This window comes from Drosophila busckii, chromosome 2L, assembly GCF_011750605.1.
Source record: "Drosophila busckii strain San Diego stock center, stock number 13000-0081.31 chromosome 2L, ASM1175060v1, whole genome shotgun sequence".
NCBI classification, from domain to species: Eukaryota; Metazoa; Arthropoda; class Insecta; order Diptera; family Drosophilidae; genus Drosophila; species Drosophila busckii.
Window position 1 is genome coordinate 9,322,046 of NC_046604.1, and position 288,358 is coordinate 9,610,403.

At 37.7% G+C, this 288,358-nt stretch overlaps 24 protein-coding genes and 2 non-coding genes across 38 annotated transcripts; 12 read left to right on the forward strand and 14 right to left on the reverse strand.

Moving 5' to 3' along the window:
* Positions 1–3,093: 3,093 nt before the first annotated feature.
* On the reverse strand, positions 3,094–7,830 carry LOC108594408 (protein obstructor-E). Its single transcript, XM_017979576.2, has 6 exons — positions 7,790–7,830; positions 7,622–7,671; positions 5,094–5,322; positions 4,603–4,721; positions 3,434–3,830; positions 3,094–3,366 (listed from the first exon to the last, which is right to left on the reverse strand). Exons 2-6 carry the CDS (start codon positions 7,659–7,661, stop codon positions 3,213–3,215), a joined length of 939 nt encoding a protein of 312 aa, XP_017835065.1. The 5' UTR covers positions 7,662–7,671; positions 7,790–7,830; the 3' UTR covers positions 3,094–3,212.
* A 14,482-nt stretch (positions 7,831–22,312) lies between these two features.
* On the forward strand, positions 22,313–22,714 carry LOC117134868 (the record flags this gene model as incomplete). Its single annotated transcript, XM_033294203.1, has 1 exon — positions 22,313–22,714. A coding segment is annotated over exon 1 (327 nt), but the record flags the coding sequence as incomplete, so codon positions are not given.
* Positions 22,715–22,718: 4 nt separating this feature from the next.
* LOC108607511 lies at positions 22,719–25,629 on the forward strand (the record flags this gene model as incomplete). Its single annotated transcript, XM_017998378.2, has 3 exons — positions 22,719–24,177; positions 25,089–25,236; positions 25,495–25,629. Coding segments are annotated over 2 exons (1,479 nt in total), but the record flags the coding sequence as incomplete, so codon positions are not given.
* Positions 25,630–25,949: 320 nt separating this feature from the next.
* LOC108607514 (translocation protein SEC62) lies at positions 25,950–29,793 on the reverse strand. Of its 4 annotated transcripts, none has more exons than XM_017998385.2 (5): positions 29,775–29,793; positions 29,569–29,618; positions 27,351–28,160; positions 26,979–27,286; positions 25,950–26,316 (listed from the first exon to the last, which is right to left on the reverse strand). In XM_017998385.2, the coding sequence occupies exons 2-5, from the start codon at positions 29,602–29,604 to the stop codon at positions 26,217–26,219; spliced, it is 1,254 nt and encodes a 417-aa protein (XP_017853874.1). In that variant the 5' UTR covers positions 29,605–29,618; positions 29,775–29,793; the 3' UTR covers positions 25,950–26,216. The 4 variants fall into 4 exon arrangements, with proteins under 4 accessions (XP_017853874.1, XP_017853875.1, XP_017853873.1 ...); XM_017998386.2 differs by lacking the exon at positions 29,775–29,793 and adding an exon at positions 29,685–29,703; XM_017998384.2 differs by lacking the exon at positions 29,775–29,793 and having other exon boundaries at positions 29,569–29,749.
* Positions 29,794–29,959: 166 nt separating this feature from the next.
* LOC108607516 lies at positions 29,960–34,379 on the reverse strand. The gene is made up of 4 exons (XM_017998387.2): positions 33,733–34,379; positions 33,310–33,672; positions 31,572–33,254; positions 29,960–31,504 (listed from the first exon to the last, which is right to left on the reverse strand). Exons 1-4 carry the CDS (start codon positions 34,376–34,378, stop codon positions 29,988–29,990), a joined length of 4,209 nt encoding a protein of 1,402 aa, XP_017853876.2. The 5' UTR covers position 34,379; the 3' UTR covers positions 29,960–29,987.
* A 539-nt stretch (positions 34,380–34,918) lies between these two features.
* Positions 34,919–38,870, reverse strand: LOC108607513 (putative oxidoreductase GLYR1 homolog). 4 transcript variants are annotated; one of them, XM_017998379.2, is made up of 9 exons: positions 38,628–38,870; positions 38,149–38,185; positions 37,627–37,709; positions 36,691–37,549; positions 36,515–36,625; positions 36,172–36,457; positions 36,009–36,098; positions 35,651–35,740; positions 34,919–35,587 (listed from the first exon to the last, which is right to left on the reverse strand). In XM_017998379.2, exons 1-9 carry the CDS (start codon positions 38,702–38,704, stop codon positions 35,388–35,390), a joined length of 1,833 nt encoding a protein of 610 aa, XP_017853868.1. In that variant the 5' UTR covers positions 38,705–38,870; the 3' UTR covers positions 34,919–35,387. The 4 variants fall into 4 exon arrangements, with proteins under 4 accessions (XP_017853868.1, XP_017853869.1, XP_017853871.1 ...); XM_017998380.2 differs by having other exon boundaries at positions 36,009–36,095; positions 38,628–38,869; XM_017998382.2 differs by having other exon boundaries at positions 35,388–35,587; positions 36,009–36,095; positions 36,172–36,442; positions 38,628–38,704.
* Positions 38,871–42,266: 3,396 nt separating this feature from the next.
* On the forward strand, positions 42,267–47,459 carry LOC108607771 (putative ATP-dependent RNA helicase SoYb). The gene is given in 3 exon segments (XM_033294207.1): positions 42,267–44,468; positions 44,997–45,926; positions 45,928–47,459. Coding segments are annotated over 3 exon segments (4,185 nt in total). The 3' UTR covers positions 46,981–47,459.
* Positions 47,460–49,860: 2,401 nt separating this feature from the next.
* Positions 49,861–61,292, reverse strand: LOC108598823 (neurogenic protein big brain). Its single transcript, XM_017985577.2, has 5 exons — positions 61,102–61,292; positions 59,721–59,887; positions 58,488–58,614; positions 52,369–52,576; positions 49,861–51,693 (listed from the first exon to the last, which is right to left on the reverse strand). The coding sequence occupies exons 1-5, from the start codon at positions 61,290–61,292 to the stop codon at positions 50,302–50,304; spliced, it is 2,085 nt and encodes a 694-aa protein (XP_017841066.2). The 3' UTR covers positions 49,861–50,301.
* Positions 61,293–69,980: 8,688 nt separating this feature from the next.
* On the reverse strand, positions 69,981–71,190 carry LOC108599154 (60S ribosomal protein L13). The gene is made up of 4 exons (XM_017985944.2): positions 71,100–71,190; positions 70,589–70,849; positions 70,220–70,525; positions 69,981–70,158 (listed from the first exon to the last, which is right to left on the reverse strand). The coding sequence occupies exons 2-4, from the start codon at positions 70,829–70,831 to the stop codon at positions 70,054–70,056; spliced, it is 654 nt and encodes a 217-aa protein (XP_017841433.1). The 5' UTR covers positions 70,832–70,849; positions 71,100–71,190; the 3' UTR covers positions 69,981–70,053.
* A 51-nt stretch (positions 71,191–71,241) lies between these two features.
* Positions 71,242–74,156, forward strand: LOC108599088 (Dref). Its single transcript, XM_017999132.2, has 4 exons — positions 71,242–72,690; positions 72,750–73,036; positions 73,121–73,523; positions 73,589–74,156. Exons 1-4 carry the CDS (start codon positions 71,568–71,570, stop codon positions 73,936–73,938), a joined length of 2,163 nt encoding a protein of 720 aa, XP_017854621.2. The 5' UTR covers positions 71,242–71,567; the 3' UTR covers positions 73,939–74,156.
* A 741-nt stretch (positions 74,157–74,897) lies between these two features.
* On the forward strand, positions 74,898–78,306 carry LOC108599130 (transmembrane protein 184C). The gene is made up of 6 exons (XM_017985922.2): positions 74,898–75,556; positions 75,622–75,899; positions 76,221–76,427; positions 76,496–76,592; positions 76,651–76,987; positions 77,117–78,306. The coding sequence occupies exons 1-6, from the start codon at positions 75,254–75,256 to the stop codon at positions 77,374–77,376; spliced, it is 1,482 nt and encodes a 493-aa protein (XP_017841411.1). The 5' UTR covers positions 74,898–75,253; the 3' UTR covers positions 77,377–78,306.
* Positions 78,307–79,068: 762 nt separating this feature from the next.
* On the reverse strand, positions 79,069–81,673 carry LOC108599108 (CG4658). Its single transcript, XM_017985901.2, has 4 exons — positions 81,252–81,673; positions 80,262–81,187; positions 80,035–80,206; positions 79,069–79,629 (listed from the first exon to the last, which is right to left on the reverse strand). The coding sequence occupies exons 1-4, from the start codon at positions 81,579–81,581 to the stop codon at positions 79,459–79,461; spliced, it is 1,599 nt and encodes a 532-aa protein (XP_017841390.1). The 5' UTR covers positions 81,582–81,673; the 3' UTR covers positions 79,069–79,458.
* Positions 81,674–81,858: 185 nt separating this feature from the next.
* Positions 81,859–82,709, forward strand: LOC108599142 (DNA-binding protein RFXANK). The gene has a single exon (XM_017985933.2). It carries the CDS (start codon positions 81,944–81,946, stop codon positions 82,703–82,705), a length of 762 nt encoding a protein of 253 aa, XP_017841422.1. The 5' UTR covers positions 81,859–81,943; the 3' UTR covers positions 82,706–82,709.
* Positions 82,710–82,791: 82 nt separating this feature from the next.
* LOC108599120 (zinc finger CCCH-type with G patch domain-containing protein) lies at positions 82,792–84,522 on the reverse strand. The gene is made up of 3 exons (XM_017985912.2): positions 84,434–84,522; positions 83,462–84,364; positions 82,792–83,404 (listed from the first exon to the last, which is right to left on the reverse strand). Exons 1-3 carry the CDS (start codon positions 84,452–84,454, stop codon positions 82,826–82,828), a joined length of 1,503 nt encoding a protein of 500 aa, XP_017841401.2. The 5' UTR covers positions 84,455–84,522; the 3' UTR covers positions 82,792–82,825.
* Positions 84,523–85,710: 1,188 nt separating this feature from the next.
* Positions 85,711–105,438, forward strand: LOC108594525 (G1/S-specific cyclin-E). 2 transcript variants are annotated; one of them, XM_017979728.2, is made up of 6 exons: positions 85,711–85,848; positions 93,123–93,266; positions 96,105–96,417; positions 103,281–104,605; positions 104,667–104,892; positions 104,971–105,438. In XM_017979728.2, the coding sequence occupies exons 2-6, from the start codon at positions 93,247–93,249 to the stop codon at positions 105,235–105,237; spliced, it is 2,151 nt and encodes a 716-aa protein (XP_017835217.2). In that variant the 5' UTR covers positions 85,711–85,848; positions 93,123–93,246; the 3' UTR covers positions 105,238–105,438. The 2 variants fall into 2 exon arrangements, with proteins under 2 accessions (XP_017835217.2, XP_033150763.1); XM_033294872.1 differs by lacking the exon at positions 85,711–85,848 and adding an exon at positions 87,258–87,381.
* Positions 105,439–108,188: 2,750 nt separating this feature from the next.
* Positions 108,189–110,985, reverse strand: LOC108607869 (glutactin). The gene is made up of 2 exons (XM_017998961.2): positions 109,753–110,985; positions 108,189–109,691 (listed from the first exon to the last, which is right to left on the reverse strand). The coding sequence occupies exons 1-2, from the start codon at positions 110,945–110,947 to the stop codon at positions 108,307–108,309; spliced, it is 2,580 nt and encodes an 859-aa protein (XP_017854450.1). The 5' UTR covers positions 110,948–110,985; the 3' UTR covers positions 108,189–108,306.
* Positions 110,986–113,785: 2,800 nt separating this feature from the next.
* LOC108607437 (semaphorin-1A) lies at positions 113,786–242,280 on the reverse strand. Its single transcript, XM_033294830.1, is given in 21 exon segments — positions 113,786–117,956; positions 119,034–119,106; positions 121,453–121,506; positions 121,570–121,840; positions 121,911–122,118; positions 123,360–123,488; positions 123,581–123,723; positions 124,105–124,216; positions 124,310–124,328; positions 124,330–124,454; positions 125,095–125,177; positions 130,107–130,252; positions 131,341–131,421; positions 131,480–131,601; positions 131,670–131,811; positions 131,882–131,970; positions 133,325–133,429; positions 145,892–146,087; positions 153,249–153,357; positions 167,538–167,634; positions 241,886–242,280. Coding segments are annotated over 21 exon segments (3,456 nt in total). The 5' UTR covers positions 242,145–242,280; the 3' UTR covers positions 113,786–117,063.
* Trnad-guc lies at positions 134,891–134,962 on the forward strand. The gene has a single exon. It is a non-coding gene; the product is annotated as a tRNA-Asp (tRNA).
* On the forward strand, positions 143,214–143,285 carry Trnad-guc. Its single transcript has one exon. It is a non-coding gene; the product is annotated as a tRNA-Asp (tRNA).
* On the forward strand, positions 182,805–185,310 carry LOC108599070 (larval serum protein 1 gamma chain). Its single transcript, XM_017985857.2, is given in 3 exon segments — positions 182,805–183,087; positions 183,145–184,620; positions 184,623–185,310. Coding segments are annotated over 3 exon segments (2,322 nt in total). The 5' UTR covers positions 182,805–182,877; the 3' UTR covers positions 185,259–185,310.
* A 23,384-nt stretch (positions 242,281–265,664) lies between the features above and the next one.
* Positions 265,665–267,105, reverse strand: LOC108600716 (reticulon-4-interacting protein 1 homolog, mitochondrial). Its single transcript, XM_017988456.2, has 3 exons — positions 266,531–267,105; positions 265,867–266,469; positions 265,665–265,810 (listed from the first exon to the last, which is right to left on the reverse strand). The coding sequence occupies exons 1-3, from the start codon at positions 267,053–267,055 to the stop codon at positions 265,706–265,708; spliced, it is 1,233 nt and encodes a 410-aa protein (XP_017843945.2). The 5' UTR covers positions 267,056–267,105; the 3' UTR covers positions 265,665–265,705.
* Positions 267,106–268,595: 1,490 nt separating this feature from the next.
* Positions 268,596–270,974, forward strand: LOC108594341 (protein ref(2)P). Its single transcript, XM_033294628.1, is given in 5 exon segments — positions 268,596–268,791; positions 269,092–269,633; positions 269,635–269,706; positions 269,737–270,616; positions 270,673–270,974. Coding segments are annotated over 5 exon segments (1,839 nt in total). The 3' UTR covers positions 270,822–270,974.
* Positions 270,975–271,337: 363 nt separating this feature from the next.
* On the reverse strand, positions 271,338–271,709 carry LOC108607414 (protein Diedel-like). The gene has a single exon (XM_017998243.1). The coding sequence runs from the start codon at positions 271,707–271,709 to the stop codon at positions 271,338–271,340; it is 372 nt and encodes a 123-aa protein (XP_017853732.1).
* A 3,633-nt stretch (positions 271,710–275,342) lies between these two features.
* Positions 275,343–276,407, reverse strand: LOC108603575. Its single transcript, XM_017992503.2, has 3 exons — positions 276,141–276,407; positions 275,859–276,081; positions 275,343–275,792 (listed from the first exon to the last, which is right to left on the reverse strand). The coding sequence occupies exons 1-3, from the start codon at positions 276,339–276,341 to the stop codon at positions 275,509–275,511; spliced, it is 708 nt and encodes a 235-aa protein (XP_017847992.2). The 5' UTR covers positions 276,342–276,407; the 3' UTR covers positions 275,343–275,508.
* A 1,338-nt stretch (positions 276,408–277,745) lies between these two features.
* LOC108607654 (protein Diedel-like) lies at positions 277,746–284,071 on the reverse strand. 3 transcript variants are annotated; one of them, XR_001915512.1, is made up of 3 exons: positions 284,002–284,060; positions 279,102–279,193; positions 278,461–278,524 (listed from the first exon to the last, which is right to left on the reverse strand). XR_001915512.1 is itself a non-coding variant. In XM_017998596.2 (2 exons), the coding sequence occupies exons 1-2, from the start codon at positions 284,012–284,014 to the stop codon at positions 277,887–277,889; spliced, it is 408 nt and encodes a 135-aa protein (XP_017854085.2). In that variant the 5' UTR covers positions 284,015–284,071; the 3' UTR covers positions 277,746–277,886. The 3 variants fall into 3 exon arrangements, 1 of the variants encoding a protein (XP_017854085.2); XR_001915513.1 differs by lacking the exon at positions 278,461–278,524 and adding an exon at positions 278,904–278,965; XM_017998596.2 differs by lacking the exons at positions 278,461–278,524; positions 279,102–279,193 and adding an exon at positions 277,746–278,281 and having other exon boundaries at positions 284,002–284,071.
* LOC108607650 (murinoglobulin-1) lies at positions 280,865–288,034 on the forward strand. Of its 4 annotated transcripts, none has more exons than XM_033294910.1 (6): positions 280,865–281,050; positions 282,703–283,368; positions 283,427–283,853; positions 283,922–284,798; positions 285,421–287,567; positions 287,700–288,034. In XM_033294910.1, the coding sequence occupies exons 1-6, from the start codon at positions 280,968–280,970 to the stop codon at positions 287,940–287,942; spliced, it is 4,443 nt and encodes a 1,480-aa protein (XP_033150801.1). In that variant the 5' UTR covers positions 280,865–280,967; the 3' UTR covers positions 287,943–288,034. The 4 variants fall into 4 exon arrangements, with proteins under 4 accessions (XP_033150801.1, XP_033150802.1, XP_017854080.2 ...); XM_033294911.1 differs by having other exon boundaries at positions 285,436–287,567; XM_017998591.2 differs by having other exon boundaries at positions 285,439–287,567.
* The last annotated feature ends 324 nt before the right edge of the window (positions 288,035–288,358 follow it).

A 288,358-nucleotide genomic window follows, 5' to 3' on the forward strand; every position in this document is an offset into this window, starting at 1 on the left:
GATAGACTAGTCCTCGACGTACTACGACAATGTTTAAACAATATTAACTATAACAATGAGCTCTTATAGTGTCATTTCATTTAAAACTGTTGAACAGGATTTTGTCATTTGTTTCTTTAAAGACAATTAAAAGGCAAGGTAAGAAATTGAAATACTTTGCAAATATAAATTCTATTAAAGTTGCACAACAATTTACGTTTATTTGATTAACTTTTGTAACTTTTAGTTGCGGTTACAATTAGAGTCACAAATTTTTCGGCATTTTGGTCTGCACAGTCGATGAACCCAGCATTAACTTCAGCGCCTGCTGCAATTTCGCAGCGAATGCCGCCAGGCTGAAAGTTCCTTGGCATTAAATCAAAAAGTGTCCAAGGCGACAAAAGTTTGCAGCAAACAAATTGGCTGTCAAAATGAATCAGACGCATTTGTAATTTCAGATTTCAGTCGCTCTCTCTCTCTTTCTAACGCTCTTAGTGTCGCTTGTTCCTATGAATATGCAAATTCAGCGGAGGCTGCGTCAGGTGTGACTTCAGTCAGTTCATTAAACTGCGTGTGCAGCATTTAATTAGCCATGTTAACTGTGCCATGTGCAGACCCAGCCAACTTGCGCCCCCAGCTCCGCGACAAAACGACAAAAGTTTAATGAACTTGGCTAAGACAAAAATGTGGGCGTCTTGCTAACAATAACTAAAATCAAAGACAGGCTGTTGCCGCCCCTAGGCGTCGGCACAAATTAGTTACAGCGGCAGCAGAGACGACGACAAAAAGGATATGCGAGAAAGTGGTCAACAATTATGGCAACAAGGCAAAGACTAAAGCAGCAGCTGTCCTAACGGCAAAAGGACCTCAGTGAATGGCATTTAATTATTTCATCAAGAAAGCAAATAGCCCAAGGAGCAAACAATCAAGTTTCTGACCAGCATAAGGCATTGGCATATTACTTTGCTTTTCCTATCTTTAGCAACTTTTTTGTATTCATACTAAAACATACACGTGTAATTTATAGAGAGCCTTATACACTGCCAAACAAATATTTAAAGAAAAGTTCATTTCATTTTCTATGCCTTTAAACTTTTGCATTTATCTCAAATTTTTCAACACTCTAAACTTTCCAACTCGCTAATTATCCAACATGACAATCGAGATAAAAATAACGAAAAACAATGACCAAGAGAGATTGCGTCCCCTAGACAAAGTCCAATACATGCTAGGGCGAGAGCTTCGCTTTCAGTTCAAGTGCCTGATGACAGTTCCAACAGGTCCACAGTCCAAGGGTGCACAGTCAACTATCCAAAACTGTTGTCTCTGACAATTACGCAAATTGTTGTTGCCATTATGTAAACACTTGTTTACGTCAAATTTGACATTTGATACGGAGGCAGAGTCTAGAGTCCGGAGCAGCAGCCGGCAGTCCAGCGCACACATATTGCGAATGAGGACGCCAAAGGCAGGCGACTGCCGGGCTTGTTGTCTAAGCTAGGAGGGGAGAATTGGGAGCGTCGAAGGTCGCGCTGCAATATGTCAGACGACAGGTGCTTGTGCGGCTGCTCTTGGCTGCTCTGGACATGTCCACGTTACGCTTGATTAAGTAGGCGCTGAGTTCGACGAAATGCTTTTTAGACGGGGCTCACGCCAAGAGCAGGTGCTATCGAGGTCTCATTGTCGTGCCGAGTTGACAAATCGTGAGCTTGGGCCAACGTAGGCGTGCAGGATGCTGGTGGATGCTTCAGTGTGGGGTCAGTGAACGTGCCAAATTATTGACAGCATGACACCAGAGCTGAGTTGGTTGATTAATTAGACGCCAGTTTACCAGTTGTGGGCGGCTGCCAGTTGCTTTGGCCTGGCCGTGTGCGTGCGCTATTGACCGCGCCGGGAGTCGAGGTATCAGCAATTGTTCATTAAACAGCAAGACATTTTGAACAGGTCGAGGCCGAGGAGCACGTGTGGCCTTTTGAACTTGAGCACGCACATGAGCGGGCAGTCAATGAAGCCGTTGATTTCTTATATGTGGCGACTTCGCTATCAAGAGTATAAAACAAAAATTAAAGTCGCTTTAAGGCGCTTTCAAACAGCTGTTGCATGCTTACCAAACCTATGTTAGATTAACAGTTTGTAATGTTAAGCTACGCTTGATTAACTTATGTTAAGTATGTTGGAGAACAGCACATATTGAGCACTCATGTTACTTTGCATTCATGTTAAGTACGCTGTTGAAATTTCCCTAGCTAAGCAGCTAGCACTAGCAGCAGCCGTATTGACTCAATCTAACTCAATCTGCAATTAGCAATTTATTGTTACATATGCCATTTTATTGTTATCAATTTATGCTCTTATCAATGCCAACTGCAACGCATAAACAAACGCTCGAGCGTTTGCCAAGTGAAATGTCTTATGCTTGTCTGAGATTTTACTTTGCTACTTAAACAATACATTTTACGATTTGAGTCTCCTTCGCTTCGCTTTGCTTCGACGCTCCACTTTCAACGCCAGCCCTGTTTATGCCATTGGCAATAGCCACTGTAAATCTTCGCCCTTCAATTGCTCACAATTTTCCCAATGCAATTTCGATGCGTTTTATCCAATGGCTGTTGTCTTGTCTGCCAAACGTCATACACATGTCCAATATCTGCAGATAGTATGCAACTGTATATATGTATGTGTGTGTGCGTGTATGTGTTTGCGAGACTATTTCGAAAGTAAATTGTTATTTGTAATTTTGTTGCATACTTTTGTGAATGCTCAACGGCAAATTGAATTTATGCGCTGCAGGCAAACTTCCACTACGGCAAAGGAGCCGGCGCAAATAAGAGGGAGAGTGAGTGAAAGAAAGCGCTTTGCATTGATTTTGTATTGTAAAGTGCCAGAGCTCCTTTGCACATAAAAAAAAAAGCTTGCTTGCTTGCGTTGTTGGCAACGCTTCAAGTTGTGTCTTACAGATAATTTCAACATATTTTCTAGCCTGTAAATTGTTATGCTGTCTGTGTGTGTGTGACTATGTGTGTGGTAAATAGACTGTAAAAACGCCCCAAGGCATATACCACAAATTTGCACTTAATTGAATAAGACAGACATTAAATATATACACAGAATAAGTTATATAAATGAAATTCTGTTGAATTTCGTACACATATATTTGTTTTAAGCAAAGATAAAACTTAGCAACTAAACAGTCGACAGGCAAGCTGAAGCAGCTTACTATACCACCACCACCACTACTCCTCCTCTGCCTCGGCCTGCTTAGGCTGTGGCTTGCGTCGTGAGGCGCCACGCACACGGGCTGGCTTCTTGGTAGTGGTGGCCTTTGGCTTGGGATTCTCCAGTTCATCCAGCTCAGCGTCAGTCAAACGATCCTTGTACCAGTCAGCGCTACGAAAAGTGTGTGAGCGTTGTTTAATAATTTAAGTTTCTAAGTAAGCTTAAGCTAAGCACATACCATTCAGGTACTCGGCGTGCCCAGTCGCACATCAATTTGGACTCATCAAACACCTGTCCCAGCTTGCAGCCATTGCGTCTGGGCACATCTCCATTGACGCACACATAGAAGAACTGGCAGTCATCGGGATCGGCATAGCGTGGATGCGTTACGGCGATGCTCTCATTCACCTTGGGGCACTCAAAGTTGAAGACATCCTCCGACTTGCAGCCAGCGACGCCCACCTCATCGGGCCAGGTGCAAATGCCAGTTTTTGGATTAAAGACCAAGCCAGCTGGACAGTTGATCATATTGAACTGACCATCCACGCAGAAGTAGAACTTGTCGCAAATGCCGGGCTTCTCATGCCCAAAGTAACCATTTTTGCGTGGACAGTGCTGCGAAGGCTGCGGCTCCTCTGTGAAAAGAAAGAGACAGACATATATGAATGCGCAAATTCCTTACTTTACTATTGCTATTGCTATTGCTGGTTGCACAGCCTCAACATAGATATATTTATATGCAGCTTTGTTCTGTGAACTGAAAGTTTATTACCTTAGTAGTTTGCCAACTATGCACGACGCTTTGAAGTAGTCAAGCATATGTGAGATACTATATACATATAAAAATATATATTTGTGCTTTTTGTGTTGCTTGTGCTGTAAACAATTTCGAAGCACTTCCTTTGGCTCTGGCTGGACACAGGACACACAACTGTCTTAAATAGATTATGTGCGAACAGAGCACTTTTATTTCAACATACATACAAACTTGTAATAGAGAGGACTGCAGCCATATGTTAAAGCTGAGCACAAAAAGGTAATTGAAATTGCTAATGGTTTGCATTTAATGTGTGCTAATTGCTTTCCAAGCGCACACACACACACATTATTTATTTTAAATAAAGTATTTCACATCAAATTGAGTAAGTACTTTTAATTGCCACAAAGTACTTGCAAAAGTACAAAGCAAAGTTCACTAATTGAGAATACACGTGTCACAAAAGACAGTTCAGGGAGAGAAAAAGCTATAAGACCCAAACCGCTAGGGACAACAACAACAAAATACTAAGCGTATACCGTATTTTTATGCCGTGCTGCATAACAAATAGATTGCCCGACAAATTTATGTTCAATAAACGCGCGCTGCATATTAAAAATAAATATTTACAGCTTTAAAAAAATACTTACGCAGCTTTGAGCGCTTGCTGCAATCAATATTGTAGGGCAAATCGCATTTTTCCTCGATGGGTGAGTAATCATTGAAGACCATGCCATCAGCACAAAGGCGTTCCGTCGGCACACCATCTCTAATTAAATTTTAAAAATAAATATAAATTGTCAATTCAAAAGTGCTTGCTTAACATAACGCTAGGAGCTTAACAGCAGCTATGTTAATGTAACTTAACATACGTTTAACAGAAGCTACATTTTCATGAGAAGAATAAATTGCTTCTACTTTTAATTGGACTCTGCATTTGCCAGCTCAGCATCTAAATCAAGTAATTGGATATTTTAACACCTTTGGGTCGTGTGTGTAATTTATTGATTAATCTCGCTGAGCTGGCAGGCAGCCATGTGTTAAATCAGTCAAAGGCGCATTTATACAGATCATTGGTTTCACTGCACATTTCAAAAATGTGTAGGCTTTGTGTGTTACACATACGCCGTGTTGTACTTACAGACACGCATAATATTTATCACATTGCTTGCCATCCGGATAGAAGCCATTTGCCTCTGGACATTCCTCTGAGGGCTCATATTCGGGTTCGGCCTGCTGCTTGCGCTTGGGCGTCTCTGCAGCCACCTGGACAGGATCACGTGGCCTTTTTGGCAAGTGACGCTGCGATGGCGGATGTCCAGCACCCACACGGAAATTGCCACGATCGCGCTGCTGAGCCAAGGCAGTGCCTGTAAAAGTTGAAGCAATGAACAATTATTTATTAAATAAATGTGTAAACTTATTAAAGCCGGCTCAATTTTCTACAGTGTAGTTTGCATGCTTTAGCGCTTAGCATTTGCTTCGCATTCAAACCAGTTATAGACACTTAATTCATACAGCATTTACATATACATAGGTGTTGCCTTATGGCCTTATGGCTGGGCTTTATGTTGACACATCCAAATCAAAGCGATGACCTTAAAAGTGAAAGTTGCTAACACAATCAGCTGTTTAGCATCAGCTGTGTGCTGGCCGTAGTCAAAGCCATGGGAGTTGAGGGCCAGATACAAATACAAATGCGAGCGATTGCACTTCCGACAAGTGGCAGCCACCACAAAGTTTTGCAGACTTGTGTGGCACAATTCAAGGTGAACCAGTCGAGCTGCGCGCACTTCCAATTGCAAAACAACAAATTCAATTTTACGTACCCGAGCGTGCAACGCAACAATGCACAATGCGAATGCCTGACATTCGATTAAACGTTAATAAAGCAACAATTCCACAGAGCAATTAGTGCGTAAAGTGTCAGACAGCATTTAAGCCAACAAAGTTGATGTTGACGCTGACGCAGAGACGCAGACGCCGCTGCCGCCAGCAGCAACATCAACAGCAAGAAACAAGTTGCTGTCGCTGTTATTATTGTTGTTGCCACTGCAGCTGCCGCTTGTCATTGAAACACGTTTCGTACACGGCTTGGCCAAAATAAAAAATAAAAAAAAACCGAAACGAAAAGAAATACAAACAGAAAAAGTTGTGCTATGACTTTCGTAGTTGATTTTGCCTATACACTGCCGGCTTCAAACAATTCTTTATTCGGTTTAAACATTTCAGTAACGCCAGTGTGTGCTTAAATATTTTAATAATTTTTCCACTTCATTTGAATTTCTTAATTGTATAAAAATTTCTTATATTTTTCTTTTTTGTTGTCAACCTTTTCGTAAGTGCATTTCAGCTTTGGTTCAGCAAATTGAATTTGCTTTTCTGCTTTTTTTTTGTTCTGTACGTCAGAGCATCAGTCGCATAGTTGTCGGCAGCCCTGCGGTTTGAGCTTGTACATACGTCGATTTGACAGTTTTTCAACAAGTTTGTCATAGAGCTCCCGTTGGCCAAAGCGCCGCCGCCTTTTCCCCGACCCCTTTGACATTGTTTCTAGTCCGGTTAAACTAGATTAATTGAGTGCCTACGTTGCGTTGCGTTGTGTGTTTGGTTAGCAGTTAGCGAGAAAAAGAACACAAAATCAAAGTTTTTATGCCTTGTTTGCTTTCATCAAATTGAATTCAAGTCACACACGCCTATCGGGGGTGTTGAAGCTGGCGTCTTAGCAAGAATTAAGTGTGCAACATGCGTGTGAAGTTCAATGAACATTAATTCGTAACTGGATTAACACACACAAACCGTTCTTCATGTCATTCAATGAACTGCAGAAACAAATTTTTTAGATTTTAAATAGTCTAGACAAGCAACAAATTTAGATTTTTGAACGCATGTTAGCGTGAGGAAAAGTTTTTTACGCTAAAATAAGAGCAGAGACATTCAATTCATTTTATAGCTATACAAATTGATTGACATGCGCAAAATATATTCAAACAAAATAAAATTGAACATTGATTGAATTGATTCACCCTTTAAACGCAACATACAACAATTGCACATTAATTATTTATTTATTTAAACAAAAACTCACTTCAAAAGTCACCCACACAGACACAATTTAGCTGTAGCACATGCAAATTCAATTTATTTCAACCGCAAACAAATGCCATATAACACGCTTAAAATTGAACCCACTTTTAATTGGATGCAATGCAAACAATATTTCAATAAATTTCATGGCCATTTTAACATAATTACAAAATATGTTTAACATGTAATTTCGCCACGCAAATTAACAATGTTAAATTTGTTGATGTCGCTAAACAAATTTTAAATGAGCTGACACTCCCAAAAAGAAAAAAATGAAAACCATAAAATGACGCTACAAAATTGTTAAACAAGCAATGCGGCATTAGTGCAACAACAACAGCATTTAAACACAATTAAATAAAATTACGTAAATATGCTATATATATATATATATTTGAATTATGAGAACGATCTTCAGTGTTTGGGCAGATTTAGTCTAAATGAATGCACATTGTTTTACTACATGTGGCACATTAATATCTAAATGTGCATTTTAATATTGGACAATGTGCTGACTGAATTTTTGTTATTTCTATTAATTGGCATATGCAATTAGGCACTCGTTGTAACTATTGAACAGCTTACCCATGAGCAATGCAAATATGCAAATCTTCATAAACGCCATTTTGTTGAATCTGCATTAAATATATAAGAGACATTTTACTTGTAAGCACAACAAATTTATTTTTATTGCATCACTTTACACTCTACACTTTGCACTTGCTTGTTTCAATTTCATTTGTTCCAATTTACCGTATTCTCTGTTGCGCACGCGTCAGCGTCTCAGCGTCTACTGTGCGCTTCAACTTGGCTCAAGATACTTTTTAAATATGCTGGCCTCAACCAGTTTGGCCATTGTTGTTGCGCCAGTTGCTGCTGCTGCTGTTGTTGTTTTTGTGTATAAGAAAACATTCATATATATGTGTTTAAAACTTTATGCAAAATGCAGCTCGAAAGGTGGCGGCGGCATCGGCATCCATGGCGCATACGCAATTAAAGAAAAACCGGCTTTGAGCCAAGCATTGTTTACCCAAAGCTCTCGCCGCTTATCAGCATGCTTATGTTACTTTCAAGCTTTTGATGTTATGGAGAGTTTAAAGCAAAGAGAATACAAAGTTTTAGTTAGTGCTGACTAACAATAGCTAAAGTATAATATGTGGAATTAAATGGAAATGAAACAGCTTATTGTTAGATTAAAACCTTAAAAGTACGTATATAAATGTTTAAAAAATTTACTTAAGCTGAGCAAATTTTTTAATGAAGTTTAAATAAAATTATAAATACATGTTAAAAAATACAGAGTTGCTAAATTATTTATTTAAATCATGTATTTTAAAGAATAATAAGAAATTGAAATCAATTCTAATTTTATTATTTTTGTTATAAGTTTTAATGGTTATCAGTTTCGCTGGCATATTTAATAATTACGATTAAATGTTATAAGATTATTTAATAATCAGGCTTAAACTGGGTTCCAGGAGTTCATCTACCATCTTATACTCTTAGACTACTTTTAATTAGTCTCTCATTAGCTAACCGCCGGATTATGTTAGGTGTCATGTTTATGATTAAATTAGTAACGGGGAAAATTGACTCCTCATACTTCTTGAGTCAACTTAATCTTTCAGTTCCTGCTCGAAATTTAGTTCCCTAACGTTTGCACAACAAATTATTTCACTTGCCATGAGCCCCATCGTAGTACTCTGTGCTGATGTATAAACAAACTTTTATTCTGTTATTTCAACACAGGAGGCTCTCTGATGTATTACTAAAAGTTTTATTTTACTTTTTTTAATTATTAATAATTAACACAACCCAGACCTGATTGGATTTTCCCCAATCCTTGCAACGAATGTTGGGTCTGTTTATCACTCCCAATCTATAAGCTTATCAAATTAAAACGAAAAAAAACAGAAAAACTTCTCTTAAATTTTGATGTTAATATTTTGTAATCTTTTTCTTCATTATCGACTGTTCATATGTTAGTTGACTTTAAATTAACTAAATAATATATAAAAATTTTAATTTCTTGTACTCCTTTGCACATCAATTTTGTCAACTTCTTGCCAATGATATTAGCTAACGAACTGTCGCTTATGTATCATACAGAACAAGAGAAGAAAGAGCTAGAACATAAACAACAACAAAGACAACAGAGAGCTGTAAACCTTAGACGAGCTACGCAACTGTATGGAAAAATTATCGTATGCAGGCGAGCGACAACAAACAAAATGTGAATTCTAAACGAAGAGGCATATTGCCACATGAAATATGACATAGTTGTGACAAGGCATATATAGAGTAGGTACCGTAAGGCAAATGTGGCAAATATTTTGGAAGAATGCCTTGCTGTACGAAAGACAAAATTGGTCTGTAGCTACTTCGATGATTTGCATTTTTGAAATTAACCAAACAATATGACAAAATGGGGCACAACAAGGTCTGTGTGGCAAGTTGTTTGTTGCATGTGACATGATGGGCCAGCAGCTGCTGCAGGTGTTGCTAGCTGCATATTTTCCAAAAAGCTGCTGACCTCATTTGTGGCACACACACACACAAAAGAAGCAAAAAACTTGGCTTGTTTTCCAGCTGTTTGCTTAGCATTTACTATGTGTGTGTGTGTGTCAGCGGCAGTATAATAATTGTGATTGTGACAAATTGTCCTTTTGCCAGCTTCTTGACACACAGAACTTAAAGCATATTTCCCAGCAACAAAAAGAATTTATGTAAATTGTTGACATAAATGTTTTCTAGTCTACATTATGTAAATATGCGTAGATAACTGTCGCAATTGGGGCATAGCATATGTATGAAGCTTGCTTGAATATAATGGCGCATAAAAATTGAGTTGCTTTTTAATAGACAATTTGAATCTTTCGCATAGTTCCCATCACTATTGCTTAACTGTAAATGTCTCTGGTTTAAGCCGCCACTATTACCTTGAATTACAGTTAGATTTGGTCAGCTCAATGCCGCATAGCTTAAGCCTTAAAGTCTGTTTGACGTAAAAGTGGCTGCATTGCTAAAATAAAATAGCTTAGCATAATTTTGGGCGCATTATCAAGCGCTCAGAACAAAGCGTTGCCGTCGACATTGCAACAGTGCACATATCCTTGATATAATTTCTTAAATAAAAAAAAAAAAAAAAAGACATTGCAGCGTCATCATTAGCATCAAAAAGTGAAATTCGAAAAGCGTTGCAGAAATTTGTTCGGCATTGTCAAGTAAGTGAGCTGTCATTACACCCCCCAACCACCCACCAAAGCAAGCAAACGCATTCAAGTGTCTTTAGCCAAAGCTAATCATAATTTCTCGCTGATAGTTTTACACACACACACACAGGGACAAAGCTTCACCCACAAGGCCCACACTTGTCACGCGCATTGGCTTTAGTTTAGCTTGCACTTTTTATCGTAGCAACTTGCAACTTTATTTTTATATTCAATTTTTCGTGAACCGCAATGCCATAAGCACCGCACCGCGTTATGGTCATGTAATTGAATTTAATGGCAATACCAATGGCTGCTGCAACAACTGGTTGGGCGAAGGGTCCTATGGTCATTCATTGTATTAGCTGGCGATTATATCTTTGCAGCACTTTTGTGCTGCGCTTGCAACATGGCCAAACAATGCGCGCCTGAGGATATGCAATGAATTGTGCGCACTTTTTTAGTCCCCACACAAAGTGTTGTGAAAATATTTGTGCACGTGCATTTAAATTGGAATAACAAACTAGCATAGATTAAATTTTTATTAAATTTAGATACTATTATTTCATTTATTGCTTAGTTAACATCGAATTTTTGACACGACATCTACCTATATAGCTATGCTGTAACTGACATGAGTTATATAAGTCATTATTGAACTTAAACTGTCATATGCTTTAGTGATTTAATACATAAACTCTCGCCAACTCGCTCAACATCTGTGGGCTGTCAGCTTTGCGCTGAAAATCGTCAGCGCTGTGTCAACGCCATTTCACACACGTGTCAACTGTTTATATGTATGTGTGTGTGTGTGTGCGTGTGTTTGCAACCGCCATTACATTGCAACAGCTTGCACTAGCTGCTGTTGTTGTTGTTGTTGCTGTTGCTGTTCATTTGCAATTTTTAATTAATGAGCTACACGAAGCGCGTGGCACAAATTTTCGCCTGTCATCGATGGTTGCCATGACTGACACACACACACACACACACAAACGCAGCGACGCCCTCTGTTGCAGTCATGTCTCTATTTGAAAATGTTTGCTATACAGGTAAATGCACATTTTTGTCACTAAGCAGCTTTCTGGTCATTTTTGGCATTTATTTTGTTCATTTTGCATACGCATCGATGTTTGTTTTTGTATACATCGTTACTAATTTGCTTAATGTGCACTGTAAAAAAAATTCTCAAATTGATTTAAAGTTTCGTATTTATCGTTTAAATTGCATTGAACAATGCTTATTGTCAAAACATTCTCTCAGCGTAGCTTTGCACCCACTGCCCACTGCCATTCTAAACACATAATCCAAATGCAACTCGATGCAGCAGCAGCTAAATAGATTTGTTACATTAGTCCGGAAGCCATTCACGGATTTTAGTTAAAGTCGACAATTGCATTACACAAATGAATTGTGCACAATTTAAGTTTATTTGTAAACATGAAATCAAGAAAAACTTTTTGCGAGACGCATCAAGCAAATGCCAATTAAGATTCAAATAAAGCAGACAGTACACTGTGTTGAGCAAACGAAAATCAAAAAGGATTGTGTGCAGCTACAACTGAAATTTAATTCAATTATGAAACTTCAAAGCTGCCCAACAGAATGCGATAACCACAACGCAACGGGCCAGAGACTTGGCTAAATAAACCAAGCAGCTGAATGTCTGTGGCTCAATGAATGCATTTTGTAATTCTACTTAGTTGCCAGTATTGTTGTTTTGTAATTGTTTGTACTTAAAAACTCATCAGACAAGCTACAATGCGGCCATGCACAAGCCAGAAGACGGCAAAGCCATGCAGACCGCTCTGGGCTGCAGGAATTTGAGCGTGTGGGCTCAAGTGGGTGGCAGGCAAGGCAATTGTAGCAGACACTGAGGACAGAGTTTTGTCAAGTGCCAAGAACAACAAGTCTATATATTAACTATGAGAGCTGATTGTTGTTTTTATTGCCTGAGCAATGAAACGTTGAAACGTTTATTGAAGTCAACATGGACAACTGCTCATGAATACTGTTGATTTATGCAGACATTAAATAGCATATGCACCCACAAAAATATGTCGCTTAAGTTTGCTAATACTTTAGCTGTTAAACTGCCAAAGCTATAAACAAAAGCGTTAAACTGCAAGAGCAGCCATCTTGCATTTTTAATATAGCACCAAAGCCGTTGCAATGCCATTTGCTCTAAACTTTATACTTGAAATATTGTGAAGCTAGTTTTATTAAATACACATATATGTATATATGTCGGAGAATGTAATATAAATAGTATTTGAAGTGCGCGGGTAATATTTGACCATTAACATGGGATTCAATGACCCTGGTAGAGTGAGATTCCAGTTCTTAGGAGCTGGAATCGAACGTCAGTGATGGAAAACGATGAATGGTTACCGAATGTCAGTAAATGACAGCTAAGCAACGTGAAGTTGGCTTCAGCGACTGACACGGTGCAACCGGCCTCTTTCCTGTTGTCGGTCGGTCGAACAAGACGTACGGAAATTCGTTTCGCTTTACTAAAGAATAATAATTAAGTTAATATGGCTGCATTGAAGAATAACGATGCCATCTTGGGAGACGCTAGAGCTCAGTCTCCGACATGTACATACATATTTCTTTAGCCTAACAGCAGACACTAACAGCGCGTTAACAGCGATAAACGATAACAGACGCGTTGGAAAAAAGATCAACAGCATGCACTGCTGTGCTGAGTTTAAATTTAAATTGTACGCTCTTTTTTTTTTTTTTTGCGTACTCTCATCAGCCCTTACAGACACAAGACAATTTTGAGTTAATTGCAAAAGCAGTCTGCTAATTGAGAAGAGGTGCGCATAGCAATGTTCTAAACATTTAGCCACCCAAGCTACTGCTGCTCTGCAGGGCCAGTGGACACAGAATGCTGCTGCAACCAACGGTTTTTAGTTGTGGGTGCGTTGTAGTATAAGGGCTGACGACCAGAAGGAGCCCTAGACGTTGGCTGGCAACCCGCCTGGAGCAATGCTTTGAACTTAATTAGCTGCACATTAACGAATTTTTACTGCATGTGGCAGTAGCAACAGCGACGGGGGTTTTTACTGCAGCAATGACTGTTGCAGCAAAGGTAGTTACTTACCACTTCCTTTGGCCATTTTGCTGCACGGCTAATTTTTGTTTTCGACAACGGCAAAGGGCTGTCGCAAGCGGGGTCCAACTGTAGCTATAGCTGGTCACTGGTAGGAAATGTCATACCGCAGGCACAAGCAAAGGAAATGTTGCCGAGATTAAATGCCCGACAGTGGCCAAAGCGAGCAAGACAGAGAGAGCGAGAGAAGTAAAGCAGAGGTAGAGCATGTTCGCTGTCAGTGCGGACAGGTGGGTTAGTCTCGGTGCTTGGCTATGATTATGGCTGTCGTTGTCGTCGCAGCCGCAGTCCTGGCTTTGTTTTTAGTGTTGGCGCTGGGTGTCATAATAAGCGAAAATGAATTTACATGCCACACATTTTTTACAGCATTGAAATACTCAAATTTGGCTTTAATTATGCGAAATGCCAGAGCAGACCAAGCCTTGAAGTTAAGAGCCAAGCTTAAAATAAACCAAAAGTTGTTATTTCTGATTTATGATGCTTGAGATTGAGCACTTTTCACTCATACCCCAATCCCACACATAATAACTGGATCAAAGGCCACATTAAGCGTGTAAAAAGCAGAACATCAAGCGATAAGCACTCTTGCCTTTGGGGAATCTGATGCTCAGCAAACTGCCCATAATGCAAGTTAAAGCATGTTGGCAGCAGCAAAAAATGAAAATAAAAATGTTAAGCTTCGAGTGGCTGTTAGTAAATATATAAGCCAGCAAGTGAACTGCTGAGCACCTTGCAGTTTACTTGCCCAGTGCAGTCCATGTTACAGATAGGGCAAAAAATAAAAACAGAACCAAACGAGCTGTGGTTACAGCCTGTTAGTGTAGCATGCAATGTTAAAGGCGGCATTATGTAAGCCATACATTAGCTTAGCTTAACATAAGCCCTTGAACTTAACATTAAATGTTATTAACAGTCCTAGCTGATATGCCTTGCTAGTATTGAATCTTTGGGCTTAGCTACGTTTCACCGACATTGTACCACTGTGCAGCTCGCCACCCGCATAATATGTACAAGGTGCAGGCGCAAATTTAGCAAGAAAAAACAGAATCATCGTTGCTTGCTTGCAACGCCTTTGCCTGTGTCAACAACAACTACAACAATAACAAAAACAACAAAAATAAAAAATTGTTATATATGTACACAAGTGTGGCAGTGAAAAATAAACTAAAGCTGCACAAAAAAAAAATAGGAAGAATGCAACACTATTTGAAGTTGGGTACATCCGTTTAGGAAGCCAACAGCTTCCTAGCACATACGTAAGTAGTGGTAAACCCAGGAACAACAAACAACGCACACCACTATGAGTGCAAAGAAATAAATTTGCAGTTAAGACATAAAAAAATGCAGAGCGACATCTATCTCTTTGTTTTTGTGCTATGTCTTTATAGTTAAAGGGCCCGCACTTGAACAGCTTTTCATAGTTGTTAAGCTGTAGCAGCAGCAGCAGCAGCATTCGTCCTTAGCGCATCCTGCGCTCAGCTCAGCTGCCCGTCCACTTGAAGTTTTCATAACAAATAAGCGTGGCTCGATACTACTTTGCGTTGTCAAAAGTTAGCAACGCTCAAAAGGCTTCGCAAGTCAGCGCGATAGAAAATGCAAACAGCTCACGAGCCCCCACAACTTTATCAACTAAAGAGGCCTTAAGTGGGCAGTGCTCGACTACGAGTTACGCTTTACGTCAGTAATGCATAGCAAAATAATAAATAAAGCTCTATTTGCTTTTAATGCCACAGGAAAAGCATTTCCTGCATTTTTGCTGAACAAGTTTACTAACTATTTAATAATTGCGTATACGTCGCATGGTGCATATAAGAATCAATGTAAGAAAAAAATATCCTCTTTTTTTTTGTGTGCTCTTGGTTGGCCAACTTTTTAGCTTGCACACATTCAGGCTTATTATCTAAAGCAGCCTTTGAGCCATTGCCATTGAAAGTGCTTTAAAAGTGAACTGCAACAAAAAATATATTTTTTAATTTTGTTTCTTTACTTTTGGCGCTGCCTCTTTAGGGTTTTTTGATTAAAATATTTATAGTTATTATGAAAGCGTTCAAGGTGCGTGCAAGTTATAAAGATATTTTAATTATTTTTCTCTAGCAAAAACTTGCAAAAAAAAAATTGCTTGAATAGCGTAAATTTTTAAGCAAGGGCTACGACTGAATAAAGTAACAAATTTACAAAAGGGTTAACACAACTGCGAATTATGAAATAAAAGCTTTGGGTGTGAGCTTTTTAAAGATTGCGCTTTGCAAACTCATGCAAACGCGTTTAATTAAAAATTGGAATTACTATCAATTTCCATAATTTAAGTGAAACAATAAAAGTGTTTAAGCTTTTTAGGCTGCTAACCAATGCTAGAGCACAACTGCGAATAATGAACGTAAAGGATTGGGAATGAGCTTTTAGTTAGACAAACCATTTTATTTTGCTATTTTATAGACTTGCTTTGATTAAACGCATTTAATTAAAAATAGTAAATACTATCAATTACCATAATCATGCGAAACAATAATGCTTGTTAGCTTGCATACCAATGCTAGAGCAAGTTTTTTGAGTAGCAACAATTTGCACTCAAAAATTTCAAAAGTACTTCACACACTCTTACACTCACACGCGCATTTGCATACATATACACTTATACGGATATGCTATTTGACACCCGCTCTCTAATATTTATAGCCTAATGCAGAGCGCTGTTTGTATTGTTGTTAGGTCAGTTGTCTGCTGGAGCTAAATGCACATTGGGCTCTCCCTCTTTATGTGTGTGGTGGTGGTGGTGCTGCTGTTAGTTTGCTTCATGCAATTTAACAGCTTTTGGCTAAAATAACAAGTCGGCCCAACAAACTACGCAACCAACAAAAAGTCAAGCTCAACAATGCGCCACTGCACACACTAAACAGTCATGGGAGAGAGCCATGTGCGAGGAGTTAAGGCGCAAGAGAGTGAGAGAGAAGTAGAACGTGAGAAGCTATGCATATTTTTGCAACACAAAATAAACCGCAACAGCAGCAAATTTTGTTGGTTAGTTTGGAAGCGTTGCTAAATTTAACATGAACACACACACGCACACACATGCACTTGACTAGACAGTCGATCTCTATGTGTTTGAGTGGTGTATGTGTAGAAAATCTAAAGTCGCCATTGCCTTGTTACACACTGCGCCATAATAAAATAGAATATATTTTTAAACAATTACCTTTAGCAGTGCTGTTATGAAAACGGAAGTTGCTGGCCAACCAACAAAGCCTCAGCAACGAAATAGCCTGCAAAGCCAGCTAACTATGTGCCTACATTAACAAACACATAAACATTTATTGCATACAAACATACATATATGTGTGTGGGTGTAAATAAGTTCTGCATAGCTCTTTGTGTGCAATCAAGTTGTATTTGCTTGCAACGCAAATAAAATTGTTAAATAAATCAAAACAATGAATAAAGAGCTGCAAGAGCACATTATGGAATTAGATATTACAAATGTACTTTTTAAAGCTAAGCCTTGCAATTGTGTTGGTTAACAGACAATACAGCTGCTTATGTTAAGCAAGCAACGGCTTAAATGCTGTTAACAGCTACTTAACATTTAAGCCTGTTGACGCTAACTTAATAACATTTTCGTCTAATCCAATCTATAAGCATAACTATTCCAAGCGTGTCTCTAGACACGTATCAATTTTTCATTGCTACATCGCACATCTATTACATATTTACAAATATTTAAAGTGATTTTAATAGTAAATAAACATACCTCGATATATGTTAACAATATACCTAAATATGTTAACGAAACAAAACACAACTTGCAGCAGCCCTGAATTTTTTGGAGCGACATAACATATGTTTTGTGCAAATTATAATAAAATGTACCGTTACAAGCTTCTGATAGTATTTAAGTCTTCTACACGTAATTTGGTGTTTAATTACTGCTGATAAATATTCAATTGATGCAAAAGTTTTTAATTTTTGCGCAAATGTCAATAATGTAATATGTGTCTCAAGACACGCCTACCCCTTAGAGGGTTAATTGTTTTTCATAGCTTTTAATCCATTTTCTATGCAAAATCAAAGATAGGCGTAGTTTAATCGGTAAATCATCTCGATCATAAAAATTAGTAAACTAAAGCTGTTTTTCATATTTTCTGCTTTATTTAACAGCTACATACATATGATGTGTGCATTTTCGGAAGCAACAAAATCTTGTTAATCAACAGAACTGCAAAATACGCTTAACATACTTCCCTTTAGATATGTACGTGCCTCTATGACTCCAAAGCTGCCAGTATTCATAATTATGAGTAGAAAAGCCACTCATGTGTGTGTATATGTCTCTGTGTGTGTGTGTGTGTAGATGTGAGCATTATTTGTTGAGTGCTTTTCAAGGCTGCGGTGACATCTCAACGCTTAGAGAGTTGGTGTCCAGTGCTAGCCAAAAACACCTTTTCAAGATGCCTGACAACACTTTCCACTTACGGCAACAATATCAAACTTCAAATGGCAGGCAGTGAGCAACAGTGCGCAGAGCTGCCCAAAAGTGCAGCAGCTGATGCAACAAGCGGTGGCAGCAGCTGAGGCAAGTGCATAAAAAATTCCACTAAAAAAAAATAAAAACCAGCGACATGTCTAAGACCTCAAAAAGCTGTGCGACAGTTGGCGGGCTACGCATGCGTGGCAAGTGTGTGGGCGTGGCAACGATCTTGTGTGCAACATCCGCTTGCAGCATGCTGTCTCTTGTCTTCCTGTTTGCTTTGCCCTGCGGCTGCTTGACTTATGAAATGTACAAATTGTGTTAAATAAATAAGCAGCTGGTGGGTGCGTTGCACTTGCACTTGCCACAAGCAACACACGCATCAAACCACGAGTCACGTAGCCAAGCTGAGTTTCATATATCATGGCCGAAAAGTAAAAATATGTTAGACAAAAGCAAACCCTCTATCCTGACAACAGGCAACAACTCCAGCAACCCAACTCCGTCTACCCTAAGCACAACGCTTTAGTCTGCGTTTCCTTCGCTTAAATTCGACGGAAATTGGTTTTTTGTATTAAACGAGCGGATGTAACGTTATTTTAATTAATATTCTGTCTAAGCTTTAAGCTGCAATTGTGTGCGAAAGTCATGAATTGCAGTCGATGTATATACATACATATATTGATTAGCCATTTGCAAGTGTGTGAGTGTGTGTGAGTGGCAAGTGGCATGCTACACATGCCACAAATTGTTGGCAGACGCGCGCGTATGAACATTAAATTACAGGCTAGCAAATGCAATAAACGCCAACTAAAAGGCACGCCACAAAACAAGAAACAACTAAAAAAAAAAAAAGAATTAAGCAAATACTATAAAATGTATTTAGAGTTAGAATTGGGGTATGCTCGAATTAAAAATACTCTCAAGAAATGAAATTTAAACACTATTATGACAACTATCATGTTTAGAAAAGGCTTAATTTACAATCTATAAATATTGCTACAGTACTTGAGTTGTTGACTGGCCATGCTTGAATTGCTTATTCCACTGCTCCGTACATGGGAACTTACTAAAACATTTATTTTTAATTTTGAAAAGAAAATATGCAAAAAAAAATACAAATTAAACAAATTGTTAGTATATCATATTCATCGACAGAGTATTCTGCTCGCAACCAACAACAAATTCCAGCACAGAATAGAAATGCTGCAAAACAGAAGCAACACTAAAAAAGTATTTGCAATAAAAATGCATTAAAATGCCTGCGCCAAGGCAGACCAAATACTTTTCGTACTATTTGTTGCCGGCAAACTAAAGGAGGAGCCGCATTGCAATTAGATACACACACATACAGAGATATAGTCTGCTAGGCTGTGCCTAGTACTCAAATATTCTTCCTTTATTATCATTTAGTCTTTTATGGCAGACATAAATTGTTAAGAGTTTGCTTATAATTCAAAAATGGACAAGTTTAAATTTATAGTTATGCCCAATACATACTTATATATGTACTTATAGACGCATCTTGGGACGACTTAATTTTGACTGCTTGCTCAATGGCGCGTAAGAATCTTGCCGGAAATATCTGCAGTCAATGCGCTTTTAATGCGTTCTTTGACTTTAAGCGCATAAGATATTTAAGACTAAATGCATGATTGCCGAAAATAAATATTTAAAATTTAATCTCAGTGCATTAAATGCTCTGGCTTAGTTTATTGCTGGCACATGCCAGTCATAATTGTTGCACAGACATAAGAATTCACTTAGAAATCTAACACGCAACTTAACCAAGTATTAGCAATTTTAAAAAAAAAAAAAATTTGTAATGAATTACATTACTTGCGGGTGTTAGGCTCAAGCAAAAAGCAACGCAAAAAGAAAAAATCGTTTAGCGGCAGTGCAAAACGATAGACCTGCGAAAATATTACAAGGTAATTTAAAACCGAAATAACTGACCAAACACATAAAGCTTTGTTCTTAGCCCTTGGCCATTTGCTCCGGTCATTTTTCTTCTGCCTGCAAATATAGTGAAATGTATTAAGAAAATATATTTTTATTGTCTTTTGTAAAAACTTGACCCACGCCAAACGGCTAATATATCGCTACAATGTATATATATGTAGAGTAGAGATGACAGTATGTTGTTGTTCTAACAGCTGAGCAGAGGGGGAAAGAGAAGTGTGAAGTAAGAAGAAGAGTACTACATATAATTGTTTGTATAAAAGCATAGAAGAGGTGGGAAAGAGAAGAGTGGAGAGTACTAAAGTAACTTCAAGCATATAAAGCAGTTGGCAGCTCTGCATATATATATTTATGTTACTTAAACTATAATTAATTGCAGTTTATCAAACCATATTTATATTATATAATTTTATATATCTCACCTCAATAGTCAGCATCCAATTTGCGTACCGGGCAGGTTGATTACACATGACCTAGGGGGCAGTTTCTACCTATTATTGAGATGAGAAATTGTACTCTAACTGGAAATCCTTATTGGATAATTCGTGGTTAAATCAGAGATTTAACAGAGACCCCACTAAGAAAATTTTGGAAGGCATTTTCCGCGTGGAAATACACGCTAACATGGAAACTTGGAGAATGCTTTAAGATAGGTAGATAAATACTATTATTATTGAGAGAAAATTTTCCAAAAATTGGACGAAATGATATAGGAATAAAATTGATTGCTATTGCAAATAACGACCACCGTACAACAACATATTGAAGTGCCTCAACAAGTTTAATATTAATATATTATCCTTGAGAGACACTTCAATATGTCGTGATAATAGGCACGGACTTTGTACTCGGTATCGAATAAAGAATGATCCGTTTCAATTTGATGAATTTTTTGGAATACTTTCTTATATATAGAACCGATGTGCTCAATCCGGTCGTTATTTGCATATTGTACATTAGCGTGGAGACATTCATTGGAAAACATTTTCTGCAAGCATCTTTCTATATTACTATATTGCTTCTCAATAAGCGGGCAGTACCTCGGCTCATCCGCCTCACTAAGCGACTGAATTTTGGCTTTCTCTAACTCTTCTTCAAATTTATCCTGCTCCCAAACTTGCCGAAGGTAAACGCCTTCCAGATGAATGTCTTTCGACCTCGCATCTGTCCTATACCAAATATTTTTTAAATGCGTGAAACAGTATAGGCTCACTAGTGAGCGACGGGTATCTAGAGCTACCTGATCAATGCCTGCAAAATTTACAGCATTGCCATCAGTGATGATGGCAATGAAATCATTCTCCCTGCCCACCTTTCGGATTTCATCCACGCAGATCTGTATTACCGAAGCTATGTGGTAATTTGTAGGTGAATCACTTGCGTGAATCACCGAATATAAGGGAGTCGTGTATTTCCCATCGATGGTCATGACAGCAGCCATGAGCACGCCAATATTTGTGCCTATTGAATGGCTGGGTACAAAAATCTCATCTAATAATAAATAAAAACACCCCTTGTTGAATGTCAACAGGTTGTTCCTTGAATCAACCTGCCCGGCTTCCCGGCACCGCCTATACCCAGCAGGATTTTGCGACTGCCTGTAATATTTTTATATTTATATTTGCCCATATTTGTAATTAATAATAATAAAAATAATAAAATAATTGTATGACAATTTAAATTCCTAGGATTTTTGTGAATAAATTAACTTACCTGTGGGCCATGTACTGCACGGCTTGTTCCACCTCGTTACTGTGCATTGCTTAATGGAGCTACAACAAATGCCAGCAAAACAGTTGAGAAAATAATAAAATGTCGCGCGACAGGCTGCGCGATTGTTTTTGCATCAATACAAAAAAGTTTGCAGTTTTATTTGCCAATCGACAAAAAATAGTTCAGTTTAATACAAAGTTTCAATTGCAAATGGCGCTGCGATCGTTGCTGCTGTTCATCTTGCTTCTGCAAGCAATGCAGGTTAAACTCAAATTTGCCATATATTATAGTATTATAATTATTATTCAAGTAAACAACATATTGGTGGTGGGGGATGGGTAATCTAATAAGTTGATTAGTATATTTGAAATGTGGGAATGAAACAGATTTATTTCCATGTCTTTATTTCATATCGCATATAACATATAATTGAAATGAGAATCTGTAAAATAATTTAAGGATATTTATAATATATAAAATAATATTTTATATCAAATTTTATAAGAAGATGTATCAAATTTTAAAATGTGTATCAAATTTTATAAGAAGATGTATCAAATTTTAAAATTGAGTAAATAGCAACAATCTAGTGTCGTTCTGCTTTAATTTCAGTGACAGTAAAATCAGTGTATTAAGTTTAAGAAAGTGGGCAGCATTATTCATTGAGTTATGCAACACTGGTTAGCATTTAATAAGAAATCGACTTTCCGTGTTAAGGCGCGTGTTGGGATTAAAATAAAAAGTCGAAAGCTAAGCAGGCTATTACTCTATATACACCAATTTGTCATATGTAATATATATACACAATCGGAATCAGTCGTGCGTCGTGCTTAACTGAGAGCACAACAACAACGACAATAAGAAACATAAAATTTGTAAAATACTCGTTAATGTTTCGCTTATACAAACTTTATACGCTGTATATGAACAAAATGACCAGCTATGGAGCGGAGCGCTCGCCATATTGGTGTCTCTGCCAGAAGCTGCCACGCTCCATACTCCACATAGAGCCCACGCCAGAAATGCGGTGCGATGTTTGCGGGCGCTTGCGCCGACCAAGTCTCAGCTCCTCTAGTGATGAGGAGGAAATTGCAGCAGAGCGAAGCCAAAAGACACTTGCCCAGCAGCAATGCAGCGAACTGTACAAGGAGCGACAGAAACTTGAGGAACAGCAACAGCAACTGGATGCGCAACAGTCCAGCACAGGCGCAGGTCCAGTAGCCCAAGTCCAAGCGACGTGCAGCCAATTGCAACATATGTGGCAACAAGATAAAGTCTCTGACGCATCCAAAGAGTTTGCCCACTGGTCGCTTTGGACACTGCCGCAAGCCATATCGTTTGGTTACTTGCAAACATAAGTGTCCTGAGCTAGAACCAACTGCGCCGTCACCACCGCGCTCTCAGTCGACTACGCCACCACCTCAAGCAACAGCATCATTAGCGCAGTCGCCGGAGGACTGCAATGATGAGGATATACCCAATCTGGTGGCCTTTGCCCATGAGGTATTCAATCGTCCGCTGCATCTGCGCCAGCGCCAGACCAGCTTCTATGACAATCTCTTTGTCAGCGACTTTATTCCACTAGACACGCCCATAACCGATGGCAGCGGTGGCGCCATCTCTAAGCGCCGCCGTCTTTTTGGGCGTCCACTACGCACGCACTGCAGCCGCCCGTTGCCGCCACTCTCCCAGGTGCTGGCGCTCATAAAAGAAAAACAACAGGTGCGCGCCAAGGGAGGTGGCCTAGCGCCCAAGCAACCGGATGAGAGTGTCAGCAATGCCTGCAGCCAGTTTGCGCCTTTCGATCAGTACGACGGGCCCTCGGAGGATGCGCTGGTGGTAGAGGAGGCACGTCAGACATTGCGTCAGCCACACGCCTTGCATATCAAACACCGCCCAGATTTGCCGTCTACGCGACTGCCCAGCTTTGAATCCGAGCCAGGCAGCGACTGCTCTTCGTTGTCCGCTTGTGATGCGCACGCTGCGGCTGCGCCGGCAGACCGTAAGCATACAGTGGGCGCGCCGGCGCACTTGCATGAAATGATGAAGGCTGTAACCCAGTCGGGACTTTCAGATAGCATTGCCAGCAGCAGCAATAGTACCACTAGTAGCACCACCAGCAGCAGCCACAAAAGCGCCAGCTCAACACTGCCGCTGCGCAGTCGCGGCGGTGAAGAGATAGCTTTTACGGAAGATGAGCACGAGCTAGAGGAAATCGAAGCAACTACGGTGGAGCCATCCAGTGTATATCCAAATATGCCCATTTCCATAATGGAGAAAATATTTTGGCTCGTGGATCAAAAGCAGCAGCAGTTGCCCATAATGGAAAACAAAAGCTTGCTGCAGTTCATACAAGAGCTGAGTGTTCCAGACGATGAAGCGCAGACGGCGCTCATACATGAGGTGGAACAGCAACTGGCCGCTGGCGAAGCACAAACAAATGACATGTCAAACGAATTGCCTTTAAATTCTACAAATAAAACTGCCGATCATGAAAAGTATGACAAGGTCTTAAGCCATGACTCCTCAGCATTCACATCCAGCGTCACACAAATGTGGTCCACCATCAGCAGTTTGTTCGTGCCCAGCGGCTGTGAGGAGGAAAAGCTGCCGCTAAAGAGCGACAAACCATTAGGCGACGGCAGCAGTGAGAAGAGAAAATGCAAAAGCAATACAAACGGTAAATATACAGCCCAAGTGACTGCAACAAAGTCGACCACTAAGCAAGCGAATAGCTGTAACATAACATCCACAAAGCACACGTGCTCGAAGCAAGAGTGGCATATGAACAGAATCCACGCTGTTAAACGTGCACGCAACAAAATGTTAAGCAATTCAATGAATTTAAATCTGAAGCAGCCTTGCAGCAAAACTATGTCGGATAGCTCTAGAACTGAGAGCACTGAAGTAAATGCAATACCATCCACAGCAAGCTCTACAAATTATGAGTCTTGCCTTGGCTCGCAACTTCCACAGGCCAAAGCAGAGATTTGTAATAAAGTTAAGCAACAATTGCAAAATCCGATGCGCTTTTTAGCAACTCAAAAATGTGTTGCAGAAAAAATACAAACCTTGTACTTTGTAAGCCATGAACTAACTATGCCCAAAACCGTGTCCTTTGCCAGAGAAATGTGCTGCAGCCGAGCCACAGGACAGCTAAGAGAGTTCTTTGCAGAGCCCTTTAATCCTCAATTCTATGAGTTTCGCACGCCCGACATAGAAACCACACAGCAGTGCAGCATGTCTGAAAGCATCGATTGGCAAGCAGAGCAGCAAGTTGAAGTAAAGCACTATGGGTCTACGGTTTGGCCAGCGCATCCTTACAGACACAAGCAACGACGTCACAGGAATAGCCACATTGCCCTAATGGCTGATGAAAGTAAATGTGTGAACAAAAGTAGGCAGCATAAGCAGACTGATTTATGGATAGTTAATGAAGCAGTCAAGCGGCAATTACACGAAATGATGCAAAAGCCCATAAAGCTGCTGTCTGCTGAAGTGACCGCAGTTAACTCATAGGATAGATATTTAAGCAAATGTTCCGTGTTACTTTTTATCACTGAAAGCACATTACTCTCATTTGTATTTCAGAAATATGCCGCATACTCTAGATCACAATGACAATTCTTCCAATGAAACTGTTGAAGTGCGTTACAAGAATCCAGCAATGGCCGTGCTGAGTGCTTGGGCGAGTGTCACCTTCTGGTTAATCTATTGGTCGGCATTTACTATTATATATGTAAGTAGAGTCTACAGCTGATTGATACACAGCAATTTAAATTTAGTTTGGAAAAGCATTGGTTCTCAAAATGCTGCGGCGCCTGAAGCTAAGCTGGGAGCACTGTATTACTTAAATAATAAAATGCTTAGTTTATGAGTGTTTACTGTTTCACACCTGTTGACTATTTCTGCTGCTATTAGTAGTGGTTCGTTGCTCGTATTTATTGTTAAATATCAACATTCTTGACTACAACAATATTATTGTTTCTCTTTACAGTTGGCTGGCACAGCTGTTATATTTGGATTGACATTTCCGAAGCAGGCCTGGAAATTGCTGAACTTCATGCTGAATCAATATCATATAGAACGACAATTTACCGATGAGCTTTAGGAAATTTATATTTTTTTATGATTAAAATTAAATACAAACATTTTGATATATTTTCTCACGTCATAATTGCCTAGATTTATTTAATTAAATGTTTACACTACGAACTTTCAATGTTTAATTACGTTAAAGTACTTATAATGCACGTACATTAAATATATATGTATGTTTGTATATTGTATATGTATGTGTGTATATAAGCATATTTGTATAATCATGCATTATAGTATTATAAACATTATTATCAACTGTATTCGTTGCCTGTGCCCAACACAAATATCGGAACAAAGAAAAATTAAAACATTTTCCGAGCAACAGGTAAAAAGAAAATGCATTTTCTTTTGGGCATGCATATCTCTGCATAAATGTCTGTATATGTATGTGTGTGTGTGTGTGTGTGTGTGTGCTTGGGATAAATACGCACAGAGATATGGGAAGAAATGATAATAATTCAATTAGTGTGCGAACAAAAATTCGACACTTGGAATTAACATTAATTGTGTGTTGTGATCTTATCAATTAACTACAAGAATTATGTTAGTGATTTCATTTAAATACAATACAAGCATCAATTGTTCTGAGTTTTGGATTTTAATTATGGTTTTTCTTATTTATTTATGTTCAGCATCGACATTTTGCACTTCACTTGAACTAATTATCTCATAATCTCTGCTGGAGCTTTCCGAATCCGATTCCGAATGACGCGGCGTGCTGCAAACAGAATAAGGAAATATTATTAATGAGAAGAGAGCAATAAAATAATAAGCTAAATAGCGCTATGTTAAGGAAAATTTTCAACGAACAAACTCACAACCAAAATGTTTTTATGTGTATGTGTATGTGTGTGTGTGTGATAAAAAAATAAAGTTTGTAAAACTTACTCAGTTAAAGGATTAATCTTGCTTTTAAAATAATATCCACACTTTAGGCATAAACTCAAGTAAGTGTTGAACCGCAAACTAACACAAATATTATAATTAAATATAATATAAGGATTTGGATTCCTTCAATGATGACTTATTTACATTTTAACAAATGAACGACAATAACAAAATGCCACACTGATTAAAAAAGCTTTTCCTTAAAATTGTTCTTAAATATTTTCTGCACTTTTATACAAATTTAATAACCAATTACCAATTATAGATACATATTTGATGAATTAATGTAGAATGAACATGCTTCTTGTTTGATAAATGAAATGACAAATAAAACTTGGCAATTATACAATAAATCAAATTTATTAAGGAACTGTAATGTACACAATCAATAACTAAAACCAGTTATTAAAAAAGTTAATAATAAAATAAACAAATTCGAGCAAAACTCTTGTTATAGCAAAAGCAAAACGAGTGACGTAGCAGCCAGCTTACCCAGCTTTGATATCCTTGTCTGCCGTTGAAGCTGTTGGTTTTGTTGCCTCGTCCAAGTCCTCATCCTCGTAGTCATCGGCGCCAACTTGACGACGCTTGCGCACCTCCATGTCAGCATCATGTTCCTTGATAAGCTCAATTTTCTCTGGCTCCAGAGGTTCTGCATCAACGTCAGCGTCAGCATCTCCATCCGCATCAACGGCAGTGTCCTCTTCAGCATCGCTGTCCTTGTCCTTTTTCTTATTTTTCAATTTGTTTTTCTTATCGTTTTTAGATGCGGAAGAATTTCCTTCATTGTTATAATTGCTCTGTAGTGAAGTTATCGAAACGTTATTTTAAGGCCTGTCTTAGTTAGATCGTAGGAACACTTACCTCATACAGCGGCCAGAAGGAGGCAAAGAAGCCCACATCCTCGGTCAGATTCGGGAAGATCCAGAAATGCAGTTTTCCACCAGTTAAGCCCCAGACAATTGTAAACACTATCAAGCGCACCACAGTCAAGGCTAGTATGAAGACCAGGAAGCCAGCGGCAGCGATGGATAAATAATAGACACCCTTGCGCAATAGCGGTGGCCACAGTGGGAACAGGCAAATGCCCACTGCACCCAGCAGCAATATAAATCCAAAGATCCAATAGTGCAAGGGTATGGGATCATAGATCCACACATATGCCTCGGAGCCATCCACAAAGATCTGCTCTGGGTGCATATCCAAGCGTATTTTGCGTTTCTTTTTCTCCTTCTTATCGCTGCTGCCTTGATTATCGCCCTCAGCCTCCTGATCCGTATCCTTTTTGTCTGTAACACCAGCTTTGCCTTTGCCACCAGCTGCCTCCGTTTTATCCTTCTCCTGCGTTTTGCCTGCCTCCGACTTCTTCTCCGACTTGCCACGCAGCTCGTCCAGCGTTACAGGCACCTTCTTGGCGCGGTGGAAAAACTTATGCTCCAACATAATATCTAAAAATTCCACAGCCTGCTCTCGCGTGGTGAACAGCGCTTTGTCTCCCTCAGCGAATTTCGACTTCATAAGCCCATCAATAGCCTTGCTCGAGGTAAAATATTCAACAACATGGCTCAGAAATTTGGTTTTCTTGGTCTTGACATTCTTTTTCAGCCACTTGGCCACATTCTTCTCATCATTCGATGGCTTATCATCCTTCGTTTGCCCAGGCTCTGTATATTCCTGCAATAGAGCATAGAGAAATTAAGTTTTAATGTTTATAATGGCGTTGATAGTTTTTATAATATAAATATTTATATTTATTGATATGCTCATTAAAATGCGACTATAAGCTTTGTAGTATATAATAACAATCTTCAATTGCATCACTTAAATCATTTTCTCATGTAAATCTTCTGTCTTTAGACGATTTTTTTAAATTATGCATTTTCCAACGTTGCATTAAGGCCACGACACCAATTCAATATATATTATTTGGTCACAGTATGTTTACATACTTATGCATATACTATGTATGTATATGTATTTCATCACAACACACGTTTTAATTTTAAATTAATGCACAAATTATTAATACCGTGCCATCATCAAAAATTTCCTGTTCCTCTTCCTCATGCTCCTCTTCAGAGTAGCTCTGGTGTGGACTCATTTTATTGAGTGAAGATTTATTAAAATCAACAGAAACTGATTAACAATATATGTATTAAAAATAAAACGTTTTTCCCCCGAAGTCGCGGCAGTGACGTGTTGCAATCGCTCAGCAAGTCTAGAAAGTATTGAATCTGAGCAACTAAACTGGCAGCTGGCTGGACAAACGACTTGCGTTCGCGATCTATGTATTTACAAGTTATATATATATGTATGTATTTATATTTGTTGGTAGAAACTTTCCCCAACAACAACAACAATCAGAGCTGAGCCAGCCAGCAGAGAATACTAAGTACGAAGAGCACCATCAGCAGCAGCAGCAACAATAACAACAACGAAACAGTCAAGTTGATAACTAAGGTGCACCTGAGAGCGTGTGAGTAAGAAAGAGAGGCAATCTGGGAGTAAAACTGATCGGGCGCTTACAACGCTTACACACACACACACGAAGCAGATGGAGAGCGTTTACAACAGCAAGCTTTCCAATAAGCAGCGTTACCAGATCTTCGAGTCTCACAGCTGTTTAAATGTAGGGAACATAGCAAATTACGAGGGTGAGCAAGCTGAGTTTTGCTTGTTGAGCAAATAATGCTGTATAAATTGACATAAGCCTGCGCTGGTAACACAAGCAAAATAGATGACATGGCATGCACAGAAGGTAAAAGTTAATAATAGACAACAATGCAAGGCAGGGGGTGCTGACATGGACACTCTCACTCACACACATGCCATACACATGCTGATGGGCCACATGGCGGACTTATTCGACAACATTGAACTTGCCCCCACACAGAGCTAAGCTGATACCGTTGTAGGCATTATTATCTTATTGGCACGACTTTTTGTCAAAACAAAAACAAATACAACTGCGCATGACACATATACATACACAAACGCACACGCACACACATAAACAAGCACGCAAATTAAAATTTCGTTTTTTGCGTCATTTGTTTTTGTTGCATTCCAGCACAAAACTTACATCTTTACGGCGACGTGTTCGTTTCTTTTCCGACATTGTTCAGCGCAGCGCTACGTAATAAGCAAGAGTTTTTATTAATTAATGCAGCAACTTGAACACTATGTTAAGAAAATCACTTGAGCTGCACGTGAGCAAGTCCACAATGAAATGTGTTAATTAATCAATTATTTAAATTAAAGAAAAACAAAATTTGTGTGCATATTTACTATTTTCCTTTTAGCAAGTGTGACCAGACACACGAATTCTCAGAAATACCACCGATGATTAGTCGAGTCCGATCAGCGCTGCTCGATATTAAATAAAAATCGACTAGTTCACAAAAACTGAGAACAGTTGCCTGCCAATTGGGAATACAGTTTTGAATAAATTTTAAACGATTTGCATTCTAATTATGAATTTTTAATTGTAGCCAGCCAACATTAACATGAAAATCGAATTTCATTAAACTTAATTACATACTCAAATAAGGACTGCAATATGTTATTTATCCAAGCGGCAATTATGAATATTGCCATCAAATCATACATATTTACAATTTCCTTTCTATCCTCATAGATGGATTGTGTGGTATACGGACCAAAATAACAACAAATAACACACCAAGTCACTACGATTTTGGTGACAAAGACACAACAGCGCTCACAGCGTGTCCATCTCTCATAGTTCTCACCTTCACGCCAGGGACCTGTGACTGGATGCCAGAAGCCCCAGTTGATCCAATTACGTTCGAAACTGATGGCAAATCTATGTCGCCAATTCTCCACAGAGCGTTCATCGCCAGGCTTGAGGAGCAATGTGGAACTAAGTATTAAATACTTGCGACGCACCCAGCGCTGCACAACAAAAACTTGTGTAGTTTGCGTTTGTAGATCAACCAAATCAATGCCACGCAGAAACCAGCTGGGATAGCGACCGCCATTGTTGTGGGTGACGGCTATACGTGTGGGCAGACGTATATCGCGGGTGCGCAGCCAAAACACATAGCAACTGTTACGCGTCAGCTGCGGATGCAATGGATCCTGCATGAGCGTAAACTGCAATTCAGTGCTACGCACAGTCTGAAAGATAATCCTCACTGTGGCTGTGGTCTGGGCATTAATGCGTCCACCTGTCTTCAGATAAACCAATAGATCGTGCACTTCACGCACTGACTCATCCTCCAGGCCTGTCATGTCACAGGTGACCGTCTTACTGGGCAGCGTGTTGTACCATTTGTGCAGCGCAATGAGCCAGAGTAGCACAAGCAGCATGAGGGTGATATACCACACCAATAAAACCCAATTGATGTGCACCCTTTCATACGGTGGTATGGGCACCTTAATGGCAGGCACATGGTAGATGTAGCTCGTGTAGGTGCCGAGCGCCTTGCAGGTGCAGTGCATCGTATTCTTTACATACTCCATAGTGGGCACACAATAATCCGATACCCAGCCCACCTGATCGGGCCCCAGGCTGCCATATTTCCAGGAATCGCAGCTGCGCACCTGGAATACAAAGCCAAAGCAGGCGGGACCATTCTCCACGGGCGTATGCCCAGCTTCCGTATACTTGCTCGCACCCTCCAGCTGGACAGCAATATAAGCACGCGTCGGACTCTTGCAATTGTTGCGCAGGAGCAGCGTAGTATTGGTGGACTCCGCCTTGACACGACACGAGTGCTTAAAAAGTTTGGTCAGCGCTACGGGCTTCTCTCCCGCTACCAGCAACACCTGCAGGTCGTGGGAGGTGCTCTTGAAGCGCACCACCAGCATTGCCGTTGGGTCCAGTGTCAGGCGAAACATATAGCGTTGTTGCATGTAATCGAAGCACGTCGCCCGCAAGCAATTAAAGTACTTGCCCACATCCGAGACAGTATCGCCCTCCTCCTCGTCATCGAGCTCGTCGATTTTACCTGGCTTGTCAACCGTTGCTTGTCTAAGCGTCGACGGACTGATATCTACAAGAAGTTACTTTTAAATAAATATTACCAATTCAAATGAAATTGATACATGCAACTAATGTACCTCTCTGTTTGCCAGCACTAGTTTTTTTCTCCAGGGCCGGCCTGTATTTGCCGATAACTGTGCTAAAGCTTATATCACTTTTGTGCAGAGGAATCTCTTTGGTGAATTCATCCTTTTCGTAGTAGATGCGCACTGAGAGCAAAATAATGCTGGGCTGCTTCTCCTCCGGATACCACCAGTTGAGCTCACGCACCGTTGAGATGACCTTCAGGCAAATATGTTTCGAGTCTCCATGCTGCATTTCCTTTAATAATTCCGGCGTAAATCGAACCGTATGCAGCCTATCACTGGTCGTGATCGAATAAGTGACATCGTCTTTAAACTCAAAACATTGTATCTCCAAAGCCACACCCTGCGAATCGATGCCCACAGTATCGCCAGACTCGATGCCGTGATCCCGTGCTATGCGCAAAAAGCGATAAAGACGCTCCGTTTCCCACATGGAATTGAGCCAGGCCTTGGCAGACGCTTTCGCTTTCGCGTTATCGAACTTTTCAATGTCATGCATGAGCTTGTTGATCAACGGCTGGTGCAGAAACTTGCTCTTCAGTGCGCTTCGGTACTGATCGAATATGTGCTGCGGAGGACGCGGCATGTCCTTGTTCAGCTTGCTCATCATGTCGTAGACAGTGACACAGGACTTGGTTACACGTAAGTAGGGTTGCAGAATGAGCGATGGGGTCATCTCCTGATTTTTGACATAGGCGAATGCTTGATTGATTTTGTTTACAGCCTGCACCAAGACCACGTGCTCCATGTCATCAATGGGCGACAGTCGCAGCCCCAAAGTGAGCGTCAAGTTGCACACACGTCCCAAGGACGTAAGACCCAACGGCTGCCAGTCTCTCGTGAAGTTCACTATAACTGCTGCACTTTTCCCATCATCCTTATCCAGTGCATTAGCTGCTGTCTGTAGTGCCTGCAAAAATTTCGCTATGCGACCCTTGGCCATAATATAGTTCAATTTGGAAAATAATTCCTTAAGCGCTTCTGGCGGCCTAACAACTAGCCCAGCCATCGGTTTAACATTCACACTCACACTCTTCTCGGCGCAATTGAAGAAGCCATCGCAAACAAGTATATAGATCTCTGTCATATGCGCCTGCAGCCTCATTGAGCATTTACAGTCCATGCAGTTCTTGAGCAGCACATCGCCGGCGTAAGAAAAATACTCAATTGGCAGGTGCTTGGTTGTGAAATTAGCACAGCATAAACTAAACTTTGTATCCACCTCCCATCCCACGGTCGGCCTCACCACGCAATTGCCATTCCGTGGCACGCGAGTGCGCTCCAAGGAGACCTGCTGGCTGCCTCTGCGTCCACTTTTGGTGCTCACCTTCAACTCAATCACAACATTGTTGGCCGGATTCTTTATGAACATCAGAAATATCCGGGTGCTAAGCATTAGGTAGCCGTCCACATACCAATCGTAGGTGATCTCATCATTGTTGTGGCAGTTGTGGCAATTCCCCTTCAAGCGTACATTTCTACGTGGATTGTATTTGTCCTGCCCACAGTTGGCCAAGCAATCGATCCACACATCCAGCGTATCGTAGCTAACGACGTGCACCATCTGCAGCTGGCGATTAATGTTGGTGGGATTATTGTCGGCCTCTACCTTGAGGCGAAAGTCATAGCGCCTGCCGGCCTTAAATGCATTGGCAGGTATCGTAAACTTGGCAGCTGCAAAGCAAAAACAGTTAGTGAATGCTTTGTTTTGTTTTTAGCAATTTGTTACCAGTTGATATATTGCCTTTGCAGTAGGGATTGTATATATCATTCCAAGCCGCGCAGTCCCAATAGTAAGCCTTAAACTGTGATCTTGGGTACTTTGGCTTGGAGTAATCACGACTCTTTGAGCCATCCAAATGTATTACGGCGTCGCTGGACACATAGCGATTACGGCCGCCGCTGATGTACGCCTGCACATCGCCCATTAGCACCTTGACATAGCAGCGCGCTAGAAAGATTTGCCCCTCGTAGACGCCCTCAACCTGCATTAGATACTGATCACGCCACAGCTCGTAATCCGAGTGAAAGTTCATTGTATACTGCTTGACGGTATGAATTGTAGTTGCATTCACATAGGTGCGATAGACAGCTGTAAATAAAGCAAGTTATATTATTATAACTGAGATCTCAGACAGATTGTGACACTTACTCATGTCCAACAGTTCGCGTATACTCCAGGTTACCTCCGGATCGATGTTTGTCTTATTGCATCGCTTCGTAAAGTACGTGCGCATCACTGAGCTACGCGAGACTATCAGAAGCATTGGCACATCGGGATGAGAGCTGCGTATGCACTCCAATCGCGGAACGCAACGCTTGGGCGGTTTGACGGTGAAGTTTGCAAAAACTTTATGTCTTCGAATGTGCGGCTTGGAGGGCACAGTGCCCACCAGCAGCAGTTGTTTATCACCTGTATGGTAGAACTTGGCCGTCACCAAAGCGTAGTAACCGCTATTGTACTTCACATAGGTGTTGCTCTTGATGCGATGCTCGCTCAGTAGCTGTGTCATGTCGTCTGTCTGCTTGAATTCTGGCGGCGTCGGCTGCGCTTTCTGGCCCACCTCACAGTAGGCAATCAAGTAGTTCGCGGTGAGCAGTCGCAGCGCTATGGGATAGTCCGGCATGATGGTTATGGTGAGCATAAGCTTAGTGGGTTTTCCATATCTCACAATTGGACTGGTGTAAAACTGTGGATCGGCCTTGGCCAGCTGATTTCGCTGGCTGCCAACTTGCAGCACTTGCCACAGCAGCAGCAGCAGCAGAAGCGACAGCGACAACAAATATCTAAGCTTCATGTATTTGTTGTTAATTTAAATAATGTTTATGTTTTGAAGTGTTTTGCTTTAGTTTAATATTGTTAAAAATTAAGGTTCTTTTATTATTCTTTGTTTTACAACAATACAGACTAAATAATAAGTAAAATATATTTATTTATTTATATATATATATTCTTATTATTATTAATATAGATCCCTTCAAAACTTTTCTCTCTCTAAGCTTTACACTAATGTTTGTTGCTTTTTTTTTACCATTATTTCTGTAGTTTTTTTTTTATTTCATTTTATTTTTTTTTGTTACTGTTGTGGTTATGTGTGTTGATGTTGGAACATATATATTGTTAAACTAACTAAATTAAATATAATGAACGTGCTCTTTATATGCGAAAGATATTAATTTAATTTTTGTTGTAAATGTCAATTGTCTGTTACATTTGTTTATGCATTTATAGCGTACACATGTGTATTTGTTGTTTGTACAATTTATGCTGCATACCAATATTATAATATAATTTATATGAAAATGCTCGAACATATATTCAAAAAAAAACTTGTAGCAGTCGCATTTAAAAAATAGAATATAGAGAAATTAAGAAAACAACACAAATATGTTTAAACTGTTGATGGGGACGTTTGGGTATCATGTGGTAAGCTGCAAGCGCAATTAGAAATAAATATTAATTATATGTATTCCAGAGCTCTTGCTGTTTTATAAGTTTCATGCATCTAAATATTAAAACAGCAGCACTCACAGGCGCCTACGTTTGAAGACTTGCATGAGAGTTGGAGCATTACTCTAATTGTAAAGGAGTGTTTGTGTGTGTTCTGGAGGGGATGGGAGTAGGAGGTGGGTGCCTGAATTAGAAAATGTGTTGCAATAACAATAAACACACTGTGTTGAAAGTTTTGTGTGTTGCATGTTTACAGGAGGGGGCTCGATTGCAAGTAGTTTTTTTTTTCCTTTTTTTTACGATTGTGTGATTGAATAATATTTAAAATGATAAATCATAGTCGTCTTAACCTTATGTTAAAATCTGGATCTTACAAATACAGCACTGGAATCGTGCTCACTATAACCCAAACGTTTTGTATGCTTGAACACCTCGTTCGTAATGCTCGTCACTGGCATTGATTGATCCAAGTTTTCAGCCATATTCAGCACGAGACGCAAGTCTCTTTGCATGTGACTTAAAGGCTGTTGCGGATTAAAGTCGCCCTTGGCCATTTCTGTAGAGCAAAAATAAGTTTAGTTTGAAAATCAATCAATTAGTTAATTTATGTATAGTTCACCTTTGCCCTTTGCCAACAGAAGCGGTGATTTCATAGAAGTCAAATCAAATATATCAATGATATCGTTTAACGATATGGAAAATCGATCAGCTGTGAATAAAAACAAAAATATAAACAGATTATTTAATAATCATTTCAATCGAAAGCCGCTTTTACTGGATTGGTCCGAAATTTTAAAAATATCATTGGCATTTTTACCAAATTAAGACCACAAATTTATTTTTAAATATACATTTATAATTATGTCGTTAAAATAGCTAGTTTAGAATTTATCCGACTGTTAAAATCTTTTTTTTTTTTGTCTAGAGTGTGTTTTAAGTATAATAAATGATAATAAAAATGATTCTTAGGAACTCACCCAAAGCTAACGCCTCGGCCAGACCGACCAAGCTAACACCCTGTATAGTTTGCAAAATAAGATTCACCTTGCAGGCATTGCCAATATCTGCTGGATGAAAATTAAGATTTTAATACATGTAAGTGAAACTAGTTCAGTGCTGCTTCCAGCAGGCTCAACTTACTGCCCAAAAAGAATGTGTTCTTGGCTATGGTCTTGAAGCACGAATGGCATTCCTCAAAGACTGAGCGATCACCGCCGGCCAATATGATAAGCATGCCATCGGCGGCCTCCTGTCGCGATCCATGTATCTGTGCCTCCAGATAGCGGCCATTACATTGCTTGATGCCCTCCCCAATGTCCAGGGAGGTGTCAGGATCAATTGTGGACATTTCGACATACGCCTTGTTGCGTAAATCCTTCAACTGCAACACGCCACAATTGCCAAACACCAGCTGCAAACAATCGTCCTAATAAGTTATTTAAACCATGCAAATATTAATGATTAATATTAGAGCAGAACTCACATCCTTTGCGCCTTTGGGATCTGACACGCAGCAGAAGATAACGTCAGAGGCCTCCACCACATCCATGGGCGTGTCCTTAACCTCAGCGCCCACATCAACAAAAGGCGTACACTACAAATCACAAAATATTGCATATAAAAAAAAATCGGGCTTAAATTGAGCATGAGCACGCTTACCTTATCTATTGTGCGGTTCCAGACCACCACCTTGTGTCCCGTCAATATCAAATCCTTCACAATGGTGGAGCCCATCATGCCCAGACCCAAGAAGCCAAATGTTTGATCTGACGGCACAATGTCGCGTTCAGCTAATGTCATTGAACGCGTATTCATATCAATGGCCTGTGCCTCTGGCCTCGTTACAACTGGTCTATCCAGCAGCGCAATTGCATTGGGTGCGCGCTTTGTCAATGAGCCCAGGAAGGCTTCTGATTCGATGCGTGCTCTTGTTGTCAGCGACGAGGAGCTGGCGCAATCATAGTCACCAGTACTGGGACTCGTATATGGCTCAGCATCGCCGGAGGCGGCGCGTCGTCCACGTTTAGCGCTGCTTGCATTGCCCGGTGTATGCTGTGAGGAGATGCGACGCTTTTTTTGTGCTGCCGCCTTCGCAGACGCCGCTTTGCTGACCTGCTTGCTGCTCACCGTAAGCGCAGCGCTGGATTTAGCTTTGGGTGTGCGCTTGGCGGGACTTCTGGCCGGTGGCGATGGCACCACTGGGGAGGGTGGCTCTGTCGATTCGGCATCATCGGGACTGCCTACCACATGGGGCACAATACCATTGTTGCCATCAGCAGCGTCGGCAGTCTCTTCGCTATCCAAGCCATCGCGTATCTTATCAAAGTCAGCTTCGGTGGCTGCATGATTGCTCATGCCACAGCTCTCATTGATTTGGCCATCGATCTCAGCTGGATTGTCTATATATTTGTCAATATCCGCCATGGCCTGCCTGAATGCAGCTGGCTTGCTAACCTTGGCTAGCTCCTCTTTCCACGGCCCCTCGAAAGGCTTGATATTATGCTCCTCAATCCACGCGCTGTATATATACACATATTTTAAAGCATTTTTTATAGTTTAATTTGAATCTGGTTTTTTTTTTTTTAGATAACTTACAAGTTGCGCGAGCCAAAGAAGAACACGCATTTGGTATTGGCGCGATGCTGCTGGCCAAGCAGATCAAGTGGTGGCTCCACAATCTGCAAAAGCAACAACAATTAAAGCTAAAGAAAAGTAACAAACAAACAAAGTACACCAAGCAAAAGAAATCACAGCTCAAGCTCCATTTGGTGTACAGTGTATACCAATTAAGCACAAAACAAGCAAACGCTGCTGATAGCAACGCTGCGCGCACACACCACACACAAACATATGTATATACATACAAACAAACAAACATTAATTTACAACATATACATATAAATATTGCATGCAAGTGCGTTATGACGTCGATAGCAGCAGCAGCAGCAGCAGCATTAGCGGCAGTAGTAACAGCCGAAGCAGCGGCGCTGCTGCCGCCACACACCACTGTTGTTGTTATTGCCGTTGCTGCATAAAAAAGTACAGTCAAAAACAAACACGGCAGCGACAGCGACGTCGACGTCAGCAGCAGCATAGAATTGTGTGTATTATGCTTACCATGCCTGGCCACGGTGTAAAACCCTTCATTTTGGCCCTGTAAAACACAACATTAAAGAATAATAGTTAGTACAGTTAATTGTTAAGTAGTTTTCGCCAACTAAATATGGTATGTAAGCACGCGCGCGCAAAAAAGAAAAAAGCGCCAACGCAGCGAAGTCGCCGCAAACATAGTTATATGCTTTGTACAATGCCTACACGCTCTCTGTTTGCGTTCATCACTAATATGTAACGATTTATAACTAATTTACGGCAATTTGTTTTTTACGCACTGTATTCATTTTTTGCTTTTCATTTAGCCGCTGCATCGGGCCTCACAAGCGTGTGAGGTTATGTTAGCAGTACATTTTTCAAGTCACTTATAAAAACACAAATAGGAAACCCAATTGGGCGCTAACTCATTGTTTTATTATTGTTGTACATACACATAGCACTGGCATATAATAGCCTTCGCGGTTGTTGCCGCCCGCCTTACTTACCATATCAAATCCTTAGGCTTGTAGATAAATTTCTCTGTGGAGTCGCCTGATAGCGACAATTTTTTATTTTTCGACATTATGTTCTCAAGGCGTATGTTAAACTTGGTTATTTTGCTGTTTTTAACTCGGACGGCTGCAAAACGAATAAGATTTCAATTTGTTTTACCACAAATTCGTTAAATCAGCAGCGCACAATTAATTTTTCTATATTTTTTCGTTTGCAGCCTGCTTATTAGTCTTTGTGTGTGTGATGTAGAGCTGTAACGAACGAATTACGGCCCTGGTTATCAGGGCTCCCGAATTAGCATTTTCCCGTCAGATCTGACTTTTTTTCTGTTTAAATAAAATATTTATCTATTTTTGTATCAAATTTAATGATTTTTTATATTTAATTATACTACAAAATATGGGGAAAAAATGATTTAAGTAAAAGACAATATTAATAAATATTTATATTAACAGTTCATAAACTGCCACACATTATTGATTCAATTGAATAACTTAGCGGGTATTATCTTCAATAAGATTGTGTGAGCAGTGCAGCTGTTTTATGCTATATTCTTAACAGTGCACATTTTAACATTGCCTTGCTCACTTTAACATTACAGTGCCCAGTTTTCAGCTAAAACTTGCTTGTGGCGCAATATTTAAAATGAAAATAATACTTTATTTTATTTTGCTTTGAATACAGCTATTGAAAGATAAAAAATACTTTTAGAAATAACTAAAATGTATCAAAAGTAACAGATGTGATTGCAAAAGCTTTCAAATTTCAAATGCAATTATATTTATTTTGAGTTGTGTGCATGTTTGCCAAAAATGCAAACAGTTTGCAGATTTGCAAAATAAACATGAATGGCGCCTGCCAAAAAAAATTAAATCAGCACACACATCCCCACCCCTTGTACCATTGCTTTCAATGACCTTTAACCCGTGCGCCCTGATTTGTTTAAATAAACATTAGGCCAACCCCCCTTACTCTCACTGAGGCCAACAAGCAGTGTTTATCTTGTGCATGTGATCCTTTTAGAATTTGCGCAAACAATGGTCATTTGATAGAGAACTTTCACTTAAGCCACGAGTCCTTATAAATTAGTCCACGTACAGAGATAGAGAGAAAGAGAAAGAAAAGCAGGCACTTGACAAAGGCCAGGCAACATTCAGCACTAAACCATAATCCTCATAAATATGAAACAATCATATAAAAAAGGAGTTAAGCCAATGGATGAGAGGGTATGCGTTGCCACGACCCAGTGGCACACACACTTTTATAACGGTGAAAGTTGCAAGTGAAGCGGAAGGGCGTGTAAAAAGGGTTAAATGGTGCAGTTTTTATAGAAAAGTTGCAACATTGTTTTTTTTTTTTGGTCCACATAAATTGTTGACACTTTGTTTTGCTATTTTGAAGTAAAAAGGGTTTGTGGTGACTTCAGATTGAACTGATTTATTCGAGAGGAAAACGTTGGCGATAAATACCAAAAGATGCGGGACTTTTTGTATCTCAAATTTAATACTCCAAGCCTGTACAATGTATAGTCTACATACATACATACATATGTACATAGAAATGAATGTATGTATTTACAGACGAATATGCACACGAAGCTATAAAATAAAGCATAAGCATAGACTGAAATTTGACGCGCTTGCTATTAAAACTGTATTTATACAGCAAACACTGTGAAACAATACACAACAAAGTTAATGACTGCATTTGAATAAAATTTCTTCTCAGTCTAATCTAAAATTCTTGTGAGCGAGCGTCCACTGTATCTTCTGGCACTGCGAAAAGGCAGTGGATCACGATCTCTTCAATTTCGGTCAGTCCAGTACGTTGTCGGATCTCTTAACAGTGTGTTGCTTGTGAAATAAAACTTATAAATGATTATTTTAAATTAGTTTCTTTTAAACAATTGACTTTTACTTTGATTATTGTGCATTAACTTGGGAGTTTCTGTTTTGTGACGCGTTTTTGACTCTCTTCTTGTTTTTTCAAGTTTGTGCATCGCAAGGTACAAGTGAAGAAAAACTAAATTTAAATGTAAAACGTAACATGAGAGCGACTGAAAATATATTTTCTTATCAGCTTTAGGCTGTGTTTTAAGTGCGGACTTAAACTATGTACGTATGTACTGCTCAAGAATTAAATACGTACATACATGCGTATATATTATACATACAATTTAACATAAGTGTTGTACATACATATGTATGTATGTTGTTTAAAAATGCTGACATTTCAAAACTTGGCAGCGTGCCTTGAACAGTTATGTTTACGTTTTGCAGCGGACATGTGTGCGTGTGTGTTCATGTGCTCTCTTTGTTAGTGATGGCCACAAATTGAGCAAGGAATTGTCAAAAATTCAAATTAAAACTAAAGTTCAATCCAATTAGCAGTTATATATATATTTATAAATTTGCAGCTCTCTGACTACATGTGCTAACAAAATGGCTGCCAACAGTATTAACCATAATATTCAAAGTAAGTGCTTCTTTTTATCGCTAATAAATTAGATTAGGCTTATGCGCTTGATTAGCAAAGATTTGATTGATGCCTGGCCAACTAATTGCCAACCCTTATGGCTTATGCGCATTTGCATAGATGTCGGCTCAATGAATTAAACGCTTTTATATGATTTTTTATGAGATAAATGTGCGTTTTTTGCCACTCACTGTTAGAGGGGTTGAGAGTGAGGTGAGGTTAAGGGCTCGTGGCTGCTGTATAACAAGTGTGCAGAGATATGTATGTTAATTTATCAATCATTTCATTTTTATTTAAGAATTTAATCTGAAAATAAAAAAATACATTTGTCTCTATAGTTGCAGTATTAATAGCCTAACTTGGCTTGGCGTCTTTAAATATTTATACGCCTTTACTTGCTTTTTGTGGGAAAAGTGTTAATGCAACAGCAGCAGCAGCAACAGCAACAATTGAAGTGTGCACCAACTGCTGCCATTGCTGAGTGGCTGCGTGGCAGCGTGTCTGGGGTTGTGGCAAAACTGGTGCATCCACTAGTGCAGCACAAACAAATAGGCACAAGGACCTGCCAGCAATGCTGGAGACGCGCCCAGTTGCGGCTTTGGGCCATTCTGAAGCGCGTGTGTGTTTGCGTTTGCTTTTCTGCCGCTTTGTTGCACAGCAAAAGCTGCGACTGTTGTTGTTGTTGTTGTTGCAACTTTCAATTAGCCAACTTGCAAAAATTCAAACAAAATTTAAGCTGCTTTTGCTCTTAAATTGTCTTGCGCACATATATATATATATTTTTTTTTGGAAATTGTGCCAAGAGTTTTGCCTTGCGTCGAGTCGAAATCACAAAAATTTCCACATGAATGAGCAAGAGCAACGTCGTTTGGCAACATTATTATTTAAACTTTTAGCTTTGCTTATTAATTTATTTGGATTTTACTTTTACTTTTTGGGACAATCTAAAAGTTTGTGTTTCACAGAAAGCTGCTGAGTTCAGTTATATTGGAAAGTAACTACAGATACAACAGTAAAATTAAATTACTCAATTGAAGATTAAATTGAAGTAAAAATCAAATTTTTGTTTCAAATTTGTGTTTGATATATAGAAATAAGATAGAAGTTAATTAGTTGGAATTAAAACTTTAATTACAATGAAAATACAAATGAAAATAATGTTTTTTGATATAATTACAGCAGGCGTGGACTACGATGAGGGCCAGCTGGATACAATTGTGATCACAAGCTATGTTAATCCCCAGATCTTTTGCTATATAAAGCAGTCGCAGCTTTTGGCCAAGCGCAAGTTGGTGCAGCAATTGGAGGCAAAGCTGGCAACACTTTGTGGCAAGAGCAACCAATTGCAGCACTATGAGCAACAACAACAAGTCATTGTGCGATTTGAAGCAGCCAAAAAGTGTAAACTGTTGCGTGGACTTGTGTTGCAGCGTCAGGATGATGAGCATTTGGTCTGGGCGCAGGACTACGGCTTTAGCATTAATTGTGGCAGCAAGGATATGTGGCAGTTGCCACAGCAGCTCGGCAGCGAGCAGCACTTGGAGTATGCTTGGGGTGGCATAGGCTATGTGGCGCCACTAAACGGCAGGCAGTGGTCCAAGATGGCCACAAAGCTGCTGGACAAACAGTTGCAAGAGGCCAAGCAGCTGAGCTTTAAGCCACAAGCGGCACACTTTGGTCAGCTGCTGATAAAGACCGTGGACGACAAGATACTGAATGCCATGAGCTATTTGGTGGAGAAGCAATGCGTTAAGATTGTGCCCCAGGTGTGTGGGCTGATGAGCACAGCAGAGCCGGACTGGGAGGCGCTGCTGACAATGGACCTGGCGGAGCTAAACGATGCCGATGTGCCGCCTGGCGCGTATGCTGCGCGGATTATGCAACTCATGGAGACGCAGACGCAGGCAGCGGACCACAACAACAAGCCGCTGTATAACAATGGCTATCATAAGCTGGGCGAGAGGACGCGCAATCTGAAGCTGCCCTCAGCACAGCCAGAGCGCTTGGAGCAGCTGCTCAAGCTGCATGTCAAGCCGGAGATACCCGCCTCGGCACAGCTGCTGTGCAAGGTGAGGAGTCGTCATGAGCGTAGTGTGGAGTCGGCGCTCACTAGTTCGGCCAGCAGTTGCTCTGGCGGCAGCAGCAGCTGCTCGATGGATAGCTTTGAATCATCCACAGAGCAGCCGAAGCCCAAGCCGCAGGCCAAGAGCAATCGCAGCATACTAGAGTTATATAGACAGCCGGCAAAGCAGCTGCGGCCCAAGGAGCAACAACAGACCAAGTCCAAGAAAGAGCAGCAGGAGCCGCCGCTCTCGAAGCCGCTGCCAGCAGCGCTGGACAGAGACAAGCTCGAGCGCGTTTATCGAGAGCTGCAAGGACTCTCGCTGCAGTCCAAGCCGCCGGTCCCAGCTGTGGTTCCAGCTGCTCCAGCACGCCTGGTGCTCGCCCACAGTCTCGAGCAGCTGCAGCCAGTGAATGCACCTGCGGAAACTAAACTCTCGGTGGCTATGCAGCGTCAGCTACGCTTTCAACAACTGCTGCCTTGCCAGCGCTATGCTTGGCCCCATTTGCTTGCCGGGCACTCACTTTATCTGGTGGACAGGCCGGGCGGTGGTCGTTCCTGGAGCTATGTGCCTGCGCTCTGCACACGTGTCCAGCAAGCGATGCTAATGCGCAATGTGGGCAGCAAGCTTGGTCCCTTGGCCATTATACTGGCGGATACGGTGTCCAATGCGCAGCTGCTTCATGGCCACTGCCAGCAGCTGTTGCAAGGCTTTGAGACGCAGCTGCTCAAGGTGGTCAACAGTCATGCGCACAGCATGGTGGAGCTTTATCAGATGATGCTCAACTCTTGCGGCATATTGGTGACAACAGTGACGCACTTGCAACACTTGCTGCAGTCCAAGCTGCATGTGGGCATGGAGCTCATTGATGCACAGCGTCTGCAGTGCTTGGTCATAGATGATTACGATCGCTTGCGCACTGCTCTGCCGCAGCAGTGGCACGAAGTCTGGCAATTGTTGCAAAGCATGTTGCTGCCACAGCGGCAACTGGTGCTTGTGGCACAGCAGTGGCATGCAGGCGCCTTGCTCGACTCCTTCAAGCGCTTGGCCTCGAAGCCTCTGCTGCTCTTCAGCGACTTTCTAGAGGCGGCCATCTATGGCCAGATCAAGCTCGCAATGGCGCTGCAACGTTCCGAGAAGAAGCAGCAACAGTTGCTCCAATACTTAGACGCACAGCAGCCGCTAAAGCGACCCACTGTCATCTATTGCAAGCATGAGCAGCAGCTCCAGCAACTGTCGCAGTTTCTTAACGGGCACGGCTTTGAATGCATCGGCCCTACTGAAGCGGAAGCACAGGTAAGACAAGCAAACATTAACTAAAATATTTAAAACATGACGTTTATTTCTTAAGATTATTTTACAAATCATTATCGCTAATTTTCGATATGGGGTTATATAGAAATACTTTTAAAATTTTTATTTTTTGGAAATATTCAGAATGTGCTATAGCAAGGTCCTTTGTGGTGCCTCCACGGAAGGAGAATGCTTAAGTTTTGACAGTTGAGCTCCAGAGGGGATACGCGTTTTAAAACAAATTTTGCAAATTCTTTTTATATAGTTGCAATCAAAAATGAATTCGTTGCGAAATTGTGACAACCAATTTTTTCTTTGTTTTCCTAAATATAAATAAATAAGAATAAAACTTCGTACTCAGCCAGTCAAGGCTATAGTCAAAGGAGAAGCTATAGTTTGTAATAAAAATATAAAAACATTTTGGTGTAATTAACTTTCACTTTCACTTGACTGAGAGTGTTAATCTGTCTAATTTGTTTTCTATAAATTTTAGTAATTTAATTTATAAAACTCTTTTTCTCTGCTTAACAGCGACCAAAGCAGCTGCTGCTGCTGACTGACGATCATCCCCCATTGAAGTCAACGCGTATGGAGCAGTTGATACACTATAGTCTGCCCGATTCCTGGTCAAAGTTTACGTATCGCTTTCATGTGCTGCAGCACAGCATCAAGAACTGCCTGGTGGAGACGCCGCAAGGTGAAACAAAGCTCCTCAGCAGTTATATAATGCTGGATGAGAGCAACAGCGGAGAGCTGCCCAGGCTGGTGAGATTCCTGGCGGAGCATGGCTTCAAGTTGGATGAGCGCATGGAGCGCTTGGCGCTGAGTTGTCGTCAGCTCAGTGGAGCGAATCGTTGCTATTGCAGCCAACTGTTGGCCACGGGTGAATGCAGGCAGCTGCAATGTGGCAAGCGGCACTTGCCGCGGCAAGAGGGGCAGCCAAGTGTGCGCTGGCTGCGTGGCGACACCAAGTTGCAATGCAAGCTGCTGCAGGTGTTCGATCCTGTGCACTATGCGGTTATAGTGACGCGTTATAAGACGCGGGAGAGTCCGGAGTGGCAGCAGACGCGCAATCTTTCGAAGCTGAGCAGCTTGAGCGCGCAGCTCTCAAGTCAAGAGCAGCAGCAGCAGCAGCGAAAGTTGCCACAGCCTGGTGATGTCTGCGTGTGGCAGCGTAACAAGCGCCAGCAACGCGTGCGTGTGCTGGAGGCGCAGGGGCGTGAACTGTGGGTGCAGCAGCTGGACGAGAGCAGTGGCGTGCTGCGAGTTAAACCCAACGAGTTGGTTGGCTGTCCAACAGAGCTTGCAGCTGAGACAGCTCTGGCTTTGGATGTACGATTCGCTGGCTTGTTGCCGCTGCTGCCTGAGGGCGATTGGACTGCCGAGGCGACCAACTGGGTCAGCTCGACGCTGAGCGAGCTGCAGGAGCAGCAGCAACTGCAGTTGACTGTAGACTTTGCCTGTGGCCAATGTGGTCTATGTCAAGGAGGTGACAGTATTGCAGCACTGTCCGGCCATGCGCACTGTGGTAAAGGCAACGCAGCTGGAGCTGGAGCTGCTGCGTCGTGGCTATGCCAAGCGTGAGCTGCAAAGTGTGCAGCGTTTGCGACAGTTGCAGTTGGCAATGGAGCAAACACTAGATGAGGAGGAAGATGATGATGAATTCTGGGACTGTCAGCCGCCAGCGGAGGCTGAAGCTGTGCCGCAAACTTTGGAAGCGGCTGAGCAAAGCATAGCAAGCGTCAAGCAAACGGAGCAGCTGCAGCCGAAGATCAGGGACTCGGCTAAAGCTGTAACTGATGTGGAGCAGGAGCAAGAGCTGGAGCCGCCACCACTAAGCCAGGCGGCATTTGTGCAAGCTTTGCTGCAGGACTTTAGCAATAATAATGATAACAACTCTACGCAAGCAGCGCAGCAATTGCTGCAACAGCTGCTGGGTGAGCAGCAGCAATCAAGCAAAGTTTATGTCACAACAACCAGCGCTGATGCCACGCCCACCACCACCACCACATCCATCGGTGCTTTGAGTTGCGGCCAGATTGCAGACAATGCGGTGCGGCCCAAGGTGCTGTGGCACCAAACGCGGACAAGCATCACTCTAACCATTGAGCAGAAAGTGCCGCAATACGAGCTGTTCCACCAAGACCAGCTGCTGATCTATCAAGTCTCGGAGACTACGCCGATGCAGCGTTGCGTGCTCAATTTGTTGGCTGCCGTCAAAGTGATTTCAGAGCAGCAACATGGCTTCAAGCTGCAGATAAAGTTGGCCAAGCAGCCGCCACACTTGTTGCATTGGCCCAGCTTGCTGAGTTCTCTTGCTGCACAGCAGCAGGCGCATTGGCTGGCTTATGATACGGAGCGTGGCACTTCACCAGAGCTGCCTAGATCGTGCCTATGGCAGCGTTATTTGCCCCAGCCCCAGCGAGCGCAGCAATGCGATGATGACGACAGCAACGACTCGGAGCAGCAGCTTTCGGATGAAATTGGCTGCGATGTTGATTTTGATGAGGACTAAAAACTTTTCCTTTTTTTTAACGGATTTGTAAAGTTTCTTTGTAAATTGTCTTCCTGCTTAAATGAAATTGATTGTGACTTTTCAATATCTCAGACGCTGTAGAGATTAGAATATGCAATTTTAAGTTTAGAATTCAGATTAATTTATTGTTCCATCATAATTTTGTTCTTAGCCATTCTTATGTATAAAGCCGCATAGCAGCGCTGCCGGGTGGGTCAGCGTGGGAATGCTGATTTAGCATTCCTGGCCTAACTCCATAAGTGGCTGATCATATTGCGCGCTCCCTTGATTTGGTTAGTTTATTTGTATTTATTGCAACAAAGTGTTGCTTACATTGAATGCTATGTACAGTATGCCTTCGCTATATGCTTACTGTACAGTATGCCTTCGCTTGCATGTATCCACATATGTGCATACTACAGTTTATTTGAGTACTGCGGCTAAAATATGTTAATATACCAATAATTTCCAACAGTGATTACTTTGAATTATAGCCCAGTTATTATATCTTAGCACGTTAAACTTTAGTTTACATTAACATTGCAGCAATTAAGTTTTAATGTAAAAGTCATTTTAAGTTAAGTTTTAATAATTTAGTTTTAAATTTCGTAATCTCTTTTGCTGCATTCTCATTTCTATATTTTCTAACATACCTAAAATGTTGAGTTATTTCCTTTTATTTTACTTAGCTTTATATTCTCCCAGTTTATATTCACCCACAGTTAATAGTTTCGTTGTGTCTTCCGCTGTTGTTTGGTTTTGATCTCCCTGGCTCTAAATTCTCCCACTTTATATTTACCCAAAGTAATAATTTCGTTGTCTTCTCCCTCGCTCTTAATTCGTCAAGCATTGATTATATATATTTATAAAGTTATAGCTTGTTTATGTTTGATAGTTAGTTCCTGTTCATGAATTTTAGCTTTGCTACGCTATTTCCTTCTTTCTGACTGGCTAGTTGAAATATCGTTACTAGGGATCTGGTCATTTTCTTTCACTTAGCTCTTTATACTTTCCGTTCTTGAGAGTGGTGTTTTTTTCTAGCGACTAGTGAATTATAGTCTTTGTAGTAATTATTGCATTGCTGTTTATCTTGTAGATTCTTGATTGTAGCTTTTTCGCCTATTTCGATTGTTATCTTGGCATACTAAATGGTTTCTAGCTTAGCTTATGCAAATAAATATTTTTTGACTAAAGTTTTTGTTTAAAATAAATATATTATATTATTATTACATAGCAATAGTTCAAACTTTCATTTCTTTGAATAAAATATTTATGTTCGTCAATTTATTAATGTATAACCAAGTGAACTGTGCTGACGTCCAGTTCCTGCAACTCCAAGTCATCCTCATCCGCATCGTCTAGTGCACACATCTGTTCGCCATCATCCAGAAACCAGCGTGTGGGTCTCAGCTCGATATTCCATTTACGCTGCAGCAGTTGCTGCTGGTCCAGTGGCCAGGATTTGCTCATTAGCACCAGTGAGGCCATGTATTGCTCGAAAATGTCCAGGAAATGCGGACATTGATCGAATTCACGCTGATCCGCCTTGGGCAGCATCAAGGAGACAACTTCCAGCGGCGAATGATCATCGGGCATCACGCAGCCCACATAGACAGTCTGTCCACGATGATAGCTGCGCTGAATGCGCAGGCAGCGTCCTGGATACTGCTCCACCAAGGGTTGCTCCGGCAAAATGCTGGCATCAAAGTTGGGATTAACTATGATCAGCTTGCTGTTGCTCTTAAAATACGTATTCTTGTCGAACTGCTCCAGGCTGGGCAGCTCACGTATCGACTTGGACTGCACGCGCCAAGGAGCATCAAAGTCCACCATCAAACGAATGCCATCAGCGCTGTGCAGATGACGACAGGCCTGCTCCACGTCGTTCTTAAAATACGCCAAAAGCTGTATGGCCGTATAATCGGTTAGCTTATATTGCACCTTGGTGATTTGCAGGAACTCCAAGAGCTTCAAAGCGCAATCATTATCCGGCTGTATGCTGCTGGTCGAGTAGTAACCATCGAGCTTTTCATTCATGGGCAGCACTGGCTGCTGCTGCAGAGATTGCTGATCCACACGCATTTTGGCTGGCGGATTTGTTACGCGCACCACATGGTGCCGCAGGCGTGTGGGCGTGGCTATCATCATTTTAATACACATTTGAGCTGGCGGCAGGCGCCGATTCCAGTTCTTCTTCAACAAACCGCTTTGCATTGTCTTTAAACTTTGATTAACACGCTTTAAGTGCTGGGCAGCGCAATTGCCTAAGCACGCGTTCACTTTAATGCGTTTTGCAGCACTGCACTTGGGCAATTAAAGTCCTGTTTGTTCCCTTTTATCATTGTTGTCATGCAAGTTTCCAAATTGATGAGAATTTCCATTTTTTAATTAAAATTCGAAAATCAAATCAGATTTGATTTTTCAAATTTTACAAATTGCACTTGATTAAGAATTTATTTATTTATCTTGTTAGCTAAAAGACAAGCTCTGCTTATAGCTGTAGCCACACTGTTATTTAGATGGATTTGAAAATGTTTTTATGTTTTATTTAAATTGTCATTGTTTTCGCTGCCCACGCTCAAACTTCAGCTATGTAAATATAAATTTAAAATAGTTTGAATAGTTTTTATGAATTTAATATATTTTTGTTATTTTTCTTTTCGTTTTTTTCTTTTGTGAATACATATTGTTTAATAAATTTTAATAATTACACATGTACTTTTAAGAGTATATATATAGACTATATATGCTGTCGACTTATGAAGCTTACTAAACTAGCATTTACATACAATTTTATGTTAAATATTTTGTAATGCGTAACATTTATGCTAAAACTATATACAGTTTGTAACTTAGAGTATAGAGAGTGAAATTTTGAAACAAAACTTTGCTAATCGATGCCCTGTAAATTAAGAAATCAAAGCGTAAAATATAGTGCTATCGTTTTAGATAGTTATATTGCTTAGGCTTAGCTATGGTTGCTGCTAGGTGTATAGTTCCTGTTGTTATATATGTTAGTATTAGTAATTCAATGCGGCTATATTTTGCCTTTGATTTAATACTAGACTAACTAGTTGTAGACTAAGTATGTTAGTTAATATGCGTGTGTTTGGGTTCGGATATTGTTTTGTAAATTTAAACTAAATGCTAAGACTTTGCATTGAAGTTCCTTTGGATGTTCGACTTAATTTAGAACAAACTGCTCTGCTTGGCAAGACTGCAATTGTGCAGAGTCATTGTGCCAGTGGGATGCAGTGTGGCGAGTGTGGCATGCAATATTGGTGGCGGCGGTGTGGTGACGCCGCCCCAAGACAGCCGCTTTCAGTTTTGCCTCAACGGCAACATGCCGTAATGTTGCTGCTGCTGTTGTTGCTGTTGCTGCAGCATTAATTGTTGCTGCTGCTGCTGATGTTGCTGCTGCTGTTGCTGTTGCTGTTGCTGCTGTGGTGTGCTTGTTGTTACGCTGGCGGGCATCTGGGAACTGGTGTAGGTGACCGCACAGGCCGCGGGCTGGGAGACAACAACAGGCGCACTCACCTTGCGCTCCGATTGGGTGCGAATGGGTTGAGGATGCGCGGCTGAGGGTTGAGGCGGCGGCGCATACATGAGCATGGGTGGTGGTGGTGGCGAGGGCTCAACGCTGGGATGACGCGCGGGCGGAGTGACTGCCGAGCCATGATATGAGCCATAGGAGCTGTCATCCGATTGCGCCGATTGGCCGCGATTGCGTGGTGCGCTTAGGCCATACAGTTGCTGCTGCTGTTCGCGACGCTCGAACTTGTGATTGCCGTCCAGTGGTGTGGGATTGTTGCGTGAGCCGTAGACGGGTTGAAAGCCTTGTGGTTGAGCTGCTGGTTCCGCCATCAATGGTGCTGCTGTCTGCAACTGTTGCTGCTGCTGCTGTTGTTGTTGCTGTTGCATATTAACAGCTTGTTGCTGCTGCTGCTGCTGCAATGGTTGCTGCTGTCCGCGTATGGAGCCACGCATGCCATAAATACTTTCAGTACGCGCTTGCATTTGATTTTGCACATTTTGATTTTGCAAATGCGAAGACTGTTGCTGCTGCTGCTGTTGTGTTGCTGAGTTTGGGCTGTTGCTGTGCTGCTGCTGCTGCTGAGTAGTGCGCATGGGATACAAGCTCTGCGCGGGCACCAAAGGTCCAGGACGCGGCACTATGTCACGATTGATGGCCGTATTGCTCTTCGTATAAACAGATTGCGAACGATTCAGATTGGTGCGCGTCAGCGTGGGCGAGCGGCAGTAGAGCGAGCGAGTGCCGCCATACAGCGGCTCCTGTGGCTGCTGCTCATACTTGGAAGACAAAGGCGGTGCTGTGTACAGATTCTGGCAATAGTTGCCCGCGCCCATAACCATGGGCGGCATGTTCGCATTTGGATGCTGTGTTGCTGCTGCGGCGCCGCCGCCGCCGCCAGCGTTCGCCTGTCGTGGATACGTGCCCGATTGATGATACTTGTTGGGCTTCTCCATGTCCATGTCATAGTTGAGTTCATCCTCTGACTGTATGGAGCTGGAGTCGTTGTCAATGCTGCCCTTGCCATGACGCACGCTGCGACGGGAGCTGAAGATGTGCTCGTAGACCAAGCCGGAGGCCATGCCGCCCACAAGTGGACCGAACCAGTAGACCCAATGGTTGTCCCATTTGTTAAGCACAAATGATGGACCCAAAGAGCGTGCGGGATTCAAATAAGGCATCTGCAAAAACAAAATAAAAAATATAAATCAATTTCGATATAAAATAAAATTAAAAATCAAATTTTTAGATTGAACATTCTAATATTTAACTAATTTTGATACAAATTTAACTTTATTTATGTGAAAACAGCAATTTAAATGTTCTGCAGTTATTTTTTAGTTTTTCAAATATTAAATACATGAATTTTGTTGTTTAAAATTGTTCTGAATTTTCATATCTAACTTTAGTTATTTTTTTTAAATATCCCAGAAAATGTTTGTTATTAAAATAGCATATTTTTAAATTAAGTTTAATTTTCAAATAGTAGCTCGTATTTTTTTTCTTTTTTAATTTTATATTCACGCCCACAATTTGCATATTACATTCAATTTTTTATGACTTGCCATTAACCATTAAAAAACTGAAGCTGGCTCAAATATTTGGCTTTGATTACAACGGCAGCTCGTCGTTGGCCGTGACTTGTGCTAAAATTAATTATGTTCTTGAGTATTTTTTGTTTTGTGTCTACCTGGACTTAAGCCTTTTTGAAAAAGAAGCTGCAACGTCACGCGGCGATTTTGAGCAAACCATAAAAATCAGCCGAAAAGGGCAGGTGCGTTGCTTTTTTCAGTTTATTGAGTCTTGAGATTTTCGCATTCCGCATTCACTCTCATCATTATCAATGTCAAACTTACCGAGACAAAGCAACAGGCACTGTAGGCCGCACCAATGGCAAACGATGAGCTGCCCATGAACTTCTTAATGGCATCCGTGGAGACGAAATAGCAGAGCACCACAACGAAAGTGAGTATAAATTCCACGCCAAAGCGTTCCCAGGCAGCGAGGGCAGCGCTATGCGAAATAGCCGCCTGTAGATTACCTTGATATCCAGGCACAGTCACGCTGCAAGTATACAGACAGATAAATATTAAGTTTTCTCTTTTCACGTAAAAGTTTCAGCGCAGTCAATTGTCTATACACACACATGTGTGTGTGTGTGTGTTGTGCATAGAGAACACCGCTCTAGAACAGATAAAAAGTATTCCTAATTTAGATTGACAAAGTTTCAATTTGGCAGCAGCCGGCGACGGCGACGACGACGACGACAAAAACTTTTCTGTGGCCTGCTTACAGGCGCTGGAGAAAAGTTTAATACCCAGCACCAGCTTTTGATTTATGGAACAATTCAAGTTTCGTGTTAATGTTAATGAGCACTCACACTCACACTCACATGCATAAGCAGACGCATACACTCACACACACACACTATGCTGATTCCTTCAAAATTTCCATAGAGAACCAAACTATATATTTACTAATCAAGAAGCAGCTGCAGAATTTTAATAGTGTCTGCTTTCATTTCTGTAATAGGCTTAGAGTTTATATATATTTCTTGATTCATAATTTATTTTTTTAGCATATAGCTGATTAGATATATAAATAAAGTCTGAGCTGTATGAAATAAATTCAGAGAAGATTCATAAAAAGTTATTTTTTTTCTTTTTTAAAGTAAATATTAATGTTACACAAAGTGGAATATTTTTACACCTATCGGCAAATTGCCAAATTGACTTACTTAAAAAAATCCAGCTGGGATGGGTTACCCATTCACTTTAGTTTCAATAATATTGTTAAAATTAACTTGATGCCAAAAACTTTTTCTATAATCAAATGAGGAATTTAGAATATTTAATCTTTATTCAGCTTGGAAGAAATAAACTGTTACAAAAGCAAGAGTTGTTACAGTTTCTATTTCTATGCCAACATTTTAATTTATTTTTATAATATTTTGGTAGGAAATAAAAAGAGCATATAGTGGCGCAGGTAAAACTTGCTTTAGTATTTCAAGTCTAATCTACACTTTTCAAAAGCTTAACTTTAACATTTTAATTGAATTATTTAATGAAGCGCGCCAAGCAATTAAAGTCTAACTTCACTACTAAAAGAAACTAAAAATTGTTTGAATATGCAACGAGTTGAGCCCACTTTTGTTCATAGACACAATGCTAAAGCAATTAAATGACAAAACCATTGAGGAAACTTAATAGCGAACCACACACACGCACACACGCACACACACACATACACACTTAATAGCTTTTGTGGTCAAATTGAAGACATACACACGTATTGCAAATATTTGTGCAGGCTTTGGAATAGAAGTGCAGGTCACAAATTGCAAGCGGCAAGTGGCAGTGGCAAGTGCAGCTGTGGCACATTCATAACCTTGTAGAAAACCGGAACTACGTTTTACCCGGTTGCGCTAAAAGCAACTTGCACAATAAATTCCTTGCATAACTGCTAGAACCACACCACACCACACAAGCGCAACTACTGTCAATTAATGTGGGCGCTGATTGAAGCATGTCCAGCCCACTTTGCCACACACACACACACACAGGTGAGTAAAGCAGGCTTACAGTTATTTTCAATAACGTCTCAGCGTATTTTTCACACTCGACAAATAGCAGACAAAATTCATTTTACACTCGCCTGCACGGCTAAGCTCTCAAGAGCAAACAATTTCGTTTGGGCCAAAAAGTTGTGTTTGCTCATAAATGTATAAAGTGCTAATTTTATAGAGACCAATACACATATAATATGTCTATATGTATGCCACACACACACACACACTTGCAACTAAGTAGCCGGAAATGGCAAGAAAAATATGCTGGCTCAAGTTTATGTTGCCGTTAAGCTTTTCAGCTTTTCTTTCAACGAGCCAAAACACAAAAATTGTAGCAAAAGCGACAGCAAAAATAAAATATAAAATTCATATAAGAACAAAGCTAAGCTCAACGAACAATTTGATGAAAAATAAATAAATCGACATTTTGATATTAATTTTTAAATTTAAATTTAAAAGCCTATATATTTCTATTTTTTGAACATATACAAAGGCAAACTGCAAACTTGAACCAAAGCACAAGTTCTTTATGTGTTTACCAACACTCGCACAGATATTTGTTTGGCGACCACATCCGCATGAGAAGTGAGGTTATGTGCTATGTGCAACACGCTGTGGTTGCCTGGAGCAGGCAAATAAAGGATGTGAGAGCGAACTGTGCACAGTGCGTCTGAATTGCTTTGGGGCGAATTCCAGCCACTGGTAGCGGTCATTGTGCCAATGGTATTTGCCAAAAGGGAAATAAAGCAGCAAACAAAATGAATATGACAAAATCATATTCAATATACATATATTTGCATTTTGTTAAATTGCATGCATATCTTCATAAATTATTGTTGCCTGCTTTTAGGTGTTGCCTAAAATGTTCGCTATACGAAACGAAATTTAATTTAATTACAAATGCCACACGCACGAGCTCGAGCCCATTAAAGAGCCATTTTAATGAGTGGCAATTAAAATACTCGAAGCAAAACAACAAACAGTTTATTGACTTGGCCACAAGCAATTAAATTCTAATTTAACATAAATATTTAGTTATTGCAGGTAGACCACAGCCCAGCACAGGCAACACATTGAAAGAGCTTTCAATATGCATTTAAGGGCAAACAATTTGTATGTCAGGCACAGAGACTCGTAACTGGACCAGCTGTGTGGCAAGTTAAAGCCGTGAAGGGTGCAACAACCGGAAATAACAACAGGATGCGCCACAGTTGATAAGCCAAGGCAAAAATAAATAAACTTATAAGCCAACTGCCATATACGCTTCAAGTTCGAATTAAATTTCAGCTTGTATCTTGTATCTAAAATTTCCTAAGCGCCCTTTCAACTTGCTGTGCACAGGTTTTTTAATTGCCTTTGCCTATGTGACACGAATTGATTTTCCATTTAGGATTTTGTGGGACAGGAAATGCATTTCCCGTTGCTTCAGATAGACATCAGTCAGCTTAAAGATTTGAAGTTCACCGCAAACGTTGCTGCATTTCAAATTCAAATTCAGTTCAACTCGAAAATCCTGTTTCTTATCCTTTGTTTCGCTTTAACTGCAACTACTGTAATTTTTTGGCCAGCAGGTGGGTCTCTCTCTCTCTGTCTGTCTATATATATATATAAGTGTGGCAGCTGCAATTTCGAACTGGAACTGACCAGCACGACACGTGTTTGATTTCCAGTTTCTTTGCTTGTTGAGACGCATCCTGCGCCAGCGCGCCTGGCAACGAACAAAAAGGTTCAAGCGCAAAATGTTAATTATGCTTTACCTGATTTTGTATTCTTTATATTCGTTTTTTTTTTTTTATCTCTTGCTCGATCAGTTTCAAAGGCTGCTTTTTGGAACGTGCTTGGCGCGCGTTCGTTGCCCGCCGCCAGGCTGAACTCAATTCTTAAGGCAAATCCATCACACACAACTCGCATAACAATAACACTAAGATTTTTGCTTTAGCCGGATATCGATACTTCACAAATGCTGCGGGTCTGTCATACACTTAATATTATATTTTCTCAAACTGCATTTAAAATAATAAAGCAAGCGCTACTCGAGTGCCTTTTTTTTAGTGGCAGGCACATGTGCCACATGCTCTCGAGACTAGTGACAATTGATATGCGTAGGGAGAACAGATTAGTGCGGGCATCTGATAAACTGCTTGAAGTGCTTCCTAAAACTGTTGAGAGTCATGTGAACACTGTACAGACATCTGAGTTTGTTCAGAGTTCAGCTTTACTTTATATATACTTAAGCATAAAAGGACGAAGTGCAGAATTTTTATATTAGTCACAATAGACACTATTAGGGCTGCCATAGATTTTGAAATCAATCTCTAAACAACTTTCGAGTTTATTTTGGCATACACAGATTCTACATTTAGTCTTAAAACGTAGCACTAGGACTTTTTTAAAGAATGGTAACAGCGCTTAGTCGACTTGCTTAAATATGTCGTCCTCTCTAAATTTTGGGCTTACTAAGATTTGGTTTGAGAGACTTTAATCGCAACCTCAGGAGATTTCTGTGATGACAGGTAATACCAATGCAGGTTTAATAATTTTCAAATATGAATTGCCAAGTATTCAGATAATACCAACGCAGAATTAATAATTTTTAAATATGTATTGTCCATAAAACATAAGAAAACATTTTATAGACTAATACATATGTTAATATAATAAAATATTACAAAATGTATGGTTAGCTTGAATAAAGTCCTATAAAGTAATATTAAATACTATTCGATTAGCTGAAACTATGTTGGGATTGTTTCAATAAGCGAAGCTTAAGCTAAGTTTGGATAAGATAAATTTAAATGTTAACTTTACTCTCGATTCTGCTTTAAATTGCCCATGGCTCTTTTTGGGCGCTTGCCTTAATCATTTGAAGGCCTGTCAATAGCATTTTTTGAAGCTAAACCACAAAATTTTAGACATAAATTTCTCACAATCTCAGCAGAACGAACGGACATCAATCAAACATGCAGCGTATCAAGAACCAATAAACTGAAGAAAACCACAAAGATCAACTGCCAAATCTAAACCAATTAATCAACGCACACACACACAGATGCATATGTATGTATGTGTATACTAAACTACTTAGGCTGCAACATATGTTGCAACTAAAGCGAAAAGTGTTTTAAGCAGCGCAGCAAGAAGAAGAAGAAGAAATCGCTACGACAGCAGCAGTGAAACATGTTTCAGTTCAGAGCCGCGATTGGCTGTAGAAAGTAACGCTGCCCGTTAAAAATAAAAATATAGCAGAAATCATAAGGCCGCACGACGGGTAGAAGAAAAAAATCAACACAGAAACGATCTTAAGCAGACTAAAGACAAGCTGAAGTAAAGGCGCCGTCGCAGTCGCCGTGCAGTCGTCAGTCGCATTAACTTTTCCAAAAACGCCAAGCAGAGGAGAGCGCAAGAGAACAGTTCAATGTACAACAAAAATGTGGAGCGCAGGCGCAACGCTCTTATTTTTTTCCTCTGTGTAGCTGTGTGCGTGTTGACTCCCCCTCTAAGGCATAGACAACAAAAAAAGGACAAAGAGCCTGTTATGCTATACGCCTAGAGTAAGAAGAAGAAGCAACGGCTGCTGACAGCACGCAAAAGAATAGAAAAGTAGAGAAAACAGATTTGTTTGCGCTGCGTATCTTGTCCTTGTCCGCTATCCTTAACAACCGGATTCCTTGACTGAGAACGCACAATTTTATTTTCTAAAAATGGGAAAAATCACGTTGCCAACGGCAGATGTTTTTGCTCCCTGCCTGCCACTAGATAAAAATTGTAAAATCCGAAACTCGCAGGGCTACCTGCTCAACACGCAGGTGCCAGCATAAGTGTTTGTATGTATTGGTGTATTGGTGTGTGTGTGTGTGTACACAGGACATGACGCTTACCTGCATCCTATTTATACATTTCACCTAGCTAACTTCTAGTTTGTGTTTTTTTTTTTCACAAATTCTGCACATGTACTTTGTATTTCCTGTAAATGATTTGGATTTTTCCTTTTGCTCTCTCCTGTACAGTTACCGCAAAACACTTGCATACGTACATTTATTTCAACTAGCTTAGATACATTTGTATCTTCACGCTAGAACAAAGTTCTGTTTAAATCGAAACAAGTTCCATGCTCAATTAATTTTGCAAACGAAAATCCGTTTCCCTGGAAATTGCAGCTTTGGACTAAAAGCTTTCAGCACAGTAAGTCAGTCATTTATGAAATGGAAAATTGTTTCAAGTATGCCTTTAATATAAAGTGCTAGCTTTAACAGTTTCCACTTACTTAACTACTGTCACTTTTTATCAATTATGCTCTTCGGGCTTACAGCAAAGCTCTGCCTCTCTGGCTAATGTCATTGCAGCTACTTTGCTTATTGAATTAATACTTGAATGCAAGCATTCAATCATCCTCTCTGATCAACTTACCCATAGAGCAAGGCAGCTCCGGCAATGCCACCGCCGCACTGGGCGGTCATATACATGACAGCGCGGATGGGGGAGATGTGGCGCACTACGCAGCAGGCCAAGGTAACAGCGGGATTTATATGGGCGCCTATGGTGCGATAAGAAAGCGTGTAAATAGGATTAATCATTAGAAAAGGGTTAGGCTGTCAAATAGAAAGCGAAAGCGGCATAAGAGTTGGAAAAATATATTTAAAAAAATTACAGATTCTATTTATTTTACAATTTATGTAAACTCATTATTTATCCATCGAGAAGCTTCAGCTCTTCAGCTCTATACATAATAAATTGGCTTGATAATTTACATTTTGTGGTTGCACTAAGTAACGGTTCTTAAATAACATTTTGACACTTGCCCAGAAAATGTCGAAAGTAAGAATTAAAGAGGGGACGGTGGCTTTGGGGCTGTGTAAAGAGATAACATCATAAGTTAATGCTCAACCAATTGGCTGTGAAAAAATGCAGCGCAACTAAAAATAAAAATAAAAATAAAAAACTGAAATCAGGAACACATGTGCCAACCCCAACTAACTAAGATAACTAAATGAGGAGTGCACTCATGTATGTTTTTTGTGGAAACATTTAATTGCCTTGAATGTCAACGCAGTTGCACAAATAAACGAAAAGGAAAATGGGAAAAAATAAAAACGAACTGAACTGAACTGAGCAAGAGGCAAAAATGTCGACGCCACTACAAGTGTGTGGCACACAAAAAGATAACAGAGGGTGCCATAAAGCTGAAGTGGGAGGTGGAGTATGGACAGTGCTAAGCTTCAGTTGGAGCACTGACTTTACGAAAAGTTGAAAAAATATATATATATTAAATGTAGGGAGCTGTGGTTGCTTTTTGGCGGCAGCGAGAAATTCCCACGTCTCCACAACAACAATAAAAATAACAAAAACAACTGCGAACAAGAAGAAAATACATGCAACACTTGTCGCCTGCTTTGTTTGTTTGTTTTTGTGATACCGTGGTTAAGAGTTCTGCAAAAGGATGTGTTAAACTTAATGAAATCAAGCAAGTCATAAATATGAATGTAGTTAAGTAAAAGTAATTCTACTGTGGCTTATTTCTAAGCAATTTAAATAACGAATCGACAATTAATTGAATTTGTAATTAATTTAAAACACTACAGGGTGTTTTTTACAGCTCTCAACTCTTAGTTGCTTGCATTTATTTTTATTTGCTTATCTTACCCGATATATGCAGAAAGCATTGCGTTAAGGTTGCCATGGCCAGTCCAGAAGCGAGAGCCGTTGCCAGTAGCACTGATGAGACGCTGGCACCCACACCCGCGCCCGCTGCCGCTCCACAAACGATGAACACATACAGGAACGAGGCTAAGCACTCGCTGATGATGGATCTGCAAGAAAGAGAGCGAACGAAAGAGAGAGAGTATGAGTGTGGAGTTTGAATACAGTGGCCGTCATTTCATATGATTAAAGTAAATATTTTGCAAATTATGTTGTGCGCTACAAATTGTCAGACAATGTCAACCCTGGTTCCCTCACTACGCCCCTTTGTCCATGTGTGCCGACAATTAAGCGCACAACGGAGTTGCTCTTGTTCTTCTCCCCCGACACACACACATACACTCAACCGAAGAGTAAAATCGGCAGAGCAATGCACGCGCTTAAGCCCCAAAGACAACTCAGAGCATTTGCCTCTCTTGCCGATTGCCGCGGGGGTCTCGGTCTCTCTTCATGATTGTGACTGTGACTGGACAAACATAAATTACAAAATGCTCTGTTTCGCTTGCTCTGCCTCTTCTTTATTTTCCGTTCGTGCTGCCTTGCCCTGGGCGGCGATAACGCCAAAATCAAACAAACTGCAAGCAATAACAACAAATATGCGCAAGCAGCTGCAAAGTTTTACATATTTGGCAATTATATTGTGTGCGCCTGCTAAGCGTTATAGTAATTTGTTGTTGCTGTTGGCAACAGTTCTGGAGCTCGCTTTAAAAACTACAATTTAAATAAACAAAAACATTAAGAGTAATGTGAAATTTCTGCACAACTTCTCTAGCAAACTTTACTGCCTACGCTACAATTAATCGGCCTCGTTAACATTACCAACTTTGCTTGCTTACAGTTTCTTAGGACTTGGCAATCTGACGCAGTTTAATTAACTTTAATTAGTTGTGGAATTTTTTAACAGCAACAAATTATGTTCAGCTGTCATTAGCACGCAACTTGCTTTAAAAAATTAAAACAAAGTGTAAGCTGAGAAAAGAAAATGCAAAAAATTGCTGTTTACAGTTTGCAATTTTAATTAATTTTTGAATGCAACTGACTGACAGCAGAAAAGAATGTAAAAATGCAACAAAGCTTTATAAAAAAGGGAATAAATAAGCGTTGATAAAACGATAAATCTATTGAGTTGATTGATCGATTTTAGGCACAAGTGCTCTGATTGATTGTCAACTGCACTTAAAATCTCACTCAAAATTAAACGCCACACAACAAAAGCCAAAACTGTCTTAGTCGCGCCTAAAAAACAAAGCCCACTTTACTGTTTGTAGGTGCATGACCTATGTTAATAGCTTAGATCTGTATATGTGTGGGGTGGGTGTATTACCTCCAGAACTCCAAGGTGCGTATCTCAGCCTGCATGCTGCGCTTGGGCGCCTGCAGAGTGCTGGAGAGGCGATTGTTGATGGCGTTGCCATGTGAATCCTTGCGCATCGCCTCCAAGCGCTCAAACAATGTCACTATATGATAGTCTATATTATGCTCCAGCGGCATTGTGTGTAAACTTTCGTCGGCCATGGCTACAAGCAAACAATCCAAGGAGCTTGACTTTTGTTTCGATTACAGTTGGCACAACAATGGATAATGCACTTTGAACTTCTAAACACTTTTTGTTTATTTTCGTTGTTGTTGTCGTTTGGGTTTTTAGGCGCACATTTTACGTAGTTAACTGACTGAATTTATGCAGACAAATTGCATTCAATTGATATCAATTTGCGCACTTTGAACTTGCAACCGTTTTCAATTCAAAGTGGAAGACGATTCGACGCGACAACACAACCGTTCACTTGTGCGAATTGCGAGCGAATGACGATGTTGCCGTTGTATAGCCGAAAACTACCATAAACATCACCAACGACACTAGCAGCTGCTGCCCACACAAACACACCACCACCAACAACAACAACAACACCAGCTATTCACCAACGAGCCGTACTGAGGGTATCCTGGCCACAGTGTTGCGCAGGCTCAGCACTAAAAAGTTAGAAAAAGACAAAAGTAAACAATGGGGTTGCAAAAAAAATACGGTTAATATTATAAATTATATATTATAAACAACAACATAAGGCTGGAGTACAGCTGAAGTTGTTATTTGGGTCAAACAATTTTAAAAAGGACAAGTCTATCTTTAAAAAGGCTAAAGCGGCAACACTGATTGTGTTGAAGTTCACTGCAAATGCCGGCAACCTGTTGGTAAAATTCACCACGACGTCGCGCTCGCTGTCTCTGCCGCTGCCGCTGCTACTGCTGTTGCCTGTTGCTGGTTGCTGCTACTGCTGTTGGTAACTTGATTATGCAGCCAATGATCAATAACACTGATTTCATGGGCAGTCAGGCTACAGTAACAACAACAACGCCAACCTATCTAAAAGCTTGAACTCCCAGGCAGCAGCTGTTGGTATCAACTTTCATTGATATTACTATAACTTTAAAGTGTATACTTATAAATTTACTTTGATTTTCGCCTGCATAATTTATAAAAATTAAAATAATATTGCTTAATTTTTAGTGTTAAAGTTTAATAAGGGTGCCACCATAAAAAAACCAAAATAATAGTAAACAATCAGACTGAAATTATCGGTGGAGCATGCAATATTAGGGGTATTCAATTTGACTTCAATATCATTCATTTAAGTTTTATAGCTTGAGCTCTAATCTTAACTATCGTCTATGCATCTTTTTAGATAAGGCATAACTTCTTATAAAAACAATTTCCAAATAGTTGCCGCTTCTTCGCCAGACTGCCCCTAGTTATATAAAATAATACACACTAAAAATAAAAACTTAAATTTAAGTAAAATTGCAAGCTTATGAAAAAATTACATTTTACGCACCACTAAATACTATAATTATGAGCGTTCACCACTTGATACCTGTCAAATGTCAACCTCAACCTGTAGTATATGTATCTGTATCTGTGTATCTTTATCTGTGTGTGCGGAACTTTGCCTGGGGACCCGACAGACAGCAGAGAATATGGTCTGATTTTGACGTCGTGCGAACCCAATGAGCTGTGAAAGTCAAGTAATGATGATGCTCCCAGAGAGCAACCCAAAGCGTATCAAAAGTGAACCCAAAGTGAAATCAATCACATTGCTGCAGCTCAGCCTACACATAAGAAAGACAACAACAACAACCATAGCATAACAACAATGTAAGGTATTGGGGGGCGTTGCAAGGAAAGCCACAGAAATTTCGACATTGCTCAATTTCTTGTTGTTGCTTTTTGTTTTGGTTTTTGCACAGTCAGAGTTTCAGTATGGGGCGGTAAGGACGTTGCCCAGATTGCGCCTTATATGGGATTCGACAAAAGGCAGAGAGCTTCAGCCTCTGAGCGTGGGAATTTTTGGGTTTTTTTTGTGTTTTGTTTTGTTGCTGCTCAGTGACCAGCGTCTGGTGCAGGCCCAGGTCCCAACAACGAGGTCGCATAGGGTCGTTCTTTAGATATGTTGTTGCTTATAATAAGATGCTTTGTTTCAATCACATTGTTGCCGCCGCATCAACGCCCGAGACCTGTCTGCATACTACTATATGTATATGCCTATATGGTAAGTATATGTATGTGTCTCTGTGGCTCTAGAGGATCGTCGAGCTTTTGTAGTGGGCAATTGCTGTTGGGAACGCTGTTGTTGTCGGATAAAATATCCGTGTATTGCGCAAGTTGCTTTTGCAAACTTTTGGCGGCATTCAAAAGAAGATCTGTGGCTCTTGCTGTTGGTTTTGATGTGAGAAAGTTTGCTTTTGATAACATTTAAAATTAACTGGAACTCTTTGAAGAATGTAATATAGTTTGGCATACTTCACTCTATTCATTAGCTAGCTAAACCTTGACTTGGACTTTTAGACGAATGTTATGGCTTCATTATAGTTTGAAATATAATTGAAAACATTGCACTTATCCTTCACTCTCATCATTAGATCCTTAAGTCTATATACTATGCATGTGTGTGTTAGCAAAAACTTCTTACGCCGTCACGCCCACTGCGCATGACGGCGTGACTTATGAGTACCTTGAAACGTGAGCGTTGTACCTGTGCCTGAGATGCATCTGCAGAGCCGGCAGAGCGGACGGCCCATTGATCACCTAAGAGGCCAAAAACTGAGGTAGGTAACTGCCTTGTCGACGCTTCAGTTAAGTGAAGACGATCGTAAAAACAATGTTGAGAGCATATTCGCAGACTCCTTTGCTGTTGTTCGGCTTTGTGTGCAAAACTTAACAAGGTCAAATTTGTTGTAGCTTAATTTGCGCTGTGGCGTTGTGTGTGGGAAACAAAAATAAAAAATGGTCAAGAGCCAAAATTAAGCCAGAACTTATGTATGTTAATAGCATAAATTCCAAGTTCTATGTTAAAACTATTGCTCTAACGGCAATTAGTTTCAGTCTAAAATTCATTAAAAATTTGTTACTTTTTTCGGGCCAACCCTTTCAAACCGCAAACAAATCGCTTGTGAACAACAGCATATGCAAATGCCAGCAAAAAACATTTAAACCAACATGACCATGCTGAGGTCACAGGTTGAAAAGTTTGGAATGGGAGTCAGTTGCAACCCTTTCTCTAGTATCGTCCCGGGCACTTGCACTGATTTTTGATACAGTTTGCAATTGGAATTTCATACGCACTAATGATGCGGCATTATATTTGCATATGGCTGTCGCATCCGCTTGTCCAGCAAAGGGTTAGAAGAGTGGAGGGGATGCAGCCGTTAATGAAGTGAAATATGCATGCGACTGTTACAGTTAGAGGCATAATTTATAACATGTTATACTACAGCCATTGACTTGCTCTTCACCCGTTTTCAGCCATTGTCACTGCCACGTTCCGTATTTTGGAAATACGTAAAGCATTTTAATGATATGCCGAAAGGGTTAGAGCTGCATCCACACTTGCCATTTGCAATTGAGCATCAAACTGCTCTGTATAGATTACATGCCATATAGGGTGGTGGCATCATCCGTACATCCGTCTACAGTCTGTGGTCTCAACTCCCAACTCGTCGGGCACAGGTGCAAAAGTGTTGATTGTTGCGGTTTCTGCTCTGGAGTCTGGTCAGAGTTGATCGTGTGAACTCAGCTGTGTTGAGAGTTCCCAAGAGTTATAATTTGGCATAGTACAATTTGATTTTTAATTTGTAACTTTTAAATAAAAAATTAAAGTATAAGTTTAGGAACTCTTTTAATACGACAAGTTAAAATGACGAATATGTTGAAAACAAATAAAATTAATTTTTGCTCGTCATGTTGCTGTAGCTAATTTATTTCAGATTGATATAGTTAGCTACAATTTTAACTCATATTTTCGCTGACTGTGGAAATCGAAACAATGTTGATTTTATTTAAATATTTTTAAGTGTGTTAAAATAAATATCGTCAAATTAACGATTAAGCCAATATATTTTGCCTTTGAATGCCTTAATCTTAAATTTATTGATTTAGTCAACAATTTGTTAAACAAACTTAAATCAATTAGGCTTAATTACTTAGTTCCAATTAATTTGACAAGCTTCTAAGCAAATACACAAATAGGCAAAGAGACTATTACGGCAAAGAGGAACCAATGAGCCCACTATGTAGGAGGAATCTTATTGTTAGCCAAGGGCCTATAAACATGAATTAAATACTGTTAGTTCTAAATTTTAGAATGAAAAGTAGGCAATGCTCAAACGCAAAAGGCAAGGAATTAACTGAAATTCACATTGTACTCTAATAAATAAATATTTGAAAAATGTTGGGAAAGTTTAATAAAAGTTAAAAGTACAGTTGCTTTCTTTTTTTTTAGACAAGTTATTTTGCCGTCTGGCTAATTTCGTATAAGAAACCTTTTTTTAAGTCTAGCCAACTGGGCAGCACTCAAAATAACACAAACAATTACACAACTGTCCAATGGGAACAGATCTCAGTTTATCGCATAATCAGCAATAGACAACAGATTTAAATTTCGGACTAAAAAACACATGTTCGAAAATTGTCCAGAGACCACCAGATAGGGGTATCAACCACACCGAGCCAACAAGTGAAACATTTAAATGAGTGCGGGGCTTTAAAATCAAGTGTCTGTATGTAATGCGATATTTAAATTTTTTGTATAAAAAAGTGGAAGCAGCAAACGTTACATTGGGTGGGATGGGCGAACCTGCTAATGGGAATACAATAGCGGAGAGGGCGGTTTGTTAAGCGACCCTCTGATCCGATCGTTTAATCAACCCTCCTGCCAACCCTCGAGCTTCCAGCAGCAAAAAAAAAAGGTCGCCTGACTTTCAATTAATCAAATTATCGCGCCCGTTTGGTAGACTGAGGGTTGTGGCAACTGATGCTGCCACTTGAAAATTACTGCCAACGCAAACATTTGTCCACTTTTTTCAATGCGTTCCGTTTTTCTTTTTTTTTTGCAACTGCCACAGGTCAGCGGTTAAAATTTTCATTTGCAGTTTTCACTTTGATTGTTGTTATTTGTCGCGCGTTGCGACTGCAACATCAATAAATTGTCAAAAGCTGTCAAAATTTTTAATGATTGTGTGACGGCTAATAACCGAAAATCGATTTGTTCAAGGCGCGCCCGCAATCGCAATCGATATTGCATTATTTTTTTAACTGCAGACATTTTTATGTACTGTAACAATAATTTTTGAAAAATATCGTATGATCTCATTTAGACATTTGAAAGTTTTTAATGTCAACTGCAACATTTGTCAGGCGATCGGAAAATGTAGCATGTGTTGGGTTTTAAACTAACAATATTAATCAAGAAAGTAAATTAAAATTTCAGCATTTATTTTGTGTGGTTTTTTTATATGTATATAGCCTCTATACATTCCATGTTCCATTTATACAAGTAAAATACAAATATACTTGCTAATGTTCTATTTGAATACATTTATTTAAAGCAAAAAGTCTACTTAAAGCAAGAAAATTAAATTTCAAAATATCTAAAGGAATGAGGATACAAGAAAAAATAAGATATTAGTTATTGAAAAAAATCATCAATCAAACATAGGCAATATGAATAAATAAAATAAAGTTAGAAATGTATAATTTTGTAAAATTTATTGCACATTTGTGTGCAAATTGAATTATTTGATGCTTAATTGCAGATTTTTTAACATGCAAAGATTATTAATTAAATATAAATAAATAAAATTAGTTTAAAACAAAAAGAGTTAAAGTGTACAAATATTTTTTTCATTGTTCTTTTGTTTGGTTGGCATGTTTTTTTACAAATTTCATTTTTTTTTAAAGAATCAATTAATATACATATATTTTTTATACACTTTGACACTTGCCGTTGGGACAGTTTTTCCACATTTTCCAGTAGCACGCTCTTAATTCCATTTACCGTAGCATTTTTTATTTGGTGTACCCTCAGCTTGTGCACCCCATAATAAAATACTTATTATTTTTCCATAAAAAATCACCCAAAAACCAAGCACATAAAAAACATCAAACAAATTAATCAAATATGCAAATAAGCAATGAGCCGAGCTCGAACAGCTACAAAGGGCATGGTAAACAATTTGTTTTGAAGTGCGGCCAATTTATGATTGTTATTGTTATTGTTGCTGCATTGCCATTTAAGATTTGCACGCATCATCTATCAAAAATTGGCATGGCATAAAAAAAGGCGCATGCAAATGAAAGGACCCTCATCTAGCAACCAACACCTAGGCCCGTCTGTTACTATTTTCTTTTTTTTAGTGCCAATCAAAAGGCAACTTCAGTCGATTATGAGATCAATACCAGTTGGTTGGGAGGGGAAGCAAAACAAATCGTAAAAAACGCAAATTGCACAACGCAACGAATACAATGGGAAATATTTTTTCGCATATGCAAAATATAATTGGCAAAAAATTTATGCAAATGAGATGCAGCGTGAAAAATCAAGAGAGTGTAGAGAGTAGCGCAGTAAAGTTGAAATGTTGGATAAGGGTAAGGACGAGATGAACGCCTGATTACTTGAGCAGAAACTTAATTTACAATTGTGAAAGTTTCAGCTCTCAACAATAATTACAAGAAGCTTAAGCATTTTACTATTTAAGCAAACTTCCTTTACTTAAATGCAATCAAGAAGAGAAATCAAACGGCATTTGGCCTAATCGTAATCTATGCAGGTCCGTTGAGGAATATGCTCACACTCACTGCTGGCTTAAGCAGGCGCATCCTGAAAATGTAAATCACAGACAGGACATGCAGCCTGCCAGCTATTGAGGCCTGTCGCCTTTTGCCACTAACTGCAATTGCGTCTACCCCCAGGCACGCACTCTAATCCAATTGCAATATGGATCATTAAGCAGCGATTGCACACACACACATGGACACACATACAGGCACACATATGCATATGTATGCAGATGAGCGCACAGTGGCAACGAGGGCGGTTAGTTTGCTGCCTTTAACAGCAATTATGTTGAAAATTTAACGCCCAAAAGCATTTGAATTCATTGCTAAATTGATTTTTAGCTTTGCCGTGTGTTTGAACTACAAAATTCAATTTAAATTGAAATTTGCATTTCAATTCAAGCAAGAAAATACACACAAAACTTTTAACAAAATTCTAAATAACTTTCTCACTTTCGCCCATTCCACATTCAAATGAGACGCACACAGGATACAGGATCTGCATTTGATGAGCGCACATGTTGCAAAAAAAAAAAATAAAACTTCTACAGTGCGCTATAAGCAAAATTTGTAGACCCTTACTTTCTTATATGGGAATATAATAAAAAATATTTTATAAGATAAAAACCAAAGTCTATAATTGCAAAATGACAAATTCATAAATATATTGAACATTTTTTGTTATTATATAAATTTGAAAAAAAAAAAAGTACTTGTTATATAGCTTATTTTGTAGTCGACATTGTTAGTTTATATATATAGGCAAGAAGTTCTATGACCGGAAGTACCCTGCGCTAAGGGTATGAAAAAACTTTATGAACTTATGTTCAACTCACAGTGTCACCACAAAGGTGTCACACTCACACTTACACACCAACCATAGAGAAAAAAATCTGGAAAACAATTGCCAATTACGTTTTTGGTTGTGCATTCTTCTTTCGCTTGTTTACCGCTTGAACACAATGCGCTTGCCCAACCCCCCACCGGCACCAGCATAAAAACAACAACAACAATACTCACAAAAAAAACGTAGGGTAGGAAAAACTATGAGGAAAATCACTTTTGTGCACATAAATTTCAATAATAAAAATTTGAATGCATTTGACACGAAACAAGCGAAAGGCGACAAAACAAGGTTAACTGTAATAAAAATTGTGGCAGCGCATAAACAAGGTTCAAGGTGCGGGTTGCATTCACAGCCCGATAATTGAATTGGGCAGCAACAATACACACAGCATCAACCCTTTTTTTATACATATTGGTACAGAATATTGAAGTAAGTAATGCTTTGCTTTTGCATATGTTGCATTCTAATCATAAACCCTGTGTGGCTTGATTGTCATAAGAATTGAGGCTACATATGTTTGCATAATATTCGGGTTAAGGCAGAGGCCAAGCGAACTATAACCTAAAATCAAAAAAGTGCTAATAGAAGTCGACCTCTGTTGGAAAATACGTTTTTTTTTTACAATACATAGTAATAAGTGTAATTTCCAATTAAACACTGAATACGATTTTGTAATCGCGAACCGCAGTGTAAATAATATTATAATTTCTTGCTTAATGACTTACCACCTTGACTAAGCAGATAGTATACAAGAAACCTTCATATATACCTTCATGTAAACTTCATTGCTAACAGATACTAGAAATACAAATAGCTTTGAAGTACTCTATTTTGCCTGAACTTAAACCGGTTGTAGTATCTTCACAGTGATACAGTACACTCAGAAAATAAAAGTATTTTATTTCAAAAGCATTTACAATTGAAATTGTGATTTGGCCATTTCAAAACGTTTTCGCATCTACAGTATTTAAATTTTAGTTCTGTCCCAAATCCCAAACCAAAAGTAATTCCAGTAGCACAAAACACAAGTGTGAAAGAGATTTCAATGAGAGCAGACGCAATGAACAGCTGTTTACCTGCATGCTACCCATGCTTGCTTTTATACAGTAAACAAAAGACTTGCGTTGACCTTAAAGGGAATCTCTTTTTGAGTAATGACTAAAGCTGATTATATACGAGTATACACATTCCAATTGACACACTGACAGCGACTATACAAATGCACATAAATAACATTAACAACGGGCAATTCATGTGTTATGAAAAACTAAAATTTTATTCTGGTTGTTATAGTTGACAGAATTTACAGGTCTAAGCGCAGTTTACTTCTTGCCCTTCTTGGCATCACCCTTGTTGCCCTCCTCGCTCTCAGCTGCCTCCTTGGCGCGCTTAGCGCGAATGCCGACCAAACGAGCATCAGTACGTGCCTGTAAGCAATTGTAAGTTTTTGTTTTTGCTTTAATAAATTACAAAATATGCTGAACATACCTTGCGCAGAGTTGCAAATGCCTTGAACTTCTTCTCGTCCTGTGTGACCTCACGGAACTCAACCACGGGTTGTTCCTTCTTGAGTGGCATGACTGGACCCTTAAGCTGTGTGGCCAGCTTGCACTCATCAACGGTGGACTCGCCCTTGCGGATCTTCTTCTCGTTGATGGGGAACAGAATCAGTTTGCTTCTGTATTCCTTAAGGCGCTGAATGTTGCGCTGACGGGATTCCAGAGACTTGTTCTTGCGACGACGATCCACAGAAATGCCAATGGTCTTGGCAAAGCCGTAGCTCAGACCAGCGCCCTGCGAAGTAAAAGCATTTAAATGAATATCACGTTGGCATAAATAAAAACAATTATGACGCACCTTCAGTTCCTCAAGGGTGAAACCGCGTCCAGCACGCAATTTTGTGTGGTAGCGGATGGTGGGGCAACGCACCACTGGACGCAGTGGGCCGCTGGCGGGACGTGGGAAGACAGCCTTAGCCTTCTTCACGCGATTCTCGTGTCTGCGCACCTTGCGCGCCGGCTGGTTGAACCAGGTACGCACATGACGCTGCCACCACTTGTGGTAGTGCTGATTTGGGATCATATTATTACCCTTACCCATCTTGGAGGATTAGATTAGCTGCAAATAAGACCATAAACACAAATATTAGCATAGGTATTCGTACTATAACCCAACAGCGGTCTGTGTACACCACGTGGCTGGCATAAATTTGCTTGTTTTGGACTTTTATCAATGAGTTTTCATTCCCATTTCACATACAAATTAAAGTGCTGCGTAAGTTATTAATTTTACGCAGTTCTTTCTTCAATTTAAGACACCGCAACAGCATTAAATTGTTCATTTTTGTAGCATATAAAATTTCACACACCTCTTTCTACCCAACAACGAATCAAAAAGGAAATCGCAGCCAACTTCACGTCATTCAGCTGGATGAGCAGAAAAAATTCCCTTCGAAAATTACCCTGATGGCAGCCAAATTTCCCCAGCTATCGATTGGTGATGCAATCAGTGTTAACAAAACAGTCAAGCACTTTACGACATAGGACTGCTCGCTGCTGAAAAAAAGCACAAAACACGCCGCTACAACAGTTTGTGAAAAAGATTAAAGACAAATAATAAAAAAGATTGTGCGCATTTATTGCATTTAATGAAGGCAACTTCCTTATCGATCGATTACGTGCTCGCGTGGCAACTCTGTACTGTACTTTTTGATACAGATAAAAAAAAACTATTGACTATTGAACCGACTATCTATAATCGAGAAATTGCGCGCTTATTTCGGGGGCATCGGTAATCAGATATCAATCAACATAACTGCCAAATAATATTTACCAATATGAACGACGAAGTGGCCCAATCCCCCATGGTTGTTGAAGCCAAATACGACGATGTCTCGCAGCTCAATTTTTCCAAACTGTACTCGCCGAAAATGAAGAGCGTCTACTGGCGCTACTTCGGCTTTCCATCTAACGACAATGACGAGGTAATTACCAAGCAGAATGTGGTATGCATCAAGTGCCACAAGGTATTAACCAATCATGGAAATACAACCAACTTGCGTGCGCATTTGCAACATCGTCACAAAGATTTGTTCAAGGCGCTCTGCCAAGAGAATGATATACAAGTGCCGCCGCGCAAAACACCACGCAACATTAACCATCCGCCGCTAAACAAGCGCAATATTACTTCACGTCGCGTCAAATTGGAGTTTGTAAACAGTCGCAACCCGAGCAACGAAGATGAGGATATGGACGAGGCAGCAGTGGCGGCGGCAGCCATGCAGGCTGAAGATGATGTTTCTCAGACCATGCTCTATGAGACGATGGTGCCGCTGACATATGATGACCATGACCAGCTCGTAGAAGAGGAAGACCGCTCCATTAGCATTGAGCCGCGTGAGCTAAAGTTCAACCGCAAGCGAAAAAGTACAGTCTCTGGCGCTGGCACTATGTATGCGCGCAATATCAAGCAAGAGGAGAGCCAGGGTCGCAACTACATAACCAATCTGGCGGAATCGCTAGCCGATATTGTTGTGCGCGATCTGCGCAATGTGGAAACGCTGTACGATGTGGGCATCAGTGAGTTTATTCGTCTGGCCATGGGCAATCTAGCCTCGCTGCCCATGCCCCAAAAGATTGATTCGCTCATTACTGAGCAGCATGCTTCCAAGTTTTTGGAAATGAATGACTTTGCACGGGAATTCACCACAGAGAAATCCTATTCGCTAGCCTTTGAGTTGTGGGTCAATGTGGAGCAGCGTCGCTTCCTCAGCATCTATCATCATTATCTGAGCGAGGAGACTCAAAGCGTACGCAGCGTGCTCTATGCTACTGTCGAGTATACCGATTATGTATCATTTGATGAATTGCTTACGGATTTCTATTTGCCCAACTGTACGTTGGCCATTGTCAACTATGATGAAGAAGAGGACATTCTGCAGGCTTATCTGAAGGACAAGGGTAAGTGTAGTCCATGCACAAACTTGCACTTTAACTAATTTTGTATTATCATACGTCAGGCATTCCCGTTGTGCTTTGTTATGTTACGGTAATTGACAAGTGTCTGCGTCGCGTATTTGAGCTAGAGGAGGTGGCCACTGCCTTGGAGCAGGTCAAGGACATTATACAGCGTCACTCGGCAGAAATCAGTTCCAAGGTCTCGGAGCTACCAGCCTATAATGAGCATTTCCCCTGGACTCTGTATGAGTTACTCAAGTTCTTTGCTGAGTCCATTTCCTGGTCGGAGGATATGGATCAATTGGTTATTACAGCCAAAACGGTCACTGAGGCGCTGAGTGCTTGTGTGGTAAGTCTTTTCAGATTACATATATTATACATTTTAATGAAATATAAATATATTGCAACTTAACTCTACATTTTCTGTTTATAGATTGCTTTGGACACTTTGCGTGGTGAAGATATGCCATTGTGCAGCATGCTATCGCCCATTACATCCAAGATACTGATCAAGAAACTGGGCATTGCGGAACAGGATGATCCGCTCATGATGAACATAAAGCGTACCATTGCTGGCGTGCTGCAGTCGCATATTATTGCTAACGAAACTTTGACCAGTGCAGCGCTATTGGATCCGCGTTTCCATCGACTAACCACCATTGATAACTTTGATAGCTGTGTGCGCATGCTAACGCAGAAATATAACAAGACCTTTGCTGGCTCTGGCATAGACAGCCACAGTGACTCTGCTGATGTGTCCAGCATTCCAACGGTTCACATTAAAACCGAACCACATGTCAAGTCGTCTGCAGGCGGATCTGCTGCCAAAAAGTCAAGTGAGTACAGATTTTCTTCATTTATGAGTAAATAGTTGAATTAATATATTGCAACATTTGTCTAGAATTGGAACTGCTGTTTGATATTGCAGAAATACCAAATCCACCAAAGCGCGATGCCGACAGCAACGTTGAAACGGATCTGAAGCGTTATCGCAACGAGGTTATTGTTCAGCTAGACGAGTCGCCCATTGAGTGGTGGCAAAAGATGGGACACATCTATGGCACGTTACGCGACTTGGCCACACTATATCAGGGTGTGCCTGGGGTGGTTAATCTCAACTTTAAGAAAGTGTTGCGTGAACAGATTTATGATTATAACAAACGTTTTATGCTAACTGGCAGTCCTAATCAGATAGACGCGATATTGTTCTTGCATCGCAATAACAGCATAAAGACACCATCTTACGTTTAGAAGTTACCATATGCAATTTAATCTAATCTGCACATACATACACATATTAATATCTTCAATTAAATATATTTAAATATAATTAATACATTAGTATTGACGGGAATTATTGCAGTGCAGCTGGTTTTTAACAACACGTTTCAAGAATTGTGTGAATTGATCTGTATGATTATATATGTATATGTATACACAACTATATAAAATATGCATTTGCAATTAAATGGAAGTAGTGTTTTTTTAATATACAAAGTTTTTTATTTATAATTATTTAAACAGTTACACTACAGCTTGATAAATTCGCTACGCTCTGCAGGCTTATCATTGCATATAATCTTGAGTGTCATGCAATACTTTAAATTATTAAAATGGAGGAGATTCATCATCCCACTCCTGCGCGAAGACTCAAAAATGTCCACTCTGGATGCTCATGGGTCAACCGGTGGCAGCTTATCGGTAAATTAGAAGCGAGTGTAAAGATATTGACACTTGCATGTGCTCAGATGATATAGAATTTAGTTTGGTTTCAGCATTTGAGTGATTACGAGTATAACGAGCATGCAAAACATGATGCGGTGCATCGTAAGTACAAGTACAAGTACTAGTTGCTTCAAACTACATATTGCTTAATTAAATTGGACAAAAAGTTTCAGTGTTTTTCTTTACTTATGTATTGATAAAGATGAAAAATCTATAGGAGCTGTTGATAAGCTGTTCATATGAAATGTATCTAAATAAAATTATAGTTTTATGTTAAAATTCTTTTGTTTACCATTGTACATAACTGTGCTGTTGTTAACATTGCTGTTAACCTTTTCGGTTGTGTGTATCTACATATATATACATACATATGTGTTCAGTGTTGGAATGGCGGCGAAAGGTTAACTCCTGCTTGGGCATTTTCTAATAAAGGTATATTTATCGACCATGTAATCGATAGGCGCCTTTTACGTGTAGTGTTGTTAAATACGCAACATCAACAAACGCAGACTATACAGCACTGTGCGGAACACGAATATACCCAAAAGTTTACAAAAAATTTTAATATTGTTTTGCAATCAGCTGCTGATCACTAAATTCTATTTTGTTGCTGTGTGTGTCAAATGTGTGATCTTAAGATGAGCGCTAAGCGCTTGCGACTAATGCGTGGGTGTAAAATCCGTACCAACTAAAACTCGAAACGTTGCAAAAGCAACAATAACGGGGCGGCGGCGGCAGTAACAACAATAACAACAACACGTAGTCGTCGTCTCACAGAAAAAAAAATAAAGAAAAAAATACTGAACTGAGGAAATTCTTTGTGATTTAAAAAAAGTGCAACATGTGTCAACTGAGCATACCCAGACACTTCTGCACAGAGTGGCGTATCTGGATACGTCCGCTGTTGATAGTTACCTATGTGGTGTTTGCGATTATTGTGGTGCCTCTGCTGATTGTCAATTCGGTCAAGGATGGCTTCCAGCGCCGAGACCAGCTCATACTTATCGGTGGCCTCTTCGTGCTCTCCGCCGTGCCCATATCCATTTGGCACATCATCCAACACGTCATACATTTCACCAAGCCCATACTACAGAAGCACATCATACGCATACTCTGGATGGTGCCCCTATATGCGGGCAATGCGGTAAGTGGCATATTGTACAATAAATTATGAAAATTTCTAATCTGTTATGTTTCGAAACTGTATAGTGGATCGGACTATTTTTTCCCAAGCATTCGATCTACGTAGATTCGTTGCGTGAGTGCTACGAAGCCTATGTTATCTATAATTTCATGGTTTACTTGCTAAACTATCTGAATCTCGGCATGGATCTCGAAATTACTATGGAGTACAAGCCTCAGGTGCATCATTTCTTTCCTCTCTGTTGCATGCGCCCCTGGGTCATGGGCCGCGAGTTCATTCACAACTGCAAGCACGGCATTCTCCAGTACACTGTGGTGCGGCCTATCACCGCATTTATCTCGGTGTAAGTACATTTAATGCGTTTTAATCTCTCATTTTGGGTTTGCTTTGCTATCAGTTTATAACAATGCACACTATTTGTGTGGGTGTTCAGCTTGTTTTTCAAAAATATTTGTATGCTTAACGCTTGAATTAATGCCAAATGTGCATGACGTTGTGTCTACAGGTTACAAGTTTGGATTTGACATTAATATAAATGTAAAATTTTGCGCTATATTTTGTTGGTATATAAAAAAAAGTTTCGGTTTATTTGTAGGTCAATGTAACTTTTTAACGATAATTAGTTTAATGAATGAGATTTAATGATTTGTTTACATTTCTACAGCATTTGCGAGCTGTGCGGTGTTTATGGCGAAGGTGAATTTGCTGGCAACGTGGCCTTTCCATATATTGTGGTCATCAACAACATCTCACAGTTTGTGGCCATGTACTGCCTGGTGCTCTTCTATCGCGCCAACCGTGAAGACTTGAAGCCCATGAAGCCGGTGCCAAAGTTTCTATGCATCAAAGCAGTTGTGTTCTTTTCATTCTTGTAAGCTAAAGTTATTGATTAATAATTAGCGTTCGCTAATTGAATTATGTTGTTGTTTATGCTTACAGTCAAGGTGTGCTGCTTAATGCGATGGTGTACTATGGCCTCATTAAGGATATTTTCGGCTCAGATGTGGGCGATGCTAATTTGGCATCCATGTTGCAAGTGAGTTGGTGATAGTCAATACCATTAAATTAATTAATTAATTATTGTTTGATTGCAGAACTTTCTCATTTGCATTGAAATGTTCTTGGCAGCCATTGCGCATATTTACAGTTTCCCGCATCATCCGTTCCACATAAATTCGCCGCAATATTGGAATAACCCAAATCATAGCTGGTGTCGCGCTTTTCTCTCCATGATGGACATCTCGGACATGCAGGAGGATGTTACGGAGCATCTAGGTGTGGTCAGCAGTTCCATTAGTCGACGCTTCCAGGGTCGCAGCACATATCAACCGCTGGCTCGTGGTCCACGACGCTCCAGCAGCGAATCAGAATACTTAATAGGCAAGCGGCAGGAGCAACCGCTGATTGCCAGCGGTACAAGTCAAACAGCAGGTAACAGTAATGCGACATATGGTGCCATGCACACCAATGCCAACCGATTGATAGTGCCCATCAATGTGCAGCAGCCGCTGGGCACACTTAATGAACAACACACTCATTTCCCATCTCGATTTCCCATAGCAGGCATCGATGCAGCCTCAGCCGACAATAGCAATTACCAACAACAACAACTTCACTTGCCGGGCTCACAGGCGAAACTGTCAACGCGACAGCGCGACACTCAACAGCTTCGCGAACGGGATCAGCAGCAATTTATGGGCGCTGCGCCCGTACAGACAAGCGGCAACAACTTTCTGCTTGCACGTAATGTTGCCTCTGCGGCTGCACCCATTCCCGAGTCGAACGATGACTATGCACTGCTGTTGGGCACGGGCAGATGACAACGCTATCAGCTACAGAGGCCACACGTGCCGCAGCAGCCGCGGCATGTGTTTGAGCCGTGCGAAGATGCAGAAGTTAGTCAAAATTTGAATGCGTCTTCGCTAAGCGCATCCCTGTCCGTTTCATTTGGCATGTCGAGTAGTTTAAAATTTAGCGCCACTGGCAGCAACCAAACTGCCTCCGAGTGGTCCAATTCCACAGATGATGATGACGATGACGATAACGACGTAGACGATGACAATGACGATATTGAAATTAATAATGTAGCGCATGTAGAACAGTCGCCAGTTATTGTTGTTGTTGTTGCTGCTGCTACTACTGATGCATCAACAACGCGAGAGTACATCACTTAGACGCAAACATATTTATATATATTTTTCGTTTTTCTAAACCCATTTATGCAACAACAAATTCCCTTTGTTAGCTAGGTAGTTCAAATACTCAAAACATAGATATTCATTTGGCTAATTCCAATCAAATTGGTAGTAAAACCCGTTTAGACCTGCTGTGGCCTTCAGTTTGCTTTTTATTTGCTATATGCACATACAAACAAGCTCCAAAGAATCTGCAATGTTGTGTTTTGTATATGCAAACAGCATCAAAATTTGTAATTTTTATGATAGCTTAGGATGAAATGTTCTGTAATCCCATTTACATACACAGGTACATGTAGATATATGCCTTAGATACAACTGATTTTCAGTAGTCGTGCGCTTAGACAATTATTAAATATTGATATACATAATTAAAGGCTTTCAGTTTTCATTAGGCTAGTTGATATTCCCCCATATACTAAAAAACATACATATAGCAAACGATTGTGACTTCAAATTGACTGCCGGTCAGAAAAGGGCAATAACTTATATATATTGCAAACAATTATTGTAAAACAATTTGTAATTATCAATAATACAATTATTCAACGAAAAAAAAACACATAAGTTAAAATGTATTTTATTAATTTTGGTTTTTATCATTTCTCATTGTATTTAACAATCATTGTTTACTTCTTTTTTAAGCTTTTTACTACCCTTCTAGACTGCACAAATACTATCGCCTCTTATATATAGTATATTCATAATCCGCACAGTAAGATTATTTAAACCGCATTAATCCGTACAATAACAGCTTACAATTTCGATTATTCACCGTAATAATATTTTTTACGAGCCTATTTATATATTCATGCTAACAATCTTATAATTTCCCAAACCATAGATAAAAACTTAAAAAAAGACTTTGATTATCCACCTGCAGTATACCAAAATATTTTATATATTTTCATTTGAAAATTTGACTGAACTTACAAAAGACTTGAAAATTTTAAATCAATATATACTAAATTTAAAAAAAAAAATGTTGAATAAAAAAAATGTTTGCTCTGCATAAAACTTTGCACACATTTCATTCATTTCGTCATTCATTCATTCATTCATCACTCATTATCTCTGCTGGCATTCCAAGGCAATAATGATATTGCATGAGCTGGTTTTTATCAGAGCCCCTCATAATGAGGTGATATGATTCATTAAACACACATACAGCCATAGAAGACTGTATAACAGTTTATAAAAGCAGCTTCGCTGATAAGCGCAAGCCAAATCACTCATAAAAAAACAATCATGACAAGAACGATTTTTTGCAACGATTTTTATTATTATTGTTTTGTTTGTATAATTTGTAAGCATTTTTTGTCTTTTTCATAATACTTGCTTATTACATTTAAAACAAATAGTAAAAGTCAAATAAATCAAGACAATTATAGTTAGTTAAGTTTTGCAAAAGCAGAGGACGTATACATGGAAAAGAAGTACAGAACTGTCGACAAAGACATACTACATTGACTTAAGTACTGATGTATAACTGACGGAAAGTAACTACGAAAAATTAAACAGATATCAATCATGAAATAGTTAGCGAACATGAATTTAACAGCGAATTACAATAGAGTTCAGTCTGCGTATAACAAGCATAATAATTTGTTAGTGTTAGTACTTTAGTTTATAAAGTATTCCCCGTAAAATTTGTGTAAGGTGCACACGAATTGCTTTCGATTGAAATACACGCAGCAACAATATCGCTTAATTGTTGTAATTTTGCCTGCCGCCCAGCTCAAGTAAATAACGATCCGGATGATCCATCCAATCGGCTGCTGTCAATTTAACAGTGCGTTGACGTTCCGCTTCCTTGATCTGCCACTTTTTTATATCCAATTGCACTTCGCGTGATGATTTATCGCCGCAGCCCCAGACCTGTTGAGAGGAGGCAAGTGTTTTGTTATTGTAGTTGGTAAGAATTCAGTTTTTTGTTTTCTTCTTTGCAATGTGAAGAGAAGGTAGACTTATTTACATATTTATATTCAAAATATACACAGCATGCATACATTGCTTGTATGTTTGCTTCAGAGCCTCCTTGGCATTCAATGTTGAGCTGCTGTTAAGCAAAGAGTGCAGCAGTGTTGTTGTTTTTAAAAAGCTTAGACTGGATAGCCATATATATAAATGCATTAAACATTTTTATACCTTATATATATATATATATATATGAATATATACTGTGTTGAATTGACTACGGCTTATTGCGCATATAAATATAGCAACAATTATACAAAATTAAAAACTCTTTCGTTAAAATGGCAAGGCGAGGGCAATATTTACCTCAATAGACATAAGGCCAGCTGCAATGCCTTTGCAGTCAACGTTCTCGAAATGCTCATCGACCGCTATGATGGGCTTGCGAGGATCTGCACCAGCACGCAGTCCCTTGGGGTACCCACGTATGCTGGTATTAAGGTACAAGATGTTCGGCTTCTTCTCCAATATCACAAATCTAAAGATACAGCTTTAGCAAATGGAATCTAAAACACAATATTTGTTCAACTTACTTGGGCAACAGCTGTATAACACAGCTGCCTTCACTGCCCACAAACAGATGTGTCTCCTTCCACTCACTGGGGGCTGCAATGCAGTAGGTTTGCTCATCCTTGGTATGCAGCAGCACTAGCGTGGGCCCGCGATAGCCCAGCACGTGATGCAGAAAACGATTGGCGCCCACACCATGCTCATTGGAATCGTAGAGCAAAGTCCAGTGCGATGGCATCATAGATAGCTTATCCTTGAAAATCTGCACAGCTGAAGAAGCACTGGCATTATTACTGCTATTTGGCGGCGCTACTGACTGCGGTTTGGAGTATAGCGGCGGCAGCGCTCCAGCCAGAAGCCAGGCTTGCGATAACGGCATCAGTGACTCTACATGGCTTACGGGCAAACTGTGATCGGTAGTATCAGCGGAGCTGCCAAAGGGATTACGCTGTTCTAGCACCGGTGTCTGCAGCTCAATGCCACAGGATTGTGTCTGCTGCTCCAGACCACGATATGCCGTGGAGAGTGTATGCACACAATATTTGTGCACCAGAAGCACCAGGCGTATTAGATTCTGCTCAAACCAGCGGCACACATAGCCAATGCTAAGACTGTCGTGATTAAAGAATATAGACTTGGTCACCGAGCCAAAGGTTCGATTGATGGCCGTGCAAAGCACTGCATTTCCGGAATGCTGCATGGCAATTGTATAGCAAATGTGAAGCAGGCGAGTTACGCCCGTTTTGTCAATAAAGTCCGTATTGTCCGTTTGAGCGTACATCTTGATGTAGCACTCGAGCACCTTGGCATCGTCCATGATGCCTAGAAAGCGTTCGCATTGCTGCCGAAAGGCCACCGTGCCCAGATGCTTGGTCGTGGCCTTAGAACTCACATGCATCAGCTGGTACAGACGCTGTCCTAAATCCGCGTATTGCGGAAACACTTGAGACTGTAAATAGTTTTGTTATCAGCTAATTAAGGCGTAGTAGGGGGCAAGCGAAATTGATGCTCACCACAAAAACATCTGTTGCAATTCCATTTATGCCATACTTGGCGCTGGACTGCTCCTTTAATATCTCCGCCAATCTCTCTACGGGCACCAACTGCGTCAAGTACTTTTCCGTTACATCCGCGCCCGACGCTGAACGCGTCATTGATTGTGTTTGTGTGACTTTCAGACTGTTGCTATTGCTCACACCAATATCGCTGTTGTTATTGCTGTTAACTGCGTTATGTTGTTGATGTTGTTGCTGCTGCTGGTGTAGATTTTTGTGTTTAGGTTTCCCACCATCCAGTGGCGGTTCGCCATCGGAGCCATCTGTCTTGGAGCCAGTATTGCCCATTGTTATGTGTGTGTTGTGTTTGTGAGTCCAAACTTCGACGCAATTGGCTTGCGAAAAAATTTCCTCAACTTAAAGATGGGCAGAAAAAAAGCCCAAAACGCAGGTTTGCACTGAAAATGTCAACAGGTGCAGGGTAGTTTATTTTTAAAGGCACAAAAACGACTAAAAACCTGTTATGAAACACATTACCACACACTAATGGGAAGACCAAGTGGACGCTAATGAATCAGCTAAACATATTTACATAATTAAATTGCAAATTTAACTGCTAACTAAACAAATTCCCTGAGAACAGCTGTTAATTTATCGCAATCGTTATCGAGCAAACTAGACAATCGCTAGCTCTAAACGTAAACAAACAAATGCAAAACAATAGAAAAATCACAGCCCTAAGCCCCACTGGCAGCATGGCTACGCCTATACCTGCCTCACTGCCCAACAACACAAACTCTGAGGATGATGAACCACGACCCAGACCGCAGGGATCCAGCATATTGCTTGATGCTAGTTCCAGCAAACGCAAAAGCGCCTTTCTGCCATATCGCCCACAGTCTACGGTGCTGACTAATCTTCAGCGCGGTAATACAGAGGCCACCTTTTGTCCCGTGGAGGTGTCGTTATCGTTCCACGAGCGTGCCGGCCAGGGCGAAATTACGGAGGAGCAGGTGAAGACTGAACTGCAACGACAACACCACATTGACTTTAAGGACGCTCACGGATTCACACCGCTGCACTGGGCCGCGTCTTATGGACAGTTAGCAGCGGCACACTTACTGCTAGCTGCAGGCGCGAAAGTAGATAGTCTTGCTCCAGATTTTGTAACACCACTGCTGCTGGCAGCAGCCGGTGGGCACAATGAGATAGTACGCTTGCTCTTGGAACGCGGCGCCAGCGCTAATCACATGGATATTGTTGGGAATACGGCGCTAATGTATGCTGCAGCTGGTAATCATCCACATACCTGCAGTGAATTGCTATCGAGGGATTTAGACTTTAGCGCCACCAACGAGAATGGAGAGACTGCTTATGCGCTGGCCGTGGAGCAAGGCTCGCATTTGGCGCAGACTCTGCTAGAGCAGTATATGATGGCGGTGTTAACAACGGGTGCCTTTGGCAGCATTTAGACTAAATTAAAAGTAAAATTTAATCAAAGCTTTAACGTTTTTTTTTCTTGCGCTACAGAGCATAAGACTTATCTACATTGGTGTATTTTACACATTTATTAATAAGCTGCTTAATCCTAACTAAAACTCAAACATTTTATTTTTGCTCTTGCGTGTCTGTTGCTCCTTACTGAGATTGCTCTCTTGTGCTTGGAGTGTGCTCAGCTGATGCTGCTGTTGTTGTAATTGCTCTCGCACTCGTTTCTGCAGCTGCTTATCGCTACCATTCCGCGCCAGCGATTGCTCCAGCTTGACAATTTCCCGCTGCTTGCGTCGTATATCATCTGCAATGCGCACAGTCTCCACATTTAAGGTCTTATTGGAATGCTGCTGCAGATCATTGGACTTTCTTTGCTTGGTTAGCGGCTCCGCCAGAACGGTCTTATTGAGAAAGTCAAAGACATCCGTACGCTGGCATTCCCTGGCATAAGCTTTTTCATTGACCAACTCCTGGCGACGCTGGGCGCGCTGCAGTTTGCGCTCCACACTGAAGTAATCCTTGTCGCCATTGGCCGCTTCGCGTAGCTGCATGCAAGCATCCAGGGATCGTCCTTGCGGTAAAACTTGTGCGCTTACCGGAGTGACAATACCGCGTCCATCGGATCCAAGTCCCGTACCGTGTACGTAACCCATTTTTTCCATTAGCTTGGAACCAATGCCCTGCAAGACAGAGCGGGATTAGATAAACAGAAGCAGGCACTATTAAGGACTACGTACGCGTGTATATTTTTCCCACGCGCCTAATTTAACGCTGGGTTGATAGGTAAACAAACTAAGCTCCACCATACGAGCGCGATGCGCCGCTTGTAAAGAATCCGTCTCACTCTCACTTTCACTGCTATTGCCATCCAGGTCGCTGCTGTTGCTGCTGCTGATGTCGGACTGCTCATCCGTTGTTAATGGATAAAGATCCTCAAAAGCAAAATCCCGTTCGCGTTCCTTGTGCTCTTGACCATCCATACGCACACGGCATTGCTGCTCCACAAAATTTACGCAAAGCACGCGACCACGATGCCAGAGACGATCCTGCAGCTTAGCCAGCACTGGACAACTGCGTGCTAGTCTATGAAAATCCGGCGGTATATATTCACGTATAGCAGCACCCGGTACCAAGGCACCATGCGAAAAGCGACATCGTGTCTCATCAAAGCGGCACTCGCCATCAAGGTAATAGCTACACGGCAGCATCTCGCGATGCGTCGGATTTGTATAAAGCACACGCAGTCTGACATCCAGCGTCCCAGTGTCGCCTATTATGACCTCATCGTCCACTCCACAAATAAGCGCATTGTGATAGCTAAGAGCACCCCAGCTGTGTTCATGTGGAGCCGAGCATTTCTCGCCCAATAAGGCATTATATTTGGCGCGCAAAGATTCCAACTGTTGCTGCTCTTCTTCATTGTTCATCGACGTTCCATTTTCTTGCTCCAAATTCTGTAATTCGCTTTGAAAGCGCTGCAGCTCGTCGTCCAAATTGTCATTTTCAACGTTGACTGTATTTACAACTTCAGTTGTCCTTGTCAGTTCCAGTAGTTCCTCCAAATTGCTTCGCAAAATGTTTAATTCATTGATTTGCTGCTCATCTTCTGTAGCCTCTAGCGCTTGCTTCACCACCAGCAACTGTACAGAACCGTTTATAAATAATAGCTATCAATGATCAATATCAAAGAAATTGTCCCTTGGTTTTACCTGCGCTTCATATTCCTCCATCGTTTACTTAAACGTAAATTGTCTAAAACTTTAATACATTGTTTACGTTTTGTTGCCGCATAGGACCAGCGTTGCCAGAATTTCATTGGTTAGAATAGCTAAATCAATAAAAATCAGAAAAGCCAAAAATAGCTAAATAAAAAGCTAACTAACATTGAGTTCACTGGCATAATGCAAATTTATACATGATTCTTAAAGTCAAAATTAGTCCAGCCCCAGCAAATTATAATTATTTTATTTTTCAAGCATCTACATTTTTGGTAACAGCAATGGTCATCGTATGTGTTGAATTAATCTCTTAACATAAATTTAAAATTAAAACAAAATACAAACATGCGACAGACATAAATATATGCAAGCGAAAAATACCCTTTTTATAGCATTTAATTCCAATATATCGAAGCTTAGGTAAATATATCGGCGCGACATTTAAATACCAAAGTGTTAGTACACAAAACCTTGTGTTAATAACCGTGGTTATAATTGCTCTAATTATTTGCAGCACATTTACCTTTCAACTACTATTGGCTTGACTGCGTAAAGCTTTTGTCTACAAAATTTACTGCTGTGCTAGGCAAGTTTTTTTTGCTGGGCTTTGCTGCCTTGGCAGATTTATGCAACTATTGCAGCTGTGCTCATTTCCAAAAACTTATCGTTAATTTGTTTTATTGTGCTTTCTGAGCTTCTTGCGTGAAAGTAGAGCGCGCAAGCACATATTTTGTATTTATCTTAAAACAACGCGCGAGTCCTGTCGCTATCTTTTTTCTAATAATTAAAATGAGCAATGTTGAAAACACTTTTGAAAAATTGAATGTGCAAAAAGTAAAATTGTGGAAATTTAAATAAAGTGCGCGCTACATGTTCAAATTCGTTATCGATAAGCATGGGTACTTTTAACAGCGATCTAAAATGTTAGTTTAAGTTACTGATCGTAGGCAGTGACTTCCCAAGCGTGAGTAGTGACTCTTAAGGTTGTCCCGCAAGAAAAAAGCGAATATGGCAGCACTGCTTAACAGCTGCTGTCAGAAATGAGAGAATTAAAGAGAAAACTTCATTCTTGCTCAAAACACATATTGTGAACAAAAAGTGTGGATCCAAAAATTGGTCCCAAAAAAAGACACGGATAATTTAAACTTCACTTGACCGCACTTAGCCTTGACTTGTGCGTATACATGCGTGTGTGTGTGTGTTAGCCAGCTTACTTTGTTAAAACAGTTATAATTGCTATGATTTTATACCTACTTATTCGTAAACTCAAAGCTGTGTCGATTTCGATTTCGATTCATTTTCGCTACTAAGTGACTGTGTGCGTGTGTGCGCGCTTATATATTTATTTTTCATCCGCGTGGAGCGCAGTGGCAGCGGCTACAATAGATCGGGCATAAGGTGAACAGGTGAGTGCGAGTGGGCTTCAGTTTTTTGGCTACGTTGGACATTTTGTTCTTGTAATGCTATTACTTACGATGCCGTTGGCAAATATTAAATGTGTTTTTCATACGTACAATATGTACATACATATGTATTTTTTTTTTTGTTGCCCTTGTGTTCTACGAAAAATGTAGTCTCAGTCGCGGCCGCAGCAGCAGCGCTGCCAACGTCGCCAAGTGCTGGTCGCTCTCTTTCGCTCTTTAAGTGTGCACAGCTCAGCTGTCACTTTGAACTGAGAGCGAGACGTCGACGTTGCTTCCCGCGCGCGGGAAATTTGCAACTTTCTATGCTCATAACTTGCGCAATTTTGCAATGATTTTCACACTTAAAATTGAATTAGATTCTAGACGATATGCACTATCCATATCATATGCACAATTTAAAGGTTTCATTCAGCAAAACGCCGCTTGCTACGCTCAAAGTTGACGCTAAAACGCGCAATTTTGACGCGCGCAAAACAACAAAGTAGCCGTTGTTTGTTTGTGTTTTATGCGGCGTTGCCAGCTAGCCGGCAGTTGCTGAGCGCATAAACTCAGAAAATGTGAGCAAACAAAGTATTGACCTAAATAAGTGATATTACCAGCAATTGTTATTGTTTTGTATGCAAATAGTTTATTTAATGAGCTTACATCAAGATCTGAGTAAAATTTAAAGTTAGATCTTAATTTTAGGCCTTTATTTATGGGTTCTAAAAATTATTTACGTTTATTTAGATCAATTTTCAAGTCTTTAGGTAGTCCATGTTGTCGCCATATTTTAAATAGCTGCGTATAAATTCTATAAATTGCTATTTAACGCATCTTTGTTAGCCCGGGTGGCAGCGTCAACAGCTGTAGCGCGCGTAACGCCCGTTAAACAAGCGCCACAAATCAGCTGCTAGCAGCGATCAACTGACTACTTGGCGCTTCAACGCACGGCGTCACTTGCTCCACCAGGCTAAACTCCATTGAAGAAAAAAGTGGTTCAGGCATCTATACCTAAAAGGAGAGCTTTAAGTTCCTGTCTACCGCACGCATTCCTTAGCTATTTTGCGAGGGAGAGATCTCGATGCTACTCGCTCTCCCGGCACCACTTGGATTGCGTATGTATGTGTGTGCTATGTGCCTTGCTCTCAGTTGGGTTTTATTTTCGCTCTGTGTTAAATGTCAGTTGGTCTACCAACAAAAAATACAACTTGACCGTGTGTTTGTTGCATTTTTTTGGCGCTGTATGAGGTTTTTTCACTTGCACACACATTCTGCTCTCTCTCTCTCTGTCGCGCGCTCTCAGTTGTCGTCGTCGTCGTCGCGCTGCTGCTGCCGCCGCTGCTGCTTTTGAAGACAGCGCTCTTCACCGATTCTTTTTGATCAATGCTCAGCTGCTGCTTGGTGGAGTTCGTGGTCGGTGTGACGACGTATAATAAAAATTATTTTCAAGTGCAAACACTGTGCGGTAATCAAATGCAACTCCCAACGGCATATTAACCCCCAAATTCTGCACAATTTGCACTATAAATTAAGGTAAAAAACTACGCCACAATGCTGCAAAAAGTATATGTGAAAAAATTGTTATAAAAATTACGCGTGTGACAAGTGTGTGTGTGCGAGTGTGTGTGCGCCATAGTGTATGTGTGAGTATGTCGTCGTGTCTTTGCATTTTTTGCTACAAATACAACAAGTCTATCCCAAAAAACCGCAAAAAAATTGCTGCGACACGCAAACAGGAACGTACATCTGCCAATTTATATTCTTATTAGAAACGAAGTGCTGTGCACGCTGATTTCTGACCGTTACGTTATGGCTCACAAGCAGAGAGCAGCAAGCGGCAAATGCAAGAAGTTGTAAATGTAACTGCCAACACAGTTGGGATCTAAAAAAAAACAATTGTGCTAATCAGAATCTAATAACATGAAATGGAGCAATATGAAGTTATAGGCTGAAGTTCAGTGAACTATGCATTAGACTCGCTGACAAGCGGCTTAACTCCAATATAAGTGTATCAGCTGCTGCTTAGGCTGCTAAAGCTAAATGCGAATTTATGTGCCGCTGTTACTTTCTAATCAATTTGCTGTCGCTGTCGATTGCACTTTTCCCGCCATCTGGATAGATTTTGGGCGGTAAAACAAAAATGCGCCAACTAAACGCCCAATTCGCGCCACTTTATTTGTATGTTCTCTTTGCTTATTTCCCCACGTACAATGACACACACACACACACACAAACAAATACGCGCGCGCACACAAACTCTCATATGAGAGCTCGCACACGTACACAAACACATGTGGAGAGCTCCCCCAACTGAGCTCTCTCTCCCCACATGCACTAATACTTTGATAGCCGCTCTTCCGCTGTGTATATTCCAATCGGAATAGCGAGACGACGTTGAAGCAACTGGAGCTGCGCAGTATGCGTCGGCGTTGACCGCGCTGCGTCAGCGCCGACGTCAGCGACTCAGCGCACACTTTTTCTTTCACCGTTTATTCGCAGCAGCTGCAACAACAACAACAAACAAAAACTTTTTAGTACTTGAAAAACGCTGACGTTGGCGTCGACGCCGACGTTGACGCTTAGTTATGCGCCGGCGTGAAAAGTTCAAAGCGAAAACAAAGAGAAACAAAACAACAACAACAGCGAATTGAACTAAACCTTTTGAAAACTTGACGAAAACGAAGCAAGCGCGCAAAGCATAGAGTGCAAGACATAAAATGAGTAACAAACAAAAAAAGAGACGTAAGCAAAGCTAAAAGAATTATGTATGTCAAAAGTGGCGCAAAATCTGTTTTGGTAGTAGTGTAATGAGTGGCAATTGTTGTTAGCAGAAAGGGAGGGGGATCGGAAAGAGGAGGAAGGAGGGAGCCAGAGTTAGACTAAAGCTTCTGCTTGGGGTTCATTGATATTTGAGTGTGTTTTAGCTTTGGCTTTTTTGCTATTGCCTCTTGCTTCTGTTTCTTGTTTCAATTTATTTACCTGCTACAATTTGTTCATTTATTTTTTTTTCGCTACTTTCTTTTTTTGTTTAATTTTGCGCTCATTTTTTGCATTTTGTTGAAGCTTTTTGCGTCTTGCTTTTAAAATTTGAAATGTTTTCTTCGTGTTGTTGTTTTTTTTTTTTCATTTTATTTTGCGAAATACTTGTTTTTTCTGTTTAGGCATATTAGTATGTGTTTATATTATTTATGGCGTTGGGCCTGTGCTAAACTGGCTTTCTGCTTTTTCAGCTGGGGGGTCTGCAAGGTTGTGTCATCAGCGTGTAATACATAAAGATACAAGTGTTTTTCAGTTTGAAATATATCTATAAGATAGATCTACAATGTGGCACGCTAACTATAGTCGTGAGTAGATTAATCTTTATATTAAGTTTTGTATTTTGTGTTTATATAAATTTCGACTAATAATGCTGAAGGATTAGTTTTGTTTTGTTTCAGCATTTTCCAACACTTGTGGTGGACTCAAGTGTTAGCGGCAGCATATCAAACGCATAGTTAAACTCATTTATTATTATTTTACCTATCACCTGTTCATTTATAGGGACATAGGACGAAATTCCTAGTAAAAAATATTTCTCAATTATGAGCATTGGTTTATAAATATTAAATAGGATTCGTGACTATCTTGAAAAGCATTTTTCATTGTCTGCAAATGTGTGTAGAGCGCGAGATGCTGAGAGTGTTTTTTTGGTTTGGTAGTGTGGACCCCAAGTGGGGAGAACTCATGCCGAAAGGCCAGTCCAAAGCAGAAACAACAATGATAAACAGTTTCCAGTTATTTCAGTGCAAACACACAAAAGATAGCAGCACAAGGATAGCAGCCATGGGAGAATAGGAGACAGAGCGAGAAAGAGATAGAGAGCTAAGGAAACTGATATGTGCGACGACGGCCACTTGAGCTGAGCTGAGCTGAGCGTCGGTCGCCGTCGTCGCATCCTTTTAAACAGCGCTGCTAAATATAAACTAAATAATCAATTGAGCGCATCGTTGTCTGGGCCTAACGGCTACTTCAAGGCCGGCAATTCCTGGAACCCAGCACATTGCCCATTGAAGAACTTTCCTCTCTTGTGCATTTTCTGCTTCCTTTTTTGATTTGATTTGTTTGTCGGCTTGTTATGTTCACACGTATTGCGGCTGGCGCTGCACAAACTATTTACATTTACAACGTGCAGAAGATACAGATACATATGGTGCAGATCCAGATACACATGCGCACAGTGTGCAAAAAGTGAGCTTTCGACTGTAGCCTGGCTACAAACTTTTAGTACTTTTAAGTATTTTAAGACATACCGTAAGCAATTAAACTTAATTTTAAAAAATATTTTTGTAACGTGCTTGAATGTTCTCCCTGTTTTGTCGCATTGGTTGGGCACTTAGAGTTCCAACTAATTGCACATACGGCAAAGACCACAAGGCTCTCTGCCAGCGACAGTTTCCGACAATCCCAACATGATACACATACAAATACAGTGCTCGCTGCCTAAATAGAATAGATACAGTTATTTTTCAACGACCATAATTTGTGTTTAGTAAATAGCTAAATGTTTAAATACGAATATAAATAAAGCAGTTTCCTTTCAATGCAAACTTTACTGTCCAAAGTTTTGCAAATTTTTTAAAATATATAAAAAATAAAAATAATAAATAAAATTCCACATAATTATTAGTATTAGTTAAAAATGTACAATTTGTTTTTTGTATAAGCTACAATATTTAAAAGGTAGTTAGTTAGGAGTGCAAATCTTAAAAATGAAAAAATTAAGGCTAAAAAGACTCGCATATATAAAACAAAATTTAAATGCATTTAGCTTGAAATATATTTTGCATTAATTTAATTTAAAGCAATGCTTTAATATTCTATTGAATGCTGATATGTGCGTGTGTTTAAAAAAGTTTCTCAAAATTCCTTGGGCATTGTTTTCATGTTGTTGTTGTTGTGCCAAGTGTCCATAAAATGCAGCAGCAACAACTCAAAGTACAACAAATACACGACACACACGCGACGCACACATTGCTTAAAAAAGGACGCACAAAAAATTGCAGTAAGTCTTTTTGGGCAGCCGCAGCAGACCAACTGCGCTAAGAGAGTGCAGCAGAGAGAGAGGAAGAGAGCGAGCTCCAGCGCAAGAGAGAGCGCAAGTGTAAAAAACAACAAATCAACGCTAATTAAACTCAAAGCGTCACATTGTTAAATATCTCTCTCTCTCTCTCTCAGTTTTGCACATTTTGCGCATTTTTCATTATGTTGTTATTTTGCTTTTTATGCAGCTCAAGTTCTCCAGTTTGCTGTTTTCATTTCCTTGTGGGAAAATTGTGCGCACACACACACACACTAACACGCTGAGATCTAAACAAAATAAATAAATGAGTAGTTGAACAAAATTATGCTTCCTCTGTTGCCACGAAAAACAATTCCAGTTAAATCCGTTCGCCGCTTCATTGTTGTTGACCTTGGCCTCCAGGTAAACAATTTACTCAGGCGAGATCTCGCTGCGCTCTCACATCTAATTAGGCGCTGGGAAGCGCCTTTCATGTTTTACTCCACCTCCAACAATTTATGTACATACCTATATACATATCTATGTATATGTACCTGTGTCTGCATATTTCTCCTTAAGCCAGCCAGAGCGAACTCAATCTGAGTCCAAGAGCATAACTTAATCATCATTAATGTTGATCGCTTTGCATCCTAGTCTCAGTTTAGTGCGTGTGGCCAAATGTCCAAGCGCAATTAGTAAGTCATCTTATTTTTATTAGTAGTAGCGATTAATCCTTGTAAACAACTTTCTTAGAACTAAGTAGGTCAGAGTTTATAATATAAGATCTTGATGATAAGAGCTTGTTATCTTGTTTATTAGAGCTTAGAGATATTTTTCTCATGCATTATGTTCCATTTGCTATTCTATATTTCTGTTTAAATTTATATTTATTTTTACAACATTTTCTCTTTCTTGTAAATAGTTGCAATCTTCTGATCACTTTCGGGGTTGAAAATTCGAAAAATGCATTGAAGCCGTAAGAATGAAATAATAGAAATAACGGCAACAATTAATTAGTAGGCATATCCGCAATTAGTGTAAAAATGATGGCAAGAAAAAAAATACAAGCCAAGAAAATATAAAAAGAAAACCCTTAAAAAATATATATTCTCAAACTGGGCGTCAAAGAAAGTTGTTTGTTCTTAACTAAAAAGCAGTAAAAATGGGGTAGTTTAAAACTAAGGGGAGTGGGGAGAGGTGTCGGACAAAAGGGGCACATAAATCGTGGCAAAAATAACGCCAGCCCATATGTCACACAGCAGAAAAGCAAAAGAAAAGCCACAGCAGGAACTGCACAGGAAAACAAAAGTCGTAGATAGAGAGAGAGAGAAAGAGAGACAGAGCGAGAGGAAACAGGCAACAGGATGCAGTGTTGCGCGTTGAGCAATTAGCGCTAGAGGGGAAGTCAATTGAAGTTGCAACAACGAATTCAAAAAGTTATAAAAAAAAAAACAAGAGAAATATAAAATAAAAAGGTGGCAGAGACACATGCAAAGGATTCTCTCTGCTCTCGGGGTTAACAACTACTATCAACAGCTGCTGGTGGCATTCACCTGCTGCCCGCAGCTCACTCAAATAGCAGCAACAAATAATAATAACAACAACAGGTGCAGTAAAAGAGCTCGAAATAATTAAGCATGCCCTGGCACTGTAATATGCTTAAATGAAGGAAAACCTAGAGCAGGGCTGACGTTTTTGACGTTGCGCATGCGCCAGTGTCTTGCCCCCAACAAACAGCTTGCAACATAAACACCTGACACGCCAGCAACAGCAGCAGCAGCAGCAGCAGTGCGCGCAGGAAGAGCAGCCGCATCCTAGCTCGCTTACAATTAATTGTAGAACCGTGGAAATTCTTCCAAAACGCAGCTACCTGTTTGTCTTAGACTCTATCTCCATGTAATTTGAATATCTGCTGGACACGTTCACTGCAGCTCAATATTTACTTTGGCCTTTGCTAAAATACCAAAAATATATTCATCGAAGTGCTGTGTTGTCTACTTTGCACGTAAACATATTTGTTTTGGACTCTAGGCTCTAGACATAGACCACATGCTGTGGTGTCTAGCATATGTTGTTTTTCTATTTTTTATGTGTTGCAGATAGTATGTCCTTAATCTATTGATAACTTTCTGTAAATCGTTAAAAATTTACAGCTCTGCTGTTTGCATTTACATTTTTATTTATTTAACACGAATTTTATTTTAAATTTTATTTTTATTTTATTTTTTATTTTCAGTTCCTTCAGACTGCGTTTTTATATTTGCTTGCGACGCAGCTGAATATAATTTACACACCTTGTCAATTACTATAAAATTGATTTACTTTATTTACCTTCAACGGCTTTTCAAGGCCGTACAATTATGGATCTATATGCCAATAGGTAAGATGCGAAATTTCAATTATAATTATTTTACAAAATCAATCATTAACTAATAAAAATGTATAAAAAAAATACAATTTTGGCTTAATAATAATAAGACCTCTGAACTAATTATATTTTAAATTGTGATATAATATATTTTTTTAAATTTTGTAATACATTTTTGTATAAATAGTAATAATACTAAATTCATAAAATTTTAAATCTAATATTTTATTTATGGGACTTATTTTTATATTACTGTCAAATACAGAAACCTTTCTTGCAAAATTTTTATATATATAAATTTTCTTTCTTCTTTCTTTGTAAATTATGAACCTTCATATAAATTTGTGTTAGCGCCTTGACTTCCTCTATTCGAAAGCAAAACCAAGCAATTAACACCCCACATGAGACTTTCTAAAAACGCAACTGTCTAATTCAAATTTTGAAATTGTTTTTCCCATTTCTAACTGACTTTCTGTGGCGACGAGACTAGAACGACAGTTTTCAACTTCCTTAGCTCCCCGACCCCGCCTCTTGTGATAACCACAACTATCCTGGTAGAGCCGTAGTGTAGACCCAAGTTCCAATGATGTTTATCTAATAACATTTTTATAATTATCAAGTGACGGCACCAACTGTTTATGCCTGACTACCCGCAACAGCCCGCACCACTGCCCGAGCCCAAGTGCGATAATCTAAAATGCATTTCCACAGCAAGTTTTTCCTTAACGTCATCAAAAGGACACCAATTGCACAGCTGTTGTGCAGTAGGTGTTAAAACATTTCGAACATTTTCAAATTCCACTGCAGAGTCAAAACTTTGATAACCAAGTGGCGCGCATGAAATTCCTTTACACAACTGAAATAACTTTACAGGCTGCGTGTGATTAGTAAATAATTGTGCGCGAAAATGTCATTAGAAGTAAAAGTGTTTAGTCGCTGGCAGTTGTGGCATGCCCCTGACTTGTAGGGTTGACATTGCCGCCACATCATGTTGCAGTTGCATGAGTTGCATGTTGTTGATAATGTTGTCATAGTGCGCACCTTGTGGTTTTTTAGTTCAGAAATTAATTGAGTTTAATACAGACAACTAGCCCACCAGCCACCCACCCTCTCTCTCTCGCTAGTGCGCGCTTCAATATAATTGCATAATTGCTCAGTCATTTGGGGTTTTAGTTTTTCGTCAGTTGCGTCCCCTCGATCACTTAAGTGATAGTCCATTTTATGGACATAACTTCTGCGCGCAAAGGCCGCTCGACATGTGTGCGACATAATTATTGGTATGTGTTGCGAAAAAAATATAATTTGTTGTCCTGCCTGATGTATGACTATAACGGAATTCTGTTAATCATTCACTGATCAAAATGCATGGCTAATATATTTTTTGAGGTTATGTGCACAATTCTGTTGCATACTTTTGAGGGGTTGACTCTTTGGCAGCTTTGAGCACTTCAACTAGCTAAAAATATTGAAAATAATTTTATTTATTTAAAGTCAACTGGAAAATAATACAGAAAAGTGTTTAAAACTATTAGTTAATTAATTTTTTAATGCTCTTATTTTTTTTTTAAATAAATTACATTATTTGAATAGCAAATTTATTATATTTATAAGAATCGAAATATCCCAAGATTTAAATACCTTCAAAATAGAACATTCTTTTTCAAATAAGCAATATTTTCATTAACAGTTTTTGAAAATTTAAAAAAAACTTAAACCCCTAAAATGTTAAACAACTAATTTATTTCACATATCTTTGCTTTGCTTTCGTACCCCTAGAAAATCGAATATTGCTTGTTAATCTGTGAATTGTATTTACACATAACTTTCTTTACTTGTCAAACCTTTTTGAAGCTGCATTGATTGTCACTTTGGATTAGCTACCCCCCAAAACAGAAGCAAAAAATAATTGAGAGAGTGCATAGTTTATAAATTTAAAAAGATGCACACACAAACACACACAGCTGCTACCTAATGTTATTTTCTTTCACACTCAAAGATTTTTCCACGCTGCGAGCGAATCAGAGACAGTAAGAAGATTGAACGAACTTTCACCGCGAGCACAGAGCTGACAAATTTTGTTGGTTGCGACAATGGCGCGGCCTTTCTGACCTTTCCAAGCCCCTTACCTTGGTGCGGTTGGTAGCACGTACGCACCATTAGTCCTTGCTCCGCGAGCTCCTAAATCTTCTGCTCTCACTCTGGCAGCATAACTCATTTTTTAAGCGATGCCATTTCCTCGTAATTTACTACGTGATTACTTTTTCTTGTTCATTAAACCATTAAGCGCGATCGATAAAGCATAAAAACGAGAAAAGGTAACGCGTTGTGATCCTTTGGCCCTAACGCAGCCCTTTTCCTTTCTCTGCATCTTCTCAGACGCTGCCGCCGCTTTAATTAACCCCCAGGCGGCAGCAACTATTGTTAAGGGTTAATGCATAAATCTCGTATTGCAAAAAATATATTCGCGCAACGAATCGTCTTGAAGTGCAAAGATGTACGTTAGACAACAAACAGCTGCGTCTGCTCTGCTCCGCTCCGCTCCGCTCCTTGGTCGGCAGCACTTCCCTTCGCATTATGCATAATGCAATGAGTGCATGCAAATTTGCCAAAATTGCTTAATTTTAATGCTACACTTAGGGAGAAAGTAGTTGGCTGGCAGCGCCTCTCTATTACAATTTCCCGGATGTTAAATATTAATGTAGGAAAAGGTTGAGCCTGTCAGTTGCTACAATGAATTTATGCAGACGCCCCTATGTCTGATTCGATGATGGAGTGGCATTGAATTTCTCGCAGCGCCCATTGCCAAAAATCTCAATAACTGTAAACTATTGTTATTATATCTACTTGCAGCGCCAATACAGCCAGCAGCAGCAGCAGCAACACCAACAATGAGTCCAACACCCCCGCCAGCATCAACAACACCAGCAGCAGCAGCAGCAGCAACATCAACAACACAGCAGCAGCACACAGCAGCAACAGCACAACAGCAGCAGCAGCAGCAGAAACAAAATTTGAAGATTTTGTAGCTACAAGTCTCTATCAATCTATGCGCAGCGCTGTTGGTCCTGCCTGTGAAGTTGCAACAAGCTGGGGCAACAGCGCTGCGCATAATAATTATCCCAATTTGGGAAAACGCAAACGCAGCACATCGTCGAGCACTAAGGTAAGCTTAGTTAGTTACTCATGCTCTCTATGTCCAAACCTACATTTAATGTCTGCGATAAGCTTTATGCCTGCATTTAGCAATTAACTATTATCTCTCCCCACATATGCTCTCTATATAAATGTATACTGTGTACTATACTGATATCAACTATTTGAGCTTTCTCGCTTTTTGCAATCTTATCAAGTCCGAGAGTCGCTCAGGCGCCTTGTCAATGACCCCAACGATCTTGGCGTGTACCATTTGATTTTCGCTTTTGTATGAATGAATCGTGCATTAAAGCTGACTGCGCCGCCCCGCCCCGTCCCGCCCCTGCCCCATCTGCAAATGCTATTGATTGATGCTAGACCTAGACTTTGTACACACATGTGCAAACAGGAAATGTAAAACGCCCATAAGTTTATTAAATTAATTTCTTTGCATTTGCAGTTCATTTTATTTTATACTCAGCTAAACGATTTGTATATAAATAGTTCGTATCTTATCATTCATTTTATACATATGTTTGTATTTACTTTTTGTAGTCTATGTAATCAGAGTGATCTGCTAGCTGATAAGCTTTAATCACAATTTTATTGATCTGCATAAAATTCAGAGCAATTGCATGATCTTCAATAGGAATTCGCTAAAACTTTTGATTGCTAAAATCAAAAATGTCTTTATTCCATTTGATCTTGAGTGATCTTAAAAAATGAGGATCAAATTGATCGAATGATGTTTAAAGAGCATCAACTAATCACTTTTTCTAAATTGAACGCAGTTTTTGGCGATCTTTAGTGAACACTGGTTACTAATGTGATCTGATCTTTTTTTTTGAATAAAAAGCATCTAGTTAAGCAGTGATCGCTATCAATTGTGTAATATATATGTAACTAAGTTCGGTTAATCTGTATGATCACAAGCTAATTCTAGCAACGATCAAAATACTTCAAAACTTCAGATAACTGACTAATGATCATACCTTGATCTAGCACATCAGTTAGCGTAGTTTGCATTTCAAATAAGCTATGTATATATTGATTTTATCAGCTTGAGTTGAGCTGCATAAAAAGGCCGTTAGTCACGTACATATGTTTGCCACTACTTTACAGTTGAGAAAGCAAAAGATCAGCCCAAAAATAAATGCTACTTATTGATGGGGAAGAGAAAGAGAAAGAGGCTCGTTTACTTTGATGCTCTCGGCGCTTCTTTGGCTGCGTTCTCAAGTAGCTGCAATCGAAACAATGGGAAGCCAGACAAGGCTCTTTGCCTACTGATTTTTTGGCATTGAGTGCTAGACAGGCAGCTGTATTGTGGCAAAGGATCTTCGCAGCGGCTTATTCATTATACATAGCATATATTTCTAATTTTTTTTTTTTTTTTTTGCTAGCCTTGCATAAACTGTCAATGAACTTGCAGAAATTGTTGGTACGCGCTAAAGTTGTTTTGGGTTTGGGTTTATTATTTTTTTTTTGCAAACTGCTCGCTACCCCAGTTAAGGCTGCAAACAAATGTCACTTTCTTGTTGTTGTTCCTTTTCTGTTTTTTAGCTGGGCTAAGACTGAAGCAATGTGTTGAGCATATGGAGAACGTTGCGCTTGCGCGCACACCTTGAGTCCAAGTCCACCAGGGGTGGATTTTATGCGCAGGACCTGAACGAAGTCAAGGCTTTCCAGCTACTCTACTTCTGCTTCTTCTTACGGATTGTCCGTTAGGCGTTGCTGAAGTTTTTGAAATTGTTTGCCAGCACTAGTTATAGCTTGGGTTAGAGACGAGTTTGCTGTGCATGAAGAAGCAGCAGTAGCCGCCAGCAACTAGATCAAGACGACAGCGGCTGGCTGGGCTGGCTCTAACCACAACAAGAACAAGAACGCGTGCAGAGCCCTTTGGGGTTGCACTTTATCCTGCGAAAGGATCGCTACCGTCTAATTAAATATTCATCGAGACGACATTTGCCTGCAGTAGCGCTTATGAAAAATGGTTTGGGACACCTTTTGATAAAAAACAACATATCCTTATGCAAATGTCCCGTCTTGCCCGCCCTGCCCGTCTGCTCATTAGATTTCCGTTAAACTTTTATGCAAATTGAGAGAGTTTTCTTCCGCTGTCATCTGTTTATGGGACGTTATGGTTTTGAGCCTTAATTATGCTTGAGCGGCTCTGCTGCGCTTCTCTGAAATATCATACAATATTTGTTTAGCTCTCTCTCGTGCAAAAGGATCAAAATTATAGTATTATTTTACCAATTTGTCAGTGTAATGTTATCCCTTTTTCTTTTTTGTATTGGTGCAAGCATGAAATCGCCTCAAAACTGCTTTTGTTGCAGTTGAGCTTGCTCTTCCTTGCTGCGGGCCTTGTCAAGTGGCAGGCAGGACTCTCTTGTATGCTTGATTTCTGTCAAGTCAGCATCGAGTTCGAGAAGTTGATTTTTCAGTTTCCATTCTGTCGATTCCCAGGCAAACATATCATTCCTATTTTGGGATAGCATCGCTAGAAATGTGTTTTTGTAATTTGACTTGTTTTCCTTTCTTTTCATTTTGTTTTGTATTGCTTAAAGGGATTTCTAGTTGAGCTTGACAAGTAAACATTGAAAAATGTACATAAATATGGGAAAGCTTTTGCGGGGGGAAAAAAAGTTGATGGACAACATGTCAAATAAAGACTTAGCGACATTGTTGTCATTTAATTGTGGTTGTATCAATAATCAAAGATATTATCTACTTGGATTTTAAGAAGTACTTCAAAATAGTTTCAAATTTATGATGTGTTATAAATATTTTTTTTATTAAAAATAAAATGCCAAAGTTGTGATTAGTTCAATAAGAATCCTTAAAAAAATCATATTGCGTTTTTGTAGAGTGGCAAAAGTATTTCGACCAGCAGCTTGTTTAATTTTTTCAAAGTAAATAATAATATCGAAAAAGTGTATTAATTTTGTTATACAAATAACTGTCTCTTAAACATTTTCGTATTAATTACAATATTGTATGTTTGATACATATAGAGTTATATAAATGAATATTAATTTTTACATTCAAAAATATATTTTTCTTTGGTAATATATAAAAATGTATTTTTGAATTCAAATTCAAGATATTATTGCCTTCTACCTTTTTGTTTTTACAGTTTTTACAATATGTATATTCTTTAAAATACATATATTATATATCTTCTAATACTATATTCATTAAATATTATAAAATAAAAATATAAACTTCTTAAACTATTCTTCTTTAAATTTAATTTCTGAAAAGAAATGATTTCTTTTTCTTTCGAATGCTGTCTTGCCAATTTCTCTGCTTATCCCTTTTGCCGAATGAATATTCAAATGGCATTAGCCCTTTCTTTTGTGTCCGGTGGAACAATTGAAACCACACGGGCAGGCTTAGCTGACAGGATCAGGCTGAACGCTTAAATCAACTTTGTCATGCCAAGCTAACCAATTGCATGATTAATTACAAAAGAAGACACTCGGACTCGGACTCGTACTTGGGCGCATAATAAAGTTTTCTCTGGTTACGCGCGCGAGAGCTGATGATAAATTTTCACGCCAGTCATGACGTATGAGTAGAGAATAATTAACCCCTTTGGCGCTAGACGCTGACCAGAGGTCACTCTCTCGCTGTCTCTGGTTTGCATTAAATTCTCTGAGATATATGAGTATTTGTCCTTTGGGACAGTTGTTGCTGCGGCGTGTTTACATAGCCAAGTCGATTTATCAAAAGCAAATGGAACTTGGGCTCAAGTCACTTGAGTTTGCAGCTGCCAAAGCGCATATAGAAGTTATTAACAGTTATCAGACTGGCTTAGAATGAAATGAAATGTTATAAAAGAAGTTGCACGGGGGCGCAGTAATGGAAAAGGAAACACAAAAGTTACACCTGGACCCACGCCAAGGAATTACGTTGCCAACTAGAACTACAACAACAGCAACAGCAGCAGCAGCAAAATGAAAGGTGTTTCGGTATTTACAGACGAAAGATTACGACACATAGCGAGCGAGTCGAGCGACTGAGCAAGGACTTACTTTAAGGGGCGCAGGACAATGCAGCAGCGACAGACTGCTAAAGGCCGTTGCGACACACACACACACAGACGAAGAATTGTATTGACGATTGCATCAGCTGCAGCTACTTGGAAACTTGGACAAAATGGACTCCCAGCGTTATGTCGAGTGTGTGTTTTGGGTGTCCTTGTGGGTAGGAAGCTGTGTGCGCAGCAGCAGCTGCTGTTGCTGCTGCAGTCTATGCAAATCTTGAGCACACACAGTTTAACCCTTGTTAGGCCAAGGGCAACCCTTTGCCCAGACCCACTTTACAGTTCACTAAATTCCAAGACGCGCCAAGCTCAAGCTCTCTATGTAGATCAATGCCACAAGGAAAATTTCAATTTCGTTTTCGAAATTTTATTTATTTGCCAAGAAATTTCAGTGCCTTAATCTTTTGGCTACGCTTGACCAGACAGACAGCAGCTGCTGCTGCTTCTGCTGCTGGACGTCATAGTAGGATGCGCCTTAATGGGTCTAGTTATGCCATTGCACGCTTTGATTTTAATTACGTTGCATGGCATTGCAGTCATGTGTCCATTTTCTTTTGCCACATCCGAGGGTTGCTTAGAATAAGAAATTAAATTTGTCATGCGCCTCTGCTAAAATATTCTGTCTACCTATCTCTTCGCCTTGTGCTACGTCTTGAGGGTTGCGAAATATATAACTACTCAAACAATTAAATGTGTCACATAAATATCGTAAAATTCCCTTGTTTTCCCTCAGTTTTTCTCCTCTACAAATTATGTGAAAAATCGTCGAGGGCTCAGCTCGGGGCTTTTGGGTTTGTTAAGCTTTTATGATGTGTGATTTTGACAGCTGTCTTGGGCATTGTTAACGGCTTTGTAAGTTAACTGGATGTACATAACTTATGATCGACATGTCCTTACATGAGGGATGCTGAGATTTCTGTAAGATTTTCTTACATTTAATGAGCTTACAATTCCTGTTTTTAGCTTGAGCAATTAGCCTATAAAATTATATATAAATTAACTTGAAGCAAACTGAATTTCAATTGTAGCAGTTTTGACTTAAAACGATAAGATCTACCCACGATTTTGATTAAACACTTTTCGAATTTGAAAAGTTATAACAATATTTTCGCTCACTGCATTCAAGTTAAGAACTTTAGTGGCTGACTTGACTTTAGTTTCAACTTTGGGCCGAAATTTGTTTCATTTTCGGTTTCGCTCTACATTTGGCTTTAGCAACGCCCTACACTGTTTGAGTTGGGTGGACTGCATGCCAAATGATAATTTATTGTTAAGAGAACTGCAAAGAAAAATGAGAAATTGCCCAAGAAATAAATTTTTAAAAGACTGCTGCAGCTTGCCAGAGAGCTCGAGCCAAAAGGCGATAAGTAAGAGCGCTTAGGTAGGTAGAGATTTGGCTGATGTGTCTACCTGGGCAAAGAAGTTGACAAAAATAATTGTGAAAAAGGATCAGGCTGAGGGATTTGCCTTGGGCTGGATCAACAACACCCAGACGCAAAATGCAGCATGCTACTGCTGCTGATGCACTTAATGACACTTTGGCACGTTGTTACTGTAAGTTGCAGCCGTGATCGAACATTGTGAAAAAATGTGCATTAAAATAAAGTTTTGCTTGCACTGCTTGCAACGTTGAGCAGGATAACGACTTAAGGTCGTCGGCGAGGGGTTCGCTACGGGGATCGGCGATCTGGAACGAGCGGCGTTGAGCTCAGTTGCACAGCGCCAGTCGACGCGTCTACTACACCAACACGGAAGAGAGCGGGTGTCGAGAGAAAATGTTACGTTGCTCAAAATAAATACAAGAATTTAAAGCGCAAAGCAAAGAGCAGCAGCTGTAAAAAAAAAAAAAAACAGTGCAAAGAAACAAAAACAAACGATAACTAAAGTAATTTAGTAAACCGGATTTTGTTGCAAATCCAGCAACAATTATAAATTAAAATTATTAAAATGTTTTGATTGCCAAACAAGTCTGTATTTTAAACATACCAAAGAATTTAAATACGTCAAGCCAAACACCAAAAACAAAACAAAACAAAAATAAATTAATAAAGAAAGTGCAATAACTAAGGATTTCTACACACTCGATCCCATAAATTGTTATTTCTCATAAACGGACTACTCATCAACAAGGCTGAGAGACGAACCTTCGTTCGTTTTGCACTCTTTTGTACTCCTCATAACGATTCGATTGTGCGGGCGGCTCCAGCTCCAGAGGATTAAGCCTTCTCTACTGACAGGCGTGCCCACATAAATTCATCTTTTGCACACTGCAATTAATTCGAAACACGTTTCGTTCGTTTCCCAACTATTCACCACACACAACGTGTCTATACATTTATTGCTTGTGTGTTCTTGTTGTTGTTATTGTTAATATATTGACTCTTGATCTACGTTGGATCTTTTGTTGTGTTGTTCGAATCGTTTTTACTTTCGGCCTATTTAACAAAATTACTGTTCATGTTATTATGAAGTTGGAACAGAAGCGCAAATTTATTGAAATGGTAATAATTTTAATTGATTTTTGAACTCACAAGTTTTATCGTTTTTTAATTGACTCGCACGACAGCTTATTAAAGCAATTAATTTAAGTTAAGATAAGATAAATATTCAATATCGGCTCGTATTTCAAAACATGCAAATTTATTTCAACACTTTCTATATTATTTTGATTGATTATTTTAAATAATTAAATGAAACCATGATCTAGTTTCTCCACCAAACAAGTTTTTATTTTATAAAAATACTCTGATATTTATAGTAACTATTTTGCTTTAAATATTTGCATACGCTCGCTCCATCAGTTTTATTTATTTTTTAACTTAAATTTTCTTTGCTTTTGTTTGCAGGACCCCGAACTCGGCTTTGAGCCACCATCGGCGAAGCGTCAACAGCGCGTGCCCACGGCGCAGGCTTATGGCAGCGATCAGAGCAACCAATCGTCGGTGGCATCGTCGGACTATAACTCACCGCTGACAGCGACAAGCGATGTGCATGAGCTGCTCAGCATACGCAGCTCACCCGCCGAGGAGTTGCCCGAGGCGCCGCACAGTCCGCTGCCCGACAGTCCAGACAGTCCGCCGAGTCCGGATCGCGGTGTTGTCAAGCAGCAGGCGGTGGTGGTGCGCTATGCTGCTGAGATCAAGGCTGTGGAGAGTGATGAGCACGTGGATGAGCTGGATGACAGCAGTGAGGATTATTCCTTTGACGAAGAGGAGGAGCTCGATGATGATGATGAGGAGGAGGAAATCAACTCATCTAGCGTATCACCTGCCAGCTCTACGGCCACTGGCTGCAGTCAGAATGGCGAGCGCACACCAGCAACACAACATCAGCAGCAGCAGCAGCATCAGCAGCTGCAACACCAACAGTTGCCGCCAACAAGCAGCAAACTGCGCAAGCTGCAGGCTGACTTGGATTACACGCTGACCAACAGCTACGAGTGCATGTCGCCCGCCGTGGAACACACCGTGCGTCAGTGTCCGCTGCCCGCGCTCTCCTGGGCCAATGCGGCCGATGTCTGGCGACGCATGTGCGAGCGGGATACGCAGGCGGCGAGCATGCGGAGCAGCAGCATGCTGGAGCAGCATCCAGGATTGCAGCCACGCATGCGCGCCATACTGCTGGACTGGCTGATCGAGGTCTGCGAGGTGTACAAGCTGCATCGCGAGACTTATTATCTGGCCTTTGACTATCTGGATCGCTATTTGCATGTGGCGCGCAAGGTGCAGAAGACGCAGCTGCAGCTCATTGGCATTACCTGTCTGTTTATGGCCGCCAAGGTGGAGGAGATATATCCGCCCAAGATCTGTGAATTTGCCTATGTCACCGATGGCGCCTGCACTGAGCACGATATACTGCAGAACGAGAAGCTGTTGCTGCAGGCGCTCGATTGGGACATTTGTCCCATCACCATCACCGGCTGGCTGGGCATCTATATGCAGCTCAATGTGAACAATCGCTCGCCGGACTCGTTTGAGAACAAACCGTCGACGTCATCGTCGTCGTCGTCGTCTGCTGCGGCTGTTGATGATGCCTTCATTTATCCACAATTCTCTGGATATGAGTTCGTGCAGACATCGCAGCTGTTGGATCTATGCACACTGGACGTGGGCATGGCCAATTATTCCTACTCTGTTTTGGCTGCAGCAGCCATTAGTCATACATTCTCACGGTGAGTTGCACTTGAGCTCAGCTTTGAGTGGCTTGTACTAATCTCTCGAATCTCTTTGCAGTGAGACCGCCTTGCGTTGCTCTGGGCTGGACTGGCAAGTGGTGCAGCCCTGCGCGCGCTGGATGGAGCCCTTCTTCCAGGTCATTTCCAAGACGGCACCCTATCTACAATCGAATGAGCAAAACGAGCAGGTTACCAACAAATTTGGACTGGCGCATGTTTGCCCCAATATCGTAACCGACGACTCGCACATCATACAAACGCACTCAACCACAATGGATATGTATGTAAGTATTGCTCCAGAGAATCACAACAATCGAAACCCCATTTTGCTTCAGTTGCTAATTTATTGTTGCATTTTATAGGATGAGCTGCTTATGATGCAAAATGCGTTGCATGCAATGCGAGCCAGAACTCAGGCCTCGCCAGCCACAGCGAAATTGCTTGCGCCCGATAATCTACTGACGCCGCCAGCCTCTAGTCACAAGCCGGATGATTTCCTGGGTGATGAGGAGGAAGTAGCGGCCAGTAGCGTGGCAGTCACACAGATTAGCAGTAGCAGTCATCATAAGCAAACTATTGTGAGCAGCAGCAGCAGCAGCAGCAGCAGCGGAGGTGGCACACGCACTTAGCCGCTCTCTCGTACTAATTGTCATACACACACGCCCGCCCTAACAGTCTTAAACGTTAAGTGTTTCAATTATTATTAGCGTATATATATAGTATGATAAATTATTTATGTCTTAAGTGAAAGTTATTAGTTGGCTAAAGTTCTCAAAAACCAATTTAAATTGAAATTTATTCTTGTGCTCTATTACTTCTTTTAATTTAAATTTCTGGCAAAAACAAAACTAACTATTTAAATATGTGTATTTATATTTATAAATTACAAATACAATCTAAAGCTTATATTTATGTATAGAAAAAGATCCAAGGCACGCAATGTTGAATTCTATTTTAGTTTACATATATATATATTTCTATTATATATAGCTCATAGTTAACTCTTTTTGTAAAGCAAAAGCCAACTAAAAGTTGAGCAGTGTATTTATTATAGACTTCAGGCTCAGCGTTTGGTATTTTATAATTAATTAGTATATACACACAGACACACACACAGATACACACACACACAATCATCATGTACATGCATATACTAATACTATATTAATCTAAAAACAGCTGAAGCTGTGCAAGCAGAATATGACTTGACTAACTAAACTAAAATTAGCTTATAAGTTGAGGGACAATAGCTACTCTAACTAATACGACTAATGCTAAATGCGACAACAATTAACGCTCTAACACTCCACTCACACACACCACACACACACACATACATATATACAAACAAACAGAAACAGCACTGACAATGGAGTTATCACAAATTGAAATAAATAATCGTGAATTCATATACAAAACAGCCCTATATTATATTATATATAAATATATATTCGTATATAACTAGATTTGTATTTGCAACATTTTATTGTAAACTAATTTGCCATAATTTGCTAAGCAAATCAAATTGTATAGCGAAACAAAAAAAATATATATACATATATATTAAGTGTAAGTGTAAAATTTATCTATGCGGCAACATATGTAAAGTTAAACATAACAAAAAATATATCTAGTAAAATTATTATTCACCTAGCTAAGGCATATGCATCCAATAACAATAAGTGTTCATAAACTTAAGGCTGGAAAACAAGCTGAAAAACGCAACAAAAAAAGAAAAGAAAAAAAAACAACCCTAACACAAAATGAGTTTAGTTCTTAATTTAAGTTTTTATTTGTAGTTTTTAAAAGCAATAATCATTTTAACAGTTATGAATTGATTTTAAATAATTTCACAAGTACGCTTATCCATGATTGAATGTCAACAAAAAGAAATAATTTAAATAAATATATAGAATATATATTTTTGTATATTACACCAAGAATGAAATGTTTTCGTTTTTTATGTGCAGGACATGTTTTAAAAACCCAAATTTGATCTTTGCGCCAATTTATTTTTAAATTTGAAAGGCCATTTAAACGCAGAGCTGCTGTAATCATAAGTAACGATAATTTTAATAGAAAGCAAGCAGTGCAATTAACTTGCAGTCACAGTGGTGTCATCGAAGTTTGAATGGCAGCATTGCACAGTGGGACATCTGACAACAAAATGAAACGATACTCCTGCTTTTGCAGAACTATTATTGAGTCAACAGGCCACCACTCAGAAACCATTTTAACGTATTGCAACACTATTTTGGCAACAATATTTTGTGAATTTGAATTTAAGAATAGTACATTTTTAAATACGGAGCATTGCTGGGCCCTTGGGCGCTTCCCGTCCCTGGCTCACTCTCTTTCTTTCTCACAATTAATAGCTCTACAACACGAAGTTGGACGCATATTAATTGACCTTACTTGACTACTAGACATACAACTACGCCAAGTTGATATTTTTTCCAAAAAATTACTTTTAAAAGCATTTGCTAATTTCACAAAAATAGAACACAAAATTAATAGATACAAAACATATAGTACAAGTTTGTACCTTTATAAGTTTTGTATAAAAAATGTTTCAGGTTGTAACAATATCAATTCGATATTATATCAATATTAGCTGCAAAAAAGTGCTATTTGCCGGCACGTGCTTTTCGACAGTAACAGCCGACCTTTACAGCTGTAAAGCTTAACAGTGGTCTGTTATAGAAATTTTTTTGGTATGCAACTTTACAGTTTGAAGAATTATAAAGATGTTGGCAATTTGAACATTTTGAACAACAACTGATTTTTCAGTTGGTCCAACTGTGTTTTATGCTGCAGTCTTTGATCGCGGTCTTGAAGCTTCGTCAAACATTCTCTATACAGTTCAAAGGCGTCGGTAAAGCTGAAATGGTGCCATCGGTTATGGCCAATGTTAAAATTCCACAAAAGGTAATTCAATTTTATGAGGAGCACCCCTTGTACCGCAAAAGTTTTGCGCTTTGGCAAATAAAGTAAAAATAATTTTCCTTTTATTGTCCTTGGCAAAACGTAAAAAGCTGATGCTGCAAATTTTTTAATTGCAGCATATTGCGCAGCATTTCGTTCTCAGCTTTTAAATTTTGCTAAAAGCCTGGCCGGCATTTATTTTAATAACAATTTTGTTACTTTGTGCTCGCTACACATAACTGTAACTGTTGCCCACTATGCACTGTTGCATCACTGAATTATTATAATAATAAATATAAATTTTATATAAGTTTCTATATCTACTATATAAAAATAAGTCGGGTTTTCCTTCCTGACGCTATAACTCCAGAACGCACGAACCGATTTCCACGGTTTTGCATTCGTTGGAAAGGTCTCGGGCTCCGTGATGTTAAATTGCAACAAGATCAGGAAAAAATTTCACAGGAAGCGCTAACATATTTCTTCAAAAGCAAATGATCAAATGAACAGTTTGTCATATAGAACTGAGTTTGCTCATTGCTTTGCGTGTATGAATAAGAAACTTAACATATGTAAGTCTAATAAAACTCAAAATTGAGAAACAAATAAATATATTCATATAAATTAAAAACAATAAAATTGTTATATTATTTGTTCATTTGTTAGCTCAAATATAAGTTGCGTTTATTAAACTATGCATTAGTATTGGAAGACAGACAATTATTTTTTATACACTTTGACATTTTTGATTGTTAATGCTCCAGAACTTAAGATTAGAACCTCAAGCGCTGCTGCTGCCTACGCACAAACTTAAAAAGTTGTGGCGCATTCGCGTCACGATGGGGAGGAGCGCTCTCGACGGGGGCGCTCTCCTCTTCTTCGGCACTGGCATAGGCTTGGGGATTGTATAGACTTTCCTGTTGCTGTATCCATGCCTGGTGCGCCACCACGTACTCCTCGTAGGTGGGATAGGCGCTGGGATCGGGCTGGCCATCGGCAGCGGCTTCAAAGGTTTGCTGCTCACGCTCGCGCTCGTGCTCAGGCGCCTGCTCACGCTCTCGCTCCAATTGCTCGCGTCGCTGCTGCTCGCGTGCCTGTTGCTCTCGCGCCTCCTCCTCACGGTCTTCCTGGGAGCGCTCATGATCGGCTTGCTGCTCATGTTGCTGACGTGCGGCGAGCTCGCGTTGCTGCTGCTCGCGCAGTAGCTGCTCACGCTCGAGCTCTTCACGACGCTGTTGCTCTTGGAGCAGTTGCTGCGCCTGCTGCCATTGTTCCCGCTTGCGCTCTTCTTCTTCGCGTAGCAGCTGCTCTCGCTGCTGACGCTCGCGTTCTTGATCCATTCGCTCGCGCTCGCGCTGCTCACGCATCCATTGTTGACGGCGCTGCTCTTGGATTCTAACAAACGGATCCTCTTGTGGATTCTGAGGTTGGGGCTGCTGAGCTGGCGGTGTAGGTCTGTACACAATGCGTGTATAGTAAGGATAAGGACGACGCGTGGTTGTAGTGGTGGTGGTGGTGGTGGAGGTTGTTGTTAAGACTGCTCCACTGCTGCTCTGGCCATAGAGATTGGGCACATTGATGCCGTCGCCAAAGTGCTGATCCAGCTCCAGAATGCTTGTTCTGTTATTGGTAAAGCGCAGGAAGGGTCCGTACTCGGAGCTGGCCTTGGGCCACATATGGCCATTGGGATTGGGTATGCCGGACTGGGCGAAGCTCACCCACATGCTGCATAGAGCACGCGCCAGCGACTGGTCCTCCGGATTGAGGCGACTCGCCTCGGCAGGATAGGGAAACAGATAGACGCTGTCATCGCTGAGCGAGGCGTCCACGCCGAAGGGCAGAGGATTACCAAAGTGAGCAAAGCGATGATGCTCGCCGCGATAGTCAAAGGTGTACAGATAGGCAGGAGTCTTTCTATAGCTGCCACGTATGGAATAAATGACCGGAGCGCGATACAGTATGAGATTGCTGAGCTCCAGCAGTCCCTGGAAGACACTGCGGGCATTGGCAAAGCGCTGCTGCTCCGGCGTAAAGATCTCGCGTATGGCCCAGTCGTGCCACAGCTTGTGCTGCTGCGGAGGCGCCACATGACGCAGCACCACATTGATGTAGTCGCTCAGATTGCCCGACTGCAGCTGCTGTATCTGCTCATAGAAGCCTGAAGAGCGCAGAGCAAAGAGATTAGCATTGGAGCAGCTGCTGCTGGGCATGGAACTTACGTGAGAGTATGAAGGCGCTGGCGTCCTTGGCGGCGCCCATGATGGTGGGCATGCTGGCATTGTTGCTGGCCAGCAGAGCGGCTGGATGCTCGGGCAGATAGCCCAGAGCATCGCCCACCACCAGCTTGAAGCCACCCAAAGCGCTGAGACCACGCGGCTCCTGCTGCTGCTGCAGCTGCTGGAAGGCCTCCACCAGCTGGGAGCTGCGCAGGCGGCTCAGGCACTGGTAGAGCGGACTCAGATTACCGGGCATCATTGGACAATGGGCCAGGCGGGCAAATGTCGCCAGCGTATTCAGTGGCTGCTCATCGATGAAGTAAGGATTCAAGGCTGTGCCAGATTGCAGTATCAACTGCTGGAAGAGATGTTGGGTGCGCGTGCTTAGACTCAAGGCATGCGCTAGTGTAGCGCCGCCTGCTTGGCCCATGAGCGTCACTTGGTTGGCGGCGCCACCAAAGTAGCGGATATTGCGTTGCACCCACTCGAGCGCCAGATGCAGGTCGGAGAGCGCCACATTGCCAGGCAGCTCCTCGCTCAGAGCAGTCAAGAAGCCAAAAGGCGCCAAGCGATAATTGATGGACACCAGCACCACATCATGTTCCAGCAGATAATCCGGCTGCGCCTCCTCGGCGCCGCCATCGAACAGCATCTCGCCATGCACAAAGACCAGCACGGGCAGCTCTCTGGCAGCGGCGGGTGCATAAATATTCAGCGTCAGGCAGTCGTCCACATTCTCGCCACGTGCCTCCGCCTGCTGCAGACGCGGCAGCTCCGGAAACTGTGCGCAGTTCTCGCTCTGGCGTGTGGCATTGATGAAGGATTCATACGGCACTGGCTTGGCCTGCTGGAAGCGACCCAGGCCGCTGCCCACTTGACCGTAGCGCACACCCAGCCAAGCATCGATGGCTCTGCCGCGCAAGCGCTTGAACTCCGCCAAGCCCTGCACTTCACCCACGCCAGGCACCTGCACTCGGGCGTTCCCAGGTGCTGGTTCCCGTCTGGGTGGTGGAGTGGGTATTGGTGGGTATGTTGGTGTTGTCGTCTGCCAGGGTGCGGGCTTCAGTGGCTGCGGCGTAAAGACTCCAGCCAGCCAGGCTTCCCGCTCGTTCTCGTCGTGCACTTCTTCCAGCTGGTAGGCGTTTGCCACGCCCAGTGCCAGCAGCAGCAGTGTTAACACCGTAAGCTGCAGCTGCATGTTGTCTGCTCAATCGTGTCTCAGTAGCAACTGATTGCTGCCAGCCAGTGAATCGAAAGTTCAAGCCTAATCTCTGAGACAGACACAGACAGTGGACAGTTGGATTATCTCGCAGTCCTCTCCTCTCAAGATGCTAGTTGCGTCTCTGTCGCGTAAATGGCACACAGTCTATAATAAATACAAATGCTTAGAGTTCACTTTGGGGGTTATCTGCTACGACAGATGCGGCAACTTATTACTGGTTCCCATTTTCTGTCCAACAAGCGAATTGCTCAATTCATTCAATATTTATTCAATTCGAAATTAAGTCAAGTGCCAACATATAATAGAATTGAAGGCAATGACGTAATCCAATGATTTCAAAAGTAAGAACAGAGATCAGATTCGAAAATTAGGCAAATAAATAAATATTAGATTCTAGTGGAAATCAATTCAATGAGCGACTTGAAAATTAACTGAACAACAGACAATTTGCTATATGTATATACATTTTAAATTCGAATATAGGCACCACGAATAAAAATTTTCTAAATTAGCGCCGAATGTTAATATATATTTTTTTTCAATTTCGTAAATTCGAATTATCTTATTGTTAGTCTAATCAACTGCCCTTCAACCAACCACACAGTGCCTCTCAAACTGTAAGGCGCTGTAGAAAAATCAAAACTCAATGCTTAAGTGTTTGTTTCATAATATAATATTCTCTATATTTTTCATTCAATCGTTTTTCTTTTTCGTTTTTATTTGCATTTTGTTGTTTCTTGTTGTTTTCTATAATAATATGTTTATAATTAAGAATTCTTCATTTCATCTAAATATTTCAGTTATAATAGTACAATATAATAATTCTTTAATAATATGTTGTTAAATTTATTCTTGTTGCTTGCTTTAACACTTGAATGCGCTTTGTTGTTGTTTTTGTTGTTCTTCCTGCAATAGATTTAATTATTTATCAATTCTAAAGACGCATTCCAACATTCGGTTTGATTATATCAACAATCTGTTTTTGATTTTGTTCCGCCTGGGTTCGATTGCGTTTTGTTTTATGTTTTGTTTTGCGATTACAATTGTTTGATGTTTATTATAAATTTATGTTTTTATGTATGCATGTTATGTATTTGTAAATCAGAGTTTCTAGGAAAGCTAAAAGCAATTGTAATTGTATGTAAGTAGTATCTATGTATGTATGCTATGTATGTGTGTGTGTGTGTATACACGTGCTTAGGTAATGTTATTTAGGTATTTGTCGGCAGTTAAAGAATCTGATTCTGGATCTGGATCTGCTGCTTGCTGCGTTGAACGTAAGTCTCCCATGCATATATTTCATTGTGTAAACTTCTTAAAAGCAAAAATAAACACAAACACTGTTGTTCATCATCATCAACGATATTACGTATATAACGGTATAAGTATATGCCGTACATAATTTCTAAATATTGAACTTGAGTTCTTATGTTGAATAACGAAAACTTGTGCGTACATCTTTTACTTTGTTCGTAGTATATAATTAAACAAAATGTTTAATAAACAAATGCCGAAGTTCCATATATGTATGTATTTGTTCAACAGTGATCTATATATACGTTAGCTGGGGTTCTTTAACACTTAAATGCATTTCGTTTAGGAACTTCTTAACATATACATAATTGCCATACAACAAATCAATAGATTAGCTGCTTACAGTAACTCTCAAATAAATTATGGATATGGATTGGCAGAATTTCGAAATTGATTTGGAAAGTGGGGATTTTACTTCAAGCATAACTCTTGGGATTACAAGTGTTGCTCATTATATATTTTTTTTTTCATATTTTTTGTAGCTCAGTCTTTTCACTAACATTTTTTTGTTTTTTTTTTTTTTTTGTTTACATTTTATGGAATTAATTAGCAATTTTATTAAATCTTTAATATTCTTTGTTTATAGTATTAATAGTGAAGCGTTTGGTTGTTGAATTAAGTTGCGGCTACAAGTTGTAGATTGAAAAAATAAGACAAACATAGCAGGGGATTAAGAGTTCAACCATACGTTGGTGTATTTTTGTTGGTGTTGGTGTAAGTAGTTGCTTGGAAGTAATGTCTGCTGTCTGCAGTTGTTGTAACTTAGTTGATTAGATATATCTTTCGATTGTGTGTTATTATAAAATGTTTATTATGCGCTACAATTGTTCAACAAATTTAATATATACCTTACGTATTTTGTAACCGCTAAGTGGTGTGTGTGTGTGTGAATGAGTGTGAGTGTGTTGGTTTGGGCCAAAAGTAGAGAAAATCGATTTGGTGTTGTGTTTTTATTCGAATGAAAGATTATTTATTTGATCATTTTTAATGTACTGTATGTTTAGTATTTACAAAGTCTTGTTTTTATATGTTTACTATAGTATATATGTATGTTTGTATGCAAGATTTGTTGCGTTATAAAACTCTTAACATAAGTGTTGCTGTTGTTCTTGTTGCTGTTGTTCTGAATAAAGTAAAATGCAATATGTTGCAAGTTAAGAGCGGACTACTTATCAACTAAAAAACCAAACGCTTCGAGACCGGAGCAACCCGAACTGGGACGTTGATGCTCAGGCTATCAAGCAACGGTAACGTTATAGACTACAATTCTTTAAAACGATTAGGCATTTGAATCTACAATAGTTTGTTTTGTTAGCATTCGTGGTTTTCATAAATAATACAATATATGGTAAATTTAATGCTTATTAACTAATTAGTAGGTATGCGCCATTGTTATGTTGTTATATATCTTTAAACTTTAGCTTTATGCAATGCCTGTTAATAATATTTCTATATATATATATTTGTATATATAATTTTTATTTTTATGTAAGAAGCACTTGAATATATATCGTTTTAATGGTAAATGAAAACTTGAGTGTTTTTGTTTCTTTTATATGTTTACTTTTGGTTTACATGCTTTCTAGGGCTTTTCCTTTGCTCATCTACGAATTGTTGCTGCGCATACAAAGTAAATAATTATTCTCATTTTGTTTGTTTGTTTGTTTGTTTCAACATTTGCAGCTTATGTGAAGAAGGTTAAAAATCTTGTCGCTTACATTTTTAAAGTATTTCTATGCTTATACGCCTTGCTGCATTTGGGTTTTCTAAAAAGAATTTTCTGAGTTGCTTTTACTGATTAATTTATCGCTTTGTTAATGATTATTATGTGGCTCACAAGTTCGTTTTTACGATATTCATAATACGTGATTTGCTTTACTAGTAAAATATGCTTTAATCTTTGTTTATTTTGTATCTCTCTGATTTTAGTTTAAAAGCATTTGCTAGACACACTGTCTGCTAAAGTAGATATACTAATTGTTAGTTTTATTTGTTGTTGTTGTTGTTGTTGTTATGCTGTAAAACCTTTCAATTGTTAGCTTCGAATCTAAATTACAAATACTTGAATAATTCTCTTTAGATTTAGTTTCGAATTTGCGCTGGCGCTTTTGCTTTACTTTTTGCGTTTTGTTTTGTTGTATAGGTATATAAGTATGTAAATGTAAAGTGTATAAAAGTTAATGGATCTGATTTAGTATATACTCGTAAGCAATTTATAAATGTATGTTTTTGTATATATATGTATATATAACTAGAAACTAGCTTTTTTAGTAGAGTCACTAGTTAGCAGTACTTGCTTGCTTTGCTTTTGTTTTGTTTTGTTTTGTTTATAAACTTGAATTCAACTGTTCTTGTTACCTATATATGTTTATTATAAGTTTACGTGCTTTCGTATTGCTTTTGTAGTACGCGTATAGTTAATAACAAAGTCGAGAGAGAAAAGCACAGACCAAAACAACGTTTTAATATAATTAGTGTATATAGAAATTGTATATACGTATGTACAGAAGGCTTAAACAAATAATAAATGCAAAGCTAAACTTATAAAAAATAAATCTTGTGTGTGTGTGTCTTTGGCCTCTCTAAATGCAAATGAAAAGTTTCTCCAAAACTCAAAACTACAATTGGTTCAAAAATATAAACAAATTGTGCTGTGTATTGCTAATGCTAGCATTAATAACTATTATTATTATTATTATTTTGTAATTTGTTTTTCGTATTCTTTATACAGTTGCTTTGATTTAGATATTACTACGCTTTCTTTCGTATGCAATGCAAACGCAAAAATGTTATAAGATCATAAAATTGAAATTAAAAATTTGTTTTCTTCATGCTTTTGTTTTCATGGTTGTCAGTTTTTATACAAAATATGCTGCTGCTGCTGCTGCTGCTGCTTCTATCGCTTATGCTACAATATATAGAAAAGGAGAAATGTGTTCACGCTCTAAATTTGAATATATATGTATGTATATATATGCTAAAGTTTCTATAGCTAATATTACGTTATGCTTTTCTCATTCAATATCTCTTTAATCGATCACTTTATACGAATGTTGAACACAAAATGTTTGCTCTACAGATCGTCTCGAAGTTATGTACACTGTGAATAATTTCTTCAGTTGTTTTCAAATCACAATTACAGGGGCGGGGGCAGGGGCAGGGGGAGGTTGTTTCACGGCATTCATTTAGAGAGCAGCTGATTAGCAGAGCGAGAGAGAGAGAGAGAGATAGAGAGCAATTGAAATCATAGATTTTAATTTATGGCACATATCGCACATATATATGTATGGTATATATGTATATGTACAGTGGTAAATTTGCTGTACATTTTATACAGAATTCAATTATTGATTAAGCACTATTTTGACTGCAATCGAGAGCGCTCGAGTAAATATCGTATCTGAATATAAAGCATAAGGCTGCAAAACAAATTGACTGAATTGAATATTCTTATCTATAATATATATAGTTCTATATAGTAGTATGTATAGGATAAATGAAGAGCTTGCAATAGGTATTCGGTTTATGCTTTATAGGCAGCGTGTGTTTGTCTGTGTGAGTGAGTATTAGAAAATTCTACTTTTAGTTCTAGGGGTTTGTATTTTGTTGAAGCGAATGGCAGTTTCATTTTCTTGAAGCTTACAAGTAATCGTAGTGTGTGTGTGCTATGTACATTAAATTAAGAAACAATTTGTATAAATATAAACTTTGACAAAGCACAAAATATTCGCAACATTATCAACTCTTATAATTTGTTGTTTGCTTTCTACTATTTTGGTATATTACTTAATTATAAATCAGTAATAAGCGTTTCGTTTTTTTGTTTTTTTTTAACATTTTTTGTTTGCTTGTCTTTTTTTTGTTTTTGTATATTTTTACTATTTTTTTGTTTGTAGTTCATTTAAATGCAAAAACTTGTATGTTTTAGTGTTGATTAATATTTACAGATTGCATTGAAAATCCCTAAAAATTTACATGTTTACTAATTATTTATAATTCTCATATTGGTGTATGCGATGTACTGTAATTAACCATATTTTAAATCGGTTTAATCTTGCTACAAGTTCGTGTTTCGTTTAATTAGCAGCTCTTGTTATATATATATATCGGTATAGGCTAGATAACTTGTTGTTTATAAATCGGTTGTATATAATGCTCATGGGCTGCTGCTCTTGTTCTTGTGTAGAATATTCTATAGTATAACTGTTATAAATTCAAAAAATGCAATTAATGGCGCTCTAAGTTTAGTTCGCCTTTCCAACTATGTCTATGCCTAAGTATTTGGGGCTTATTGAAAACAATATGTTTATCTCAAATTTAATTGCAGTGTGTATAAGTTGTATATATACTATATAATTATCTGAACTGATAACACAGTGTAGCTTTTGTTACCAGCCCTGGCTCCCTATGCCCGCTCCCTGTGCCCATGGGTTGTCTTCCAAGACAGTCTTCGCTTAAAAGAATTAACCCAAAGCTGAGACATATAGTCTCAAAATTTATGTGTATATAATTGTTATGAAACTTTTAGATTTTCAAACTCATTATAGCTATAGAATATGAACTCAAAACTCATTCAGCAAACGAATTCCAGACAACCCACCTCTCTACCTAAGCCCCATTTAATTTGTTTGTTTAACTTTTGTGTAAAGTTGCATCTAAAATCTTCTAACTGATCTGATCTGAACGATAAGCATATATAATTTCATAACTGTGACTTAATGCATAAGTGTGTGTGTGTGTGTGTGTGTGTGTGTGTGTGTGAAGGGTTAGTTTAATTGCTAGTACATTTCATTCTCATCCCAGTCGACGGACTGCAGCACGAGCTTGTCCAGTTCCTTGGAGTCACCGTTGCTGCTGTTGCGTCGCCGTCGCTTGCGCTGCAGATGCGCCCACTTGCGATTGAGTTGCGCCATTTGGGGTGTGGCAAACATGGCGGCGGCAGCGGCGCCAAGCTTTGTGGGCGTTATGGCACTGCTCTTGGGCGTGCCCGGACTCATGCTGAACAGCTCGCGATTGCCAAAGCGGAACTTGCGCGGTGGCGGCAACGGTGGAGCAGCTGCAACTGAACTGGCAACTGCAGTTGTCAGTTGTGGTTGGTCGTAGGGCGGCGGCGGTGTTATCATGGCCAACGATGATGTATCCTCCAGTTCATCCTCCTCGTCATCTACATCATCCTGCTCGTCCTGCTCGTAGTCGTCATCATAGGGCTGGAATCTGGCGTCGGAGTATGCGTGGCGAAAGTGGAGTGGAGCACGTGCCTCGTAGAGTTCATAGGAGGGCGAGCTGGATGGATGTGGCGCTGGCTCTGCGGGTGACTGCGGCTGAATGGGTGTAACGGGCATGGATTTGGCAAGCTGCCTGCTGCTGTTTGTGACTCTAACTGGCTGTTGCTGCTGCTGCTGGTGCTGCTGTTGACTGGGCGTGGGCGTGTGGGGCGTGGGCAACGCCTGAATGAGTGGCATCGATTTGGTATTACATATCAATCAATCACGGTAAATGTAACTGCAATTCTTGGGGCTCTCCTGCGGACTGGGACTGCTGGATGGCGGCGCTGGACTGGAACTGCTGTTTGACATTACTGGCGAGGAGCCGGAGCTGGAGTGCGGCTGCTGCTGTTGTTGTTGTTGTTGCTGCTGCTGCTGCTGTGGGCTATTTGAACGGTGCTGAGTTACTGCAATATTCAAATGAAATAACAAACAGTTCAATATAAGAGTTGCACTAAAATTTAAGCATAGACACACACACAAGCACACACATATAAAGAAAGAGAGACATGAGATAGAGAAGAGAGAGAAAGACAGTTGAGCTGTTGTAATAAATAGCATGTTGCAACAATTAATATTATAAGAATACACATAAAATACACAAACACAGATAATAATTAATTTAGTTTATTTTTTATATTGATTTAGTTTATTTACAGTGCACATCAATTATTCATTTGACTTTTAGTTTGCTGCAACATGCACAAATATACAAATAACTATTTGCACAGCTTCTAAAATAATAACAAAAAACACTTTGCATTAAATAAATAAAATCTTAATCATTTGCTACGCATATTTGTCTTAATAATTGCAGCGTAGCTTCGCAGACGTCTGAACAGCAGCAGTTTTTTAAGCACCCCCGCTTAACGAAGAGAGAGTAAGTGCAGTAAGAGTGCCACTGTGGTGAGTAACTTCGCTAAAGCGTCGTGCGCAAAACGTTTAAGCTGCTGCCTCTGTGTGGGTGAGCGACGTCCCCCCTGTGAGAGCGACTCTTTGCACAGTGGTGAGAAAGTACCCTAAGCAACTTGCGCAAAACGTAGCTGATCACCATGTGTGGGTGGGCGACGTTTGCTTTTGAGTCCCACTGTGCGGCAAAGGCAGCGTTCAGCTTTAAGAGAGCGACGCTTTTGCTGCTGAGCGACACTGCCGTTACTTTTTGTATGTGCACACAAAATATGTATGTACTTGACGACTTGTTACTTTGATTTTATAACATAGTGCGTAGCAAATGATTAATAAATAAAATTAAATGTATATTTAAATGTAATTTAATTTAGCACCACTTAAACTATAAAGACATACATATATTTGTAGAGCAGATTTAGATAGACAGAGAAAGGGGGACAGACACAGTTTTTAGTACAGCTTAGACAATACACGCAATTCGCAACTTTCTTTAGAGTGTGTGTGTGTGAGTGTGTGTGTTTATGTGCGTGTCTTTGTTGTGTGTCTAAAAAAAAAGAGAACATAAATAAACTTACCAATACCATGACGGGGCGGCTGTCTTCTTGCACGACCAAGACTTCTGTTACGTGTGTTTGTGTTGTTTACAGCCTAGGATTGTTCAATATAATTCTTTTCTATAAATATGTTGTAAATGTATTAACTAAAATAACTCATTTTGCATCAATTTTGATTTTTTAAATTTAGCATATAATTTGAAAAAAAAATGCACTTTAACGCTTCAGACTGACTTGATCACAAAAAATAAAAATTCCTTTTTGAATTCTCTAATTGCTAATTAGCCTAATTTCTGTGTGTGAAAGTTAAAGATAATGTAACTTGGCAAGCATTGAACTGAAAAATTTGTTGTAGCAATACAAAAAGTGTTGTACAAATATTTCTAAGTTTCAGTTGTGGTTTGTTTTGTATTAAAGAACAAGTATTGCAATTACATTTATTATTACTCATAGATATTTATTGGTATACGTATTTGTAAGTAGTCTAAATCCAAATGCACACACATTCTTTGGCTAGTTTGGAGAGGAGGGAGAGTACTATTATTTGTTTGGAATTTGTTGCTGGGGCGCCCATGCAGTAGAAGAGAGGCAAAGAGAGAGTATGCAAAAGTCAACCTATCCACACACGCATACAAGCAAACTGATTCACACCCAGGATAGTCACACACACACACACACACACACACATACATATATAAACAGCTGATGTCCTGGCAACGTGGCAACAAAAGCAGCGAGTTGGGCGCGGGCTGGCTGACAGACTTGGCATTTGGTCCTGGAACGGGGTCAATAACTCTTTTTTGGCTGGACTTAATCGAATTTGAATTCGAACTACCCGCTCTATGTATATACACAATTAAAAAAGCAAAGGCATTCCAAAAACGTAATTTACAGTAAAAACTCGTGAGAAGTAACAAATTTAGTCAACTGTGCTTTTATGTAGAAGAAGAAGGAGAAATCAAAATTGGTGAGCGAAAACCGAGTAGAGCTTAGAATAGAAATTTCGAGCAAAATATATTTTGCAGAATTACTTTTTGAGTTCGAATTTCAGCTGATCTCGAAACTGTGGGTATCCATATTGCAGCTTTATAGTTTTTTTTTTACACAATTTCGCCGTATTGAAGACCGATTATAAAATAAATATTAAAATAAATGAAAAGTTGGGGGATTAAAATTAACGAAAAAGCAAAGCAAAATTAACTAAATTTGCTTTAGTTATGCGTAAGTATTTACCATATTTTGGGTAATTAGTCCCTGACTGGTTTCAGCCGCCCCACTCCCGTCTCAAAGGTAAACCTAATGAAAAAGGGAAGAAGAAGAAAAGATAGATAGATTTTTTCGTTTTTCGGTTTTTAGGTGTGTGTTTTGGTTTGGTTAGCGTGTTGTCCACATTTGACAGTTGAGTTTTGAATGTAGCAGAGTTTAGAGAAGTGAAAAAAGCGACAAATGGAAACTAGAGAGACGCCTGTACAGATTGACACTCGACTGATTCGATAGATTGGTGTATTTCCCATAACAACGAAGCCCCAAAAGTTGAGAAGAAATATTATTGTAGAGCAGCAGAAACTATGGAACAATTTGTTATATACAAGAGTTAAATATGGACGATGGGGGTTAATCAATGTGGACATGCAAATGGAACAATTTGATGGTTAATATACAATTCTTGAACGCAACGAATGGATTAAGAACAAATGGAGACACACTTCTTATGATTAGATGGAATTAGCTGAATGAGATGTTAATGGATGATAAAAGAACTGATGACTATAAGCTTAGGCTAAATAATATAAATCAGTTTAAACCAGTATGGAGTTCGAACATTTGTATCATCATACTTTACATTATACATTGATGTATGTAGCATAGTGTAGAATGAACTAAAAGTAGTTAACAATAATTTATTTAAATGCAAACAATAAATTACGCATGCGATAACAACAATATTAATAATATATAGTTAAACATATATGGATGTACTATGGTATGGATGCATGAACTAAATATATAATGAATTGCTACACATACATTAGACACATTAGTAGATGAAAGAGTTAGTTAGAGACAGCAAGAGAAAGACAGAGATACAGAGAGAGAGAGAGAGAGATACAGAGAGTGAGAGAGACAGAGAGACAGACACAACACTGTGAGTCTAAGAAATACACCAATCGACGAGTGAGTTTATCAATCAAACACAAGCGCAGCACAAGGATTCACATAAGTATATATTTAATATATATAAATAATTGATTTGGTATTGTTAATTATACTAAAATGTCAAAATGTCAACAACATCGAAAAGAGAGCGCAATGTTTACAATTAGATAGTTTAGTTTAGTAGTAGTACAGCAATTGAAATAAAAGAAATTATAAACATTTTCAATTATAAACATTTTCAGCTAACACTGACAGTGGTTCAAAACAAGCAATGCGCACTTACCTTCTTGACGCTGCGTGTGGTGGAGAAGCCATCACCGCGTCTATAGTTGTCGCCCTGCAATTCGAGTTCGAATTAGTGGTGAGTTTAAAGTGCTGTGCAACTGCTTGCTATACTCACCATCACCTGATGCGAACGCAAGGTGCCAAAATTGTCGCGTCCGCGATATGTCTGTTGAGTATTGTAGCCATCGGGCTGGAACTGGAAGAGCGTCTCCGAATTGGGGCCCTGATGCATTTGATGCATGGGCGGCTTGCGCAGCGTATTCTTGGGCGAGTGCATTTTGTTCTGTGGCGGCGGCTGGGGCAGCAGCACGGGCTCCGCATACGTCACCTCCTCGACTTGTGGCAGCAGCTTTGGCTCCTGCTGTATGCGGCAGGATGATGGGAAACTGAAAGTGCGATTAGTATACAATTAGTATTTGCTTTGATATTTGAGGCTATATAGCTTGGCCTGTTAACCTGTTAACATTTTGGCGTTGCTCAAAATATTCATACTCCGTATCCGGATAGGGCAGATTATCGTCCTCGTCCTTGTGGCAGCGTCGGCCACAGAAGTAGCCTGTAAAGAAGCCCACCAGCAGCGAAAAGACCGAGCCAGCCAGCACGGCCATCACCAGTGTCTCCACCGTATACTGAGCATTGATAATATCTGCGGAAATTTGTGGACCTTTTATTTTAGCAACAATTATAAGTTTCAAATTTAATAAACATTTAACCACAACAACCAACACACATAGGAATTGCATATTATTTGATTTGATTTGTGATTAGAGTATAAGATCAGATCCGTTTTGTAAGCACACATCAATAAACATCGAAACATGGAACATCGATAAACAGAACGAATAGCGCCCAATTATGAGCGTTGTTGAAAGTATTTTTAAAATGAAACGAAACAAGAAGAAGAATAACAAACAACAGTTAATAATAATGTTTACAACAACAAGTTTAGTTAGTATATTTACAATAATTTGTTTATAAATATTTATATAATAAAAAAACTATAGATTAAAGTTACAGTAGTATGATTTGCTTTGCTTTCCTAACTGATAAAAAGTTTCACCTCATCAGTTCCACCTCATCAGTTCCACCTCAGCTTATATATTACTTGACTGTGGATGTGTGCTTCGATCATTTAGCAGAGTCGCCAAAAAATTGATTCTACGAGCTAATACATAAACCTTACGTAACGCAACGTTATAGGATATGTTAAGTGGTAAGTTTTGATCATTTACGAAGTTACAAAGCAGCAAACCTAACGAAGCATATTGTTACGCAATTTTCCTATTGTATGTTTTGATCATTTAGCAAAGTCAACAAACTAACTTATCGTTACGTATTGACTGAGGTGACCAACCAAAGACTAATTATGCGATTTAGCTAATGTGTAAGCCTAAAGTAATAAATTGAACTCTAGTGATGAGAAAGAATTTAGACAAAAGTTCCGCTTTGTTTTCAATTATGAAACATTCATTAATTAGAATACTATCTTCCATTTTTCTTTTTTAGCTATATTTGGATTTCATTCTTTAGTTCTTTTCACTGAATGCGCTTAAATTTAAGACTTCAACTCACAAGTTTAGAATATCTCTATTTAAATGCGATAACAGCAAGGTAAATATGTATGCCAAACACAAGATAATAAAGCACAAAGTGCAGAGCAAATGTTGATTGAAATTGAAAAGCATAAAGTGGCAATAAGGCAAGCAGAAAGAGAGGGAGAGGGAGAGAGTGTGGGGAGTGAGAAACTGCCAAGCAGCTGTCGTGGCACAATGTAAAAATGAAAGAATATAAAATGAAATATGTCAACAAGTAACACAATATACATATCTATATCTATATATAGAGGTTGTCTAGACACATGCAGTAAATACATAGGAGTATTATATTTAGTTGGGGTGTGCTTACCTTCAAAGTTCTTATCGATGTTGTCAATGATTTCCTGGTCCTTGCTCTGGCGCCGTGAGTCTAGCAGGTCCATGTCATTGCGAAAACCCTTCTGTTCGCCAACATTGGCGTCCTTTGAATTGATTTTGCCTGTCGGCCATTGCGAGGGAGAGAGAGAGAGCAACAAGCACTTTAAGTTGGGCCCTTATATGTAGAGGAGGTGGGAGCTGGTGTGGACTTACCTGAGGGGCAGGCCGCATGCTGACCCGTGGCCACATTCTGATAGAAATAGTTCTCCTCCAGCCAGCGTGGCGCCCCATGCGAGCGACACTTGCCCGCAATTTTATCCCAGGCGCAGTACGGATCCTGCAATGCGACGCATTCACTGCACGAAATGAAAGAGAAACGAGGCACAGGTGTGAGAATTGTAAATTGAGCAAATGGCTTTGCATTGGTGTAAACATATTGCAAATTGTGAAATGTAAAACTCCATAAGTGCGCATAAAGTGCTGCAGTTAAGTGGCTGCTGCTGCTACTGCAGACACACACAAGTTGCAACTTGCCCTGTCAGCGTCACACCAGACAGACAGACAGACAGACAGACAGACAGACAGACTGGCTGGCAGTCAAGCTACGCAAATTGTAACATGAAATAAAAATGCCATTGTCTCGTTTGCTCACTGCTGATGCAGTCAGTCAGCATTTTTATACACCAGCACCCTATGGGTAGGGTGGGTGGTTGGTGCACTCGAATCCGAACACTTACCTGCAGCTGGTAATTTTGTCATTGTGACATCGATGCAGTTGTATGGCTATCACTTGACTATCTGTCACAATGATTAATTTGCCATCGTCGTAGCTGCCATCTTTTGGTTGATCTGTGAATTTTTTTTTTAACAATATGAGCTCGTTACGATTAACGTTCATTTTAATTGACTTTCGCGTTTCGAGTGCGCTCGCTCTCCACTTACCGTACTGCATTGTGCGCACCAATTTCCAAATTGCGTATGGGCTCGCTTTTCGTCAGCACATCGATCTCCTCAATGACCACCGAGCTGACCTTTTCCGCTGTGTCTGCTGATTCCGCATTCACGGACTTGATGATTTTCCCATGATCTGTGTATATGAGTGAAACATAGACAACAAATAAAATTCAGATAATCAAAGTAAGAGCTCTAAGTTCTGATCACTTTAGCCAAGTCACCAGGCATCGTATTACAGTTCTAAGCTAAGACGCAAACCGCAAGCGTTCACACGTTCAATTTGACGAAAGTCTGTAGAACAATAATCTTTGATTCAACTAAACTAAGTGTGTGAGACACAAAACTTTATCACTTTTGAATTATAAGCTATGGCAAGACATTCAAGTATGTGTTTACACATAAATTTAAGCAATATGTGAATTATAGGCATAGCTTATTGCATTGTGGTGAACTGGGATCACCTTAGCCAAACCATAAAGCTAAGACGCAAACCGCAATCGTTGCGTATTCAACTCAAGTGAGTGAAGCGCGAAACAAAGTTAAATTTAAATTACATTTTAAATTGTAAATTGTTTATAAAACTGCGCTATAAATATAAAAATTATTGCTATGCTTTATTTATCACGATTTAGCTTTTGCAGTCAAAAGTTCTAATTGAGCTAACTACGCTGCTCTGCTAAATTGCAGCGCAGCGTAGTTTATGAAGTCTGGCTGGCTGGCAGCTAAATGGTCTCCAGGCACCATAAACTCTCGCTGATAAAACCGTTACCCACCTGTGCCAACGAATATCACATCGTATGTCTTGCCTCCGGGAGTTTTGATTTGTGCATCCACCGCGATCTGTGTGAAGCGATAGCTGCAAAGAGAGAGAAACAGAATAAATGAATTGCAAGTTTAAAGCTGCGGCCAGTTGAAGTGCACGCGAAATTGAACAAATAAATTAATTAATCATATGTTAGCTCAGCTGGGCAATGCTATTGATTTTTTGTTTGACAGCAGAACAGGACATTATAGATGGACGGCTGGCTGGCTGGCTGGCTGGCTGGCTGTCGTTTTTGGTTAGACAGCATTAATAATGAGGCAGAGCGGCCGAGAGAATGACAAACAGAATGGCCGAGAACCACAACAGCGGTAGCAACAACTGCGACAGCAGCAACAGCAACAGCAAACACACACAACATGGCCTCAAAAACAAACAAAATGTCTGTCTGTGCGTCCGTTCGTCCGTCCGCTTGTGTTTAAATGTATATGTAAAAACATATTTGAGCGAGCAACAAGAGAAATGAAATAAAAACGGAAATTTCTCTCTGATTTCACCACAAAAATGTTGAACGTTAGCTGTTGCTGCTGTCGCTGTTGCTGCTGTTGCTGCAGTATTCCTTGTTGCAGGCAACATTTGTGGCTTTGCGCTTGGCTGCCTTGTCTATTGTTGCTTTCCATGTTGGTTTTTATGTAACCGTGCTTGTGCCTCGATTTAAATGCAAATGCCGGCCATGGACAGCAGCAGCAGCAGAGCAACTGCAACAGGGAGCAGAACAGCCACAACAGCAAATGGTAATGACTCTGCTCCAGCCACTCAGCATTGTGCATTGTTTTATTGTTAATTAACAAATCTCGTATTTTGCATTTTAGTTATGTTGCTCCATTTTCTAAATGGCCAAAGCATTGCTGTTGCAATTGTTGTTGCAAACAATAATAAACCAAAAGTCGAAATAAAACTTCAAAGTACTCTGCTGTCTGGAATAGCCGAAAATCTTATTTCCAGTTGTCACTTTAAAATATTTTAGTCAACAATTATACATTTATTTTGCAACGCTCACAAATTGCATTTACAATTGCCATTTATCAATTGCTAAAACAAAATGGCTTTTGTGTCTGCTTCATAAAACTTTGAGCATTCGACACTTTTAAGTTTTAGTTCATAAATGGGCAGTGTGCACTGCTAAATGTTGACAAATAATATTTAATGCATTCAGAGTTGAAATCGACTTGGCATATTAATTTCAAGAACAACAATTGAAGCATTGAAGCGATAAGGCTGGAGCATAAAAGAGAATAACTAGCGAATAACAGTTTACAGCTCACAGTCTAAATAGAGAATTATTGAAATAATATTCTAAATATTTACAAAGTTTTTTAATAATGCCAAAGCTAAAGCTAGTGTGCGCTGTATTTATTGTAAGCACAAATAGTTTTTTTTTCTGATTTGCTGTTGAGGGGGGAGAACTAGTAATTTTTACAAATAATAGCGATCAGCTTCGGAACTAGAATTAACTACAAACTAACTTTTGTGGCATAAGCTCTTAGAATTTGCTAGTTTTTGCAGCTCATACAGACAACGCACTTTGTTTTGCTGATCAACTATTTTTTACAATTCGTGATACCTTTTGCACTTTTAATAAAACTGACAAGGCGTATAAAAATTACAAAATGGCAGCACAAAGACTAGAGAGAGTGTAAATAAAAATATTGGGGGCCTTTTGACAGTTGGAAAGTTGAGTGACAACAACAAGGGTCGCAGTCGCAGTCGCAGTCGCCAGGACATGCATGATAAAGTCGCAACAAAAACTTGACCGATAAGTGAGCAACAATGCTTGAGGGTCGGGGCTACCTTGGAGTTGACAGGCGGACAGGATATGGTCAGCCAGCTGGCCTGGCTGCGAAAATCTGTTGAGCATGGATACTTTCCGGTACAGAGAGCAGGAAACAATTTGTTACAGAGCCGAGCCGAGCGAGAGAGCCCAGAGTTGGCCCTCAGCGAAAGTTGAAGCATTTAACTTTTGCCGAGATGCTCAAACTTTTAAGTTATCAGCAAGAAACTTTGCGTTCCTAGCATTTGTGGTGGGAGTGGCACCTTTAGCTTTCGTGCCCACTGTGCGTCTGGCATATGCAAATGAGTGCCCCCACCCCACTGTACACACCCACACATTGACTAGAGATTCAAGCAATTGGCTAGCGGAAGTGGCAGCGCTTGAATCAAATGAAATTATTATGAATTTATGCATGTTGAGCTAAATTTTGTGCATTTTTGATTTGATTTTAGCATTTCCATTTCCATTTCCAGCTGCCATATTGGCAATACCCAAGACTTAAAGTTGCTTTTGTGGCATTATTTATGCATTTTTTATGCGATGAATTATTTCGTTAAACTTAATGCAGTTGGTTAAGCCCAAGAGTTTGACAAGTGTAAAGCAAAGTGCTGGCGGCCAAAGATATTTGTTAATATTTTAAATAGTTATTAGCTTGCTATATCAATTTTATTTTTTAAAGCGTTTGTTGTCTTGAGTACAAATGTTTGTTCAATCATTTTTTGTTTTGATTTTACTGCTCGTCTATTTTTTTGGATTTATGCACATCGATTGGGTTAGTTCAGCATTTATTTATTTTGATTTTTGTTTGAGTAACTGCGACGGCAACTGTTAGTGCAGCTTTTGGATTTGTGCATGACCGACTTGGAAAACTTTTGAGCGTTGGCCAAACAAGCACTTGGATTGCCCCAAATAAATTCCACACACACACACAAAAAAAAACAAAGCAAAAAAATTGTTGAGCTGTAACTTTTTCTTGTGTGTGAGTGGGATGATTAAATTGTGATGCGTGTTCACTCGCATCCTCCTCCAGTGCAATGAGTCAGCTTGCCCTAGTCGCAATCAAGTGGCTCACACACACACAAACACACTCGCAGCTTGGCTAATGTTGCTCGTCCGCACTCGCATTTGTTGTGGCAAGTGTGCATGTGTGTAAGTATAGGTGTGTAAGTATTAGTGTGTGTGCGGCGCTCTACGTGTTCCATATTTCATTCTAATTTATTCAGTTGTGCATACATATTTTCGTTACGGGTTGCCTCTCGGCGCATCCATGCATTTCCTTCTGGCTGGCTCGGTTCGTTTGGCTCCCAACTATCGCTTGACTGCAGCAGCCACAGCCACAGCCACTGACACACACACACGCAAACACACACAGAGAGAGAGAGAGAGACGCTGCTGCTGCTCCTTGACAGCAACTGTTCAGTGGCTCGCTTATGATTTACTCTTTAAAGTTTACCGCACACGACGCTCCCATCTCAACAGCCCCGTAATTGTGGCTCAATTACATGGAAAAGTTGCCAAATTGAATTTTTAAATTTCCACATGTCTGTGTGTGTGTCTGCCTGTGTGAGCAACTTGAATATAATTTACGAGCATGCAGCATCGAGCTGGAAAAAAAGGCACTTGGAGCAGCAGCTGCAGTCAGTGTGGTCCTCTCTCTTTCTCTAAAGATTCTACTGCTCGCCAATATTAAAACTGTTTTATTTAAACCATAAATTAATGCCATTTTGCATGCAACACACACACACAAACTCACAATTCTTGCAGCGCCAGCAAAAGTAGAAAATTAATTATTAATTTCAAGAGTCTCAGCAAAAATACACTGAGCTCCAAAAAACAATTATAATTTGCTTTTAATGCAAATTATAGCAATCTATATTACTGACTCATTCAAAAGCAACAGTCGCTAAATAATTATTTAAGATATTCAGCTATATTAATAATAAGTGTTGCTAATTATTATAAAATCTAAGCATTTGAAATTTAATTTACGATAGCTGAGATGCGCATTCAATATTATAAAATTTAACTAGTAAAACAATTTAAAATTAACTAAACAAATCTCGAATTTGCATTTGATTTGCCTGAGCAGAGCAGCAGATTAAAAAAAATTAGCAAGTCAGTGATCTCGTGAGATGCGCTCAGCTTAAGTTGAGCTGAACAACTGAACTCACCCACACCATGATACAATAATATAAAATTCTGGCGCTCGCTCACATAACGAAAAGAGCGAGAGCAAGCAAGCAACAAAAACGAGAAATAAGCAAAAGGAACTTAAGAGCACCCACGCTAAGCTGTCGACTAGCAACGGACGAAGCTTTCACTGCGTTAGCGCTAAAGCAGCGCAGCTAAGTTAAGCGACTGCGTCGCTGCCTAGCGTTTGGGCAGCGCAGCTGAGCGTGGGAAAAATTAAGAGTGCAACTCTCTTATCACATTTAAGCACTAAGAGATAATTGAAGCTCACTTTGACTAAACAGCCAAAGCAGCGTGATCGACTTCCCTAAATTGAAGCTTAATTCAATCATACTAATTTTATTTTGAAAATTGACTATTTGAGGTTAATTGAGGGAGTTTTCGATTATTTTCTATAAAAATTTTTTATGATATTAGTAATCGTAATTATTAAGTAACTTCAGTTAAGCTTGTAACCTTAACTTAAACTCGTTAAGCTTGTAACTTTATATTATGTTCCAAGCTAAGAATCATGATTTCCCAAGATTAAATTGTCTATTAAAGCATTTGACCGATTAGCAGCCGCTGCTTAGTAACTGGCGCTAAAGTTGGAGCCATATCAGATGTCAGAGGAATTTGTTATTTAAATGAAATTAGTTAGATTGTGGCAAGGGGCACATAGTGGAAATTAGATCGTCACGTATTCACTTGGCCGCAAACAGCAGTTGCAACAGCACTTGCAGTTACAGTTACAGTTGCCGTTACTGCTACAGTTAAAGTAAAAGTTTTTGGTCGAGGCTGGGGGTGGGAGGTGGCGCCCACACGCTGCAACAAATTTTGTGGCAGCTGCCTTGTGGCATTGGCTTTTGTGTAATAATATTTACATTGCCGCAACATTATTTCAACTACAGCTTGGGCTACTCAGCGACGTGACTGCACAGCCAACAAAAAGAAAAAACAACTGGAGAGAGAGATAGAAAGAGAGTGTGGAAGAGAGAGAGAGAGAGAGAGAGAGATGTACTTACATTGTGCTTGTTCGCACCAGAATCGGTTGACCGAAAAATGCCGGAACATTCTCATCCATTAGCGAATGTGTTTTGATGAAATTTAATGTCGGATCCGGCAGCGTTCGTGAATCATTGTGACAGGCGCCGGGACGCGGATCGGGCACCTAAAATGAACCGAAAAATATATATGTATAATAAATATATATTTATATATAAGATAGATGGCACAAAAAGTTGGAGTGCAAGCAAATTGCATTTGCTGCTTCAACTGCAGATGCAAAGGCAACTGCACTCAAGTGTAGCTGTGTGTGTGTGTGTGTGTGTGTGTGTTAGACTGCTTGCTGTTTGGGCCATAATTTGGTTTATGAATCGCTCAACTGTTGGAACTGGCTTTGACTCTTCACTGAAGTGTCTCTTGCCTACATTGTGGCCACACTGATGTTGCAGTGGCAGCAATTGGTATGCTAATTCATGGGCGTAATCCGTAACTAATAAAGGGGGCGTTGACATCAAGTTATAGTTAATTCTTAATATAGGTAAAGACGGATTGCGAAACTTTACAGGAGAGCGTTTTTCATAGATTATTTCTCACTGAACAAACTTAAAAGTGTATTATCAATTTCATTATAATATTTTACTAGCTGGTAAGTAACTAACTATTATGAAAGACTATATTCTATAGTCTTTGCTATATTTGTTATAAACCGTTGATCTCTAAATCATAAATATATTATATGTATAATATTATTGTAATACTTCAACAGCTGCTATGTGACTCGCTTTAAAGCAACTCTTGCATTAATAATCGCAATTTCGATATAACGAGTGGTTTATATATTTTTTACATTTAGGCTTTACCTAGTTTATGGATCTGGCTACGCCCTTGTGCCAACTGCTGCTTGGTTCAATTGTTTCTAGTTCCTTGAACTGTAACCCAAACATTTTTAATTTCGAATTTGCATATTTTGCTGCTGTCGAAATTCGAATTCGAAATTCTTTGGCAACACGTGCAGTCAAGTGCCAGAGCCGAATGGACACCAAAGCATTCGTAATTCAAATGTAAATTTTGCTGGCAAAGGCAAATGCCCGCAGCCTCTGTGTGTCCTGAGTGTGTGTGTATGTGTGTGTGGGGCAATAAATTGAGAGCCAGCTGCGTCTAAGTGCGCTTACAAACTCACACACACACACACGAACGCTCGGACGTACACATATATGCTTATATATATCTAAGTCTAGTTTTGCTTGCACGCACCTTGGCATTGTTCACTGGCAGCCAGTTGGAGTTGAGGCCGCTCTGCTCCTTGAACTGCCCCTCGAATGTGTCCGCAATGTCCTGCGTATGAGGAAAGTATTAGAAAGACGTCTAGGGTTACAAATAATTGCGCACTCACCTGCAAGGCAAAGGCACAAACCGCTGAGCCGGGTATCGAATTTGTTGGCGTATTAAAAACGCCATAAATCAATTTGGAGCTCATGGAGCCGTATTGTCCCTCAACCAGATTGCTTGCCGACTCTGCAGAAAAGAAAGCACCACAGATTAGCTATAAATCCATAAATGGGCGTGGCCGTGGCTTGACTTACGTATCTCGTTGAAGTAGAACGGATAGTCGCCGGGTATGGAGCAGTTCAGACGCGACTTGAGAAACGATGTCCAGCGATTGCGGAAGCGATGCGGGCCGCCCTTATCCCATTTGCAAACGCGTGCCACTCGCGAATAAATCGCCTAAAGTGCACGATTATCATAGATAAATATTTAGCAGCATTAATTACAATCCATTTGTTGATTTACTCACCTTGCCGCAATTGATAAACTCCACAGCCGTCTCGCGAAAGAAGAAGTAAACAAAGTCTCCCTGCGTAAATGAGCTCACAAAATTTGGCGCTGTATTTGGAGATAGCAAACAAAATAAATATTAAAAACTTGAGTCATAAATTGCATTTATAGTTTGCACAAGCTATAAACATTTTTATGGCCAACTGTTTTTTTCATCGCTCACATGACGTAGTTCGAGCAAGAGGTTGACTTTAAAAGCGCTTTAAGTTGTATTTGTATTTCATTTATGGCTGCTTAGCAGGCGAAAGCTATTTTACTTAATTTGCGGTAATGTTGTACCAAAGCACGCCAATAATAATGTTGTTGATTAAACGAAATTAAACTATCTTTAAAACAAGAAATTAAACTAACTTTACTTGCAGTTTAGTTTTGGCAAAAATTCGCTTTCTTTCAGTTCGATTTAGATTTTTTAAAGGCAATTCAGTTAAAGGTAATTAATTGAGAATTTTGATCTTTTAAGCAAAACATTTAACTATGTATGCACCCTTTGTCTAAAGATCTAAGTTTAGGCTTAGCATAATAATGCTCCTCAATATTAATTAAATTGTAATAATTTGAAATTTATTTAAGATCTCTTTCTAGGTTATGGACATTGTGAATTTTGCAAATTAAGTATTTTTTTTATCGAATTTAATTAACTGCTATGCTAATTAAACAAAAATCTAACAAAGTGCAGACAAAATATATATCAAATTAAAAATAAGTAAAAAACTAAATAGCTGCTCTAAAAGTTAAAAAAAAGGCTTAAAATCTTGGACTCTATTGGATTGGCTATTTATATAAACCAAGTATGAATAAAAATAAAAGCTTTTCTTTACTTTCAAACAATAATTAATGACTCAAATACAAGAGTCTCATTAAATTTAGCAAACTTTCTGTGATCTGTCGTAGTTGACATTTCAATTCTTAAAGCCCTTAATAGACAAGTAAAGTAACGGGGCTTAAATTGCTGCAGCTGCGGAGCTGCATGAAAAATTCAGTGAAATTCAGCAGCTTCGTCTACGCGCGTGGCAAGCAGCGCATTAAGGGACAAGACGTCGCATCGCATGTGTCATGTCCAACTCGAGTTAATGGACAGTCTGGCATATGAAAATCGAAACGTCACAAGTGTTTGAAATATGCAAAAGGGAATCTCACGGATATGTTGCACGTCAAAGAGAAGCTGGGGCACATGCAGCTTAATTCAATTCTTTTACAACAACTACTTGCTAATAATAATAATAATCTAATAAAGAAGAATAAAAGCTATAATCAAACAACAACAACAGCAACAAAGAAGAAGCGCAACATCGAAGCGGCAGCAGATTCAATTATGAAAAGTGCTTGAGCGCAGAGGGTCAAGTGCTTAAGGATGGGCATTGGCTGGGACTGGGGCTGGAGCTGGGGCTGGGGGATAACTTACCATTGAGACTGAGGCTATCATATTGTTCCGTCTGCAGAGGCTCACGATAGATAATCGGATCACTGCCGCTAAAATCTGCCACAGTGCCGGAATATAATTCGCTGTCTGCAAATAGAAAGAGAGAGAGAGAGGGCGGTGAGTTTGATTTGTTAGTAAAGTAGGCAAAAATATTTATAAAGCTTAGTCTAAGGCAAATAAACAGCTGTCGGTCCACCCAAGTGAGCGTTTGGGCAACTTAAGCTTAATAAATAGTCGCACATTAAAGCCAAGTTGAGTAACTTTAGCTTTGCATAAAAGCCAAACGACTTGTTAACAATTTCTGGCTGCATTAAAATTTATTAACTGTAAATGTTATTATACTAAATTTTATGCAAATCAGACACGCGTATTTATTTATAAATTGCTTATTACTGTGTGTGTGTGCGCGCATAAAAACAATAAAATTTTAATCAATTGTTGCGCATTCCACATACGCCACGTGCGCCCGGGCTGGCATAATGGAAAATACAACATTTTTGTTAGCCAAATTTAATTAAGTCAAACGACAAGAACAACAACAACAACCAATCAAGCAGCAACAGCGCAATAAACTTTGACATGTCTCCGCACATTTAATACCTCAGCCTTAAAGGAGGCTGGACTTTACTTGGCTCGGCTCTGGCCTCGTTCGCCCAAAAAATGAGATTTGCTGCCTCAGTTTCTTACTGTCGGAATGCTGCCACCTGGTTACGCTTTGGCTTTGCTGGCATTGTCAAACTTCAATAGCATGAAGCAAAGGAAATATACAAGAGAGAAAAAAAGCAGTAGTTACAACATTAACAACAACAACAACAATCAGAAGAGAGAGAAAACAAACGGCACGGGCAACAGCTCGCGAACGGAAATGCCCGAGCTGTATGTTGGGGCAACGTTGCCAGCGTTTATTGTCTGGCCGGAAATGGCTTTGCCGCTGGCTAACAGCCACACCCCAAGCCCCACAGCCGAACACACTCACTCGCAGTTATTTCCACTCCACTGCTGTTGTCCAATGGAGCTCAATGCCAAAGCATCGATTGCTCTGCTGGCTTTGTGCCCGCTGCTGCTGTCGCCCGCAGGCGGCTTCTGCACCAAAACTTCGCATTATCGCTGCATCTGTAGCAGCATTCAACAAACAACGCGCAACAGCCGCCACAGACAGGCAGAGAGAGAGAGAGAGAGAGAGAGAGAGAGAGAGAAAGTGCGACAGCTGCATAAACAAATCTTTGTGTTTCAAAAACATTTTTGCTTATGTTCTCTAAGGTCTCTAACGTCCGAGAGAGAAAGAGAGCGAGAGAGAGAGAGCTATGTGTTTATAATTACTCAAAAGTATTGTAACAATAAATAGCAGCAAACCAAACTTTTGACAATAAATTTATCTTTTTAATTAATCAGCAAACAATTCGAAGCCAAAGCGATTCCAAAAGTTAAGACATTAAGAGCAGCAACATTCTATTTCCATGCATTTATAGCTACACTATGTTGATAAGCAAAATGTTTATTTCAAATTCATGCTTTCAAATTGAGAACTTTGGCGGCATGAATTTAACGTCCTCGATAGTATAGTGGTTAGTATCCCCGCCTGTCACGCGGGAGACCGGGGTTCAATTCCCCGTCGGGGAGAACGTTTAAGAGTTCAATTTATTTTTTAATTGATCAACAAACGGATGTTAAGGAGCAATCTAATTGTGAAAGGCCAAAGCTGCTAGGAAAGTGTGAATTGAGATGTTTGAATACCTTAACTAAATGAGAACCACTTTGAAATATTTTTTAAATGCTATTTTATGCTTAACATATTCAAATGCAATTTTAATTTAATTGAAATGAAAAAAAAAAAGAAACTTATCATCTCTGACCCTCCCCTGACGGAATTGAACCCCGGTCTCCCGCGTGACAGGCGGGGATACTGACCACTATACTATCGAGGATGTTGACTGCCGTTATCCAAAATCAAAAAATCAGCCATGGAGCTAAATCCGATAAGCGCTTGTGTAAAATCGCTAAAGCTTATTGCAAATATTTATGTTTATTTTGGGCAAATATTTTGCGCATGCATAAGTAATTTTATTTAAGTGAAATACCTGTAGCTGTTTATGAATTTAAAGCTCATATATGGCTGCATTATGTTTTCATGACTGCAATACCGTTAGCATATTTTTTTTTTGAAAGGGGGCTGAACGGTTCGTTGTGTGGTGCAATTTATGCAAAATGCTGAAAATTGCATAATTATCAGCAGCTTACATGAATTTGATGCGTGCATTATAATTTCATGTTAATTCGCAGGACAAATAAGGGGTGGTGTGAGATTTGTGGGCCGTGTGAAATCCGTGCGAGTAATCGATAAATTTTACAGTTCTGCTGCTCACGCACGCACAAACAGCCACGTGCATGGGGGTGGGTTTGGTTTTGGGGGGTTGCAGGGTGGCAGGTGCGTGAATATAAAATTTGAATTACGTGACAAGAGCGCGAGGCACACAAATGAGCCCAAAGCCCAATCGCAACAACTACCAACTACCCAAGCGCCATTGAAATCTAAAATGCGCAACATTTCATAGAGTTTGCCGCACAATAGTAGCGACAACAAGAGCTAAGCGCCAACCACATTAAAAATGTCGTCGTCTGGTACAAATTAATTTTGCCCGCAACGCGCAACACTCGTGCCACACGTGCAACAGCCCCAGGCGCCCCATAGCATGCCGCACTGCCTCTTAAGCCGCGACTGTTTAAATTAAGAGGCTGTAAAAGTCACGCGGTGAGTGAAAAGTAAAAGCAATCTAACGCCCACGAGCCACGCCCATTCGCCCAACCGTCCGCCCGCCCGCTTATACTAAAGCAATTGCTGGCAGCGAATTTTCCATTCGTGTTGGTGATAAATAACGAATGCTAATTTTCTATCATGGGCGCAGCTTTTGTAGGCCAGCGGGCGGGGGTTGATCCCGAGACTAGCCTGAGAGCCAGGTGATGCTAACGGCCAATAAAAACATTTGCTAAATATGCGCCAAGGGGGCGTTAGGCTGCTGCTTTAAAGCCTTGAGTGCTTTGCTCTTAAACCAAACGCAAAACGATGAAACGTCCGAAATAAACTTTATCTACATTTTTTTTATAAAAAAAAAGTAGCTGAAAAGTTTGCCAATTTTTGTTTATTAAGAGCGCATGAAAAATTAGTTATGCATGTGAGTGGAGAAAATTATTAAGAAAGTTGAGAGTTGATAAAAAATATATGTATAAAAATATTTTGAGCACATTAAATTTTCTCAATCAGTGCACGTTCCTCAAAGCATCAACAGCGATCGTCTACTGAAGTCGCAATCGTTAAGTTTAGCCGACGCACTCTCACAATCAGTCTCAACGTAGCAAACTTAACGAAGAACGAAGAGGACGTGTGAGAGAGAGAGAGAGCGCAAGCTTGCTTAGGTGATGTGAGTGCTGTACTAGAGTACGTAAGACGTTAGACGAATTCTGATAAATATTTTGATGCACATACATTCATTTTGAAACGCACTGCGAACATACTTTTTAAATGTACTGTAGTTAGTATAAAGTTTCTTTATACATTTCATCGCATTGAAGTTGAATGGTGCACACATTTAATTAGCCCAAAGAACCGAACACAAGGCATTTTTTATATAATGTGACGTCTTTTCCTTGGGCGAATCAACATTTGCATAATCTTATAAGAGTAAGTAGCTCCATGCCACCCAGGCCAGTTCATGCCAAAAATGCAGATACATGCCAAAAAGATTACTATTCAAAAAGAAAGCCAGTGAATGAATTTCAATTGGAGAGCTTCGTTGTGGTTGTTACCTGTCGGTGCACCAAGCGCCTATTCTCTCCTTAGAACATTTTTTCTCAGTCCCATCTCTATCAAATGTTGTGGAATTTCTATTCCAAATTAGACCTTTAATGAATCACCAACATTACCAGAATAAGGCGCCCAACTTTTGCATCCTTATAATCTTCAGATTCTGAACTTTAATTTATCCTAAAGAGTTTACGACAATTTTAAACATTTAAAATCTTAAACATTAAAATCTTTTTAGAGATTTCTCTCTAAAGATATCTGTGGCATCTCTGTTAGAGTAACATATTCTGTTCTTCGCATAGTGAACTAAATTGGGTTTGAACATTAATGCAAATGAAAATATTTTCTTAAGCAATTTGAAATTTTTCTTCTTCATCATCTTCTTGCTTAAGGTCTTGGTCGTGGCGTTGAGGTCAGCAGCAGCAGCGTTGCAAAATTTATGAATCGCAGGTAATTAACAATGGAAATGCAATTTACATCGCGGCCAAGAGCTGCTATTGTCGTCCTTTGGCTGTCAAGGCATCGCTGATGGCAAGTCATCACAACATTGCGAGCTAACGAGGCGCACAATAAACACGCCTTCTCTTCGCCCACCACCCACCGTAACAAGCAAACCCTTTAGTGGCATACAATGCCATTGCCGCTTGTCACAACACATCGACAGCGACGGCGACAGCGACAGCGGAACACGAGTAGTTGCTTTAGCACTCTATCTATATGTAGGTAGGTAGTTACATATATAGCTGTCTCTTTCTGGCAGTGGAGCGCTTGCATCTAATTGGTTTTTCTTCTCTTACTTGTCGTCCATTGTTTCGTGCTGCGTTTTCAGCCCGTTTGCTTTTATTGTTTGCTCATTATAGCAGCAGTTGCTTCACCTGACATGGCCAAAGGACGCACTCGTGCTGTTCCTGCCGCCTGCGGCGTTGCCACCTTGTGCGCATTGCAGCAGTTGCATGGCGCTTAACTCATTTTAAATGACAATCTAGCGTGCTCAAAATTATGCATAACAAATGCTAAGCTAACTACCACAAAAGCCGCCCCAGTCCACCAACAGCCTATGAGTCAACTTTCAAGTTTTCCGTCAGTAAATATTTGACCGAGTTAGTCTGTCTGTCTGTCTGATGAGAAGTTCGATAAACTCTTTAAGCGATTTAATCGATTTTTAGCTGCAGCGCCAAACGAGCTCTTTAGTTTGACGAGCTCCAGAGAGAGAGAGGCGCATTGAAGTTCATCGCGTTGGCCATGGCAATTTGCATATTTTTGCATGTTTTCCTCACACACACGCACACACACACACACAAAGACACGCTAATACATAAATTACACTCATTTCCAATGACAGTCTGGCGAGTGTTTAAGCACGCGTAACTTTATTACATGCCACATGCCGCAGCGTTGGTTGCCACAAGTATTGCCGCCACCGAAACAACAGGAACCGCCATTGGTTGCCCCAGGATATGCGCCTTGGCTTGCTCTTGCTCCTGCTGCTGCCGCTGCTGCTGTTGCTTTTGTTGTTTTAAATATTTTATGTAAACATATTTTTTGGACAGCCTTTGTTGCCTTTGTTACTACAGGCGTGCCAGCCGCCCACTGTCGCTTTATGCCACTTTAATTACGCGGCCGGCGCACAGCGACTGTGTGGCACGTTAGTTAAATAGCTCGTTTAGGCATAATTAAATACGTATGCATAGACTCCACTTCAAAATGACTTCATTTCCAACGATTTATGCATTAATGCAACAAGGGTGCAACTATAAATAATAACCGTTGCCTGAAATGCTGCCTAAAATGCATTCGACTACGATATACACTTTATCAGATTTTATAAGAGAAAAATAAATTTGTTAACAGAAATATAAATTTATTCTTCTACTTCTGTATTTCGATTGCAATATACACTTTGTTTGTAACTAAATCTTTTACGCTAGCATTAGACTAAATTATACACTTTGCGTATGAGTTTTTATAATAGAAAAAGAGCTTTCTTTAACGATTGCACTCGACTACGATATAGTAGTAGTATTCGACTCAAACATACACTTTTCGTGTGAGATTTTATGCATAGATGTTTACTAAATTATAAAAGCAGTCTCGTATTTCTTAAACTTGTATAAAATAAAATACACTTTGCTTTGTTTGGAAAACTTAATGTAGTGGACAGAGCAGCTAGAAAAAAGTCCAGATAGAATAGGTACAATTCATATTTTCCCAACAACCCTAAATACATAGGTTAATGTTGGGCGGAATTGAATATGAATGTTATTGGGGTAGGTTGAAGTAGCCAAAAGGGCGGTAAGGCCAAAGTCATTATCGTTGTTAATATCTATGTGAATGTATATTATAGATATTCACACAATACAGTTATAATTTCTGAAACTATTGAACTATTCTTTCGCTAAGAACTTAAAGCTTTCGCTTTTGACTTTGACTTGTGGCGCATTTGATAGGCTTTCGGGATTAGCGAACTTAAGCCTGTCCAATTAATCTCTAATAAACAGTCGCTCTCTCTCTCTTTGTGTGTGTATTAATTGCTATAATTATGGTCCATATGGTTGGCCTACTTACGAGCTGATAAACGACTTGCAATTGAGCTTCGGGATGACTTTAAGCGACCGAGAGAGAGAGAGGGCTGGCAGCAGTCCAGCTTGAATGCCTGTTATCATTTTCCATTTGGCTTTAATTACATTTTACTTGCATCGCTGCCAAAAAGTCAATTTTGACTTTTGGGAGGTTAAGTTGAGAGCTCTCGTTGCGCTTTTCCGAACTACAAACATGTCTTGGGCTTGGGCTTGAGCTGCATAATTAGCAACTTATGCTGCCTGGTTTAGTCAATGGGCTCCATGAAGCGCTTATTAAGCTGCAGCAAAAATTTCGCAATTAGCTTAATTTGCTTTTTATTGGCGCACCGCAATTATCAGCTGTTGGCTTTTTTGCCGAGCAAGCAGCACACACAGAGCTAAAATCTGTGCCAGTTTTTGCGACAAGTCCACAAAAACAAGCAAAGGGTGCACAAAAGAAAAGCCATAGCATATAGATATATAGCTGCAGCTTGGCTTTGGGTTTGCGTCTTGTGCTTAGAAATGATCAAATTAAAAGTTAATGTTCGGTAGGGGGGGAGGGGCGAAATCGTTTTGAATTTCCAACTAATGGGCAATGTTTTGCAGCTTTTGCAATGAAACTGAATGCTATTAGCTACGGTTTATCCATTTGCCAATGGCCGGCCACAAAGCTCAAAGTATCTGTACAAAATTTCATTTTTCTTTTTTCTTCTTTCTCTTTTTTTTTTGTGTTCGCTATCTTTGGGGTATAAACAAAAAAGGAACTCGTTTGCATTCAAACTGCAGTTTCATTAAAGCGACTAAATTTAAGCTCGTTTTAAATACCTAAAATACTTTGTCTATAGTAAATTTAAGTAGTTTTCATATGCGTTGCCAAAAAGTTTATCAAGACCGCAGTGAGCGGGTCGAAAGTTTTGCAATTATGGCTAAGCTTAGAGTAGAGCGTGTGCCATTTAGCAAACATAACAAATTCACATTTAATTGAATGCATAAGCAGTTTGCCTGTTGTTTAACTTATGGCATTAATCTAACCAAGAGCGCAGGAGAAAGCGCCCGCGAGAGAGAGGAGAGAGTGGGACAGATTATGCGCAGAGCTAGAGTCAAGTTTTCCAAGGGGGTCGCTCAACTCAACGTAACAACAAAAAGGTTAACGTAATAACAATCAGCTTTTAAATTATTTTTGGGCTTCGCCTCCTTTTAGTCCTGTGCGGAAAATGTTCAAAAGTCATTTAAGTTTAGTTAGCGTCAGTTGTCTGTATGAACGCGAGTAGCTTAGCAACTATGAAAGCTAGAAGCACCCAAGTTTATAAGATTTACAGTGAATGCTATGGGGCCTAGACATAAATATATTTACATTTTTTTTTTCATACAAACAGTTTTTAATTGCTTTATTAGTATGAAATTGACGAGTAAAAAGCAAGAGCTTCAATTTACTTAATGCACTAATTTACTAAACAAGGTGTCTGTATGTACGCCAGGATCTCAGCAAATATGTTTATTTTTAAAAAGGTTTTTATGTTGCTTTTGCTTCTGCAACAGTATACAGGGTTTCACACTGTCGACTGTGTCCAGCAGCACTTGTCGTACTCTAAAACATCAATATCGATGAGTGAACAACTATTATCTGTTCATAATTTATGAAATGTGACAGGAGCGCTGCCAAAGTTCAGGTCCAGCCGAGGCGCCGCAATGTATGCCACAAAAATTTGTAGACGTAAATGAAAAGCTACAAGGGTTGGTTTTTCCTTTTTTCGTTTATATACATTTATTATGTTGTGGCTCAAGTTGTTTTTGGAGCTGGCGCTTTTCGGGGGTTTGTTAAGACCTTAATGAGCAGCAAACTGTGCGCCATAAAGCAGTGGATGCTGCTTAAGGTAGCAAGCAAGAAAATAAAAAAAGGGGCTTTGAGCTCTACTGTAATGGTAAGCAAACACAATATGATGGCAAAATAAATGAGTGCGGCATAAGCATAAAGGCGGCAACATTTGTTTTGCTCAGCAGCTGGGGCAGCTTTAAAGCTGAAATTTTCGTTGCAGCTAAGCCTTCAACTTGAAGCGAGAGCCCGCAGGTTATACAAGTTGGCAACCGCATTGTTGTAAGTTTGCTTGAGAGAGTTTAGTGTTTAAAAATTTGAGACAAAGCAGAGAGGCAAAGCTTGTCTAAACAAGCTATAAATTACACACACACACACACACACGCACACACTTGAGGGCACATCCTGTAGAGCAAGAGAGAGAGTGAGGCAGAAACGTTTCTTGAGCCTGCTGCGTGTCGTTTCCTTCCTTCCTCTCTTTAGCATACACAGCAGCAGCCATTACCTAGCCCAGCCAGCAGCTCCACTTTTGCTGCTGCTTCTGCTGCTGCTGCTGCTTCTGCTTGTTAATCCGTTGTCCGTCTGGCTGTTTGCTCAGCAGCTTACGCTTTTAATGCTCGTTTCGACGACATATGTAAAACGAGCGTAGAAGCCATTGCTCAAAGCATTGCTTACTTCAAACTCAGCTCTCTCAACTGACTGTGTGTGTGTGTGTGTGTGTGTGTGTGTGCAATTGTTTGCAAATGTCGCTTAAGCTACAGCTGCCTGTAATTAGCTTGCAAAGAGCAACAAAAGTGTCTGACAGCAGCTCTCATAGCCAAGGTAAGCAAGACTCGTCGACGTTGTCGTTGTCGTTGTCGTTGTCTCGCCTTAAAGCCATTTGCCTTTAACACTATGAAAATCAATTGTTTGGCAGAAGCTTTTGTTTATGCAAGGTCTCTCAGCTTTTATTGTTAATCGACTGTTTGCCAAGTTGAACTTGTCTAATGCAATTGTTTTCATTCTGTCCTAACCGCGTGCTCATTTCAAGAGCTAATTGTTCCGGCTAAAGTACAAAATAAAAAAAAATTACAAAGTTATTTGGCAAGAAGTTTCAGACGAAATGTGCAACGACGTGCCCCTAGGAAGCTCAGTGTGTTCATACGTATGTATATGGAAGTATGCATTTGTGTATGTGTGTGTGTGTAGGCATGCGGTTGCATGTAGGAGCTAGTGTATGAATTGGTTAGAAGTGAAGATTTGTTAGTAGAAGATAGCAATACCAATGATTAGATAATATTTATTCTTTGCTCTGAAGCGGATTTCATTGTCTTTAATGAAACTGACAGTAGACTCTCAAGTAATGTTCTTCTTGCACCCGCATTGTCCGCTTAAGTGTGTGTGTGTGTGTGTGTGTGACGTTGGGCTTTGGTTTTGCAGATAACGCGCCATTTGTTTTCTTCTGGTCATTCTCTTAAGCCAATTTAAGTTGGCTAAAATAAATTAGCTGTATTTTATTTTTAACGAGCGCAAAGCATAAACAACCAACAGCTCAGCACGCAAACTTTTAAAGCGCATGTTAAGCAAAAACATTACGCTTAATTATTGTTATAACAACCACGTTAAGCAAACTCTCTACATTATTTATGTGCTGCTCTCTTTGGCGATCTGAGAGAGCGTCGTCGAGTCACTAGTAAGCCATTTGTCAAGCAGCACACACAGTCCTCGATAGTATAGTGGTCAGTATCCCCGCCTGTCACGCGGGAGACCGGGGTTCAATTCCCCGTCGGGGAGAGTGGATTGAAAAATCTAAACTTTTTTTTATTTTATTTTAGTCAAAAACAGATTTAGTTAATTATTTAATTGCCATATTAATTAATTAATTTACTGTATTTTGGCTTTGAGTATTTAATTTCAAAATATTAAATTAATTAATATTATTATTATTACACTCTATTTAATATTAGCTTCAATAATTTCTAAATATTGACTATCTATAGTCGACATTAAATTAGAAAACAGACATAAGCATTGCATTATTATATTTGATAATTAATTTTGATACAAAAAATATTGTTTTTATTATTTACTTCCAATTGTTTAATAAAAGAAAAAATAAAAAAGAAGTTATTGCACTCTCTCCCCGACGGGGAATTGAACCCCGTCTCCCGCTGACACGGAACTGACCACTATACTATCGAGGAATGTGACAGCAGCTTGCCAAATTCCACACTTAACAGCAGAGTGGGAACAGTTTTAGTTTTTACGATCGCTGTACATTGACTGTTCCTATGACTATTTCCGTGCTCATTTTGCAAATGTTAATGAGTTTGCCACACACACACACACGCACACACACAAACGAGTGTGCATCATTTATTCAACTGATGTATGTAAGTGTTGGCCCAGTTTTTGACAAGCGCCAGTTTCGCTTTGTAAATCACTGACTGCCGGCTTTGTTATGCACGCTCTTGCATGCATTGATAAACGTTTTATATGCCACGCCCACTTTAATCAAGCACGCCAACGCATATAGTGCTCGCTTTAAACTATAGTTTGCTTTATCTTTTGTTGCCTTCACACTTCAGTTTATGATTGCTGCGTGAATTGAATTATTTTTTTATATAAATAAATATTTTTGTTCATGTGAAAAGTGTATGACAAAATATTTTGAGGCAAAAGGTCAAACACACACCCACAACTGTTGCAGCTCCCTGCTTGCCACGCGTTGCTTATGCAAATGCGTCAATGTGCCACAAACTCCCAAAGGGCGAACAAAATTGCCTTTTTTTTGAGATTGTTGCTGCGTTGTTTTTGTTTATGCAAATGGCTAAATGGGCTCGGCGCTTGAGCAGGCGTTGCATGTCCTTGCAGCCTCACGCGCTCGGTCCTTGACATTTTCAGAAACGCTTTTTTTATTTTCATTTTTGTCCGAGCATTCGTCAGCGCTTTAATCGCGTCTGTGCATTTGCTTGGAAAAGTCTAAAATTGAACGCAAGTGATGGCAATTTGTACGCTTCGCCGGTCGAAAAGGGTGGGGGCGGTGGCTGGGTGGATGGTTGGTCTGGTGAACTGTGCCGAAATTAATATGCGTCGACTTTGGAGCAAGAAAACTTTTGCGCCGAAGGGATTTTCCTTTTTAGGCTGTTATTTGTTGTTATTTTTATAGCTTTTGTTGTTGTTGTTGTTGCTGTTGTTGTTAAGGCGTCGAGTGGCAGGCTTGTGATTAATGTGGCAAATGCGCACTTATAAATTATTTATTACTATTGTTCGCGTTCGCATTGTTTGCTGGCGCGTAAAGACATTTTAATGCCATATTTTGCCAAGTGTCAATGTGTCGTATACTTAATATTCAGTATACGTGACAAGCGACAACAAAACATGCGATAGAACTCAATGCCATTTAAAATGGAATTTAATATTTTAAGCCAATTAACTGACAAAAGCGCCAACAATAGTTTTGGGCAGCGGCGATGCACAAAACTTTTTTGACTTTATTTTTTTATTGCCAAAGTTCTGACTGTTGTATCCCCTTTTATATATTTTTTGCTGGCCGATCAATGTGCCACTGTCAACCTGGCAACAAATTTATTTCGCATGCAGTTTTGAACAGCAAAAAAAAACTCAACTAGGGGGAGGGGAGGGGCTGAAAACCAATTGAAAACTTCATCATGGCTGCAAAAATATTTTGCCAACGAAATTGGCACAAAAATGTTGTCCACGAAAAGTTTTGGAAACCAAAAAAAATGAGTTAGGCGAATGTGCCACGCCCTCAACGTCGTTGATAACATTTTCATTTTGATTTTAGTTTTGCAGTTTGCGTGGCCACAACCAACGACGATTGATAACGAAAATCAAAGACAAAATGGCGGCGGCTGTTGAGCAGTAAACTAAACTAAGCGACAATGATAATAACACATATGTTGCCTGCATCCGGCGGAAGTTTGCCGCACACACACACACACACACACATGAGAAGGTGGCAGGCATTGGAAGAGAGTTAAAAGTTTTAGCGCCAAGCACAAACACGAGCTGTTGCCGCTATTGCCATAATATCGATAAACGTTTATAACTAACTTGAAAACAGTTTGTGGCAAGCTGTGTGGTTGTTGAACGCTCGTGTGTGTGTGTGTCGACAAAAATATACACACATTTCTGCTGATATGAGTAAAAATTTTCATACTCATAAGCCTCGATTTATGGCAAGAGAGCGAACTTGACTTTTAGTTTACATTCACAAAATGTAAATCGTTTTATTTTTCATTTTAGTTATTTTAGCTTGTGGTTTATTGCTAGGCAAACCAAATGCCAAAAATAGTTAACTAAAGCTTACAACATTTTAAGCATTTCAATTCAATTGAAACACAAAGTTATTTAAATGCAATTCTTGGTCGACTCACCAGCTAGCACCGAAGTGGAGTTGTGACGCGGATCGTAGGGACAGACCGCTTGACCGTTCTTTGTGGCCTCCAATGTGTAGTTGTTGTCATTGATCACATACGTGTTGCACATGGGACGAAATGAGTTCGTGCCACAGACAAAGAGGCGGCCGGGCGACGGCACCACCATAATGCGAATGTAATTCTGACAGGCCTCCTGCAAATTACAAAGAGCGTATGATAATTAGTAGGTAATTAGCTAAATTATAAGTTTAAATTAACATAACATACGATTATCTAATTAAAGGGCAGCAAGCTATTCAAAATATTCCTACAGTGAAGATTGCAAAGATAAGCAATCTGAGTCTGAATTCAATTCAATTCCATTCATTACATTTAAATCATTTTATATGCCTAATTGAGTTGTTTTTATTACAGAACAAATATTAATTATTATTTGCGTAATGTGAATGGCAAGCAAAGTTACATTATTCTATGTTCATTTTATTGTTATGCATTTTAAAACTAGCTATGGCCATTAATTGTATTATGTGTTAACAAATAAAAATATGTATAACATAGATAAAAGTTTATTGATTTTTTATAATAGCTACATACTGTTAAATATCGTCTGCAATGTGTAAATTCATGTTGTACTTTTAGTCAATTAATTTATATTATAAAAATAATCTTTTAGTTTTGAGTTTGTATTGAATAATGTATTTGAATTTCATTTCATTGTACCTTCGTAGCTTAATTAATAGTATTAACTTTTTATGCTCAGCTGCTTAAGCGCTTCAACAGCTTAAGATATAGCCATAAATAAATACACAGATTTATTTTCCAGCCACAGAGCATGCTCTCTTTGTTTTTTCTTGTTGTTTGCTTGTGAAAATAATAATTTAAATAATTGCAAAATAAATTTTAAGAGGCAATGCAAAACATAAGACAACCAAAAATAAGAATAAAAACTGGCTGCGCCTGCTCTAAAACTTTCCAATAAGAACGCAGTAATTGGTTAGTCGTAGTCGTATAGTTGTTAGTCGGAAGAAATGTGAGGGCAAGGACATTTTGTGTGTATGGCAAAATATAAATGTTGTCGCTCTAATTCAATGGAAATGCAAAATAGCCATATCAAATGAAAGAGAGCAGAGGGTATGGGTGGGGGGTCAGGGGGTGGTTGGGTGCTAACATATGCATATGTTCATCAAAAACTTGCACTTCCGTTGCTATTTTTGGCCTGAATATTCAAAGAGGGAGGAGAAGCGCTCGGGCTATGTTGCACTTTGCCCTAACGAGGTCGTGGCATCCTGGCTGCTGGCAAATGTGTGTGTGTGTGTTCCTATGTTGTGCTGTGTTTTTGCATAATGTTTGCAAATTGAAATATTTAATGCGTAACAAATACACTTGGACCGCATTGCAGGCAGGCAGCACGCATGGGCGGGTGAAGGAGGAGAGGGGAAGGCAGGCAGTGCCCGCAGGCAGCTGCAACTCAATAAATATTAAAAGGTTGCCAACATTTCCATTTCACCTTTTTCACATTGGCAAATTACGCATACGCCGTGTGTGTGTGTTTTTGAAAAGTTTTGCCAGCTGCGCTCTTCACTCAGATATGACAAATCATTTGCAAACAGTTCTCTTGTGCAGCATTGCCAGCACCTAAATATTTAAACATTTTGTTTGTTTGTCTACTAATTTTCACAGAGCGCACTCCGCTCTCTGCTTTCTCTCTCGCTTTCTCTCTATCTTTTTCTTTCTCTGTGCCGCCTCGTGGCTGCAGCTCGCGTTGAAAGCCGCAACATTTGTTTTGTTCTGATTGCAGCAACAACTGCAAACAATTTTAATGTGCAGTTGGCCTCAATTAGGCAAGTAAACTAACTAATTTAAGTTACAAAAATATTATAATTGTAATTTATTAAAAGCTCATAATTAAGCTTAATTTCTGTAATTCTAATTTTTAAAAAATTAAAAAATGTTATATTAATATATATTATTGATTTTATTTTGGAATAAAACAAATTTTATAGTAAGTTTTTGAATTAGATACAACTAATTTTTACAAATTTATATTTTTAATTTTGCAAAATGATCTTTAATGCTGTACTTTGAAAATAAAAAAATAAATTAATTATTTAATGATAATTTCACTCAGAATTATAAAAAATACAAATATCTTAATGCTAATCAATCAATTTTTATTATAAAAATGACATGATAATTAATAAATCATTTTGATTTTACATTTTTTAATGCATTTCATATTATATAAAATCAAAATTCCTATGCATTTTATCGATTTACTCAAAGCTAAAAATAATAGTAAACATTGATTTAATGCAAAAAAAAAATTGAATACAAAAACATGAGAGCTGTGCCTTCCTTTCTCTGAATTCAATTTATTTAAGTCACAACTTTTATTTGCAATTTCAGTTATTGCGTATTTTATTATTTACTTTTATCATTTGCATTTTCACAGCCTGACAGTCATTTACCTTTCTTATAATTACTTTTATGTAAAAATAGTTTGCAGTGTCGCTGCAGAGACAAGAGACAAAGCATTAAATAACAACATGGCATTGTTTATGTAACATGGAAATATTTCAACTGTTTTTTGGCTTGTTGTCCTATTTAGTTGTTGTCGCTGCTTAGTTTGCGGTCTTTATTGTTGTTGTTGTTTTAGTTGTGTGTGTGTGCGCGCGCCAGGCAGCAGACATAAATTTAAATAAATTAACAAAACACATTTTACAACAATTACAGGCACAAAGTGTGGCAAGTGCTACGCTCGCACTTTTGTACTTTACATTATTGCCGTTGTAATTAACACGCAACAACAAACAAACAAGCAAGCAAAGCATAGCATAGCATAGCATATATACTATATAGACCATATATAACAATTAATTTTAAATTTATTATGTGCTCTTTGCTATCGATATACAGCAGAAAGCTGCGTTAATTTCAAGCTCAGACGAGGCGGGAGAGAGAGAGAGAGAGCGAGAGAGTAAACCAAAAATAAAAGGATGAAAAAAACATTTGGCGCAGTCAAGTTCTCGCAGGTTTCGCATTAGCATAAAGAAAACATTTCGCTGTCCTTTTCTTTATTTTGCTTTTTGTTTTGTTTGTTTTGCACTAAAGAAATTTGTAGTCATAAAAGTTTCATGCACACAAACCTGCAGGTGGCAACAGAATACGAATAATGATAGCAAACAGCAGACAGAAAAACTTTGGCAACAGCAAAGAGAGAGAGCTGAGAGCCCAGTTGAGCGAGTCTGGGGGGTAGCCCAAATGAGTTTAGAGCAGACCTCAAAAATTGTGAAACATTTGCATTTAATCATTTAGCAACTTCCTTTCTGTATGACAAGCAGCTTTTATTTTCTTTCTCTGCTCTTGCTGGGGTAAAAATTCAAAAGCAAAAGCTCTGCAGGCAAATTGTGTGTCTACAACATAATACTTGTTAGTTGAGTGGTTGGGCCTTTAGCCAAAGGCAGAGCCTTCGCATATGTATAGAGAGTTGATAAGAGAATATTTTTGGTTTACAAAAATCGATTTTGAAATGCCAACAAAGGTAAATTTGTAGTTTTGCTGCTAGTTTGAAAAAAAAACGTTTATCTGGAGTAGACTCTATTAATAGATTATATTATCATTATAGCATATTTATCTTTGTACCATTTTTTTAATTGAAGTTTCCTTATTTCCTTTGTATAATCAGAAACTAGCTCAACTAACTAAACTGCAAGCTAGCTAAACTATATAAAATGTCCTTATTTTCTGGTAAAAAATAATTCAGCAAGCAGCCTTAAATGTTGTTGCACTATTTTTGTTAATTAGCTGTACACAATTTTAGTTTTAGTTTATTTAAACATACAGCAAGTGTAAATTTTGCTGTACGTTTCAAAAATTAAGGCAAAATCCTTATTATATATTTATTATTATTTAAAAAGTATTTTTGCATTAATAAATTCAAGCATAAATTTATAACAAAATGCTCATTTCATAAAAATGCATTCAAGTGAATTTCAATATTTGTTGTAATTTTGAAGCTTTTGTTAATCACTCAGCTAAATTGAATGCTTGTCATAGTTTGTGGCTAACCAAATAGTGAAATACATGCCTCAAGTGCTGGCTGCATGTCTTACTATGCGTGTGTGTGTGCGTCTGTGTGTGTGACTCATCATTAGCACTTGGCATATTTGAGGCGGCGAGTGACAAACCAGAAATGCATTTCTCAATTCATTTGTGTCCAAAGCCTGACCATTGTTCATTTGTAGTGCCAAAGTGCTTTTAATTTATGCACAGGTGGCCAACACCACCCACACCACACTAATGCACTATACATAGCAGGGTTATGGCCGCTGCGTCGTTTTACCGCAAACGTACTTTGGGCATCAATGCCATTCAAACATTTGAACTCGACTTTGCTCATTTAACTCTTTTGTTCTTGTGCTTTCTGCTTTTGTTGTTTGTTGTTGTTGCTGTAGCTAAAGTTAGGCAGCGCAATATACAAATCATTCATTACATTTTCTGACATTCATCTGTGTGTGTGGCAAACGGAATTTCATTAATTCCAGCATTTGTGTGTGTGTCGAAAAATCTCTTAATTGCTTAAGCTATAAATGCTTTCAACAATTATATCGATTTAATCGATACATACATGTATTAAATCGTTATAGAAACACACTAGATGTGAAATTAATTTATGCAAACTTAAGCTCAATTCATAAAATTGAGCTCGCCTTTTGAAATTAAAAATACAAAATCTTATGCAATTATATCGATATAATCCGATACATACAATATCTTATATCGATTTATAATCACTTCAAGCGCAATTAATTAACTCAAGCTTGTTTTTTTTAATTAAAAAGTGTACGCCAAATATTTGTAGAGCATGCAAATGAATTTTCCACAAGCGTGCACAGCTAAAATATTTAACTTGAGCAACTTAATCAAATATTTTAACTCGGTTTTATTAATTACACACAGACACACACACACACACACACACACTGAGGCCTGTGTGATTGTTATTTTTGGCTGACCGCTTTTATTGTTCATTTTACTGTCGCACTTTTTTTTCGCCATATTTATTTTTATATTTTTTACATATGGCAGCATTTTTTTGCGGCCAACTGTATGCCGGCGGCCGCAGTAGATTGACGCCCAGTGTGTGTGTGTGTGTGCTGACGTTTACCGTTATTTTTGCGCTGCTATTTACACAGCTTTAATAAAACATTGTGCCCATAATAAATCAATTAAAAATTTACGTACAAAGCTCTTGGGCAGCGACCAAAGCCCAACGCTCATGCATTCAAAAGGCCTCTCGGATATATACATATATATATATTTAATATATGTAGGTTGAGTTGCATTTATAATCGCGACACAAATCCCACACCTATGTATTTGATATAGGCCAATTGTATAAAGCGCAGTTTGATGGCCATTTTGTTTTATTTGCCCAACATCCGTTTGCCAGTTTACATACAAAAAAATGGCGGCCGCCATTGAAGCATTAAAAGCAGCAGCAGCAAAAAACATAAAAAACTGAGCATAAAATCAACGAAGCGACCATTTTGGTGGCCATTATCAAAATGAAATCTCTTTTTCTCTTGCTCTTGCAATTTGCAGTGAAGCAAAAAAAAAACACACACACACACAAAAGTTAGTTAGCCATTTTTAATATTGGCTTGAAATATGCAGCGTAAATGGTTTTTGTGCTGGGCGTTTATTTAGCTCTTTTTGTTTAGTGTTGTAAATTGCGTTAGGGGAATATTTTTGACAAAGCGGATAGATTTTTATGAAATTAGCTTAGGCTATTTAGCATAAGTTTAGTCAAGGCAGGCGCCATAAAATTAAATGAAATAGTTTGGCAGCCCAAAGTAAAATTCAAGCACAAAGGATAATTTTTTAGAGTAGGCTGCAGCCTTTGAAGTTTGTCATTGAGAGCCCCAGCAGTAGCTTAAATATTCGTAAATATTTCAGAGTAACGATAAGAAGTAAAAAGGCCCCAATAGTATAAAAGACAGCTTCAGATTGATGAGATAGACGTTTAAAAAAATATATATAAAAAATAAATGCACATTAAAGTTCGCATTAAGTGATTTACTCAAAACTAAATATATATCAATACTTTATATAGTTAGGATTTGAGCTTGCCATTCATATTGAGGGTTTGAGCTGTTAAGAATTTAAGCTCAAAGGCAAAGAATGTAAACTATTCAAATTAAAATGCATGTATAACTAAATTGATAACAATGTTTTATATTTCATAACAGAATAAAGCGCTTGCTGCAAGAGTAAAACCCAGATATATATTTAGACTTTTACTATAATTTCTTTTACTAGGCTTGGCCTAACTATCTGAGCAACCCTTTGCTACTTTATTTATGCTTTTGAATAAGTTCTAGATATTAGCGCCTACCCTTTTGAAAGGGGCACTTAAATTTCCACCCCATTTGCAAGCGGCATATTCATAAAAGGCTCAGCCCTTTGGCTCAGATTAGATAATTTCTAGCGTGAGTTGCTTTATTAAAAAAAAAAACTATATATTTTTATTATATGTGTGTTTGATGCGGGTAAAATTGCTTAGCAATTAAGCAGCGCGGGCTGGCGTTTGCTTTTGCATATTGCGCGCTTGCGATTTTTATCTGCACAAATTAGCGAAATGTCAGCTAATTAAAATTGTAAATTTTGTTGAACTTTTCATTAGTGCATATAATATGCGCTAACAATTGCAGTCGGCTGGCTGGCAGTAATTTTTTCACTATTTTTGGGGCTCGCCAAATGGCTGTGGGGCACGCAAGCTGAGTGTGGCAAGCATAAAGCTAATACTTGTGCCCCGTCTATAAATAACGACTTGAGGGCAAGTCAAGTGAAGTAAATTGAGTTCAACAAATTACAACTGTTTCTAGTTTCTACTTGCTGCAGCTGCAACTTGGTTGAGGCTGAGGGGTGTGGCAACAACAACAACAACAAGTGTTGCTTAATTACGTCAGCGTTAGCAATGCCAGCTGAAGTGCACTTGAGCATGCAATGCGCGCCTGTGTCCTTCAGTTCACCTTCAGTACCGCTCGTTGCGTTGTGTGTGCGCCATTTTGTTTACTTGACCGGAAGCGGAAAGGCGCTGCAGCACAGTAAAAAAAAACAAGCACCTATTAGGTTGTAAAATGTTTGAACTTTCCATTAACACAAACAACAAGCGTAGAGAGCTATCAAAATATATATAGAAATGCCAACTGTGAATTTGGGTCGGACCGACCGACCGCCCGACCGACCGGACCACAAATATTTTATAGCTTTGTTTTTGTTTTGCCGCAAATGGAAATTGCGCATTCGAAAGCGACAAATTGTTTAGCAATAATTTGAGCTGAGCACTTACCTCATCCTTGCCCTTGACGAGACACATTTTGGTATCATCCTCCGGGGATGTCCATGTCAGACGCTGCTGTTCCGTGAGATCGTGTATGCTGAGATTAAATACAGTATTTCTGAAAAATAAAATAAATTAAATTAGTCGCAAGTTGTTGTTAAATTAATTTAGTGTCGATTATGTGAGCGCGACGGACAGACGCGCGCTTGTTGGTTTTATTAATTAAAATATTAATTAAAAATTCATTTGACCTTTGAGCCGCAATCAACACGCAAGCCGCAGCACCCATCACCCACCTCCCACCTCCCACTTTGCTAGCCCAAGCGCCAGCAATGCGCAAAATTTATGCAAAAATTCCAAAATTTTCGTTAATATCATTTCACACACACACACACACACACATATAGAGTAAGCTTAACGAGTTTTAGTATGTGTGTGTATTTTAAGAGGCGTGGCATGTGGGCGGCGCAGCATTGAGGTGAGACACAAAATTTCATAAAATCAACTCATTGATTATTAAAACCGCAACTACATGTGTGTGCGTATGTGTGTGTGTGTGTGTGTATATTTTATGGCTGCCCTGTCAGCAGAGCAAAAAGAGCATGACTATGTTGGAGTGCAAGTGGTGGGCGGTGGGAGTGGCACAACATAAAACCAAAGCCAAAAGCATCGAACCAAACGGCAACCTTATCGAAACTTCCGGCGCCATTTTGGCTTGAATGCAGCAAAGAGAGCGGAAAATTTAAAATAAATACACACAAGCTTCACATGTGTGCGTGTGTTCGTGTGTTCGTGTGTGTGTGTGTGTGGGGCATGGGGCAAAGGCAAATTGGCTGCTAGCATACCTTTAGTTGAACTAAAAGTGCTGATGGGCAATCGTTGGATGCGGTTACCGTTCGAACTTCTATGCAAAAATAGTTGAACCTGTGTTATTAAGCGTAGGTAGCTAACTTAAGTCTTGGCATTGTTGTATATAAATTATATGCATTATATGGGGTTTCAGCCACTGTAGCAACAATGTTAAGAGGTTTTTCGCTGGTACTCGCATGAAAACGTTTCATTACGCCCCCAAAATGTTGCAATTTTTCTGTGCATTGTTCACACAACAATATGACTTTCTGTGTATGTTGTTGTTGTAGGAAAAATGCTATAGCCTGTCCATTTTGTTAGGCAGGCTCAGGCGCTCATAAGTGTCAAAGCCAATGATTGCTTTTGTATCAGCTCAGCTAACAGCGCGCTATTGCCATCTCGCTCTGTCCAGGCTTTGGCAATTATGCAGAGCGCGCTTTAATTATGACAACGGCAACTTGAAACAAACACCAGCAATATTTCGCTCTTGTTGTCAGCGACGAAATTAGCATGTGCAACGGTAATAAAGAGCGCAGGCTGCACCAGTGCTGCCCAGCTTAGCCTATTTCACGCTAAATCTAGCATATTCATTTGATCTTCATTTCTACTACACTTGACAGCTTTGGGTTAGAAAAAAAAAAGAAATGTTGCACAATTTCTATTAAAAATTGTATATTTAGCTTAAGCATAACTTTTTGACTGACATCGCTTATATAGAAAAAACATATAGTAGCTGGCAATAATATATTTAATTCGTTTGCAAAAAATTAACTTTTTAATATTGGCTAAAATTTTTCAAATTTAATTAAATGCAAAAAGTATTTTCATAGTAAATTCGATTTTTATAATAATAATATCCAATAAACAATTCTGCAAATTGCACGAAAATACTTACAAAAATACTTATATACAATTAATATAAAAAAATATTGCATATATTAATATTTATATTGAAAAAATAAAATAAACTATTTTGCCAAAAATATTTATGACGCCCTACAAATCTGCATTATGAATTTTCTATAAATTAAAAGTGTATTTATTAGGCCTTTGCCAAATATCATTAAGTAAGCTTATATATACAGCTATACAAAATTTTAAAGTTTTCCTTTTTGTCAAAATACATAAATGTGTAAACAATTATGCAGCAGTGTTTTTTTTTTACTCTCTTTTTTATTTACAATCTCTTTGTTTATAGCGCAATGTTTGGCTTGAAAGTATCGAGTTTAAAGTAGTGGCTAGCTGATTTTTACTCGGGCGCTCAACAGCTGCCAACACTGCTGTGTGTTGAGTGCCAAAATGAAAAAGGAGAAGAGCACACCACACATGTAAATCAGACCATAAACATTTTAACGCACTGCTTAACTCTCGCACTCGCACTCACTTTCGCACTCAGGCGCGCGCTTACGTCAGAATCGTTAAGGTAAATGCACAAGCTGTGTGTGAAGAGTCGCGCAATAGCTCTAGAGCGAGAGCGAGAGCGCTTAAGAGCGTAAGCGTGAGCGAAAAGCAAAGCACAGCGTGCATTTCGTTGTATAAACCGCGCTCATAAATATTTTACACACCACAGCGTGCAAATATTTTGTTGTTGTTCTCATTGTTGTTGTTGTTGCTTGTTGCGTCTTGAAGCTGTGCTTAACGCTTACATTGGGATTTAAAGTGCTTTGACGCTTATAGTCGCTTTTGTTGTTGTTTATGCTCCACACACACACACACACACAGAGAGACTAAGTATACCTAGTTATGTAGTAAGTCGGCCATAAGCCCGACCCGCAAATAAAAACTGAGCGAATTAATGAAACTTAATAATGCCTTTAATAATAATTATTAGTGTGATATATAGAAATAGAAAATGTTGCAGCCTTAGTCACTACCTTGGGTACAACAAAGTCCAACTACTTTCAGCTCAACACTTTTTAAATTACTGCGACTTAATAAAAAATACTTGCACCTTACTTAATCTCCCTCCCTTAATAACCTCTCGCAAAAGCCAACCCTAACAATAGGTAAAGATTTATAAAACTCACTACAAAATTAAATATAAGAAGATACGTAGAATAGACAAAAACTGTCTGAAGACCTCAGTTGCTCTGTCTACATTATTGTACTATATACTATACTAAAAAATAAATAAACAAAATTGAACTTCACGACATTTTCGAATTCTTTGATTTCTTGATAATTAGCATTATATAGCTATAGATAACATAGTTCCAATGAATTTCTAACATGCTTATCACTTTCGCAAATTCACATATTGATGCTGATAATACCGGACTGTCTTTATAAAACTAGTGCTCAGTCTATTTTTTAGCTTACTCTACTCAAGATGCATAGTCCGAATCGCGTTTTATTAGTTACGATTTTGATGTTATATGTGAAATTTAATTCAGCAATTGATTGTGCTGTGGTAAGTGTGGCAATAATATAATTATTTTTATTTGTTTTAACAATTCATTTTGTCGTATTCGTAGGAATGCTATGATTATTTCAGTAATATTACTAAGCAAATGAAAAACGACTTAATAGAATATGAAAGAAAGTTCGAGCAACAGGAGCTCACCATCAAAAGTTTACAAGCCAATACTACTGAAAGCTGCGATACAGCTTTGATTAACCTGAAAGCTGCGAATGATAAGCTCGTTGCCGATTTAGATAAGCAGAAGAATGATTCAGTTGATGACGCTACGCTTTACAATTTAATAATCTCCATTTAATTCCCCAACTTCTCCTGCATGTGTTTGACATTCAAAAAGAATCTGAAGAAGAAGATACTACGAAATGCGATAATACTAAGATTCTAGAACTGGAACTGCAATATCTACGAACGAACTTTGCGCTTCAAAACAAAACCCACGTCCAAGAACTTGTTATTAAGACACAGGAATTCCGATTAGAGAAATTAGAATCTAAGATTAACCAAATGCAACTAACTCCAATTTCAAGCAAGCAATTTGATGAGCTACAGGCTACGATTCGTGAGCAACGAATAGCTATAACGAATCTAAAAGCTACGAACTATAGAGAACAACGGGAAAAGGATAAGTATATTTCCCAATTGGAATTCAGACTGCGTAGTTATCCAGCTGAAGCAACAAGCTGTGCGGCTAGTGGCCATACAAATGATATTCAAACGATATGGGTGCCTGGTACAGAGCAGTTCCAGGTATCCTGTTTTACAGCGCCTGGATCCAGCAATGCCTGGACTGAAATACTACGCTGGACCGGTGTAAATGCGATATTCAAACAAAATTGGGATACGTATAAGCAGGGCTTTGGAAATTTGATAGGCAATTTTTGGCTTGGGTTGGAAAAGTTGCATTTGATAACTAAGTTTCAACCACACGAGCTACACATAGCTGTGCAGGATTTCAGGAACAACATAAGTTTTGCACATTATACGGAGTTCTCAATAGGAAATGAGAAACAATCCTACGACTTATTAACTTTGGGTGCGCATTCTGGAAATTCTGAAGACCCATTAAAGTCATATAGGATTATGGAATCTCCCACTCTATAATCGGTATCAAGATAATGATGATAGTACTTGCGCTGGAAGAGTTTGGAGCATATTGGTGGCTAAATCGATTTTTTGCATGGCAAGTATAAATGATTGAAATACTTGAACCAATTGCTAATTATGTTTATATATTTAGTGATTGGAATGGTCTGTTTGTAGGCACTATTGAGCAGAATGACGCATTCACGAGTCCGAAATTTCAAAAAATGCCACTGAAAGTTGTTCAGATAATGATAAGACCAACTGTTGAAAGAAAAAGTGTGACAAACGGTCTTGGTTATTCACCCTAAACATCGCAGAAGGATATAGAAAGCATTTAAAGCATGTTATTGAGCCGCCATACTCTGCTGATCGACCAAAAAGTTATGATCGATTTTTTAAGAAAAAATTGTGTTACTTAAAGCAAACAATTATAAACAGAAGTAATCAAAGCCATTTATGAAACAAAAGTCTTGTAAAATGTTGTATTTAATAAGTAAATAAAATTCATAGTGAAAAAGAAACATATAAATTTAATGGATCAATAAAATGAATAAAGTGTAAGGATTATTGAAAACAAATTTCTTTTTCAATGCTACGTAGTGCTAAAATTGTTAGAACTGCAGGCCATTTGCACTAGACGTACTGCAGGGCTATTTGTTAAGCCAGCATATTTATTAGTTTGGTAGATGGAATATATAAATACAGCATTTTGGCCATGATTATTTGCATTTGGAATTTGTTGCTCACAATTTATTCATGAGTGCAGCGATTCGCACGCGCTGCAAACCGCGAATCATTTGCCGCAGATAGTGCAAACGCACTGGCCAAAAATTAAATGCCTCAATAAATACGCTTTGGCAGTGGCAACTGTTTGCAGCTATCGTTAATATATACAGCAAAAACTATATATATATATATATATATATATATATATATATATATGTATGTTAGAGCAGTTGCAGTTGTTAGACAACAAATACTTTTGCTTTGCGCTTGATTTCATGCGCATTGTATCAGTTTGACTAGCGAAATGTGTGGGGCGAACCCTTTTCAAAAATTTCTTCAGCCAACGAGTGGCAACGAAACAAAGGACCACATGCACATAAATAATGGCATTGTGGTTGACGTGCTTTCAAAGAATGCTGCTGGCGCTGCCATAAAATAGATTGAGGCAAAAAGCATAAGGAGCGAGCCTTGGAATAAAATCATTGTTCTTATAGCAGTCGCTATTATTATTTTCTCTCTATTTGTGTGTGTGTGTGCGGCTTGACCCACAAAAAAGTAACAAATAGACAAAAAACAAAACAAAGACAGGCAGACAATAGTTAAAAGCAGCAGCAGCAGTCACATTGCTTCAAAGTCTAGACCTTAGCATGCGTTTGCAAAATTGCGCATACGCCACGTTAACGCCCAAGAGTATCAAATGACCTTGGTTATATAATTTTGCTCATCATTATGTATAGCGCTAATAAAATGTCAAATTTATTAGCGCTCATAGACTAGGATTTTGTACTTTTTCAAGCATAAGCAAAGCCAATTTATTACGTAAATACGATGAATATAAATTACGCCTATATAAATTATATTAAACGCTTTTTTTTCTATAAGCTGCAGGGCTGTTGTCATATAGCGTGCATTATAATATAATTTATAAATCGTTAAAATTATGAAATAAATATCATGTGTTAATATTTTTCAAAAAATTAATTGCAACTCTTACTTGAGTTAAATAAAAAAATATTTGTTTATTTTTAAAACATTCTCTCCTGACTCTCATTTGCAAGTGCAGCAATTTAAATGTTCAACTTGTGCTTTTATTTATTTAAACAACAATTGTGCATGTAATAAAAATCAAAGTTGAGCTTAAGCTCAACAGTAATTTAATGTTGCAGTTTCTCATGCGTTGCTCCTTTTTCCATTATAATTAAACTCAGCGTGCTTTATTTAATTCACTGGAAAAACACTTTGTAAAAATTCTTTGAAAGCATTGCACTGCTTATGCTTGTGTGTGGGTGTGTGTGTGTGTGTGTAAGCATCATTAGCATTGAGCTTTTGAATAATATATATACATTATTTATTTGCTGTGTGGCACACTTGATTATTTATTGGCCACTGCATATGATTAAGATGCGCATATAAATCGCAGAAAAGCAAACAAATTGCTTTGGTGAAAACCCAACGTGCTTTGGAGGCAACTGTACCTGGGCTATTGAGCTGGCAAATTGCGGCACTTTATAAATGCAATGGAAGCTTTGCATATCGCTTGCATTCAATGCCAATCTAAAGCCGTTTGCTCTGCCATTGCCAGTCAACTTTCAATGACATCAAACTTTGCCCCAGCACCAGCAGCAGCTGCATCCACATCCTGTGTCGCCCCAAACAGCCTTTCATTTGTATATCGCACACACACACTCGAGCTATGAAAGGCGGCAGCTGGATTTGCTTCAGGCACACACACGATTTGACAGCGACAGCGACTGAGGCAGCAACCGAAGCAGCGACGGCTCAGCTCACTTTTGTGTGCTGCATTCAGCGCTTGCCATAACGGTAAATGACTTTAGTTTAGCTGGAAAAAGAGCTAAGCAAATCAACAGCCAGCATCAAAAATTGTGACACCCACTTCGACCCCCAGCCAGCTTCCAGCTTTATATATATTTTATAGCATAAAGTCGGCTCAATCGCCGATCAAAAATATTTGAAAATAGTGCAAGCGGCTTACACTGTCTCCCAATTGTTTTCATATGCAGTTGGCATAAATGGTTATACTCTATACAAAATGTGGCCTTAAAAATTAATTGAACGTTACTATTTAACTTTTAGTTATGTCAAATATTGGACACTCAATTCTTAAAAATGTGCTAAAGTTAAACGCAAAAGTTTTATTAATCCTAAAATGGACTACCTTAAAAAAAGTGTAACTTTTAAAATTTTATAAATATTTTTACTTATTTTATTTAAATTTTTTATAGTAGTTTCTAAATAATAAAATTTTAATATTCGTTTTTTTTACCTAAACTCCGTGTGACTTTTATTTTGAACATCAAAGTTAAATTCATTGTTTTTATTTTAGCTTTCATTTTAATAAATTCCTAAAGTGCAAACCCTACTACTAAATTCTAAGAATTCAGATCAAAGCTGCTTTGCAGGCTGCTGAGTTTTTTATATGAATTCATAAGCCGAAAGCAATAACAAATTTCTCCGAAATAGTTTTTGGTTTTTTTCATTTAATGTTAGAGCATCAGCTCGTTGCAACTGCAACGTTTGCCACATGAATTTGTTGCCGCTGTGTGGACGAACCCTGAGGCCGCAGGCTCTGACTGTTTTGGAATGCATTGAATTGACGGTTTGAGTTTTGAGATGTCATTGAATGAGAGTTTTCATTTGCAGGACACAAAAAATACCTAAGCGTTCTCTCTCTCTCTCTCTTTCTCTTTATGCTTTCAAGCTCGTCAGCAGTCAACGCAAGCAGCAAATGTCCAAACTGTCAAATGCCAAAAAGCAAAATGTGTGTGTGAGCTATAGAGTTCGCTTAGATCAGAAGCTCTGGCGCTGGCGCTGGCTCTGCAGGTTTGGCTTCAACTGGAATTTTCACATATGGCCAATGCCATCCATTGCCAACATGCCAATGTTCACCTCTGACCATGTCACTTGTGGCTCTGACTCAACTCACTGACTGGCTGACTGACCAACGGGGCCAACATGACAAAGCGAATTGCATTTTGTTGGCCCAGCATCCGTTACGACTCATAAGCATGATTAAAGTCGCAGTAGCCAATTACTCAAACACAAACTGTGAGAGCTGCATAAAATATTGGCTGCAACTCGTCTGCACTGGTTGTCAATTTGTCAATGTTTTGGCTGCTATACAATTTGCAGTTAGATCATTAGATCATATCTGAAGGCTATAGCATATAACATTTAATTAATTAATTGAAGTTGCAATGCTAAACAATTTAGTTGATTGTATTTCCTTTAAAATATTTAAATTAAGTAGATTGTAATCCAGCTCTAGCCCACATGAAGACAAAATCGCTAAATATGCATTATTTAAATATTATAGAAACTGCATATAATTTTTTTGTATGCTGTATGCTTTTTAAAATATTCTTAAAATTAAAATGAAAAGAAAAACCACTTTGACTAACTTTAAAATGAAATGTACAAATTTTCTTAGCTTGATTTAATATTTTTTAATTAGTATTTTTATAAATATTTTTTTTAAATATTTGTTTCGCATGATTTCAACTTTTATTTAATTTTATATATTTTTTCATTTCTTCCATGCCTTGTGCCCATTTCTAGAGTGTAGCTTATTAAAATACACAACTAGCTAGCTAAGAATTTCTACTAAGTAGCATTGTCATTGGCTCTCTAGCTCAAGATACTTATCTGTATGGCCAAGTACTATGGAACAAAAGCACTTAGGCTTAGTTGTTGGCAATCTAACAATGCAGGCAGAGCTCTAGAGGCAACGGCTGCATAGCAACCTTGGCTAAAATTGGCATGAAAATTCATTTTGTTTGCTGGTCAAATAAGAGAGAGAGCGAAGCAAGCCAAACGTTATTGCATACAGCGCGTATGCGTAATAAATCCTAGAAAATTAGCTGACGATTGTTATGGGTTTCGTTGTTGTTTGTGGCAAGAGGCAGCGGAAATGAATTTTGTGGTACAACAATGATTGTACTCTACTCTCTTTCTGTGTGTGTGTGTGTGTGTGTGTGTGTGTTGCATGTTGCACAAAGGCAAACGAAACGAAATGAAATAAAAGATGGATGCCACATGCCACATGCGTTTGTGTGTCAGTGTAAACGAATTTGTGCTGCGCCAAAAATTGCAGACAAAAGCATTGAAAATGGCCAACAAGATACAGTGGGTACTTTTAAAGAAATTTACTAAATAGAAATTTTATGTTTACATATTTATTTTTTCAAATCACGTTAACTCTCTATACATAAAAATGAATATTGGACATTTTAGAATAATTTCCTTAAAAATTTGTATGAAAAATTTAAGATGCTTTAAATAGCAGACAATGTGTAATTAAATTCGAAAAATGTATATTTTTTTCTAACAAAAAACCGACTAATTATAATATAACTATACTTATATTTTCATAGAAATATTTACTTATTTATTTATTATTTTTTTAGCTACAAAAATGTGCAATGCAGTTTGCAGAATTGTTTTTGATGTATACCACTGTGCCCGTGTGCCCACTTTACTTTATGTGAAAAAGACGTTAAAAGCCAAAAAGATAGGCGCACACACGCCAGCCAACATATGTATGTGTGGCCAAAAGCAAAAGCAAACGCGAACGAATTGGTTCAGTTCAGTTCAGTTCAGTTCACGTTAGAACAGAGACAGACATTGCCAAATGATTCTTTTTTCGTTTAGCAATTTGATTTCCGCCTTTGTCGCCATTTATTCGATTGCCAAGCTGTCACTGGCATAGGCATGAGCATGGGGGGCATGTGGCATGTGGCATGTGTGAGTTGCAGATGTGTTAACCCAATTTTCAGCGCAGTCAACAACAAAAGTGGATCAGATAAAACTCTGTATAACAAATTTAGCGTTGAATTGCAACCGATTATAGGTAGCTAGGCCATGTCTACGAGGCTCGGCTCTTAACAAATTAAGGGCTCACCAGCTTGCCCTCATTTCCATGAGAGAGAAGCAGAGCCAGAGTAGACAGCTGCGCGACAGCCAGAAATTGTATTAAGCTCTAAAGTTGTTAGGGCTAAATACGATTCCATCCACAGCTGAAGCTGACGATGGCAATTAGCTCTTGTCAGTTAGCTCAATAAGATGAGCGAGTGGAAAGAAATTGATACCCGAAAAGACAGCTCATCTCAAAGTTATGTCTCATATTGTCAGCAAGCTTGAGCAAATGATGATGGGTATGATTAATAATTATATCAATTGCTAATAAGCTAATTTATTTGTTTAAGCAATGAACTCCAATCATTTATATTTAAAGTAATTTTATATATATTTAGGTTAGTCTTTATAATTATTAGCTTCAAGTTCATTCAGTATTTATAATAATTATTAAGAATACAATAAATACTTAATTTATAGAACGATTTAATTTTAATCCATGCACATTAAATCTTTAGCTGAGTATATAGAACGTTTATTTATTTAAACTCAGTTTTCTGCAGCAGAATCGAAATTAGTTTCCGCAATAATTACTGCTAGAATTTATTTAAAATTATTTAATGAGCATTTTCTTAAATGCTTTAAGTTGACAAAAAATCTAATTTTGAATCTACAGATATTTGAATGGACTTAATCCGTGTTTAACCAATCTGAATACTTCATAACTTAGCATAAGTTAATTTATTACCATTTTATTATAAACTAATTAACTATTTAATTTACTGATTTTAAATCCCAAATTTTTAAATTAAATTGGCACTTTATTTATTAATTAATGTAAGTGTTTATGGTTTTTATTATAGTTGTATAAATGCTTAAAATATTTGTTCCTTTTTTCTACATTCGTTCGCAGTTCAACTCTCAACATTTGTTTGCTTAAATAGCTTGTAGAATATTAATCTAAACACACACACACACACACACACATATGTGTGCTTAACAATAGCTACTCATCATTTTCCATACAATGGTAAGCAGTATGCACAATTTTCAATCAATTTGAAAATAATTAAATGCGACTCAAAGGATAAATACTGTGGCGAATAAAAAGCCCCATCTCTCTCTCTCTGTGTGTGTGTGTGTGTGCCGCATTTGGTTTATTTTCGATTACCTGGGAGAATTTGGCAGACGAGGACTACGACTATTTGCTTGCTTTCCATTTGCAGCGAGTTGTTGTTGCTTTTTCTTATTTTTTCGGCTGCTTTTGGCAACTTAACGAATTCACTTTGACTTTGCATATAGAAGAGAGAGAGCCTTTTTGGTAGTGGGAGCAGCCCAAGTATGTGTGTGTGTGTGTATGTAGCGTATACGTGCCAGTTCCGTTGGGGTTTACGAGCGTGTAGGGAAGTTAGTTTTACGTTTTGCTGCTGCTGCTGCCTTCGTTTCATTTTTTTTTTGAGACTTTTCTACATTGTTCATGACGTTTCACATGCAAAACGCGTGTCACATTCGCATTTCCGCCCTGTCATGCTAGTTTAGCACACACATACACATGCATATGTTAACACACGCACACACACACACACATACACGTGGGCGCTTTTTGGCTTTCACAAACAGTTGGCTGGCTGTCCTTTGGTTATTTGGACGACGCTCTTGCTCTGCTCCTGCCTTGCTAAGTGAGCATGCGTGTATGTGTGTGTGTGCTTGGGGTGTGTGCTTGGGGTCTCCTTTTGAAATGTGTAACTTGTTAAAAATCCATTAATCACGTAAGTGGCAACTCTAGCAACGACAAAGCCAGCATACAAATGCGTTCATGCGTGCAAAAACTCAGCTCTAGCAAAAAGCCGACAAGTTCTCTCTCACACACTCACACGCACACTAACACAGCTCTAATTTGTGTGTGTGTGTGTGTGTGTGTGTGTTGTGGCGCTCACTTTAGTTTTTCTGCCTTGCTTGCGTTTCTGTTGTGTTTGCATTTTGTTGGCTCATTATGTTGCCGCCCGCTCTCTCTCTCTCTCTCTCACTCTCACTCTCTCCATCTGTCTTTCTCGCTCAGCTACGCCCCATCACTCATATATACGTTCCTGCATTGCCCACACATTACGATTGCCTCGCTACGTTTTTATTTTTTTTGTTTGCGCACAAAATAAGCAAACCGGAAATTATGCATGTAATTAAATTTACAAAAATAAAAAAAAAATGTGTTACAGCAGCAAGTACAAATGTTTTAGTGTGTGGCACGGGAAATTGCAAATTTTTGCTTGCTGCTGTTTGTATTTGGCACCTGCAGCATTTACGATTTAAACTGCAGCGTTTACAAACAGAAATTAAATAAAATAAATAACTGCTAACTTGGCTATCAATGTGTTTATCGATAGTATCGATAGACGGCAGTTCGATGAAGTTTATTAACATTACTTGTTATCTCAACTGAACAGCAATTAAAATTTATTTAAAAACAAGCATTTAAACTTTTAATATTCCAATATTAAAGCGCATGTCTACTAAAATAATATTTTTACTGCAATTAAATTCTGTTTACAAGCAACAGCATTTTTAGCAATTAGTATTCGAAACATTGTATTATTATATTATTGTATTTTATCTTCATCTTTTGTATTACAATTTTTTTTATCTGAATGTACAAATTTAGAAACCAGTCGAGCAAAGAAAGCTCTGTTTTTATTTTTAATTATAAGCTACTTGTTTATTATTAATTTTATATTTAAAGCTATTTATTTTTACTTGCAATGTTTCTTTTAGCAAGTTGAATAAAAGCTAAGCAACTCTTATCCACTGCTACTTTCTCTACGCTTCATTATTGCATTAGGCGCCTTGGACGCAACCAAAGTTGTTGCCCAAGCTTGCCACGCAGTTAGTTCTTCCCAAATAATTCCCATTTGCTGCTGCTCTGGAGCCCCAAAGCCAGCATAAAATATTAAACGCAACGTTGCACTAATTGCAAAGCCAGCCAAACACTTTTGCCGCAGCATCTTTGAAAATGCATGTGTGTGCGTGTGTGTGAAAATGCCGTTAGCAAATGTGAAGTGTAGAGAGTGGACTGGCAAAGTCGTGTTAATATTAAATTATGAAAACTTATTGCAATTTTTTGAAGTTTTGCACTGTTCTGGGCGCCACACACAGCTGCATGTGTGCGTGTGTGTGTGTGTGTGTGGAGTTGAAGTAGTGCTGACGTCTTGTCTTACAAGCTGTACGCATTCCTTTTTGGCATAAATTTCTGGCCTGACACACACACACACACACAAGTTTATTATGTCTACTGAAAAGTATGCAACATTTTAATATGTGTGTCAGCTGTGGCACACAAAAACAAATGCGAGTGTGTGCGTATGTGTGCGTGTGTGAGGTTTTTGTCTGTCTGCCTGCCTGCCTGCGCTATTGTCTATTGTTGAAGAGGCTTCTCCATATAATAAACCTGACAACAAACATTCATTGAAAGCAGCCTTTGCGGCTTTTAGCCCAACAACAGCTAAATTTACAATGCATGTGTGTGTGTGTGTGTGTGTGTGAGGGCAAGCCTTCGAGTTTACCCACTTGAGTCACAGTTGGCTACAAACTTTATTCACACACAGACACATTTGCTCGGCTCGGCGCCCTTTTAGCGCTTGGAGAGCAGCACCTGCTGCAAAGTTTTCTATGGCGAAGCTTGCTCTTCCTTTTGTTTTACTTCTTCGCAAAATCAAAGTTACCCCTACACACACACACACACACGTAAGCGCTTCCAGTTTCACTTCCATTGCTACTTCAGCTGCAGCTGTCTCTTGGCATAGACTTGCAAGCCCAACAGTATTTTCTACTTAAATTAAATACAATGTGTGCAAAAGTAAATTGAAGTTTACTTTATGCGTGTGTGTGTGTGGTATGTGTGTATTTGGCAGTGGAGTTTCGTTTTAAAAACATGTTAAGCAAATGTTAAGCACGAAGCTTACGAGCAGCCAAAAAAGTTGACACTAGGATCTTTAACCTTTAAACTTTCGAGCTGCATTTACATTTGCTTTTAGGTAATTTAGTTAATTTTTAGTCAATTTATTTTATAGCATACACTGCGTATGCGCAATCAACTTTGAGCTGCATTTACATTGTCTGCATTTGCTTTTAGTTAATATCAGTGCTAAATCTTTTTATATACTGCATACGCTGCGTATGCGCATTATATCGTATACGTTTGACTACAGTTGCCACTGCTGCAACCTTTTATCAAAGTCTGCACGAGACAAATGAATAGAGTTAGCAATAGGCAAATTCTTGGAGCTCCAACCCAAAAGCTCAACAACAACATCAGCTAAATTAAAAGTGCATTCGAGTTTGAAGTTCGAGTCACTTACCTGGCACCGATGAGCAGACTGTTGCCATCCTTGGTCACGAGCTTGAAGTGATCGACAACGCTCTCATTGCCCAAAAATTTGAGTATATCCTCCGGACCTGCAAGAAAGAGCGTAAAAATGTTTTAGCCAAGTTTGTTTATAGCGGCGGCAGTTGGCTAATTGCCTAATTAGCAATGCAGCTGACTGAATTTACAGACTGAGAGACTCGGAATATGCAAATTGTCATGCGGGCCAGTTCAAAAGAACTTCAACTTTAACTTTCATTTGTTTACCTTAATAAAATTAAATTGTAACTGTATTAAAATATTATTGTAAATTGCTCTACAATTATTTTTTAAATATATGTATTTTTTATTTAATTTAATTATTTATATACGTATTTTATTTGTTATCAGCTGCTACAATTTGTTGCCCAGGGCAGCTCATTTAACTTATATCACTAACTAATGGGTTAAGGTTTGTTTTTTAACTTTTAACTGCAGTCAGTCAACAATTTTTTTTGCAGCTGACAATTGCCTGTTACCTTTGCTGCTAATGCAAAGCTCGTTATTGAAAGCGCATTTCACACTTTTCATTGCACGAAAAAGAAAAAATTAAAAGAGCGCGCGCAGTCAAAATTAATGGGCGTAAAAAAGCTTGTGAGTGTGAGTGTGTGTGTGTGTGTTTTTTTTTTCAAATACTTCAGGCCTTTTGTTTGCCTGACATTTAACGTGATGCGGTCTCTATGCTGCACAATGGGTTCAAATTGCTAATTTGCTGCCATTCACTGAATTTTTTTCTGTGCTCAAAGCTTTAAAAAGATTTCCTTTTATATTGTGCATACTTCAGTTAAGCTCAAGCTTTTTGTAGAGATTTTTAGAATTAAAAAATCAGCTGACTGAGCTATTAATATTCAACTTTATATTTTTTAGATTAAAAAGCCTGCTGTGGCTTTCTTTCTGGGAAATTTCAACATAAGAATAAAAATAAATTGCAAAATAAAAATTAAAAATATTATTTAAAAGACAAATATAATTTTGTTTATAATAAAGTTAATTTTGTCTGTGACAAATTAGCTCAGTAGCTATTTGATTAGATTTTATGATACAAAATTTGACTTTTGGTCCACCGTGCCGCTGATAAAAAAAAAAGAGAGAGACGCACAAGGGTGGCAAAAGTTCTCGCTGGCGACATTTTTAATTTGGCGCTTTAATTAAAAGCAACAAAAAAAGCTTTGAAATGAAAAACGAAACAACGCAAGAGAGCAAGAGCTGGGGCGGGGTATGGCAAGAGTTGTCAGAAAACAGACAGCTGCAACGATAATGAAATATATGCACGGTATAAAGTAAAGTAACGTAAAGTAAAATGAAATGACATGAAATGGAGTGAAGTGGAGTGGGCGGCAAGCAAACAGGTAGAGAAATAATCGGAAATTCTCAAGACTTGAAGCTTAAATAATATCAAAAAGTTGTCTGAAAAGAAAGTGGAGTGGCCAAAATTTGTTGAGCAGCAAATTCGAATTGGTGAAATTAGCTACAATTAATAAAAAACTTATTTAAACAAAATTGTAAGCTTATCAGCATTTTAAGCTAATTAATTACTAAATGCAACAAATAAATTCGATAAACAACAATTAGCGAGTGTGTACTGTACATTGTAGTAAACTTAAGAATTTTAAACTGCTGGCAATAGAAATTATGTCAAGCTAAAGTTTGGATTTAATTAGTTTGAACATTTTTGTAGTCTACTTTTACGCGCGCGTTGACTAAATCCGCTTTTTTGTGAATATTAAACAGCTGTAAATATGCGCGCCTTAAACGTAGCTAACAAACTTTTGGGCCTAACTGTTTAAGCCAACTGCTACATTGCTAATCATGCTACAGCACAAAATGCACAATAGCTGTAAACTGAAAGGCCAGGCCAGGCAAGCAACCAACCAAGTTGTGTCAACGCAACAAGCTATATAAGCCCGCAAATTGTAAGCTAATATTTGTTTTACCTACATCCACACACACACACTCGTACATAATGCATACACATACACATAGTGAGAGAGAGAGAGAGAAGTGGCAGCTTGGCCAGCAAACAGTCGAAAAATTTCACTAGCCAAAATCTAATATTTACCTTGACTTTCAAAATGTATGCGAGACGCCTAAAGTAAACTCAACTGCAACTCTCAACGCCGCCGCGTTTGCTGCCCGAAGGGAAGCCAAACCCGCACCCAAAATCCCTGAATGGCTCCCCTAACAATTTTGCGCATATATTTGAACAAAGACGCAGCAGACCGTAGACGAATCCGAATGCCGCCAGACGATTCAAAATTCAGCGAGGCGTGCGCTACAAAAACAGAAAAAAACATACATGCATATAAAATAAAAATCGCATGCAGTTGGAACAAACAGCAAGCGAAAGAAAAAAGTAAAAAGAAAGCAAAGACTGAGAGACAGACAGACAGACAGACAGACAGACATACAGTCTATCACTTTAATCAACTGTGGCGCTGACTCTGTCGGCCAAATTATGCAAATTCAACGAAAATAACGTAAATTCCAACGCACGAAATCTACAAATGCTGGACACACATGTCTCTCTCTCTCTCTCTCTCTCTCTCTCACTCTCTTCCTCTGTTTGCTGACTGGTAAAATTTTACATTGCGGTAACAATGGCGACAACGTGTCCATGTTTGACTTTAGCCTCAGCGCTAGTGTCGCCCTCTGTTGGGCTAAAGCTGAAACGTGACAATGCAAGCAGCGAGCAACTTATGATTTTTCCAACAATAGCAGACAACGAATTTTCTCTTAAGCAACTTCGGAGCTCTTTTTACACAAATTACAAAGCAAAATACATAAGCTCATTATTAAATATTTCTTAATTAATTTTTCATATCAACTCGAGCTTCATCAATTTCACATGAACCGCAAAGTATGTGGACAAGAACGGAAATATTTACATTGAGGCAGCAGCAGCAGCCAGCACAGTGGCCAGTTCCCAATACACACAGTCAGCTTGGTAAGTATACGTATGGTGGAACAATTGAAAGAGCTTCGCTGCAGGTGGAAAAGCTTTGCATTTTATGAAGCACCGCACAAAGCAAAAGAAAGTGGCGCATAAAAAATGCATGAGAATGAAATGCAAAGCAAAAACGCAAGCAGAGTACAAAATTAATAAACAAATTTCCAAACGGTATAACATATTTCTAAATAATAATCTAAAATTGTGAAAAGCTAATGCAAATAAATTAAACTTGAGTGCGTATTTAGTTCAGAGTCCATCTTATTTTATATAGACATAAAAAAGTATCAATAATTGAAATATTATAAAATAAATTTTAAATAGTACAAATTCAAAAATAACAGTTAGTTTTGGTAGAAAAATGGAACAGTAAAAAATAATTCTTGCTTGAAAAATAAACACAAAATTTTATTTCTTGAGAAAAATATTAATCACAGATAAACGATACTTTGATAATAAAAAGTAGAAAATAATTGCTAAAAATTATTTTAATTGTTAAAATTCCAGCACGAAGCCTTAGCAATGAATTTCTTTGTTGAAAATTTAAGCTAAGCAAATTATTTGTTTAGTTAATTTGCTTGGCAGTTGAATTTATAAACATTTTAAGATATATTTCAATTCTCAAGAAATAATCGCATTAACTTTGAAACAGCTTCTGTAACTGTAATTGCAAGTGATATATAATTAATTTTTTGTTGGCAGTCAACTCAAAAATCGCCCAACATTCGACAGTGGCGCCGCCGCTGTCGTTGCAAAAGCAATAAAGGACTTTTTACATGGCCGGAAAAACAAAGCGCAGCGATGCGTTAAAAAAAAAACACATTCCATGGCTACTTCCTGCTCTCTCATGTTCCATGGGCGTTGCCTTTTGGCTGTGCGGGCCAAAAAAAAAAAAGAAAGAAAACACAAACACAGAAGAAGAGAAAAACAAAGGCAGCCAGCAGTGGAGATTTGCATTTAATTGAAATGAACGCCAAGACACGAACAAAAAAATAAAAGAACAGCAACAATAACAACTGTAGGCAGAATCATTTAGCGGGCAGTGTGCGTGCTGTCTGCCCAATGAAATCAAAAATCGACGTGAGCTGCTGTTCGCATCTTTTTTTTTGCTTTGCTGCAGTTGAAGTTGAGTTTCGAGTCTTATCTTGGCGCTTACAACAGGCGCCATAGGCTCGAGCTTATCACGCACTCGCTCTCTCGCTCTCTCACTCTAACAAATTTTGTTTGCTTTGCTTAACCAGAGTCTCTGTACTCCACACGCGTTGTGTGTTGTTTGCCATTTCGTTTTGTTTGGCAATTTCTTTGCTGCTGCTGCTTCTGCTGATGCTGCTTGCATCTTGATAGCTTGGGAAGCTTACGCTTAACTCAAATGGAATGTGAGCACGACACCCATATGTTAGCCTGATAGTGATGGTAAACAATGAATTGCAATAAATCGATAAGCATGTAAACAATCGATTAAACAAATGGAGTATTTAAAAATGCTTATAAAATGTGTGTACTTCATATTTTTCTATATAAACAAATTATTATTGTTGTTAATTATAACAAATGCATAAAAATGCGCATAAATTTTTTATTGATTCATTAGGAATTTATGAACAGCTGCATATGCAATGATCTGAAATTTATTAAATAATTTTTTTCTCCATTTTTGGTCACTCATAGAAAAATTCCTGTTATTGTCGCCTTTTATTTATGTAATTACTAGTACAATTAAATATTAATCCACGTTTCGAAACAATTATATTGTGAATTGCAACAAAATAATCGATATATGTTTATTATATGTTTTATTGTATCATCACTAACTTAGCCAACGTTTCGTCAACGGCCAAAATATTTTTTTTTTGGCCATCCGAACTAATTGGCTTTGCTTTGACTTTGCTACATATATTTTTCAAAAAAAAATGTAATATTATAAAAAATAAATAAAAGCCACAAATCAAATTCTCATTGATTGGCGGCACATAAATTTATATTTCGCTGGAAGAGAGCCAACGAACAGTTCAAAAACAAATCGAATTGTATGCTGACTGCCCCCTAAGGGCATCAAAAAAATTCACATTTCTTTTGTATTTGCAAACAATATTAATATTTCAAATCATTGACAATTATATAATGCGCTTTTGTGGCAAACATCAATAACGACGAGAGAAAAAAATTGTCTACTTAATTGCAATAATAAATTTTGGTGAATTTTTGAAGTTTTTAATGTGCACGAGGGAGAAACGTGACAAGTGCAAAATGAAATTAATCGAGGCAGATGTTAAAGGAAAGCCATAAAGGCCTTAAAATTAATTTAGGCTGCTCAAGCTGCTGACACAGGACTCGTGTGTGGACTCCAGCTCGACATTTATGCAGCAATTAACACAACTTATGTATGCCAAGTGGCAAGTGGCTAGTGGCATGGCAGAAAGTACTGCCCCAACAACGTATTTTATGCAGTTTTAATTATTATTTTACTATTTTGCATTTATTTACGCGCGCGTAAGAGTCTCAACCTGAGTTCGAGCCTGAGCAGCAAATTACAAAGGATGCCCCAAAGGCTGCCGCGTTTCAATGAAGCAACGCGCTTCTGTCAGCTGCGGCATGTTGCAACGCACAGCTGCGTTGCCCCACCCCCGCCCACTTAATGACAACAAATTGTCGAGAGAAAAATACTTATGGCAAGTAGTATATATATTTCAGTCAGCAGCAGACCGTACCCAACGACCAAGAAATTGTCGTCATAAGCAGGCTATTTAAATGATATATTGTGTGCGTAAAGCGGCTTCATTTCATATTTTTTAAAAACTTGGGATTGGATTGCATTGTGTAAGGCTCAAGCGGCTTGTGGCATTTATTACAAAATAATGAGCGAGTATTGAGCAGCGTAAATAACACTACGATTGGTCGTAAGTCAAGATCCATCAATTCCTCACTTAAAATACTTCTTATTATTTTAAAAATGAATAGCACTAGGCAATAGCATAAAATTAAAGAAGTTATGAAACTCTTAAATCTAAAAAAAAGTTTGCAATTCTTAGAATTTTTATAAATTATGTTCAACGTCGAGCAGAGAGACTTTGATTGTTGCATAATTGGATTCAAATTAAAGCTGAGTTTATAATTTTTACTCTACATAAGCAAAATAAAAAGCTTAAGACTTATTTTAATTGATTTTAAATATTGTTTCAATAACTAAATAAATAATTATGGCAATATACACGAATAAGTTAATTTTATATTGTATACCAAAGTTAATCAATTAAGCTCGAAGCTTAAAACACGTGTCTATAAATCTTAAACAATTTGTTTTAGAAATTAGCCAAAAAATTAATGTGCTTGAACAAATTCGTATTTGTAATTTATTTATTCAAACTTTTTAAATGATCAAATTCAAAAAGTTTCAAATATTTGAAATAATAATTTTAGCTTGAGTAGCATTCAAAACTATTGATATTTATTATAACTTGTATAGAAATTGTTTCAATTTGGTTCAAATTTTGTTTTATACTTTTGACTTTAAGAGAACTCACAACAAAAGCGAATTTATTAGCATATGAATTGACCTATTAGCAGGCTCAGCTTAGCTACAGCCTAAATAATATTATTGGCATGGAATCCGCAATGAATGTGTTGAGTTCTGATTGGTGTGCATATTTAATACGGGCAACTGGCTTTGGCTTTGGCACTGGGTGAACAGATAAGACGCTTTACATGTGCCTAAGCAAACACATGGGCCAAACACGACGGTAGCCAGGACAACAAGAGCTGATGACGATGATGATGATGATGATGAAACTGATGGCAGGTGCAGCAGCAGCAACAAACTGGGGCACGTGAGGCAAGCACGCATGCATGAATGAAGCGGCAGAGGCAGCGGCAGCGGCAGAGGCAAGCAGAGGCGTCAACTGAACACACGCGTCACTTATTACACTGACAATGATATGCGCTGCCTTTTGCACAAATATGAAAGCTACACACACACAGACCCACACACATAGAAGGTTGCCAGCAAGTGTTGCCAGATGTTAAGCTAAATTCTGTATAAAAATAAGCTAGCCACTTAATCTTGCAACTTTACAAACAAGCACATAAAAAAATAATTAGTTTGTAACTAATTTTTGATATTTAACAAGTGATTGATTTCACAATTCCCTTGATTAGCAACAAAATTCACGATCATATGCAGCAAATTTACGTAAAAATCGACAAAAAATAAAAGAAGCTTCTGTATTCTTGTATTAATAAAATATTTCTTTGAAATTACAAATACATTTATTATTAGCATATGCTTTAAAATATGCTCGAAAATTAAAGTTTCAAATATGCTAGATCTAGCTTGAAACAACATCTGCCAACACTGGCACACACACACGCACATAGAGTGAGAGATTCTCTGTGTCAGTGAGTGTAATTGATCAAGCTGTGTGGCCACTTCAGCCAAAGCTCACACACATACAAACAAACAATGACTTGCAATTGGCATATAAATTTATGAAGAGCGAAGTGGGGCATGCGGCACACTTTGGGGCATGTGTGCGTTTTATGAACATGCAGAGCACGTTCATTAAATATGTACGCAACAGTAGTACACTGTAATTCAAATACAAATTGTCTGCAATTGGAGGTGAAAGTTTGAATTTGAGCAAAGTCCAAAAGGATTAATTGAAATTGGTGAATTCTATTTTATTTAATAGTCAGTTTGGGGTAGCTTTATACAGTTTTGAACAGTGTACAGTTTGTTGATAAAATGACTTAATGTTTTAGACTTTTTAATTTTAGAAAAATGCCAACTAAATTGTTATTACGATTTTTTTACAGCGAGAGATTCATAAGCATAGCATAATTTATAATTTTTGTCATCTTTTGTTTGTTATATGTATCGTTCATTTAAATTGAGTACAATATTCAATGACCCGTCTTTCAATTCGAATTTTATCAGATTGTTAAAAAATTATGAATTTTACTATTTGTATTTGTATTTCTGTCTAATTATTAAAATCATTGCAAAAAACCTATGCAGCTCATTTATATTTTCATATATTAATTCTGTTTTGCAATACAATATAGCCCAGAAATTTTAATCCGAAATCTTTATAACTCAATTCGTAGTTTATTTTCTAGATTAATATCGTTTGGATAGTATGTAAATACGCCACCAAAGACTTTTTCTTAATTTATATTTCTGGCCTCTACATTAGAAAATCAGTTTGTGCCAAATGGTAATTGTAGGCTGATTTAAATTCTGGTAAATGTATATATTATATATGAAAAATACTGAAGCATTTTTTGTATGAGCTTTTAACGAAAGAAAAGCTTGAAATAATAGTCTGTAATATATACATTAATTATATAAATAATATTTACAGCCTTTTTTAGTGTTGCATGTCTGAAATTTGTTTTCAAAATGTCTGAAACTTTAGAAATAGTAACATACTTTGCTTGTTACTGTTGCTCGCCTTTAAATAATTAAATTTAATTACCTCGCCTTGCTCCTCATCTGCTGCTCACATTTTTTGGAGTGTGTGTGTGTGTGTATGTGTGAGTGTTTGTCACTTGTTTGGCACGTGCTAAAGTTTATGTATATCAAACAGATAATGAAGCAGCAGCTGCTCACGATGATGACGATAGTGATGACGATGATGATGATGATAATGAGACTTTGCTCGTGTTTAATGATGCCGTTTGGCTGTCACTGCAGCTTTGGCTTTGGTCCTGGTCCTGGGCTTAACTGCCCTTATTTGGGGCAAGCAACAACACTCCATGCCACACATTATCTCACATGTAGTATGTTGCACGTTGCATTTGGCTTTTCATCAACTCGTATGTGCAATGATTGGCTGGATGACAGCCAGAAGCACGTTGGAGTAGTTGCTGCTGCTGCTGCTCCAATGACCCATAAAACGAAGCCAGAGCAGCAGATGAGGGGGAGGGGCAGTCCGCCCAACGTTTTGTGGTTCACATGGCACGCGCTTAAAGCCAAAGCGGGTCATGTCCTATCGAGCGACAGAGCCCTGAGCATAAGCCAATAGTGTAAACCAAGCATAAAAATAAAGCGAATTAAAGTTGGGCGCCACCAACTTTTATATACACTTTGAGTACATGTAAATTATTTTACATTTTTTTGATTTTCTTAAAGAGCGTAAACCGTTTTTTTTTATTTGCTGAGCAAACGAATTTTACAAAAATATAAACATATTACTAGCCGAACTTTCATAATAAATTTGGTTGCTCTAGCTCTTATAATCTCTGAGTTCTCGTTGCTCATACAGACGAACGGAAGCGAAAAATGTCAAAGTGTATAAAATGCTAAAACCCCGTTTACTTTAATTGAAACAGTTATCAGCATTATATTTATATGCGCAAGGCTTTTGCTTTTGTTTTATGTGCAATTGAGAAACGTCAATGTCATCATTATGAACATTATTATTTGTTTTGCTTTCAACTTGTTTGCGTTAAACATAATTCTAATGCTTTTGCTTTTGTGCTGCTTTGTGGCTGCCACCCCCCAACCCCTCCCCACCTATAACTTAAGCCTGCCTCGTTGCTTGTTCAGCGCTTTGACAGCGAGACTTTGGTTTTATTTATTTAAAGGCAACAAACCCGATGAAGCCGAAAGTCTTAAGTGGGCGCAAAGCGTTTTGCTTTGACTCGAGCCTTTTCATAATTTTCTGTATAACGTTGCCGCCATTTTAATATTAATGCCCACCAACCCCCTCCACACTGGGTTGAAGGTTCTTCACACACACACACACATGCATACACACAACTATACAAAAGAAATAAAAGTAAACTGCAAGTCGAGAGGCATCAGATGAAAGCGCCAAAGGCTAACAAAACGCACAAATGATAAAGCTGAAGCTGAAGACGTGGAAAAGTGGAAAAACATATATGAGTGTCTCTCTCTCTCTCTCTTTGATTGTCTCACTCTCCGCCTCTTTAACCGTTATTTATCAAAGCAAAACGTTTGCGTTATTTGCATACTGAGTGTGTTCTGCCTGTAACTTGAACTCACAATCGGAATGAATATTTGTTTCTATTACGCAGCAATCTCGAGTCGATTCGAGAAATGTTTTTATCTAGATTAGCAAACAATTGAGTATTGATGAATATATATTGTTTGAACAGCGCACGTATACTTATGGTAATCATTGTTGTGGCTTCTGTTGTAGATTAAAGACATTAAACATACCTGCAAAGATACCAAAGAATAAATTGCTTGATTAGTAAAATTTATAACGCTAAGAGTTTTATTTATAATTTTTAAAAGCTTTTTTCAATTATTGAAAACTTTAATTTACATAATATCGAGAAATATTGCATTATGTCTCAATCCAAGCCCGAAATGATTTGCAATTTATTCATTATTTCAACTTTAAAACAAAAATCATTTAATTAGTAATGATTTCAATAATATTTGATATCCTTTTAATATATGTTGTTTTAAACAAACTTGATATAAGACCTTGACTGCCTTGTATTATTACAATCGATAACTAAATGTTATTAATTATAATAGTAATTGTTAATCAATAAAAAAATTGCGTAAAAATAATATAAATATTTATTTTTGAGCGCATTTACATAATTATGCTAACGACAATAAGTTTTCTAAGCGCAATAAAATAGGTAAGTAAAGTAAGTTACTAAAGAGAACTCAATGAGTGCGAGAGACAGCGAGCCTGGGAAAAGAAAATTAAATTCAAGCTTTAGTAACCCGAAGCGCGATAAACTGCACTTGCCGCTTTTATTGAAATACTCACAATAAGATTTTAAATTGTTGCATATCTTTAAATTAAACTCGACTGCCAATGTTTTATCTCTTTTTGTGGGGGGAGTAAGTTTTCAATTTATTATGAGCCACAAAGTCAGCAATTCTCTTCGGTCTCGCTATTTCTCTCTATTCTATCTCAGCTCATATATCTAATTGTAGTTTTTGTTTTAACTGCCAAAGCATTAATAGCGCTATAAAATAATCGAATCGAATACACAACAACGATGACGATGTATTTCATTTCCTCAATGCTGTGGCTGCTGCTGCTGCTGCATTTTTATTGCAGTTGTAGCTGTGTGTGTGTTTTTTATCATGTTTGGCAATTTATTTGCCACTAGTTGTTGCCACAATATTTTAAGATGCCACAACAAGCGAAAAAAGTAGTAAAAGAAGTGACTATAAAGCAGCCAAAATCAATGGAAACATTTCGCGTTTTGGCATAAATTTACTTGCGGGCCAAAGCACACGCCCAACCTACCAGCCGCCCACGCTCACGCCCACATGCTGTGCACAGCAGTCACATAAAAAGAAAAAAACGAAATTTGAAAAAAAATGTGGCATGTGGCAAGTAGAGCGAGAGCAGCAGAACTTTGTAACCCAGATACGGTTTTGGAGTTCGATATTTTTGTTTATGGTCAGAGGCCTGCAGGTGTTCGGGGCTTTTGGGCTTTTTTGGGTTGGCCGTCCTTTAGCGCTGGGTGTGTGTGTGTTTTGCATTTCAGCACACACCGTTGCAAATGGCGAAAAGTGAGAAGCCAAAGGGAAACGCTAGGCGACAACAACAATAACATCGAGCACAGCATTGGCAGAAAAAAGAGAAATAATAAATATATTTTGGACGCTTTCAAACGCACATGGGGTCGACTCTCTAGCATTTGTGTGTGTGTGCAGTTAAATATTTTATGAGCTGCGTTTGGACTCTGTGCGTTGCTTTGTGTCGTCATATTGCAGAAGCTGCCACAAAAACAAACAAAACAAAATCTATACATATACATACAGTGAGTCAAAAATGTATTGGCATTTGTATGGCAATTGCAGCGAAAATTTGTATTGTGTAAGAAAAAAGTATTGCATACTTTGCAGAGCACACAATAATTACTTTTATTTAAAATACATACATATAGAAAATATTTTTTAGCACATTGGTTAATATATTATTTGTATTTAATTTTTTTTTTTATACAATTTGATAGTTTATTTTATTTATTTATTTATTTTATTTTTTAAATTAAGCAATAAATCTAATGTTTAATAAAATATTTACAAGTTTCTAGTTTCATATAAAAACAGTTAACAATAACGCCACCAACATGCTGCGCCAATTCTTTTTTCACTCACTGTATGTATGTGGTAACAACAACCTGCAGAAACTTTGGCTGTTGCCATTTCCTGTTGCTATGTTGCTGTGTTTCTACACCTTCTTCTCTTCTCCCCTGCTTCAGTATAGCGAATTTATGAATTTTCTGCACACCCAGCACTTAATTTCCGTGACAACTTTCCGTAAGTCCCATGTCTTGCGAAAAAAAACAAGCACACAACAATTTTGCCAGGTAACCACAGAATAACAAACAACAAGCAATTCCGATGCATACTGGCTTTAAAAATTGATAAAATAAGCTAACGTATTTGCTTAAAAATGAAAAAAAAAACTTGTCGAAGTGGATTCAACCACGCCACAGATAACTCGACCTGAACGCAGCGCCTTAGACCACTCGGCCATCCTGACTTGAGTTGATCGCAGAGCTAAAGCGCAAGTGGCTTACAGCTAAATAGCTAAGCTATTTATAGCTGACTTTAAGAATGGCGCTTTAAAAAAAAAGCTAAAGCGAGTGTGTGAGCGAGATAGCGCTAGCTAGCTAGCAAATCAAAGTTACAGTGCCTGCCAAATGCGTGTGCCTGCATTGTTATTCTAAAAACAATGAAATGCATATAGCAAAAAAAAAAGAGAGTAACAATAAAAACTGGAATATGTGTGCCACAATGTTGTTCAACCCCAACACCCCCACCGCACCACCCACGCAGCTCACATGGCGCAGCAGCACTTGAAACTTTTGCGCCATTGTGTTGCCCCCAAGCGGCCTCTACAAACAAACATATGTATGTACATATATATATAAATATTGCATATAAGAAACGCCGACTTTCTCTTTCAGGCTCATGGCTTGTCCCAATATCAACAGCAATTCCAATGCAACACACATCACACACTCACTAACATAACACTCACACCACACTTAACTGTAAGCATAAAACAATTCATTAAAGCAGCACGCTGTGTTAACCCAGATCAATCATATTAAGGGCTGAAATTCACTCTTGTCACTTTTTTTTTTAATAGCTCTAACCTTTATTAATAATACGTTTAACTTATGCACACAATGTCACTCTCGGTTTTGCTATTAATTTGCATTTTAAATAAAAGTGCACTCAATTAAGATGGCGCCACCAAGCAGCAGCAGCAAGCACTTCACATAACTGTTAAAAACTCAAATATTCCATTATCTTGAGTTCAACAAATTCAAATTAATTTGATATCAGCTTAAGCCAAATATTAATTATATAATCATAATAAATTTACAGCTATAGAATGATTAAATTGACTGCTTATAATTGCTACTTTATTATTGTTAAATGCTCTGTTTAATAAAAATGTAATTTGTTTGTTTGCTATTTATAATTTAATTTTTTTCTGTGGGCAAGAAAAATGCATAAAATCAAAAAATCGCGCAAATGAGCAAAGTTTTCTTTTGCAACAAAACTCTTTCCCTTTTTTTTTTGTTACTTGCAACTTCAGCAAAAAGCTGCTGAATTTATTGCTTTTGAAATGCGGTTGCGCATAAATGTGCAGCCAAAGCAACAAAGCAACAAACAAACAAACAGACAAACAACAATGGCCACAACTTTAGTTTCAATTTCTTTTTTTTCTTCTTATATTTTTTCGTTGTATATATATTTTGCTTTTGGTCTGCATTGTAAGCAGGCTGTGGTCGCTGTTGATGCCACAAGGCCCACACGTAAATGAAATGAAATAAAATGAAAAATCCGCACATAATTGCAAATGCGTGAGATATTTTCCAAATGTTGAAATTATGAAAATTATATGAAAAGCGAATATTTCAGCAGCATTGCTTTTTAAATATTCCAAGCATGTTCTCGTTGTTGGGCTTTTGTATATAAATTTGTATATTTATGCAAATAATCGCAGGTGCTTAGAAATAAACAAGTTCTAATCATCTATAGTCAGCAGACAGCTTGTCACATTAAAATGCTGATAAGCATAAAGTTTTGTTTATTTCCATTGACTCAACATTAAATTATGATATTATGGGAATGTTCTCGAAGCTTCTTTGGCATTTAAGCTTTATAGTTCGATTTAGAAAACTCTTTAAATAGTTTCTGAAAGAAACTTTAGGGCAGCAGCTTTGTGATAAAAATAAGGAATAGCTAAATAGTTTAAGGAAAGATTTGAAATTACAGCTAATTTGTCAATCAAAGAAATGTAATTATATATTTGAAAATTTTGAAGCGCATTTACTTGCATTATTTAATGCTATAGCTTATTTATATAGCAAGTTCTTTTTAAAATAATTTGTATTTAGATACGGCAGTAAAACAAATTAATGGCCCATATATATGTAAATACAAATTATTTAACAAAAAGACAAGCCAAATAAAATAAATAAGGTTTTCCAATTTGTCTACAAACATTTGAAATATTATACGCTACATTTTTGTGCCAAACTAATTGCAGTTTATTTAAATACATTTTAATTATATTTATTTCTGTTATGCAGAATGTTCAATGTTATACAGCTTCAAAAACTATTGTAAATAAAATATGCTTTTAATGTTACACTAGTGCAATAACTGTGTTTTTATTTTTGTTTAGATTAGTTTAATTTCAGCAATTTGATTGTTTTAATTACATTAATTTTTTTTATTTACACTGTAATGTTACTATTTTTCTGAAACTCAACTGAAATGTAATTTATTTATTTAAAGGTATTTTTCTTTGCAGTGTGCATAAATTTCTATTATGCCTAGTAACAAAGACATTTAGTCTATAGAATTTGAAAGTTCTTTTAAAGCCGCCTAACATTGCTGTAATTATTATGCATTTATACATGAGTTTTTTTTTAAATTCTTAAAGCAAGCGCATGGGCTTATCATATCTTAGCGCATAGCGCCTTAAAGTCCCGTGTCATTGAACAGTGTCAAATACATAAATCTATAGACTATATGTTATCAATTACACAATACGTGTCTTCAAATTGCTGCTGCTGCTGTTGCAATTTACTGCTAAATTGCTTATCAGTGCGCAAGCTTATGCTGATCCAATGTGCAATTCAAGGCTATAGATAAGGCTTGCAGCTCTATTTTTGGGTTGTCTAGAGCATAATGTCGGGCCTGTTGATATGATGCAGCAATTGTTGAGAAGCAGAGGTCAGGCGGCAGCATGAGATTTGTGTATAAAAGCCCAATGCAGCGGCCAGAAAAGTATCAGTCTTTAGGTGTTTGGTACTAAGAGAACCAACGACCGGAGCAGCATAAGCAACTTGGAGCTTGGAACTTGAGATTGAAGAAGCCATGAAATTGACTTTGGTGCTATTGGCCCTCGTGGGCTGTGTAGCCGCTTTCAGCGTGCCTACCACCCACAATGTGAAGGTCGCCGACAAGGAATTCCTCGAAAAGCAAAAGTTCCTGCTCGAGATTGTCTACCGTTGTGAGGATCCCCTGATGTTCGAGGAATACATTAAGCTAGGACACAAATTCGTTGTGGACAAGTCTATGTACAGCGTAAGTATTAGCAACGTTTGCTAAATAAGCTTGGATCTCTACTTGCTTGTTTTGCAGATGTTCACCCATGAAATGGAGAAGTTCTACGAGTCCTACAAGATGGGTGCTCTGCTTCCTAAGGGCGAATTCTTCGGCGCCTTGGTGAAGACCCACCACAAGCAGGCTTATGGTCTCTTCAACTTCTTCTACTATGCCAAGAACTTCGAGATCTTCAAGCAGAACGTTGCCTGGGCTCGCATGCACGTGAACGAGGGCATGTTCATCTATGCCTTGACTTTGGCTGTCATCCATAAGCCCGAATTCGAGGGTTTGGCTCTGCCCATGATCTACGAAATCTTCCCACAGTACTTCTTCAACAGCAAGTTCGTCTATGAGGCTGAGAAGTTCGATTACGATGTCTGGAGCAAGTACATTATGTACGAGAAGGAATACAAGGATATACTGTACAAGGATGTTAGCGAATTCCATGACAACTTCTACTTCTACACCAAGGACTGGAAGACATGGCAGTGGTGGAAGATGATGGGTCTGGGCGAGCACTGGTACGTTGAGGATAAGTACTTCCTGCGGGAGAACATTGCCACCTACAACAAGGATCCCAAATACGTTGACATCATGAAGGGCTTGACCAAGTTCTACATGCCTGTGGACTATACCCGTGACATTTCATTCTTCAACCACGAGACCCAGATGAGCTACTTCACCGAAGATCTTGGCTGGAACTCCTTCTGGTACTATCTGAATTTGGATTACGCTTTCTTCCTCGATGGCAAGCAGTTCGGTTTGGAGAAGGATCGTCGTGGCGAATTCTGGATCTACAATGTGCAGCAAATTCTGGCCCGTTACTACCAGGAGCGTTTGTCCAACGGCTTGGGTGAGATTCCAGAGTACTTCTGGTACAAACAGCTGGAATTCGGCTATGATCCTCAGCTCATCTACTACAACGGTGTTGGCTTCAGCTACCGCAAGAACTACTTCGAGTATGAGACCTATGGCAACTTCGAGATGCTCTCCCAAATCCAGCACTTCTTCGAGCGCATCAACAACGTTCTCGACTCTGGCTACTACAAGACCGCTGATGGCGTTGTTATCGATCTGCACAAGCCCGAGGCTGTCAAGTTCATTGGCAACTATCTGCAGGGTAATGTTGATACTTATGACAAGTACTTCTTCAACTACTACTACGTGCTGTCGCATATGTACTTCGCTGATGTGGATTACTTTGATATGGATGTCTTCCCACATGTGTTCCTCAACTTCGAGACCATGATGCGCGATCCCTTCTTCTATACCTTCTACAAGAAGTTCGCTGATGTCTTCTACAAGTTCAAGTACAACCTGACTCCCTACACCCATGAGGATCTGCACTTCGAGGACATTCACATCAAGGATGTGACCGTCAGCAAGCTGGTCACCTACTTCGACATTGTTGACTTTGATACCACCAATCTGCTCAACGACAAGATGACCTTCGTCGATGGCAAGTTTGTCTGGGACAAGACCCTGATGGCTCGCCAGGCCCGCCTCAACCAGCCAGCCCTTCGAGTTCGACTTTCAACATTGACTGCAAGACCGCCCAAAAGGGTGTTGTGCGCATCTTCCTGGGACCCAAGTTCGACGAATACGGTCGCATCATCCCACTGAAGTACAACGCACAGAACTTTGTGCAAATCGACAGCTTTGTCTATCCCTTCGTTGCCGGCCACAACACCATCAAGCGCACCTCCAAGGAATTCACCTGGACCGCTGAGGATCGCATTACCTACACCGAACTGTACAAGTATGTCATGCTCGCCCATGAGGGTACCTATGACTTCCCCTTGGACATGACCGAGCCACACAACGCCTTCCCCGATCGTCTGGTCCTGCCCCGCGGCTGGGAACATGGCATGCCCATGCAGTTCTACTTCTTCGTCTCGCCCTACAGCGAGGAGTACGAGCAGTTCTCCAACTTCGACTACACCTACTCCTCAGGCGTTGGCTCCGGCACTCGCTTCGTGGACAGCAAGCCATTCGGCTATCCCTTCGATCGCAATGTCGATGAGTACAGCTACTTTGTCTCCAACGGCCTGTTCAAGGATGTCAAGATCTACTTTGTCGATCACTTTGCCAAGTACTTCGAGAAGAAGTATGCCAACTTCGGCATGTTCGACTACTCCGTGGAGTACTAAACGACTTTCGATTTAACTTTTAAGTAATTGCAAAAAAAAACTAAAAAAAAAAACAAAAAAAAATTCAATGAAGCAAAGCTTTCAATAAATAAACAACAAAAAAAAAACAAATTACAAGTTTAATTATTTCACATCTTTGCAGCTCAAACTATTTCAATGGGAGATTTTGCTGCAAGGACTAATTGCAGCTGCGGCTTTTGCATGCCACAACTGTCTTGCACAAGTGGAACATTAAAAGCTTTACACTGTTGCAAGCTGGTTTATGTGTCATTGTTGCCCACAGAACAAACGCATTACATTCGCATTCGAATCTCAACCGCAAAAACTAATAATAAAGTTCACATGTTATGCGAAAAAAAATAGGAACAAGCGCCCCCTGCACTCAATGCGATAGCAATGCGGGTTGCACAGTCAATTGCCTTGTTGCAACTGCAAAATGCAGTTATGCTTGCTGGCTTTGATATGAACTCTCGCCCCCTTCCTAATACAAAGCGCGTTTACACTAAAGATAAAGCGAGGTAGGGATGGCGGGGCTGGTAGCCAATAACGTTATCTGCGCCGATGTGGCAGGCAACTGATAATGTTGCATCAAACGCATTTGCATTTGCTATTTCATTAGCTAACCAGCAGCAGCTGATTGGCACTTGCTGTTGAGAGGGTGGTGGGTGTTGTAATTCTAGAGAATTTTGGCTTTAAGCCTAATGCGATTTGCTGCTATGATGCAAGGACATTTAGCCACAGTTACAGCTTAATAGGGTATTGCTGGTAGTTTTGGATCAAAGCGCAAGAATAGATATTGCAAGTTAATTACTTTAGCTCAAAATAGACAAAACTAAATATAAGCCATTAATACAGAGCTACCATGGAAAAGAGAGAGAGAGAAAACATAGAGAAATAGTTCAACTGGATAAAGCTCAAAAGATTCTGTCATAATAATATTAATAATTATTACAATAATTCACTTTTGGCTTGTTCACTTTTACTTTAATAAGAAAGCTTTGCTGCTTATTGAAAATTAGCATTGCCACAAATATTTAAATTGAAAAATAAATTAGGGAAACTTTAATAAAATAAAATGTTTAGCTCAAATTTAATGCTGGTATTAAATGGGGCTGTGTACATGCTAGCATACTAATCAGAGATAGTTTTCCCCTAAGATAAACGAGCTTAGTGCGTTTGGGTCTCACTGGGAATCTCTCACATATTTTTAATTGATTTCAGCGTCGTGGCGCTCGCTCGCAGCGTCTTGTTATTTGTAACAATTAATATCCAATATCTTTGAGCTGACATCATTAGTTTTTGCCAGGGCTGCTGAGCTGCTGGGCTGACGCTCTTGTCTGCGCGCGTGGGAACAACAAAAACTGATATTATCAATGGCGCCGTAAAGGAGTCACGCTGTATAACAAATACAACACAACAAAAGCAGCAGCAGTAGCAGGAAAGAAAGAAAAAAATCGAGTAAAATGGCTGCTGACTCCTTGTCCTTGTTGTTGTTGTGTCAGCCATTGATGCTGCATTTGACAGACCATTTATCATTGCACTAATTGTGTATCATTAAAAAAAAAAAGAGAGAAGAATGTAAAGAGATAGGGCGAAGCGTAGCCCTGGGCTGATGTTAATCCAAAGGAAAAAGCGCCGCAGTCAAACGTTCGATGGGCGCGCCACGAGCCGCGAGTTGAGCTGCTGACAATGGCAGCTGCTGCTGCTGGCGTTGGGGGCAGCGGCGACAGCGACAACGACAACAGAGAGCCCATGACAGTGATAGAAATCTGTGGCAAGCAGATTAAACGTGTTCGTTCACTCAAAAGGCAGCAAGTAAACAAGCGAGAGCTAGAGAGAGAGACAGTGAGAGCGAGTTTGGGAGTGGAAGAGCGAAGTTGTGGCAGCATTGTCAGCAAGTGCGGCAGTTGAAATAGGCAAGCGAGCGTTGTAAAAGTCAGTCATGATTATTGCCCAACAGTACGCGCTAAAACTAAATTACTAAAGCTTTCAATTTAATATGCAACATAAGTTAGCCGCAGACTGGCTATAAAATTAAATGCTAAAATTTCTTTTTTGACAATGCAATTAGTAGAATATTTAAATAAAAATTTTGACAAGTTGCCAAGAATTTTCTAAATTTGCAATTAAAAGTATATTACAAATTTATTGCAATAATAATTTGTTTATTTCATTATGTAAACTGTTGAGCTGAAGTCAAAAATTTAAATAAATGATTGTCGAAGAAGATGCAAATTATTTAATATTTTTATTATTTATTTAATTATCATTTTGACTTAATATGCAGCAAAGATTAAAAAAAATCTGAATTTTATTTCATAAATAGTTAATAAAAATATTTTATTTATTATATATTGAATGTATTTTCAGTTTGGAGTAACTTTAGTTTCACATAGAGTCAGGTTTTGCTCATATACCGATAATTATTTAACTGCCAGCCAAAGCATGTCCTTTCTATATCCGTCCACACACACAGTGAAGTTGACATAACGACTGATGTATGTTAACGTCTCTCCATGTGCGATGCGCCATGAGTTTGCGCTAAATGAGCTAACACAGCAAAATCGCTGAAAGTAGTGGAAACCCTAAAGTTCCCCGTTAGAAGGCTTCGAGAGTTCCATTGTTAATGCCCCGCGCGTCGGCACAAATCCATAATAATAATAAAAATTTCGAAGCCCTGCCTGCCAACTGGCAATGATGATGGATTACCCGACATCAACATGCTCTCTCACTCTCCCCTTGGCTCGCTCTCGCTCTCACTCTCTTTGGCTAAGCGCCTGATGAAAATGTTAATGTCGTTGCCAATCACTTTGTTAATCCGTCCAGTGCGGGTTAGTTGATTTGCTTGCTAATGAAACTGCTTGCAACAACAAAAACAATTAAGCAGATCTTTTGCTTAGTCTGCGTGTGTGCCTCGTGCCTCGTGTGATAAATCGCTAAATTATAGTCCCTGGCCCAAGCGACTAACTAACGCAAGTTGTCACGTAATACATTTACTAATTAATATTGATATTTGCTGTTTGCCTTTGTCTCTCCCATACTTTCTGCTTAGCCATGACTTTTAGTTAGTCAACAAAAAATTCAATATGCCACATCGGACTTTTCATGCGACTGTTGCATGTTGAAACTTTAGCAGTGGCACATTCAATTTTTTGTTGTTGCTAATTGGTAAACAAAACTTCATTTTTTTCTCATTTCTGCATCGGTTTGAATTTAGGTTTTAATGAGCGACATGCATTCAGTTGATATGTGCAAATATTCTCATGTGTATGCGTAAAAATGATATCAGTTTTTATTCAGAAAAATGCATAACAATATTTTACAGCAACTTCTGATGAAGCAAATATTAAACGCTTATTAAAATTCGTTTTATACGCTTTATACAATTTACTTTTAATTTAAATGAATTCGGCTACGATATTTAAGGACTTAGACTATGCCAACAGCAAAACTTTGACATACAAATGCAAACAAATCATTTCTCAATCGTTCCCTGAAGTAAAATATCTGACTGAGTCCGAATATGTAAGCGTTTTTGGTCTTCAAAATAAGTCATATTCTTATAAGTGTATTTAATTCATAGCAAATACCTTTATAGTTAGGTTAAAGATTCATTCTGACAGTTCAATTTCATATAGTTTTGAACAAAAAATCAACTTTGATTCTAAAAAAATGTTATTTTAATTTAGTTTCTTTTCAGATGTTTAAATAAAGGTCCATAACAATAATAAAAGTTATAATTTTTATATTCAACAGTCATATTATTGGAAAAAACAAATAGTTCGACTATTAAAAGACTTTTTTTTAACCATTTTGAATATTATCAAATGAACGCCGATTTTTCATTTCAATTATTTGCAATCGTAATCAATTGGTATTAAAAATATATGTATCACCTAAGCAACAAATAATCATTACGATTATTTTCTATAAATAATACAACTGTTTTGCATTTTAAGCAAATTCTAATTATCTAACTAGCCACAAGGTGCTGCAACTAAATATGTACCACAAAATTTTAATGATAATGACTAGCAGGCGCCAAATTTGTAATTAGAAATTTGTTTCGCATAAATTTGGGAAATCTAATTTTGTATACTAAACTAGTAGTTCCATGTCCTTTGGCTATGACTGCTTGAGTGCGTCATAATTACACGACTGCGTCGTCTCGGCCTTGAGAGTGAAGTGTTGCAAATTAAAAAGCTAAACACGTTTCATGTTTCATGCTCTCACGCAAATGTTGTGTGCAAACAAAAGGGAGGGAGAGGGGGAGGAACATGAGCTGAAATCCTAACTTTAACATGCTCGTAAAATGTGAAAGCAAATGTGCCACATAGGATGCGTGGTCGGTATGCCAAATGCATGTACGCCGGACAGACAGACGGACAGACGGACGGACCAAGCGACCTTATGAAAAGCGTCAAGCGTCGATGGCAATGGGCAATGTCTATGACCATGACTGGTAGGTTGTCGCTTCTATGTATGTGTGTGTGTGTCCAAGCAGTGTTGCCAGATGTTATTCTGAGTAAAAATAAGCTACTTAATCTTGCACCTTCCCAGGGAAGCATATGAAATATTATTAGTTTAAGATAATTTTTGCTATTTTGAAGATAATTTATCGACAGAAAAAAAGTTGCTTCTATATTCTTATGCTTATAAAATATTTCATTGAAATTACGCACACATTTATTATTAGAAAATGATTTCAAATCAAGCCTGAAATAAGCTAATGTGGCAACACTGGTGTCAGTTTGGCTTGGCTGACGCTGGGGCTGGCTGTTGGTGACTGGCTGACTGGAGATCATAAAAGCAAGACGCACAATAAAATCCTGAAATGTGTCTGGGGCTGAGCTGCATGCTGAGCGAGTAATGCAAAACAATTTTCCATGGAACAACTGATAACAAAGGCAACTGCGACGCGACGGCGACGGCAACGACGACGTACAAATATTTAATGAAATCAAGCTTGAAGAACAAAATGCAATTGTTGCATTATTAATATTATGCGCAATTGTTGTGGCTCAAGCGTGAAATCGCAGCAAGGGCGAGCAAGGATGAAATGAATGAAAAGTGCTGCGCAGTCTACGGGATAAGCCGAGGCCCGTGCCCACATGTAACCGGTACTCTGGCAATCATAAAAAGAAATCAAATCGAGCTAACAAGAGTAGCGTATAGTGTACTGAGGCGTAAACTCAGCCGCAGCAGCGTTGCCAACTTTCTCTACTTTCAAGCGGGGAGCGGAGTGGGGTGGGGGGGCTGCGCTTCAAAAGGTAGCAGCAGAAAATGCGGTAATAAAAACAACAATTGAACACAGTTATGATTGAAGTGGAAGCAAAGCACAAACGAGGCACAAAGCGAGATACACACACACACACACACACACATACACAGACAGAATGCGGAACTATGCACTAGAGGGTTGTGTCTGCTGTGCCCATGTGACTGGGAAATCTGCAGTCGGTGGTGGCAGCCACCACCACCGCAACCACCATAAGGACAATCAACAGCATCTCCCATTCCACGCTCCCCTCCCTTCGTAACGCTGAAAGCTGCTGACGTTGGTTTTGTAATTTGTATCGATCGATTTTGATGTTTTGTTACTGCTCAACGCAAGGCCCAACACGCATTTTCGCCATTCGTACGTGTTACAGTGCAAGAAAATTGAAAAAGCTTTCACATTTATTTTAATGATTTCGATGGCTTTGTTAGAATTGTTTTAATTTGGGATTAGTTTAAGTGATTTGAAATAATTGTAGAGAAATTATGGCAAGTTTCAAGCATTAAAGCGTCGCTACGAATATAACGAAACTTATCGATAAGTAATCATTTAATAATTTTAAGTCCCATGTATCAAAGTTAAAAAGTATTCAAAAAGCGTCGAAACTTATGTATTCATTAATGTTCTGCCAACAACTATAAGTTTTGAATAGTGTAATAAAATATACTGTAACTCTTATTCGATTAAAATTCTTCTGTAAATTAAAGGTTCAAACTCATTAATAGATTAATATTCATTTCTGAATTATTATGTTTTGAATATGGTAAATATAACAATAACTATTTGTCGTATTTTTGAAGCATGAGTCTGTTAGATATTAAATTATTGAAATAAGTAAACTTTGTACAATTATAAAAATTTTTAAATTCTGGGGTATTTCTAAGATATTGCTAAATATAAAACAAACCTCAAATAATAATTGAAATAGCTATCGAGAGCCTTTAAAATATTTATATTTTTAAAAACTTCATACATTATTAGTTTAATTTATATATTATCTTTCTATCAACATCAGTATTTGCTTTATGCGTTTAAGTGAATATATATTAAAAAAAAGCTCAATATTTCGCACAGTGTATGCACAGTGGTAAATGTAACTAACGTACAATTATGAGCATGTAACTGTCTGTGTGTTTTGTCGATGGAACTAAGCGCGTGTGCCAAAAAAAAAAAGAAAAACAAAACAAAGAAACAAAAAAATTGAAGCTTTCGACCTTTGGGAATACGCGTAGGCCCGAAAATTCAAAAGAGAGTGGCAGATAGCAAAGAGACGAGAGAGAGAGAGAGAGCGTAACAAAAGTTCAATTGCTTGTGCACAAGGCGTTGGCTACTACATACAGTGAGCGACATAAGTATGCGCAGCAGCTCTGTTTGCATTTCGAAACTATAGGCAGCCAAATTGCGGTTTACAATTTCAATGGGACACAATAATAGGCAAAGTCTGAGTGTGATGTGTGTGTGCGGTCAAAATAATTGTTATCGTTACTTGAGCAGCAGCCGAGTCGATTGCGCCAAGGACCGCACACTCCAAACATTATAACGGTTCTGCGGTAATGTGATTAACATTCAACCAAAGCTTCTCCTAATGACCAACTTGTCGGCTTAAGCTGCAATACGAGAGTGTGGGGGTGGGGCGATGTTGGGCGGATGGCTGGCTGGCTGGTTGCCATGGTGGCTTTGCCAGGGGCAAAGTAATAAGCAAAGTTATTAAACTTATATATGTGCATGGCTGTGTGGCATTGATTGGCGGCGTTTGCTTGTGCAACGCGTCGTATGCGTAATATGTTTGCATGCGCATTTCCATTTAAAAATTACGTCTTGACTCTGCAGTCGTGCAGTGGTGGTTGTATGTTGTGTGTGTGCTGCACGAATAATTGCAAATTAAAAATTGCTTATTAAAGCAGAAAAACGCCCGCAGTCAAGCCCTGAAAGCGAAGCTCGTAAATAGTACAGCAATTGCCTTTGTCTGTGTGTGTGTGTGTGTGTCCGCCGTATAATTTGACCGGTTGCGGTATTGCATTCCGGCTTTGCTGTCGCCGCTCTGTCTACAGCCGTATAAAGTGGCATAGCATTTTGGCTTTAATGCCCATTAATTAAAGTTATAACAATGGCATTTCTTATTAGCCAAACCCCAAACTCAATATTATCGTCTCCCGTTTTGTTTGTGTGTGTGTGTGTGTGTGTGTAATTTAATTTCTTACTCAGTTTACATGCTGCTTTACACAATTTGCGACATACCTGCAAGTAAGTAAAGCAAAATATAATTAAATTAGTATTACAATTGTTAATAAATTGGCAAAAGGCATAAAAGCGCTTTGGGCTTTTTTGCTCGCATTATTCCCGTAACAAGGACAAGCATACAAAGCTACTTAGGTTAAGCTCACAAAGCTGCGTAATTCTGCCCACAAACTAATTACATAAGCAATCAAATTTGATTTGCTGCGCAATTATAAATAGCAGTAAATATAATTACATATTGTTTTATTGCAACAAGAATGTCAATTAAGGCAAGAGAGAGAGAAAGAGAATAGAAACGAAGAAAGCGCAAGCGAAATGTAAAAGTTTGCACAGCGAAAATTACAAATATTTATTCGATTCTTTAATAAAATAAATATATGCATATAAATATTTATAGCTTCCAAAATTGTAGGAACGTTAGTCAACAATAAATTTTGGCTAATTTTTGCGTATTTATTTTTATATCAAGCCAAGAGATAAAGCGAGGGAACAGAACATTTTAATTTAATAACGTTCAACAAATAAAACCGATTAAGCTGAAAAGCCTTAAATTAAAAATTTATAATAACAAAAAAAAACTTATAAAATGTTCTACACAATTTTATTTAACTAAATAACAAAAACTTAGCTACTCTAAATTCTACTAAGCAGCTATGAAGAAAAAGATTTAAACCCATAAATATTTAATTTTATTTTATTGTTTATATCCGTTCTACTTAAAAATAGCTAGCAAATTTTGATAATCAATTTTTTAATTGTTTTGGTTAGTAAACTAGACAGTTTAGTTTTTCAAACTCTATCGTTTGGTGCTCTAGGAATGCGTGATTTATGATAATTTGAACTTTAATTCTCACTCTTTTGGCAGTGGCATTAACATAATGCCAAAGCAACTTTGGCCAACTCGCACTGGCTGCTCGCTGGCTTAAGCTTTAATGCTGCTTATGATGATTTGAAGCCCGAACGCTTAATGCTGATGAGAAAATTCAGCGAGCATGCGAGAGAGCGAGCGCTGAGCACAGCTGCGAGCTCGAGCCACTTTAGCACTCTGGGCACATCAGTCCAACTCAAGCTAGCGAGCCAAGTTAGTCAGCCAGCCAGCCAGCCAGCCAGATAGATATATAGATATAGCCGCAGCAGCAGCAGCTAGGACTAACGAGTAGTCGTGGGTCAACATTAATATTTGAACAACGTACGTTTGGCCACGCTCGACTCATTTTTTGCTGGCTTGTTGGCTCTTTGGCCGTTTGGCTATTTGTCTGTTGTTGGCTACTGCTGTTGTTGATTATTCAAGGATCAGGCCAAACAAAGCACATGGCAACGCAGCTGCTGTGGCGTATATAAATTTTTTTTTTTTCAAATGCGCCAAGGGGTCTAAAAAAAAAGCAAGCAAATAAAACTGCCAAATCAGCACAAAAATTTTTTGTGTAAAAACAAAAATAAAAACTAAACAAACTGCAACAGCAGCGGGGGACGCAGCAAAATAAGCGGCGTACGTGTTAAGTGGCAAGCGTTGCAGCATAGCAAGAAGAAGAAGAAGAAGCAGCAGCAGCAGCTGAAGCAGTGACTGTGGGCTGAGCTTGATGACTGCTGAAGTTCGTCAGTGTTGGAAGTCAAGCCAAGTCACGATGCGCTCAACAAATTTTTGTTGTTGCTTCTGTTGCACGCATTTGTAAACTTTATAAATCAGTTCGCGTCGAAGAAGTTGCTGTTGCAACAGCAGCGAGCAGCGAGCAGCGAGGCAGTAAGTTTCAAGTGGCTGCGCTGATGCTGCACAGTGGTGCGAAGTAGTGCATACATTTAAAAACTAAATCAAATTCGTTGCTATGGTAAAAAGTTAAACAAACAGATTCACAAAATTTAATGCCGAGTAAGAAGAATGAGAAAGCTTCGAGAAAACTATTTATTATTTTTTTTTTATTTAGAATTTGTATTAACTTTTGATCTGAGCGAAACAATTTGTGAAGCAGGAATTAGATTTAAATATAAAAAATTGAAGCCAAACTAAAAATGTTTGCTAAAGCATAGATATGAATTCAAAAAAAAAAATTAAGATCAAAATAACAGAATGAGAAGAAATTGAAAATGCCAGATATTATAATTTTGGATCCTATACACTTTAAATTATAATTATAATTTGTTTTTATTGATATTATTTTTTGCTTATATTAAAGTTTTGTTTAAGTTCAAATGCCTCAAATATATTTAATGCCCACTGTGCATCATATCTTTTTATCATTGCATACTTCAGGGCGTGCCTGGTTGATTTGATATCTGAGCTCTGCGGTTGCTTCCACTACATTTTCCGTATTTTAAGGTAATTGAAGCACTGAGTGGTAAAAAAGAAAATTTAATTTTCAGCGCTCAGGCAACACATGTGTCCCTTAGTTAACATTCAAGTTCTGTAATGTTTGCTCGCAAACTTATGAAATAGCAAATCGCAGTCAGCGTCAGCAACTTTTTGCTCGTGTCAAATATTAAAAACATGAAATAAATAAAAAAAAAAAACGTGCAGCAGTCAGAGCAGCGAACGAACACGACAACATAAACATGCAACTTGCAACTTGAGCACGAGTAAGTTTTTCGCAAAAATAATTCCAATATTTATTGCAGTTGCAAATGCAAAGCGAACAGCAAAAAAATGGAAATTAAATAAAACATAGCGACAGCTAGAGCACTACATAGTTTATAAAGTAGCAACAAAAATACAAAATGCGAGTCAACAAATAAGAAATGCGCATAAAAGCGCGTAAAATGGAAAATAGCCAAAGGGCGAACATTTGTTGGTTGGCAGAAACTGAAAACTGTTGACAGCTAAAGTTGAAAATAAAATAAAGTGGCATGCATAGCCGACAGTATGAGACGCTGTAAGCAAGTATGCATATGCCACGCCTACTTTAAGCTAAATGCTAATTATTACAAACTTTTTAAACTTTGCTTTAATGCAAAAATCGCTTAAGTTATAAACGAATTTTTATTAAATTAAATAGGTCGAAAATATGTTTAATTTATAGTGCAAGTTTGATGTTAAAAAAATATTTTATGTTAATGCTATTTTGCATTGACTTATTATAAATTGTATATAAAAAAATTTAATATATTAATAATTCTCAGCTTAGAAGTTTGTAATGTTTGCTCAACTAAACTTTTGCTTAGTTGCTGCTTAAGCGTTTTTATCCCCACCCATCCCACTAACCATAAACATTTTATGAACTACTTCAACACTCAGCTCAAGTGTCAATAATTTATAGCTGATTTTTTATGAATATCTTGGCAATTGTGCGCATTAGTTTTTATGGCTTTAAGTTGCTGCCTAACGATTTATATATGCAGCAGCTTAACTCTTATGCATACAAATAAATAAACACACACACACGCACGCACACACTTACACATAGACAGCGACTACTAAGCAAGACAGCTTGTGCTCTAAGTCAGGTTCGCCTCCTGGCTCCTATAACATCATTTATATTCAACTTGTTTTCGACGCGTCTGCGAAAACTTTGAGGACGCCAACCGCACACACAAACTCACACACACATATACACGCGTATATACAAATAGAAATTTATGTGCATGTGGCAAGCATTTTTACAGCTTTATATTATATGTGTGTGTGTGTGTATGCGTCACTTGAACGCACACAAGCAAATGTTGTTGCTCAATCGAAAGTATCAAATTGCCCACAATAACACTTAAAGCCGACATCTAAGCCAAAGTCAGGAACAGGGCTGTCAGCCTCAGCAACAAAATGAGCAAAAGCCATAATAAAAATGTTAAATCCCAAACAGCACACACACACACATACATTTTTATTTAAGCCAAGCTGTGTTCTGCCTAATGTTTCAAATAGAAACTTTGATTGATTGATAGCAAGTTGTCATTTCGAAAACTCTAAAAATGCTCAAATACTTCTTTTGTTAGTTTAGCTGCCAACACTTTGCGTTTATCTATGACATTCTATGACATTAGTGAGTTTTTTGCTACTGTACAAAATAATAAAGTAGTGCTTCATTCAAATAATAAAAAGTTTAATTAAAGATTTTATTTATTACGAAGCATTCAGAAGTAGCTGTTGTTTAGCTATTAATAAAATGCATTGATTTTCAATATTATATTTTTTAGTTATTTCTGAAAAGTCAGTTCAAGAGGGTGGTAACTTTTATTTTGCAAGTTTTAGAGAATTTATATTTTAGAATATAAAGCTCTTAGCTGTATTAAATATTCGAGAGTTTATATTGAAAGTTAATTTAATTTATTATTGCATAGTTTATTGCTTAAGAATCAAAAGTATGTTTTTATTTATTTAATTAATTCTTTTAAAATATTTTGAGCCTCATGCTTCAGCAATTTGTTCAACGTTTAATATTTAATCAGTCAGTTGCTTTTTGTTTTGTACTTTATATAGCTCTGATTTTTATAGTTCACTTAGACCCATCGAGTTCACATTGCATAATAAATTCAAGCTGAATTGAAATTATCCATTGTGCCATTTTCTAAAGATTTTTATGCATTTTTTTTTCTTGCAAAGCTTTCAAATATTTGCTTCTAGCCATTTGCACATTAATCTCAAGGCTCATTCAATTTTAAGCAGCTTGAGCCCTTTTTTCCATCGTCGTTGTTGGTGATAAACCATTAAATAAATTAAAAGCCAAACAGCATCGATTTCCAGACAAAAGGCAATGGGGCTATCATTCAACTTTAAGCTGCCCACGGGGACGATCCCAAAAAAAAAAGAAGCCAATTCAAATGCTGGTCATAGACTATGCAAAATCTTGGCCAACACACACACATGCACCTGCAAATGTCGAAGCAGAAGTTTTACGCTACGTTTTAGAATTTCATTAGACACTGAGTTCATGTTGGGGTCTCGGTCTCGGAGTCTGTGGCCATGCCCTGGGTCTGCACTGTGGCCATCTATCAAGCTGGCCACCACTCTGAGCTAGCAGCGTGCATTAGCCGTAACTCTCATTATGTCCAGCACAAGTTGCAGCTTGGGCCAACGGGCTCAACCCATTCAATCACGCTATTGCCAACCCCACTGACAAATTGCAAATACGTACACAGATTCTCTCCCGCTCTCTATGCTGGAAAAAACGCCAAGCCGACCACCCCAGCCAAATGGCCAACAAACAATTTCCATTTCCATTTCCATTCTCATTGCACATTCACATTCGCCTGGCCACAACTTCTCTGCCTGCGTATCTGGATGCTGCTGCTCTGGGCAAGCTTGGGAATTGGTTAGCTATGGCTCTCGCTCTCTGACTCTCTGACTCTCCGACACTCTCTCCACTCTCTCCACCAAGCAAGGCGCTACATTATTCGGTAGCTGCAGCAAAATGGATAAGTGAACTGGGACTCTGGGCCGCTAAGCAAAGTGACAGACACTGCCAGAAATTTTGCAACGTACAAGTTTAAGTTTCAAATACCTGTAAGCTAATGATTATTAATCATAGTTATTGCTAATGCAATTAGCTTTTGCTTAAAAGCTGAACAATCAATTATTTTATAATAAGAAACAGAAATAATTTCACATTTTATTAGTTTGTCTGATTATTTACATATTTCTAGACGAATTTGTATTATTGCAATTGTTTTGATTGATTGATAATATAGTTAAGAAAAATATTTTTTAATTTATTTGTAATTCCAAATAATTAATGAATTAAAAATTCAAACATGCAATAATTAAAAATATTTTTTTCAAGTTTATATATATATATATTGATAACAAGCTAATGATTAAAGTGTATACTCTAAATACATTCATTTATATTTAATGTTTAATGTTTTAATTCAAAGTTTAGACAAAAACATATGATGCGCTCAAAAGTATGCTATACTTTTATTTCTTAAGCTCTCAAGCTCACATGTTGCTGCATTTTATTCACACTAATTAATGCAATTTTCGCACAGTGTACTGGCACTGCATATCGTGATGAATGCACTAAAGTCTAGCTGCTCCTGCCCAGGTGGCCGTAACCCAGGTTCAGCTGCTGCTGCAGAAGTCAGTTCTGAATTATATTTTTTTTTTCACTTGTGTTTAGCTATGGACTTTATGTTGGAGTTAGATTAGTGTTGGCTTTTGCTAGCTGCACTTTTCACAGTTGAATGCAAAGCGTAACAAAAAAGATGAGAGAAATATGAAAAACTTTCACACAGCTGTGTAAATTTGCCAGCGCTACATACAAATCGCTAATCAAGTTTTGCAATTTTTCAAAAATTCAGCCCGTGCTTCCTTTGTAGCCGAGCAGCCGCCGCTTCCGCCATGTGGCAAAGTGGGTTAGCGTGTAAAACTGTTAAAGCTGCTGCGCGGCTCGCGACAACTTCAGCGAGCTTAATTAAGTTTCATTCTTTTTTCAGCTGCTGCTGCTGCTGCTTCTTCTTCCTCTTGTATGTAATCAGGCATCGCAGGCAGGGCAGGCAAAAAGTTTCGCTATGTAATTGGAAGCGTCAGGTCTTTTATTAGTCGAATCAAACAATAAGCGCTGATTAAATATGAACATTAAGTGTTTAACAAGTTTGTGCGCAACTTTCTGCTTTTGAAATTGAGCAAGTGAGCAAGTTTTTTAAGACACTTTTGTGTGTTGAACAAACGCAAGTTGGCTTTTGTTAATGCTTAAGTAACTACAAATTTATGCATTAACTGCTGCGCTATTTGGTATAAATTATATGAATTTAATAAACTAAAAGTCAAGCAATCAAGGCAGCAAATTAATAAACATATTTACCTACAATTTTGCTAAATTAAGCGGCATTAAATAAAATGTTAATAAAAAAACACACATAATTATTAGTTTCAAACGAATCGAATAGATAAATAAACAAACTGAAACTAAATATATATTTAAATCAAATATATATTGCGTATTTATTTATTTTCATTTATTTAAGTACATTTATTAAAGCAATTAAATTTGAAATATTTACCTAATTAGAAATACATTGTCTGCAATTTAAATAAAATGCATACAAATAAGCTAAAAAAAAATTCTGTAAGCCAAAAATAAACTAATTTTATATAAATATTAACTATACATATATTTGCACAGCTAGTCAAAGCCACTTAAACTGTTAATTCATACATTTCTTATGTTAATGAAAAAAAGAAGAGAAACCGCAAATTGTTTGCATTCACTTTAAATATTGAATTCGCGCACTAAAAGCAATTTTTTAAATAAAATTAAGGCGCACATTTATTAAACTACGGCCGCGCCTAAAAGTGCGCAACATTTTTGTGTGTGCTCGCTCGGCAAGGCATTTCCACCTGACTTCACTGATCCCCCATCCCTCCACTTTTTGCGTGTTGTTTATTTTTTATTTTCGCCTCAGTCGTTGGCTGGGACCTCAATTGTTTTCAGTAAAAAATTTTCCATCGAAGTGAGCAGCATGTGTGGCACTTTTTTTTTCAATTATTTTTTCTCCGCATATATTTTTGTTTTGTAATTTTTTTTGCTGCTGCTGCTGCTGCTTCTGCTTCTTGTTGAGCTGACACGGCTACTTGACTTTTGTAGCCTGGCCGAGGCACACACACAAAGTTTTCACTATTTTTTTTTGTTGTTGCTGCTGCTGTTATGAAAAATCAGGCAAAAGTCGTTGAACGCCAGAGAGAGAGAGAGCGAGCGAACGAAACTGGCAGCACAGGCTCGTCGACATTTATGCGACGCGTCCAGGCCAACAAAATGTTGCAAAAACAAGAAGAAAAATGGTTTACGTATCAGTCGAGGAACAAGGCAGAGGCAGCTGTCAAATATTAGTTCTTGTTAGTGCAGCGACTGCTACGTATGTGTGTGTGTGTGTGTGTGAGTGTTGTGACCAACATTGTTGGTCAACATGCTGTGCCAATGTCTGTACCACTTCCCCCCCCTTTCCACTTCTTTGTTTTTCTCTGCCCATTGCCCGCACTTGTTATAATTGTGTTTGCGTTTTACACCGTTCCCACCCCACACCACCCCACTGCTAATATCTACACACACTTGTTCGCAATGTCATAAAATTTTTGCTTGTTCAGCAGCATTCCACTTAAACATTTTCTTTTTTTTTTCTCGTTGGTTTCCTTTGCTTTTCTCTCTATTCTCTGGCTGTTGCTTTTGTCGCTGTAACATCTTTTGGCTTTTGGCCTGCGGTACTTACAGCTCTGCCCCATTCACTTTACTAGATTGAACACAAACTGCGCGAACAACGTGGAAATGTTTGCCCAATACAATGGGCAGCGCCCTCTTTATGTTTTAAATAAGAACTTTAAACAAAGCTCCAAATTAAATCAAATGAAAAAGGTCAAAGCGCGACGTTTGGCTTGCTCGTTGACATTAAGAAATATTTAAAGCAATTAAACTAAGTTGAAGTCAACGATTCAGGTTGACATTTAAAAAAAATATTTACAAAATTCAAATTTGAGCGTTATGCAATAAAAATATGAATAAGCAAATACTTGTGGGCTTATTAAAATTCCATGCAAATGCGCCTTTGATGGCTAAGGCCAAACACAGGCGACTAGGCCAAGAGCTACCTGGCTCAGCTCAATGCCCTTGAGTCTGGCTCACACAATTTACGTGTGTGTGTGTGTTCACAATTGTTGCCAAAACAAAAAGAGAGTGCAACCAACTTTATTATACACTTTGGCTTTGATTATGAAATGAGAATAGCTAATGTGTGATTTATTTTATTTTCGTGGGCCTAGAAAATGGGGTTCCAACTGTTTTGGAACTTCAAAATGCCCTTTTAATTTTTTTATAAAATTGTCAAAGTGTGTGTAGCAAATAGAATTGTGTAGCCAAGCCAAATGTTATTTCATATGCGAGAGCGCGCGCATGCACAACAATTGCGAAGGGCTGGCAACCCTGACAGCGACGAGCGGGCGCACGTGTTAAGCATATTTAGTTCATTTATTTCAAATTAGATTTTTAAGCGCAACAGGACTAACAAGCACAAGGGATATTCGTCCTGCCAGACCGCCAGGACCTGCAGCGCAGACTGGCGAGTGTCAGCGCTGATAAGACAGAGCTCTCTTCTTCTTCATCTGTTCACTCTACCATGCTTAACTGGCTGGCAGGCGTGTTTGACTCCCTCCACCCCCCCTTTAGACCCTTTGCATATATTTTGTCATAATTTTTCTCATTTATTTTTATTTTTCTTTGCTTCTTCATATTTTTTGTGCTTTTGCGTTACGCGGCAAATATTTTTCCATTTGCTGATTATAACGGCACATGACAAGGGTGTTTTGCTTAAATTCATTTCATTTTAACATTTTTTTTTTGTTCCATGCCGCAAAGGGTTATAAATTAGTAAAAGTTTTTTTTTTTGCTGTTTGTTTGCGGTCTTAGGCGTGATTTGAATAAGTTTATTAGTTGCATTTTTTTGCTTTAACATTTAGACGGCTACGATAGCATTGAATAGACTAATATGTTGGCTTGGCTTAAAGCGATTTTTGCCGGCAGTAATTCTCCATTCGGGTTTTTATATTCATAAAGGTGTACTATGGGGCAATTAGTTAGGTCTTTGATTCTCTGACAACTTTTCGAATTTCAAATACTACTCAACTTTACTTCTTGTTCAAAGTTTAGTTCGGTTAAGAAGTTAAAGTATTTTATTTATTTCCATTGTATACATAAGAAGTTCCACATTTGCAAGAAATTTTGCTTTTATATTAAACTTCAATTATTATGCTGCTTTTAGAGTAAAAATAATTGACTTTTAGTCAAAATTTCCTATTAAACTCAACACTCAAATAAGGCTTTAAAGTTAAACGCTTATCCAAGAGTTAACTAAACTTGTTTCAACTGCTTTTATGTTACTTGACAGCACTGTCAACAGACTGTTTACTATTCTATTAACAAGGGCTCCATAGTACCTGCTCAATTTCCATCAGCCACACACAGTAGCGAACAAAGCCATTTTATGGTTTTAAGCTAGCAACTGTATATATATATATTCTATATATCTATGTATATTGCTGGTGACAAAAAAAGACAGCGTTAACATAACTACATGATAGCAAAGGATTATCTATAATCTTGGATACACAGGAAATGGGCCCAGTCCATTGTGTGGGGTCAGCTTAGTTCAGTTTGCTGCACAGCTTTTTGTCAGCTTCGTTTTTTTTCAGGTCTGTACTATGTTGACTGAAAAATGCAAAAACTTTGAGAAATTGCTTGCTGCCTGATCTGTGAATTAACAGGCTGACTAACATGGCCACTAAGCACAAGCACTTAGGGCCAGCAAAGAAAAAAGTGAAACTAAAGCAAAGCTCACACTAGTGTGGCAAGCAATTCATAGGAATTTCAATCAATACAAAAATATGGCTAGAAATAGCTACAAGAGAAAGGAAATGCCAGCTTTAGTTGCTAGTTTAGTTAAAGCAAATTTTAGAGAAGAAAGTAGAAAATAAAATATGGTTTGGGCAATTTGCAAAGCAGTTCTGTCTTCTTAAGTTACATGAATTGAATTAAATTGTGTATTTAGCTTCGATACAAAATGTGTGCAGCAAATAAATATAAATATTTTATAAATTATGGCGCATTCAAGTTCATATGCTAAAAGTACTAAGCTACATTAAGTTGAATGACTTTAGCTTTTAGGACCATTTAACAATTTTGTGGCGCTTACACTGTCAGCTTAAAATTCCCTACCACAATCTGATTTGGGCCTATTATCGTACACTCAGTATAACTCTTGTAGCAAAAATATTATTAACAAGCAACTTTAAGCATTTCTAAATTTCCAATTTTTATATTATTTATATTTACTAGATATATGTATATAAATTTATATATATTTAATAAATATTTTTTATATATGTAGCTTGTAGCAATTTTGAATTTTCTTTAAACTTTTTGCAATTCAAAAATAGCAAAGTATAGCCTGGCTATAAAATTGGCAGCACTGGCTCCCAAAAATACATAAACATGTGCTACTAATAGTTGACACGCATATTTATGCACTTCTACACACACACACACATGCAGCACATTTATCTTATGGATAGCTCGCTTTGCTCTGCAGTATTTCAAAATAATTTTTGGTAAACTGTTTCTCCCTCACACACACACACACTCGTAAATTGCACTAAAAATGCAAAGAGGTCAGCAAAGCACCAAAAGCAGCAGTCTATAGACATAAACTCATACACACACACACACACACACACACACACACACGCACATAAGCTATAATAAAGCACAGATAATCTAAAACTTTATTGACGATAGCTCTATCTAGTGCTCAGTGCCTAGCTAAGGGAAGAGACAGAGCAATAAATTTTTGTAATTTGTTTTTTGCCTTTTGTGCAAGTGTTTTGGGCAATTTAATTTCAAAATGCGTTTATCAAATATGCACAGAGCTTTATTTCAAATGTGCAACATTTTTAACACATTTTCCAGCAGCTGTGCAAATAGAATATTTTGCTATTTTTCTAGCTCAATTAAGATAAATTTACACTTGCTGTCGTCCACTTCGCTCTCTCTCTCTCTCTTTCTCTCTCTATCAAAAAGTTCATCAATCATTTTGGAAGCTGGGAGCAGACAATGCAAATAAAATACAATAAAATAAAATAGTTGACGTCGTTTCAAACTAACCACATTTGCATTGGAAACAAAAATCTTCATTAAATATGTGCTAGCAATTTTTGCAATTGTTATTATATTTTCTATTGCTCCAGCTGTGTGGCAGCTATGATAAGTGGCAAGCTTTTATTCGATTACAAAATAACATTTTGCCAAAATTTAAGTATTTTACAATTGCTTTGAAATAAGCTGAATAGCAAAATATTATCAGCTAATATTCCAAGCAGACACACTTGCCAATGTTTTTGTTTGTTTTAAACACTCACTCGCTATTTGGCAAACAATTTATGCCAGCCAGCTTTTTGTCGCTTTATGAATGTCAAGCAATTTATGCCAGCCAGCTTTCCGTCGTTATAAATATGCAAGAGCGAGCAATTGCGTAGCTTCGTTTAAATGAGAAGATCGCATACGAGCGCATACGATCGCTTCGTCTAGTCAGCTTCGTGCTTCGCTTATCTGTGAATAAGTTTGTGTGGGTGTGTGTGTAATTTCATGCAGCTGCAATTGCTAAGCGAGCGGCTCCTGCTCTCGTTTGTTTGTAGCTGAGCATTTTATCTATAGATAATTTTATATATAAACAAAACGTCGCTGCGCTGCTCTGGGCTTAGTTAGCGTTGTTCATTACCCGAAGCAAATAGAATTGAATACAGGCGAACTTCTTTACGAAAATTTAAACTAATCAGTTAGAATTACCATTAAGCGTATTTATATAAATACTGCATCTATTTGTTTAACATATTGTATAGGCTATTCTATTTTATACTTAGCTACAAAATTTATATTTAATATTTTAATTTATTTTTATTTATTTTGCTGTTATTAAAATATTATCTTAAATTTTTTGACTAATTTATCACTGATTTCTTTAATCAGACACCGCAAATATCATTTGTTATCAATATTTTTGTACATTATGTATTTTTTAACTTTTAATTTTTTTTTTTAACCAGCTGTATAAATAGAAAGTTTTGTTATTGTAAGTTTTTGACATAATAAAATAAAATGTTAATAATGTTAATTATTTTAATTTTTTTCATTTTTATTATAATATATAATATAATTTTAATAGATGCATATTTTAAAAATTCAAATGCTTATTTCGCTTATTTATTTTACTTTTAACAAGCTTTTATAAATTTATAAAACTGAAGCAAGTCAACGCAAGCTTTTGTGCTTTAAATATACGTATATAGTATAATATGTATTTTATGCAATAATAGAAAATTTGCTATCCATTTAGCATAATATTGTATTGGCTGCTTTTGTTGCAGATGTTGCCGCTTGCCAATGTCATGGCAGAAACTCAATAAATTGTGCGCCAACGATTTATCATGAGGTTGATTACGAAAATGTACACACACACACACACGCAAGCACACACACACACACATGGAGAGTAAGCTAGAGTGGCATGCATAAAATAATATAGGAATATTATAATAGACATTGCCATTTTTCAAATGTCAGCGCATTGATTTGCAGTTGTTACAAAATGGCGTCAGTCACACACACACACACACACACACACAAGCTTACACAATGCCTTTAGCTGAACTAATGGATTGTTGAGCTGGGCTGGAGCTGGAGCTGGAGGCTTGGGCGTAAGTCTTAGATTAAAGTCAAGGGTTCAACAACTGAATTAACATAAATTTTGTGTGGACATTTTGCATGCCTTTGATTTATGTGCACAACAATTTGCATTTACAATTTCAGTTTCAATTAATTTATTAATATTTTATAGTAAACCGAATTGTTGTGTCTGTGGATTGTGATTTGCATATTTAGTTGAGCAGCAAAATTCTCAACTTATGAACTAAACAAATTTTGCTTGAATTTAATTTACTTATGCATCAAATCGCACACACACACACACACACAGAGCTGTCAAGTGTGTGTCATGTTAAACGATTCTTGCTAGTTGTTGTAAATTAATTAACTTTATTGTTCGGCAGACGCTTTTGGTCTTAAATCTAAAAGCATAATTTGATTAAAGGGCTAACAGCATTTTATGCAGCATTTCATTATCAATTTGATAAGAGCATTTAAATTTAAATATGCTATATTGTTGCTGCTCATAATTTAAGTAGACCTTGAGCTTAAGCTGCGAGCGCATTAAAATTGCCCAGCAAATATTTTAATGCACATTTATTGTATTGTAAAGTGCATAAATTAATGCATGTGTTTTACCAAAATTGCATATTTATGTTAAGCTGCTAATTGCCTGTAAATGGTTGCAAATAAAGTTATATACAAGCGCCGAACATATAAACTGCATTATATAAAAACAGTAAAAATTAAGCAACAACATTTAATTCGAATAACGAAGCCATTTAAGTTTATTTTTACACATGAATATTTCTGAAATTGAATTGAATTGATAAAGACGCTGCTAAATTTCAATTAAATGAGCGTCTATGGGTTTTTTTTTTAGTTTTGCGAGTTTGTGGGGTTCAAATTAAATGTGCTAAAATAACAGTAATATCTTGTAGAGCTAGAAGTATCTACAATACAAATTTGATTCTAGTTCATATAGCTCCTGAGTTCTTGTTGCTCATGCAGACGTTAATGGCTCAATTGACTAATTTTCTTTGCTAATCAAACATATATACTTTATATAGTTCGCCACGCCTACTTCAGCCTGTTACATACATTTGCACTATGTCAATTTATTATTAAAATCAAAGTGTAAACAAAATGTGAAAATTTTAATTAATTATATCGCTTTTGATTTACTTTATTTGATGTGCGCTATCGCTTTTCTTCTTCTGCCTCTTTGTCGTTTGATTTTTGCAAATTACATTTATTGCCAACAGCGCGGAGCGGAGCAGAGAAGAGCAGCAAATACTTCAAGATTCACTTGGCAAACAACAGAACAAACTCAAATTGTCGTTGAATTCATTTATGTTTGCTTCCACACCCAAATGCATTTTCACAACACCTTTGCAATTTTCACATTTTCCCTTTGCCGTTTTCATTTTAATAACGTTGTAAACTGATTCCTTCTAAATAGTTAAATAGACAGGCGCTTGAACTTCAATCTGTGGCACTTAACTTAGCTAAAGACATTTAATTTGAGTAGTGCAATAATTGTTATATTATTGAGTGCAGTTAATTTTTGTTATTTGAGCGCTGTTAATTAACACGACGCTCAGCTATTTATTGCACTCAATCAATGAACAAAAGTCAAGCTTTGTTTAAGTCTGAAGCGACGTCAACTGCAAGTTGATTGAGCTCTTTTTATTTTATTTTTTTAACAAAAAAAATTTGTTTATTATAAAAAATTATGAATTACTAAAATTAATAATTATATAATTCCATAATATTTTTAAATAAATAAAGTTATTTCTATTGCTATCTCAATAATTTCATAGTTTTTGGGTTTTTTCTCATGGAATTCCATATGCTAATCGTTGAGATTTTCCCATAGCACATTGATAACAATACCTGATTATAAAAGCGCGAAGTTCACCGCTCTTCAGCATCAGTTGAACTCTTGGTCTCTGCAGTCTCGCTTATAGTTTAAACAAAAGCTCTATTTACATTGCAAAATGAAAATCCTGTCGCTTGTGTTCGGTCTCTTGGCTTTGGCTAATGGTGAGTTAAGCAATCAACACAAAAGGATAACAGCAAAGCTTAGTTTAGCTAATTCTCTTTTTGACTTTTACCCACAGCCACGCCTCTCAATCCTGACAATGTTATCATCAATGGAGAATGCAGTCGTTGCATCGTTTATAGTAAATAAGTTAAACAAATGTGCAATTAATGACAAATTATTAAATTACAATATGTTCATTATCAGCAATAAATATTTATAAATTAATTACGAAAGACTTTTCAATTAGCATGTGCTGAATTTAACTAAATGAGTTTAACAGTGAGCGAAATATTTAGATATTTTTTGCATTAAAATTTTCTAACTTAATCAAATAATTAAAATTAATCATATTTAATGTTACTGTTTTATAATTTGCCTTAAGTTCAGCGTAATGAAGAGTTTCAAGTCAAAAGTAATTGTTTTAAAAAAAAAATAAATTCTTTTTTTATTTAATAATCAAAACATTTATTTAATGTTGTATTATTTGTGATTTTTTTTAAGTGTAATTTGCTGATAAGGAAATCAAGCAGACGTTTGTCTGTCTCACAATGCGCTGCACTTAATATAAATAAATTCATAGCTTTACCTTAAGTAACTGTAAATGAAATTCAAGCTTTACTTATCAATCAGTTGTCATTGAAATAAAATATTCAACAACGTTACTTCAATTATTATTTAACATTGCTGTTATTATCGCACCCACTATCTATACTCTATAAGGAATTTTAAATAAGCGCTGCCTGCGATTTATTGCTGTTCTATCAACCTGCCGCTGATTTATCAGCCTTTTACACAATTAAGCGCCTTTGTCAAACTTTTGTTACTTAAATATGCTGTTTTAAAAATATTAATTATTAATTATATAGCTATATGGCCATGCAACCTCTTACTTGACAATTACACAACTGAAATGACAAACTTATTTAAGTGCACATAAATCTTCATTTAAATATAAATATCGACAAACAATCGTTGACAGATTATATATATGTATATAGACATATATATGTATGTAGGTGCGAATATGTGTATAAGCCAGTTATGCGAGCAAACTGATGCTTTTTAAATTGTAAATGAATATATCAATCAAAAAGCTTAATTATGTTAAGCTGTATGAATGGCAATTAAATGTTCTTACGATAGTCAGTCAAATGCAGATGTGGGAAAATTTAATGTATTTACCTGTAAGTAAAAGAAGCAGAGAAAATAATGTTATTAATTTAAGTATTTTTAGGTGCAAAAATTTGAAGGTTAAAGCTTTTTTTATGGCTTGATAATGCTATTAGCATAATTATTTTATTAAGCCATTTAACTGCTTGTCAACTAAATTGTTTTAATAAAAAATGTAGACTGCTTTGGCCATAAATTGAATTGATATTTTAGATTCATCATTTTTTTGTTATTGCTCGCTGAAAAGTTTAAATTAAATGGCATAAATTAATTTCTCACTACTTAAACTTTTGAAATATCAACCTAATCCTATTAATTAGAACCATTAAACCCAATTTTTATTTATTTCCTATTAGTTACTTATGTATATTTTCAATCAATCGTATTAATAATAACTAATTCAATAATATAAATGAAATTCCGTTGTTGAATTAGATAAGGCAGAGATTTTATTTCTTTTAGCAATGTGTGTTTTTTTTCTTTCCGAAAACTCTGGCATATTCCAAAAATACGCAGCACGCAAAGCAAACAAATCAAATTTTGTTCTTTTCAGTTGTGTGTGCCACAAACAGCGAATGGCGAATGGCGAATGGATGGCAAAGGATTCAACTGTGCAACACGCATGCAAACGAAGCAAAAGCGATGCCCCATTCATTGCAAATGCCAACACGGAAATGCACAAAATTTCAATAGCAAACCAAAAAAAAAAAAAAATGGAGGAGCGAAAAAAACAGACGAAATGTGCATAATTTTGCAGTGAACATAGTCGTAACGAATCCCAAAAGTTTGCTAGTGCCGTGCCGGCTGCATTTCATTTTAGTTCTGGGCCAGCAGCGACGAGAGCAAGAAAAGAAAGCAGAGGCAACAACAAGAAGATAAAGCTCAACAAAATGGCGGCGGCACAGCAGGCGCGCTGGCATGCCAACAGCAAAATGGCAGAAATGTGCCAAAATGAGAATTGGCGAGAGAGCAAGAGATGGGTGGGGGGGGAAGAGAGAAGAGCTGGAGCGAAGCATAAATTTCATTTTAGCCACGTCGCATGTCCATTTCTTTAGCCTGAGAACACATTTCAGGTTTTTTGTGCTTTATCTTGACGCAAGCGTATTTCGTTTTTTATGGCCTGCTGATGATCTTAACAAGTAACGATGAATGTGGCCAGCAGAGCAGTTATGACAGTGTTGATGGCCCAAACGCAAAGCGAGACACACAAAGCGGTGGAGAAGGGGGGGGAGGTGCGACACTAATTACGCGTATGCCAAAATGCTTTAAAGGGTGTGAGGCAAAGCAAGGAAGGAAGGTAGCCCTAGACAAAAGCACTTTGCGTCCTTTTTTCATACACTTTGACATTTTTTAGCAAAATGGTAAAGGGTATCATGAAGTTGTGCACAAACAGAAGAAGGCGTGGCACATAAAGTATATGTATTCTTGATCCGCAAGACAAAGTTAGTCGATTGAGCCATGTACGTCTGTATGAGCAACGAGAACTCAGAGATTATACGAGCTAGAGCAACCAAATTTTGTATGTAAGTGCTTCCATAATCGAGCCAAAGATTTCTTAATTTTATATCCTCCCCTCTACATCTGAAATAGTCTTTATCATATTCTCGATCCATTGCAAAGTGTATATAAAAGTTGGGTAGGCTGCGCTTTGCTTTAATGCGCCCACTTGCTTCTTTTTGTATATAAATGCCGCCATTTTGTGTTTAGAATTACAATGGTGCACGCGAAAGCGTTTTGCGGCAGCTTTGACGTTGACGCTAGAGACACAAACGACGCCAGAGAGTGAAAGAGTGAGAGAGAGAGAGAGAGGGAGGGAAAGGGATACAGCTGCTTTTGCATATGCTGGCTGCTTAACAATATTCCCCATTGCCTCGTTGTCTGCTGGTGCAAGTTCCAACTTCCGTTTCTGCTACACACACACACACACAGACAAAAAGAGTTGAGTGTAGTACAGCGCGCGCCATAAAGTATGCAATAACATTTTATTGTAACAACTCGTTAAACGTAACAAAACAAAGCAACGCAGCAAGCAGCAGGCAAAAAAAGAAAGCAAAAGAAAGAGCGGCAGAGACTGAGCTATGCAAAAGAATGCCACTTAACCCAGTCTGAGGCACTGGACTGCTCTAACCTAACCCTGTTTAGCATAAAATTTACTGCAACCACCAACATTTGACGTTTACCGTTGCCATCTAACCGTAAATCCTACTAATCAAATTTATTACCTACACACACACACACACACACACACACAGTTGAGCAAGCGTGTGGCAGCGTCTGACCAACAGCCAGCTCATTGCTCTCTCTCGCTCTCTCTCTCTCTCTCTCTTTCTTCACTTGGACAGTTGCCCACTTCAAACGCTTTAGCAATATGCATATTAAATTTAATTAGAGCGACCGTAAACATAAATTCAGCCACTGTAGTATGTCGTCCTTTGCTTTTCAATGGCAGCAGCAACAAAAACCTCACTAGACAAGCAACTACAACAAAAACAACAACAATTTTTACCTAGCACCTTTTTGGCAATAGAGCTTAACACTTTGTTTGGCTTCTGCGGCAAATTTAACAACAGTTTATAATTAATTTAATTAAAAGCATTTAAATATTTCTATGCATTTGCAACTTTATGAATTTTATTACCATTTGCACACAATTCAGTTGTAATATTGTGGATAAATTTACAACTAACTCATAAGTATTTATTGCAATAACAATAAATATATTTAATTAATTCAACTTGAGATATAAGAGAATATAAATAAATAACATTATTTCCATCTCATTATTGTTTAAAATATATTATAAAAATAAATACAAATTATGACTTTCGTTTAATTGTCAACTTTTTATAAATGTAGCATTTAAATATTATTTAAAATTGCTAATACGTTTAATTTGTTTTTTTTTATTATTTTAAATGCCTTTATACTTCTAAAAATACTGCAAATATTAATTTATTATTAAAAGAACAAATTTACCTATAAATTCTGTGAACTCTTCAAAGAGCTTCGAACAACTTTTACTTATCAATTTTTACTTGATCAATATTGAATTTGACATGAGTCTTTAAAAATTCGTTGGCATTTATTGGGTTTTAATTTTTTATTTAACTGTTAAATTAATTGATTTTTATAAAATATTCACTTTCTTAAGTTTAGAATTTATAAAATATTTGTGCGTTATTTAATTTGCGTAAATTTGCGGCAACTTTTCTAATCGAGTTGAAAATGTTTGTGCTCTATCTTGAGATTGTTATGACTCTACAAACTTCAGTAGTCATAAACAATTAAATCAAATGCGCAGTTTGTTAAGATAGAGCGAAAGATGTTAATGAATTTACCTGAAGGATAATGCAACGAATCGAAACTTTTATTTCCCCCACACAAACACTTCAAAGGCAAAAGGACAGGACAGTTTGTTGTCCTGCCATTTTAACTTTACTCGGCGAGCGTAAATTTTTTAATCCAAAAGCGTCAGTTTTATTTTGTGACAAGGGTTAGAAAGAAATCGAAATATCATGACGACCTTTTGCTGCCACAAAATGTGGCAGACAGTTTAACATTGCCGTCTAAATAACAATTTAATTATGAATATCCTGTGTAGTCGAAATTCAAGGACAAATTATGGCATAAACTTTATGCTTGTGTCCTTCGGGATAAGCTCCGAGCTCATTAATGTCACATTCATGCCACACTCAAAAAAAAAAAAAAGCCAAACTCCAACCGAGCCACCCATGCAGCCAAACCCCAGAGCGATCCCAAACAAAGCTTACACATATAACATTTTAATAGACTGCACATAAAACAAATGCCACAGACTCTGTGTGTGTGTGTGTGTGTCTCTGTTTAAGGGTAATTAACAAAAGTGTGCACCCTGCCCCATAGTAAAATAATCAAAATTAGCCAAAAATGCCCATTGCCATTGGCATTGCCGTTGGGGCTTAGATTGTGGCCCAAAAGCGAAGCTATTCACAATTTGCGCAACAATTTATTTTAGTGCCTGTATTTATGTATATGCTTATACCCATGTGTGTGTGTGTCTATATGTGTGAGTATGCATTTAATGATGACGCATTATAATAAAAAGTGCGCATTAAATTCTAAATGGGTTTTTGATTTACTGTGTGTATTAAGGATTTCCATAGGGTTGAGTTAGCTTCCATTCATTCAAAAATGTATTAAGCTTCTGCATAGTTAAAATACTTAATAATAATCTTTTATTTTTGGTATAAAACATTTAAATTAAACTCGCTTTTTAGATACATTTTTAGCTTATCTTAATTCCTTTTTAACACAAGTCGCAATTTTTATTACTTTAGAAGCAAATATTATAAAAGAATATATAGCAAACATGTAAATGATTAATAAATCGACTGAAATTAATTTCAAACAGTTGCATTTAAAATATAAATTCAAGTTGAATGATTCAATATCAAAATAATTCGTTTTATATTTTATCTGGGTGTAATTTAAATTCATATAAATACCAGATTTAAGATGAATTGAAGTCTAAAATAAATTAAATATTTTACATCTCTTATATGAAGATATATTTTGAAGCAGAAATATTTATATATAAGAAGGTTAAAAAATGTTATTACCCCACAAATAAGTATTTCAGAGTTTATCCTAGAATATCAAGCAGCTACAGATAAATTAAATTACATTTTAAACAAAAATATACAAATTTTGATCGACTTAGTGAACAATAATCACTTAAATAAAGTCCAAATCTTAAACAGAATTTAAAATTTAATTAAGAGCAGCGCATTATATGAATTTATTTTCGTTAGTTTAAAGTTAGGCCCTTATAGGTGTCAAAATTAATTAGCTTATCGAAGTTCCACATTGAAGACTCTCACTCTATTTTTATCACAACATAAATCGCTTGTTTCATTTAATTTTAAATATTCCAAACATGCGCCTAATTTTATTTATGTTTTCCGAAAATGTTTGTAGCAGTTTGTCATAATTAAGTTGCGTTTATTTATAATTTAGAGGCGCATGCTTGGCACTTCGCTTTTGTAATTATTGTCAACACACACACACACACCCAAGCAGAAAGGCACGAGATTTTATCTAAATCAATTTAATGAATGCCATTGCCATTGGCTGACACCAAAATGCTGGCGGACAAACCAAAGCGCCACAGATCCCGCATGAAGCACAAACGACGAGACAAACATGTGCAGCTCTAAAAATATCCACAACACATAGAGAGAGAGAGAGACAAACAAATATATGCAACAGCCACCCCTCGACCCCCTGGCCCACCTTTTTAAACAAATACACAGCACAGACAACAAATGCAACCGAAAAGCAATTGGAAGGGAGTGCAAACAAACAGACAGAGCGAGCGAGCGAGAGAGAGAGAGAGAGAGCGAGATACAGCTGTGGAGATAAGAGAAACAGAAACTCAAATTAAATTAAAATCTTTCAGTTTCAATTACGAGTTTTTGTGCTTCACTCTTCAATTCCAACGGTACAAAACACAAATTGCATTCAAAATGCATTAAAAGCAATTTGCACGAAAATTTGCATAAAAGTAAACGATAAAGAGTGGGGGAGGGGGGAAGGGGCGGCAAGGGGTGCGACGACGAGTGTGTAAAGCACACGAAACTGGTGCGAAGGCAACAAAATTATACGCTATCAATTAGAATGGCAAATGACAAATACATAAAAGCAAACTCTCAACTCAAACACAAGGTGAAGATGAAGAGCAGCAGACAAATTAAAGCCCCCAAAGGATTTTAGACTGATTGCAATTGCAATGAAATGAAAATGCAAGCAAAGAGAAGAAAATGACAGACAGAGAGACAGAAGAATAAAATGCTCACATTATGTTAAGTTGCTGCTGAATTGGTTTACATAATTGTCGAAAATAACATAATAAGTTATGTTAATAGAAGAAATTGGCATCTTTATGAATTGCAACAAATGTTGAGTAACAATAGCTTTATAATTCTTAAAATACTTAAGCATAAATCAGTTCAAGTAAGCCGATTGCTTATTAAAGAAATTAAATAAGTAAATAAAATTTAAGAGCAACATTTTTCATTAAGCAAACAGCTGTGTCGTTGCTTTAACATATTACTGTTAACATAACATTTTGCTTTTATAGACTGCAATCACATTTTTTATTTAGTCTACAGTTTGTTGTTTATTTAACAAATTAGAGTTATCATAACATTTTTCTATCCAATTACAGCAAGATTTTTCATATTACTGTTAACATATCAGCCATGCTATGTGAGAAGCTGTACAGTTTTATGCTAAAACCATTCATAACATTTTTCTTTTACCATTTACAGCAACATTTTTCATTATAAAAACAGTTGTAATTTAAAATAAAAAACTAGCGCTATTTGCTACAGCAAATGTTATGCTCTTAACATGCCTATGTAATGTTAAGCCCATGTTAAGCTTTTGCTTTAAATATAAGCGCACAAGCTTGAGCTCACAGCTAATATACCCCACACATTTAGACAGACATAGACAACAACTGGGAGTAGTGTGAGCAGATCGTTTGTCTTTCGGCTTATGCAATATAAATACAAAAACAGATGCAGTTACAAATGCATATGCAACACACACACACACACGCATGCAGTTGAGAGGGTGTTGCGGTGTTTTTGCCATTTGCCCATCAAACCAGCGGCACAGCCCAACATCCATATCTAATGGGCTTGGGTCTCGGGCGGAAAACAAAGCGACGCTGTTGGTGGTGGCGGCAGCAGCAGCAGCAAAATACGGACACGCTTCAAAGGTGCAAGCGATTGCACTCAAGGCGTCAACCCGGGCGCACATGCACCCGCACCCAGACCCCTCCCAGTTCCTCTCCCCCCCGCGCGAAATAGACAGCGCAGACAGATTGCAGTGGCAACAACGACGCGGCGCCTGCAACACTTGGTGGCAAATAGACGACGCCGACGAGGCTGACAAAGGTGTTTGGGATTTTGCCGTCACGCCCCCCTTCTCGCTTTGCTGCTTGTCTGTCGGCCGCCCAAGTCATAGAGCCATTGAATTATTGCCTGCCGCATGCTACAAATCAGTTACAAAGTTGCTGCCACACACACATAGACAAGAGGTTAACACACTACAGATGGCTCTTTGGCCAAATCGTATTGATTTTGGATTTTCGTACTAGTTGCAAATCTTAAGCTGTTTACATAAATAATTTAGAGTAAATGGGAGCCAATTGAGAGTTACAAGCAGCTTAGCAATTCTAACAATATCACAATACAGTTGCTTTTCCATCAAGTCAGCAATAACGGCAATAAGTGAGTGCTCTCAACTTAAGCGATACACTTTGAAATACAGAAACGTTTAATTAGTGCAGTAAATCTTTAGCTTATGCACTGCAACAAATATAGCCACATATGTAATGATGAAAGGAGGTGCATTCGACTACAGTATACACTTTGAAAACATTTTGTTGAGTGCATTTCACTACATTATACACTTTGCAACTGCAAATCTTAGTAGAATCTTTAGCTAATGGCTACGGCAATGCGAAAAATAGTTCGAAAGCACTAAAACTCAATGCATACGACTACAACATACACTTTGCTCATAACTTTTAAATATTTACTCACACTTTTATGCCCTTTTGTTCCTTCACCAAACTGAAACTTTTTTTACTAGCATCCCAGCAGCTTTATACCCGCCACACAAACTTGCATCAACTACAGAGCAGCTATCAAACCTTTCACCCAACTAACAAACTTAACATTATGCAATCTCCCTTTAAGCAATTGTTGAAACTTATTTATTTTTGTGAGCAACATAATCTATTAATTGGAGCGTGAAATTAGCAATTTTATTGACTCGCTGCAAAAGATTTACGAGTATTGTTTCAAACATAAGAACAACAGCAAGTTGTGAACGTCTGAGCTGAGAAACTTTGCTGCCCAAAAAAAATATAAAATGAAAAGGAAAACTTTTGCTGAACCCATGTTGATGCCCAATAGTTTATAAAACAAATAAAAGAATATATGTTGAATGTATGGGAAGTGCACTCAAATTGATTATCAAAAAACCAATGCGTAGGCATTCATGCATAATTTTATAACATGCTGCTGCTGCTGCTTCTTCTTCTGCTTTTTTTCTGTTTCATTATTTTAAAAGCGGATTACAAAACAAAATCATATGTGAGTCGAGGCTGTGTACAATTTCCCGTGGGGGCTGTCGCATTACAAAAAAATGTATACCAACGATATGGGTATTAAAAAGAAAATAGAGAAAAGTTATGACAGCAGCTAAGCAACAAGCCGAAAAAAAATATAAATGAAATAAATGCTATAAGCTGCTAAATAACGACTTTAAGTTACACTGGGAGGCATATTTATTTTTTTATTTCTTTAAAAGTTGTCAGCTGCAGTTGTAAGATTTAAAAAAAAAGGCAGTTCGGTATTTATAATTAAATTGAATTATTAAAATTAAAATTTTTCTCACTATTATATTAATTAATTAATTTTTATTGCTTAGTATTAATTAAAGTGGAATAAAATAAACAGTGTTGTCTTAACAAAATTATATGTTTGATACTTTGAGAGTTATATTCGAATTTAACATAAAAAAAGCTAATTTTCAATTAAAAATTATGTTCATATATTAGCCAATGCTTAAGAAATTCTTTTCGTAATTTAAATGAATGTAATATTATTCTCTCTTTATGATATTTTTAGCCAATCTAGTGAATTGTATGGGTAGCATATAAAATGTACAACAAACTTTATGTAAATATCATCAACATATTGTGAATGGACTTATAAGATCATAAATCTATATCGAATATTTTCCTATTGAATTTTAATGACATTCGTTCGCTCAGAAATAAATCAAATGCACAACAAACTTTTATTTAAAATGTTATTTTTGGCATAAAATATTTTCTTTACTGCATTCTTAATGGATTTAGGACAGCATTTTCCTTTCCTTTTTTTTTTGCATTTGTTTGTGCTTTTGTTGCTAAGTATATATTTCATTTTTGCCACAAAACACTTCAAATGCATTTACCATTCCTAGTTGCAACTAGAGGAAGGCAGGGAGGGGGCGCCTGCCTCACACATACATAGAATAGTCATGTGTCTGTATCTGTGTCTGTTGCCGCTTAGCCGGAAGCGTAGATTTTAAATGCATGTTGCATGTGGGGCAAGAAGCTTGTGCGCTGTGTGGCAACGATGCGAATTTAGACACATGTTTTCTCGCTGCCTCAGCTATGTGTGGGCGGGCGGCGTGTGGGCGTGGCACATATCAAACGTCAACATAAACAGTGCGCCACCAGTGCCTCATGTTGCATTCATGTAAACGACTCCTATTGCAATTTTCCTTTGCTTTCTTACATATCTACATGTTTTTTTTTTTTGCATTTTATTTTCTCAGCTTGTTGTCTATAAATTAAAAACAAAACGCAAGCAAATGGAAGAGCAACAAATGCTGGCAGTCCTCATTGTTTGCCCACATTTTTAAAATATTAGAAGTTGGAAGCATTGCGCTGAATTTGATTTGATTTAAGCAACAAAAGCTTTAGTTAACAATAGATCTAAATTTATATTGGACATTTGCTCTACAAAATATTGTTAGCAAAACTACTGACAATTTTAATTGATTTACAGAAGAATTTTAAGAGCAGTAAAATATGTCAAATAGGTAAAATCTTCAAGAAAAGCTACATATTTTTTTTTTATATATTTACAGCTTAGACTTGTCTTTAATATCAGTTTTATTTTGAATTATTAACAAATTTTAGCATAAATATGATAATGATATATTGAAAAAAAGGGGAGTAGAGAGAGAGAGAGAGACAAAGAGCATAAAATAGTTCAATTCATTTTTTTTTATTTATCAAATTTTTTTTTTAATTCCAAATTTTGATTTTCAATTTTACTGCGACCTTTATGTTTATATTGTAAATCCAAAACGAAACTTGTACATTAATTTTTTAAATTTATATATTTTCCTAACAAATTGTTGATTAAGAATTGCATTTTGTTCTAAACGTTTTTTCTTAAGCTCTGTCTTTAATAAATGAACTTAGTAAATATTTAAATGGCACCTGATTTGTGCCACACACATCTTCATAATGTGTTGCTCTGTTGCAAGAATAATGCCAGCAAATAAATCTGGAGAAAAAGAAGGCGAAACATTTCTGCAATGCTGCGTGGCAAGAACTTAATCCCAGTGACGAAGGCATGTCCGTGACAAATAGTTTTACTTGCAACTTGCGAGTGTCTACATAAATACACGTGTATGTGTGTGTGTGTGTGCGTTGCAGATACTGAGCGAACGTGCTAGCGAGATTTTGTCACTTAAGCCAGCCGAGACGCCTGCAGCGCCTTTTGAAATGAAAGTTTTAAAACGTGGCAGCTGTTGCAAGCACATTTGTGTGGCGCCACAAAAGCCCCTTGCATATAATTAGTCTCGTCTCATGCCACAGCTTAAAATGTTTTAGGTAACTTGAGCTCCACTCCAAGCTATCAAATTACCGTAGAATAATAATTTCCAATACCAATATCAATTTCATATTTAAGTTAAAGCCACTATATGTGTCTATATATGTCTATTGAACTTTATCAATTACTGCTCCAGTTGCTTAGACAATTGAATTCAATTACTTAATGCAACTGCTGCTAGTAGCGCCAGCAGATAAAATTGCTTTTTGTTTTATATTTGTGCAATGCACAAAGACAAAAGCGAAGCATCCCAGCTGGAGCTGGGAAGTTTAATTGAGGACATGAGTTCAGTTCTGTTCAATTCAATTTGAGCTGCTCAATGAACTAAGCAGCGGTTCAGTTAAGCTTCAAATTGATACAGTAAGTCAAGAAGTTAGTTGAATTTGGGCATTTATATTGCTTGGTATAGAATAGAATACAAATGAAGTAAAAATATGCTTAATACTAACGATTCCATCAGTTAGTTAGTTCATTCATAATTTTCATAATTATTTCATATAATTTAACATAATTATTTATAGTCTACACAGCAAAGTTTGATGAATTGTCTTGTTTTATTTTAATTTTTAATAATATATACAGTTTTAGCTCAAATGTAAAAATCATAAAATTGTAAAATTTATCTAAAATTACATTTATGTAATTTAATAATTGTTTTTTATTTATATAAATTTATTAATTAATTTTTTGAGGTACATTATTTTTCAAAAAACTGAAAGTCATTCTTCAAATTTGTAATGATGAAGCAATAAATTCTTTTAGAGAAGTCCTTAAAGAGCAAATAAGTTAGAATAGTGTATTATTTTATTCTTTAATGATAGATTTAAGGCATGTTTAAATTTTTTCTATATAAAATGAACTATGAATAAAATGCCAACTAACTGCATTGGAACTAGTTCAGCTTGAACTACATGCAACAACTCCCATTTGGCGGCTAGCAGACAAAGTCAAATAGCATTTGCTGCTGCTTAAGCAAACTGTCAATAAACTTTAATACACGCATCAACGAACTCTCACGCTCTCTTTCTCCCACTCTTTCTCTCTCTAGCTACACATGTGTGTGTGTGTGTGTGTAACATGAAACTTTAGCTCATAATTATTTACCCGCATATGCGAGTTGGCAGCTTGGGAAGCTTTTGTTGTTGTATTTGGTGTGAAATAAAGTGTAGAGCATCTATAATCTAATATAAGTTGTCTGCGCTAAGTGACGTCAGGTTAAAAAAAAAAAAACAACAACAACAACAAAATGTGCATAGCTAAAATAAAAGCTGTCAGCAAAAGTGTATTATTGTGTAAGAAAAATTGCCTTGCAGCAACAAAAACAACAACAACAATAGCAGTTGCTAATACTATTTTCAAGCGGTGGGGGGGACTTTTGTTTTTGTCAGTTGCAAAGCATTTGCGCCATGCTTAACATTTGTTGTTGCAGTTGTCATTGCCGTTGTCCTTGCCACACACACAGACACACACACACACACACACACAGAGAGAGAGCGCGCTTGGCTTTTGCTGTCTCTGAAGTTAAGTGCAACTTCTAACATTGAGATAGCAGCAGTGGCTGTTGCAACAGCAACCAGCATTCCATTGTTGCTTGGAAGACTTAATTCAACACACACACACACACACACACACAGCGTCAATTGGGCACCCACACAGCCCAACCCACTCTCGAAAAAAACAACAACAACAACAACAAATATAAAAGACTGCAGTTCAACTAACCGACTCTATTACGCAATTGTTGTTGTTGTTGTTGTTGTTGCTACTGCTGCATTCAACGCAAATGGCGACAACAGTCAGCGCTAAAAAGCAACGCACTCCACACTCTTTCTCTTCCCTGCGCTGCTTGTACAGTCAACTTTTCATGACATTCCGACAAAAAAAAGGTTAAGCTGCCACAAGCTGCGCTCTTGCTACTTCTACGTGCTACCCGAAATGAAAGATCCCGCCAAACTTTAACTTGATAAGCTCTTGGAAATAAATTGCTGCATAAAGTGTAACTCTCTCTCTCTCTCTCGATCGCTCTCACATCAATGTGGTCTATAACTTGTTCGAAATTGGCATTAACTTTTCACCTGTTAGCACAGTCATATATGTACTTGAAGTTTACAAGGCTATAAGTTGTCTATGTGGGCAATTTAGCAAAGGTCAAGAGCTCATTTAGTGGCTATACGACTTATTTAACTATTTTTGGACTCTGTAAATAGAGTGTAGAGTGGGCTTTTAGTTTGTGTAAGTTCTAAATAATGAATGAAGCTTGTATATTATAAAACCCATATATCTATTTACAGAGTTCGAAAAAAAATCTGAATAATGTTCTCTTGACTTTTAGTTTAGCTTGATTTACATTGAAATTTGTCTGTATGAACTCGTAGAGCTCAGCCATTATTATACACAATTATATTAAACATTAAAATAATAAAATGAATAACATACATATATGACTTTTTATTAATAAAATTATTTTTTAACCAATTTTATTAATTTTTAATGAATTTACATATGCTGTGTTCAAATTTCATCATAAAATAAATTATATTTACCCATTAAACTACCACAGAGAGAAAGTTTACATACCTGTAATGAAAAAATAAGCATAAATATTAATATCAATAAAAAAACAGAGTTCAGCAGCACTTAGCATAAATTAAATACGAGATCGCTTACAGCAAATGCATCAAAGCATCAAATTTCAGTGTTTAAAAATCAAACTGTCAAAATTGACGGTGCGGCCAATTAAAAGATTCTCGAAAAGCCTCAACACGCCCTCCCAATGCCCAGAGAGCTCAATGCTTAAACCCTATAATTTACCACAGAATGGGGTGCGTACAATCAAATCAAAAGGAACCATAAGTAACCCGAGTCGTCAGGTAAATGGTAACAACAATTGTAAGCTATAATTATTTTGTTTGGGTGTGTGTTTGCGTATAGAAGAGTTAAGAAATCAATTATGCATATTGAGTAAACGGCGGGGCTGTTTATACACATTAAATGCTTGAGGGATTATAGATAGAAGAAGAAGATGTGCATTGAACCCATTTGCTGACCTCGACCTTTGCGCCTAGACCACGTCCACGCCCACGTCCATTGGCTTCAATAAAATGCTGTCTAGGCGCAATTTACGCGTCATTAAGCAACAGAGAAATTAAAAGCAACAGCCACTGCGTATAAAACAAATGCATGGAGCACAGCAATAATAACAACAAAACATTGACGGGAAGACTGTAATTAGGCTTATATGAAATTACACTATAAATGAATAATGACTGACGAGACTGTGTCTGAGAGACAAGCATAGAGAGTTGGAGAGAGAAAGTCTTTGAAAGTCTCTCTTTCTCAATTGACAGTTAAGGCGCTTCTTACTTTAATTAGAATTATTTATATACAAATATTTATATCAAAATATCTACATTATTGTTAATTCATAAGTCATTATTATTTATTCATAAGTCATTGCCTTTATTGTTAATTCATAAGTCATTCAGTCTAGAAAAAACTTTTACTTTATTGTTAATTCAAAATTAGTTGACAAACAGTTTGAAGTTTAAAGTTTATAATTTTGAAAAAGCAAAATATGTGAATATAAATGTTACATTTTATTTAATTTCTTACTGTGTAGTCATTCATTTACTTAATATAAAACACATCCGTCTTGTTTGGAACTGCAGCTGAACTTTTCTTTCTGTATTTGTATACAATTGATTTGCTTAATGTGCAGTTATTTGATTATTTTATTTTGTTGCCATGAAAGTTCAGCAACTTTTGTGTGCATTTGTTTAACCTGCGCAGCAATTGCTTGATTGATGGATCATGATTGATTTGAGCTTCTGTTTGGGATGTGGGTCAATGCTATTGGAATTTAATTTTTATAAAATGCCTTGAACTTTTATAGAATTTAGTAGCCAAGGTTTGTCTTGAAGTCTTTCTCTCTCTATATATATTTTGCTATACAACCTTGCTCTAATATATAACATACGCCTTGCCTTATATATTTTGTATATATGGCCAAGGCGCAGCGCTTTGTTAACTTGTATGCTTAACAGCAATTAATCAGCGGAACTGTCCGCGCCCCGTACATGCGTAAACACACACGCACACACATACACACCCACATATTGTATTTATGTATTGGCAGACCCTTGGTCGTGTCCCTTTTGTGAGCTGCACGCAGCTGCACGCAGCACGACGCGACCCTAAAAATGTTTTGTTGTAATTAACTTAGATAAACAAACTGCCAGCCCAAGCAACATTGTCTCTCTTTCTCTTTCTCCTTCTCACTATCGCTCTCTTTCACTTAGTTGGTCAACAATATTATAGAGCTAGAGCATTTTAGTTGAATATGACAGCCCTTGGCCACATGCTCGCATTTCAACAGTTGCAAAAAAATACACACTGCAAATAAATAATAATTAAGCATGTAAACAAAACTTAAGAGCGGTTAACAGAAGCCGTCAAAAGTCAACGCACTTGCCAGCTGCAGTAAAAAAAGATTTGGAGCATTACTTATAATTGAATTAAGCATAAATTAAATTTAATTAATATTTATTACGCCAATAAGTTAAAAAGGTTCTGCAACACAATTTTATATTAATTTTAAAAAATCATGTGAATGTTCTTCAAATTATTATTTATTAATAGTTAAATGTTTATATATATTAATAACGATTTTTTTACTTTAATTATTATTTATTAATATATAAATAATTAAATTTATATATATTTATTTTTTTACTTTAAATTTAATATATTTTAAATAATTATTTTTAAAGCTGTAAATATTGCTGCTACTTTTAACCATCTATTAAAATATTTCTTTGAATAAAAAATAACATTTTATATAACTTATGTTCAATCTTATAAATTTTACATTTTTTATTATAAAATTCTTAGAAGTTTCTAAGCAACTTCAACTGATTTAAACGCTTGTTAGACGCTCGCCGCTAATTTAAGGTACTCTGACCTCTAAATGTCCTGGGAGAGTTTGCTCGTTGGTCTGGCCATTGGCGCCGTTGTCGACAAGCTGTCTGCAAGCTTTGCTATTACAGCAAATAGAAGTAATAGAGAAACAGAATAGAAAAAGCATAGACCGCATTTAAATGCGACTTGAGGAGGCAATGCTTGAATAATTTCCGACTCTTCAATGCGGCGAATTGATTGTGAAGTTAAGAAGCAAAGGCAAAGGCATCGAACATCGAGTGCTAATGCTGGTCGGTCGGTCAGTTTAACTTACAATTGTTTGCTCTAGTCAGTTTGTTAGTTGGCAATGTCAGTTGCAATGCTCAAATGCGCGTTGTGCTTGCTCAATGAATAAAGCAACAAACAAACAAGAATTTTGTACGCTTGACTGCATGAACGAATGAATGAATGACCGAATGAGGGGCAGCCAAGTGAGTGAGTAAGTGAGTGAGTGAATGCTGCTGCAAATGGCTGAATGAATTGTTGGCTGGCTTATATAAATCAACTTACCCCACACTCTCGCTCTATCTTTATCTCAAAGCAAATAATTCAAGAGTTCAGACATATACCAAAATGCAATTGTGTATATATTGTATGTCTGTGTGTGTGTGTGAGCTTAGCAACCGTTGGCGTTGACATGTGCGATTTAGTTGCAGAACCCAATGCCAAATACAAAATTTACCCTTAAGGCCAATTGCCTTGACGTCTTGTTGCCCTAAACTGAAGTTTAGTAGCTTGCCAAACTAGTAGCTAACAATGACTAATTCTACAACACACACACACACACATGTTGCAATTTGTGTGGCACGATGCAGCAACAAAGCTTTGCAACAAACAAAATTCGAATCAAAATTCTCTTCAATTCGAGCTCTGCCCTTTGCTGAATTTGAAATTTGCCCGTATATAATAGTTATGAGTTTAATTAATTAAAAACCACAAAAGCCTCTAAGCAGAGTGGGGAAGAAAAACATACTTGGCTAATTTTATAATAAAAGTTAAGAATAAAAATGTAAATGAAATACAAATAATCAATGACATTATTTTTGTCGCAATGATTATAATGAAATTAGCACGAAATAATGTAGAATTATTTAAGATTGTTAAATTAGTAATTACTATTACTACTAATAGTACAATATTCAAATTGATGTCAAATACAGATCCTTGATACATGATTAAGGGTTTGGCATTGGGAGTAAGCGATAAATTTCGCTTTTAAAGTTTATGTCAATACTTTGAGAGAGGCAGTTAGTATATAAAAAGCAGAATATAATTAACTTTTATGTAAGTTGTGTTTTAAAATAATCTAACTAATTGTTCTAACTCGCATTAACTTGAATAGTAGAGAAACTCACTAAGAAAAAAAAAGTTCGCAGTCAGCGATCACGTGACAGCTTGAGCTCTCTGATTAAACGAAGCTCACCGACGCTAAGCTGTCGCCCAGTCACAGACGAAGCTCTCGCTGCGTTATCGGTAAAGCAGCGAAGCTTACACATACAACAAGCAACGATTTGAATCGCGTGCGTCGCTGCCTTAGCGTCCAAGCAGCGCTGCTGAGCGTGGGAAAAAGTAAGAGTTACTCTCTTAGTTTACGTAGGTGCTAAGAGATAACTCGCTTTGACTAAACGCAGAAGATGGCGTAATTGACTTGAATAAATTGAATGAACTATTTAAATTTTATCATTATTATTATTTATCATTACTTATTTATTGAATTATTTTAGAAAAACAATTACATAATTGAAAAATTATTTTAGGATTATTCGAGATTATTTAAAATAGATGAAAATAATCTTTGAACGTATGCAGCTTTTTTTTTATTCTTAAAATTTTTTTATATACCATAATTATTCTGATAAAAATTATATATGGGAAAGTACTGTTCGTAAAATTAAATAATATTTATTTGGCATATTTAATCTAATAATATTATGTAATTTAAAAAATTAAATTACCATTGTTAGGCTGTCAGTTGCTTTGTCAAAATAATTTTCGCAGCGCCATGTTCAATGATTCAATGTGCACTGAGCTGAAATGTGTTTTGAGGTTGCCAGAATTTCACAATTTCCAACCGAAATTGCTTTACAGCAAGTGAACTCAGGCACAAGTAAACATGAGACACACACACACACAACAGAGACACTCAGGCAGACAGACAGATGCTGAAATTTAGCAGCTTATGTTGTATAATTGAAATGTGATAATGATTTTGAGTTGCATGCGGCGGCTTCAGCAGCAGATACAACACAAGCTTGGAGAGTGACACAGGCAGCGCAACAGTAATTCATCAATTAAACACAAATGGATAGATGCCTTTAAACATTTACCCATTTGCTCTGGGATGCAAATTGTTGTGCAAAGTTTTCGAGGTCAGAGACAAGCCTTTTAGCCAAGCTTGCGGTACGTGCAACGTGCAACTGCAAATGTGCGGCTTTACCAATTTGGCAGGCAAACTAATCGATGGCTCAACATTTGCCCAGACACAAAGCGAAACTAACCCAACAACCGAACAGCTCATAAATGATGCACGGATGTATCTCTCTCTCTCTCTCTCTCTCAGCTCAGAGTATCTATCGCTTGCATTTTGTTGTGCATGCTACATTCACCTCATACCTCTTGACTCCGGCTTGGGGCATGCAACACAGACACAGACACAGACACAGACACAACAGCTTACTTTGCGGCCAGCGTTCGTTTGTGACGCTCTTAATGCGCTTTTGCATTTGCATTAAAGGCAGAGCCCACAAGCGGCCAGGCCCAAGAGCCAGAGCCTAATATCATCAGGCACAGTGGGCATAAGTTTTGAAAAATACAAGCAAATCACAATATAGCGCTGTTAGCAAAATTTAAATGAACAGCTCTATGTTAACAATATTATTTAAAATCAAAGCGAAAACCACAAGAAAATGTTAAACGAATTGTTTTATCAAAACGAATATGTATAACAGAATTATTTTGAAAATATGTATATTGTATAACAGACGCTATAAAGACTCTCCTTAAATGCTTTAAAAGCTTTTTAATTGAATAACTAATAGTTAATCATTATTGTGTTTTACTTTTAAAAATAATTATGTAAAATAACTCAAAAATAATGAATTTATTAATATTGACATATAAAAATCTAATCAAATCAAAAAGAATTTAGCAAAAACAATGATTTTGACATATAGAAATTATTTTATAAGTAGTTGACGTTTTTGATAAAAGAAATAAATAATTATTTACTTATATTCCTTATTACTTTCTTTGTATTACTTATTTTATTTTATTTGGTTAAACTTATTGCACATTTTAACGCTTCCAAACCACTGTGCGTTAGACAATGTTGCACACATGCAAGCGGCGCCTCGCTCTGCACCACATTGCTTATTTAATGAGATTAACGTCTAAAGACAAACGTCATGTGGATGTTAACAGTAGCAACTGGTCCACGATCACGAGCTGAGGCTCAGACTCTGACGCAGAGGCAGAGGCATTGGCCATTTGGGCTCTGCGTTTTGGTCAATGTTTGCGCTTCGGATTTTGGTCAGTTGGCAGCTGCCAACGTTTTGCTGCTTTTGGGGCTGGGGCTGGGGCTGCTGCCGTTGATGTCAATTGTGCAGCCATAAAAGGCAGAAGGCGGCGCATTAAAATTCTAAAATGTTTTTGCCTTTTTGTTAGCCCAACGCACCATAAACGGAACGGTTGGGGTCAATATACGAAAGCCAAAAGGAAAATTTCATTTTAACTCGCTTTTGCCGTTTTGGGGGCTTTGCTGCAACTTCAAAGCAGCCGAAGGCCATAACGATGCGCACGATTATTTTCAAACGCTTTTCAAGGATGTCACTCTTTGCAGCATGGAGATGTCAATGACGTTGCAGCTGCAACAAAAGGCGTAGATAAAAAATAAGCGCTGAATAGCACAAGACAGCAAAGCTGTTAGGGCAGAAACATTAGAAGCATCAAAAGCAGCTCCTCATGGAGAAGGATGGGGGGAGGGGGGCAGCAGCCTTGACCGCTTCGCTGCGACTGGCGCGCGCTCTGAGGTGAAAAGTGAAAAGCTGTCAACTGCGTTTGGCCTGTCAAAAAATATATGAAAAGCGTTCATCTATAAAACTTAACGAGCTGGAAATTATGAAAATGCTCATTTCTTTTACTGCAAATTATGCGATTCTTTTTGCTTATTGCTGCAAGCTGTAATAATGATTATAAAAACTATGCTATGGAATTAAAAGTCGTTAACAAGTTTCCGTATTTTTCTTAGCCATATGTAATGGTTGAGCATCATAAGAAATTGCTTAAACAGCATAAGTAAAAGTTAAGCCGCTTGGCTTGTCATTTTCAATTTACAAAGCTCTCTTGTAGCTAAGAAGATTTTATTCTTAGCTACAGAGAGCGAACAAAGAATTAAGAGCGCCTGAGCGCACTGGCACTAAGCAGCCACCTTACCATGTGAGAGCAGACAGAATTATAAAAGCGACTACAGGCGATAGTTAGCACACACACAAACAAAAGAACACAAAAAAAAATCAAAAAGCAATGCACGAAAAATAACGGAAGAATTGCGCGAGCAAGAGCAAGAGCAGCGCTGCTCAGACAGAGCTCTTAAAAAAAATGTTGGCATGCACGAGAATTAACTAAAACGACACCCTGGACATTGCATTTAAGCATATAAATATTATTATAATAATATTACACCGCTTATAGAAAAAGATATGCGTGACTGCGAACGAGAGCGGCGCTGCTCCCAATATAAATTTCCCTGCATAAAATACAATAAATTAAACACAACATACTGATTTTAACTGCTGCTAAATATGCAACGATGCAGCTCAACATTGCATTAATGCATTATAAGAATATTTATTCACTAAAACTTGCACAAACAAAAAAAATGCAACTGCCGAAAAACAAAATGTCGCGACTATTATGTTGCTCAATTATGCGCAAATGAGCTACAGTTTGACCAAGCAGTGTGGCGCAATTTGGCGAACCGGAGCAGCGCGCAGTTTGATAAGCAGCGTCAAATCGATAGGCTCGATAGCAGCGGTCGTTTGTTATTTTTGGCTAATTTCAATGGTTCATAAAAAAGAAGTTACTAAGCATAAATATAATGTTCGTTGCTTTGCTTTGCATTACCTACAAGCTCTGCTTTATATTTAACATAAATCCAATTAACAAAGCAGCAGCATGGCAATTAAAATAAACAAAAGCTAGACTAAGTTTTAAGCCGTGTGCTAAATGAAATTCTCTCATTTCAGCAAATTGTAAAGAGTTTTTATCAAGTGCTTAACTGCTAAGAGCCGCTCATTAGAAGCGTGTGCAGAGCACATAAGTCTGCAAATTAATGTAATGGACCTACCTTTGCCACCCGCAAAAACAAACATGGAAAAGAGAAAAAAAATACCTAAGCGGCTTAGGTCAAAACTCGTAAATGGCTTTTTAAAACTAAACTGATTATAGGAGCCACATTGACAGACTTTTACAAGTCATCAGTCAGCAAGCAAACAAAAACACACACGTCTCTATATTAGCAAAGTCCTGGGTGCTGGGTGCTTGGTGCTTGGTCCTTGGTGTGGTGTGTATATTGAAAAGCAACGCTGATTTGGTGATTGTCAGTGCGACATGCGTAGCAATAATTCATCAAAACAGCAGGCGGCAGGCAGAAGGCGCCTGAGCTGAGCTGAACTGAGCTGAGCTCGAAGGGCTCAAGTGTAAAGATTGCGAGACGTGTTAGCTTTAGACACAAATTTTTTGAAAGCCTTCGACGTGGCGGCAAATTGCGTTGCCATTGTACAGCTTGCCCCACCTCTGACTCTGAACATGCCATACAGCTGACAAGGTGGAAGTTGTGTGCAGCTTTTGGCGCGGTTTCACGTTGTCGCCGCAAAAAACAACGCCTGACTGACAATGATGAATAAAAGGCGATAAATCTGGGCAGCAAGACAACAAGAAGCATAAGAAGAAGAAGAAGAAAAAAAGAGAACAGAGATGTGGCGCACGTTGGATTTGCAGCCCGCAGTGCGGGAGTAGACGACAGGAAGTTGGCAAGACGGAAGACATTTGTTTCAAGCCGCAGAGCTAGGCTGACTGGAAACTTCTCGATGCGACAAACTCGTCTCGTGCCATTTTTTTGTGCCTCCTCCTCCTCCTCCTTCTGCTTTTCGGTTACGTCTGGCGCATAAATGTTGGTGGGTGTGAGCTTAAGCAACTGCCTGATGACGGCCCAGGCTGATGTCGATGCCACATGCGTGTGGGTTGGCCGAAGTAGCGAGGGTTAGCTATAGAGTTAGCAGCGCTTATCGAGGCGAGGGTGACATTTGCTGTATAATATAAATATGATGTGTGTGCAACACATGTCTCAATTATGCAGCTGCTGCCACTAAAGGGTTGCATGTTGCATGACAAATTGGCTCAAAAGTTAAGCTCTATGCCTTAAAGTAGCAAAGGAAAGTTGAGCCTGCATTTCTTGATCATTTTGCAACTTGCAAGCGCTAACCAACATTATTTAAAGCCATCAATAAAACGCCTAACGAGCTTAGGCTATCAGCCAGTGTACATCTCTCAGCTAAAGTCGCGTAGCCAACATTCAATTCACATCAGTTAAGCGCACACGTGAGCAGCAACACAGCAACTGTGGCAAGCATTTGTGGCAAGTTTGCGCTTTACGTGGGCGCCTCTGCAGCGGATCATTAGCGACATCGACATCGACATCGAACGTTGTTGTTGTCCAGTCGGGAAGTCTGCTGCGCTGACATTTGCCAATTGGCAGCAGCGTCAGTTAGTCGTAGTCCGCCCAGTTTTAGTTTAGCCCAAAGACAAAAGCCTGATTTATGCTTTTAAGCCTTAGGCCAAGCAGCGGCGGGCATTAAAAATGTTATTGCTCCATGGCCAAGTGTTTATGATCTTAATGTGTGCTAAGTAAACGCCTCGTTGCTTGCTTCATTAGACAGACACTAGCCGTCCAGCTGGCAGACCCCATTAACTTAACAGCAACTCAATTGCAAACCAAGGCACAGTGGGTAAAAAGACAACATTAATATAAACTAACAAATTGCATAGTAGAAAAACAATAAATAAAAATAAGACAAAATATTAAATTAAAAAAATGAGTGCAGATTGCCGCCAAACCAAAAACTTTCTTTAAATAAATGTATATTTTAATCAGAGTCTTGTCAACAATAAAAACATAAATTCATAAAAAATATTTATAAAAGCTATGCAGATGTTTTGTTTTGTTTTTAATTTTAATCATGTTTAAAGATATGTAATAAATAAATAATTATAAAACAAAAGTAAAAAACATTTAAAAGCTTGACACAGAATCTAAAAGTTATTGCATAATGTATTTATTTATTTTCTGTCTAATTTTTAATTTTACTATTTTTATTAGAAAATAACCATTTTTAAATATATTTTAATACATAAATTGTTTTGCTGCTTTCATTTGCTTGCTATATTTTTTATTTTTAACCACTTGGCCACTGTGCCCGACTGGACATAACAAAGTAGAGCAACTTAGAACAGGACAGGGCCATAAAAAACAGCGAACGTGGGCTCAAATGACTCCTGAGAACTTGAGAGCGAACGCGCATCTCTCGCATTTGCTGCTGCTGCTGCTGCTACTGACACGTTACCAAAAGATATACACACCATATAGTCGGTATTAATGGGCTCAATTGAGCAGCCAATAAAATAGATGATGATAATGTATGTATGCTTGATTTTTGTGGAATTTTTATGGGGCACAATTTGTTGTGCTAGGAGCAGCTCAAATTTGAATTGCAGAGCTTAGTATAAACTACACTCTATATAGTCAATTACAATTAGAATACAACTAATTGAGGCGAGGGTCATGCACACAAGTGACGTCAAATGTGAATTAGCTGCCAGGACGACGACAGCTCAACTTTACCCCGCATTCCTTCATTAGCTCAACAGAGATGAGATAGACACGCAGTGCAGCTTGTGCACCTGCAACAGCAGCAACAACTAGAACAACAACAACAAGAACAATACTAACGTTGATACCGACAACTGTTGAGCAAGTCATTATCCTGTTAATTAATTTAATTAAAACATTTTTCCCACATTTTATGCGCAATTGCAGCAAAAGCAACTTGCAAAAAATAAAAACGAACGCAAATATGTTGAAGTAGCTTTTTAACGCGGGGTAGTTAAGCTGGTTAAGTCAAGTCTCTGGCAATTATACTTAAAGCAATCTGTTGACTATTGCTGCAAGCTTAAGCTTCAAGATAAATTTGCATAAATGGTGTCAGAGAAATCTCTAGAGACCAAATAGTCAAATGCGCAGAATTTGGAGATATTTTATTTTAAGTTATGGCAAAAAGCCATATAAAAAATAAAGCATTTATGTAAGAATTTATATTATAAATATAAACTATTGTTCCTTTTTTAAAGCTACTGTTCCTTTCTTCACAAGCGTACGTCATAATATTATTTCTAAAATAATTTTTAATCTTTTTTTTATAATCTCTATACCTCAACGAATTGTAAATATTGCCATACGAACTTTAAAAAAATTCATAAGCTTTATTTTATAAAAATTTTAAATATTATCGTACTCTTACTCATTAAAATGCAAACCAAATATTTTTAAATAAATTTTTAAAACTTTAATTTTGTAAATTTGTAAACATTATTTTACATTTGTATTTTATACATACAAATTTTTATATTTTTTTAATGTAAACTTTCTTTATGATCAAATTAAATATTTACAAATATATATATATATATATATATATATGACCTTTTTTTAAATGTACAACTAAAAATGTAAGAATGTTTAAATAATTATTTTTTTACAGCTTTTCTGCGAATATATATTTTATACTTTTTCATATGAAATCGCCACAAAATTCAAGGTAAAATGCAAAGGTTACTCGACTGGGAGCCCAGAGAGTATATAACCTGCAGTAAGCGTATTAAAAACCAGCACGCAGAGCAAAACTTTTTTAATTGCATTCAATGTTGGCTGGTAAGGATGTTTGTTGTTTGGTAGTTTGCTAACTGAGAGGCATTGGGCGATGGCATACGCATCCAGGACTTACTTCTGGGTACTGAAACTGACAAATTCCATGCTGTCATTTAATGACATTTTCATCAAGAAGTTCGAGGCACACACACCCACACCCACAGTCACCCCTCACCCCCTTCTGCTCTAGAACTCATTATCATGATAATTGTCATGCTGATTTCTGTGCTCGTTTCGCGGGCTCTCTAACAATTTGCCAACATTTCTTTGCTGTCAGTTTTTATGTGCAGTGCATTTTGTTGGGCAAAACTTTTAGCCCCAAAAAAAAAAAATAAAACTTAGTCTATTGTGATTTCTAACGTTCGCTCGCTGGTTGCTGCTGCTTCCAACTGCAGTTGGCTGCATGACATTTCCGTTGATGTGACTTCATTTTTAATGAGCGTCGATGCGTTGCTCGAGTGTAAGTAATGAAGTGAGTGCCAAGAAATGTTCAACTTGAGATATACGCGAGACATGCATAATTACAGCTCAATGCTAAATGAGTCTCCAGTGACGTGGAGCTAACTCAAAAGAAAATATATACACAAAATAAAATAAATCTTAAGTGAACCTATAAAATTATTTTAGAGTGCCTGACTCATAATATTAATATCCTCAAATATTACATTTTAATAAGTGAATGCCTGACAACACGATACGCTTTACATATAAATATTAATATATGAAAAAAAAACTTATAAACTTATTATGTAATATTATTCAAATACTATAAAGCTTAACTGACTTTTTACTACCAAAATATTATTAAATTACTATTCTCAAATATTACATTTTAAGCAGTTCAAACGATCTCACCCAACTACGCTATACGCTTTAGCTACAAATTCAATATGTAAATAGTAAAAATTATTCAAAATCATATAAAACATACCATTAAACATATATATATAACATAGTCTACCTGACTACAATATACACTTTATGGTATTAAAAAAAAAATGTTGCAATATAATAACAAATATTATAATATTAATATTACTACATATTCAATTTCATAAATAGATTGCATCCAACTATGCTATACGCTTTGCTTACAATTACTAATTAAACCCTATTAGCAAAACAATTCGTTGAAGCTTCATAGCTAACATCTAAAATAAAGCTTACCCAACTACAATATACAATTTATACATAAATAAGCAATCTACGCTAAATAAAAGCAACAGTGTTTTCTTATTTGTGCATTAAATATATTTAACCTAATATTTATTTTCAGTTTGAGATTGAAAAAAAAGTCCCTAGTATGGCAATTAATTTTTAATTTCCCGTTAAGCCAACGAAAACTTTTTGCTGGGCGCGACAATGAGTTTTATATTCTAGTGAAAAACCGCATTGTTTCAAACTAATCAGCAACAGCGTGTGGCGCGCACGTAAAAAAAGAAAAAACGAAAAACAAAATGTACAATTATTAAACTTTTAATCAATTTATCAATATTAACTTTTTACTTGTGCCAGCATAAAAACTTTGCCAAAGCACACAATCAATATATACATCAATTTTTTTTGCTTTGAACCAGGCTATCGATGTGTGTGTGTGTGTGGCTTTAACTTTTTCATTAGAGCACGAAAACAAAAAAAGGAGAAGAAGCAAAGAAAAGAATAAATTTGGTGCAATTTTTGTCGTTACGCCATTTCAATTACTGGCCAGGCGCCAAGACCGGAACGATCAGTGGCAAAATTTATAGAGACAAAAGACGGGGCGAACAAAGAGAATGAGTAAAATGGCCAAATGTGTGTATGTGTGTGTGTGTGTGTGTGATGGCAACATGCAGCTCATTTGTGTTGCCAGCAAGGCAAAAGGGGGTTGGGGGGAAGTAGCACACAACGGGGCAGCTGGCGATGCACTTGTCGTATTACTAATTTCCCTGGTGACCAAGCGTTGCCAAAGAGAAAGAGAGCCAGAGCCATTGAACTCCACATTATAGGACATGACTCCCCCCTCTTACTCTCACACACACTCTTTGTCTCTGTCTGTGTCTGTGGAACGCAGCGTTGTCATCATCGTTAAACGTTCAAACTGCCCCCAACAAGGCCTGACTATGGCTGCTGCTGCTGCTGTTGCTTCTGCTGCATCAGCAACATTACAAACTTGCAACACTTGGCAGGCAACGCGAGCAACTTTTTGATTAACGCTATTATGAGCTGATTGTTCAGTTGACCCAGGTTAATGCACCAGTGCTCTCATCTCAGCAGCAGCTCTCAGCCATTGTCCTTTCTCTTCCGCTCGCTCAACTCCAAATTGCACTCATGTGTGTAATTTATTTTCTCGGCATAAAAACTTCCTAACCGGAAAATGAGCACTCAATTAAGAAAAGCGTTTAATCCCTGAATTGCTACCAATTGCACACACGAGTGCAAAGACATGCACCAAATCTCTTTAAAATTGCTGTCCATAGGCAAGCCCAAAAAGAAATAGAAATGCATGTACGTATATATATATATATATATAATTGATTGGGTGGTGCCATTGCATTTATTTAAAGCACCAAACTGTGCTCACGTATTCCCAGCGCAAATTAAAGTCAAGATTTCAGTGCCAAGCGGAACTATAAGCCAAAAAATTAACTCAGAGCCTAAAATATAAAAAAAGCGAAAAATTTAGAAAATTATTTAAAATAAACATATGTAGCTTAAAAAGCAAATGCGCCAGATCTATATTTGTTTAAAAATCTGATTCTTAAATTTGCACAATTATTTTTGAAAAAAAATTAATCTAAGCTTATGCTAAAATATTTTTTTGTCCAAGATTTAACCAGCAAAAGCAGCTGCGTACTTTAATTAACAAAAATAATCAATTATAAATTAAAAACTAAAATATTATAAAAGTTGTGAGCTTTATAAAATAAATGTGATAATTGTACAAAAATGTATTTCTTTTATAAATAAAGATGGTAAATAACTATTGCTTTTCAATTTATTATTTATATAACATTGCTAATTTACTTTTAAGCTATAGGCTATACAAAATGAACTATAGCAAGCGATTTGATAATTTTACAGGTAAAACTTTAACTGAAACGTAAGAAATCATAATGAATTAAACATTTGAATAAAAATTTGTGTGCGTTTGTGTGCGTTGCCTACTTCAGCTAAAAGTAATAAGCAAATGGCAAAGGAAATGGCTAAAAGTAGAGAAGAAATTTTCTGCCAGACGTAATATTTTTAGTTGTCGCCCATTTCCGACGACGACGACGACGAAGGCCAAAAATTTCACTACCAAAAATGCATACGCAAAGCTCGAGGAGCTCGTGGGTGTCGTCTCAGCATATACATATGTATGTGTGTATGCCACATATAGGACGTAAATTATGTGAGGCGCGTGTCAAGTGCCTGAAAGAATAAAAAACAAAAAAAAAATAAAACACACACGCGCTCGCAAGTTTCTTTGGCTTTGCAATTACATTGTGAATTAAATTGTAATGAGGCGCATGTCGGCAAAATATGAAAATGAGTGGCAAGTGTGTGGGGGAAGCAATGGCAATTAACAGTTATGTTTGCTTGCTTGCCACACTGTATTTATATATTTAGTTGCCAAGGAGCAATATGTATAACTTTTGGAATGCCAGCGCGACAGACAACAGACAGACAGACAGACACTCTTTCTTTCAATAAAATGAACAGAGCACAAAGGGCGGGTGGGTCAGTCAGTCAGTCAGAGGAAGCGAGTGCTTGACCAACGTTTTTGAAGCGCCTAATTGGCTGCGCACAGCGGAAGTTCACGTAATTTTTGCCATGTTAAACAATTTCAAGTTAAATTGCGCGTAAGATCATCGATATAGCTACTATATATATATGTGTGTCTAGCCAGTGGCATTGCCTGTTGAATTATGCGTGATGTTTAGCAGCTGATAGCCCAGGCAGAGGTGGCATGAGTTGCAAGTGCGGCACGTCAAGGGAATACCAGACATATATAATAAGATATATACATGCTTTATATATAAAAGGCGTTGCCATACAAGGGAGCACTTATAGATTGTACTAAAGATTGCCCTTTGACTAATTGGGAGTGTAACGGCTTTGGTGGGTGCTGGCAACGCAGTCTTTGGGGAAATTCTCTTTTTAGTGCGTAGTTCTGATAAAGATCAATGTGATATTGCTAATGAATTTTAAGCTATATTTATAAGCAAATAAATTAATTTACATAATAATATTTATTAAGCTTGGGCTCGAATCTAAAATGTCTGCTATATGTCTAGTATATATTATTATTTTTAATTTTTGTTGTATTTGTTTATTTTGGAATATATTAAAAATATTCACCAAATTATAAATGCAAAAGTTTTTTTTTTCCTTTAAGAGCAGTCGGATTATTTAAAAATATATAACAAAATTAGAAGCAAAACCTTCGATATTATATTATTATTTAATTGTTTGTTTTTTTTTTCTAAGCCTCTGATTTTTTAAGCTCAAATAATTGTACACACTAATCTTTATAAATTATATTATATTATATTTGTTCTCTTCTTTAATTAACAATATTTATTTATGTACTTTTTGAAATTGTTAGCAATTGGAAATACATTTATTATCTGGAGCTTGCATAATAGTAATATTATTATTATTCTAAAATTCTTACTATGCATTTGAATGCTTTTGCTTCTGCTTTTCCACACGCTGCACTCTAATCTAATTTTAAATACACTATTTAAAATGCTTTCAAAACTTTGCTTACAAATGGCATATAATTTGGATTTTAGTTTGTGCTGCAACTCTATCTCCATTTCTATCTCCATCATCTCGCAGCTCGCAGCTTGCAGCATTTGGCTCTAATCGAAAATGTCTGCATTTTGGGCACGTAGCGTTGCAAGAAAAATCAGCATAAGCTGCTAAAAAATGTCTCAAAATGCAAAAGCCCTTGGGAGTGGGAGTGGGGGGTGGGACGATCAACGCTTGCCGCCCACTTGATAGACGCAATTTTGGCCCCACTGTGCATCTAAATGTTCGTTTTGTTGCACGCGCTGCGCTGAGGAAAGGCAGCAGAAAGGCTTCGCCTAATGACAACCACTTGCGGCTGTCAAATGCAATTCTGGGGCGTGCCACACACAGAGTTCTTAGACTTTATGCGTGTGCCGCTTATTTTGCAGGCAACAATTGGCACACACACACACATACACACGATTCTTTTGTCGTCAGGCACTTTCATTTTAACTTGAGGTCCACACACACAAAATGTCCTCATTGGCATTCAGCTGGCCCTCAGAGTCAGCTTGCCACACTTGGGGGCAGAGTCTCGGCGCATTCATAATTTGCACATTAACCTTATTTTCCCGTTATGCATGCATGAGAGTGCGAAAAGCTAAAATTGTCACCAGCACCGTGTGCAGCTTTCATTTTTACAACTTGATGGATTTTAAATGAAGTTTAACACATGCGCCCCGCTCTTGCTGCCGCCCACAGTTCCACCTCCACCTCCAGCTCCATTAGCCTGAGCCAAGACCAAGAAATGTGTGAGGGGTCGCTGGCTAAGTAATTGGTTTTTGTATGGGGCGCTGGTGCACTCGAGCAGCTTGTGCAGATTACCTTGAATTAACGTTGATAAAGTAACAGCGCGCAGTCTTTACAACAAATTAGGGAAGTTTTTTTTTTGTTGAAAGAGAAACTTATATACGTACGTAAGTCTGTGGGGACAACTTTCAGCAAAGACAGCTACAAAATTTAATTTTCAGCCTTGAATATAACAATTTATCGATTAACCCGTGAGTTGATGTTATCGATGTCAAGTTGATATACAATATGTTTGATAGGCTTTTAGCATATAAATTTGCAACATAAAGCAAAGGTATCGTATATCGATAACTTATGAAAATCACTGTAGCATTCAATAATTTGATTTATCGATTTTGATTTGCATCATGGTACGCATTGAACGAAATTTATCTTATCTATAATATATCGATAGATATACTACTTCAATATTTTGATTTATCGATTAACATATTGGTTGAACTTGTATTTATCTATCGTATATCGATAACAAATACAAGATACACACCGCTGAAAATCAACGTAGTTCTTAATATTTTAATTTATCGATTAACAGATTGCTTACATTTATCGATAGAACTTATTTTTTTCAATATTCTTTATTTTTAATATTGTTGCAGCATTTAATATATTATATAAACCTAACTTTGATACAGCCAGCTCTTAAGCTTTTATTCTCTTTATATTTCATTCAAATTAATATACATAGTATTTTGACAAAACAATTTATTTATTTTGTCACAAATCAAAAGCTAAAAGCTTATATGTTGTAATGCAAATAAACTCATTATTTAGCTTAGAGTAGCTTGATAGTTTTTATTTTTATTTTTTGCTGCAATCAACGTTGCCATGATTGCTTTTGCCACAAGTGCTTGCTGCATGCCACAAATACTTGCCACACACACACACACACACACACACACACACACATAGTGTCTACACATGCTATATTTCTTATCTAGAGTGAGAGGCCTGCTGCAATTTCAATTGTGCAAATGCCATTTCAAGTCGTCTTTGGCCATTTGTTGTCTTGTTATACATTCGCATGCTAGATTGGATCGTGGGAGAGCATCTTTTGCATTTACTTTATGCATTTGCCATAGCAGTGACACATTCATTTGAATTACTTCCTGCCAGCAATAAGTGCCATCCAAAAGAACGGGAGAGAAAAAAAAAAACACAAAATGAACCAAGAACGATGCTTGACTCCATTTCGTTGGCTCATTTATAAGCAGCACATGTGCGCCTGATGTGACGCTGTCTAAAAAGGCTCAGCTGAGTTGCCATTACCCGTGCCACTTGCCACCAGAGGCAGAGCACAACTGCAGCTACTCTAGGGGGTGCACAGATGAGTTTCTCTCTCTCTCCCTATGTCTGTTGTTCACATTTAGTGTGTGCCAAATGCACATTTAATAACGTAATTTCTGAAGCGTGCAAAAGATATTTTTAGAATTTAGTTTCTTTTTATTCCTGCAGCAACTTTCTGCTTCATCTTCTTCACACACACACACACACAGACACACACCGTTAAAATATATATGACATGCAGACTGATATACTTAAAACATAACAGGTATTTCGTTTTCACTCAAAGCTAGCTACTTCTATAAAAAAAAACGTTTTTTTTTTAAGAATATTTTGTCAGCAATCTACACTCAGAAATTTTAAAAAGCGAGAGAACAAAATATTAAAAAAAAATCTAAAGCAAATTTAATATAAAAATAAACAAAGAATTGAAAAAGAGCATTCAAAATAGTAAAATTCATAAATTGTAGTATAGAAAAATTAAAATCTGTTAAATCAAATAATTTAAAAAGTAAAATAAATGCAATTTTAAATCGAAAAGTACACAAATAAAAAATTTCTTAATAATAAAATACAGAAATAAAAAATGTTCAATAAAAATATTAGTAAAATAATGAATAACAACTTTTTAAAAAATAAAATGCTGAAATAAAATATATTAAGGAAAAAAATTAAAGTAAATAAATAATAAATAATACTTAAAATAAAAATACAAATTTTTTTAATAATAAAATACAAAAGTAATATATGTAAAAGTTATAAGCAAGCAAGTTAAAAAAATAAAATACTGAAATTTAAGACAAGAAAAAATAAATCCAAACTATGCCATGGAAATTTAATGCAAACTCGGTTAAAATTAGCTAAAAAAAAATGCTGTGTTAATTTTTTAACAGTTGCGCATTTCCGTTTTGTTGTTTCAAACCTAGGGTAGTGCTCTAGTCTTGTTTGGGTGTCCTTAACGTGGAGGATGTCGCACAACTTTTTAGCCAAAAATTTGCATATGCAGCGTGACGATGATGACGTAGCCTTGCAGGCAAAAGGAATTACCGGCTCGCTCTCTCTCTTTCTCTCTGAGTATTCAAAGTCTGGCTGACTGCCCGTCGCAGTTGCGCTGACTCTTGCTAGAGCTATTTATATACATATCACTATACATATATATAGTGATATGTATAATATATATGTATAGCTGTGTGTGTGTGTGAGTAAAAAGCTTCGCCACTTTTATGCAAATAATGTCTTGCAGGAATTTTTGTTATTTATAGTTAAGATAGCAAACGTGTGGATGCCAGCTATCTAAGTGTGCATTAGTATACATGTATCTGTGTGTGTGTGTGCGTGTGTGTGTGTGTGTGTGTGTGTTGTACTTCCTTACAAGTTATTGCTTCATTTCTTGCCTTGGGAGCTGCTTATACTACGTGTAGCCTGACAAGAGTTTTCTTTTTTTTTTTTTTTGGCCCAAAAAGTTTGTTTTTGTGTGTGTGACGTAGCAAGTTTTGAAAATTAGAGTTTGGCAGCTCATAGTTAAGAATTTTTCTCGAACTCTTGAACTTACCTAATTCCACATAGAGTTTTGGTCGTATATTCTCCTGCCAGGCACTTTGATTACCAATCACGAAGAGTGTCAGTAAGAGGAAGACTTCCATCCATATATTAATTTGCTTGTTGTGGCTTAAACGTTGCTGTTGTTGGCTAAATAATTTTCCACTTTGCCGCTGCATTTTGTGGCTTTTATATTTGTTGTTTACTTTCACAATTTGCGCGTGGCGACGAGTGTTTGTCTGTATGATTTTATTTTGTGGATATTTTAACATTCACTAATTTTGCATAAATTTACTTAAATATTTGTATTTTGTTGCTGCGGTTACTGCACTTTGTGTTGTGTAGTTTGTTGTTATTAAATTTCATTTATTTACTGCATTTTATTTACTTACTAGTTAAACGCAATCCGTTTTATTTGCATTTATTTTATGGTTTCAATAGATTTATTATTATTATTTTTTTTTTTAATTTATTTTTGTTGCTGTTCAACAATGTTGATCACAAAAAATTGTTGTTTTGTAACTTTGTTTAGCACAACTGAATTTCATTTCATTTCTGCAATGAGAGTAAATGTACAAGGAAGTTAGTCAGGCAATTTATAAATAAAATAATCAAACCATTTGGTTTAATAAGAGTTCAAGTCATATCAATATTATTTTTACTTTCAGAATAATGTATATTTTTGTAGATTTGTAAATTTAAATTAATTTCTAATATGATAATTTCTTAATATAACAATTCATTTTTATAAATATAGATTATAGGAGCTCAATTTCACAACAGTAATATGTTGAATATACTAGAACGTAAGCAAAAATACGAAATTTTTAAATGAATGATAAATTGTTCAGTTCTCTTCAGTTAAGTTTTGTATTGCTATCGAAACAAAAGCAATAAACATTATAAAATTGTATTTGCTCGGCATAAATTTTGTGCTCGATTAAAGTCGGGTAAACCATTTCTCAAATCGGCTTATTGTGCAATCATGTGTATGCACCCACACACATACGCACTGGCCTGGGGGGCATACTGAGTGCCTAGAACTGTCAGACATGCAGATGAGTTGACGACCTTAGCCCACAAAATGAGGGCTCAAAGGAAAGACAGAGATGGCGAGAGGGTTGGGTTCGGAAGGGGAGTGTGTGTGTGCAAATTGAAAGGCATAAAAAAATATATATATATAAAGAGAGAGAGAGAGAGAGAAAAGAAAGCTGGCGTAAAAAAAGGTGCCAAGTAGCGTGTGCACAGTTAATGAGTTTTTCAGCATAGTTACGCCCACAGCCCACGAATTAAAATGTAGCACGAAATGAAGAAATGTAGCACATGCAGCAGCGATAAGCGGACTACAAGGTGGCAGAGCGAGGGGGCAGGTGCCACTTGCTTTGGGCAATGGGGTTATGCGGTGTCATAAATCTGTGCAGGAGGGCACAAAAGTGCAGCGCAATTTGTTTTCAAGTCATGTGTGCATGTGTGTGTTGTGTGTGCAGTGTGTGTGTGCATCGTTGCGTTCTAAATTAGGATGTCAACAAATGCATGTGAGCAAAAGAAAGAGCGCATGGGGGTGTTGAAGAACTGAGCGGTAAGGTGAGCGAACTAGGAAAGAGCAGTGGTAAAAGTTGAGTTTCCGCTTGAACGACATCTGCTCGCTTCATTGCCTCTCTCTTTCTCTCTAAGCTTGTTGGCCAATTGATCAAGTTGTAACCATCAATGTGGCTTCAAAAGTAGGCATGCACATTTGAGTGCACTGAAATGCCGCGAAAGCAAGGAGCGAGCAAGAATATTAAATACATAATTAATTAATGTATGAAAAAGTTAATTATTTTCAACGCTTAGTTCTAAAATATGCTTTAATAGGTTGCATAATTTTATAGAATTTTTAGCTCAACTATAGAATCTTGTTCATAGTTTTCAGCTAAAGTAAACAAAAAATAAAATTCTAATTCTAACTCTGAGAATTAAGTATAGGTACATTTAATTTTATAAAACTTGAAAACTTTGCAATCTTTTTTATATAATTTATTTATTTATCTAACTGAAAATAAAATTATTACACACATTTAAGTTAAGTATAAATAATAAATTTAATTGTAATTTTGAATTAATTTTTATAATATTTCTATTTAATGTCGACAACTAATGAAAGTATTAAAATTAGTTCGAATTCGAAATATTTTTAAGTTAAGTCTTGAAACATTTCAAATAAATATGCGTTGAGCAAAGCAATTGCAATTGCTTTTAAATATAAATCCATTTGATATTTGAGTTTACTTAATTTATGGCATATAAATTCCAATTAGGTGTATGCCGACGACGCTTCTGTCGGTGCACATAATAACAACAAAAACGAAAAACAAAATAAAATGCTTTGATAAAACCGCATAACTCATTGTTAACCCTAAGGGGGGGGCTAGACGACACAGCTAAGCACGAGACCCGCACGCATGGGCCGAGTCAACATGTTAAATTGTCAAAAGCCTTAAAAATTCCATTATGATTATTTACACAAGTGCACGGGACGCCGCTCTCTCCACCCCGTCGGCACGGCTCGGCTCTCAGCCTAGAGAGAAGTCGAGAAGAAAGACAAACAGAGACACAGGCATAAAGATAAGACAACAAAAAGTTTTCTAAAACGTATAAATCTGTTTGTACTGCTGCCAGGATCTTGCCAACCAACACACACACACACACACACACACATGCTTGGCTAAAAATTGTAAAATATATATTTTTGCACACACACATACAAAGCTAATAAATGAGAAGTTTACGCGATGGCACAGGCAACAAATCCTATTTAGAAGGATATACATCGCTTGTTGTTTTGTTTTTGTTTTTGTTGACTGCAGTACAAAATACAAAACGAGACAACAACAACGATGAAGAAAAAAATCGCTGCAGGATATGCAGACAAGACAAACAAGTCACGAAACGTTGAGAAACGAGCAACAACAAAAACAATGTTGAGCCGCAAAAGATTTGCAACATAAATATTTTTGTTTTCGCAGACAAGACAAATGCAAATAAAAACACTGCAAATGAAAATTGCCGCATTTATTTGTATATTAAGAGTTGATTTCTGCATTGGCGAACGATTCTGACGGCGGCCATTTTACAAACTGGCTACAAAATGGCGCCACCGCCGAGTGTTGTGTTAACAATTCGCGGCCGTCTGACTGTGTGTGTGTGTGGTGTGTTGAAAAACTGAATATCACAAACTCGTCAGCCAGCCCAAGTTTTCCACAGCTTTTTCATCTATAATTTTTATACACTTTGACAGTTTTTGTAAAAAAATGGAAAAAGGGTATTATGAAGTGCTCAAATGTATGTAACGGGGAGAAGGAGGCGTGGCAGACCCCATAAGTATATATATTCTGAATCAGCTCGACGAGCTGAGTCGATATAGCCATGTCCGTCCTGTCCGTCTGTCCGTCTGAATGTTTTGAGCACCTTTTTTCTCAGCAACTATAAAGCTAGAGCATACTTTATTTTAAAAAAGTTTCTATTTCAAAACCCACTTCCGCTTTTATTTTTTTTTTTTTTATTCCTCCCCCTCCCCCGCCAATCGAAAAAAAACGACGATATATAAGGCAGTAGAAAAAATCTTTAAAAATCTGGATAAATTACAAAAATTGCCTAGTCTTGTCAAAGTTTCCAAAACGATCGGAGAAATCAACTTTAGGATATTCCACATTTCAATTTCAATATAGACAGCGGGTGCACGTGCTGACCCGCCATACAAACGTCGCTGCCTGACCGCAGCGGCGGCGTCGCTGCTGACGGCTACAGCGGAAAACGACTGTGAAGACGTCTTAGCTGTTTGTGTGTATGTGGTTTGGAGTGCATTGCGTGTGTTTGCTGCCAACTACACCCTAGTCAAAAGTGTATTTAAAATCAATTTGGCGGCCAACTTTAACCTGTCCACTTGTTTTCTTTTCTTTTTTTTTTTATGAATATATATGCGTTCTCAGACAGCTCTACAAAATGATACACTCGGGCTTCTAGCTGTGTATTGTTTGTGTGAGTGTGTGTGTGCATTGTGCCACAACTTGAAACATATTCCTCTGCATTTAATTTTGGCTAACCAAAAAAGCAACGAGTCATGCGCACCGACCTCTGCTTGCCGCCTAAGCTCAGCAAGTGCAACGAATGCTGCCTCAAAATGCAATTCTGTGTATGTCTGTGTATGTGTGAGCCATTTTACTGCAAGGCCTTTTGCTGAAATCTATGGCATTGTTGCAAGTGCTTAGCAATTTTAACAGCCACCAAAAGCTTTTTAAATATATGCAATTTTTTGAATACGTAAACATTTAAGCTTAGCTTTATTTTTAAATATATTCTTATATATTATTTACAGTAGAATAAGTAAATTAATAAAAATAATTTAATTTTGATTCTGCACTGAAAAAATGACTTAAAAAAAAGAATATTTTGCTTCTATATAGCATTAACTTATATACTTTTCAAATTCTTAGTATATATCAATAATAAATAATTTAATTTTTTTTTTGATAAATTTATTTTATAGCCCTTTGTGGCCTGCGTTTCTATTCCTTCCTATTATTATAGCCTTCTTATAGCTTATTAATTTCAATATTTGTGTTGCATGTTGCGCTTCTTTGTTTTCTTTTTGGTGAAAAGTCTTCAATTTACACTTTCATAAAGTGCAAATTGGAAATTTGAGCAAGTTGCAAGTTGTGCGCTGTGGCAGCCAGCGGAATTATTAATGAATCGAGGAATCAGCAGCAAACTTTGCCATAACAAGCTGATGAGAGAGCGAGAGCGAGAGCAAGAGAGCACTAGCATGTGAGGCAGCTGTTGATGGGGTGGGCGTGGGAGTGGGCGGCGAAGTTGGAGCAGTTGCAATGCGGAAGTTGAAAATTTATTTACATAACCACAAAAGAAAAGAAATACAAGTGTAGTGCGCCTGGGAAGAACATTAACTGGAAACCAACAGCAACAACAACAACAACAACAACAACAAGCCGCATAAAATGGCAGAGAGAGAGAATGACGACAAAAGCACAACAATAAATAGCATTATGCTAATCCAGGCCAAACAAAATGGCGAAAGCAAAGTAAAGCATTAAAGTCCTGGCAGCAAAGCAGGCAACAGCTGCCATTTGCCACCACAGCATAATAATTATGAGGCACAGCAACAAAAGCAGTGCAAACAACAAATAAATATAAATAATAGCAACAACTAACTAACTATTATTTACTAAAAATAACTCAGAGCTCGCTCTCGAAAGAAAACAAAGCAAAGTAACAAACGTAACTTGGCATTAAATATATAAAAAAAAAAGCCAAGCAGTCGTTAGTTTGATTTAAACTATTAAGTCGCATGCAATTCAGCTCATTTTTTCATAAATTATTTATACAACAACAACAAAAATATTTTATTTAAATTTATGCAAAATTAAGTGAGGGTGTGTGCTCGGCCAAGAAGCTTAACGCTTTAGATCCCAATGCGACGTTTTGATTCCATGATTTATGCTGCTCACAACAAGCCAACAACCCACCCGCTAACCCCACCCCACCCCACCCCATCCCATCAGTGTTCACACTGCACTGAGCCTCCTTCTTTGTATTGGCTAATCCTTTAAATTTGCGTAAACTGCTCTCGCTGGGCCCTCGCTCTAGGTCTGACAACTGACGCACACTTTTGACTTTGCTGTTGCTCAACAGCAAAATAAACAACATAAATAAACATAAATAATGTGTGTGTGTGTTAGTTTTTTAAATGAGCATGATTTCAAAAACGATTTATGTTCATAAACAAAGCTAAAGTCGCATGGTTGAGATGCAACTAGAATAAATATTTCAAGCTGAAACCATTTGTTGTATCCAGACAACATAATGCAAAAATTGAATGGAAATTTTACTTTCAATTAATTGAATGTTGAATTTACTTTGTTTATATTTTTCGCTGCAATTGTAATATTTGTATTTAATAAATAAAATTAATATTGCTATATAATTATAAATTAAATTTTTTATTAAAAAATATTGCTATTATTTTTTATTTTTTAGTTAATTATTAATAAGATATGCAAACTAAAATTGTATAGAGCTCAAATAATTTTAAATTAATTTTACTTGTATGCCCTCGAAGAAAATCCTAATATCATAATTACCATTAATTATAGTCATAAATTTTAGTAAAAAATTTAATTTATAATTATTATTATACCAATATGTAGATTTTCTAATACAAATTTAAGCCCTTTTATCATTCATATAAAAAAATATTGTTTTCTTAAAACTATTCTTGCTTTATTTTTTATATAACAATACATATATGTTTCTTTTAGCATTAATATTGACTAAACTTTGTTTTCATAATATAAATACAAATTCATTATTTTTGCTGATTCCAAATATTTATATTTAAATAGCAAAATTTACTGTTTTGTGTTTATATTAAAGTGCATAAATTAAGTGAAATTTATAATATTAAAGCAACAATTGCTAACAAATTTTAAATAATTAATTGCTGAAAACAAAGAGCGTGACAGTTTTCAATTTTTTTACCCACTAGTAGTTTTCTAATCTAGCTATTGATCTTCACCTACTTTAGTATCCACTTCTCTCCGCTGTCTATTGAAAACATGTGCGTGTGAACACAAGAGAACATCATTAAACAAAGTTGACACATACAAACTGTTGGCCTTTTTACAAAACTATCAATCAGAACCTCTCGCTCGACCTTATCAGCAGACAGACAAACAAAGGAAGAAGAAGAAGTAGAAGCAGTGGAACCCACATGTCGAATGAACAAACGAAATCTTACAAATTAGAGAACACTTGAATAGGCGCATTAAAAATTAAATTCTAAAGCGAGAGAGAGAGAGCATAACTTGAGGCATGCCACAAGCAAACAAATTCCACAATAAATCAGCAACAAATGGCAGACACAGGAAGCTGGGCTATAATGCATCAATCAAGCCATCAATTAAATCGAACCCAATCATATTTCAAAGAGCAGAGAGTTCACTCTTCAGTCAGCAAACAAACTAAACGAGAGTCACCACACAAAAGTGACCAGAGAATAAAGCAAACAATTTGCTTGAGGGTCACGATAAAAATTTTTAGAAACTTGTGACTTTTGACAAATACAAATACAAGCTGGGGGTGGGTGGGGCTTGGGTACTTAGGTAACATTGTCACATCATAAATGTCACGAACAAAATTTTAGTGCGCACATAAAAATCATTTTGTATTTTGTCGTTGTTGTTGCTAAGCAAACAAAATGAAATACATGCCAAAAATATAGAGCAAAATATTATGAGACAGCGTTGGGTCAACAAACTCAAACTGGGAACTGGAAGCTGCGCGTCTGCTCTAGGGGTTGGGTTCAGTTTTGGACAGACACTCGCTACGTCACGCTGTCCATAAAATGAGTCCGCACCCCAGTCAAACGCGCGTGTGTGGCACGCGAAAACTGCAGACTGTCAACTATGGAAAGGTGCCACAGGCTGGCGCATCAACAACAAGAGCAACACAAACTGCTGCTGCTGCTGCTGCTCGTAAATCACTTAATCACATAATTAGAATGTATAAAAATTGATTTACGAGATTTTGAATGCGAATGTTGTTGCAACGTCGCGTGTTTACGATTATTTACTTACAACGTTTCACTGTGTGGCAAGCAGCCGACGTTTGGGGCACACAATGAACCCCATAGGGGACCCCCCGTCTTGAGTTGATTATAATCGTCTATTTTCTTATTATTGTTGAGGTTTTCGCTCGGTTTTTAATTTTGTATTTATTTTAAGTTGTAATTATATTAGTGTTGTTAAATGTTAAAAAAGCTGCTTCTTTGTTTTTATGTATATATTTAAGTTAAATGTTAAATTTATGGCTTATTAATGAAATTTTCGTTAAAATGAATAAATTTTAGAAGAGCCTTTTGGTAGCTACCCAACTAAAAGATTGTTAGGCTTATGAAGCCTACAGTTCCTATAAATATAATACCTCAGTTGTTTTCAGAATCTATTATCGAATTTCGAATACATTTAAAACATTTTTGCTCTTCATAAAAAGAAATTTTGTGTAATAATATTTTAAACATTTTAAAAGTTTTAAAAGAATGAACTTTTAAATGTTTGACCAAAAATAAACGAATAAACAAGTAATATTGTAATTAATTATCAAAATCTAAACATTTGGCTTACATATTATATGTTGTTGATAAACTATTTATTAATTTTTTTCAAGTATAAATTAAATTAATGACAATTGTAAAAGTTTGTAAAATATTTTTTATTTTATATGTCACAATAAAAATGTTATATAAAATTTAAAAATAATGCTTAACATGTTTGTAATTCATAAAATCCTAATTTTAATAATTCTTGAAGCAATTTTTAATTTCATAAGCATATAATCAATTTCATTTATTACTAGAAAAACAAATACATATTTTTATTTAATTACATTTGCTTTATGTGTTTGGCTGGCTGGCAGTTTTGTAGCTCAGTGAATTTGATTATGAAATGTAATGAAAATAAGGCAAGCCAATCAAAATGATGCCACTTTGACTGTGGCACGTGCTGTCATATACATGTGTACCATATATACATATGTATGTGTGTGTGTGTGTGTGTGTGCCAGCAATAAGACCACAATGCAGACAAAACTAAAGTGACATTTATGCTGAGATAATTACCCGAATTTGTAAGTACACTCATACACAGTGTGTAGCCACAATAAAGAGAAGAAAATACTAAACACATATGCTGTATGTGTTTGCGTGTGGTGTGTGTGCCGCACTAGGCAGTCAACAGAAAGAAGAGCGATGTGACAATAAGCTCTGCAAGTTGCTCTACCCACTTGATAATAGACCAATGGACTAAGTCAAAGTATCGTGCACTTGGACCCATCGATCAACGATATTGCCCACTTTCCTGGTCGTCGTTCCAATCTGATGTATGAACTTTTACGTCTTATATGCCGCGTTGGGTGCCTTTGATCGATTTAGCAAAGTTGGCAACGCTGTCATAAGTTGGGCAAGCTTCTCTCTTCACTCTCTTCTTTTTATTGCATCATAAATTTAATATTTTTATGTAATGTTTGTATAACGGTACGCTTTTACTACCCTTCATATGTTTACCCCAAAAACGCTTCCCCCCGCACTCACACACACATCAAAACCGACTCAGACTCAGCTCTTCCTTGTGCGTCTTTTGCTCGTCCTGGCAAAACCACTTGGCTTTGCTTCTCGGATGTGTCGTCTCGACTGCGTGCCAAGCGAGAATTTTGTTCTTGCTTCAAGCAGAGAGTGCAAGAAATTCTCTGTTGTCATTGCTAGAATGGTTTGAGTTCTTTCTTCTGCTTATTTTTTTTTGGGACTCCCTGCTTAGCAAAATGTGAAATTTTAAGAATTTGTCAGCTTATAAACGTTTTTTGAATTGATTTGGCTAAGGACATGCGTAATCAATCAATTGACTAATTGGCTTAAGTTTTAAGTTCTTAAAAATTTAAACAATTATTCAAATTTTTAAGCATTTTATAAATTAGTAGTTAATGCAGCACTAAAAAATTTCTGCTGAGGATTTTATTTCAGAGGGTTCTCTTAATTTATTGGGTTCCAAAGTAGAATATTATTTAAAATATAGTATTCAACTGATTCTTAAATTACAAAGTCCATATGAGGAAAACCTTGCTATGGTTCGGGTCGTTCAATTCTTCAAGCTTGTTTTTCTCAAAACTTTATTTTTAGTGCATTTCTTCTTTACGGAAGAGTTTCTTCCTTCTCGAGGAAGAATGACTTACTATTATTATTAAACAATTATAAATGTTTCTTAATCATAAGATACTAAAATTAAACTTTTTTCTTTAGAAATCAGCTGGAAACCAAACTAAAGATTTTTTTATTTCCAACTGAAACAGAAGAAGTCATCGTACATTTAGAACAAATGGAGATTTCAACAGATAAATTTAACAGCTGAGCACCTCGGGTAGACAATATATTCTAAATAGTTTTAATTTTTAAAAAATTATATTTTCCGCAATTTGTAGACTTACGTTACTTTATAGATTTTAACTTCTATTGCTTACTTCGTAATAGTCACGTGTGCTTACCTACAAGGAAAAAAGAATTTAGAAATGAATAAGTTAAAGTAAATTTATTATTTTATTATGCAAAAATCGTTACTACTCAAATGCAATAGATTGACTTGGCATTTAATGTGATTTAAGACACACATTGTATTGTAATTTAGCTAATAGCACATGCAGTGCGTTCAAAAAGAAATTACCCATCATGTTTACTTAGGATACATATAGGGGTAAATCCAAACATAGATAGACAGACACAGACGCAGTGGAAACGATCACAACACCACAACTTGCATACGAAATTACAAATTCCCACGGCAAATCCATCAGAGAAGCAAGCGTCGCTTCCTCTTTCGCACTCCCTCTCTATCTCTTTCACTCACTCTTCAAACTGAGGACGCAGAGAGTGCGAGGGTGGGCTCTTTAGGTAAAGCCTTGCTCGATGCGTAAGCGAACCTAACTCAAGTCAACTGCCATTAGCGTTAAAAGAAATAAAAATAAAAAAAATTAAATTGTTTCCCAAGCCAATAACAGGCGCGTAAATCAATAAATCACGTGCCACTGCAAAGTGTCTCATAAAAAAAGAGAGAGAAGAAGAAAAAAACAAAATCAAAATAAATATTGACTGCCTTTAAAATGCTCAGCGCAATGCAAATACAATAATAAAAATAAAAACAAAAAATAATAATAAAGAAAATTTAAATAAATTCTTACAAACAAAGTCAAGAATTATGTGTGTTATCTGTCGCAGCAAAGAGCGGAAGAAGCAGAAGCGCAGTCTGGCCATAACAACAAAGAATAAAAAGTAGCATGAACCAACTATGATATACACTTTAAAAAAAGAAAGCATTTATTTGATGTTGCAATTACTATTTAATTGTTTAAAATTAAAAAAAGAATCACTCACTCATAAACATATCGAAAATAATAAACTATATCATAAGCTTGCTTTATTTCTGATTTTTTATTGTGCTGCTATTTTCAATATTGTTGGCGAAATTTTACAGAAATTATTAGTAATCGTCAGTAAAAATTCAAATTATTTATTTATGATTTTTATAAGATTATTCAAAAATAATCTTCATTAATAATGAAAATCATATACCATATAATGATTACTCAATGATTTCTGAGATAAAATTTTGCTGCCTGATTTCTACACAACCTAAATACACTCCGCCTTATTTGTTATTTATCAAAGTGTATGCAGCATCATGACAAAGCCTGACAACTGGTTTTTTTTTCTTTACTCTGCAGCACTGTGGAAAGCTCTAGGGAGCGGCGGCATGTCAGCGGACCCAAGGGCGGCTTATCAGCAACGCTGACCAGGCAGACAAAAGGCTCTTAGTATGCAAATCAAAAGCGAGCGCAGTCGTCGTTAAGTGAATCATGTGAATCATGCAGTCGAGGAGGCATCAACTCAAGACGCTGCCACACAGCGTCTGATAATTTATGCTGTAATAATTAAGCAGACGACCGGCAACGGCAAAGCTCTAAACTCAGTTGCAAGCTCAACAAACTGACACTCGAATATCGCACACACACGCACACACACACGCATATGACAATTTAGTGGCAAGCAGACACCATGCGCAGCAGCAGCAGCAAGCTGAGGGGCGTGGCAGTGGCATCACTTGACCACAATGACAGCCTCAGCTCTGAAAATTGGTTAGGAAATGGACAGATAGCTTGTGGTCCAAGGGGCGCTGAGAGGGGGGCAGCGGACGCTTATGTAAGCTTATATCGAATTCTATATGAGTAGCTAAACATTGAATGTATGTGTGTGTGTGTGTGTGTGTGTGGGAGACTCACGCTGTGGAACGTGCCTTGGAGCTCAAGCTCAAAAGTAGATTGAAGCAAAGCTATACTGAGAACTAAACAAAAGTGGATTCGGAAATATCGACCGCCTATTTCGAGAAAATTATTGAATGTGACAAAATCCCCATAGAGCTAAGCCTAAAGATATTCCAATTTAAATTTTAAGATTTATTTATATCGCAGCCGGAAATAAAGTAGACAAACGTTCTCTAGTTAAATTTAGTAATTTTTTTATTTAATTTTAAAATGGAAAAAAAAACAAAAAATTGGTTTCGATTAGTTTTCAAAAAGCAGTCGATAAGTACAATAATAAAAGTTTAATACAAGAATTTCTTTAAAATATTTCTAAATAAAGTGAGATTAAATATTTGAAATTAAGTCAAATTAAATTTTTGGTCGCATATCAGACTTAATTTCAATATTTTTATATTAAAGATGCTTTCATTCGATAAAATTTATACGTAAACATTGCCAGTAGCTCTAAATGAACTCTCACTTCCTGTTTCGGTTGATTGGCTTATCATATATAAAAAAAAAAAAAAAAATTGAAAACATAACAGTCATAAAAGACTGACTAATTATTAACGCAAAACTGAGGTCTGTATTGAACTGAGGTCGACAGAGTTCCCACCGAAATAAAAATGAATTTAGATAGCTTAGGAATATTTTAAATTTTAAACGCATATGCTATAACTAGTGATGTATATTTGCCTAATTAGTTGCACTGAAAGTTTCGTTGGCAGTCTAACTAATGTGAGTGGCGCTCTTGCTCTTCGGTCTCTGATGTCATTGGTCAAATGGTCGGAGAGTTTGGCTGTAAAAAGTTGAGTTCCATGTACTTAGTGCTATTTGCAGTTGTAATTGAAATTTAGCAACAAAATTACGCACTCACTCTGCTATGAAATTGAATTGAGCTGACTTGACTGAGTGAAGTGAAGTTGGAGAGTTGAGAGTGACTGCCTTTGATTGATGAAGATATTTGTACATACGTTGCCACAAAATTTTGCAACGCCCACGCGTGTTACACAGACAGACAGACAGACAGATATATAGAGTAGAGTTGTCAACGTGGCAGAGTCACAACAAAGCTTGTGGACTTGCCACAGCTCATTACGGTGGCCTGACTCTCTCGGCCGCACAGTTCAAATGAATTTAATTGAAATTTCAAACTTGTCAAGTAGCCCAGGCCCCAAAATCAGACAAAACGAAGACGCATGGGCCACAGTCAAGTGTGGCAAGAGTTCCAAATAAAAAAAAAAACAAGTTGCACTTTTGACGTTGCAACAGCTGGCGGCAGCAAAAGCAGCCGGACAACATCCGAAGGTTCTTTGCGAAAAATAGAAGTGTCATCCAGTGTACGGTAACTTTTTGAAAAGAAAACTTTTGTCGACGAAAAATAAAACGAATTCTGCAGACTTTGTATACATTTGGAGTTACTTAATGCATTTGCCAAAGCCACCCGCACACACAAAAAAAAAATACAAAAAGAGAGTGAGAGAGAGACAAATTGAAAAACTAAGAAACTGCACAAGAAAAAAAGTCAATGTCTTTCTTGGGTGCTTGGGGGGCGGCAACAGCTTGAGCTTAGCTTAGCTCGCTGGGTAATATAACTATCTGAACTAATGAGCATAGCATGCTTATAAGAAATTGTGCTGAAGCTGCGATCTTATGCATTAATAATGCTTTGCGTCATTGCCTAAAGATAAGCACAAGTCTATCATGAGTGAAATTATGCGAAAAATGAGTAAGCTTACACTTGTAGCTGCAGCTGCGAGAATTCACAGAAGATACAATTTGATTACTAAGCCAAATATCAAGCAAAACTGCTGCTATGCACAGTTGTTTACTTTAAGTAATTGTAAATATAAGAAAATTATATAAAGCATTTTCGCTTAAGACAAGTTTAATTGAATCAACAATGACATTGTCTAAGATAAAACGATTAAATCTGACTATCAAAAATACTATAAAGTAAAGAAGAGCTCGCTGTATTTAGCATATTTGTTTTTCAAGAAGATGAGAATCCACGCTGATCCTGTCTTAGCCATTTGCTTCGTAAGGAGCATGACCCAGACTGCACCACAACAACAACAACTGAGCATTCAAGATTGGGAAACTTTTTAACAAAATAGTTTAAACGAATACAAGAGCTAGCTAAGATTATAGGCCAATTGGCAATTTAATAAATGTATGGACTGTATTTTCAATTTGCAAAATGTTGAATTTACGTCAGATTTAAAATAATCCAACATATGTATCTATATGCATGTAATATATATATATTATCTAAAACTTTATGCTTCGATGCAAAATATAAATATTTAGTATACTTATTCTTTATTATAATATTTAGTTTTCAAGGCTTTTTAAATAAAACTGTATAATAGTATTTTTTTGTATATGTATATACATATGTATATGTTTTATTAATTGTTTCAATTTTCAGTGTTTGGTATTATATTTATGTATTTTTTATTTTCTTATTTATTTGTTTTTCATTTATGTAAAAATGCTGTTCACATTTTTAGATACAAAATCTGCTGAAGTTTAAAGGAATGTAAAATATGTTGAAAATAAATTTAAATAAATAAATTTAATTTTCTAAACACCCTTACTTTGTATATATATTTTTTATATTTGAAACTACAGCCAAGCTAAATCAAATCGTTTAGAGGTTTGCAATAATAAAATTAAACAAATTTACAAAATACAAGCGCACACAGAATTGTAATTTCAACTTGTTTGTGGTAATTGAACATTTTAACTTAAAAAAAATTTCAGTCACCTACCCCACGTTTTGTGTTTTTGCGGCTTCGTGTATATAACTTTGGTCGCTTTATTGTAATTTGTCATTTTAATTTACCGCCCAGTTTGCATGTTGTTATTTTTTTCATTATTTTATTGGGGCTTGATGGTGAAAATGTATTTTAATTTTGTGCACAATTCAATATTATAACACTTTTTAGTGTTTAATTAGCAATTCAATGTGCATAAATATTTGATTGTGTTGCTTTTAATTGTTGTGCCTATAGGAGAAAAAAATTGTTTTTACATGCACATAAGTGCACATTTTATTAATAGTTAAATGCATTTCTCTGCTTCACATTTTTTAATATATTTCTGTTTTTGCTGCACAATTAACTTGCGGGCACTCGACAATCTGCACTTCCTGCAGCTGCTTCAAAAAAAAAAAAAAAGAACTTTAATTATAATTTAATTAATATTTTAATTACACAGCGGCGCACAAAATATTTTTGCAAAGAATTTTAGATAGGAAGTGGATAGCCTAATGGATGTATGGGCAGAACTCTAAATAAATCTACGATAATACTGCAATGAATAAGTATATAATAGCGATATAATAAAATCAAATGTTACGATGAATACAACTAAATATATATCTGAAATCTGCAATAATCAAATGAATAAAAAAATTTATATTTGAAAACTAGTTACAAGCTTTTCATTTTAAACACACAATTGCTTATGCGATTTAGAACAGTAAAACGACCATAACAAACAGACCCGCCAGCTTGCCGTGTTGTAGTACTCAATAAATAGTTTAAATTGCGACATTTGTGCAAGTCAATCAAAGTCAAGGCGAAGCTAATAAGGTTAAATGGCTTTCATTAATGTTTGAAAGGCGTCAAAGTTTCAGAGAACTAAGATCATGTTAAGCAATCGTTTAATTAATTACTGATTACTAATCAGCGCGTAAGCAACATAAATATATATTATATAATATTTAAATACAAAAGTAAAATATTTCATTGCTTAGCTACAACGTTTTTAATATAAAACCATTTTCAAACAATATTTAAGCAAATATTAAAGGCTTGACTTTTGTATTATGAAGTTACGAGTATTTTCAAAACTTTTTCAAAGTAATGAATACATAGCATTTTTTTAAAAATGTATGAAGAACAAATAATATTAACAAATATTTTAAAATATTTAGAAATATATATTAAAATATCTTCAAAAATATATAAAAAATAATAATAAAAAAAAAAAGTAATGGTGAAAACTACATAATTATATTACTATCATTTAAAAATATCAGGCATCGTAATCACTTTATTTTATTTTCTATTAAGTTAAAAAGGTTACACATCAATAAATCTGATTCTGATTTTAGATCACCTTTTGTTCAATGCTAATTAATGAATTTTTTGATGAGTTTTATAAAGTTCATACTCTGATTTGTAAGCATTAAAAAGAAATATAAAAAAATATTGATTATTAAATATTCTTACTTTATTTATTTTATTATTTTATTTCTTACTTTATTTTATTCTTACTTTATTTATTTATTTTAACAATACTTGTATACATTTTAAAAATAACTAAATGTTATTCCAAATTTAAGCAACTTTTTTTTAGCTAAGCCCGACTTGAATTTAAACTAAATCCTATTTTTTATGCGCAGCATTCACATCGCATGGTATCCCAACAATTGCACAAATTACCGGGCATTCAAATGCAGCTTTTAATTGAGCCTCACTTTACATATTTATTTTGTATGCATTTATTTACGTACAATTTTACAATGCAGCAGAAAAAAAGTAAAACAACTTTTTCTACTACACGAACAATTTAGATTTTATACAACATTTCTCGTGCGCGTATAAATATTACATGCGCTAAAATAAAATATAAAAAAAAAAAAGATTGAATGAAAAGCAGTTAATACTTTCAATTGCACTGCGGGTAGAAATGCTTAAAAAAAAAGAGAGAAAAACGAACACGCGCGTTGAAAAATAATCTGCAGCAATGAAATACAAATGCAAATGCATAACACACACACACGCAGACACAGACACGCAGACATGCTTACACAAATTTAAAAAACCATAAATATGTGCAAACAAATAAATTTATATAAAATGTGCATAGAGCACAAATTTTCAGCAATTAAAAATTCAATGTTTGTTTTGCTGCTGGTTGGAAAAATTTGCCATTTTCTTCTTCTTCTTCTTCTATTTTTCATCAGCGCACAATTTGCAAGCATTTATTTTTATTATAAATTATGGGTTTCTACGAATTATGCGCTTATGCATATGCGTGTCTGCATTTCAAATGAGAATCGTTGAAAAATTGTTTGGAAAAATGTACAGTGGTCTAAATAAAATTAAAGCAATATTAGCATTGGAATATAATTTTTTTAGTTAAAATATAATAAATAAAATATTTTACAAATATACGCATATATAAATTTAAGCGCATTCATCATCAATAACCTACGAATTTTTAAAATTTATTTATTTTATTTATTTAATTAAATATCAAGACAAAACACTTATAAATCTTGCACATATTTAGCCTTAATTACAAACAAATATAGATTTACCTAGAATATATTTATATACCAAAAAAACAACAAAATACCAATTTAACAATTTGATTGAACACATTTAGCGATAATCGAACAAATTGTTTGGTTTGGTTTGTCTGCTCGACGCCTACATTAGTTTAATTATAATCATTTTTACTTGTCAGCGGCGCAACGAAATGTCAAGAGCAGAAACAAACAAAAAGGTAAAAGAAAATGGCCAACAGACAGGCAATTGTTGTATTTGTATTTGCCGCATGTTGTGACCAAATTAAGTTGCAAGTGGAAGTGGAAAAGGAAGTAGAAGTGGCTGACTGACCAAAAATGATTGATTTAATGAGGCTATCATTGACACCTTGGCCACACCCAACCACCCACCACAAAAGCTAGCGACGAATCTCTGCCCAAAAGGCCATAAAGCCTTGAAATGTGTGCGTGTCTAAACTGACAAAGTTCTTAAACAATAGCAAAAGCTACTGCAATATTTATAAAGCCAAACAATAACTAAATACAACAACAAATGAACTTAGTACATACAGCATTTAATTGATAAAATTCGTGACGCTTGCGCCACAAACAATTAACTGAAAAATATTTGAAAAGTCATTAAATGTCACGCAAGTTTATCGCTTACGCATTTCTTGTTCTAATACATCTAATGACATACTATTATGAATCAATAAAATATACAATTATTATATCTATGATTTTCGTAGCAAACATTTTTGCAGTGTTTGTTAAGATCACTTCTAGATGATGGAAGTTAAAAAATGTTCTAATTTACTTTAAGCGAAAATATTTAGTTACTTCTTTCAATTAAGAACCTAATGTTCACGGATTGCAAAAGGAAATCAATTTTTTAAAAAAAAAAAACAATTACATTGGCTTTTATATATGCTAGATTTCGAAAATTTTATTCAATTAATAAGCTTTCAATATACATAAAAACCAAGCAGCTTTAAAAAACAATTATATTTGTTTTATAAACATTTCTAAGCTTTTTATCTTTTTACACATTTGATACAATTTAGCAAGAAACTTATTAAGTTACACATTTTTATTGATCTATTTATATAGCTTATAGTTTAATATTTATTACATTTCTATACGCAATTTTTTCCTTATTTTTTGCAATTTGTTATGCAATTAAGCAATAGACACAGATATTCTCAGCTCTATGGGCAATAAATGTCTTCTGGACACACCCAATTTAGTAATTGAAAAACGAAGAAAAAAACGCACACAAGCGAAATAAATCCTACACTATGTGGCATAAACAAAATACTCGTAACAATAATAAAACAAACGCTGGAGCTGGAGCTGGAGCTGGAGCAGTGGCAGTTCAAAGGGGTCGTGTATCTTGATTAAAAACGCCCACGAGTCTAAAATACAATATGAAGCTGCGTATTAGTGTGGCATGCAACATAATGCAGGCAGGCAGGCAGGCATATGTAGAAATCTATGTGCAAAGACTGCAGCCAAAGTGGCTAACAAATGTTTGGCCAAAAGACTTTTTGCCAAGATGAAATCGTAGAAATTGAATTGAAGTGAATTGTGTGTGTCTATGTGTGTGTGTGTGTCTAACGATATGCGTATCAATAGCAAAGAAACAGAGCAGACAACTTATACAAATCGCATAGTAAGAAAAAAAAAGCAACTAAGACCAGTTTGAACTGCAAAGAGAGTCGCAGCACTTACATATATGTGTGTGTGTGCGTTTGTGTGCGTGTGTGTGTGCATATCTTGAGTAGTGATAACTTCTTTCACGACTTTTGCCTCCTACTGTGTGCACCCGCACACACAAGTCCCAAGTCCAAAGCCCAAAACCCAGTCCCAATCCTAAAACCCAAACCCAATCCCCGGAGTCACAAGTAAAATGTAACTTTTCTTTTTAGTTCTTGCCTTTGCCTATGCATGTATTTTCTCGCTTTTCACTCTTCTTGTCTCCTATTTGTATATCTTAAACGCGTTTCGTTGTATCTACTTAAGGCAAGCTTAAATATTTGTGTAACATAATACAAAACATACGGGCTTCTTTGGTTATACTTAGATGCCATAGCTCGTAGATAGTCCAGCCAGTCAGCCAGTCAGCCAGTCAGCCAGCCAACCAGTCAGCCACTTGGCCTAGGCCACTTGGCTTGTGGGTGGTGTGTGGTGCTGGCTGTGCTTGGTTAGGCTCCCCAAAGCGTTTGGCAAAACTAGCTAGAGCTGAAGCTGCCATGTGGCATGCAACAATAAAAGTAAATAATATTATATTATTTATTATCCAAGTGTACTGTTTTTAATTAAATGCTTTATATAAAATTCTTAATGGAATGAGTTATTTTATTTTGAATTTAATTTTTAATTACGCTTAGTATTTATATGTATTAGTTGCAACTAAAAGTTTTTATTATAAATTTTTAATTTAATTTGAATTTATAGTATATATAATATTGCAAGTAATTTAATTATTCTATATTCTAACTTTATTTAAATTTATAATATAGAATTAAAAAATATATAAAATAAATTTGCATTAAATATTTTAAATTAATTAATAAGTTTCATTTGAATTTTTATGTTTGATTACTTTTACTATTTATATAAATTACATTATCAAAATAGGTTTTTATTAAACTTTTACGACTTTCTAACAACATTAAATTAAATATGCTTTTTATTTATTTTTAAATTAATTTAATTATTTTTACTTGGTATATATTTATTGAAATAAAATATTTTTGTTAAGTTATTTTGAGTTTGCAAGTAAAAATGAATTAATAACGTTAACATAATGATTTGAATTTAATATTTGTAATTGAATGAAAAAGTTTTATATATAATACAATTTGCTTTTTAATATATTTTAAATATATCATATATTGTTATTATATTAAAACTCTGTGTCAAACATTTGATGTGTTTTATTGATTTAGTTTTTGCTTATATTTTTAGTATTTCTAGTACCTGAAGCCAACTTCAGACTAATGAGGCAAACAAGTTTATAATAGGCATATAAATCGTATGCCAGGCTAATTAATTAAGCAGCTTAGAAGCATTGATATGCGTTTGTTTAGATTGCCGCTAAGCATTTGGAGCTCTTAAGAAATATAAACGTAATCGTCTGTAAACAAGCTTAAGTGCAATGCTCATTAAGGTGACAATGTCTAAGTGTGTGTGTGTGTGTGTGTGTTTGGATAGATACTTATGCATGTGAGTGTTGTACGTGATGTGCTTGGTTATCTGTAGGATTCTTTTTTTTTTTTTGTCAAAACGCTAATGCGTTCAACAGCAAATCTTTATTTGCGGCACGTTGTGTCCTTGCCACAAACACGCAGAGAGCGATAGAGAGAGAGAGATAGCTTGGCGTATTGACTAAAATATTTGCCTGCCTGTCACATGATACGCAAGCCACATTAGACTGAAGCCAATGCGCTCTCTTCCTCTCATAATGATTCAAGTATCTTGCAGATACCACACACACAACAGATAGCCGAACAATTTCCATTTGAAATGTAAACAAAGCAAACACAGCAAACATGTTGCCCGCACATTTAAACCCCAGAAAATAGAACAACAACAAACGCCGCCTGCAATGCCATTTAAAGATGCAGATAAAAATGCAGAGAGCTGTATCTGTATCTGTAGCGTAGGCGCTGACAACGTTCGAAATGTATCTGCGTCTCATGATTTGGCCCTAATGTCAGCATTAGTTAATCGATTTCACAGTTGATGGCTTGTCTATGCAAATGCATCTCATAAAATTGACAATATGCATGGCTTTTTAATGAATTTAATCTCTTGATATCGGTTAGCTTATCTAATTCTTGAGAGCTATGCATCTTAAGTAGCAGCTTAGCTTGCTGCTCGAATTTCCACTCGACAATACTAAAGTTGTATATTTTTTTAAATGCTTATTAAGCTCTTTTAATCCACTAACCGTTTTATATTTTGTACAGTATTTATTTATTACAATTAAAGTCTAATCCATCAGATTAAATCATTATATATTTTAATCCGCAGACTAACTTGCTTTCTATTTTTTATATGAGCTCTATTAATCCGGAATCTCTTTAATTCTTTTTACACATAAGGTCTAACATCAGTATTAAAATGATTATGATTTCAGAAATTTAATTGTGTGGATTTCACTATTATACATTAAAAATGTTGAAACAGTATTTATATTTTTATATATATTTGAAAATTACATTTAACATCAGTTTGAGAAGATTTCTACTAATTTTGCCAATCACTTTAATGCTTGTTTAATGCCAAGTATATAAGTGACTTGTATAAATAATAATATTCACTTATCGGCTATGCGCTTACCTTTTACTTTTCAAGTTGATTCGCTGTCTCTCTATTTTTCTCTCTGCTTCCCAAAAATTTGTATTTTATAGGGGATTACCAAATTGTACATGTGTGTATTAGATTTAGTTGCCAAAATACTTTGCCGCTTCACTGTTATTTCCAACTGTGTATATCGATATCGATAGCGTATCACTGATTGTGCATCGATCAGGCAATTGTTATAGCGATAATTTGTATTTGGAATTTTGCACTTGCTTTTAACAAATCGCTTGTCGTATTTAAACAGATTATAGACACTTACACGAGACAACACCGAAGAACACAAATTTGTTATATTTTTTTCTTTATTTTAGACACGTATAATAACAACAACAACGATGAGAATGATGATGGCAAATATATATATTGTACATATGTACAGAGCAGTAGAAAATACACACACAGACACTAACACACAAACACACACAGAGACACAGAGATAGACAGAGAGAGAGAGGAGAATATACACAAGCTTGTGTAGCGGAGATTGATTAACCGTTAACGCGGGGGGGGGGTCGACGGGCAACGGCAACGGCGGCGAGACAACGTTTGAACGCCGGGACGATACCGAAAAAAACAACGAAAGCAACGTAAAAAAAATGAAAACAGTTACGCGACGCGAAAAGTATGCAGCACTTAAATTTTTTGTCAATGCAAATACTTCATGGTGACACTTCCTTTGGCTTAATACACAAACGACGCTGCTTTGGCTTTTGTTGTTGATTCAGTTGTTTAACAAATGATGCTTTAGTAATTAGCTCTGCGGCGGCACACTGCAAGAATTAAACACACATTATTACACATTTTTCATTTTTATTATTTTTTAGTACGTGTTTCGGCAATAGCGCAAGCACAAAGGCAGGCAAATTTTCTTATTATGACAATGACAACACACACGGCACAAATTATTTGGTTGGCAACGCGCAGCGCACGGCCAAAGGACAACGACTGCAACAGCAGCAGGCAGCAAGCAGCAGCTAAGGATATAAAAAGCACATTGAGAGTGGGAGGCTCTGGGAAAGAGAATGAGGGTGAGACAGTGAGACACTGACAGAGAGAGAGCCAGAGAGTAACACTGCGATGCGAATGAGCGCACAAAAGCAGAGCTCAAAACAAGGCAATGGCAGCAACTGCCACTTTGGGGGGTAAAAATTACGAGTTACATATGCTCTGCCAGAGAGCGCAAGCGAGAGAGAGTGGCCCGATGCGAGCGCAAGCGAGAGAGAGCATCACAATTTACATAGGGCAGCTGCCGCCTGCGATTGTGAAACGCTCCGAGAATGAAATGCAGCGAAACGAATGGGCAGCATAAAGCGTGCGCAACAAAATGGAAACAGACACTTGAAAATAAACAAAATATATAAAAAAGGATAATCCGCTCACACACACACGTACGCTCGCAATGGCAGTGTTCCAATGCCGAAATGTTTACAGGACAAAAAGGCGGCATGTTTACTCTCTCACTCACACATACACACACAGCCGCACATGCTGAGACATGTGTCCTCTGTATATGTTTGTATGTGTGTGGCCCAGTCGAAAAATCAATGAAAAATATATGGAAAAATTGCCCAAAATGTTTTTGTATTATTTGTTTATTTATGCCGCTCCTGGCTGCACTTTGCCGCTTTTCTTCATTTTTAAGTTGAACGCTTAAATGTTGTCACAGAATGCACTGCATGCTGCTTAATATTGTAATTTACATTAGCTCGGATTGCCAATTGATTACATTGTTGTTATTATTATTATTGTTGTTGAGCAACGCAAGCACGCCCACACAATGTGCACACAAAATACACAAATACATTGATTAACGGTTCGCCCGTTTAATAAACATCACGCACTTTTTCCAATTAGCGGCGATTTATTCATACTTTCATCAGCCGACCGGGACGAGAGACACACGCGACTTGCTTCGACGAGCACGAACAACAACAAAACGAAGTTTTTTTATTTTATTTATGTTATTTACATCTTATTTATATGTTCGTGCGAGTGAGAAGTGGTGATGTTTGAGCACCGTTAAAGCGAGAGATCCGTGTTCGAGTTCGACTCAATTACATGACAACGACTTAATGGTTTGCCTCAGAAGCCTGAGCGATTGTGTAAGTGAGAGAACCGAGGTTCGACTCAAATTAGAACGTTCATTGTCCTCTCTTCTAACTCTATAGGAGTTAGCTCCAAAACAAAATGGAATAGAACAGTTCAAAAGCAGTAATAACATTTAAAATATAAGGTTAATTTAAATTTATTAAATAACAAGAACAGTAATTAGCATTGCCTTCAGTCTTAAAGCTTTACAACGGTTTTACCGCGCAAGTGTCCACCCTTCAAGCGCTCATAAGCCTTAGGCAAGACGCCAAATTCAAAAGTGCTGTCGATGAGCGGCATAAGCTATGAAAATTGAAGTCCAAATAGTAATAAATAATAAATTAGTATTGAGAACACACCTTGCGTCGCTCCACGAGACGCTGCAAAAACTTAATGCCATGAGCAGCTGGATAAAAGTAACCCCACTTAACCAGGCCGCCACGCTGGGCAGCCTTCACATTGGTCTGCAACAAATCGGAGACATTCTTAAGCGCGCCGAGGCCCAAGCCTTGCTTATCAATGTTGGCCAACAGCGGTGAGGAGAAGGTAATATACTGCCGGAAATCATATTTTAGGTCGCCTGCATGCTGTCCACCTTGACCGGCACAGTCCAGAACAATATCATACGGCGCATAGTTACAAAGTTCCTCCATGGCAACTGGATTTGAGTAGTCTACAACATGATCAGCGCCCAGGCAGCGCACCATTTCCACAGCATCTTCACTGCAAGTGGCCAGCACTTGAACTCCTTGTGATTTTAATATTTGAATAGCTAAAGTGCCAACACCGCCAGAGCCGCCCAGTACAAGCACGCGCTTATTAGCACCTCCGCCAGATGTTGTGGTGGCGCCACAAACACCTCCCAAGCCACCAGTTAGATACAAGCCTGACCAGGCTGTTAGCCCTGCATACAGCACACTTGCCGCTTCGCTATCATCCAGCTCAACTGGCGCTGGAGCTAGCTGCGAAATTAAATATATAGTTAGTCCATAGTTTAAGCAAACAAATCTTTACTTTACTCACACAACTGGCAGGCACAACAACAAAATCAGCATGGGCACCAGACGTTTGTGATACGGGCACAACGCCCCAAACTCGTGTGCCCAGCTGTAGCTCCGCATTATCCACGCCCATGCCCTTTTGGACCAGCTCACCGCAAAATTCACGTCCTAGCGTCATTGGAAACTCAATGTCTTCACCTGGTCGACAGCGCAGCATACTTAGCAGCGTTGAGCCGTATCCGCGCAACATGGCCAAGTCAATGGGATTCACTGTGGTCGCGCGTACCCGCACCAAACATTCATGCGAATTGCGGATCTGTGGCAATTTGAGCTTATCTGTGAATTGTAGCTCATCAATGTCACCGTAGCAATGTAGTTGGCAGGCGCGCATTTTTAACGAGGATTTTGCAGGCAGCGGAGTGACCACTGGAACATCTGTTGTTGTTGCGCCAGTAGATACGGAAAGCTGACGATTTGCCTGCGAAAGCCGTGGTAAGAGTGCACAACGCCTAACAGGCCTTAAAACAATTACGCCGGCTGCCTGCATGACGTCTTTTTGCCTTTTTTATAAAAACAATATATTAAATGAAAATACTGCCGCTCTCTCTCTCTCTATTTTCTCTCTCTCTCTATTTTAGTGGATGACACTTGCAAGCATATCAAAATATGTATCGATATATCAAGTGTTTAAATTGTGAGATCGATTTGACCCCTCTATTTCTGTTCTTTAATATTATGAAATTATCATTCATACTCTTAGGGCGAACGCAATGTGGAACAATTTAGCATACGCTAAATGTCAGATCACTTAAGTTTCCCAAAATAGGTTTGCTGAAGTTATCTGCCAAAAAAAAGCTAGATTTCTTTATAGAGAGCAAAATAAAAAATATTACTTTACAACAAAACAAAGTATTATATTTTACACAAACATCTGTTGTTGTTTTGCCAGTGGATATGGAAATTTGACAAATTGTCTGCGTCTAATTGGGCTTAAAACAATTACGTCGAAAGCTTGCATGACGTATCTTTGCCTTTTTTTATTAAACCATTGTTTTAAAGAAATATACAACCGCTCTCTAATTATTGATCGTAATTCATTTTTGTTGGATGGCACTTTTAGTCCTATCATAATATGTATTGACTTGTTTAAGCGGTGAGATTGTTGTGACTCCCATGTTTCTGCGATTGCTACTAAATATTATTGTGAAATTATCAGGAGTATCTTTTTACAGTTACGTCGATATTTCCAGCATCCCATGTTACATCTATCCTTTAAGCCATTTGTTGTTCCTACTGTTTCTGATGGTTATTTGCAGTTTGAGTATTAAGTTTTTGGTCATTAATATGTACAAACAGTAAGAGTAATAAATATAAATAATTTTAACAAGAGACTGGACCTAATCGAAAATAACACTTCCCATACATAAACATAAGATTACCCTCATATATTTTTAAACTGCAGAGAATAAAATAAGCATTGATTTTCACTTTTGAATTTTAAATTTATCGCGCACTGGAATAAATAAACTAAATCAATTGAACTCCTGCCTAAACATTGCGATACAAAACTGTCGATGTGTTATTAGGCAGTCAGCTATCGATATGTTTTTAGCAAGTCAGCTAATTGATAGTTGTAGTTCATTCAGAGTAATTCAAAAAAATTAGTTGTTTACAACAAATGCATGTTGAAAAAAAAATAAAAATGACCCAATATAATGCGTGAGTGAATATTGCTTAGTCGATAGTCGATATAAATTTAACATCGATATATTATTGTGGCTGTTTTTAAGACTAGCTTTGGCATGACTTTTCAATTTATGCAATCAAAACAAGTAACTAATAGGTGATTTGCAGTTTCGGCTGCGAGAATATTCAAGAAGCGAACTTCAGGTTCTGCACAAACCGGTATAAAAAGGCAAAGAGCAATCATAGTTGCGTTCATTTGAAAAACAAAACGAGAGCAAGTGCGCGACAGCTGCGAAGACGACTGGCAAAAGGAATTGTGAAATAGACAACAATCAAGAAAAACATACGATTTAAACAAAGCAACCAAAGATTTAAAGAAAAAAAAAGCAAAAGAATTCAACATGCCTGAAAAATTACTGAAAATCAGCTACAATTACAATGCTGCAACTGCAGGGGCAAGTGCAGGCCAAAAGCAAAAACTAAATGCGTATCTGAGAATGCCATCTAATACATGGATGGTATTGCGTCGCGAAATTGAAATGTACTTGTTCCAAGAGCGTCAGCTACCCAATGCCGAGATTCGCACCTATTGGATTGGTAAGCGAAAATGCAATATTATGCATATAAATCTCACATATAAATCTACATAAATGTACTTTTAAGTGCGCTAAGGTTACGTGTAAATAAGTGCATACATATATCTCACTGTATACATATATGTAAATACATACATATACTATATAAGTATGTATGTACATATATGCAGCGCAATGTTTTAGTTCTGCGTGTGATTCACTTTATTGATATCACTCACAGAAATTGATAACAAAAGAAAATCCACTTTTAATGAGTCATATATTTTAGGCTATAATTAAATTAAAACTAATTTGCTTGCAGATGCCGACTCTGATGAAATAGAGATCATCAATCAGAATGACTATGAAATATTCTTAGCCAAGTGCGAACAAAATCTGGTGCTGCAAGTTGCCGAAAAGTTGGTGGCTCCTGCCGCTGACGCTGCTCCTTCAGCAGCTGCTGCTGCTGCTGCTGCAGCAGATGATCCAAGCAATTTCGTCATACACGACGCGGTGCAGTGCGATGCCTGTGATCTGCAGCCTATTGTTGGGTTCCGCTACAAATGCATTCAGTGCCCAAATTTTGATTTGTGCCAGAAGTGCGAGGCTGGCCATAAGCATGCCAATCATATGATGGTGCGCATGCCCAATAATAATGGACCCAGTGTGATTGATGCTTGGCTGAGTGGTCCCGGTAGCAGCCAGCACCATCATCATCGTCGCTCAAGCCGTCGATTCCGTGGTCAATGTCCGTTTGGTCAGGCAGCTGCAGACGCTGGTGCTGCACCAACTACGCCGCCAACGCATAAAGAAAGTCGTCGTGAGCGTCGTCATGGCGGTCGGACTGGTGGTGTGTTCTCACAGATTTGTGGAAATGATGATGAATTTGCCAGAGAGCAATACAACAGCTGCGACTGCAGCAGCTACAGCTGCGACAGCGACAGCTACAGCTGCGACAGCTACAGCTGCGACAGCTACAGCTGATGAAGCCAAGCAGCCAGCAACAGCAGCAGCTGCACCTGAAGCCGAACCAGCAACTGCAAGCGCAGCAAAGCCAGCGAAGGCTGAGGCTGCGGCTGAGACTAGCGCTGAGAAAACAGCGGAGCCCATTGCCGCACCACGCACCCAGGAGAAAGCACAAGCTGAACCAACACCATCTACTGGCAGTACACCAACCACGCCTATTCTTAATCTGGACAATTTGGCGCAAATGGTCAATCCGGAATATATGCGTGCTGGCATTGAAATATTGAATAACTTCAGCGAAATGTTTGCCAAAATGATTGATCCCAGCGAGAGCGGCAGCATGGGCTATGCAGATATACCCGTGTCCACTGCAAGCTCAGCAGCGTCAAACAAATCTGAGGCTAGCGCTGACTCGACGCCAGCAGCAAGCAAAGATGCCACTGCACCAACAGCACCACCAACAGCCCCAGCTACAGCTAATGAGACTGTGGTGCCTGAGCCTGAGTTGTCTGCTACAACAACTGAGCAGCAGCCATTGGCAAATGTCGATGAAGAACCACGTCGCAGATCGGAAAGCTTGGACACCGATTGGCAGTTGATTGATAATAATGCCAGTCCAATTGCTCACCCTTCAAGCAATGATGCCTTGATCAACTTGGGCTCGAGCGCTGCTAGTACCACTTCTAGCTCCACAGATGCTGCTGCTTCGCCTGTGCATGACTTTGGGCAGTTGGGCGAAATGCTGCGTCAGCATATTAATCAGGAGCAACAGCTTGAACAGACTAACGCTCCCGCGCAGACCTCACAGGTCAGCGCGGTGAGCACTTCGACCACAACCGAGACAACTGTCAAAGCTGAAGAAAATCAAAGATATCATACTGGTATGTAAGAATGCTTTTGGAAATCTCAACAATCTTCTCATTATTGCTTATTGTAGACGAACGCATCAACGCCGCTGTAGTAGTCATGATGTCCATGGGCTTTAGCAACGAGGGAGCCTGGCTGACGCAGCTGCTCGAATCGGTAGAGGGCAATATACCAGCTGCCTTAGATATAATGCATACATCCCAAAGTGGGCGCAATTGAATTCGTATACGCAAATCCTTTATATATTATATATACTATATTAATTATTGTTAGTTAACCACAAAGTGTAAGTGACATGTATAATTTGTCAAGTGTTTCGTTATATACATATCTTTTGTTTTTTCACTGGTGATCTGTAATTTGCCTTATTAACCAAAAAAAAATGAATATGAATTCCCTGTGTGTGATCTGTTAGTAGTATATGTAGCCGTATATTATATATTAATCAAAAACATTATTAGTATATTAATCAAAAACAATAAATATTCTTCAACCAAACGTTTGTATTTTAATATTGAGCTTAAAAGCTCTTGTCAAATTAAGAGTAAAAGAGAAACATTGTGTATAAATGTGTATGACAAAAGATAGAAAGCGTTTTTTTTAATTTTGCAAATCAATTAAAACATTTTTGGTTGATTGTGTCGAAGTAACTTTTTTTTTGTAATAATTTTGCTTTATTTCAATCGCCAACAATTTAAATTTACTTATTCCAACACACGCGATTCTGTTTATTATTTATTCTGCGCTTAGTGCTGACATTACTCCTACGTATGACCAGCGTGCTTCAATGATGTCCAGATTGAGATGAGCATAGCGCTCTTTGAAGGTGTGCTCCCAGTTTCCTTCCATACAGCCGTAATCACAGTTGCAACCGAACATATTGCAAGATTCTTTACCACAATAGGTTCCCTTTACGTCCATACCATTGGCACAGATCTTGATGCTACAGGTGCCATCCTTCAGTCTATGCCCACCAATTTCGCCACAGGAGTCGCTTTCTAATCTGTAGACGACAATCTTGGCATCATGGCAGCATTCGGCTTGAGCAATTGGCGCCTGGAGTGCCAAGACGCCTAGAATCGCAACAATTAACGGCACAATATACATAATGAATTGATTTTTATTTTACACGCGTCGCGTCTAATGTCGATCTCTTGATACACTGCCCGATTGTATGAAAGACCTCAATTATTTAAACATGATTTCACAAATGTTTTCTAATGTAGAAAGAGAACAGGAGAGTAACGAGAACGAAGTAAAGACATTGATAACCCTATGATTTTGGCTCGCATAGCTTTCTGATAAGAACACCAAGAATGCTGTGACTATTGAATCCAAAAATCCCCCAAAAATACGAGAGCACTATCATCGAAAAAATTTAAAGAAAACGTTTTCGCATTGTTGCTGTTTTCTGGTTTTGTCTATCAAGCGTCAAACGAAATAAATAATTAAAATTAGTTCTAGTAAAATTTGTCAGTAACTTCTCAGTAATAATATGTAACAATTTCTGCTAGAATATTAAACACCAGGTTTGGTGCTCAAACATTAAATTTGTCAAAGCATTTTTGACTGATTCCATCCAAATTGCCTTCAAAAATTGTTTTTTTATTTAATTTAATTTATTTTTGTTTTCATTTTACTTACGCCTTTACTTCTCTTTGGACAGGCACCCAGTAAGCATCTTACGATGCATACATCACGGAATGCCAACCTTCAGGTGCTGGTATCTAATGATAAACCAGTTGAACGCCCATCGCCGCTTCCAGCATAAACCCTCTTGGTTATGATGTAGTAAGAGCTTATACTAGCTGCTTATAGAGTTCTTGTCGACAGTTTCATCATCCCAGGACACTAGTCACACGCATCACATTTTTACAGCTCGTACTGACTAAATTCTACTAAAGGGCTTAGTTACCACCAAATTTATGGTTATCACTTTAGTTTCATTTTTGTTGTCCTTTAAGTCTTCGCACACTTATTTGTAGCACATATATCTATGAACGCGAAGACTCAGATTGCCTATCGCGCTAATGTTTATCGCCACATCCAGTCAAACTAGTTCGCTGTATCTCACACGGTCGCCAACTGACTGTCTGCTTTAATCTGAATACATCGATTAGTGCTAGCACGCACACAAGACTCCGGCACTGAAAAGAACTTGTGATGCCTGAAGTTTGGGAGAATGCCAGAAAGTCTGCTACAATTGACGGTATACACACTATACTATAGGAGAATATCGATTTTATTCACCGAGTTCGTTTGGAATACGTCGTCGCTGTAAAGTCGACATCTATTTGATTGCACTGAATTAGTTCTTGTGGCAAAAGGATTTCGATTGCCAGTCATTTGTTATTGTATCGTCTATTCGTTTATGACTATTCATTCTAAGTCTGTTAGTATAGATAAGTCTATCGCTTAGACAGTACGACCGAGTGGACAAGCTAGATACATAAACGTTACGTCTAATAATGAGCAAATATACTACAATCTAAAATTTTCATCCGCACTGACAGAAAGAGAGCTATCGCGCTAAATGATCTGGATTAATATCTGTCTCCGAAAATCATAATCAGCACACTGAGCGAATTCTTATAAAATAATAATATTAATGGAAATATTATTTACGTATCGCAGCGTTTTTTATATATTATATTAATAATCCATGTGCATAGGTTACTTATTTAAAATATAAAATCAGGCACTTGAAATTATATTCTTACTTAGTATAAGATGTATAAATCTGTATTCTAAATAAATATGTATGTTTATAGCAATGTACAGCCCCAGAGAAATATGTGTGGACCATCCGAGCAGGAAATGCAGCGTCTGCAAATTGATCCGCTCAGAGAGCGATATATGTCACCATCCCCCTTATGCAAATATGTACAAGAGTTACTTGTTGCTAGGTTGCATAAGCATAAAATTATGTTATAGAACAATAACTCATTCGAATAAGAGCCCTTCTGGCATACACACCAACGAGAGTTTCAGTGCATTTATTTCATGGAACTGTTAAAAAGCAATGTTGATATAATAAAAATATATAAGCGTAGACTATAATAAAACATCATATAAAAATTAAAAAAAAAAAGAAGAATACATTATAAAAATACAAACATCTAAAAATCAATAAAACAAATAAATTACTCCTTACAAAAAATGCAGCAAGTGGATAAATGTATTATGCAATAAGAAGAAAGACATTTATTAAAAATACATGTTAAATGTTGAAAGAAGTAAAGAATAAAAGGTAACATCGATTATACAGGGTGATACTGATATTTGGGAGCCACAAAAATCACTTTCGTCTGAGTTACGGTTACGGTTATTTATATATGCCGCCCATTAAGCCCATGTAGTTCGAACTTGAGTGCCTATAGCTCATTAGGTTTATATTGTAGCGTCCATATTTCTGTATGAAACTTCTCTGCCAATTACCTTTCTGACAGCCACCTTCACAATTGCAACCGAAAAAATTGCAAGGTCCTTTACCACAATACATTCCCTTCACTGGTTCTCCACTAGCGCAAATTGTAGTTTTACAGATGGCCCGACCAATACCCATCTCTTGATAAACACCGGATATCATGCCACATGGTCCAGTCATAGTGAACTCAAGCGCCATTCCTTCAGTACAGCACTCGGCCTGCACATTGACTGCATAAGCAGTCAAAAAGTAACATGCAAGAAAAAGGAAGCCGACTGGATGCATCCTGGATATCAGTGAAGATCAATATGTGTGTATTAAATTAAGTTTAATATGAACTGAGCTGGTTGGTTGCCGTTTTACACTCGCAATGCAATTGCCTTTGGCTTAGGTCTTATATGCACTATATATTTCTGCAATCGTTATCTATGAAGATAAGAAAATTTTCTTCATTTAGGTGTTGACTGTAACAAAATAAATTGAATATAATCAAAAAGTTGTAATAATAATAGTTATCAATTACTCTAGTCACAATTAGAAATCTAAAATGCGTAATAGGCGAACTTTATTTCAATTTACCCATACAATATCTATGCCGCTTTGTTATTCACCATTAGCGCAGAGATTCATCCGGCAGTAGTCCCATAATTTAGCCACCCGTTCATTTTCTTAACTGTGAAACTCTAATGAAATATACTGGGCACAAATATATATGTCACTTATCGGCACACGAGTTGTCATCAAATCCATTTTTTATGATAACCTTAGTGAACTTAATGGTAAGGAAGTCTGCTGACAAACTTCGACAGACTAAAATTGCGCTGATAATAAAGTAAATAAGTGATTTAAATATAATTTTTTCGCAGATTTTTTCTTAGTAATAGTATTCTTAGAAGGTTGAGATCTCTCGTGCGAGACACAATTTATTATCAGTGCACGTGCCTCTTTATACACTTTGATATATTTATAAAAAGTGGAAAAGGGTATTATGAAGTTGTGAAAAGGTGGGGGTGGGGGGGGGGGGGGGGTGTGTAAGTAACAGGGAGAAGGCGTGGCAGACCCCACAAAGTATATATTCTTGATCAGCAAGACAAACTGGGTCAATATAGCCATGTCCGTGTGTCAATCTTTATGAGTGCGTTTTTCTCACCAACAATAAGAGCTAGACCAACGAAATTTGGTATGTAGGTGCTCCTATATATTATTATTATCCTCACCCCCACTCCTCCACGGCAAATCGAAAAATGGATTTACACCTATTATAAAAAGCCATTAAAAAATATTTAAAAATTTGAAACAAATCACAAAAGCGCTTTGTTATGTTCTCGAACGTATCCGATTTATATTTTGTATTTTTTGTTTGTTTTACTTAGTTAATGTACTAAATGGTTGATAGCTTAGAACTAAATAAATTCATACACATATGCAATGTATTTAAAATAAAGCATAAATTTACCTTATTTATAACAGTTATTGTGCTCAAGTTAGATGTGCCACAAGCTCTCGCGAAAAAAGTCTAAATTCATAGTTAATAGTTGTAACAGTGACTACAAATGTGAGCAACTGGAACCAGCGCACATGGTGAGCTTTCCATTGGCGTGAGGCAAATCCCGTTTTGTAGCCAAATAGTTGCGATGTCATGAGAGCGACGAAGCTGCTGATGGTGAAAAACCGATGAAGTAGCTGCAAAGATTTGCTTGCAAATAAATATAACGCCAGATCGCTGAGCAGGCAGCAAAGCAACAAGACACAACCGATAATGCCTAAAAAGTTAAATAGAGATTGCATAAAAAGGAGTTTGGATTTAGGAGCTGGAGCTGCGTGCTTACCTGAGAAGCCGTGATTGCTGCGAAAGTGCAGTACTTGGGCTTTGGGATCGTCACGCTTGCGCTGTAGCTTCTGCCAGGTCTTGATGCCCACACCCACGACACCAATGCCAAAGGCCAACAGAATCAATGCACTGTGTAGCAAATCCAAACTAAACGAGCTTAGCCAGAGCTTGAGCAGCTTGCTCTGCTGCACTAACAATGATTCACCAAGGCAAAAGACAAACTGTGTGAAAGAGAGCGAATTTAGATAATAACTTAGAGCTATTGTGACTCTTTACTTACGCCCACTGTGCAGTAGAAAGCGTGTCCAGCCGTATGCTCCAACTTAAGGGATATACACTTGTGCGCTATGACCACGGTGATGCCCAGCAGCAAACCATGTGAGATGAGCGCGCATAGACCAAAGTAAAAGCTTGCTGAGAATAGTTCTTTTTGATAGGCGCCAAGCTGGGAACTACATGTATCCGATTCACAGAATTCCATGTTGATTTTGTAACTTCTTATCTACTACGTGCGCCGACAACCGTATCCGTCGACAGCTGGAGACTGTCTGATATAGCAAACAACCCGCACGTGCAGTTAGATTTCATTAAACGTTTGGGTTTTTTTTTCTTCTTACTCAAAGCTTTTGAGGCGCAAATGGAGCATGAATCAGCAGTTCATGTGCTTTACCTTGGCGCTTGGAAAAGGCGGCAGTAAACATTCTCCAAGTCAGCTGCTTGCTTTTGCAATTGTTTTAATTCTTATTAATTAATTTATTTTTGGTGCATTCTAAACCGGTTTCGTTGCTACTTTATATATTTAGCATTGGCACGCGGTGATTTTTGCTAATAAGGTCCACTCTAAAAAAGCGCTTTGCATGAATCACGTTTAAAATGTTATGAATTGCAAACTAAAAGCAAAATGAATGATGAAGCAGCAAGATAAACAAAACAAGCAATAAGCTTTTGTGCCATATGAGGAGGGCATGATCGTCTTAGCATACCCTGCAGATTAAAATAAAAATATTTTTAAGAAGCATTTATTTGATAAAGAAAAAATCGAAAGATCAAAATTTATAATAAATTTTTTATTAGCTTCAAACATTTTCATGACCTCTTTGAACTTTCCTCTGTAGTTTTCTTAACAGTAGAGTATAGTTGCTTGAATATGTATTCAAGTGTAAGCAATAACTTAATACATATATCTTAACAATATACAAAAGGTGACCGAAAACTCGATTTACATAATTTATACATAGCTATGTATTTATTTACCAAATGACGTCATTAGGGCAAAGAAAAAAATTCCCCACAGCGAGAAATACAGGAAAAAAGCGTCACACATGCCGGCGGCAACAGAGCGTATGAGTGATTACAAAAACCAAAAGTTATCATAAAAAAATTAAAATAGTGAAAAGTTCAAATTAAAGTTGGGTTCCACCAACTTTTAGATACACTTTGACTACGGCATCGCAGCACAAACACATACACACAAAACAGCTAACGCGTCACAGCTCGTTTGCGCTGTTGCGTCAACAGCAACATCGCCGCTGCGTCGGCAGCGACGCTTGTATGGCGCGTCAGCACGTGAACCCCGCAGTCTATATTGAAAATTGAAATGTAAATAACTACTAAGTTATTTATCCATCGTTCTGAAATTTTTACAATTGGTCGAAAGCATGACTAGGCAATTTTGTGTACTGCCCTATATATGTTTTTTTTCGATTTGCGGGGGAAAGGGGTAAATAAAAAAAGTAAATAAAAATATGCATAGATATAGGAGCACTTACATACCAAATTTTGTTGCTCTAGCTCTTATAGTTGCTGAGAAACACGCACTCATTCAGACGGACGGACGCCATTTGTTGGCTGACAGTTCTGTACAATTTGCTTTTCTTTTGCTTGCTTAATTTAATTTACTTTTATAGTTCATTCAATTTGAAATACATTTAAATCGTTTTGAAGTTACTTAATACTAAGTACTGTTTATATTCATCCTATGGAGCAGGTCTTTTGTATCGGCTGCTCCCAGTGTCGTTGAAAGTACTTAACCTACTTTTGATGTAATGTTAACAAAAAGATTAGACAAATAATTGGGAATGCCACCTTCAGGTGCTGGAATTAGTGATAATGTTGCCCAATGTACTTCAATGACCTCTGGATTGAGATGAGCATTCTGCGCCTTAAAGCTGTCCTCCCAGTTTCCTCTCAGGCAGCCACCATCACATTTACAGCCGACTATATCACAAGATCCTTGTCCACAATATGTACCTCTTATGCCTTCACCATTGGCACAGATCTTAAAGCGACAGGTGCCATCCGATTGTCTCGATCCACCTATGTCGCCACACGATCCGCCACTCAATTTGTAAACGATAGTTTTGGCATCCACACAGCATTCGGCTTGAGCAACAGGCGCCAGAAGAGTTACGAGGTAGGTAACTGCAATAAACTAAACGGTAAAATATGCATTCTAATTTAATTTTTTTTTTTTAATTCGTTGCAACTGTAGCGCTTAACGTCGATCGATTTATGCACTGATCGCTTGTAGGTGATACCATCCATATTTATACGCGCCTTGGTGCATATGGATTTAAATCAATAATGATAATATATAAAAAGGGATCGTGTCATCTGATTGATAACCCTATGTGAACTGCGTTTCATGGACACCGTTAAAAAAGACTAGAAACAAAAATGATTACAATATTATAATTTATATTATTTTACATAATGATTATAATGAATTTAATGCATATGTACATATATATTTTCCTTTCTGCAGTTTTATTTTATATGTTCACAAAAACCTTTGTGCAAAGGTTATTTATCTAAAATATATAAAATGTAAGAACTGTATTTAATGTAAATTATATTTATATTTATTATAATTAGCTTTATATCTTGAAACTAGCCATGAACGTTGCAACTTCATCGAGAGTTAGGCACAGAAGACATTATTATTGATTTAGGATAGAGAAGAACGCAACTTGCGCTCATTTTTAAATAACGCGCGTAACACCAAACACACCTTAAGATTTAAACGACGCGCGCACATTTAAACTCACACCCACTTTCAAAACAAAAGTTCCACATATAGCGCTCGATAATCTGTTAATAGCAGCCCTAGCAAAAGAACGAAGAAGAAGCAAATGAAGCAGGAATCAGAGTTCGTGTGTGTGTGTGTGTTTTACATATGCATTTAAAAAGACGATAGTAAACATTTTTCAATTGTAAATATATATATATTAACTCTTATTACCTTATTTATTGTCGGTGCGCTGTAAACCGGCTTCGTTGTTAATTGATATGTTTAGCATTGGCACGCAATAGGTTTTGTTAATAAGGTCCACTCTAAAATCACATTCAAAATGTTATGAATTGGAGAATAAAAGCAAAATGAATGATATAGCCGCACGAAAAGCAAAACGAGCAACAAGCTGAAGCATCAAAGCTGCTCAGACACTACGTACATAGATTAATGTATAAAATACAAATTGTGCGGTATTTATTCATTAAAAACGCAAATTCATAACGGGTTACTTGAGAAGTAAATATTTCTTTCACTTGACTGCAGTAAATGTTTATAAACTTTATTTCTTAAGCTCAAGCGATTAACAATACAGTATAGCTTTACTTATGAATATGTATGTGTATGTACATAACTTAGTAAATATAAATAAACTGAACGAAAACTTAATTTACATGACAAAACGAAATACAGCTATGCATTCAACAGATGACGTCATTGAGCCAAAAGCGAAAAGTCCCCTACACGAGCAACTGCGAACAAAACAAAACGAAAACGTCACGAATGCCGGCAGCAAAATAGCGTAGGAGAGAGCGAGAGCGCGCCATTGTAAACAAATTGTGGGAGAGACCCACAATAAAACTCAGTAAGCAACTGTATTTCGTATCGTTCGCGGGTTTTGTCTGTCAACCGTCTAAAAATTAAAAAACATTGTGAACAACAAGTGGAACATTTGTGCAGATAATTAGCTAACAAAAGCACAACAAAGTATCAAATATTCTAGTGAAATTTATTCTCAAATTTCCCAGTTACCAAAATGTACGTAAATCATTGATATGTAGGATGTGCCAGTGGCTTGACGTCATTTTGTGTGAAACACGCAAACCACACATTGACAAAAATAAAATAGAAAACAAATCTTAAATAACGCTAAACATTCGAAATTTCCATTAAATATTTGTGACAATTAAAGTGTTAATAATGATATAGAAATTAAAATTATCACCTCTATATATAAAAAAATACCCAGATCGCCAACCACAAATAGCAAACATTTAATTATCCAATTGCATGAAATTTTAAATAAAAAAATATAGACGGGCGTGGTATAATTGACTCATGCCAAACCATCAGATAAAATATATGTACATTTGTACAAACTATATAAAAACATTAATAGAACACACGATAAGCTACAGCTAAAACCACTTTAATGTTCTTTGTTTATGGCCTTTTTTTTTAATTATTTGGGTTTCTTTAAATACTTAATGATTATTACTGCTCAGTCATATTTGATGATAATATACAAACTATGACTCTAAATAATGATTAATTTGTGTAGTTGCTCTACAAAGAGTATTAAATAGTGTCATGAATTTTGATTTTGTTGAACTAGATATATCTCTATGGGCTAATGCTTATGCATTATCAATTGTGAGCAAACAGCTCGTTAATAAAATGTTGTAATGATTATGAGTTTATTATAAAACCATATATGAATAAATATATTTAGATTTTTATATGCATTATGAACTTACAAATGCAAAGCATAAAAAGTTTTTAAATATAATTCTTGTGGTTAGGAGTATCACAACTGCCGCTTATTCCTTACTTCAATATTGCCTTGTTAGCGCCGCTGCCGCTGCCTCCGTCGCTGACAGCAGAGCTCGCGCGCTCGACTAAGCCTCGGCTCAGGTCTCAGAGATATAACAAATCCCGTGCTTGTCGCCGGCTCAAATCAGTTGCCGCTTAGCTCTGGCATAGTGCGGTTGTGTTCTCAAACTATCAGAAATTGAAATCGATTTTTCCCAGTTTTAACTTTTGTAATAATATTCATATTATTTTATTATTTAATTACTGCTCTGCTGAACTATAAAAATGCGTCGCTCAGACGCTCTCATTGTCATCGCTGCCGCGGCTCTGACGCTTTTACAAATGGCGGAACCAGTCAAAGGCAATGGGTAAGTGATAATTCCCCATCAAAAACTCACTCAATATTTAAATTGTCATGGGGCAACAATTAGTCAGTGTCAATAAAATGATTTTTTAGTGTATACATAATTATTTTGTTTTGTTTTTTATATTTACGCTTCTTTTTTTTATGATTTCCAAGGTAATGTGAGTTTGTTTTTGTTGTTGTTGCTTTGCTTTGTGTTTAGTAATATGATTTTTATGTGGCGTATAAAAAATTTACATACTTTGCTTTTAAAGGGGATTTCTTTGTAAAAAATTATTTTGAACATAGTTGCTAATAAGTGAAACGTGGAAACTTAAATTGGTTTCAAAAATAGTTGATATGTATATTTTTTAAATATATAATAGCAATTTCCAGCTTTAAACTCAAATTAAAGAACTTTCAAGTTTTCAATTGAAAGCTCTAATATGAGATCTATTTGTAGGTCATTTGTATCATTTCTATTTGCTAATAATATATACATATCTAAGTATGAGTAGATATATCCTATAAACGCCTACGTGCTTGAGCTGCTCAAACTATTTGTTTAACAATTAACGTTTAATACATTTAAGCAATCTTTCAAAATATTTCGTACGAAGCCAAGCTTTATTCTTAATATTCCCTCAAGTCATTAACAACAATTTGCTTATAATTCTAGTTAATTAACACGTACATTGTTTTAAAACAAAAAAGTACTTAAGCATGTTTGCCAAGTTTTTGTAGTAAACAACATAGTCTGTAACAAAAAATACTAAAACAAAAACAAGTTTAGTAATCTTGCAATCAGCAATGCCTAATAAGCCATGGCATATATTAATTACGGTGAAATTAAAAATTATAATGACTGATTTAGTAAGCATCAGTGTATTCTTTTCAACTAAATCACCCCCGATCTGAGTTCGTTAACCAGCTACACTATAAGGCATAAATTAAAAGGTCTCAATTTGCATGGAGTTTGTTGTATAACTGGGGAACGCCAAAGCAGGTTTTTCAGCACAGATTAACCGTTAAGGTTTGCTGCAAATTATAAAGACTATATATATATATATATATAGTATATATATAAACGTATTCAGAATACATGATGAGCTTTACTTGGGGACACGCTGCAGAATTATAATTAAAACAGCTTGATAATGAAAAATACATACTTGAATTTCAATATATGTAAAACTAAATGTGTGCATGTGTGTTTGCTTAGATTAAACTAAGTATGGTAAATCATTGCTTAATTTAGATTGCGCAATATATTGGGAAATATATAAAATTTCGAGCAAGCAAAGCCAACGCAATCAAATACACTCAAATATTTATAATACTTACTTATATATATATAGTTAAAGTGCTAGAACAAAATTTATAAAAATAATTAAGCCTCGCCTATATTTTTTTTGCTATTTTTTACACCTTAGATTTGTTTATAATGTAAACATTCAATATATAGAGTAAAAAAATATTTAAGTTATATATGATGTTTGTTATAATAATTTAATCTAATTAATGCCAAAAGCTTTTAAAACTATACTATGTTTTTGTTCTATTTCCAAATTGATTTGACTGCGTCTCAGTATTTCTTGTGAAAGATTGATAATAATGATGTCAATGCTTGACCTATGCTCAACAATAAATCATTATTTTATGACTTTTTTGCTTCAGGCAATACACCATCGTTGGCCCTGGCACAATACACTCGCATCGGGAATACAATGTGGCTGTTGCCGTGCACCACATCAAGGAGCCTGTGAAGCTTAAGGTGGGCATAACCGGACCCTCCTACAATGATACGCAAACCGTGGAGCTGGCGCATGATGATGAGTTAAAACAGCTGAGCTTCAAGTTGCCGCCACTAGAGAAGGGCGATTATAATCTGACGGCAGTGGGTGTTAGTGGTTTGGAGTTCACCAATACCACGGCGCTCAATTGGGCGGAGTTTAAGCCGTATGTGAAGCTGCAGACAGACAAGGGCAAGTATAAGCCTGGCGATGCGGTCAACTATCGTGTAATCTTCCTCGATGAGAATCTGCGACCGGCTAAAGCGGAAAAGGATGTGGTTGTCTGGTTCGAGGATCCCAAAAGCAATCGCATCAAGGAGCTAAAGCACATAGAGACCAAGAGTGGCGTCTATACAGGCAAATTTGAGCTCTCCGAGTTTGCTTTGCTTGGCGGTTGGCGCTTGCAGGTGCAAAATGGTGGCGACTATGCCGAGGAGACTGTCTACTTTGAGGTGGAGAAATATGTGCTGCCCAAGTATACCATCAAAATGGATGCAACACAGCATGTGTCGGTGCGCGATGGCGACATGCAGGTCGTAGTTAAAGCCAAGTAAGTGTTTGTGTTTATCAAATCAATTTAAATATATATTTAATTTAATTATTTTCAGCTATACCTATGGCAAGCCAGTAAATGGCAAAGTGCTGCTGCGTCTTTACACTTCAGAGACAAGCGTGTGGAGCTATGAGGAGGGCGAATCAAAGCGCAAAGACTACGAAGGACATGCCATAATACGCAATGTGGATATGGTTAATGGCAAAGCCAAGTTCGATATAAATGTCAAAGAGTTTGCCGACTATTTGCCCTACAATTCATCATCGTGGTATGCTCAGATCACAGCCACTGTCGAGGAGGACTTTACGGGTGTTAAGATCAACGAAACTGGCGGCACACAGCTCTATCCGTATCGCTATGAAATGAGCTGCACTGATTACAGCACTTGCTATTCATTTAAGCCCGATCAGGAGACCACGCTCACATTCAAAGTAGCGCTAGTCGATGGCACTCTACTAACCGATACCAAGACTGTGGTTAAGGTGAATATAACTCACCCAATTTATATAGCATAATTCGTTAAAATTTGTGAATTCTTTTTACTTCCTAGGCCACCTTCACCGAGGGCATACGCAGCAATTACTATCATGACAAACAGGAGCTGCCTAAAATTGAAAACAAGAAGCTTACCTTTGAGAGTCATCTGAACGAGTCCAGTCTGGCTGTGTTCAAGGTGATGTTGCCTGATTTGCCCGACATGGAGAACTTTACGCGCTTCTACAGCATTGAGCTCGCTTTTGCCGATGAGAAACGTCAGCTGTATTCGACTTATCCGCACCGGGAGCCCAAGAAAATTGATGAACCCACTGTGGAGGAAGAAAAGGAAAAGGAATGGTTCAGGGCTTCGGTGCAGCGCCCCAAGGACAAGTGGAGCTTAACAGCGGGTCAGGAATATCAATGTACATTGAACTCCAGTCGACCACTGAATTACCTTGTCTATAATCTTATTGGACGCGGCAATGTTCTCCACACCGAACGTGTGCAGTTTAAGGAACCCACAAAGGTGCACAATGTTACCTTTAAGCCCGACTTCTTGACCACGCCACATGGTCGCCTGTATTTCTATTATGTAGACGAAACCGGCGAGTTTCGTTATGCCGAAGATAGTTTCCATGTCGAAGTGGAGCTGCAGAATAAAATTGAAGTTACCGCACCAGCTGAGGTTAAGCCTGGTGCCGATGTCTCGCTGGAAATTAAAACAGCACCCAATTCATTTGTCGGCCTCCTGGCTGTGGATCAAAGCGTTCTGCTGCTGGGCAGCAACAATGATCTGAGCAAGGATTCGTTCAACTGGCGCCTGGGTCGCTATGATACCAGAACCCCATGGCAAGGAGGTTACTCCTACTATCCCGGCGAACGCAGCGGTGTCGTCACCATGACCAATGCCAACTTCTACTACAATCGCACAGCTCCAGTTTATGAATTGCGTAAGTTTCATTTCAATTCAAACCTTTCGTTAAATCATGTTGAATGTCAGTCAATTGGCTTTTGCTTAGATCAGCTAAAAATGGTAAAAATCAAATTGGAATATGAACGATTTTTAATCATAGAGATTAGAAAAATTAAAGATGTGGAGGAAATTATTTTGCTTTAATTTTAATAATTCGCTTCAATCAAAAATCCTTGAAATTATGAAATGAAAAATATTGCTTAAATTTTATGGTTATCAAGTTTTATTTCAATTGTTTTTGTGCAAAATTAATTTATTTATTTAAGGATTGGCGCCGCGATTTGGACTTATTGGGTTGTGTGAGTTTAAAACAAAACTATAAAGTAGATATTTGGAGATATGCATGAGATGTTAATTATAGTCGTGTTCAAGGTTTTGGGATGCTTAGGAAAACCCCAATTGGTTTTTAAAAATAGTAAAGCGTAGGGTTGAGCTCAGAATTCCAAAAGAAAACCACACTCTACCATTTTTAGCTATTCTAAAACTTTAAACATTTGAAATGAATAACTTAAAATTTATTATTATTAATTTAAAAGACAATCAAGTTGATTTAAAAAATTTGTATTTATTTTTAAACAATATTCTAAATTATAATAAAGTTCATTTATATTCAGCAGAAGCCTTCAGCGGTGGCGCTATGAGGAAGACAGCCCTGGTACAAAACAGCGTTTTACACAGCACTACTCCGATGGGCATACAAGCTGATAGCGCAGTTGGTTTTGCAGCTGGTGCGGGAGGAGGAGCTGCTCCACCATCCGCACCCACTGTGCGCAAAAACTTTGTGGAGACTTGGCTATTCGAGGATATTGAGAACACCAAAGATGCCGTCTTCAATTGGGTGCGGAAAATACCCGATACAATCACTAGCTGGGTGCTGACCGCGTTTGCGCTGCATCCCGAGAAGGGCTTGGGCGTGACCAATGAGCAGCTGAACATCAAGACCTTCCAGCCGTTCTTTGTGTCCATTCGCCTGCCCTATAGCGTGAAGCGTGGCGAGGTCATCAGCGTGCCCGCGCTGGTGTTCAACTATCTGCCCAAGCAGCTGGACGTGGATGTGTCGCTGGACAATTCGGACAATGAGTACGAGTTCTTGGATGTATCCAATGAGGTTATTGGCGATCAGAAGCGCACCCAAAAGGTGCGCGTTGGCGCCAACTCCGCTGCAGGCGTTAACTTCCTGCTGCGTCCCAAGGTCATAGGCAATTTGCTGTTGAAGTTTACTGCCATTTCACCCATAGCTGGTGATGCAGTGCATCGCACGCTCAAGGTGGTGCCCGAGGGTGTCACACAGTACAGAAATCGCGCTTACTTTGTCAATCTGAAGGATGTGCATGAGCATAAGGATAGCTTCGAGCTGGAGCTGCCCGAGGATATTGTGCCGGACTCGCAGCATGTGGAATTCGGTGTTGTAGGTGATATGCTGGGACCTGTCATTAAGAATCTGGAGCGACTGCTGCATTTGCCCAGCGGCTGCGGTGAGCAGACCATGTCCAAGCTGGTGCCCAACTATTTGGTCTATGACTACATGAAGAGTCTGAAGAAATTGACGCCCGCGCTGGAGAGTCGCATTAAGCGTAATCTGGAGCAGGGCTATCAGCATATGTTCCACTATCATCATGACGATGGCAGCTACAGCAGCTTTGGACCACACAAGTATCGCGAGGAGGATCCCGTGCGCAACGGCTCCACCTGGCTAACAGCCTATGTGCTGACCAGCTTTGCTCACATCAAGGACATCATAAAGGTGGATGAGAAGCAGCTGGAGAAGGGCTATGAGTTCCTGCTGAGCCGTCAGGCCGAGAACGGCAGCTTCATCGAAGCCGGCGAATACTTCTATGGCTCAACACGTTCGGGCTTGACCTTGACGGCGAATGCTTTGCTGGCGCTGCTATCGCAGACAACACGCAATCAGTCGGCCATTGATAAGGCTGTCAGCTATTTGAGCGAGCATAACAATGTCAAAGAGTCAGCGGAACTGCTGCCCAGGGCTATCGCAACCTATGCGCTGCAGCAGGCCAAGGCTGCAAGCGCTGGCAAGCATGTGGCTGAGCTTAAAGCGCTTGCCAAGCACGAAGAAGATCGCAGCTGGTGGAGTGAAGACGTCGAACGTCTGCGTCCAGGCAAATACCAGCGCTGGTGGTGTTGGATCTGGAGCAACGATGTTGAGATTACCTCCTATGCTCTGCTGAGCTTGCTGGACACCGAGGGCGAAACACCACAAACGCTGCTCAATACTGTGCGCTGGTTGGTGGCGCAGCGCAATAGCTATGGAGGCTTCGCCTCCAGTCAGGATACAGTTGCTGGACTGCGTGCACTCATTGCATTTGCTCAGAAGTCTGGCTATGAGCCAGCCAAGTGGGATGTCAGTGTCTCCAACAAGGGACAGCGTGAGAAGACCGAAAAGCTAACTGTCAATGACGATAACGATCTGGTGCTGCAAACTGTTGAGTTTCCACAGGGCACCAAATCGCTCAACTTTGAAGCCAAGGGCACGGGCGCTGCGCTGGTGCAGATCAGCTATCAGTACAATATAGTCGAGAAGGATCCCAAGCCCAGCTTCAAGGTTATCACGCATATATTGCCCGACACACCCGCTGCCAAGCTGGAGTTGAGCGTCTGCGTCGAATATGTGGAGGAGGGCACAGAAAAGGCCTCCAACATGGCCATACTGGAGGTGACGCTGCCATCGGGTTACACAGCGGATGAGGAGAGCTTCCCCAATATACAGGAGATTGAACGCGTCAGGGTAAGTTCAGCAAACCAGACAGACTCTGTAAGAGAAACAAATTGCCTTTACAGGTATTTCAACCGACTATGACAGACTCTGTAAAAAGAAAAAGAAACATCCCTTTTAATTTATTATTTTTCCCACTTGCAGCTGGTGGAAACTAAAAACGACGACTCCGTTGTCGTCATCTACTTCGAGAGCCTGCCCAAGGGTGAGCTCAAGTGTCTGCCCATTGAAGCCTTCAAGACGCATGCGGTGGCCAATCACAAGCCCTCACCTGTGGTCCTCTACGATTACTATGATACCAATAAGAAGGCTACGGAGTACTATCAGATCGAGTCGAAGCTTTGCGATATTTGTACCGACAGCGAGTGCCGCACTAGATGCGCTTAATTAATTAATTACTCAACTATTGTGATGACAAGCTTTTTTCATTTAAATACTTCAATACGAATTACGAAACAATAAAATGTTATAAATAATTATATGTAAATGATTTATTTTCGATAAAAACTAACGGCAATGCTTGTTTGTCTTACTAAAGAGACATTGAATTAAATTGTTCCTACAATTGGTCTTTGTGTTTTTATAATTGACATTTTATCTTAAAATTAACTTACTCACTAGTCAAAGAACTGACAATATTTGCTCTAAGCAAACATGTCTTAGATATTGTGATTTCTTCTAAATAAATTGTAGTTGTATAAAGATAACAAATTGGTAATGTTTATAAAGTACTAGTAAAACAATAAATGCTCTCACATATGTACTTTAAAATAAAGATTCGTTATATATTCTTATAAATAATA

Coding starts and splice junctions, on each gene's coding strand:
- LOC108603575 (XM_017992503.2), bottom strand. CDS start 276,341: ATGGAATTCTGTGAATCGGATACATGTAGTTCCCAGCTTGGCGCCTAT. Junction 276,082..276,140: donor CTTTCTACTGCACAGTGGGC/GTAAGTAAAGAG, acceptor TCTTTCACACAG/TTTGTCTTTTGCCTTGGTGA. Junction 275,793..275,858: donor CAGCAATCACGGCTTCTCAG/GTAAGCACGCAG, acceptor TTAACTTTTTAG/GCATTATCGGTTGTGTCTTG.
- LOC108599120 (XM_017985912.2), bottom strand. CDS start 84,454: ATGGAGGAATATGAAGCGCAG. Junction 84,365..84,433: donor TGGAGGAATATGAAGCGCAG/GTAAAACCAAGG, acceptor GGTTCTGTACAG/TTGCTGGTGGTGAAGCAAGC. Junction 83,405..83,461: donor CGTGGGAAAAATATACACGC/GTACGTAGTCCT, acceptor TCTGTCTTGCAG/GGCATTGGTTCCAAGCTAAT.
- LOC108599130 (XM_017985922.2), top strand. CDS start 75,254: ATGTGTCAACTGAGCATACCCAGACACTTCTGCACAGAGTGGCGTATC. Junction 76,428..76,495: donor GTTGTGTTCTTTTCATTCTT/GTAAGCTAAAGT, acceptor TTATGCTTACAG/TCAAGGTGTGCTGCTTAATG. Junction 76,593..76,650: donor ATTTGGCATCCATGTTGCAA/GTGAGTTGGTGA, acceptor GTTTGATTGCAG/AACTTTCTCATTTGCATTGA.
- LOC108594408 (XM_017979576.2), bottom strand. CDS start 7,661: ATGGCGTTTATGAAGATTTGCATATTTGCATTGCTCATGG. Junction 4,722..5,093: donor GATAAATATTATGCGTGTCT/GTAAGTACAACA, acceptor AAATTTAATTAG/AGATGGTGTGCCGACGGAAC. Junction 3,831..4,602: donor CAGCAAGCGCTCAAAGCTGC/GTAAGTATTTTT, acceptor TTCTTTTCACAG/AGGAGCCGCAGCCTTCGCAG.
- LOC108600716 (XM_017988456.2), bottom strand. CDS start 267,055: ATGCAGGCAGCCGGCGTAATTGTTTTAAGGCCTGTTAGGCGTTGTGCA. Junction 266,470..266,530: donor TTGTTGTGCCTGCCAGTTGT/GTGAGTAAAGTA, acceptor TTAATTTCGCAG/CTAGCTCCAGCGCCAGTTGA. Junction 265,811..265,866: donor GTCTCGTGGAGCGACGCAAG/GTGTGTTCTCAA, acceptor CAATTTTCATAG/CTTATGCCGCTCATCGACAG.
- LOC108599142 (XM_017985933.2), top strand. CDS start 81,944: ATGCAAAACAATAGAAAAATCACAGCCCTAAGCCCCACTGGCAGCATG.
- LOC108599108 (XM_017985901.2), bottom strand. CDS start 81,581: ATGGGCAATACTGGCTCCAAGACAGATGGCTCCGATGGCGAACCGCCA. Junction 80,207..80,261: donor GTTATACAGCTGTTGCCCAA/GTAAGTTGAACA, acceptor CTGTATCTTTAG/ATTTGTGATATTGGAGAAGA. Junction 79,630..80,034: donor CTGGCCTTATGTCTATTGAG/GTAAATATTGCC, acceptor TCCTCTCAACAG/GTCTGGGGCTGCGGCGATAA.
- LOC108607414 (XM_017998243.1), bottom strand. CDS start 271,709: ATGTATATTGTGCCGTTAATTGTTGCGATTCTAGGCGTCTTGGCACTC.
- LOC108607869 (XM_017998961.2), bottom strand. CDS start 110,947: ATGCAGCTGCAGCTTACGGTGTTAACACTGCTGCTGCTGGCACTGGGC. Junction 109,692..109,752: donor CAGCGCCTTCATACTCTCAC/GTAAGTTCCATG, acceptor TGCGCTCTTCAG/GCTTCTATGAGCAGATACAG.
- LOC108594525 (XM_017979728.2), top strand. CDS start 93,247: ATGGATCTATATGCCAATAG. Junction 93,267..96,104: donor ATGGATCTATATGCCAATAG/GTAAGATGCGAA, acceptor ATCTACTTGCAG/CGCCAATACAGCCAGCAGCA. Junction 104,893..104,970: donor CAACCACAATGGATATGTAT/GTAAGTATTGCT, acceptor TGCATTTTATAG/GATGAGCTGCTTATGATGCA.
- LOC108607514 (XM_017998383.2), bottom strand. CDS start 28,587: ATGAGTCCACACCAGAGCTACTCTGAAGAGGAGCATGAGGAAGAGGAA. Junction 27,287..27,350: donor CCTTCTGGCCGCTGTATGAG/GTAAGTGTTCCT, acceptor ACTTCACTACAG/AGCAATTATAACAATGAAGG. Junction 26,317..26,978: donor GACAAGGATATCAAAGCTGG/GTAAGCTGGCTG, acceptor TTCTGTTTGCAG/CACGCCGCGTCATTCGGAAT.
- LOC108598823 (XM_017985577.2), bottom strand. CDS start 61,292: ATGGCCGACGAAAGTTTACACACAATGCCGCTGGAGCATAATATAGAC. Junction 59,888..61,101: donor CGCACCTTGGAGTTCTGGAG/GTAATACACCCA, acceptor TCTTTCTTGCAG/ATCCATCATCAGCGAGTGCT. Junction 52,577..58,487: donor GGAGCTGCCTTGCTCTATGG/GTAAGTTGATCA, acceptor GTATACTTGCAG/CGTGACTGTGCCTGGATATC.
- LOC108599088 (XM_017999132.2), top strand. CDS start 71,568: ATGAACGACGAAGTGGCCCAATCCCCCATGGTTGTTGAAGCCAAATAC. Junction 72,691..72,749: donor GGCTTATCTGAAGGACAAGG/GTAAGTGTAGTC, acceptor ATCATACGTCAG/GCATTCCCGTTGTGCTTTGT. Junction 73,524..73,588: donor ATCTGCTGCCAAAAAGTCAA/GTGAGTACAGAT, acceptor ACATTTGTCTAG/AATTGGAACTGCTGTTTGAT.
- LOC108599154 (XM_017985944.2), bottom strand. CDS start 70,831: ATGGGTAAGGGTAATAATATGATCCCAAATCAGCACTACCACAAGTGG. Junction 70,526..70,588: donor TCACCCTTGAGGAACTGAAG/GTGCGTCATAAT, acceptor TTTACTTCGCAG/GGCGCTGGTCTGAGCTACGG. Junction 70,159..70,219: donor CATTTGCAACTCTGCGCAAG/GTATGTTCAGCA, acceptor AATTGCTTACAG/GCACGTACTGATGCTCGTTT.
- LOC108607513 (XM_017998379.2), bottom strand. CDS start 38,704: ATGTCGAAAAATAAAAAATTGTCGCTATCAGGCGACTCCACAGAGAAA. Junction 38,186..38,627: donor AAGCCTAAGGATTTGATATG/GTAAGTAAGGCG, acceptor TGTGTTTTACAG/GGCCAAAATGAAGGGTTTTA. Junction 36,626..36,690: donor GGAACCGCACAATAGATAAG/GTAAGCGTGCTC, acceptor TGTGATTTGTAG/TGTACGCCTTTTGTTGATGT.
- LOC108607516 (XM_017998387.2), bottom strand. CDS start 34,378: ATGAAGCTTAGATATTTGTTGTCGCTGTCGCTTCTGCTGCTGCTGCTG. Junction 33,673..33,732: donor ACGCGAACTGTTGGACATGA/GTAAGTGTCACA, acceptor CTTTATTTACAG/CTGTCTATCGCACCTATGTG. Junction 31,505..31,571: donor TAGTGCTGGCAAACAGAGAG/GTACATTAGTTG, acceptor AACTTCTTGTAG/ATATCAGTCCGTCGACGCTT.
- LOC108607650 (XM_033294910.1), top strand. CDS start 280,968: ATGCGTCGCTCAGACGCTCTCATTGTCATCGCTGCCGCGGCTCTGACG. Junction 283,854..283,921: donor ATACCAAGACTGTGGTTAAG/GTGAATATAACT, acceptor TTTACTTCCTAG/GCCACCTTCACCGAGGGCAT. Junction 284,799..285,420: donor AGCTCCAGTTTATGAATTGC/GTAAGTTTCATT, acceptor ATTATAATAAAG/TTCATTTATATTCAGCAGAA.